The following is a 288,358-nucleotide window of genomic DNA, read 5'->3' on the forward strand; positions in this document are numbered from 1 at the left end:
AGCAATTTTATTTAGGCATTAACTGAACTGATCTAGCTCTGATTACCAGGATGCAAACTGCAAATAGTTTCTCCAGTGTGTGAAGGATCTAATTATTCCCCGAGGAAACAGTCCTGTTAATCTGAGGTACAGTAAGTGTGTGTATGGACTAAATATTCTTGCAGTTTATAACCCTATAGGTCTCTCTTTCCTTACATTACAGAGAAGCAAACAGAAATATCTTAAGTGTGAGCAAAAAGAACACCTAAGAAATAGGGCTGTATCAGGTAGAGAATTATACAGCATGTATCTCCATGTGCTCATATTTGAAGCCTAAAGCTGTGGGAGGAATTTAGAGCATTGTAAGGAGAGCCAGAACAAAGACACTGGGGCATCTCAAAAGGACCCAGAAAAGAACAGATTGTTAAAAAAAGAGGTTCCAGATTCTCTCCTGCTTCAAAAAGACAAGACTGTTTTTGAAAGGCAACCTCTAATGCTGTGTGGGTGGGGATAAAAGAACAGCAAGTGTCTTCACCACAAGTAACAACTCATCAGTTTTCTCATATACATGCCCAGTCCTTTAATTATTATTCAGATACCACATACACAGATCTTAATGGGAATTCTGCCAAGTACGTGCTGTTAGATTAACTGCTACAAAATCTTGAAAAATTAGAGCAAATGGTCTGTGCAAGAACGGTGAGACACAAACAATATAAATAACATTGGCATTTTTAGCTGAGCCAGAAAAGCCATGAGCAAGAATAAAGTAGGGAAGACACTTGATCATGTCACTTACTTCCACAACACACTCACTGTTGCATGGGGTATTTTCTGAGATACTACTGCTGTGTTACCTATGAAAATAAACCTACTATGAAAGTCCTGGGCACAATATCAGGAGTGAAAGGAACAGGTTCTTGAACTGGTCAGGATTTGGTTAGGTAGCCAAAAATTATTTCTGTTTCATGGTTTAAGAGAGTGTTACTGATATTCTTTCTATGGTAGAGCTTACATAAACCAGCATGGTATTTCTGAATTCATTACTGTTGTAGTCTTAGGGCAGGAGTGACTATCACTGCTGACTCAGAAAATTCATATCAAAACCTTAGGTGTCTGGGATAGATAGATACCTCCCTAAAGCTTGAGAGGAAAAGACATCTTTAAGCTCTTTAAAAGGGGACAATGATAACTGCTTGACAAACTCATGACTCTGTTGCAGAATAAGAACAGGCTGAACATTCATCTGAGATCCCATTAACATCTACCTCATCACATCTTCTAGCCTGCTGCTTTCCACAGCTGGAGATTCATGTTTGTTTCCATGTCAATAAAGCCCCAACCTAAGCTATACATGACTCAAAAGCCTAACTTAGTGAGCCTAGTAAAAGACAAACAAAACAATGTTCCTATTTTAGGAGCTTCCCTGCTGAGCTTGAAACAAATTATACCAATATTAATATTCCTACTAATAATAAATACTTACCAAAGGTACTAGGATCTTACAGCATCTACAAAATACTGAAAATTAAATCTGCAGTGAGCCCACTCTTGTTTTCACTCTCATATACCAGATTATTGGGATCAACAGCAAAGAGAACATTGGTTTCCTTAAGCATTTGTAAGGAGAACCTACCCATGTCAGATTAATTCTAGGCATCTGGCCTCCCTTTATAATCATGGAAAGATATTAACACATTTAGCAGGGATCATTAAAATTTAGACAACTAGTTTAGGCTTGATAAATTGCAATCTGGAGGTGCCCATTTGTACAAAAGTGGTCTGTCATGATCAGCTGAGATGTTAATAAACTTATTTAAGGCGTCTGAAGTTAGGTGAGATGAATCCCTCTTAGGAGCCTTGTTTCTTGCTCTCATTATTTGTTCCTACATGTATGACTATGCTTCGACTGTATTAAAGTATATTGACCTGATAGGCCACTTAGGGATGGTCCAACTGAGCTGCCATTATTGAGTTTGACTGGTTTCTGAATCACTGTGTATACTTACCATACAGATCTATGTAGTAGAGTACTGGAGGCATTCGCATTTGGGATTCTTTTGATTTGCATGAAAATGTAATATTCTTTCTTTTATTAGTCCCAGCCAAGAAGCGAATTTCCTCCCCTGCTCTATAACATCAGGAATATAGACACCATTCTTGGCACCTTTTCTGCTTTGGAGTGTTTCATTTACATGATTATTATTCAAGGACCTCTCTTTTCAAGAAATTCCATATGAGGAAGCAAAAAGGGACCTCTAGGAGTTATTGTAGTCCTGTCACAAATACCACAACCCCATCACGTCAAAGGTAACAATGCAAATGTTTTGCATTTAGCCTCCTAGCATAAGCAACTATTATGTTTCCTCTAAATAGTTAATGTTTTTCAAACATATTCTCATTGTGGTGGTATTTCACAATTTCTAATATATAAAAGCTGTTATTACTAATCAACGCTTTAAGCCATTATTAATGGCACTTGTATCCTTTTGTTTCCATTTTGGCTCTGGTCCTACATCCCTTGGAAATGCTGTGGAATGTCCCCTTACTTCACCCAGATGGATAAAAGGTTCATAGCTGCCTTGCAGCCCTGCAGTCAACAGGAAGCAAATGCCTAAACATCTGGGTCATAGGTTTCAGCAATATTGGTCATCCCCCAAAGTAGCGTTCAGTACAAGTACCGAAGGCCTAATGTCTGCACAGGCTGGTAAGTCTTGAGAGGCCTTGCAGTAATAAAGTATTTCATGTTTCCCAGCTGAAACCAAAATATTTGAAATAACCCCGAGGTTAAAAACATCAGACCAAATTCCCCCTCAGGACACCAGTGGAAATACAATAAAACTTTATTTAATTCAAAATTAAGATGAAACTATAAACCTCTTAAAATTTTCATACAAATATCAAAACACAAACAACAACAATACTATTCCAGTAAAACAAAGTTAGTTTCCTGATTGTTTTCTTGTACTCCAGAGGGAGGTTTAACTAACTGGAAGTAATCTTTTCAGCTGGGGAATAATACATTGTATTTGCATCTATTTGATTGGTTTTGGTTTTTTCCATGATAATTCCTTGAAATATGCATCATTATATTAAATAGTAGAACTGAAACTCAAGTATGTAGACAGAGCAACACTTCTCAGAATAATATTTGAAGGCTTCATCAGGACTATAAACCTAATGTCCTGAGAAGAGACTATCAAAGACCTTCATGGTACACATCAGCTGTGCATGAAGTTATTTGTTACCACTTCAGAGAGATGGATTCTCAATAGATTTCATTAGAGAGGGTTAAGTACAAAAAAATGTGTCAAAGAAAACAATGAATTTCAAATAAAACAAGGAATTTTAGAATGCTACTTGGCTGTTGTTAAGAATATGCATGTTTGTTTAAGCGGGCAGGGTGACTATGCATGTATTACAGCTGAAGAAATAATTCTTACTCTGCATCTATTAACTATGTTTCTGTCACCCAGACTGATAGCAAGGACATTCCACTATGAACTGTGACACATTAATTTTAGTACTTACACAGAGGTATTTACATAAGGCTTCTACCTGCATTTGAAAAGACCCTTGGGAGACCAACACGGCTCCTTGAGAGGCATCAAGAGCCAGGTGGGTACAAAAGGAAGCACCTCAAGTGTCTGGAGGGTAGAGAGGTAACTCACACCCCAGATTTCAAGTGGTTGTAATGAGAGCTCAAACAACTTCCTCAAATGTTGGCAACCACATCTAGACAGCTACATTCAGAGTCTCAGTGGCACACTGGGTCTCCTGCCTTTCACTCAAAATCTGACAAAATCTGTGAACTTGGATCCTCTGCATTCAGCTCACTATGGGTACTGGAAAAATGTGACAATCGCCAGACAATGCCATCACTGATATGCACTAAATGAGGCTTTATGTTCTCTGCCTCTGCTGTGCTGTATGCTAAGAGATGACAGCATTCACAAAACCAATGCAAGTGGAGTTATCTATCAGTGGATAATCAAGGGGCAACATCCTTTTTTTCCAAAGGACAGGGGAGAGGCAATGAGAATGAGAAAATTTGGGGTATTGCCTCACTGCATCATGTTGTGTTTCTTACCACTCACAACTCCTTGCTTAAGGCTGCTCATTTCTCCTCAGTGATCAGTAAAGTTTAAGTCTTATTTTGTTCTGCATAGCCATTTTATAGCTAATTATTTTTAAGATACCTCCTAGCAATACATAATGACAAATGTTAAGGAGTTTATATCACTTTTTATTGAGTGAACAGTCATTATTCCACTTGTGGCGTGAGAGCAATGCATTCAAACCAGCATATAAACCCTGTGATAGCAACTTTCAATGAGAAGGAATTGAAAAGATACCCCAATGAGCTAAGAAAATACTTGGAAGAACCTGGTTTTGAGGTGTCCTTTGCAAGCACAGCTGCAGTGCCCCTTGGTGTGAATCAGCCCTTCCTTGAGCTTTTGGATTTTGGACTGGCCACAGGCATTTAGTTTTGGGATATCAGGCTTAAGGATATGCACAGGAGGTGAGTTAGGGCACCAACCTGAGACTCATGTTAGGGTTTGCCAGAAGGTGGAAATATGTTCCACACAACCTGGAACTTTACAGCTATTTGAACTTTGTATATTAAAGAAATTTTACTTGATTCTGCATTAAAAGCTTTCTTCAACATGTTCTTGTAGCAAAAGCAGAATATAAATCTTTAATACTCCAGGAATTTTGATAATATTTTTTCCTATAGACTTAAAAAAAAAATGTTGTATCATAATTTTTAATGTATTTATAACCTTCTGAGACCAATAAAATAGATTTTCTTCCTGAAGTACATTCAATGGAATTCGACATTTTCTCATTAACTTTTTCTAGATAAAGTTGTGCTTCCAAAGGAAAATTATTTCATTTAAACTTCAGGATCAGTTCCTGAATTTTTACAAGAATTCACCAAAGCACTAATGTCAATGTCCAAAAAAGTATGTTAGAAAACAGAAAAGTCTTTAGAATATCAGGAAATATATAAAAAATAGATTTTCTTACAAGAGAATGCTGCCAGTTATAAGAAATTAACTGTGTCTTTTCTTCAAGTAAACCTTACTTATATTACAGTGCTCAAAAGGTCTGGACATAACTATCTAGTCAGATGTAGGCAATGTCAAATTTGGGTGTATTATATAAGACTACACCTTCTCAAAAGTCTGCAGCTCTAGTAATTGTTGTATTTTGTTGATTTCCAATAGCTTGAGAATTTGCCTGCTTTATTAATTCTTCAGGGTTTATTATTATTATTTTATCATCTAAGATATTTCATGCAGTTCCTTTAGAATTAAAAATTATTCTGATGCAGTTAAAGTTAAGCTAGAGCAGGTATATACATTTGCACTTTTATTTCTGGGTATTTAAAGCTCTCAATAGCTGTAATATTTGAAAATAAATTCCACAGGAATAGTTTTAGCCTGATTCTTTTATAAGATTTAGTGGGAAATATTTGGCAAAAATATATTTGTTTCTTTCATTCCCAGCTGCTATCACTGCCTGTTTGGAAAAGCCTTTTGTAAAACAGCCCAGGTGTAGGACTTGACCCTGGAGTAGTGCCCTGGAGCAGCACCTCACCTTCCCTCTCTTATGCAAGGATGGGATGTTTGGAACTGTCAGAGCCTCATTCTCACTTCCAGCTGAATTAGAAGAGGACATTTGACATTGTGCCAACTGGTGTATGTCTTGGTAAGCCTGAAGAACAGTAAGAGGCCAGTTCAGAGAACCTTGGCTCACAACTATAATTCTTGACAGCCTGCCCTGTCGTGGTCCAAAAATAGCAGTCAAATTTTTGCTTAGAGCTTAATAACTAGCTTTAATATAAACTATAGATAGGATCATTGTGTGAGGGAGGAGCATTAAATTGTTTCATTCCTGGGGTGCTGGTAGTTGATTACTCAGAACAAAAGCAAAATTTATAATAAATGTGATTCATGACACATGGTTTCATCTGTTTCGATCGTATCAGTGACTGGTGAGCTTTTAATTCAATTTATATACATTATAGTATTTTCAATAAACACACAAACTATAAAGAATTTTCTATGTTCTAGAAAAGTGTTTAGTTCTGTAAAATAAGGATTCATGGTAGTGATCACAACAACTTCAGTTATAGGATTTCCTGAAACAGTGATCGCTTGCAAAACCCTCTTTTAAGGGTAAACCCGTGACTTTAGTTTGGCTACCACCGATGCCTTCCCACCCAATATTTCATAGCCTGTCTGACAGGAAGATCCAAAATACTTTCTTTGACTCCCCAGAGGCAAAAGCATGACAGTATAAGCTATTTTTACAAACTTTTAAAAATGCATAATTTGATATATATGCACATACTTTTCCCTAGGGCAGTAACACAGTAGTATGACTGCTGCATATTGTTCTGTTTCTACAGCTTTTGCTTTGCTTTTCCTTTCACCTGTCTCTTTAATGCAGTCCCAGCCCTTCCCAGAGGTAAGTGTAAATATAGAAGTTTCACATCTAATGGATGCAACACCAACTCAAGACCATTATCTCCCAATACACTTGTTCCTAGACAAAGGCAGCTAAGTTCAAAGGAAGCCAGAAAATGCCATCCTTTAAAGGTGTTTGTCTCACACATTGCATTTGGTAAGAAGTGAGTTTTCTGAAGAACCTTATTGCTTGTATTTTTCTACTGTAATTGGGGCAACTGGAATAGAAACGTCAGTCAAATGGGACAAAATCAGGGTGCTAAAGCAGGTATCATATCACAGCTTTCATACTTTACGAATGGAAATGACAAAGCTGATTCATCCAGAAGATACAGGAGGGGAAGAGATCAGCAGGAGAGACACTTGTGATTCGTCCCATCGTGAAGAGATTCTGAAGTGTCTGATTCACTTACAGCACCTCATCTTAACTCAAAGAAGCAAAGAATCTCTCCTGACATGTACTACACCTTTCATGAAAGTGAGAACACAGGCAGCAAAATCTTACGCTGGGTCCTGGCCATTTAGAAAGCATTCAAGGCTTGATTTGCTTGCCTTCTAGCTAGAAACAGCCCCACTGGGCTGGAGGGACAGAATCACTGCCATCTTTTTTGGCCATCTTTTTCCCCAGGCTTCTCATTCTGTGTGCTTGCCTCCTCCCCTTGGAGATCCCTCCTGTGTCCTGTCACCCCATTCTCCCTTGCTTTCCTTTCTGCAAGCTCTGCAGCAGAGGCCTTTGGGGGAACATGGCCTCTGTCACCAACCCTGAGGTTAAGAAGGTCTGACACCTGGCAAATGGGAAGTGAAAGGCAACATCAAGGCCTTCTTCACATCTGGTGACCTTTCTCATCACAACATAGGTATGATTAGTTATACACATATGCAATTCATACGTAGAGTAAGCTTTTCTTCCTTTTCATCAATGAAAAATTCCTATTTTCTCTGACATCATGGATGGCCAATGCTTGCCTTTTGGTACCAGACAGATGCAGTCTTTCTAAAAAAAATAGAATATCTAGGTTCACAGCAGCATGCTTTAATTTGTTAGAAAAATGTCTTAAAATGTTCAAAAGTATATATAGCAGTGGTCTAATGGAATTTCAGTCCTACCTTTGAAGTATAGTGCTACAATGAACAAAGCCAACTTGCTTTATATTTAAAGTGTTTAAAATAAATGTTGTATGGTTTGGGTTTTTTCTAATGTGAACACCAGTTGTTAGCATACAAAGATTTTTCAGACAGAGCTTCATGACAGTGCTGCTCTCTCCTCTTGGAAACTTTGTTTAGAGTTATGTTCTTCAGATTATTTTTCCAAGGTTGAATTGACCTTCAAAAGAATCTGTTTACTGTCCTTTTTCTTGTCATCTTACCAAAGAGGGCTTTCATCTGTCTGGACAAGCAGAAATCCTATAAGTGTTCCTTTTTCCACAATAGATTTTTTCAGGTATTTTTTCTGGGAACTTATACCTTAAATTTTGATTTCTTGCCTTCAGGGGCAAAAGCTGGTGTCTGAATACTAACTGCTGACACCAGACTTCAAGTTCACTTCTGAAATTTATTCAGCTAATTGTGCCTTTTCAGTTAATGCACTTACATGGAACTAATAACATAATCAAATTAAAATGGAGAGGTTCTATGTAATAAAATATACCCTGCCTCAGTGTGTTTTTAGACTGACCTTGACAGTGATTATTTTGCTCAAAGTAATTTAGTTAGATGGCTACTGTTCCCTCCAGAAGTTCAGTTTTCTTTCATGATCTGAGGATTGTGTGAAATATTGCCTCAGTATTTTGTCAGTCTTTGTAGATTATTGCCACACTGTGTTTTTTCTTTTCTTTGGGGGTAGTAGCATAAGGCCAAATACCTAATGCAGATGAGAACTGCTGGGTGAGTAGGGTAGGATCCATGTCAATGGTCATCAAGAAATTAAAGTCCTAATGAACCATGGCATGTGTGAACCCCCATAAACCATAAATGTCATGGATCTATCCAAATAACAAAGTGAGAACTTTAGATATGAATTAAAAATTTAAAAAAAGAACTTTTTTTTAGGCAAAAGTCCAAATTTATTATCTCATTGAAAAACCCAAACAATGCATTTTATCTTGTGAATGTTCCTATTGCTACTTAAGGCAATTGCAGGGAAACAAGTCATAGGCCCATTTGCTTCAAGTTTGGAACTACAAATTGAACCACACTTTCCATGAAGTACCATGAGGGAAGGCATATGTCCACAGCCATCATACTGTGCCAAAGGATCGCTGAACTGGTGAGGCTGTTGGGGGATGCGGATAGGGATGACCAAGCTTCTGCCTTGGAGTTCTGTGACCACAAACCATTTACATCAATCCATGCTTCTCTATCACGGGGTTATTAATTTTTTTTCCTCAGTAGAAAACAGTGACCATTTCCATGGCAAAACATATTTTGCTATTTAAACAATTTCTTCCTATTTTTGCCTCCCTAGCTTACTCCTTCTCAACTTTCTCAAATTCCTCAGGCAAAAAGGGCCTTTGAAAGGTGAAGATTAGCAAGACCACTCACAGACTTTTGCCATTTATAATACCTTGATCATATTCTCTTCTTGTGTAAATTCTTCTTCTATTTGTACCATAGATTTCAATGTTCTTTTCCATTTTCTTTGGCAGCTACTACTGCTTTCAAGTGAGGGTGTTTTAGGAATATGTTAGGCCTCAAAGAAGCTCTATGTCCACATGTCACTTAAACTCAGTATTTTACACTCTTGTAGAGAAATTTGCAAAATATTCATTGTCAAAAAGGACATCCTCCAGGAAACAGATTTATGAACCATCATGCTTTAAATTAGGACATCAAAATGTGATATTCTGGAAAAACATAGCAGGCTGGATTTAGAAAAGTAGTTCCTTTAGTCTGAAAAACTTAGGGCTAGGACAGAACACCTCATTCTTTTATTCCTTCTTTTTAAAGCTTTTTATTTTTGGAATAGCTCCTAATGTGTGACCTCACCATCTAATGTTACATAATCTGAAACTAGTCCTTCTTTTTATTGATCATCTCTAGCCAAAGACCTGAGGAGTATTTTCTGCTGTTGGATCTGAAAGGTAAATGACCTCTTTTCTTTTCCTGAGCTAAATTTCTGATGCAGCTACTGCAAGTTTAGTTTAGACAGGAAAACAGAAATCTGTTCTTACAGAGAAGAGGAAAAAAATGCTGAGAAATTTAGAATGTTATCATATTTCTACATGAAACTGCTATGATATTAAGAACAGAATATGTTAACAAGCACAGAGGCTCTTTTGAATCTTCTTTTTACAAAAAAAATTTTTGAAAGATGTTTTCCACCACTGAGCCTTTTTGAAAGGAACTTTAGAAAGGAAATCTAAGAAAGAGTTTGATCATGCATTTCAGAGAATGTATGGCTGAAAAAAATGCTATATGATACTATTTCAAAAAGGCAATAAAATCCTGTTCGTATTCCCTGTTTTTCATTTAAAATATATAGAAAAAATGACACTAGAGAGTTATATAAAGGTTGTGTCTGTAAAGCTTTCTTTCTGCTTTGCTCCACCACTTAATCTATATAGGCCCTGTATTTTACAGAAAACACTTTTGGAAATGAGTCAGTTCTTGAAACATTTATGAAGCCTTTTCGTATACTTCTTCATATCCAGACATACCTGATACTCTAGATCTGTCTAGGTACACCACTGAGAGAGGGAGAATGAAAACAAAAACATAATTAACATGCTTTAAAAATTTAGACCGTCTGCCAAAAGCTTGGATTTTCCACCTAACATACATATTTAACTTTCATTATATAATTGTAGAAGTGGGAAGTTTTTGAGATGTTTCATTAAACAGAAAACAATCACAACTTTAAATCCCTGAACGAGGCTAACGTTGGCTATTGTTACAGTGCTCACAATATGCAGCAATGTTCATGCTTCACATTACTGTGGTTAATGCTGGAGCACAGTGATTGAATGAAACAGCCTAAAGCTAAGGATAATGAAAAAATCTTTTTCATGCAAGCTTGAGATTTATGGAGAGGCCAGTGTGGTAAAATTTTATGAAAGACAGGATACCCCAAACTGTTGCACTTCAAGAGGATTTCAGTTTCTTTCAGAATTTCCACAGCTTCATAAATATGCTTTATGAGGCTTGTGTGACCGATTGTTTCATTTAGTTCTATGCACATATTTGCCTTCCAGCCTTCCAGTTGTGATCACCAACAACTTGTTTGTGTATTTACTAGTGAAGAACCTCTTATTGAAAATAGTGCTACTGTCCCATTTGCCATAAAAACATCAACTTGTTCCATGCACAACCAAGAAGTTCATAAGATCATGCATCTTGCATGTCATACAAACTATTTGAACATCAGCAAATGAAGAAAAAAAATTCTAAATGTTTAAGAAACTCTGAAGACAAGGTGAGACTTACTTCATGTTACAGATGATGCTGCCTCTGCACTAGCTGTAAGTCATCCATTTTCTTGTGTTGTACATGATCTGTAATTATTTATATTACAGAAACATATACACAGTCCAGAAATTAATTCCAGACTGGGCTAAGTACTTATCTATGACTAAAGGTACTTCTGCTTCACACACAACCCTGCCCCCAATTTCAAATTTTAATTATTAACACAGACAGTTTGCTGAATCAGAAATATTATTCTCATGGGAATTGAAGCAGAATTGACTGAACAAAGTTGGGAGTCAAAACCAGCTGTCCTCTAGCACAGGCCTGTGCCTGCATGATGAAATTATCTTCCCTTTCTGATACTGGATATGAAGTGGCCTCTGCTGGGTTGCCAAGCTCTGATTAATTAGCTTGTGAATTTTGTAATTTCAGGGGCTTGTGCAAGTTTGTGTAATTTGTACACAGTGTACCTAGTAAATAGAGAGCACACTGAGCTCATGAACAGGCTCCAGTTATTGTTGCATAAAGCTATCTAAACAGAGGACTTAATTTTCAGTGCAGCATTATTAATGCCTTCGATATCACTGTGTGGCATGAGGAACAGAATGCCTTTATCTCCTTTGTTGGCTGCAGGCTTTCAGTAAAGTACAAACACCTCCCCTGCTCTGCAAGTACAATCTGGTTCAAAACTAAATGCAAAAAACTGCAGGCTGGAAAATGCTTTTAAAAAGAAATTTCCTATATCAACCATTCAGCTCCCATAATGAATTAGGTCCCAGCTAGGACTGACTGGTCTTCATGTTCCATGATAGATGCTCGAGTCTGCTCTTCCCCTGTCTATCTTCCTGTGCAGATAAATCAAGGTTTCCTTTTCAGATAAATCAAATACATCCTATTGTTTTCCTCCCACTAAGTATGGTTTTAGGAAATCAGCAGCCCTGTGTTCCCAGTTTTCCCTATCACCTTAGGCAGCCCTGGCTCCAGTGTCCCTGTACCCCAGCAGGTTTCCATTAATGCAGCACTGGAGAAGTGGCACTGATGGATGAGGGGACAAGCAAGGCTAGAGCTCTTTAGAGACCCACTTAGCACTCGCCTCTTGCAGACTTGCATGTTTGAGGGAAGGCTCAGTTTCTCAGGAAAGGTTGAAAGGGATTAATCCTGCCAGCCTGGCAAGACAAGAGTGTGGGAAGATGCACAAATTATTTTGGGGGTAAAAAAAAAAAATATATATATATACATATACATATACATATAAAATTCCATCCTTCACAGAATTCCTACCTGTAGCCTTTATTGTTGAATGACATCTGGATTCAAAGGCTGATTCCAGGTGCCTTTGGTCAATTTACCTTTGTACATCTTGCCCAGCACCCTGCTAGGTATGGGGATCACTTGTGTTGCTCTGATGAATAAGGAAAAGTAAGTGGCACTGGTACCAACCTGGAATGACTATTAATATATGTTGCATATATGTGAAAACATGTTAAACTAATTTTAACCTGTGACCATCTCTTCTCTCAACAGGAAGGAAAGGACTCAGTGGGCTTTGTCAACGTTGCATATTATAAATTCGGATTGTACTTACTATTTCAGATACACATGAAATAGAAAAGAGGCCAGAACTGTAGCAAATTGTAGAAAATTGTCCTTCGTGTATGTTTTTTTCCTTAATCCTGTGAAGATGTGTAGGAGGTTCAGGTCAACAATTGTAAGCTTTTACTAACCCCTGTGTCATGATTAACTACCAGCTTTCACTTTGGTGACCAGTGAAATAAAAGCTTGTGAAAGCCAGGTGGAACGAGTAGAGAATCACACCCAAGCCATTTTCAGTGTTTCTTCCTTTAAATTTCTAATGCTCTGATCCATAGATATTCTGTAATCATTGATCAAAGAGCCTGCCAAAGTCCATATATGAGATAAAATTATGGCCTTTCAAGGAAATTTTATCTCTCAGAAGTTACACAGGTAAGATGTACAACTATAGGTTTATTTCACAGAGAGGAAGAAGTTTGAAAACAACTTTTGAAACATAAAGTTTGCTTTAATTTTCCCACATGGTGAGATTAAATGTTTATTTCCACGTGACTTTTGGAATCCCATGATACAAGCAAGCTGGACTAATTTAGTGTCCTTTGGAGTTTGTAACAAAAACAAAATGTAATCTCGTGAAAATGTATTTCCTTTTTGCTTTTGTTTCTAGCTTGTTCTGCTCACACTTTGAACTGAAATCCTTAAAGAACCAGCTGTTGAATAGTTTGAGCTTACAATACAGGCTGCCAGAAAAAATAAGCAAAGAAGCAAGAGTAGGAATAAAAAATAGTACAGATCCCCACTGTTCAAATTTTTTTTGTATACCCCATTGTTTTCCAACGTTTTGACTTGATTTTGTTGGTGCAATACATCTTTATTTCTCACCTGAGAGGCTGTTACAGAGTCAGCTCCCCATCCTTCAGCAAATGCACTGATATCAGCTGTGATTTGCCTGAGTCACTCTGGATGAGTGCACATCTGAACTGGTCATCACAGATCTTTCACTGTCGATAGACATCCAGTTAATGCAGTCACTGGAGTTTAGATGTGATTCATTGACTGCTGAGCTAGTCAATAAAGTTTCTGTGATTAGATGTTCACCATTAAAGGAGAGCAGGATGATTATTCCAGATACAGATCCCCAGTGCACAACTACAGTTGCCTAAGTATAGATGTTCAGTGTCACTCCAGGTCCTGTTATATCCTTTGTATAACCTTGTGTCTCTTACAGCCATTCCAGAGAGGACTGAGTGTTTTGTAACTGCTGGCTTAAACATAAAAGCATCATGGAGAATTTTGCAACAGAACACAACAACAACAAACAGATCTCTGGTCATGCAAATGCACCTAGACCCTAAAGTCAGGTGAGATGAGTCCCATGTGCCATGACAAGAAAGCAGGTAAAACACTTAGGGCTTCAGCTCATCTGCCAGGTCTGTGCCAGAGTCTTCATGTCTCACACAACAGCAGTTAGGCCTGTGCCATACTGCTGGACTTGGAACTTCCATGCAAAATGTAGGAAATCCTTTCTGAACATGTTTCCATGGGTTTTGTTTTTGTTATTAGCCAAGTGCATACCAATGCACTGACTGCAGGCCACAATCATGATGGAGGTTTTGCTGACTTTGGTTGTGTACAAATAAACAGCTCTTAGGGACTGCCACTACTTTGATACTGTCTAGTTAGACAAGGCAGGTAAGAGAGGAGGAGAAACAAAGGCACCAAAATGTAATTAGTCCAAAAGTAAAGCACTAGGTCAGGAGAAAACACAAAAGCAGAATTCAGCTTTCTTTAATCTAATTTGAAGCCCAGGCTCTGGGCCCCACAGCTTCTATTCCTACCTCTTTTCCACCAGTTTCCTTTCCTTACCCTTTTCCTGCCCACCCCACCAGTGAAACTAAGCCAAAGAGATTTAAGCCCATTCTTTTAATTTTCCTAACTATGTTTCCTGGCAGCAGCTGTGTGTATACACCCACTTATTGTTTCCAGGCTGGGACATGCTTTTGTGAAGCCATCCAGGGCTCCCTCTCTGCTGAGTCCTCCCTGGCTTCCTGCTGCTCTGTGTGTTGAGCACACTCTGCCCTGCTGGGAGTCCCAGCAGCCTCACTGCTGGCACTGAATTTCACACTTTTTCTATTGGAAAATTACATGGTAGGACTCAACACAACTAGAATTTCCCTCCTGTAAAGATCCTCTTATTTCTGGGGTGCTGCAACTGACCTGGACTCCCAGCCATGATCCCATGGCCCAAACTCCAGGCTCTTTTCCATTCCTATATTTTTGCAACCCAGTCTCCTCTGCTGCATCCCAGGCAGGCTCTTGCTGCTGTTGGTCATCCTCTGGCATATTTAATATGGGTCTGGGCATCCTCAACACACTCTGCTCACTCTCTACAAGAAAATAAATATTTCCTGAGTGAAATGGAGAATTTCGCCAAGGAAAAGATTACTTGGAAGTCCCCAGGAGAACCTACAGGGGAAATTCACACCTCTCCCACTCCCAATTTAGATGTCACTCACTGTCATGACTGATTTCACTGCTGCAGCAATGCACACAGATGAGAATATATGAAAATTTCAGAACTATGGTGGTCAAATTTGGTAAAAAAATTGAAGGACTGGCACAAAAAGACCTTAAACAGTATTATTTTCCTAGATTCATCCATGACCCCTAATCTGCACTGAAAATGTGATATAGCGATTCATGGAAAATGAGGGATAATGAATGTTAAGGTAGAGTGATTGAAGAGAATTTCTCATCACAGAAAGGAAGGTGAAGCATTTGAAATACTAACAGTGACACTATAAAGATAAATAAAAACAAATAGAACAAAGAACTTTTTATTAACTATGTCTTTGCAAAGGAATGGAGCATCCAAAAGAAAAAGAGGGTCTATCTTATTTGTCTTCAGAAATAACTTGTGCCTCTGCCTTCACTTTCGTAGTACAAGGAGCAACAGAGAACAATATAGGACTGTATCTGAAAGCAGAAGAGAAATAAGAGACTGAAAGATGTTGAAATATTTTGTGGCCACCTCCATTTCCCATCTCACCTGAAATGTGACCTCTGGATTTGCACAGTTTCCCCAGTAATGCGCTAAGTGGATCTGGAGCACTTTCAGTCCTGGAGGTAGAGGGCTATCCACTAAGTCACAGTGACACTAAAGTCCTTCACTAGGACCCAGGATTTTAAAGACAGTGAAAGCTGCCTTCCAAAGTTTGCTGCACTCCATTTTGAAGTGCCTCCCATTATCTCAGTCCACTCTTTCCCACTCTTTCTTGCCATTTTTAAAGACTTTTCACTTTTGCTTTCTTCATGCATTTCAGTGGATCTCTAACAAAGAGAATTTTTTTTGTCAGACTAGAATACATGCAGAATCTAAGTTGCATTCAGCATTGTATAAAGCATGTCAATAGGTCACTTGAATGACATTTTTTTAAATTCTGTTGTTAAATATTCTCTTGTGTTATCCTTATTAGAGCACATTTAGACTACATGTGTGGAACAATTACATGAAAAAGGTCACCAGAGAAAAAAGTATAAGAAATACTCTGATATAACAAAAAAAATAATAAAAAAAAATTTAATCCATCCAATTCTTTTCAATTGTTATGCCTCAGGTACCTTCAATATGTGTCAATTGTTTAAAACAAGCTGTGTGACCCTGAGTTATAATGACCCAAGCATCCCATGGTTTCTTTCCACCCCTTCTCTTCCTGCTTTTTGTTGCATTGTACATATTTTTGCCTGGTTATCAGATCAGAGTGGGTCAGAAGGAAATAGATGAAGTTTTCAAAGACTGGAGCTGTTGGTTAGGGCTCCTCTACTTCAAAATTTCTTCCTGTACATATTATATAGGTATGATGAAAAAAAATAATAGACTGCCTATCACAGTAATGATATGGTGCTTGCTCTCACCCCATTGCTCACTGTCACACAAAACTTTCACTCTTCAGTCTGCTGGAAACTTAAATATTTACCAAAAAGCAACCCTGTTAACTCCAAATGCTCCACAACCTCTGAACAGGGAACAAGGTCCTGATCAAACTGGTATTTGGTTCTGTCTGATCTGCTTCCCCTCGCCCTATTCATTACTCTGCTTAGATATTTGTTTGGCAGCTAAACCAGAAAAAGTGGTGGTGGTGGTGGTAGGGGGGGTGGTACAGCTCATTAGTAAATGAGTGAAGCATATGAATTAAGGAGCTTAGGACTTCAGATATGGGGGGATATGAAACCAAGAGAACAGACAGTGAAGCTAAGAGGATACTGTATAAATTCCAGTAGGATGCAGATTCATGTTGGTAGCTGAATCTCCTTCAGCTGTGCTTCCCTTTACCCACCTGGAGTTAATTTCTGAACACATTTTATGTTCATGGCAAAACAAATTTCAATTTCATGCATCTAAATTTGCTTCTGTAACTGCTTATTTGATAAGTGCTCACAGAATTATCCAATCAGAGAACAAATGCAGCCTTGTATCATTTCCTTTCTATAAAATTAAATAGTGTGGCCTAAATAACCAAGATTAGCCAGGTTCAGATCCCTGGTCCTGATATCTTGAGTTAGGTACATTACAGAGAAAAATGAATACAGTAAAATAAGATGTCCAGAGACATTGTGAGGGGAAAAAAAAAAGAAAAAGAAAAAAAGGAAAAGGTTGGCTAGCATACGAATTGACTGAAAATGACTCAATCCTTTTTAACAGAAACTACAGTTCAGGTATTCAGTTCAGACACCTCTGAATCACAGTGATACCACAGAGGCAACACCTTATGGATGTTGCAGCCAATATGGATGATAGTACAGATGTCCTGTAAAAAAGGCCCTTTAAACATCAGCTGTTTGGTGACTAAAGAAAATGCACAAGAGACTCATGTCAACAGGAGAAAATACTCTAAGAGATCTGTATAATGTCATTACTTTTTGTTTTATCTTTTTTGACAGCGTATTAACAATGTAGCTAATTAGAGGGGGAATGATAGGATCTACATAATCTTTAGTTCTGCAACAAAAAACACAGCCTTTCCCTAGCTTAAAAGGAACATACAGCATACACAGAAAAGATTGAAAAGAGATCCAGTAAAGCATATTGAATCATTATCAATTTCTTAGGCAACGAAAAAAAGGAGTATTAGCTGGTCATAATGAAACACTATTACTTTTCAGACTAGTAATGACTTAGGATTTCCACAGAAGTAAACTGGCTTTTTTTTTACCCCTAGCTGTTCCTACATGTTAAAAGACAAGCATCTTTCTGAATTTTTCATTCTTGGAAGAAAGTGTATTCAGTGCTTTGGATTTTATAAAAACACCTATAAATTCTTCTGTAGATTGCTTGAGTAGCTGTGCATCCAAATTCACAAGGTATGCTGAATGTTACAATGTAGAGGACACAAAAATCCAAGGGAAAAGCAGAATTTCATATGTAGAAAATGGAAAAAAGCAGATACCAAAGGGACTGCCAATGTCATCTTCCTGTGTACTAGTAAGAAATACCCAGGAGGGAAGTTATTTTCTTTATTTATTTCAGAGACTACAAGAAAGATTCACAGCCTGAAAACCCTCTCTGCATTTACACATCTTTTTACAGGAATTTACCTTTCTCTAACAGACTACTAGGCACACAGGTAGCAGAAGCAAGCAATCCACTGCCACAACTCCTCAGGCTCATAGCTCCTGTACCTCCCATCAGCACACTTGTAGAAGGGGTGTAGGAGAAGACTAACTGGTCCATTCTCTATTCAGAAGTGAGAATAGAGAACAAAAAACAAGTAGTCTGATTTCATAACTTTGTGCCTCCTTAAATAATGGAATCCTCTCGACCCCTGCACTAATTCAGGATGTAAGGCTTTAACTTCAGAAGTCTAATAAATGCAGAAGTCCTTTGTCTGCAGCCAAAACTTCAGCCTTCTACCTTCAAGGAGACTTAGAAGGTCACACAGTGCACAGTGCAACGTGAGATTCTAGGGGAAAACAAAAGAGGTGGCAGGAAAGGAGGTGCATTGAAGGACTACATTTAATAATGTAAGCTTTTTCCTCAGAGGAAGCAATTACATTGACCCTGATAGCAATGATAAAATATATAAGCCTGGGACTGCTGTATGGGAAACACAAAATGGGGAATGTGTCTTCATATTTCCAGGGCTGAAAGCTAATTTTCTCAATAAAGAAAGGGTTGCAAGAATTCCCAAGGAACTGTGACCAAGTCTATCATCTATTCCAGCTGTGCTCAGGAAAGAACTCATCTTTTCCCAGAGATTTAAATTATTCTTTTATACTACTGGAGTTTGGAGTTTGTTATTCTTTTTCAGAATAAATTTCTTCAGCAGTCCAAATTCTGCACTGTGTCTTTGTGTGTGGTTCCCAGTGGCCTTGAAATCTGTGAATTTCAGCCCTTCTATCATTGATTTTATAGATGAATAAAGGCTGTTTCTAACCTTATCTGTATTTTGGTCAACACTTGCAATTTCAGTTCATATGGCACTTCTATACAACATTGTTCTCTGCAGCAGCTTTTCCTCAGTTTTTTTCAAACATTTCCAACGTAGTGGTATGATGAATGACTAATCTGAAATGGTCATAACTCTTGGAATGAGACTGTTCAACTGGAACCAACTGGAATTTGGTACTTTCAGAAAATCTTGACCTGACCATATTAGCAAGGGAAGATAGTTCCATGACCTGATGTCATGGTCAGGGAATCAGAAGGCAGTCTGTCTTAGGCTTTTATTGATTTTGGCATGCTACTGCTCCCTATCACACTCTTCTGTCAATAATAGGGGTGGTAACCACTGCCTTCAGAGAAAAACAGCATTGTAGAGAGTGAGATATTTAAGCCACCACCTGAGGGCAACAAAAACACTTAGTGTAGATTGCTATGAAAATCTTGCTATAAGGAAAATGCAGCTGTCCTTAGTCCTTTCCTGGTTTTCAAGTCAATTTGGAGTTTACATATCAATAAGAAAAAAATAGACACAGTATTAGCAGTGTAAAACATCTAGAATTATCTGAAAAAAGTGCCAGAGCAAGAATCTGGAATGTTATTTGTTATCTGAAGCCAAGCAAGGTCTGGGGAGGTAATATCTTTCATTAGACTAGCTCATATAGTCATTAGAAAGTGAAGAGATTTGATCTGAGGCACTTAAGATGTCTAAGACAAGCAGTATGAAGCTTCACATCTGTGGACTGCCAGAAAACAATTGCTCTGACTCAAAGCAGGAATGTCAATCCATCAGGTAGAGCATCTGAAGGAAAGAGAGGCTGATATTTGCTCAACAAATAATAGGAAGATGAGAGGTGATTATGAACATTTCCATTAAAAAACTGCTCGTAAAAGTACTGCATACTCTTGAATGGAGTATTCAAATATGGAAACCAAGGTTCTCTTCTGTGTAGTGTAACGAGGCAACCAGGTGCCACTAATTGCCAGGGAGTGAGCATGAGCTTGTGTCAAGCCCACCTGTGCCCAATTAGGGTGGGCCCCCACTGTGCATGAGCAGGACCAGGGGGCCAATAAAAGGTGAGGCCTGAGACACAGGCAGGGCTCACTCCTGAGTTAGCCAGCAGAGAGGTCAGTTGCTCTCAGAGGAACAGCACTGATCCAGGCTAGCTAACCCTGTGGGCTATAGGCTCGGAGCACTGTTCGTGAGTCTCTGCTGGAACACCTGGTTGGACCTTGAAGTGCCGTACCCTAAAAGAGGTTTGTCTTGCTACACTTCTATACAAGTATGTTTTTCAAATATATCAGCAAAGCAAGTTTCTCCATGCTGAATAACAATGTTTGCATCCTTAAAGAGACCAACAATATTCGTATCCAAGCACAATGTTCGCATCTTGCACCGTTTTGTTCTTGCACACTATTTATTGCATGCAATAGCACTTGTTATAGAGTGTAATCTGGAAACTGGGAAATACTTTGTTGATTTTGGATTGGATGTCAAAACCACTTTTCTCCATCTCTTTCTTAACTTAATCATACTGGAAACATAAATAATAAAATAAAAATCAATTGTCTATAACATGTCCAGTAACATGCTTATTAACTAATAAGGATAATTAATCTAAGAATCTGCTTCACAATTTTTACATTAATTTTTTTTCTCCTGGAAAAGAAGCACACAAACTATTAAAAATACTTTTTTTAAAACTATGCAAAAGATTTGGTTTTAACTTGCTTATCAGTAACGATCTTACACTTTTCTTTTTTTCACTGGCTTTCTCAGTATTGGAATTCTACTACTTTGTAGTCCTCCCTGTCCATAACCTATTATTACCATAATTACTGTCATCACAGCAAAGCTCTCCTTTTCCCAAATATACCTAGAGTTTTTCCCTCTGAGTGCAATTCAACAATAAAAGTTACTGAAATAAGAGGATGTCTCTTAAGCAAGTGGTTGTTTAACCTGAGCACTGGCACAGGCTGCCCAGGGGAGTGTGGAGTCTCCTTCTCTGGAGACACTGAAAATGCTCCTGGATGTTCCTATGTAACCTTCTGTAGGTGACCCTGCTCTGGCAAGGGGGCTTGGGCTCGATCTTTTGAGGTCCCTTCCAACCCCTAACTTTCTGTGATTCTGTAGCAGCACAAAATAAGAGCCCATTTAAGTACCAAGGGAAATCTGAATAAGATAATTTACGAAACGCTGCTATGTAAGTAAGGAGGCAATGTCTCTACTAAAAAGCACTGTGAAGCAGACAGATTTCTATGAGTTTACTAGCTTATACTCTTCCACATTCTAAGGCAACTCCTACATTCAAAGCAATCTCAAAATCTATTGAGGATTTTCCACTTGAAGTCTGTGAATACACCTCATATTGTTCCTGAGTAGCATGTTTTGGCTGTGCCAAAAAGTCACACTTCAGATTATAAATACTGGATGCAGATAATACTCGATTCATGCCACTATTGTGCATCATATACACTGGTTTAAGATAACCAAGTGATAAGAGTTCATACTTGTAAGAAACACTGTTTATAGCCTTGATTGTCATGTTCGGAAGCTTCTATTTTCCTTTATGACTTCAAGAGCTTAGTGAGATAAATAGGATATAACTAAATGATGCTGTCAGGTCAAACAGACTATATATGATTATTCATGGACCAAACAAGTATTCTGAGATAATTTCATTGAATTAAAAGCCTGGGAGCTCTTACATTTCATTTTACTTCTGTTCTGTGTGGAAGGAATGGATGTTACATATTGGCAGAAAGAGTTGTAAAAATACTGTAGCATAGCACATTTTTTTTTCACAGAAATACCGTCATAAAAGATAAAAGGTATCTGATAGCCCTGTGCACCTGAGGCATCGTCTCTCTGAAGTGAGCAGATCACAAGTCAGGATGCAGCGAAATCTGGAGAGGCCGGAATGAGCTAGAACTTGGGTCTTGCACAACCCTGAGAGCTACTGCAGAAAAATGCAAACTGGAAGGTGGCAGAAACACCCTAAGTTTCACTGTAAATCCATGCCAAGTTCAGCAGCTGTGAAGAAGGGGAAGGAGCATGATCTGTAAGTCTGATCTGAATAATATGAGGAGAAAGATCCCACTCATCTCCACAGTGTTTTCTTCTGTTCCCAGAGGAGTGCATTGTGACCTTGTGAAAGCCACGGTTCTTTGTAACCACATCCCTCCCACAGGCCAAGACTGTTCCTGATGTATTGTGTGGACATCAGGAACTGCCTTATCCTGAAATGGTTCCACTTTTCATCAACCTCCCATCTCACATTTTGTGTCTGCCTAAATATCATCAATCAGAACTGCTCATGGGAAGAAGCAGGAGCCAGGCATAGGGAACTTTACAAGATTTAGGTCCCTCTGTTCCCTCCCACACAATGTAAGCAAAGGCAATTAGGTGGATTTCTATGAACAAAGCATCTGTGTACTACTGGATATTGTAGTTCACTTTGTGACCAAAACATGCCTTTTGTTTTATTTTGGTTTGGTTTTTTTATTCAAATATTTTAAAGAATTCTTTTTCTTGAATCTGAAATGTTAAAAGCGAGCTACCATTACCTTAGGTCAGGACAAGGAAGCTTTGATAGCCTGAGACAGCTGCAACAGAGCCAATACAATGTTGTCACTATGAGTTTGTTTTAGCTACACATTAAAATTCTCTTGATTTTAGTATTTATATGTGTCTAATTCTCCTTCATAAGCCAGAGAGTTTTCAGGCATCTCTTTGTAATATCAATATAACTTTCTATTTCCTTTTCTTCTGAAAATGAGAAGACAGTTTTTCAGTCCTGATGTTGATTCCCCCCCTCCCCCCCTCGGTAGTGTTCTATTTTGTCTTTTGCCATTAGCTCCTTCCTACATCCCTCTTTTCAATGCTACTGTATTTTGTAAATCATCTCAACTGTCATTTACAAAAGCTATGACTATAGGCACTAAAAAATTTCAATTCACATCACATCGGGTCCTGGAAGCTTTTTCCAGCTTAATTTGAATCACATTTGCTTGATAGTGAGTAAAATTTCATGTCAACTAGAAGGGGTTCCCAGCTTCTGTTAAGCCCATGAAGCTCAGATCAAGTCAAAGCAGCTGCCTAAATTTAAATCAGCTGAAACATTGGTCCTGATCTTTTCTTTTACAAAGAGCTAAGAAATGGGATGAGACACATAAAAACAGATTTCTTGTACAAACAGATGGAATTTTTAACCTTTAATCTGCCCAGGCATTGAGTAGATGTTCATCTCATGCAGAGTACCTATATGAGTAGGAAGAGTGTCTGGAAGTAGTAGCACTGGTATTGCAAAGTGTAACACAGAATTCGCCAGATCATCTATCTGTACCTTGGACCACTGCCACTTGAGAAAAAAATATTTTTTCCATTTACCTAAAATTTCATGCTAAATTTCATTATATTCCCCATGAAATCAGTGCAATTATTTGCTATGCTAACTGCACAATGGGCTTTTGTATAAACAATAGTTATTACTTGGTAGTATGCAGCACAGACACGTCTATCAGATCTCAGTTGGCTGAACACCTTTTGGTATCCAAATAATCATAAAGAGCTACAATCTTTTACACAGTATCTAACACATATATGGGCCAATGACTTATAATAAGGCTATGAAAATTGAAAAATCAATTAAGAAAAAATATTTATAAAATAATATTTATGATTCCATGTGTTAGAGAGGAGCTTCATGCAAATAGGGTATATGTGAAAATATGAAAAAGGAGACATAAAAAGACAAGGTAATAAACATTATTCTAAACATTATTCTAAATGTTACTCATTGTGTTAGAAATAAGATTACTTTGCATAGCAGCAACAAAAGAGGGAAAAAGAAAATCATGCCAGATATATAAAGGTTTTAAAGGAAAATCCTGAAGTGGATGTTAGGCATGCAAAAGTGAGAAGGAAGTGAAAAGACAGAGCAAGTGTATATGGCACCTGGTACTTTCTTCAACATACTGCAGTTGAACTCTCTGTAGCCTGAGTAGTATTTTACCAATGATGCTAAAAGAATCAGGGTGGTAAAGCCTTGCTTCTTTGTTTGTTTAAAAAAAAAAATTACTATGGCTTCATACCAGCTGGAACTTCCATGCCTTGAGTGACATTTTCTAAATTCAGTTTGGGAAATAATATTTGAAGTTCACAGATTGTCCTCCCAAGAACACCCCTCACATGGAAAGACTGGTGCCCTTTTAGCTGACAGACAAGGGCTCCAACAAGGGCTTGGTTTCTACTTCCCTTTCTCATTCATGGAACTGGAGTGCTGAAGCAACATTAACACACATCTAGTACGTGAGACCTGGCTGTTTCAAACCTGTGAAATAGTGCATGACTTAGTCATGAGATGTCTTGGATACTTTACTAAAGAAATACAATAATAAAGGACTATATTCATATGGTGCAACTGTCTGTAGCAGTTTCTTGCTATACCATCATTCCCAGAAACTTATGAATACTGCAGTCCATGGGGCTTCTTTTTACATTAATTCCAAGAGCCTGAGAATATTATTTTCTCAACAGTATTGAGAATATTATCTCAATACAGTTGGGAGCTGTATTTTGACTGCTAAACCTAAATGATAGCAGAATTAAAAAAAAAAAAATAAAAAAATAATTATACCATATTGGAAAAACCCTGAAAAAAATAGAGAGAAGTCTCTTTGAAAGTTATTGTTGGAAGTATTTTACCTCATTCAAGAGAAAATCACGTAAGCATAGCTGTGAGTGAATGGGATTGCATGTAGCTCAATTCTGTCAGCACACTAACATAAAAGGATTGTTTTTCACATGCCATTTGGAAAGGGAATTATAGTTTCTATCATCATATTCTCTCAAGAACTGCTGCACCAGAAGATAAAACCTTAGAAGGTCAATCTGGTCCCAGGGATAGATTCCCATCCCTCAACTGAATAAAGGACTTTAACGAATCAAGCTCTTAAGAAGAAATTTCAAAAAACCATGACACATTCATTCCTTAAAAACCTTGGTCATTTTCTCTCTGCTTGATACCCTGAATGCAACATTGTACAGATTTGCCTGCCATCTGTAGCATGCTATACTGCATTTACCTTTTACATTGTTCTCTATCAGGCCCTCAGATTATGGCCTACTTCCAAATCATAAGGTCAGTGTTTAAAATCATGAGTTTAAATCATGGCACACTAATTTTTTTTTTCTGAATGTAACTTATAGGATTTAAAGTTAAGTTTTATTATATATATGGAGAGGTATTTGGTGTGGCCAGTAGATTTTTATGCATCCATCCACAAAAATGGAAATTTATTTTCTACTTGAATTCCCAAGGTTGCTTAGTAATTCTAAACTATTATAGAAAGATAATTTCCATTATATTTCCATTATAGTTTCCAGTAAAGAAGAAATTTGGTTTTGACATATTCTTGCTCTTCAGTTTCACTGACCAGTTTACCAATTTTCTATAGCATTTTAAAAAATCTGTGTGTGTAAGGGTAGAAATTAATCACTCCAAAGATACAGTTTACATGTTAAATATAAACGAGTTATGTATGGATCACAGAACTGAGCTCATAATTCTGTGGGAAATGTTTTGCATTCCCAGCACTCAGCTGACATTGTTACCTTTGTGTTAATTTACATATTGATTTTTTTTTTTTCAGTTCTGTTCTCTTTTTCTAAATTTTCTAGTCCGAATAGCATTAGATGAACCTTTACCTATCTTACTTGCAATATCTCCAGGCAAGGACACAGGTTCCCTCACACTTACAAACAAAACTAGCACAAATTATCAGTTTCTTCAGATGAGAAAGCAGCAGAGATTGTCATGGCAACTGTATTATTAAAATATTTCAAAGGCACAGGGCCAGTGTAGTAAGTGATGCCAAGCCACTGACTTTCAGGACACAGTGTGCACAGGTACCAAATCAACCCTGACTGAGGGACAGTAAGTAACCAGCTCAGTGCAGCCCAGTTCTCTGTGTAATTCTTTTCACTTGCATTAATCAGTCTGGATGTGGCTTTCTGCTGCCTTGGGTAGACTGTTTGCAGCTGGCCAGGCTAATGTAGTCCAATGCTCAGGCATCATTGTTGCCTGTTCAACAATATGGATGCAGTGAACCTTTAGAGGAACCAGCCAGAATGAAAACCAAAATGAGTCACAGGATGATTTTTTTGGTGATTTTTTAAAAGATCACAATGGTTAAATTACCATGGAACTGTCATTTAATTCATTAAATGCCCAAGGAAAAACATTATTTGTGTTCAAAGATCTCTGAAATTATTCTTCTGTTGAAATTCTGAACCTATTAAAAAAAAAGACAAAGACAAAGAAAAAATATCATTAATAAACAGTCTACAAGCTGTAATGATGCTTTTGTCACTTAGATGACTCCAAGGTAAATTCTATCCATTTTCTCTCACCTCCCCTCACTTTTTATATGATTATTCTGTCAAAATAACTTTCCTTGAAAGCCTGAAATCCACTGTAAGTTTTTATTTGCGAAAGTAAAACAACTTTACTTCTGTGCTCAGGAAAATTATCTTCTTAAATTAGGTTCGCAGCTACTAAAACTCTGTTTAAGATTTGCCTTTATATTAATCAGTATTTCCCTTTGTTTTTCTCCTTTGGCTTTTAAAATTATTAAGCTATTTTTAATAAACAGTTTAAAAATCTAGTCTACATGCAAGCTTGTCTATCCAAAACACTGATTCTGCAACTGATAGCAAATAATTCAAGCAAGTATGTATTGCCAGAGTCCTGAGTAATTTGTATGCAATGCAGATCAATAAAATCACTTACAAGAGTCTGTCATGGGAAAAAGTTGAAGTCTAGCAGCTATGCAGAAGCATTTTTATCAATTCATCTACCTAGCTAGCTATATTTACTTTTTTTTTTTAATGTATATCAGTGCTCAGGAGGATTGCAATAGCTAAGTAAGTCTGCATCTAAGTTCCTATTTTAAATCCTGGTCTTAAAGGGATGACAAGTCACATACAAAAATTCCCTCCAGTCTGGTTTGACATATGGTTTCTGACAATATTGCAAGTGCAGCACGGTGGAAGGAAAAACAGTTAAAATGCCTTTCAGGCTGACTCTTGTACACACCTAATCCCATTTAGGACCCCAGGTCCCTATCAGTAGTGACTACAGTAAGTAATCTTTTACCATTTGCCTTGCAGTGGATGTCCCTGGTGGAGTCTCACACATAGGCCGCAATTTTATAATGGGAAAAACAGTGCAAACCTAGAAGGAAGAGAAGTCTTCCTGCCCCCTGGGGCTTGCAGCTCAGTCTCTTGGAATTTGCCACTGTATAGAATTGAAGACTTCTCCCCAGAGACATAAAAAATCAATTTTTTTTTTTCTTTTTTTTTGGGGGGGGGGGGGGGTGAGGAAAGAGGGAACTGGAGAAAGAGGAGACAGAGGAAAGACATCAGCAGCACTGCACAGAACACAGGCAACTCAGTCTTATGTTGTAATGGAGCTAGCACATGGCTATCTAGCCTATCCAAGATAGGAATAATCATGAATGCTGTGTTGTTGCTGGGAGACCCCTTACTTTCCACCTACCCAGTGTTTTACTTTGCCCAAAGCCTATAAAGATCTCAGTTTTGAAGGATGGCAAGACACTGTCCTTTGTGCAAATCTTGGATGTTCACTTTCTTCCACAAGTTTGTTCTTTGTAACCCCTGTTTTCCCCATTACATCAAACAAACTGCTTTCTTTTTCCAGAGTTTCTAAGACTTCCAGCAAATAGTGTGAGGTCCTTTAAACTACCACAGGCACAGAAATTCCACAGAAAATTTACCTTAACTGACAATCCAACTCAGAGACCATATACTATTTGCTCCTCATATCTCACTGAGGTTAGCTGAGCCTGAATACATAATCTACTCTTTGTATTTAATGTACTAGAAAGAGAAGCCTGGTTTAGCCAGCTGAAACTGTAAGAGGTGGAAATGCAATAGATAAATCATCAATATTACAATTTTGTATGTAATTTCCCCTAGAATAAAAATGGCTCTTCAGTCTCATATAGTCTAAGAAGCCTTCAATTGAAAAGTCATGGCTTTTTCTTCCAGTACAATTAATTCTATTGTATTTTATTTGTTGTATTTGGAACATCACAAATAAAGTTTATCATCATATCACTGTAGTCATCAGTATTTACTAACTACATCACCTTGAAATCTCATCAAAATACTGACCTGTCATTACATTAAAAAAATAATGAGATCACTTCCCTGCCCTAAACAAATTTCAAGACAAGTGCCAGAAAGTCAACACCAGTTCCAGCAGGACAAAGCAAACGAATGCTAGAAGCAGATCCCTTACCCAATCTTTTGGTCAACACATTTTATAAAGTTAACAAAGCTGCACTGAAACTGTTTGATATTATACCCCAAAAACTCTCTTTAAAAAACAAAACAAAACAAAAAAAAGCAAAATGAAACACAACAAAACACAACAAAAAATGGTTATGAGAAGCCATTCTACACAGCATAATTCTTCTAAGATGTTGTATATACATCAAAAAACCACATGGGTCTGCTTGCCATTTGCCCAAATGCCACTAATATCTGCTTTAGCAGTACAAAGAAGCTTTAACATGGGTATAAATTCTTATTCTGCACTCTAGGTAAGGCTCCTTTCATTTGTCAGAAAGGTCTAAAAAGATAACAATTATGTCCTGACAAATTTCACATCTCCCTGTAAAACAGACTCAAACTCATATTAGCTATTTATCTCAGTGTCAAATTCAAGCTACTTACAACTAAGAAGTTGCATCAAAGTAACTGCCTCCTCCAGCATTTTGCACTGAGGTATCTGCCTATAAAAAACAATGGAAATCTATTAAAAGTGAAAATCTAGTTTCCATATAAAGTTACAAAAACTAGGGTCTTATTATTTCAATTAATTAATTAATTAATTCTCTTATAATTATTTTATTCTCTTAATTTGAATAGGATTCCAAGTTGTTATCCTCAGGTCTGGCAGTATTGATCACTTCACCATACAGTAGAAGGCTTTTAATAGGAAAAGACCCTGGTAATTCACCCTAATTCACCCTCATTTTAATCCTTCCGGGTCCATTTCAGAAAAGCATTGACATGTCTTAAAGAGAAACATTTGATTAAATATTTCTGAAGCAGTCCTGAATCAGAAATCTTTTCAAAGGGGTTCTTATTCTATAATAAATGTTGGGTTTGAGATGTGTATATACACCTGTATTTATAAATATGAGGCACATACATATATATGTCAAAACATTGGCAAATGAGGTAGAGTATACAGGTGTCATTAGAAACAATCAGATTGTACAAGGAGAATAAATGCTCTTGCAAGAATCACAGGGCTAACTGTGCCTTGGCTCTTCTCTCTTCCATCTTCATGACAGCCTTTTCCCAGCCTATGTCCTTCCCCAGCCACTCTGAGAAGTCCACAAGACACGAAGCTCAGTGCTGCTTCTAAATGTGACATGACACAGAGGAACTTTTTCTAGTAGCACTGCAGCCCTCAATATCTTTTCATCTACAGCTAAAAGAAGAAAAAGAAAAAAAAAGGTGGTGGGGAGAATAACTTATTTTAATAATTTCTTTAATTTTTTGTACTTCAGAAATAAAACTCAGACAGAAAAAAAAAATCTGCAATGCACTGACCTAAGACTCTACCAGGAGACAACATAGCAAATCCCACCTACTCAAAATGGTTTGAATTTCTTAGCATCACATATCAAAAACAGAATAAAACAATTCAATAAAGAAAACTAAAAAAACAAACAAAACAACAAAAAATCCACCATCAAAACCACAGTTGTATTTGAACTAATCCTGGCAGATGTTTCCAATGGATCAGTTATCCCATGACTGCAGTGTCTGAAAGAAAGGTCTGACTTTGCACAGTTGTATGATGAATGGTTGTAATGGTTGTACTGGTTCAGACAGTACAGTGGTTTGTTCATGTGTTCACGAAGTCTAACTGCAGTCTGAAGAGAACATCACTGCCAACAGAGTTGAGGGAGAGACAAAACATCTTACTCATTTCAAAGCAATGCAGAGAGTGATAGTTTCTGCCTCCTGGACTAGTCTGTCTGTCTGGTTTTCCCATTGTCCTTGGCTAACGATGGAGCCTCCTTAGGACAATATCAGCATTTGCTGATGACCCTTCCCTAAGTGGTCATTGATTGTTGCTTTCAATATCATCTACTCACAACTGTCTACTTGCTCTATTTGCCATTGCTTCTGTCATGACAATGGATGGTTTTGAATCCAAAGACTGTTTTAAGAACTTATTAATCTGCTTCTTAGCTGTTGATAATGCAAGAATATCTAGGTACACCAATGGCACTCTCTGTGTATAGAAAAACTCCCATGAGAGTATTCTGTGAACTCACTTGTCAAGAAAACTGGTTTTGTATGACTCTTAATTTTAAGCGACTAAAGAGATCACAAATGCCATCTTAGTGACTGCTTTTGTATCATTCTTGCAGCTCTATTTCTTGTTATAGGTCCCTGGATATCAGTGAACAATTCATCTCCTTCCTAGGAATATATGCTTCTCAAGTAATACTTGTAGATTGTTATTAAAGTCAGAGTAATTGTAATTTACTGAAGCAATACATATGAAGTTATTTTAATCTTTTCTCATAAATAATTTATCCTAGACACTTAATTAATTAAGTAGAACTTCACTGAAGACCTGCTAATTTGAGGAAAACTTGCTGGTACAGATATATTCAATGCTTCAAAGTGTCCTCTAGACAGACTGAAAACACGGAGTCGCCTCAAAAAAGAATACTCCTCTGTACTACTTGCTAGATTATTTGGCTGAACAGGCTTTAGCAACATCACAGCAAAAGAAAGTGAGTGGGGAACTGGAACAACACTGGAAAACTAGGAACTGTTGTCCTCCAATACCAACCATTAACACAGACTGTATATCCCAACAGTACCTAACTAGCCATAAACACTGTGAATTTCAATTCCTGGCCCTAAATGAGTTAAATGAACTAAGACTGTACCTACATATTCTTCTACTGATTAGGAAGAATAAAATCTTATTCTTGGAAAATACTTTGTCAAGAAATACTGAACAAAATTTAATGACTAAACTAATCATCTTTTCTTAATTTTGGCAGGCTATTCTTTATTCAAAGATTTATTAACACAACATGACAACTCTCATCATGATGAGGGTAAGTTGCTTTTAACAGCAGTATTCAGACACTCAGGAGAGAAAGCTTTAGTCCATAATTAGGGAAATAGAATTCTCTGCTGTCATAGCAGCCCTGGAACATGTCACATCTTCAGTTTAAACAAATGCACACCACTTTTGTCATAGGAAATTTATTTCTCAGTTTGATCCCTTTGGATGTTTGCCAGTATGGAACTTGAAGGCTTAAAAAGTGGATCTTTCAGTACTACATACTCCTGTCACCTGGTGTCTTTAAAACCATTGCCTGTCAAAACAGCACAAGCAGATGTTCCTGTCTCTTTGGCAGTGCTGTTGTAGAAGGTTAAACAGTCTGTATCTGTCTTTATACGCAAGAAAAATCTTTATCATTTTTCTCATCATTATTTTTCCAAGAATCATTAATCCCTTTGGCAGTTTATGTAATAAAGAGCAATACATGATCTCTTCTCCTTGGCCACCCATGTCTTATAATGTAGATAAATGGGCTGCACATCATTTATATTAATTGTTCTGGCTGCTTATAGAGAGAATGGACTTCAGAGGTTATTCCTCTCTCTCCCTTATTCTCTCTCCACAATTTATGTATTTATTTATTTATTATTTAAATATGATGGGGATGGACTTCTTACAACTTTTTTTTTCAATCAGGGTCATCAGTCAAGGATCTTCCAAATAGTAAGTTAAAAAAATCAGGATGGCAAAAATCCATAAATTTCCACTTTCAGCTAATCTAAGGCAGCTGTCCTAAAAGAACTATTATCTATAACAATGGTGACTGAGGAACACAAAACCTCTGTACTGTCTTTTAAGTATTGTTATCTATAACATCAGGAGCAACTTGTCCTCCTTCTGCCTTTATTTTGCTAGAAAAAAGACACAACAGTCATAAACTCCCATTAGACAGATGCTCTATTCCCCTGATCATACCAGTTTCCCCTGCTCATGGCACTATGAATAAAGAGAATTTCACAGGAGACTTTTAGGCTAAGAGGAGGCTTTAACTCTTCTCTCTCTCTTAAAAAAAACAACAGAACCAAATCTGTTCTGATGTGCTTCATATGCACAATTGCATTTTTGTAGCATCATCACTTAGGACATTGAACTTGTAATCATCTTCTGAGATCCACTGCCCTCTAAAGCACCCAGCTTTAACTAAAATTTTGTAATAAATCCAAATCCATTTGGTCAGATAAAATCCTCCTTAGAATACTTAAGGAAGTGGCGGTCTCAGATTTTTAATTGTTATCTCTGTGAAGTCACAGATGAAAAGACAACAAAGTACTAGGAATGTGGAAGAAAGACAAAATACAGTGCTGCTTTAAATTAAGGAACACAATAAGGGACAATGACCTATACATTGATTGCTATAACTTAAATTCCCAATACTTTGTGTCACAAATAATTATTTAGATAGTGGCAAACAGCTTGAAAGAAGACATTAAAAATGGTCATAATTTACTTGGCAGACACACCTTATGTTAAATAAGTCTGATTTTCTTCTACAAGCAAGAATACACAGATAGTGAATATTCAAGTCTAGACATAACCTGTTTTTTAAGAATTTTGGCTACAAGTAGCTAAAATGATACTGCCACTGTCAAGTTATACATATATGATCTAAATTAAAAAACATGGCCTGATTTTTTTAACCATATCTTGAGAACAATTACCAGTAATCAAATGCAAAGATGTGCAGCATGAAGTTTCACCTGGTTCTAGGTTTACTTTGAGTTTTCTTTCATGACATAAATTATGGAATAGACTTTATGATTATGAAATTTGCAAGAAATGTGATAGTGGGAGTGACTGCAAATATACTGGAGGACAGGATAAAAATTCAAAATGTGTTTGATAACGTGGATATGTGGAATAGAAATGAAAAGTGAAATTCAAAGCAGGATAAGGGGCAAGTTCTACACTTGTGCAGGAATAATCCACTTGAATACAGAACAGAAAGCTCATTAGGAAACACACTTTCAGAGATAGATCTGAGGTTACATTAGATGACAGCTGGACATGAGTCAACAGTGCTACACATGTGACAAGAGCAGCATGCCCCCTGGGAAACACAGAAAGGACAACACTCCACATGATGTGACGCAATCTTTGCATGCTGAGACAGCTTCACTGAAGACCAGGTTTGAGGAAAACTTTTCAAATTAAGAATGTCCAAAGGAGAATAAGAAGAATGATTAGAGGACAGAAAAACTGTTCTTTGCCAGGAAAAGTGAAAGAAAAATTAAAATGGTTGTTCTAAAAAGAAGATTGAGGAGGCACCTGATAACAAAGGATTGCTGCAAAACAGAGAAGGGAATAATCTGTCTTTCATGCTATTGACAGCTAGTAAAACAGATATGGGGTTGAAATTGCCTCAAGAAAAATTCAAGGACAATTTAAAAGATACTTTTTCCCTTACTAAAGATAGTGAAGTACTGAAATAAACTGCAAGGCGGAAGAGGAAAAGTTATTTAAGACTGTTAAGCAACAGCCATCTAAGATGCACTAAGCTAAGAGAGCTATCTGCACAGGACTTGCAGATATGTCAGCAAAGCTACAGAAGAGCTGCACCTCCAACTGGCAGCCAAGGCTTCTTGGTGTACTAGGGCACCTAGTGAACTATATGTGAACTGAGAGAATTCTGGCAGAATTTGAGGTGGATGAAGGAGATGGGAGAGGGCAAAGCATCTCCTGAGGGTCATTTATTATCATAAACCTTGACTGTGGTGTAAATTGTATTCTGAAGGTATCTGTCTGCTGTCCAGAGAGGAGGGCTACATACCCAAGTTAGACTGAAACAAATAGTTTTCAGGTACCTGATGGTAAGAGAAAGGATGTGAGGTAAGAAGTGTTGGTATGGTAGAGTCTGCCAGTATTTTGAAAATAAATAGGATAAACTTGAACTTTATATGAAAAAACAAGTCAATAGAAGATTCTAAATCCCTGTCCTTTGGTCTCGGGGTCTTTGAACAAAACAGGTTTTACAACCTTTAAATTCATGCCATTAAGAATCAGAATAAAACAACTATGAAAGAAAAGGAATCCAGATACTTCTGTTCCTGGATATTATAAAGGAAGAAAACATCTAAAAAGAAGGCTTAAAAAGCAATGTAAAATGTTTCTTGGGATTAGTGTTTTTCTCTTCCACATCCTTTCTTTTGTCTGGATATGGATTAGAATACTTTTTCATATTCTATAGAAATGTTTTATGGTATTAGCTGAATCCCTATAATTCACATTGTCATCTCTTAAAATGGGTTACCAATAATAACATCGACCTGTGCAAAGTTAATAAAATGCCTATTTTCTTCCAGAGAGGTTATTCCAGCTTTGCAGTAACTATCCTACTTCAAGCATTGGTGAATGATTTACTGTTCTATCTCTAGGATTCGATAGTTTTTAATTTGATAGATGGTGATTTATCCTTTCAGCATGTCAGTCAGAGAATCAGAACTGTTTGGGTTGGCAGGAGTCTTAAAATTTCACCCAGCCCCCTTCTGTGAGCACAGACATCCACAACTAGATCAGGTTGCTCAGAGCTGTTTCCAACCTGTTGAGGGTCACCCAGCCCCAGGTGCTGGACCTTACACTTGGCCTTGTTGAACCTCATCAAGTTCACATGGACCCATTTCTTGAACTTGTCCAGATCAATTGCATCACTCAGTACCATCTGGAAACTTGTTGATGGTGCACTTAATCCCACTCTCTCTGTCACTGATTGATACATTAAACACTAGTCCCAGTACAGACCCTTGAGGGACACCACTTGTCACAGTCTCTATCTGAACATCTTGACACCATTGACAATTACTCTCAAGATGAGACCATCCAAGTTTGCAGTCCATTTATTGAATCCATATCTCTATCTCTCCAGGATAGAGAGAATTATGATGTTGTGGGAGATCATGTTAAAATACTTACTAGCTAGATGACATCATTAGCTTTTCTCTTGTCCACTGATGTAGTAATTGCATCATAGAAGGCCACCAGGTTTGTCAGGCAGGACTTCATAGAATTTTCAGGGTTGGAAGGGACCTTTAAGATCATCCAGTTCCAACGCCCCTGCCATGGGCAGGATCACCTCCCACTATATCGGGTTGCTCAGAGTCCTGTCCAGCCTTGCCTTAAAAACTTCCAGGGATGGGGTTTCCACCCCCTCTCTGGGCAACCTGTTCCAGTGTCTCAGCACCCTCATGGTGAAGAACTTCTTCCTAACTTCCAATCTAAATCTACTCTCCTCTACTTTGAATCCAAACTTGTCCTTGATGAATACATTCTGAATGTCTTGAATACCATTCCTGTCCTTCATGTACTATAGCATAACTTTTAGGAGGACCTGTATCATGATCTTCCCATGTACAGAGGTGAAGCTGACAGGTTGGTAGCTCCCAATATCCTCCTTTCTATTCTTTCTAAAAATTAGGTGTGTTTCTCTTTTTCCAGTCATTGAGAATGTTGCCTGACTGGCATGATTCTTAAATATCACTGAAAGTGGCTTGGCAACTACAACAGCCAGTTCCCTCAGGACTCTGAGATGCATCTCACCAGGCCCCATAAGCTTACATTTATTTAGGTTCCTTAGGTAGTCACAAACAGAATGGAAACCAGTCATGAGTGGCATTCCTCAAGGGCCATTACTGGGACTGATGCTGTTTAACACCTTGGTCAATGATGTGGAGAGTGTAATTGAGTGCACCCTCAGCAAGTTTCCCGATGACACCAAGCTGTGTGGTGTGGGTGACACGCTGAAGTGAAGGGTTGCCATCAAGAGTGACCTTAACAGGCTTGAGAGGTAGGCTCATGCAAACTGCATTGATTTCAACAAGTCCAAGTGCAAGGTTCTGCACCTAGATCAGGGAAATCCCAAGCACAAATATAAGTTGAGTGGAGACTGGATTGAAAACAGCTTGGGGAAGAAAGACTTGGGGGTGATGGTTGATGAGAAGCTCACCATTAGCCAGCAATGTATGCTTGTAGCCCAGAAAGCAAATCATTTCCTGGGCTGCATCAAAGTGTGACCAGCAGGTCAAGGGAGGTAATTCTCCCCCTCTACTCCACTCTTCTAAGACCTTCCCTGGAGTATTGTGTCCAGTTCCTGAGCCTCCAACACAGGAAGGACATGGACATTTTGGAGTAAGCTCAGAGAAAGATCATAAAGATGATCAGATGGCTGGAGCACCTCTCCTATGAAGACACAATGAAAAAGTTGGGCTCCTTCAGCCTGGAGAAGGCTCTGAGGAGAACTTACTGTGGCTTTCCTCTACTGGAAGGGGGGTTACAGGAAAGATGGAGAGGGACTTTTTAAAAGGGAATGTAACGAGAAGACAAGGGGTAATGGTTTAAAACAGGAAGAGGGGAGATTTAGATTAGACATTAGGAAGAAATTCTTCACTATGAAAGTGGTAAGAAACTGGAACAGGTTACCCAGAAAAGCTGTGGATGCCCCTCTCATCCTCGATGTGTTCAATGCCAGGTTGGATGAGCCTTTGAACAACCTGATTTAGTAGGAGGTGTCACTGCCCATCGTAGGTACACTGGAACTAGATGACCTTTAAGGTCCCTTCCAGCCCAAACCATTCTATGATTACATGATTCTCTTACAGTGGGAGGAACTTTGGTCCCCCAGTCCCTGCCTTGTGGTCCTTCCATTCCAGCAGTGTGGGGAGAGAGGTTGCCTGTGAAGACTGAGATGAAGAAGTTGTTGACTACCTCAATACTCTTCCCAAGATGCCTGTCCCTGTTTCCACTGCCTATGCATTGCCTTCTTGTCCTTGAGTTTAGCCAGCAGGTCTCAACTCAGCCATGCTGGTGTTTTGCCTTCCTTGCCTGATTTCTTATATGTGGGGATTGAGAACTCTTGTGCTCTGTGGAGGGGTCTGATAAAGAGGTCTTATGACAAGAAGCTGAGGTAGCTGGGGCTGTTCAGCCTGGAGAAAGGAAGGCTGAGGGGAGACCTTATAACTTGCTAAAGCTACCTGAAAAGAAGTTGTAGTGAGGTGGGTGTTTTCCTCTTCTCACTAGTGACTAGCAATAGGACAAGAGGAAATGGGTTCAAGTTGCTCCCAGGCAGGTCCAGATTTGATATTAGGAAAACTTTTTCACCAAAAGAGTGCTGAAGCATGATAACAGGCTAACCAGGGACATGGTGAAGTCATTGTCCCTGGGGCTGTTAAAAATATAGGTAGACATGGCACTTAAGGAGATGATTTCGTGGTTACACTGGTGAAGGACTGCCAGTTGGACTTGATTATTTTCAAGGTCTTTTCTAGCCTTCATGATTCTGATTCTATAAAAGCATCCTTAAAGATCTGCCAGCTTTGTTCTGCTCTGTTCTCCTTGAGGGCAATTTCCCAGGTGGTCATACTGATTAACTCTGTCCATTGGCCCTCAGGACTGTGAACTCCACCAGTGCATGATCACTGCAGCCCAGGCTACTTTCAACTTGAACTACTAATTGTAGTTCATATTATGGAATAGAAATGCCAAGCTGGAAAAATACCTACATTAAACAAGAGTTTTAAAAACGAGATCTTCCATTTGTACTAAAGTTTGTGATTTGGAATAATTACAGACATATTTTTCTCCTGCAGATCACTTCTTTCAGTATCAGTTGTCTATTTTATTGGTACAACCCCACATCAAAGAAGAAAGGCAAAGGTACCATAAGTTATGTATGGCTATAAACACATCACTGTAATGAAGTTTTAAAAGGCCAAGTATCGGAAAACTGTGGAACATGTAGTCCAAGATGTAGAACACAGGTATGAGTGGCATTTAGATAACTTATTTCAAGAAAAGGTAAGTTAAAGCTGACCTCTTGGTAGTTGCATTACTTAACACACACAACACTAAACTCTTTTCTGAAGGGTCCCTTGGAATGGAATATGCACATGCAGCATCTTCACTCTTTGCTCCTCAAAATGGGGAAGACACCGCCAATTTTTTCATTGCAGGTGTTCCCTGAACCTTGCAAAGTCCAAGACCATTTCTGGACTCTGGGAAATTTCTAGTAAGCACTGGCCCAGATTGTTAGGGGGTCCATTCTAAATTGCACCAACTGACCACCTTGGGATAGTGCTTGAACCAAAGCCTTATTACTGGCAGTGGCATAGTCTGGCTATTGCAGCTTTTACCCTACCTCCTATGGCCCAGGTCAGGACCAGACCTGGCTGTTCTCTGAGTCTAATTTAAAGTAAGCATTCAATGAAGCACATAAAATTGATAGAAATGCCTTATGTACAGCCATATGTGGTCACATACACTGCAGAACATTATAGTTCCAGACACTACTGTACTACCATCATTTCCTTTTACTTATCTGAAGAATCTCCAAACACACAAGGGTTTCTCTGGAACCCCCAAATTTTCACCACTGACTTCAAAGGAAGGTTAGTATTCTGCCACTGATCTTCTATATCATCTTGCTATGCAGTTTTTGAGTTGGAGGTGCTTGATAAAACACTTGAAGTCTTGCCTTAGACCTAAAATAATGGAGAATATGGAGAATAGTTATGTAACAGTTACTTAATAGTTCTGAAGTAGCAGAGGACAATTTGCTTTCCAGTGTACTCTCTATAGACATGAAACCATGGCAGTGATGTTCATTGCAGCTAAAAAATTATAGTGAAACCTTACCAAACCATTACTTGCAGGTCACATCATGTAGCCCTTCCTCATTTCAGTATGCACAGGCTTTACTGTTTGGCAGATAAAGTGGCCCTTAAAAAGGTCCTTAAACACTTCCTAAATGAGGATACTTTCTCAAATACAGATCACATTTCACAGCTTTGATATCACACATACAGACTCAGGATGCTTATGTGCACCTACATAAAAGTGAAATTAATATTCCCCATCTGCATAAAACAAAGCACATTAGCAAAGCTATTCATCAACATGTTGTTTATCAGTCAGTGGTGGTAGGTTACTCCTGGACTGAACCACTGAGTGACCCAGTAACCCACTGCCTGGTCCTGGTATCCCTATAAGCAACAAGGACTTGAGGTGTGCTGCAGTTCCTGGATCCTTTATCATAGATCTGGGAAACAGAGAAGGACTGAACATGTTTTTCTCCTCCTGTGGTGGTAGGGGACAGCCAGAACAAGCACTAGTCCTGAGAAACTGGGAACACTTCCAAGATACAGACACAGCCAGAGGAACTCACTGGAGGTGGCTCATCTCATTTGAGAGGAAGATACAGGAGAAACTCAAACAATTGTCCCCTGGATGTCCTTCTGTTTGCAATAACTACAGGTAACTGCAAATCTTCAGGCCACACAGCTTTGGAATTGCTATGTCAGGTTAAATTTATCCAGTTTTAAGGAGTAAAGTAAACAGTACATTTAATCACTACATTAAGGCCTTGTTCTCCCTACTGTCTCTATACAAATCCTGTTTGACATCCCTGGCAGATTTGTTACAGACTCAAAGGAATATGAAGAACAGAGATGAAACCTGTTCTTCTGAATTAATGTGAAACCCCTACATTAAAGTCATAGTTCCAATTTCCTCTTAAAAACTCTGACTTTCCTCAGCTGATTTCTGAGTTATACCTGATTTACTTCTGCACTTGGGAGATGAAGTGCCATTTCTGAGTACTTCATAGTACAGGTTTAGTACTACTAATCTAACACTTTCCAGGCCAGTCTTATTTTACACACTGCTGAATATAATGTTTCATCATAAAACTACTAATAACCCACAAAGAATTGTCTGCCATCATTTTGTCTTCACAATGGAAAAGAAATTATTTTAAATTTGTCCTTTCTTTGTATGCTTCCCTTTTAGTAAAAGCTCATACACAGATGACATTAAAGCTCACCATGCTATCCTTCCAGACTGCATCACCCATGACTATGTACAAAGGAAAGGTACTTCAGTATGAAAAATGAACGTAATATACAGTAAGAATCGTCTCTGAATCTCAATTAACTTGGCTTCTGAAGGATTACAGAGCAAAAATCAAATTTTATTTTATTTCATTTACTTATTTGTTGCCTAGACTTACCATGTGGTGTTCCAAGATGGCCTGGAATTGCTTTCACTAAGAATCTATATGTACAAAATTCGTTTTAGGCAACAGCATTCATGTAGGGGCAGACTTTTTTGCCAAAAAGATGATCACACTGGCAATTTATCTTTTAGCTTTCTGAATGATCAGTCAATCCATAAAAAACCTAGGAGAACCTGATAACCTGATTTACCCATTCGTATCCTCTCCATCCCTGACACTGCTATACACCTAGTTCCTACTTCTTCAGACAGGCCATTAATCAGAGTGACTCATGATCATATTTGCAGAAATCTCACAATTACTTAGATGGAGATTTATTCAAGGAAAGAACTCATTAAAAATGCATAGGGTTCTAAAAATACAACAGACAACATCACTAACAATTTTATGCGTGATGGCTATTTGATATGGCACAAAACAGCCTTGTAAAGAAGATTCACTACTGATTGGTTTTAGACACCTTTTTACCACCAGCTTTGCAAATAGATCTGAGTGCAGCACCAGCACACACGACACAGCTGTACCAGAGGCTTTTTGTTTTCATCCTTTGCTTGATGAAGTTTAAAGATGACAGCAATAACTCTAAACTGGAAAGTAATTTAAGCCACCTGGAAACAATTTAAATCATCCCTACAATGTGCCAAGGAGACCTAAAGTCACTTGAATCCTCTACCAAACTTTTGAAATACTGCTGGAAGTGGGAAGACTGTCTGATAAACCATGTATTTTCTGTTGTTGCCCTGTTGATCCATTCTCAATCTCACTGTTAAGCCTTTGACTTCTTTAGTTGTCTCTGTGAATCCCTGTATGCCTTCTTATAAAGCTGAAGATAGGGAATCTTCAGGCTCAATTAATCATGTACTACATGTAGTAGTGTGAGGCATTATATCTTTCCTAGGCATTTATAGGTGGGTGAGAAACAACTTTGTTTTTCAATGACCAGTTCAAACTCAGCCAAGATAGGAGCATCAGTAAGTTAGAACTACTTGAAAGCTGGATACAAAACTACAAGAGATAGTTGATGTTTTTAGCCAGGTTCCTAGCAGATCATTGTTCTCAGAAAACCCAATAACAATAGAAATTAATAACTCACACATTAGACTGGGCTAGCAAAACTATTTCCTTTAAGATAGTCTCCTTCAGATCACACTCCAAAGACATATCACATCAGTTCTATTGGTGTGACTGATCAGGTTTCATGGAGTTCCTAGATGAAGATGAGGTCTTTGATCCTCTGATAAACACTGGAGCTTTTCAGGAAAAATACTTTCCAAATCTAAGAAGATAAAGTAAATGTTTTCTTAATGGTTTTTAATACTGATACTATTTTTCTGTCTGAAAGCAGAATTATGAAAAAATTTCCATGGCCATGCCAACAGTCAGATATTATTTCCTTAACTAACTAGGTATGTAGCACACTGAATGTTATACTGCACATGCTTAAAATCTACAGTATTGCATGTATTATAGATGCAGCTAAACACATGGTTTGCAATTTTCAAAAAATGTACAGTCCTGCCAAAAATACTTTAAATATCTTATGTTCAGTTATAACTGCTAACTTTGTCAACTAAACCTAATACATAATATGTTGAATTTTAGCTCATGTTACAATGAGTAAATGGCACTCAGATCTAGGAGACATGGAGTCAGTACTCCTGACTCGGCTTTCTATTCTGTGATTTTGGATAATATTAACATTTCGACATGATTACAGATATCATTGCATATGTGGGCCTTAAATTTCAGGGGCAGTGGGCTCATTTGGCTGCAAATTCTTTTAATTGAAGATGCTTTTTTTTAGCAGAATTGTGTTGCCCCAGAAACTTTCTCACAATATACTATTGGAGCTAAAGTAGTCAGTTAGAAAAACAGAATGGTCTAGAACTTCAAGAAGATGCTTAAGCAAAGGGGAATGGTAAACATACAAGAATAGTTTAAAAGTTTAGGGTTTTTTTATTTCAGTGCATTTTCTGGTATCTCTAGCATCACTATCTTTTAAAAATCTTTTACTAAAATGCTTCTTTTGGAATATGTTCGGTTTTACAGATGAAGAACTATACTTATATTTGTTTTTCTTACACATGAAAACCTACCTGATATTTTTTTTGTTTTTCTAAGAGCCTAAGAATAGTCACTTTTTTTCCTTCCTTCAGTGTCATTCACTAGATCAAATGTTTTGTGGAAAATTAGCTTGAAATATAAAAGAAGTACTAAGTTACCCAAAGTGCAGGTGTTAAGGGCTTATGGGCAAAAGAGCTTGGCAACATTTCCCACATCTCCAACAGACACCACTGATGTGTATATGGCTTATCAGGAACCTAAGCTTTCTGAAGGTCTTTGAAATTCTGCTACTGAGACAGGAAACAGCTGACAGCAACCAAGCTGACTGATACCTTCCCTGAGAATGTAGAAGAGAAATTCTCAGCTGAATGATGAATGGTTGCAAAGTCAGCTAGGATTCTCCCAGCCACAGCACAGTGCTTTAGCTTGATGCTCTGTTGTGAAGTAGGGGATTTGATCCTATCCTGGAAGTGCAGGAATTGAGCCTACATATTGATCACCAGAGAATGCTCTAGCTGCAAAACTCCTCTGCAAAAAGCAGTCAGTATCTCCTTCTGTGTTTAGAACAGAAGACTTTACACTCATGCCCCTGGCTGTAATGGCATGAAAATCCAGGAGAAAGGTGGTTTATTGGATCAAGCCTTCTTTTTGGCACTCCCTGATTGCTGATTTAGCAATTTTCTGCTTAGTCTATCTACTATTGCCAGCACTTGTCCCTGGCCTTCAGTCTCTATATGTACAACAACATACAGTGGAATGCCAGCTTTAAATGAGGGACACTGAAGCCATCAGCTATTACCCATAATGGTGTATGAGTTCACATGAATGACTCAGCTCAGCAGTCCTTAGGTTACAGAGACCCTGGTGTAACACCACCAGATGCTACCATTGTGCTTTGCAGCCCATAGCTGTGACCTCCTAAAGCTACAGCAAAATTGAGAGATCTAACAGGTAGCACATTGGCTATGAGCAGGGGCTGAAAACAATTTTCTTAGACAGGAGTGTGGAATAATTGCTAGAAATGACCCAGACTGCATTTGTGCTCTTTAAGTAAAGGTACGGGATTTGGAGCCATGGAATGTGGCCAGTGTACCATGACTACTATAGATGTGGCCCTATCAGGGGTACTCAGAGTGCCAACTCTGAGACTGCATGGGGGGTGAAGCAGAGTGGAGACACCATGGCTGTGCTCTGTGGCAACGATACCCACTAGCTGTGCTTTTGATACCCTGGTCCAACAACCTGCCACCCTATGACAAATGCTGTTCCTGGAGTGTACTTTTTCTCATTATAATCCTATTTTAATATAAAAACCACACCTCCACCCCTAAAGTTACCCATCTCTGAGGTGTGACCACCCCTCAAAGAGACTGTGCACTGCGTTTTCTGCAGCCCATACCTTCAAATGGTAAGTTAGGGAACTTTGCACCAGTCACAATAAAGATATGCTTGACTAGAGTCACTCAAGATCCATCTGTCGGGTAAAACAGTATAAAGATAGTGGGAGTAGGGATGTTAGAGAAGATACCATCACGGGGACACCCTTGACCTCTGGAACCAGCCAAAGGGTTGAGACTCTCTTTCCTCTCATTGGGATACCTTTGAGTAAGATTCAAACACTAGTGTACCCATTTTCCTGTTTTCCTTTACTTCTGTAGAATCTTTTTAATAGTCTAAATCATACATCCAGAGTTTCTGTCCAGGTTCCCCTCCCCCAGCCTTCCCACTCAGAGAAATCTCTATGGAGTACTCATAGCCTAGGTGCTTTACACATGCTTCTTGTTGCAGACAGGAATCTGTCACCAGCAATCCAAAAGAACTTGAATACCTCTGCTTTAATAAAACACACTATTCATTAATCTTCTGGTAAGAAATCTCATTTAAGCGTGGCTGAATTCCAGTGCATGTCCACAATAATTTCTTTACTAGTGTGGTGTCAGTAGTGCATCTAGACCCTTATTTTCTGTACCACTAAAGGTGAATTGGCCATCACTCAGAATCTAAGCCCAGCTGCCCCCAGCTCCTCTAAGACCTGAGGGTCAGCTGGATTGCAAGGGGGTTTATTTTCTGCCAAATTTCTTTACTTGCCTTACCACAACACTAGTCACACTTTTTTCAACATACATGAATGTGGTGTGCAGATAAAATAGCAAGAGCAGACATGTGAGTAGGTACTATTCCTTAGTGCTGGGTTATCACTGAAAAAAATGATTTTTATGTTATTTTTTCCAAAACTCAAAGGAGTTATGCCTACCATATCTGCTGTAAAGACAGTAGGTCTGACAGACTTTAATAACCAAGTGGCCTACAAGAGGTTGAGAGGAAAGGAGAAGAACATGTTTTCCACATCTGTTTCATCAATTTACAGCCATTCTTGAAAATAAGAAGCTGTCTGTTTTCCATGTTAGGCATCTCACATGCACCAACTAAACTCAGTAAGCATGAAATAGACAAAAAGATGCAGAGGGAAGACTTCAGCCTCATGACTTTAAGGTGGAAAGTTTGAATCCCATTGCTCTAGGGAGGGACTTTTACAAGGGGGTACTGAGCTGGAAGTACTCTTGTACTGAGAAGACAGGGGGTAATCATTTTAAACCAGAAAAGGGGAGATTTAGGTTAGACAATAGCTGGAAATTCTTTGTTTTGAGGATGGTGAGACACTGGAACAGGTTGTCCAGGGAAGTTGTGGAAGCTCCATACCTGGAAGCATTCAAGGCCAGGTTAGATGGGGCTCTGAGAAACCTGGTCTAGTGGGAGGCATTCCTGCCCATGCAGGGGGATTGGAACTGGATGGTCTTAAAGGTCCCTTCCAACTTCTGTGACCTGGTTTGGGGCCCCCAAGGTAAAGCTCTGCCAAGAAAAGTACTAGCTCCCTCAAGAGAGACACATGGTTCCCTTCACCGAGAGCTCTCATCTCAGCTTTGGTGAAGAAGCCCAGTTCCTTCTCAAGATCTGCAGTACAACACTGAGATCATCTAAACTCAGTTCTCCTTAGCTCAAGGTAAGAGATCCTGTGATTCTATAAGAGACTTTTCTCTGTCTCTATGGAAACATGCAATGTTTCCCTGATGCACTGAAATTACAAGCCAGGAAAAAAATGGAGAAAACAGGCAACTCATGTAATGGAAAAGCAAAACTTGGACTTACACGGAAAATGGAGAGTATAACTCTCGGCAGGATTTTAGAGAAGCTGTCAAGAAAGATGGGAGGAGAACTTGAACTTGCAGAAGACAGTTGGCTGCACCACCAATGCTGGCCCTGAAAAGGCACATACCACATTTCAGCTCCATCATAATAGGCACAAGAGTACACAACTGTATAAATGTGGCCTAAAAATATAAGCAGATTATTCAACAGGAGAGTAAGCAGTCTTCTTTGTGAAGGTAAATGTAAAGCATTTCTCTACCCATTACTCTCCTCTATTTATCCTATCAGACAATTACCTGACTAAATGCACTTCAGTCTTTCAGACACAAATAAGTCTTTCAGATGTCGTTTCATTTAAAGTGAATCTGCTATGTTCACTGATGACTTAGCAGCGTATTACCACAAACAAGATGGTTTTAAGGGATGTAACTTCGCTGATTCCAGTGCCTACAGTGAGAGTTATCACATTCTTTTAGGTCCAAACTCTCCTCTTTTGTTAATAAAATGTTTTATGAATTCCAGTTCAAGTTTCAGGAAGGCTGATACTTACAAAAAAATTAGATAGTTGAACATGTATTTGCAGGAGTAAAGCTTAAGATATAGCCTACATGAAGTTTCACGTAGGATTCTGAGAGCCTTAATTTGCACCCAAAATGACTGTGGTTATGTTTACTATTCTTGCTTCAAGAAGCCTAGATTTTGACAGTGGCTAAGACCCTCTTGTAGACTGAAAGAGGAAACTTTCAATGAAAAGCAACAGTTTAACAGCAATATTTTTAATATTCCTTTCCTATACAAACAGTTTATAGAATGCTTAGCTGTTAGCACATGCAAACATGGAGTTCTTTTTCCAGCTTGCTCTTCAAGATTGGTATAGTTACAGGTTTAACTCCCACTCTTAGACTGACACAAATTGCTTTATCATTATTATTTTATTTTTACAATCATTCCAACCTAAAATTTCCTCACAGCAGTGTGGCTTTTTATTAGCCTTTTGAAAACATCAGGTCAGAAAATTCAAACTATAAAGCAGCTATTACTTGGTTATTGATGCTAACCCTTTGATAGGACTATGGAAGTCAGGTACATTATGTCTGAGCCTTTGAACATTTTTTCCTTTTCATTCCAGCAAGCAATAACATCAGAGACATCAAGCTAATCTTTTCAGTTTCTAATCAGTATCGTGGACACATTTATTTCAGCAACTGAGACTCTCTGCAGCTATTGAGAATTTCAAGTTGAAACATTAATGATTATAAAAGTGTCACTGAGATGACATAGTACTCTTTACCACTGCCTACACTTTTTCAGGAAAATAAAGTTACTGGAAGTAGCACCTGTTCATCCTGGTGAAGTATAACATTACGACAACCATTTTGTATTCATAAATTGACTCTTCATAAAAGGCACTATCTTAAAGTACTATTAGTCATAGTCAGCACAAACTTGCCTGTTCTGGTCAGTGCCTTCTTTCCCCATCCTAAAGAAAGTGGGAAATGGTCTTCCTAGTGTTAGAGGATCTCATGTTACCCATTTCCTTCCAAGATGAGCTTCCCTTATGCAAGTGAAAATCTCAGAACTCAAGAGTAGATTTTTCCTATGGTGTTATTTTTGATCTTGAAGGTTTCTTAGATATCCACCAGACAGATCCCAGAGAGATGGCAGAGACAATGGAAAGAAACTTACTTTCTAACTGAAGTTCAGAATTTATTCTTAACTGATCATACTTGACTCTGCTTTCTCTTCCTCTCTCTCATGACACAATATCATTAGATAACAGTGAAGACGTTGCTTTAACTTTCTTTCTGAGGCACACAGAGCTGTTAGTGACCACACTTTATCTCCCCCCTGCAAAATAAAAAAAACATTTCCTATGGTACAAGGCAAAAGTTTCATACAAATCCCTGATTCCCAGAGCTCAGAGGCCAAAGAGAACATAAAAATGTGACGATTAAGAAACCCAAAAAATAGATAAAAATATAAGATTTGAGAATATTGGAAGTTTTTAAATTGTTGTCCACTAGAGGAATGCACTAAAAAGCTTAAAGGTTTTCTTTTCTTAGTTTCTCTTCTAACTGCAAGGCAACCTTGATGTATGGTGAGGGGAACAACAGGCACTGATGCATGAGATATTTTAATGAGGGAGAGCCATTATTCAGTTTCACTTCTCTGAAATGCACAATCACTACCAGAAAAAAATACAGAGGGATTGGTCTAGATTTCTAAAACCTTTAACCAGCCTCAGCATGTTACTATATTCAAACACTGGTCATTCTTTTTTTTTTTACTACCTTTCTTCTTATATTAACTACAGACTATTTCAGCACTAGTGGAATTTTTTGCCAACTTATCTGAAAGCATATACCCAAACAAAGGATTTTTCAAAGTTAATGCATTTATGGAAATTCAGATCCCCAAAACCATTATAAAACCCAGCACTTTAATCTGTAACCTGTGCTACTAAAAATATTATTAGAAAGTTTTATTACTCAATTCTGCAGTAAAAAACAGCAGTAAAATTGTTCTCTACAATTCTAAAACAAATTATTGAGGTAACATCTACAAAAATTTGTCAAAATGATTCAAACCTATCCTGAGCACTAATAAGCAAAACCAATGTCCCTCAATCACACTTTTATAAAAAAAAATTGCAGTATATGATCTGAGAGGCTGTCCAGTAGAAGCTGAGAAAACAGTTAGGATTATCTGTCATATCACAGCTTGTTTTGACATGCCAAGACTGATTAAACTCATAACATAAAGTTCCTACTTGGCATTTTAAAAGCTTTTAAAGTTTCTGATATTTTTATTTTATATACTTCCAAATGACAAAGTTCTCTTCATAGAACTAATTTTAATATTTATTTCAGAAAAAGTGTGGTTGAAACTCATTATTTCTGGGAGTGGAAGTCAGATTCCATTAAAATCAACAGGCCTTAGTGTCCCTGTCCATACTTCCCACTATACACAAGATACACTGTACAAGAGAAATTGTTTCATTTTGGCTTTTTTCTCTTTCTAGATGGGTGGTGTTGGCTTACTCATCAAATTTGGAAATTCCTGTTATTTTCATAAAGAGACTTCAGACTACTCAACAGAATACTTGTTTTTATATCCCAGAAATTGGAAAGTAATGTAGGTGCATAAATCTGAGAATCATATTGATTCTGCCTGGTGATGTTTGTAATTGGCAACACTTTGCTGACGTTTCCCAAACGTCCTTGGACACACAGACTGGATCTTTCTGGATTTGTGCTTGTATCTGTCACTTTTCTGACTTTAAGAGAGACTTGGTATTTTTCCTGAGGTGGCTACTGCTGGATAGACTTTTATGTCAGCACCCTGTTCCTGTGTCTTGAAAGAGTATATCTCAATTAATTATATATACGCATATAGTGACCAACTTTTCCCCAACCCATTTAAAGAATACATCTAACTGTTCCTGCCTATTAATTCCAGATTTAAAGCATTAGCCTTTTTTTTTTTATTATAAATATACAATTCAAGTACTAACATTCAGTTTATTCTTTTCTCAATAATGAAAACTTTTGCCAACAATCTCTATTGGATAAGTTTTCCAAAATGTTTTATTTCAATCTATGAAGAGAAATGAAAAGTCAGCACTAACAGAAGCAATAGCTTGCCAATGAAGGCAAACTACTTTGGTCTTTTCTGGTCCTTGTAAGCCAGATGACTCCTAGAATAAATGAGAGTAGCATTTTACAAAATTGCTAAATTATTCAGATCTTACTTAAGCAGATACCATCTGGCATGAAGGAACCTAGGACTGGTGAATCTGAACAGACAGGAATAACTGAGTGAGCAGAATTCATTGTTAAGATCATGAAAAAGAGCTTAAGATAAAAGGAGAGATTTATATCAAAATAGAAGCCCACAGTGGCAGATCAGTTTAATTTACCCTGCCATGAAGTAAGCAAAAAGGCATGTAAAAAGTGAATAGAGAGATTTGACTTGTAGATCAATATTCTGTTGATCTCTGGCCATGAAACAATTCATCTCTACAGTGCAGGGTAAAAATAAAGGGGAATTTAATGCCAAATCATTTAACCACAATCTGAAATTGAAAAAGCATGCAGTAATAATGATGATGGCTAGCACAAGTTATTCTTATTAAGTGATATGGTCCAGTGCATTCATTGCAATGGATTAATTACACAGCTCAGTCAGCTTGTTCTCCTGGCTAACACCAGAGCAATCAATTACAGCAGTGTCTCCACCATTCTGTTTAGAACTACATTTTCTTAGCTGAGCCTAAACTTCTTTGAGATATTTCAGTTATCTATTATAAGCTCTTCTTATCTAGACAACTTGTGTCTTGGAGGGAACACAACTGTTTGGGAAATGCGTGTAGGAACAATACCATCATTATGTTAATGTACTTGGAAATTCCATTTGGAAACCCTCTTTATTTGTCATGTCTCCAGATAACAGACCTCAACATCTCTACAATTAATAGACTTTAAAACACATATGCATTCAGTGTCATTGTCTTTTTAAAAAAGCATGCAGGGAACTGAGATAGCAGAGGGGAGGGTAGTAGAAAGGGGAAAAAGTAAAGAAAAAGATAATTAAGCTTTTCCAAGAGCATGTTATTTTTTCAGAAATATATAGGGACATAGCATGCATCCGAAATTGATAATGGCACGTATTAACAAAACCCACAATGCAATGGTGCTGAAAAAACCCTGTTCCAAATTATAGGAATATTCCAACAGACTAAAACTCCTCTTACTTCTGAGTATCACCTCAGGTAGTTAGAAACTGATCCCTCATTTAACAAAAATCAGATCTCTCCAGTTGACTCCTGATTCATCATAGTTTTGCTATGAATTGCTCACATGAGTAGTTTAAACATTTTTTGCTCCATATGAAAGCACAAAACCCCTCATCTCAGTATTACTCATGGAACATCCTTGGACTGGGATTTCTCCTGCTTAATTTCAGGCAGCTTCTTGAGCTACCTGATCACTGAGGTTCCAATACCACCATGGGACACAGGGAAGTCTCCCCATACAGGGGCAAATCAAACCTCATGGCATTAGCACAGTGCAAGGAAGACCCCTCACTAGAGCCACACCAACTTGGATAAATTTGGAACAAAACATCTTCACTGCATCACAGCCACTGCTCCAAGTCAGGTAACATCAAGGCTCATGAAATGGGACACCTCAGCAGATGTATGCCGTGAATTCAATCACTCAAGGCTCTTCCTGTAAACATATAGAAAAGGACATTGTTTTAGGGTGTGGTTCATCTGATCTGTCTGAGCTCTCTACTTTAGGATGAGAAAAGATAAATCTGAAAAGCTCCTATTCCTCTCCACTGACTACAAAAGAAGGTTCAATAACTATCTTAGGTTTAAATAGGTATTCAAGAAACATGTATTTGGTCAGATTAAACTCTACCGCCTCCTTTCACTGCCTCTCCATGGGTCATCACACATCATATGGAAATTTCTCAATAGTTTTATCTTATTATGTCCTTTTATTAAAGGACCAGTTGTTTTACTGCTGCCTCTGTAATTACTTATCCTTAACACCTCTTGAAATTAACAGGAAAACAAAAAATATTATTTCATACTAGCTAGGAATTCAGGAAGACTTTTTGCATCATTCAAAGATATTTCATGTTTTGAAACTGCTTCAGACACAACTATCAGTCTTCAGAGATTAACAAAAAGTTCTAAACCCACCACTAATTTATAATCCATATCTATGATCTGTCTTGAGTAAGAAATGCAAAACAGTGGAAAGGAAAAATAAAAAGGGGCAGTGTAAGTACATAAAGAGGCAGTACTGTCAATTAGAAATAATTTTTAATGGAAAATTCTTGCAATGTAAATAAAATAGTCACAATACCAAGGCATATCACCTCAGCTGAAGAGGATATGTACATATGTGTAGCTTCACTGAGAGAGAAAAAGAATTGTTGAGCCTTCATTATGATCTACTATAGACACTATAATTTCATTTTAAGATACTTACCAATTCTGGCAGAAGTCTTCTTGAATGGATCACTACACTAGAAATCACATAAGAGCTATTTAATCAGGGCCACTAACCCAAACACAGATAAAACCCAATATCAGTTAACTTCTAAACTGAAGCATATTGATTAGCCAAAAGTGAAGTTAATTACTACCAAAGTAATTACTACTGAAATGAAATGAAATTAATGCCATTGAGTACCTGCAGGATAGGAATATTCTTAAGTACTTGCCAGCACAGTGATAACACAAGCCTATTCCCACTTCAGTGGCACTTACAGCTGAACTCTGCAGGGCATAATTTTTCCCCTAGTTTCATTAGAACATCAGAGGATGTGCTGGATGTATGAATACCTTCTCCAAAGCAAATGTTTTAGGTGGGTTCTGGAGTCAAACAGTGACAGAATTAATAAAAGAGAATGAAAAACGCATTAGACCAGTAATCAGGTTACTCAGCCAGCTCTCAGCAGAGAATAATGCCAAACAAACAGTTTTACACCAACTCTTGGATGGTGTCAGTGGTAATTAACTCATCAGTGGTTACAGGCAATGTGGTCTTCAAAGCAGCTAAACTCATACCTCTGCCAGAGGAACCTTTGAATCAGATATACACAGGAGATGTCTGATCAGAGAAGAAACAGCCAGAGCAAACAGTTTGAATTAAAGCCCATTTCCAACTCCATATTTTCAGACTAAATCCCATTGGTTTTATTTCTACTAAGTTTTTTTTTCCTCTGGTGTCACAATGTGAGCTGGAGAGATTAGAAATCATGTGGATGGTTCAAATGCTCAATAAAACTAGATGATGGACAGTAGATTTCTATGCGCCCAACTGTGTACCAAAATATTTTAATATGGTTAAATTCTTAGCTGCTGTAAATCTGAATAGCCCTCCTTAATCCCATAGAGGTCAACCCACTTCCACACTTACACCCACTTACACATGTAAAATGATCTGACCTCCTTCAGTGATGGGAGTTTACCTGCATATAATTCAGGTCAGAATTCTGTATTTTTTTGGTTTCTGTCTTTTAGTGGCTGCACTTTGCCCTTTTAGTGAAGAGTTATCAAGTGAACTCAGAGTTATATATTATTTTTTAATATGAATCATGTTTATGTCCCAGTAACACTTCCTTTTACACTAATGAGCCATCAGAATCTGTATTAGAGGATCACTAATCTTTCAAGACGCTGACACATAGCTCATCCAATTCTAACACTTCCATGACAGAAGTGGGAATTTGGGAACAGAAAACATTTTATGAAAATGAAAAGAAAACACACGCAAAAAGAGAAATGTGTTGACAAGAGTTGGGAGTGCCTGTGTTGTTATTTCAGATACTTATACTTCAATAAAAGTTTCCATGCTGACTCCATTCTTTCCACTGTTTTGCCCTGCAATGACAGCAGTCTTCTGACATGATTACAGTCTTAAAAATGCACAGTATCATAAGGTCAAAGATGGGGCACCAAAATAAATGTTAATAGCAGTGACACATCACCACAGCAGCTTCTAATAGGCATCTGCTGTGTATCTGCCAGGCAATGAGCATGGACAGAGGGGGTTATTTGGCAGAGTCAGGAAAGCCCAAGTCATCAAGTGACACCTTGATGGTTGGCTTAGATGGTGAAGCTGGTGCTCAGACTCTGTGACCTGAGTCTTAGCCACCAGGGAGAAAAATCTCTCTAGTGCAAACATGAAGCTTAGAGAAGTTAAACAAGCCCAAGAGTGCAGCAAAGGAAATGCACCCACCCTCAGCAATTACAGCAGTGTACAGTAAGAACACTGAATCCTCTGCAGACATAAGGTGGAATGCACGCTTGCTTTCAGCAGAGGAAGAGGAATTCTGGTCTCCTGCTGTCTCTTTATGTTAATACCTGTTTGTGCTCTTGGTGACATCAACAGGCATATTTATCAGCAGCCAGTGAAAAACCAGACTCCAGGTCACAGCATCCCAGATTTGGTCCTACACACAGAAACCTCCTTTCTCAATTGTAATCATTGCTGCTTCAGCTACATCTTGGCTTTTGAGGTGGATCTTTAAATTCTAGCCTATCTGTGAGACTGAGTAGAATGATTCATAAAATAATAAAGTGGTCAGGATACCTATCCATGCAGCACATCATAAAAGAAAACTGATAATCAAATAGGTTTACCAAAAACTGTTCTTTGCAGCAACTTGTCAGCACTGCTACTCTGCAGCAAGTGACAGAAAGAAGAAATAATGGGGTGCTGCCTGCTCTCTGCACTGCTGGGACACAATAAAATATTGCTTCCTTTGTGCTATCAGAGAAGCTACCCACACCACGGAGATGAATTCTCTAAAGGGCCTAAAAAGCAATAGCAGCCTGTTTCTGAGACATTCGGAAAAACACTGAAAAATAATTTAGTGACATATTGCTGCCTGTAGCTGACATACAATTTAATGAGCTCTGCAGACCTAAGCAGAAAAGAAACACCTCTATATTTCCTGCTACTGCTATGCTAGCTTGGCTGTAGCATACTGAATAGGAAAATTAGCTGTGGCTGTAATGCAAATTTTTAAAATGTATTATGCATGGTATGGTCCCATAAACTTTCAGCTCACAAATTACCCCTTAGCATGTTTTTCACAGCGGTCCAGACATTAGAATTCTTTGTAAAATCACATATAATAATCTACTCTGAATAGCAAATTAAGAATGTTCAAAGCAGGAAAGGTTTTGACTGGGTGGTGAGCACACTTTCTCTGTTCCCAAACTACCTGAATGCAACTCAGAACTGGATGCTTAAACTCTTAAAACTGTTGAATAAGAGCTTTATTTTTTGCACATCCTGATTTATGCAGAAGCAAAATAAACTTCTGTTTAAATAAAAATAAATAAAATAATACAAAATAATCCTCCTATTATAGACAGGAAACAAAAAGCATCACTTCAAACCTCCTGCATGCACTTTCCATATGGGCATGGCAGTGAACAGTGAGGCAGCAGCATCTGTCCTGCTGCTGTCTCTCACTTTCCATGATTAAGGAAAGGCAAAATGCAAGAATAGTAAACAGATCAAAAGTTCCAGAAACTCATGAAGAATAAAGGATGAGAAAATTTATTTTAGAAAAAGACAGATTCAAGATGAGGCTATAATAAAGCCTATAAAATCAAAATGAGATAAAAGAGGGTGGATTGTGCTTTCTGGTTCCAAGAATAGTGTTATCAAATCTGTGAGGAGTGTGTGTTTTCTCATCATGCAGCCAGGATACCTGAGAGGAGAGACTGGGGTTTCAACCCCCTCTTGGTCTGTGTGCAGGACAGCCAAACATCTCTGTGCCTCTGCCTCCAGGTAAACCCAGAAGTCATCCTTTCTGCAAATGACCTAGCAAAGGGACATTAAATGAATACATATGCATATTGGGAACTGGTCCTTTGCACAGGAGTTGCCCAGTTACTGTGGCTACATTGTATTGCTACAAAATGGCTCCAGTGAATCCTTGCCTTGTGCCCAACATAATGAAAAGAATTTTTTAAAATTGCAAAAAAAAATTAAAAAACAAACAAACAAAACCACAACAAAACAAAACACACAAAAAAACCCAATAAAAAACAAACAAACAAACAAAAAGCCTGGGCATTAAGCAGTTGACAAAACACTTTTTTTTTTTTTTTTTTTTTACAAGAGACAAATAAGGCTACTTTGCAAGCAGAAACACCTTCTGCTTCTTGGTGACTGCAGAAAAATTTTCCACAAATCAAGCAGAAATTTCATCCTTTTCTTATCAGTAACTGTAGATGACAGAATCATTCAAAGAACATCTGCCTTAAAACAATCCTACATTATATTGAAAACAGTGAAAAAAAAATCTTTAAAAGTTCATTTACAGCTGGGTGTCTAAGACATTATAAAGTTAATGAGAAGCATACCTAGGGGAGATAACTGGCTGTGTTTCAATACAACAGCTGAAAAAAACCTGGTTATTTTGCTTGAAACACACTCTACTAGAAGTAAAGGCTTCCTAGTATTTAGAGGATGAATGTAGTTCTGATAAGTACCAAAGAATTATCTAATGTATTTAACTCTAGCTCACATTACAGTTGGACGGTTTTATCTTCAGTGCATCCATGTGACTGCTATTATAATAAATCATTTGATTATCTGCTTCTCATTAAGCAATAGTTCAAATGCTATTCTTGATTCTAGGCTTCAAATTCTACCAAGATTCTAAGGCAAAAGAATGCCAAAAATCCTTGGAAAAAAAGGGATCTAGAGGAGGGGGTGGAAGGAAAAAAACCCATACAAACAATCTAGGTGTAATGTCTAGAAGAAAGACAACTGAGGCAAGCTGGTAACAGAAGAATAGTCATTTGTTGTTCAAGCTTATATCTATACATTCAAATTAATGTTAAGGAAATTTAATATTAACTATTAGGAACACACCTAGTTGCAAAAGTTGTTGCAAAAGTAGTTGCAAAAGTAGCTTTTACTGATATATAAGCATCAGAGGCCCTCTGTCTTCACCACAAATAAAAAAAACTTGACCCTTATATTACATTTGAAATGGTTTTGAATCATTAAAACATTTTTTCTGTAATTCCAACAAATGAACTAAAGGATACCCACAGCTGCTTCAAGCCAAGACACCTCCATTTACTCACCCACCCCACCTGTTGGGGCACTTGTAGAAGAGGCTGTGTGACCATCTGATGTACTGGCACATTACAGAAAGTACTCCCATTTACAAAAGCTCATTAGATGTTTTTAAGAAGCATGTGACAAGTATCCTTTAGAGACATACAATGAATGAGCAGTTCTTACAAGTGAATGGAGTTCAAGTCAGAACAAACCATAAAATCACCTCACCAACCTCCTACATAGTGCTTCCTATTATTCTTCCAATTATTTACCTGAAAAAAACCACATCCACCAAGAAAGCATCCAGATTTTTAATACTAAAAAAAGATGAAATGCCCAGCATTCCTGATGGCAGTGTGTCCCAGCCACTCACTGCTTTTGTGATCAGAAACATGAACTTTTAAATGAAGCTGACTTTCACACACAGCCTCTGATTCTTGCCTCTTTCTTGACTCAGAGATACTGACCCTCCTCTGAAGATGTCTCTTCACTGTCTGCTTTAAAACCATGAGAAACATCCTGTCATCACCTGCTTAACTGATGCAGAATGTTTGAAAGTGGAATTTAACAGTGAATACAGGTGTTCAGTTTTACTGCAGAACAAGCCACAGGGAGACAGACACTGAGAGCTCTGGCCACATGTACAAGGGGGTCTGAAAACTGTGACCATCTGTGCTAAGGGCTGGGTCTTCAGCAACCAACAGGCAATTTTCACCCTGAGGTTTCCCTCTGGCAAACACCCCTGGATTCTGCAGAACAGCCAGCCAGGTTTCAAAGCACCAACACTCACCTGCTCACTATCAGAGCCAGGACATACGAGTCAAATATGGCTTTGGGCAAAACTTATAACTAGAAATAGGTAATTTTGTCAAATTTTCCTGCTTTTCACAGAAAAGATACCAGCAAGGAGCCTAAGAAGGTAACAGCAACTATATAGGACTGCAGAGGAGCATTAAGAATAATTGATAGAGTCTGAAACCATGTAACTTCAAATTCACAATGCTTATACCCTCTTAAATGATAATTATTCTCATAGTTCTCCAATACCCCTGACAAAGCACCATTAAATTACACTAGTGTCATTCCTGGACATTTGTATCTCATTCTAATGTAATTCTTACTACTCATGCTTTTTGTAATACTGCAGATAGAGCAGGTGCTCTTAGCTCATACAATTCAGCACATAATTGCATTTCTGGGAAAAAAAAAAAGAAAAAAGAAAAAAGTAAAAAAAAAAGGGGTGGGTGGAGTAGTAGACCTTGTTCTATTGTAAAGTTCTATTTCATAAACTAAATTACTTACATTGCTGTTTCTGCCTATTAACTTCCTTATGCCCATGTCCACTGAGAACCATTTATTTCCAACCTTTTAGTTGTACTATATTCCATATTTAAAAGTATCACATCTCCCCTCTATTTTAACTTCTCTAGAATAAAAGAATACAAATGATGGCTGTTTCTCAGGATTTTTTTTTATGTCCATATCTAGATCATGTACATGTACTAATTTTAGTGGCTGGATAACAAGAACCATACTTGTTTGTATTGGAATGGTTGGCAAGATATTCACATCATATGTGTCTTATCAATATTTTTGGAGTCTTTAAAAAATATTTTAAGAAATTAATCTACTTTTTTGAACTTTCTTTGAACTTTATTTGTCAATCTCACCACTGTGCCTGGCAAGCTCATGGAGCAGATCCTCCTGAAGGCTCTGGGAAGGCAAGCAGATAACAAAGGGGTGATTGGTGACAGACAACACAGATTCACCACGGGCAAGTCCTGCCTGACTACTCTGGTGGCCTTTAACAATGGATTTGCAGCCTCAGTGGACAAAGGCAGAGCAACAGCCATCATCTGCCTGGACCCTTTAAAAAGGTGGATTCAGATTACTGTATTATACCCATATCTGAACACCTTGTACTTCAGATTGCTTCCAGTTTCATTATAAAAAATTTCCAGGTCGAGCAATGCTGCATTTGGGTATTTAAAACATGTCTTCCTATCGTGCTTCAGTTTTGCATTTTACTACGCAAATGCCCTAGCACATCTGGAGGAGAAAATTGGTAAGTAAATCTAGTCTGACTGTATGAATGTGATAAGCAGGTATGCATGTTTGTATATGTGACATGCTCGTGTATGTGATGTGAACTGTGGATTGATCACAGATCAGCTACAAGGAAAGTAAATACAAATCTGAAGCTTACTCATTGCCTCAGTGAGGGCTGCACTGCACAGCTACACCAAACTGAAGAAATTATGTTCTCTCATTGCAGGAAAATATTTGGAGGAAGGAGAAATCAATCTGAATGCTGCTGCCCTACATCTCAAGAACCTGGAGTTTTGTTTGAGGCCCCCTAAGACTGGGTTACTGAACTCATGTTCTGTGGAACTCATCCCTTGACAAGCATTTAAGTTATTCCACTGAAATCAAACACAATTAAGACTTCAGGCAGATGCTACATTGTACAACTTGAAGCTATTTTTCTTTGCCAACATTGGCTCAAAGCTTCTCAGCAGCAAACTGAAAATAGTTTCAGTTTGGCATTTTCCCCAAAACCAAAACATTAGAGCCAAACAAGGGCCATAGCAAGGGAAGGAGAAGGAATGAGAAGGGATGATGATGATGAGATGGAGTCAAGGACAGAATTCTGGAGAGCCAGACTCACTGATTTGGATGTGCAAGAGCAGATGGATATGGTGATGCCAGAAATTTCTCCTTCAAGAAGCATTAAAACTTCAAGGTCTTTCCAGCAGTAGGAAAAGGAAGCTGCTTAACCAGATTTCCATAGCTCTGACACAAGCTAAATAAACAGTTGTGCCATGGCTACTATCCCATCCATGACTGGTAACTCCTGTAACTTACTTTGACCATATTCAGAGCTACTCCTGACAACAGAAATGCATATGGTATTGTTGTCTCTAATGAAGAAATAATAAAAGAATTCTGATCTGTGTTGCACTTAAAGACAGCCTCTTGTCCTGGGAAAGTTTCAAGGTCTTAACTTGTGTGTGCCCTGTGTAAAGCCACTGGAGAGGGAGCATGCACAGAAATAAGGGTTAATGCCCACTCATCCCATCTGGAAGGGCCCAAGTGAACACCTAGATTTACAAGATATGCCAATGCCCCCCCCCCAAAAGGCAGGGTCAGGTGGCATAAAAGAAGCACACTCAAAATAGTCTACAACTTCTTATCAAGACCATCAGTGGGTCCAAGGGTGGTGATATCTTCCCTATCTCTTCTTTATCTCTCTCTCTCTCTCTCTTTCTTTCTTTCTCTCTGTTTCTAACCTTAGCAGTCCATAATGCTAACATAGTTTCCAACCTTGTTAAATTTTATTACCCTTTGCTTTATTAAGTTTGTTAATTGTAACCTGTTGTTTTCACAATTTCCTTAATTTTTGCTAAATTGTAATCCATTGCTTTGAAAGTACCATCACTTCTAATTCTGCTAGTTGTAATCTGACATGCTTTATAATCTTACTCACTTTTAAGTAAAATTGTGTTTGTATTCAAACCTTCTGGGTAATCATCTTACTCCTAGCGTACTGTACAGAGAATTCTCAAACTTACTCTCACCAAATGGGTTGTTAAAAGAGAAAAAGAATTAGAGAAGAATTAGAGAAGAATTAGAGAATTAGAGAAGAAGAATTGGACCCAACCACACGTAGACTCCTCTCTGAAGGAGTTTAGAAATCAAGTGAGTCCAATCCCAATCTCCCTGGTTCGACTCCCACTCTGGGGAACTCTACCCATACCCACTCTGTGGAATGTAACACTGTACCCACTCTCTGGGACATGATATTTAGTTTGGGCCCCACATCTGGGGAGCTGTGCTCACTTTGTGAGATGTGACAGTGCCACATCCACCTTGTAGGTTGTGAGAGATACTCTAAAATTAAAAACAAATAAAGACACACTACCCTTGAGCATCTTGCAATGTCATTTGAAGAGTTAATAAAAATAAATGGGAACCTACATTCTCCACAAAATGAGGCTCTCATTTTCAAATTAATCTGTGATGAAGTTTCAGTCATATCAGCTCAAGCACACTCACACTTTTCAGTTCTGACTTTGCTAGATAATTTTCCCAAAGAGTCTTTACATGCTTCATCACTGCTAAGACTAAAGTGATCTTAACTTAGTAAGTGTGCACACAGATTAAGAACACAGGGGTGCACTGACACGGTGATGTTAATAATGCATTCCTAATAATGTGTTATTCCTAAAAATAACACAAAGCATTGTGCTCTCTGGCCTAACTTCTAAGGGGCCACATAATGGCAAAAACAAGCAGAGCAGAAAATCTTTCTTAAGATCTCTCAAGAATTGATCATAGAATCTGCCAAGTTGGAAAGGACCCATCAGGATCAAGTCCAATTCCTGTCCCTGTGTAGGGCACACCAGGAATGTGCCTTAGGGAGTCATCCAAATGATTTGTCATCAAATGACAAGAATAAAATCATCTCATGACAGTAAAGGTTTTGAAAAAGCCAAAAGCGACCTAAGTGAATTTTCCAAAAGAAACTAAGGAGCCAAAATTTCAGTAATTTCAACTGAATCTATCTCCTTATCTTCTGAAAAGTCTTACCCATTACAGTTCCTTAACTCATTTATATTGGTGACATTAGCTCTGGTATTATAAAGTTACACACAGTAGCCTGTCAGTGTAGGTACACTGAATATTTTGTTAGTATTATGCCAGAGAGGTGGCTATCAAAAAAATAAAACAAAACAAAACAGAAACATTACTGAACACTACTGTAGGAAGAACTTTGACTTTCAAAATAACTCCTTTAGTAAGACTGATTAAATCTTGAGAAAAAGTTATTCTAAATGCTTTGAGCAGAGCTTTGTAGAAAGCTGTGGGAATCTCTGACTGAGTGGCTGTGGAGGACTTTTTAATGCTGCAACTTCACAGACTTTATAACCATCTCCCAGGGTAACCCAGTATTATTTTTAGTCCCATGGATGGGATCTTTAGGCACAGGAAGTTAAAAGTCTCAGCAAATTTGAGGTGACCAGCTTGATGATCTTAAGACCTGGTTTTGCAGGTTTCCTAACACAGTGTTCTTATATTGACTTTGTTTTTGTAACATTTGTGTACCAACAAAATCTTTAGGGACTGATACTTGTTGCCTATTATCACAGGCAATTATACCACAAATACATTTCTAGAGACATCTGTCTCAGTAGATCCGCAGACTCAGTGGAGAGGGATCAGTACTTCTCTGGCAGACAACCCCTTCAATTAAGATGAATATAGCAACATTAAATATTCTTGTTTCTCTCCTTTGACTCTAGCAGGAGTCCAATTCAACCAGTTCTAAGAAAAAAGAATGTCTCTTGAGCATCACAGGTTTGTGGTTGTGAAGTTTTGGTCCCTCACTGCATGAACTTCCCTGCTTCACACAAAGCCTTGATTCTGCAGGCAAATGTTTCCCACACACAAGGGTGGAAAGTACTGGGAGTCACCAGGGCCATTTGTGAGGTCTGCATAAGACATTTATTAGATAATATGCATAAAAACGATCCTTTTCCCCCCCTTCTTTCTTTTAATGTATGATTTGCTATCCGTCCCTAACATGACATTGAGTCCTTCACAGTCCTATATCAGTATCATCTTTATGGCTCCCCTGGGTTCTTATGCCATGATGCAACAACACCCTCTGTTAGGATAAAATCTGAGTAGGAAGAGAACATACCAGGACTTTTATATGAACATATTTCCTCTCTGCTTTATTCAGACAAAATGTGCTTTCACACAGCAACAAGGTGAATACAAATGTCAACAAAAATAAGCAGTAGACTGCTTCTCAGACTTGCCAAATCTACTGTTCTCTCTTATCATGCCCTTGCCTTAAGAGAACATTCCAGGAACCCATTCCAAGTTTTAAATCAGATTCTGCACACAGCGATTTAACAGAAAAAGTAAGATGTGTGTCAGCAGTTTTTAACTAATACTGCTATTCCCAGAAACTTTGACGTTTTTTTTCTCTATGACCCCTTTTCAAACATCACTATTTAGATTATCCAAATCCAATCTTCCTAGATCATCTTACATATGTCAAATAAATCTGGTTTTTCCCTCCAGTATGCATAATGCATTATTTCTCAGGCACTAAGCAAGTTCAGCATCCCTTCTTCCCTTTAGATGGCACAAAGTTACTGTGCATGGTACAGGACTTCAATGTTCCTACTTTGCCATGTAACTTGGCAGAGACTCCCCTGCAGAACTGGCATCTGTTCTCTTGCACAGGAACATCAAGCTGGTAGTCGTGGTTGGTGGCCTGTAGCAAAAAGAAAAAGTCTTATCCTGAACAACTTTTAAGCTAAACACAAAAGACATTTAGAGATGTTGTACAGGATAGATCATCACTCCCTCTTTACAGAAGTCCAGTTTTTACTGTACTCTATCAAGGAAAATAATTTCTTGTCCTCTCTCTCCCTACAGTTTTCCATTGTTTCAGGAAAAACACCATATGGGAGGAGGTTGAAAAGATTTGTGATTTTCATAAGGTGCTAAAGTCTTCTTTTCTGGGCTAAGCTATTTCCCTGCATTTCCAGATATGATCTTATGGTTTAATTAATATATTTATTCAGTATCACAAAATAGTCATCTTCATCATCATTACAAACACCTTGTGACCAATTACTTGCATCTCAATCCACGCAGGTTTATGAGGTGATGTTGGCAGTCATATTTGGTGGTAGACCTTGATATGGAATCTGAATACACCAAAATGGTGGGAAAAAACAGAGGAAAGGGGAATATAGAGGGATAAGCATCAAGTGAGATGGTATGATATGAAGACATACAGCATGTAAGCCAAGGAAGAAATTGGAGTAATTCCTTTTTCACACCCTTGTTCCTCAGATGTGTTTCCTTCTTTGTAGGACAATTTAAGGCAGTCTGTGCCAAACTTCTAGCCACAGAAATAAGTAATTATTTCTACTTTCCTAGTATCCAGCTTTTTATTATTCACTATTCCACCCTATTCCCTAGTGATCTGGCACATCACTGCAGGCCAGAAACATACAGCCAATTAGCCTGTATCACCCTCTATTCATATAAATCTGGAACAGCTTGCTGAGAGAAGTTGTGGATACCCCATTATTCAAATTGCTCAAGGTGAGGTTGGATGGGGCTTTGAGAAACTTGAACTAGAGGAAAATGTCCCTTCCCATTGCAGGGGCATTGGTGGACTTCACAATTTTGAAAGCCCTTTCAATCCAAACCATTCTATGATTTTATAACATGAAATATAGGGGTTGATCACATGTTTTATGTATGAAGATGTGCAATGCAAAGTACAGTAAATCAGTGCTAACTTGGCCTGTCTTTGAGAGTGTGGGATGTGACTACATCCCTATCTGGGGACTATTTAGAAAGTTTTTTACAAAATGTTACATAATGCAATTTAGCTGCCTCTCAGGAGATGTAGATGTTACTACTGACATTGCTGAAATGGATTTTGTGGTATACATGTGGAACTGAAAATATAAAATATGTCTCTCGGACCAGTTTTTTTTCCTTCGGCTGGTAAATACCATATGTTTATCTCAAGGAATGCCTGACAGACACCTGGTCGCCCAAACCTAGCAGGGTTCCAGGACACAAAGATAAGAAATGACTCATCCCAGGAAGCCTGGAGATTTGTATGTATCAGGGCCACCTTGAATGAAGTGACCCCCCCCTTTCTTTTGGGGGATAAATAACCCTAGGAAAAGACGGGAAAGCAGAGCGCTTCTTTCGGCTTGACGTCTCCTCGGCTCCTCACCGCGATTTCCAGCTACGAAAAGGCATCGCAGCGACGCAACAGCGAAAACCACAAGCAGCCTCAGCCCGAAGAACCAGGAGCAACCCTCCAGCCCGAGGCCTGGTCCTGCGCGGACGGTGATATTTTCTCTCTTTTGTTTCTCCCTTTGTTACTCTTAACGACCATCGATTAAGGTGGTTACTTTATACAAAAGGTCTTATTGCTAGTATAACCGGCTTTCCCTGTTTAGAAATAAACTTTGTAACTAATTTTAAATCCAGCAGTCGGGTTATTTGTCAATTCAATCGTCGTCTCTGAGTCACTGGCTGAATTTTCCTCGCAAAATACAAATAATATCTCGGATCGTAACAGATTTAGACTTAAAAATCCTAAGCACTAGTTTCTAAAGAAAGTCTATGACTTCTCAAGCGCTCAAATTAGGAGTCCCTTTGCTCATCTCAATATGAGATTTACATGTATCAGGAGTGATAGATTTTGAGGATGTGCATTCTGTACCAAGCTTCGCACAAAGTAAAAAAAATTCTGGTATCTGAAAGGGACAGGTTAGAAATGCATCTGCCACAAATATATGGATTACTGTTCATACCATAATAACTCTTTCAGTAACAAAATAAAACTCTGACCCTTCTACTAACTTTTGAGCTTTGCTACCACCAAGCAAAAACTTTGCAGGTCCATGCCCAGAAGTTACCTGCCTATCTCAGACAAAGTGAAGCAGCAGCATCAAGCTGTTTGAGTTCTTCATCCAGGAATACCTCAAATACACATAGGTCAGCCACTTCTATAATTCCCTCAAATGGAGAAATTAACAAACTAGAAGTGTTTTACACATGTTGGATGAGTACAATAATCCCATAATCATTGAATATGATATATTGGGCTATTCTTCAGCCATGTTTTGTGAGAGAAAATTGAGTGAGACATTCAATTTCATGAGATGCTTTACGATTACAAATCCTTTTCTTTTGTGTGGAGAAATTCTTTTTAATCTGTGGGGGAGAAGGGTTTCAACACATTCCCATCTTCAAGGGGAAAAATCACATTATTGCTTTCCATAGACATGTTCCTGATCAGATACAGGCTTTTGCAGATCTCTTTCTTTTCCACTAATTGCTACATCTGAGTATTGATCTTCAATAGAGGTGTACAAAATATATGGAAAATTCAAACCTGGCAACTAAATTCATAGTTACTGGAGCCACAGACTGAAAAGAGACATTGATTCACAGTCCTTTAAATTTTTCCTGTCACATCTCTCCTCTGCTTCATAGATGCCAACCAACCTTTTCTTTCACACAGTCTGTTTTTTCTCTGGTATACAAGCTATATCTATAAAATTGTTCCCAGATGGAATTTAGCTTGATATCTGCTGTATTTCTCCCAGAGAAAGGCTTTTTTCTCTGATAGCTTTTCTATTTTTAGATATATATATATATACATACACATATGAAAATACACACAAGCTAGGCAAATAAAAATATTGCTCACTCTGACAAACTTTGTTTCTCTTTTATAGGGGAATCCACATCTCTAATCTAGGATTTTGCTAAAGCGTTTCTGTCCAAAAGGGTATGTGCTTCATTGTTTTGTTCTTGAATCACTTCCCTGTAAGTCTCAGGATTTTATGGGGTTTTTGGTTGGTTGGTTGTTCATTCTGCCAACTGGAAGGTTCTGAGCACACTTTTTCATTGATCTATCTCTCACAACTTAAAGTCTTACTCATGTAGCATTAATGGCCACTTCAGAGTCCATAATTTTATAAAGGAAGATGAGTCTTTCTCCTTACACACATCACTTAACATTTAACTACACTGAATTTCAGCATTTTATTGCCCAGTTCACTATGGAGCTTCACAGCGAACTCCTGTCTTTTTACCTTGAATAACTTCCTATCATCACCAGACACAATCACCTCAGAGCTCACTCTCTTTTCCAGTTCATTTATTAATATGCTGTCTGGAGAATAAGTATGTGTTGTCTAGAGAAGATCTCTTAGCAGAGGGTACCGTGGAACCTTCAACACTTTGACTTCAGTACAAAAGCATCCACCTGAGAATTTTGTGGTAGAAGTGGCTGTCAAAGGCTAATGGATGGAGGGCTTTGCAAGCCTTCATTTGGATGTCCCCTATGGAGAGAGGTGCAGTGGGCTCCCGTGATCCAGGAAAAAGAAAGGGTTTCCGAATTGACGCATCAAAGATGATAAAGAAACAGTAATTCTCAGATAACATAGAAAGGATTGCTTAATATTATCAACGTGTAGAGCTTTCTTTAAACACTGTGCCCATAATTTGTTAGGGTTAGGGTTAAGAAGAGTATTTTTAAGGGTATTTTTCTTGAGTGTAATCTTTGTCTCTCTAACCAAGAAAGTAGCATTTAAAAAGGTGATGTTCCATCTCCGTCTGGGGCTGATAGGACTACAGGGCTACTTGTGAAAGGTCACTAATGTCTTCATTTAAACATATATGCTGGAAAACTGGAAAGATATCAGAAATTTCAAGTGTGTTTTGAAAAGCTGCATTACTGTTAATAAAAAAAAAAAAAAAAAAAAAAAAAAGGAAAAAAGAAAAAAAAGAGAGAGAGAGAGATTGAGAGACCAAATGACTGGGAGCTCAAGCAAAACACAATTAAATCAAAACTAGACTTCATGCTTGAAGTGAAGTTATTGACTGTTGGGTCAAATGGATGTGATAGACTCCATTCACACATTTCTGTTGTGAGTAGGTATTTTTGTACCAGGATGATCTAACTGAAACTGAAGTTATATTCCCATTATGCAACCTGTTTTGTAGCTGATACTACCTTTGTCATGATTAGGGCCTTAAAATACACAAATAAATAAACTCAGTTTTAGACATGGGAGTAACCGCTTCTGAACAAATGTTTATGGAGAGCAGTTCAATTGGTCAGAATATCTATTGTTTAATTATCTTTTTGCTGCTAATAATATTTTTATAGTATATTTATAGGCTCTATAAAGTGGCCAGGTAATCACAATCCTATATTTCTCTGTGGTCAAACTGCAAAGTCTTCTGACAATAGGGTGAAACTTTTCACCTGTTTCAATCACCTGCTTGAGAAATGGTTTCCATTACTGCAAGACTTCATGCCAGAATTTTAATATCTAAGAATGATTTTCTTCACAGTGTTATATCTCAGGTATACTCCAAATCAGAAGTATCTTGGGCATAAGGGAGAAGCATTCATTGTGAGGTTTTATTACTTCTGATCTAAACTCAAGAATCAGTATTTTGATCTTTTAATCTTATGGCTGGATACAGTTGTTTCTGAAGAACTAGATTTGAAGGACTGTAATTGGTCTTAGTGGAATGACTTATCTAAACAGTAACTGAGAGCTTCATCTCCTATTACTCCTTATTTTTTTCAGTATTTCATAGACATAAATAATCCTTTTCCTGATGCCTGAGCTTAAAACCAACAGTCCCAGAATCAAAACTGTACTATCTTTCCCATCTGATCTGATTAAAAAGATCTTCTCTATAAACCACTCTTGTGGTTTATGATGTATTTCTCCTGAGAAAAATTTCACCCGAACAGATTTTCATATTTGTGTTAATATAAGCAATGTATTTTATACTTATATTTTTCCTTGATCTTCCAAATTTCACTGAAAAGTGGCATTTGGGAATGTATTGATTATTTTTAATTACAGTTTTGGATCATGATTAACATGCATTTACCATAAACTACTGTCTTAAACCTTCTCTATTTTATGCAGGTCAGGAATAATGAATAATTTGACCCTAAAAATAATTAGGATACCAAAGGTAATCTATTTACCACACAAAGACTACTGACCACATTTCTGATTGCTGCTATTGGTATCTGCAACACCTCAGCTCTTACTTTTGCACGTGAGTCTTAATGTATATAATATCTACTATGCTACGTAATCACCATGGCTCTACTTTTGATCCCACAAAGCAATCACACACATGATAAAAGCTGTGTGGTTACTACTTACGGACATCAAAGGGCTTTTACCATTACAGGAATTACATTGCAGTGATTCCATTTACTCACAGGCTTAGGTGGTGCCAAATCATAGCCTTTTTTTTCTTATATGCAGTATTGGCTTCCTAGAGCTATAACAGTTGAGGTAGGCTAGCACAACTCCACTTTTTCACTGAAAAACTTCTTTTTATCTGTAAAAAGAAAAAAAAAATCCCACACAGAAATCAAATCTTTAGTTCGGTTTTCAAAAACTAGGGAAAAACCCAACCATCTAAAAGAACAGTGTCAGACTCCAGCTGTTCAGAAAACCATTTGTTACCTTTCAATTTAGTTTTATTCCCATGCTTCACTTATGAGCTTAATGCTTCTTTTTGTTATCTGTAGGAACCCAACAGAATGTCCACTCAACCAAATTCCACACTGCATTTGAGATGATTGTGCTTTCCTGAGAAAGTTGTAGCCTCCCATTATTTCCCTGGTAGTTTAAGAATACACATCTGATGCTTGACTTTTGCACTTTCTAACTCTAAATTGGTATCTGTAAACTTTGTGCCTTTTGTTCTACCCTGCATATCTTTTCTATGCTTCTTTTGAGCAGTGGATCACAAAGCCAGTGGTACAGAGAAGACCATTGCACTCTTAATTATGCTTTGGGAAAGGCTGTCAGCTCACAGAGGCAATGATCAAATGCTTACCTTTCAGGTATTCCTTTACCACTAGCTCTATGGAACAGAGCCTAGCCAGGGTATGGTTCAGTAATGGGTAGTGCTGCAGCCAAAGAACTATATTTTTCTTTCTTCTATGGTTGTGAATTCTTCTCCTGAAATTTCTGTCTAATTTCCAGTGATTCCAGTGGTTTTAATAGATAATTTTTAAGGGCAGCTAAAAAAATGCCTTGCTCCTCTTAAGTCAATATGATTTTTGATTTAAAGAGAAGAAAGATAATGTTTGCTATCAAATGTATAGTGTGCATGAGTGTATAGGTCCATTTGAGGATCTAAGCTGCAGGCACCCCTACTGAGCTGGGCCACTGGGCCACTTTTTATTATGGCATGTGAGAATTCCTGCTGTCTGGAAAGGGCTCCCTAATGAGTCAGAAACCAAACCTGTCAGCCCTCACAAAAGATTCACTGGTGCCTAGTATTGCCTAGGATAAGAACACAAAGCATCTACCAAACCCTACTATTAAGAGGGATGGGATTAGGCTCAGCATTTCTGTATTTGAATGCCTAAATTCCATCCAGCCCTGGAGAAATGTCTGAATCTTTCACAGATTAATATTCCTGTATATCAGTTCCCCGCGAAAAATAAAGGAATCAAGTTCTTTTTCTTAGAACCCCAATATACCATCATTACCCCTTGAAACCATCAGCCAAAATTTGTACGAGTTGCAATATTGATCTGATGAAACTCATAAAAAATGGCAACAGGGATGGATTTCTAACAGCAGTGAGAAAGTCCAAAAGCTTGGATCTTGACAGTAGCATCAATCAACCATGAAAAAAAAATGGAAGTTTATACACAGCAAATTTTATAAAAAAACTATAGAAGTAGAAAAGGAGCAGAGAGATACACTTGACACATCTGAAAGAGTACCTGGTTGATTTTCAGAGGAATTTCAAGTTAGCTTAGCTCATTGCAAATCACTGCAGCTTTTCATACATTTTCAAAACATTGATATTCTTTTGTTGTATTTATTGTTGTATTTTTTCAGATTCTTCATATTGTATTAAATACAATTATTTTATATTTTATATTTATATTTTTATAATATTTTATATTTTATTAATTTTATTTATTATTTATTAAATTTTTTATTTTTATATTTTATTATTATATATTTTATTATTTTAAATATTTTATATTTAAAATTACTGGGTTTGTTTGCAGACAATTGTAGACAGACAACCTTGATGCTCACACAAGGCATGTAGAAAAATATTTATTACCATTCATGAATTATGCAATTTTTTCCTGTGAGGTTGGTGAAACACTGGAACATGTTGCCCAAGGAAATTGTGGCTGAGCACTCCCTGGAAATGTTCAAGGCCAGGCTGGGATGGGCTCTTGAGCAACCTGGTCTGGAGGAGGTATCCCTGCCCATGCAGGGGGGATTGGAACTAGATGATCTTTAAGTTCCTTTTGAACCCCAAACATTCTGTGATTCTATGATCCTATGAATTTTGGTAATTCTCATTCAGAAATTCAATGGATAAGAAACTGACAAAAATAACTAAAATGATGAGACAAGTCACCTGGTCTCTAAGAATAAACAATGATAAAGGTTGAAAAATAGTTTAAAAGCCTATTGAAGTATGGCTTTTTACATGCCACTGTGTAAATGGCTTTGTACACTTAAGGTACCATAAAATAATAGCTTAACAACAATGCAAAAATGCACTGTGGCACTATAGGTTTCCATGGTGAATGTTAAAGTGCATATTTTCTTTTCACATAACAACTACATATATACCTGAAGAAGTACTTTATCTGTATCTAAGTATATTGTATTTTCAACATTTGTCTTAGTTGAGATTGCTCAAAATTATGTTCTTTTCTTCAGTTATTTATGGCCTTCTGTCTCTGGATTTTTTTTGTTAGATTTCAGTATTTTTATGTTAGTTTAACAACAGTGCTGTGGAAAATATCCTGAGAAGCTGAGGACACGTAGCAAAGCACTATTAAAACCTTTTGGTAAGGTTTCCCTCTCGTACGCCACTGTGGCTCATCAGCATTCCTATTCAGCAAAATAATTAGGTGGGTGCCTAAACTTAGGCTTGTAAGGGTGTTCTATTTGAAGATGGATGCTCTAGGGTTTAAAATAAGGCTCAAGACATTTTTCAGATTCACAGCCTCATTAAGTTCACCATTTTTGTGGTATGCTGTATTGAAGTGCCACAGAAGAGCACCGAGCAGTAATGCAATCACAGCTACCTGAGAATATATGGAAAAGTCTGTAAATAATGGCAACAGTTCTTATTAGTCCAAGTAATAGAGATGGAAAAATAGGAAGGATGAAGAAAGGCCTTTTTGACTGATCTATTTCAGTTGGAATTCTTGCCAGTGTGGCAGAATTTCTTGATTCCCTTGAGTGAAATACATAATGGGAAACTAAGGTAACTTGTATACCACTTAATGAATGCAACCTGGCAGGAGCTATTGTTAGCTGAGCAATATGTATTGACTCCCTTCTACAAATTACATTGGGCTTTTCTTTGCTTATGCAGAAATTTTCAAAATTTGTACTACAAAATTGTCTTATGCTGGCTTTAGAATGTATATTACTACAAATGTCATTGAGCCTTTGATGATTAGACACCTTGCTACTAAGGTAATTTGTAATATCTGTTATAAAGCTACAAATAGAAACAGATTTTATTATCTTTCCTGTTCCTATTTTGCTGTGAATACAATGAATTTTGCCAGCTCTCATCTTTGGCAGTGTCTTTCTGCAGTCATCCACAAAGCAATGGAAGCAGCATAAGACAGCTCTGTATTTTCTAACTACAAAGAGTACCAAACCCTTGCACAAAAGACTGTAAAATAACCCCAACAACCAAAAAGTCATAATAAACTCTAACAGCAAGATGAGCTTTGGAAAAAGCTCACTTATGCCTTAAGAACTGGCATTGCAACTAATAAATGGTTTAAAGAATCCTTTGCCCTCACTTCTAGGAGACCATCCATGTACTGAATCTAAGGAAAAGCACAAGCAACATCACTAAATTGTAAATTCTTGGGGCTTTAGATGGACTAGATGACCTTTAAATGTTCCTTTGAACACAAACCATTCTATGACTATGATTTTATAGGATATACAGGCAACTTTATAAAGAACTGCTGAATGTTGAGGACTAGAATTTAAGTCTGAGAGGTCCTTGATACAGACCTTGTGCTGATGTGACTTATCAGCCATTTGGCACCTTTGAATATGCATATGTCAGCCCTTAAAGTGCCTGTCCTGAAGTTTGCCTAGTTCACAGGGCCCTTAGAATGTAATAAATAAATAATACATAATAATAATTAAAAATAATAATATTTGCAAAGTAGATTCTTATCTTAGGATATCAAGTGCTTGATAGATAAATGTGACTTGATTAGGAAAAGTAATAGAACATATGAAACTAAGAATTAGGTGGCAAATACCTTTAAAAAATCTACCTCCTGCACTATATATGTCTTTAAATTTAGATACTTATTTATATATTGGCAGCGGGACAATGATGATTTTGCTAAGTGTAGCAATGCAATTTGCAAAAAAACCCAGTCATGCTAAACTCTATAGAAGAAGGGATTTAGGAAATTAGAAGAAGGAATTAAGGAAATTCTACTTGATAAAGAGCAATTAATTTTTAGATTATTTACATTGTTCTCATTACACGTCATTTGATACTAAACCTGAGCTACTTTCTAAACAGAAATATTTTCTAAAAGACTTGTTCCTACCACTAAGTTTTTTTCCTCTTTCAAGGCAGGAGTTAAGTCTTACTTATCTTCTGAAGTCCTTTTGCTCCATTTTTTAAATGCCTACCCTCTCTTCAATCAATATGCACTTCCAGTTTTGCATTATTATGAGCTGATAATTGAGTCATGAACTAAAACAACCATCTTTGACTCCAAAGAGAGCCAAATTCATCTCCCTTTTAAATCTTGAATAGAAAATTAAGTGCACAGAAAATCTCATGGAAACTACTGTAAAGCTATGTTGTGAGAGATAAATAACACATCAGTGGGGCTTACAGAGCTGTCAACAACATTCCCTTTCAGTGCTCCTGAGAAAACCTTGAGATGGACGATCCTACACATTAAACTTGAAGACTTCCTGGTGGTTTATGCTGGTGCTCTGTGACTTACCAGTTAGGAATATAAAAGGTCATAATTTTTAAGAAATGTCATGATGGTTGAAGTTTCCACTTCATAATTTATAATGCCTTTTCTCCTGAATATTGAAACATGCCAATACATTTAATGTTTTTTGCTCCAGTTCAAACTGCTTCACTATGTGCTCAATTCTGACACAAATAATGCAGAAGTAAATGTAATCCGAAAGACACAAAATCAAGTATAAATTCACTGGAACACACTGCTGATCAAAAATTCTAGTCTGGTTACTAGACAAAGTAGTAAGCATATTTCCCATATTGAAAATAATTTCATCTTGCTTTCTGTTTTCCAAACACTAAAAAGAGACAAAGAATATTTTTTGACAAAGAATATCACACACTTATGCATGCTAGAAATACCACAGGAAAGAATCACTCTATGATTAGGATTGACTTTTGACTAAATATCCAGGCACAGCAGTTAAAAGGCAGTAGTTGTAATCTTTGTTGCTACAAAAGTATGGAAGACTTATTTGATGCCACAATAGTCCTTACCTCTTACTTGTACAATGAGCACCATCATACTACCTCACCCTTCTCCTATAGCCCTGAAAAAAATTTAAAACACATTAATTGTTCTTTTTATTTGGTTTAAATTCTGTTTTAAAACCTGAATATTCTCATTATTCAGAAATCATTAAGTGATCATTCATGTTTGCTCCTCAGTTCTTAGCTTCAGTATATTTATAGCAATGGGTTACACTGCCAGTTCTCTTCCCTATCTACTTTTTAATATAAACTTTATTGTTGAAGTGTCTGCAGTTATGCTTGCTCTGTCATCTCTGAAAGTCCTGCACATTTGGAGTCAGACTTTGAAAATTCTCTCCAGAACATGAGATTAGGCATATGCAGTTTGGGGACAGAATAAATTATACACAAGAGCATTATATACATATTCCTGTACATATAATGCTACAAGCATTAGAGAGAAAGTAGCTTATTAATGTCATCTGAAGCTTAAGAGTTTTAAGACATAGTCCAACCTCCTTCTTTTATGCTGAAACAGACTGGCTTCTCTCTGATGTAATGTTGCCAATCTGCCCTTCCATTTTCTCTTGCAGCCAAACTAATTTTTATGTATCTCATGCCCTTTGGGTCTAAATCTGCTTAGTAGTAGTTAGAAGCCAAGTTTTCTAGGTGCCTTTGAAACACTGGAGAAGACAAAGCCAGACAAGAACATCCAGGGTTCCATTTTACCTTGTGTGTATTTCAAAAGAACAATTAAATCAAGGATTTAAAGCACCCTTGCTAATTACTACTTGCCATAGTTCATTAGAGGACAAGATGGCAAATAGCCTACTGAGTATTTGAATAGACCTTGCACAGATTGGATCTTCTGTGATACGATGTCTTGAATTTTCAAGTTGAACAAAAAAAGGCAAATATATGGTCTGCATTAGTTAAACACTGAGCATTTGGGTTCAAGGTTAATACCTGTGTTCACAGAAAATCATTTCCTGCCCTTCTAGGTAACTAGCTAGTTACTGTTTATGTAACTTTTAGAAAATACACAGTGCTATGTGAATGTCAAGTATAACTTGCTGTTTATAGGACAGGAGGCCAAATAGCTGCATTATTACTGTAGGGTAAGGAAACAGGGAATTTAATTCCCTACTTTATCATACTGTGTGATACAAGGCAAGTTATCTTGTCTCTGAACAAAGGTGCCTGCTCACAGCAATGTCACATGCCCATATTACTCTGGAGATCTGGTGCCATTTATCCCCCTTCTCCTTGTAAGTAAGAGAATGAGGACTGATTAAAAGTTCCACCTTCCCTTACAAACAGTAAATCAGTCCCTACTAAGATTTTTGGACTTTCTTGCATGCGATGATATTAGCCCTGTGATGTCACTTGAATGGCAGGCAAGAAACAGGAAAACAGCCAGACACATGGTGCTGGGGTGGAATCTGCTGGCACTTTGGATGCACTTTACCACACAGAAGGTACCAGAGATTTTCCTACTGTGTGCAGCAGCTGCCATAACCTGCCCCTGCATAACTCCATGTGGTGAACATGGACAAATGGTGAATCTGCTTTCAAAAAAACAGTGTACATTATTTCCAGTCCCCCTGTAAGATGCAAGAAGAATATAATTAACACCTAACCAAGGTTATTATGGAGAATGAATGTATTTGAAAGTGGCTCAGGTACTATTTTAGATGGGCCACTATGAGAATATATTATTGATTGTAAGTGCATCGGTTCCACATATTGCATAAAATATACTAAAGGCATGATAATTCATTATTAGTAGTACTACTAATAAAAAAACAATTACAGACAGTTACAATGTGTTATCTGTAAATAGAAATATTTGCATAATGATCCATGAGGAAATCTGAAATGCATCCAGATGGGGTCATCTCAAAGCATTCAGATAATATCTAAAATTGGTAGAATCATATCTCCAACTAATATGTGTATTACAACCACTAAAAATACAGTACTTACAACCCTAAAAATACAACCACCAAAATCATAATCTTGATTACAAAAAGAATTTAATAAACTGTCTTTCTCTATTCACTTTGACAGCGGAGGTCCTGCTGGGTTCCACCATGAAAAATTTTCCATATGCAAAAACATTAGATGCTAGAGCAATAAAAGATGAATTATTTATGATTTCATGAACTGAAGACAGGAAGGATGATTACAAAGTCTTCATTAAGCTGGTAATATGAGAAGGGTAGGACAAGTTGAGACCCCTTCCAACATGACATTCCATGATTCTATGATTTTGGTGATGGGTATCTGGCTGATCAGATACTAACTCCATAAAGACAAATTTGCAAGGTTCTGTTCCTCGGCAACTACTGAATTTATAAATGTTAACCTTACATAGAGGCCTATTATTTATCACATTAGTTCAACTGATTGTGAATTAGCCACATGTTTCTGGCTAAGGGAACAGTAATGTTTCCTCTGTTATCCACAGATTGATTGCCTGGTTGGAAGACCATTGAAATAAGCAAGAAAAAAAATTCCTTTTGGCCAGTCTGGGATTTCAAGTAAATACTGACAATATATAGATTGAGGAAATCAGTAATATTTGACTTTTTTTGGGGGGGGTCTGTAAGTAAATTGAATTTTATATTTCTTCCTCTGTAGGTAACTGCTGATATTTTACAGCAGGATAAAAAAGTAATACTTTTCTTCTCTGTTTTCAGAGCAGTGATCATTTTGCAGCAGATAACACATGAAGAAAGAGCTGGATCATGCATGTACAGGCTACCAAATGTAACCACAACACTGGGATTTCTCTACAGAGAGCTTTTTTCCTCTAAATTAAATGAAGATGAAAACATAACAATGTCCAGTAAAAAAAACAAAGTTGTTCCTCAATTATTTTAAACCTTTTATAAATTCACCTGTTTCACAACACGTTTTACAGAAATCAAAAAGCTTTATGAGAAAGCTTTATGGGAACATGATGATGGCAGTGTTCTAATTCTGAATCACTAAATTTTCTTTAATGAGTCAAATATAGAGTGGAAAATAAAAAGTAAATACCATGAAAAATTAAGGCACTAAAAATAAGATCACCAAGGTACTAAATGAGAGTAAAATGAATCAAATTTAAATGTCATCTTATTAAGTAGATGAATGCCATGCAACAACTACCTTAACCAAAAAAGAGTAGAGAAAATCTCAGAAAGGGCAAGTATGGAGATCTCAATATTTGGAAAGTTTGCCCTTTGTACCTTTTACACAGCAAATGTGAGGGATGAAGGGGCAGCACCCAAAGGCTAGGAATATGGTCTCTCAGCACAGAAAGAGCAAAGGGATAAAGAGAATGCAGATGATGACAGCACTTGGATAAAAGCCAGTCATGTAAAGATATTAGCACAGAATAATAGAAGAGACTGGCAGACATCCCAAATCAATTAAGGAAGATTACTACAGCATAGACCAATATACTTCCCTTCAGAAAGCCTAAGATGTGGATAACAAAGTTTGAGAATAGCTAAATTAAAAGAAGAAAATGTGAATTTGGGAGGCAGGAGGAAAATTAAGACAATGCTAGCTAGTTACAAATCAGAGGAAGGTAAAAATGTATATTTTATTTTACTCTCTGACATCTCTGTGTGACCTACATAGGGCCTCAAATTACTGATTATAGCACTATACATAAGATAGTAATTCAGCAGATATGGAACATACTGAGAAATCTTATCTTGCAACCAGGTAGACTATCACTTGAGGTTCAGTACTCCTGAGATGATACAAATTGTTGCAAGCTCCCAAGAGCTTAATCTATTTAAACTGTGAGATATTCTTACCAAACCAGGTATGTCTAATATGATGGATTTCCATTTTAAAAATTAATAATGTTTATTGTAGACTAACAAATAAACTACAAGTAAACTACAAGGCCATTTCTGTCACTCTCTCAGGAAGGGAAAAAGTAACAGCTTGGTTATCTGACAACTTGGGATGAAGGCAAATCAACACATAAATGCTGTGCATGGTGTTCTGATGTCCCCACCATAAGAAGGGCATAGATCTGTTGGAACAAGTCCAGAGGAGGGCCACAGAGGCAAACCAGGGGCTTGAGCATCTCTGCTATGAGGAGATGCTGGGTAAGCTGGGACTGTTCAGCCTGAAGAAGAGAAGACTCTGGAACACCTTAGAGACTCCTTCCAACAGCTGAAGGGAACCTATAGCAAGGCTGGAGAGAGACTTTTCATAAGTATCCAGTGGTAGGACAAGGAGAAATGTTTTTCAGCTGAAGAAGAATAGGTTTATACTGGATCTTAGGAAGTTCTTTGGTATGAGGGTGGTGAGATTCTGCAACTGATTGCCCAGAGAAATTGTGGATGCAATCTTCCTGGAGTTATTCAAGCCCAGGATGGATGAAGCTGGAGAAACCTTGTCTAGATGAGAGGCGTCCCATGGCAGGGAGGCTGTAGTGGATGATCTTTAAGGTCCTTTCTGACCTAAGCCATTATATGATCCTATGATTCTATAGTCATTCAACATACACTAATAATCACTTACATGGGCTATAGCTAATGATTACTTACTTGGACTACAGCTGATGGCTTCCAGTTATGTTCAGACTATATCTGAAAATACACATCAGTTGATGGTGAATAAAGCTATTAAAATAAACTACTGTTCAACATTTATGAATAACAAATATTCCTGATTCAGTTCTTCAGCCCATAGGTCCTTCCACTGCAATTATGGACTGAACTACAAGCTAAGAAAGTACATCTCCCTTAGATTACTTTTTTTTTTTTTTCTGATTCTCAAATATCTAATATAACAGCAATGCTTCTCATTTTTCATCTAATTCTCTGTTTCCACTATTTAAAGTGTAACAGACTCAGACTCATGCCAGCTGCAACACAACTTGGAAGAATATATGATTATTCTTTTTGTTTATGAAAACGTAGAAAAATATAATACCTGCCTCACAGTCACTGAGCTGGTTATTGCAACTGAATTCCTTTTCAGCATTTACTAGATCTGATGATCTGAAGTTTTAAGCAATGATATTTCTTTCATAGGTAAATAACTGTAGGTTTCTTTACTGAAGTTTTTGCTTGGTGTGTTAGTTTTCTACCATCACCCCAGTGTGCTCAGTCTGAAACATCTGTCTGTGTATAGCATGTCACTTTTTAGGCATGCAGGTTTGAACAGTGTAAATTCTATGTCAGATTGCTAAATACAATTCATACCCATCTCTACTGACTTGTGATGTAGGGCGGCTGCCAGTATAGCCATACAAATAGCAGACCTCTCCAAAACATCTCTCTAACACAGTGAGTAGTCTCACAGTCCTTATTTAAACTGAGGGTGGGGAATGGTAGTAATGCAAATATGCCAATTAATATGTGCTGAATTCGTCAGGGTTAATGGAATGACTAAAAGGTTCATGGTCCATTTATCTTCTCCCTTGTCAAGTAAATTTGCAGCTGCAAATTAAGAAATTGTAATGCCCGGATATCTGCTGTGGTTGCAGATGATGAGCTCTTGAAAATCAGGTTTCTAAAATTAGTAGGCAATTTTGGAAATACTGGTCTAAATCAGTTTTCTGGTGTCCTACAGTAAACTACGTCAAGTTAGTCTTAGAACTGACACCACCAAAGCCCATTTCCAATGTATTAGATGTTAATGTCCAGCCTAGGAAGGTCACCAAATTCTCGTACACTGTTCAGTGGGTTCATAACAGCTAATAAGCAGCTCATATGATCTACCCTGCTTTATGAAAGCTTCCATTGCCATACAGCCAGAGCAGAGCTTCTAATGTCTGATCCTCCTGACTTCTACCATTCAGAGAAGCTTCTGAACAAGTGAAGTGCAGATGAAAGGAAGTTAGGAAGGAAAGGAAATGGTAGCCAGTGCCATTTGGTGAGATTCAAAGAGATCTTGTTGTCTGTAAGAGATCTTACAGTTGTCTGTAAGTCCTCTCCTTAGACTTACACCAGGACGACACATGAAGGGTGCCTTGTGAATTCAATATAAGTTGTGTCTGGGGAACTATGAAACAAGTGGTACCATCACCTGCTGCCAGACACTGAAGTCCCTGCAATGTTTTAAGTGACAATATTGCTCAGGGAGTTTTATGTGCTTAGCCAAGGTCCTTTTCCTTTTACACAAGTCTGTAACATCAACATGCAAAGTCATTGCCTTGCATGAGATGGTACAGTGCAGCTTTGCCAGGAAGAACCAGAGAGGAAGTTTTGTAATCCATTTTAGCCTAATGAGTCAAACATCGACTTGGACTGCAGTTTGTTTCCTGATACTTTTGCATGATGGGACATAGGAAAATAATTCCATTCAACGTTTTCCGTCTCTACTCTGTGAATGTTAACAAACATCTAGCTAGCTTCTAGAGAAAGGTTACAATAATTGAACCATTTTTGTAAAAATTATTGAAAATGCAGGATCCTTACTAATACCAGAGGAATGCCAAACAAAAGAATAGACCTGAGGCATGCACAGGCTTACAGGGCTGCCATCCGAGCTCTGTTTCCTGCCACAGAATCAAGAGATGCTTCAAGTTCTTCAGGAAGTGCTGCTAAAATCACCTGCTTGTAATTTGCACTCCTTTCCTACTATAAGACTCTGTTTTCAAACTTTAACTGTTTGAACTAAAATGCAGCATTTCAAGTGTCTGCTTCAGGCTGATGTCTCTTCATTCCTAGAGAATAACTAAGACTGTCATGCCAAGCTTTCAAAAAGCATTCTGTGCAACCTTAATTCGTTCCCTGGTGCATATCTATTACAAAGCCAACTAATAAATACATGATCAGAAACTATATTTTTTCTTATAGAATCTCTGCCTCATCCAATGCTCAAAATAGAAGTCACCACAGAAGGCAGGATTCACCTGCCTTGCCTCCAAACATCTGCAGCCCTGATGTCTTCACTTAGTGTCACTGGGAATAGAAACACATACTTTTAGGGTGCAACTCACCTCATTCTTTGACAGAAGTCTGAAAAAACCTGAACCTGGTTTAACAACTGCCAGGCATCATCCTTTTCTCAAGTGGTACAGGGATGCAGAAAAAATGAAGGTAAATAGCTTGCACTAGCTTAAGATACTAAGATTTCTAATGCTTGGCATTATATAACACTACACATACTCAAAGGACAGCTTCCATTAACTTCAAATCTAGTTCTGCATGCTCTGCACTTCTTCAAGTCAGACCCTGCTGTCTCCTGCTGGGCACCCAGAAAATGAGAAACACAACACTAGAGACCAGCTGTGAGAAATCTAGTTTGTGTCATCCATGTAGCAACACAAACAGGTGTAGAAACTTTCATGACACTCAGCTGCCTTAGGGATTTAGTTTTCTTTCCCATGCACCTCTTGCTCCTCACTAAGCCAGACAGATCTGACGCAACAGATATATAACAGCTTTTCTAAACACAACCCAGGAACGTGGTGTCACACACATGCAGCTGACCATAGAATAGCCAAAATTTCATTCAATTAAGGCAAAAGCAATATTTTTCACTTGTCAGGCATTTATTCCTAGTAAGAAAACAGGACTCACTATATAAGCACCACACAAAAAATTGAATGCAAAGCCTATTAAGAACTAACATAAAAATTTCTGCTGCCATCAATATGCTTCAGATCCTACCTCAACTGCTTTTGAAGTGCATGTTGAGCTTCAGCACTGGAATTCTAACAGGAAGAGAAAAAATGATTACAGCTTCTGTAAACATATACAAATGAGCATAAGCTTTACAATTTTGTTCTAATTTCCTGTTCAAAATGCAGTGCTCCCTTTTCAAAGTGCTTATAAAGCATCAGAAATTCTATTAGACAGAGGCTTTTGCAGAGATCTTGTAAAGGAAAAGCAACATCAATAAAAACTGCAAGTATACTGCCATATCTATCAGTAGGAATGATTGATTTCCATAGTGAACTCCTCAAAGCCCCTCAATAAAGAGAAATATAATGACATCAGCTCCCAAAGGGAAGCTGTATACTCCATCCTGATGTTTTTGGGCACAGTTACTTCTGTCTAAATCACTAAACTTCAGTGATGGAGATTTTTACAGCTTCCTCAAGTAATATATGTATCAGTGGTCAGCTGTACTCACCATTAAAAATATTTTCCATTTCATAAACTAAATTTCTCACATTGCTGTTTCTGCCTATTAATTTCCTTATTCCCATGTCCACCGAGAACCATTTATTTCCAACCTCTAAGTTGCACTATTTTCCATATTTAAAAGTATCACATCTCACCTCTATTTTAACTTCTTGAGACTACAAGAATACAGCAGATGGCTGTTTCTTGGGAATTTTTTTTTATGTTCATATGTAGATCATGTACTAATTTTGGTGGCTGGATAGCAATAACTGTACTTGTTTGTATTGGAATGATTGGCATGATATTCACATCATGTGTCTTATCAATATATTTTGAGTCTTTCAAAAATATTTGAAGAAACTAATCAACTTTTTTGAACTTTTTTTTTCACTTTTTTTGAACTATAGGTTCTACAGACTATGTCCCTTTCTACTGTAAAAACTTCATTTATCTCTTCCATTGTATGTACTGAATCCTTTGAAAAAAGTGGCTTGCACACCTCATAATTAAAGCACGTGTCCTACTTAATTAAAAGGAGTCTGAATTAAGAGTCACAAACCATTTTATTTCCAAAATTTTTCTAACCTCTGATTGCTATGACTATTTGGGCTGAAATTCATGTGCCCCCACTTATGTTTCCTTAAATTAGACATCTAAGTCTATACCAATCACCCTTGGCTGTCTTACTGGCACTGGGGAAAGAGAAAGCCACTGACGGGGAGGAAAGGACAAGGGGAATTCAATATTCCCTAAGATAAATATGAAAATAGCACGTTAGACTATGCACTCTCTGGTGGCACCTGGTTCTTTCACAGACTAAAGAGATCCTATGGTGAGATTAAGCCTTCTAAGTTTTGTTTAGCCCTCTAAGTGTTTTCTAAGTCTCCGTTTACAGCAGATTATTCCTACACTTGTTAATACAGTACATCATTACCTTAAAATGCCCACACTGACCATAGGTATGCACAAATCTTTTGTCTTTTTTTTAAAGTGCAGGTTTTTATCTCATTCTGCCACTCCAGAGGCCCCTGGAGAGGCCTTGGTATTTAATTTAGAAAGTACTTCTGAATGAAAGTGGAGCTAGATAAATGACAAAATATATTTTACTGTACATCCTACTTCCTGGGAAGGCATTGAATTAGTATGCTTTGTTGGGTTTCCCCCCAGGAGACTGATTTAGTCTAATGATAGTGCAAGGTCATTAGCACAGCATCAGCATAAATTCTGCTTAACCAATGCCAGGTGGTTAACTAGTTTATGTTAATGGATTGTGTGCATAAAACTGTGAACTCAACTCCTCTGTATGACAATGTGATCTGAAGAAAGAGTTGGGCAGCCTGAGTGTATTCCCACTAATTTGGAACCCATGATAAATCATTCTCACTGCTCCCCTAAAATAAGCTGAACTCTCTCTCATGTGTTACCATCTAAAGCTGATAAATAAGAACATTTTCTTGGCAAGCTGATTTACAAATCACACATAAGCAAAAGAAACAAATTAAAATATTTAACGTGCTTTGCCCAATACTTATAAATAAACTCCAGCTGGAAACCATTTGCTTATATGTTGTACTCTGTTGTATATGGATTCCATTTTCAGGATGACATAAAATTATCATTGAAAAAACTTAACTGTAAGCACAGAGTACATTTTAAGACATACAAGGCTGAGTGTATGGTCCTGCACCTGGGTCAGGGCATTCTTCAGCATCAATAGAGACTGAAGGGATTAACGGGTTGAGAAGAACTTGAGGGTGTCAGCGGACAAAAAAAATGGATGTGAGTAGGAAATATGTGCCTGAAGCCCTGAAAGCCCCCTCTTGTCCATTCTGATGAGACTCCACCTGTAGTGCTGCATCTAGCTCTGGAGTCTTCAGTACAAGAAAGACATGGACTGGTTTAAGCAGGTCCAGAGGGCCACAAAAATTATCAGAGACCTGGAATACCTCTCCATTGAGAAAAGGATGAGCAAGTTGGGATGTTCATCCTGAAAAGGGTAAGGCTACAGGGAGATCATACTGTGGTTGGCCTTTCAAGACATGGAGTTTATATGAAAGATGTAGAGACTGTTCACCAAGACCTGTAGTGACAGGAGAAGGGGGATAGAGTTTTAAGTGAAAGAAAGGATAGTTTTTGATTGGATGTAAGAAAGAAATAAGTTACAATGAGAGTGATAAGACAATGCAACAGGTTCCTTGGAGAAGTTGTGAATGCCACATCACTGGAAGTGGGGAAAGTCAGGTAAGAGGGGGCTTTGAGCAACTTTGTAGTGGAAGGTGTCTCCACCCATGGCAAGGGTGTTGAAATAGATGATCTTTGAAGATTCCTTCCAACACAAACTATTGCATGGTTCTCTGATGCAAGCTCCAGGAGGCAGAGCTTTAAATCTTCTAATGTTTTTGCATTTCTGACCCTTAGGTTCCAGATTTGTCCATTTAATGGTGTCCACTTATTGATTCAGAAATGACTGAAAATGTCTCACTTTGCTATTGCCTTGAAATACAGCCATGTCAGTAAGAAGTATGACAGATTTTTTTTCCAAGCACAAAACCACACAGTACTAAGATGGTCAGCAATGGAAAAGTGGTTCTCAATTGTGCATTGTACATTTCTTCTTGCAAGGCAGAAATTTCCCTATTTGTAAAAGGAAAATTCTTGGAAATTTCTTGAGCAAGAATAAGGAACAGAAAAGAAACAAGGCTGAGGTTCTTAGACAGTTGGATTTAATAAGTATCTCCATTGCACATGTGCACCCAGACCTCAAAGAGGAATTAAACTACCCACAAAGAAAAGAAAAAAATTAAAAGGCCAGAGTCAGGGTTCAGCAGTTTTGAAACACTGTTGACAAGATGAGTAAGTGGTGTTCTGCAAAACTGAAGACAAAAGATGAAAGTCAAGCTGTTATTCAGGAGGACGCAGATCAGGAGGACAAGGAAAAATGGTAAATAACTAAAAGTTTCAGTCCTTATAAAATCCTGAAAATAGTTCAACTTCTGATGATTGAGATGGATGAACAGAGAATCAAGTACAGGACACACATGTATGATGGCTGTTCAGAACTTCAGCTCTCAGGAAATGTGGAATCTTTAATAAACAAAGGAAGACATTTGATCTCTTAAATAGCTTCTCAACTGAGAACACAGAATGATAGTTCAGAGGTAATGTCTGGGCAGGATAACACACAGAAGAACCTACACAATACTGTTGTATTACTAAAACAGGATTATTTATTTACTGGAATAGGTTGCCTAGGGGGGTTGTTGATGCCCCTTCCCTGGAGGTGTTTAATGCCAGGTTCGGTAAAACTTGTGCAACCTGGTCGAGATGGGAGGTGTCCCTGTCAAGCTCTTAGGGGGTTGGATCTTGATATATTTAAGGTCCCTTCCAACCAAAACCATTCTATGGTTCTATGATTTCTTAAGTAATATCAACAGTATCCAGACAGAAAACAAAAATTATCATGAGACATTTCTGCCTGAAATCTCTGATTCCAGAGATCTCAAGCTACCTGTAATAAAACTTCCCTAGAATGTCTCTAAAATTCTATGAGTTTTCTAATTCAAATATATTATATACAAGAGAAACAAAATCTGACCTCATTTGATAGGCACAAAGGAATTGATTGATCACAAAAATAACAGGTAGAAGTTACTGTGGCTTGAGGACAGCTATTTTGCAAAGTCCAAAGCAGTAGGTTCAAATTACTTGTATCCAAGTATTTTGATATACTAAGCAGAAGATCCTGATAAACCATTACTGTCCATACACTGTAAAAGATCCAGAGAGGAAAACAAAACAAATCTGTAAAAATAGTCATGAATCACTTGAAGTTCATAACAGTGATAGTGGGGGAAGCTCTGTCTCAATATACTTTAAAATACTTTCTTCCTATTTTAAAATCAATTTTTTTTTTCCCAAAAGCTATCATGCTAACTCTTGAGAAATGAAAGCAAGAGGTCAGAAAGCAAAATGCTTTGGCTTATTTATGCAAGAAGTCAAACTACGTCATGATAGAAAGGTCTCTTCTAACCTTTAAATCTATGAACCTGGGGACCTGCAGAAGAAATGTAGTCTTATTGAAGGTATTCTTTTCTTATTAGGAAAAATGGGAAAACATATCTTGTTATTTTAAAATCTGAATTTAAATATAAATGCTCTATTGATATCTATGTGGGGAATCCTACTTCATCGCAGGAGGGCAACATTTCTTTTTTTTTTTTTATTGTGGTTTATACTAATATTTTGAAAGCATGACTCTATATATTGCATGCACACTGTAGGGCAATCAGCCTTGTCACTGGGCACCAGTGGGAGAGTCTGAGTGATACACCAGTTTCTCAAATATAATAAATGAATGTGTTCAGTTTGTGATATCCTTTTCTTCTCCCTCCCTATGTGCATGTCAGTGGTGCAATATCCACCTTAAAGACACGCAGTGGAGAACTAGCTAAAAATTACATATAGCCAACAAAAGTAATTTGAGAGTTGGGAAGGGAAGCAGGTGTACACTGGAAGGGAGAAGGGAAGCAGTGCAGATACAAGAGAGAAACTCAAAGACTGGATAAATCAAAGCTGCCTGCAGCTGTTCACAAGAATGGACCAGACAAGTGAGCATACACAGCTGGTAGCTGGAGGAGGATGAATGAATGATCTACAGCTCATAGCTAATGTTCAGGGCATCTTAGTGTGAGTTGCCATAAATAAATGGCAAGTTTGTAGTGATACCAGGCAGCAGTGCTTGGGCTTGTGTATGATGATCTCAACACCTAAAGGTGATTACCCTAAAGTGATCAGGTTCACTGGAGATTTTCTTTATATGTTGTTGACCTGCTGCCTGCATCTCAGATAGTAAATCTGCACCATGAATCATTGTGCTACACTTCTCTTCTTGGTGTCTTGGTGCCTCTGGGGTACTATGATTTTCTTAGCACCACCCTACTTTGCCTCTGTTCTGTAATTCCTGACATATAATGGCTTTAGTCTACCTTTTCCTTGCATTCTTTTGGTCTGCTGTCATGGTTACATTCATTTACTTAAAATGCACATTTAAGCCATTGTGAGATGTTCCTCCATACTACTCTATGCACCTCTGCTCATTCTCAAATAATTTACAGATTATAAACTTAGAGCATGAAAGGTCACTGCCCTAATTTTCCTGCCCTCCTATATAACAGAAATGAATGCCACTCTGATTAAATCCCTGAAGGTATGGTTTTTTAGTTGTCATTATCCAATTAACTACAAAATTAACTACAAAATGAGTCAGAAATTTACCCTGTGTCTTGTAGTATGGCATATATAAACATGCTTTTCTTGGTCACTTTTACAGATTTTTTGGAAGCAATCAATAGATCCCATGAGTTCCTAAATATATCTTGAAACTACTTGCCTGGTTTTAGAAAAGTATCAAATCTTGCCTGTCAGAGTTTCAGTGATGAAGAATAAATAACCTTGATATTTACATGGGTTTCCACACTGAAAAGTATTCCTTTTATTTCTAATCCTAATTTGATTCCAACCTTTACCTTGGTATGTCATTGTCCACTAGCTAGAATAGCCTTCTAGAATCAATATCCTGCCTCCAGGAGGTAGCTGTGGCCCCTCTGATTTTCTCCTTGACAAGCTAAATGACTCTTGATTTTTAAGCTTTACCTTAATGGCATATTTCTCAACTTCTAACCAACCTTGTGGTTTTCTCTCAGTGTTTTTGGCTTCATCATGGTCCTTCTTTAGACTATATTCAATATATTCGCAGGAACTTGATGCAGTAGTCTAATAATAACAGGAGAAAGGATAATGCCCCTACTCTAATCGATAGTCCTGCCTTTAAACAAATATCCAAGGATCTCAGTGATAATGCACAAAGATTTTGGGTTTTGCTACTTAATCACTATATTTCCAGTGTTCTAAGGAGTGGACAGACAGCACATCCATTATTCATGCACAAACTCTATGACACTGGAGCATCTCCCTGTAAGCAAATGATAACTGAGAGGACTACAGTCGATTGACTTCTTTGGTAGCCCACCCCCAAAATTTTTTTTGCATCATCTCATTTTGAGGATTAACTATTTTATCCAGTAACTACATATGTATTTTCTCCCTATGCTCTCTCCATAGTCAGTGAAGAGAAGAAGCTGAACCTTCCAGAAAACAATTTAGCCATCGTGGTACATTTGCCTAAAACTGCTGGGCTAGAGTGCCCTCTGATGGGTACCCAATTCTCTCCATGCACAATGAGAAGCCATGGGACTGGTTTACACTTTCAGAAGACAAAAATAAGGTGAGATGTGAAACACAGGCATCGAGTAGTGCTGCCATTGACTGTTTAGAGCATAAACTATGCCAGAGCTCAGCTTTACAGCTCTACCCAGTACCTATATGCCTATCTCTGTATAATTCCATTACTATACATGAGCCTACTATTCCCCCAAGGTTTTTGTCATCTGCAAATGTCATGAATAATGACTGCCTTTTTCCCAGGTCATTGTTGGAAATGCAAATCAATGCAGAAGCAAAAATTATCCTAAGTGGGTCTCTCTCACAAAGAATCCACTTAATAATATTTCTCTTTTTAGTAAACATTTTAAACCATGTCATTTAACAGGTTTTGAAAACATTTAATATTCATGGCTTTCATTTCAAATTACTTAAATTGTGTGGTACCAAGTCAAATGCTTTATGAAAGCTGTAATTTGAAGCTATTCTGTTTGTCAGCCAGATTTCCAAGTTAGCTCGGTAAGATTTTCCAGGTTGATTAGCATTGCTTATTTTTTTACTTTTACTTTGAATTCATAGTCTCATATAAACTGTTACATTATTTTATCAGGATCTGAGTCAGAATGACAGATTTATAATTACCTAGGTCATCACACTTTTACATCAGTGTGCCCTTTAAGGCAGTAACCATGATTTGCTGTAGGTCTTCGTATAGAAATCTCTTGATGCTTTAAATTAAACCAAACCTTCAGATTATAAATGAGTGAAGATATGGTGATATACTCATAAAACTTAATAAGCATAATCCAAACTTCTCATTCTTTGACATGGGCTCTATGACACTTTATTATAAAGATACTATTTTGTTTTTTGCTGCTTCTTAAAGTGAATTCAGAAGCTGTAACAGACATTGAAATATTGACTTCTTTACAATAAATGCCAGTCTTGCTGCTGTATACTAAACGCTTTCTGTACAACTGTATATCAAATGGGAAAATCTGGGATATTTTGATACTAGGGCTAAAATAAATATCTGTTAATTTACAGAGCTAGGCCTCTATTTGGAACCCCACAGTAGTAGTCCCTGGATGTTTTCTGACCTGAGAAAAAAACTTGTCCCTTATGCTACAAAAATATTTTTTGCTTTAGAACAAGAATGGCATCATCCTATGCTTTGCACAGGAGGAACAGAAAAGTGCCATGAGCATATGGTAGGCATTGTACACAGTTACCTTTGATAAATAGCAAAGCCACTGGTGCTGGAGTCCACCAGCCTGTTTTCACCACTGTCTAATTTATGAGACCTCATGCTATTTTCCTTGAGAGTTCTCTAAGCAACAAGTACCTCTTCTGTAGAAACACAAATTTCATCTTACAAGCCACAGCAGTGTGTACTCTATTTTTTTTTTTTTTTTAAAAAAAAGAATCTTGAGAGCACCTCAGTCCTGTGTTTTGGTCAGCTTGAGGAAGTTTATAGTCTGTACCAAGCCAGGGAGCGTATCAGCCAAACAGCTGCGGCGAGTCAAGGCTGGACCTGTGCAGCCAGGGAAGCATCAAGGCAGAAAGCACATAACTTGAGCTCCAGACCCAGCTCTTGGGAAGAGTTATGTATTCTATGTGAGAAAGTTTATATGGATAAAATGGGTAGAGAAAGAGGAAGAGCCTCGGAAGTGGTGCCTTTTCTTGACTGCATTATGTAACTGCTCAGGTACCATCAGTCACCTTTTGTCTACCTTCTGGATGGGAGATGATCTTTCCTTCATTCTCTTTCTTCATTCCACAACTTTAAAATGGGCAAAAGGGAAGTAATAGCAGGCTCTACCCCCCTGAGTCTGAGAACAAGGCCCTGAGGGCTCACAGATCTACTCCTAGCTCTGCGCTGTGTCTCCTCTAGAGAGTTTCTACTTCTATTAGGATGATGGAATTGCCCACCTCTGCCTAGTTTCCCCCTGAAATGGGCACCCCCCTGAAATGCTGTTTGAACCTCTTCATTATTTACTTCATAGAAAGAGGATTAGGTTCTCTGACAGTTCTGAGGAACATGGGAGAGATAAAGATTCATTATGCGTAACAGAATTGCACCCTACTGGTTCCTTAAGACATACAAGGTGTTTCAGTCCCATTGTCATCCGAACATGCCCTTGGAGAAAATGTTTCCTACCGCCACCTCTGGTCCTCTAAATGCATCAGGACTCATGCAACATTCCTGCTGCAGCACTGTACTGACATTTTTCTGCTAGTGAGGTGTTTTCTGTTAAAGGTCTGGCACTCTGTTATAATTTTTTAGTCTGGCTAAGACTATGAAATATCTTAAGAATGAACTGAGTAAAGATTTATTAGAGAGCTGTTAAAAACAGTTTTTCCTACATATTCTCGATTATTTTAATTACAGCTAATGGAAGGGAAAAAAATTATTAAAATAGCAACCTGATCACAATCCTCACATACCTTTGATTTAGACCCTTCCAGTCAGTAATGCAATCTTTTAATACCAGACCGAATTTGATGAGGGTCTAAATTAGTAGGAAATAACTTTATGAAATGCTTTGGACAGTCCTTGGCATGACAGAAGACACCCTTTATTTCTCCAAGAAACAACTGTGAGTTTTCTTTGGCCAGTGTGTTTTCCAACGTTATTCCACTAAACCTACTCAGCCACCCTGGTGCAACTAATTGATTTGAGTCATTCCAGCCCAAGCAACAACCTTTATATGACCACTTGCGGGCCCGAGGGTGACATGATAGGACACTTGGGTGTGTGGGCTCTTTGCTGGCAGGGAGTGCCTGGCACACGGCACCCACCGGGCTCACTCAACTGCAGCCCCAGGGTCCGGGCAGGGCCAGCAGCGGGACCAGCCCCTCGCACCAACCTTCCTGCCACTTTCTGCCTGGGCTAAAGACGGCGCGGCCGGTAGCTCACGGAGGTCCCGGGCACCTCTCCTCTGCCTCGCCCCGCCGATCTCTGCCGCCTGGCTCCCCCTCTGCTCCCCGGCTGCCCTCGGGTTCCCTCCCTCTTCGTGGGCTCCGCCGCGCAGCCAGGGTCGCTCTCGCCTCTCCGGACCCCAGTGGCGGCTCCTGAGGGGCGGGGCGGGGAGGGGCGGGGCAGCGGGCTCAGCCCGGCAGCGGGCGCGGAGCTGAGCGGCGGCGGCCGCTGGGTAGCGAGGCTGCGGCAGCCCCCCCCGCCCCTGAGGTGGGGCACGGCGCTGCCGGCCGAGGGAGGGGGCGGCCGTCCCGGCCGGGGATTTCTCACCTTTGCCGAGCTTGGACAGCCCCGGACACTGAGCAGAAAGTTCAGCATGCAGGAAGTTTGGGGGCAGCTCGGAGAGTAACTGGGCAGCTGTGGCTGCTGTCTGGGGTGGTGGTTTTTTTGTTTTGAGGGGGTTTTGTGCATTGGTGGGGGTTTTTTCTTTTTTTTGTTTTTTTCTTTTTTTGTGTGTGTGTTGTTTTTTTTTTTTCCCCCTGCATACAACTCCCCCAACACACAAGCAACACGCTACAAGAGCAACCAAAAAGTTCGGGAAGGAGGAGGGAACCCGAGAGAGGGAAGAACCCTTGATGAGGAGACCGGGTTTCTTTGCAGAGACACGGTCCGGTTCCCAGCGGATCCAAATGCAACTACTCATCCTCCTCCTCCTCTACGCTGTCGTCTGTGCAAACTTTTGCAGCCGTCAGGGCACCACAGCCCCTGCCCAGGGCGGATCTATAAAAGCTTTGCGGTCCTCGAATATCAGGCGAGATGGTAAGTGTCCCGCTGCCTTTTTTATTCCTAAGGGTTGCATTTGCAGAGGAAGCCTCGAGCCCGGAGAGCGCCCCGGGGGCTGCAGTCCCCACTTCCCCGCCAGCAGGGGTCCCGTCCCTGGGAGGCCGGCGAGGATCTGTCCGGGCGGGGGTCCCGTCCCTCTGAGACCGGCAGGGTCAGCAGAGGCGCGGGGGGCCCGTCCTCGGAGGCGGGCTAGGGTCGGACCGGGAGCGAGTGGCCAGGTGGAGGGAGGGAGGGAGGGAGGGAGGGAGGTGTGGGCTCGGTGGGCGTCTCTGCCGGGCGGCAGTTCCAGACTTCTGGCTGGCTGCGGGCAGTCCCAGACTTCTTAGGGCAACTTCGAGGAGGTCTTTTGGGAACTTGCGGCGCCCTCAGCGTCCCTCTAGGCAGCGGGCGGCACTTCGCTTCAGACAACGTGGGGTCCCCGGTACCAGCTGTCCCCAAGGGCCCCACCCGGCGCCCCTCAGCACCCGCGGGCCCGATTTCACTCTGACCCTTTCATCTGCCGACGCCGGGGGCAGCGCAGGGAAGGAGGCGGTCACAGCAGGGGTTATGGCGGGTCTGGCCGGAGCGGGGCTGCTGCGGGGTTCCCTCTGGAGCGGTGTGTCTGGGGGAGGGCGGGCAGGCAGGCGGCGGCTGTTGGGTCGCTGCGGGGTGCGTGTGGCGCCGCCGTAGCCTCGGGGGTGCTACGCGGGAGCGCGGCTCCTCTCCCGCATTGGGCTCCTGAAATGTCTCAAGAATTCCGTCCTCCTGGTGGAGCGCTGCCTTGGAAGGAGGGCCTGGACCCAGGGTTGAGTGTTTGCCCCGCGAGGCATGGCCTCGTCCCTTGTGCCCACCGCATCGCTGGCGGGACTGGGATGTCCGGTGATGGTGAGCACTGAGGAGGGCGGCTGCGGGATTTTCGTTCGCTGCCCGCGTGTGGTTTCAGTCTTGGAATGTGAACTCTGGCGCATTTCCCGCTGCGAGCCTTCGGCAGAGGAAATCCTCAACAGCTGAGGTGCTGTCGAGGGTCTGCAGCGCAAGTGTGTGGGACACAAGCGCCTCAAGTGAGCAGTCAGCATGGCCATGTGCTGCGGCCCTGTGGTGAATGAATGTGGAGTCTCCATAAATTAACACCACTGAAATTCACCTTTGGAATCCACTTGCTCATGATTCAAGATAAAGCCAGAACTTAACTGGTTTGGGAAGGATCCTCTGGTTGGGGAGCAGCCTGTTGTGCTCTGACTTCGTGTGGGACGACCTGCTCTTGCACGTTGCGATGAACCTTCTTGCAGAGCAAAATGCAAGATACTCTCCCTGAAAATGAACGGAGTTCAGCTCAGTCTTCAAGTTAATGTCTTCCAGTTGCCAGAATTTGTATATTTTATGAACGCTTTTCAAAAACCCAGTCACTTGAGCTATGTCCAAGACTGTACTCTGATTTGCCAGTGTTTGTTTTTCAGCATGTATACAATGTGTGAAATGGGTATGCAGTTGATTTGTGAATATTTTTTTGTTTCAGCTTTGGAGCCATATTAAACTTAATAGTCGTTTTTATGCCTTTTCTAGTCAATGAAAGAAGGCATACAGAAGGTGAAGAGACTTTTTCTTAGAACTGGGATAGCGATTCTGAAGTTTTTTTTTAAATAAAAATTGTATGTAATTCTAATAAAAGCATATATCTGCTATGTCTGTTTAATCCATCAAAACTATTGTGTATTTTATCAAGCTTCACGATTTGTTAGCCTGCTATCTTAAACGTCAGAGAAGAGCTGAGACCATCTTAGAATTAAGCTAAGCCAAATCTTTTCCAAGAGAAACTCCAATCAAGATTTTAAATGAAAAATGGCAATAGAACTTCGAAATGTGTTTTACTGTGAACTTCTCTGTAGAATCAGTGAAGATATTAGTAACTGCTAATATAAATGAAGTTTTAAGCATACTCGCAGTATAATGGGATTTTTACTCAACAGAATATGAAATTACTTCTTGGACTGATGAAGAGAACAAGACTCTCTGAAATGATTAGTTAATTCCTTTTTTGTTTCCTAGTTGTGATCATTTAACTTGATTAAGCTTTGTACCTTTAAAATTCCACAGCCTGTGGTGGCTGAACATACCAGGGTAGGCTGGGGCTGTTTGAAAGTGCAACTTTATACAAAATTACATGCTACCTTTTATCCTCCCTGGGCCATGGGGTAATTAAACCAAGCCTTTGAATATAGTGAAATGCATCCATGCCAAAGTCATACACCTCTGCAGGTCTTAAGTGGATGTTCTCCCTGGAGTGAGGTGGTAACACACTTTTAGGAGGACGAAATGAGCCCCCTAGCATACTGCAGCCTTAATCTCTCCTTGTGCTTGAGAATCCTTTTGCTTTTTCTCTGCAAAGGATGGTTATATTCTGGTGTAGCCAGTGGAGACGGGCATTGGGTCACATTTACAGCACATCAGCTGCTGATTGGCCTGGTTTTACACAAATGAACCAAACTGTTGCTTGAGGTTGTCGATTAAATATCTGTATTTGTTCAGCCAAAGGTTATGAGCCATATTCCAAATGTTGCATGCATTTGATGAGCTCACAAGCAAAGTGTTTAGACCACAGCTGGCTGCAGGCCACTGAATGTATTTCTGTCTTTTATAATTTTCAGTGGTATTTGTGTCTTGTTTTGGTCTGAAGGCTGAAATAGCACTAAAGATGTGGGTTGCATTGCTGTGTGAGACAGTTTTTTTTACTTTGTAAATATTTGCAGACATGAAAATACAAAGGAAGATCTAAGAGCACAGAATGCACTGGGAGTAATATATTACAACAGTCTCTCAAAATGCACAGCAGGGATAAAATCTAATATTATGTCCTAGCTTGATGATAATGATTATTATGTTGTGGAATTGAGATACTGGAGAGGAAGCATGGTCTGTTGAGCTCTTTAAAAAGTATTACATCTTGGCAAGTCCAAGACCACCTACGCATTTTATTAAAAAAGAAACAGTCCTTTGGATCCCAGTTTTCTGTTACCTCCAGGCAGGATAAATGAGTGATACTGCATAAGCAGAGCTTTAATATGAAGGCTTGGTCTTGCTTCTGGCCAAAACAAACCTTTGCACTGTGCGTGTTTCAAGATTGTCTTTCTTCTTTTGGGCTAAAAAGATGTTGGCTTATTTGTAATTGCTGTTACATAAGATTGAAGTTGCTCTGGGAAGAAATCTATAGAGGAAGGGCAGCACATAGAAAAAAAAAATGCCATTTAGTGACTACCAAGCCTAACCAGACTGAACTTCCTGCTGAAGTTATTTAGAATATAAATAACCTGCTTACAAGACATCCTCTTGTCCTAGTGGAAGGACAGGCATTGATGAATCAGCTGTCCAGTGAAGCACTAATCAATTTTTTAAAGTGTTGTGGAGATGCCAGCCATATTTATAGCATATGTAGTAGTATTTATTTTAAGTGTTTATTAATGCCATTACCCCTCAAGTCCTTTGAAGTTCAGCAGAATAACACTCCAAGGGCTTCCAGATGCTTCTAATGTTCTCTTTGCCTCAGCTTCTCAGCTTGCAGCATGCAGGTAATGCTTTCCTAATTACAAGAAGTCTGATATTTTGTTTCTGCTATTTTTGTTGTTTATGTGTACTTGGAGATGAAAAGCAGAGATGAAAAGTGCTAAATAATATTTATGATATGGTGTATAAATGAAGCAGTAATTGCTTATTCTTATCTGTTACTGAACAAACCTCTGAATGCACAATCTAGGAAAGTATGTCTAGTCTGTGGACTCAGACTAAGCATCATTACAATATTTTAAACTTTACATTCCAAAGTTTAAAGAAAAGGCAACACAGAACAGACAGCATAGTGTCAAATCATTTCAGTGTGTAAACAGCTGAAAGCCATGGAATCAGTATCTTCTGATGTGGATTTGAAACCATAAAATCAGATAACTTGAGATAAGATTCTGGGCTCTTATTTTCATTTTAAATAAAAAAAAATTAGGGACTTCCAAACTTTGGTTTGCTTGTGCATCACCAGAATACAGAGAAAATTTGTACTTTAGTACTCTGGGGATATGACAACAGCTTTTGCCTTTTGGTGGCTTTCCCAAAGGGATGTGTGCCATTAACTCTACCCTCCCTGTCCCTCTGTTGGCCTGTGCCTGAGCCAACCTTGGAAAAGCATTGGGCAGTTTTCTTTTTTTTATCTCCCAATAGATGTTAACTGTCTGCTATTGGGAAAAGACATAATTAATCTTTTTTCATATCACTTTGAAATGGCTCATGTGTTATGTATAGGAAAACTCAGCTTTGGAATGGATTTAGTGAGTGCTTCAGTACTAGGCTCATATACCCGGGGGGTTTTAAAGGACTCTGGCAACATAAAATTGTGTCAACTGGAAAATACCTAAATACCTACATTTTCTTTAATAAGCACTTTTTTTTTTTTTTTTTTTTTTTAGGTTTTGCAAAACAATATACATTTCAGGCTTCATCTGATTAAAATAAAACAAAAACAATGTAGTAATTTATCTGTAGTAATGCACTTTGGTCTACAATTATTTAACTTTGATGATGTCTCTTATCTATATATCTAGCTGTCTTGACTGAAATACCAAAGAATATTACATGAGAATTTCAACTCTGACTCAACAGCAAGCAGCATGGAGGAATTTTTCAAAGAATCTTTGAAACATGTCTTGTCAGGCAGATGTATATCAAATACTGGAATTCACTTTGCTTAAAAACTCTTCAGACAGTCTCTCAACACATCATGCTCCTTTTTTTTTTTTTTTTTTTTTTTTTAATTGGATTTGTGTGAATTAGTTAGGCCAGTTAATTCTTAAAAAGATAACACGTGATAGTATTACTTTGATTCTTAGAAGCTGAATACTGCTGAAAATTCTAAAATAATGTTTCCTTTTGTGATCCCACAGAGAGGTGGTGTTTTCTGAAACACCTCAGAATAAGCATAAATAGGAAACTCATGGCAAATCATCAGTGCAATAATGTTCTTCATGTCCTTACATTTGAGCGTTATAATTGGATTTAAGTCAAGAGGCTCAGTCCTACAGCATTCTGTGGTTACAAAGATCAAGTAGCTTATATTGAAGTGAGACAATGTTGATTAAAACTAACTATTTCTTACAATGAATAAAGAGTACAAGTACTTGAAAGATTTGTCAAATACTCTGTTAAAATAATAACCACTTATAGGCATGGATATTATGCACATGCATAAGCAGAATAAATATATATTTTATATTTTTCATATTACATAGAACACCATGTATGCACATATATAAGATATAACTGAGAGGACAAAAGCACAGGGAAATGAAGATGAGCATACTAAATATAACTAGTTTCAAATTAGCATAGTAATAATAATAAAAAAACCATTTTTTAGAATAGTGAAAAAAGCAGCATCAAATTTAATGTAACTTTTTGAAGTTCAAGTTAATCAATGAACTTAGACAAATATTTGAGCCTTACGTTTCGAGGTAGTTCAGATCCTCTTTACATGATGTTGTTAGATATATAATTTATGGAATTTGGGTTGAAAGCAACAGTTACACAGGGATTTGACACTAGGACTTTAAATGAATCATAAGAAATATCATGTAGGTTCTTTGTTGGCATTCTCTGTAGTAAGAATTTGCCCACTAATGCAGGAATATTTCTTAGTGGTATCCCTTTCAGTCAGTTAGTTGGTTCAAGCTGTGTTCAAAAACTGCTTCCAAAAATCTTGCTATTATGTTTGTGAGGTTGATTACATTATACCATGTTTTGGATAAAAGAGACCACTTACATCACTGCTTCTGGTGAGGATCTCTTGGCTAAGATACTGGATTGTGTTAGGTTACTTGGCATTTTGTTCCAAATCAATCTCCTGTTTACAAAGCTAAGGAAACATCCTGTTTATATTGTCAAACTGGATAGATTTTCTTCTGGGAGTTTGGGTTTGGCTCTAATATTTTTGGTAGTGAATAAATCCTACATGATCTTCAGCTTCCTATTGTACTTGAGAAATCTTCAGTTTCATGCTTCCTTTTTGATCTGTGTCCCAGGCAGTGAGGGCCAACATCCCTATTTCTGCTTTGGCAGTCAGACCTCTGCATACTTGTAGATGGTGCAGGAGGACACACTTTTACCTTCTCTGCAAACTTCCTGCCAATGTATTTTAGCTATTCTGTACATTAGGACTTAATGATATTAGATGCCGTAAAAAATACTTATTAAACACTAGGCCCATGAAAAACTTGAAAAATAGCCATCCTGACCTTCGTTGCACTGAAACCAATGACAAAATTTCTGTCAGCTCTTAGTGCAGCAGAGTCAGGCTCACATTTTACATGAACTAATACAGGATAAAAGAAAGTGCTTAGGCATTCAGTGACAAGTTTCTTACAGAATCATTTAGGTTGGAAAAGATCTTTAAGATCATTGAGTCCAACCATTAACCTAGCACACTGTCAAGTCCACCTCTAAACTACATCCCCCAACACCACAGCTACACTTCTTTTAAATGCCTCCAAGGGTAGTGACTTGACCACTTTCAGCCTGTTCCAATACATAATAACCCCTTAGGTGAAGAAATTTTTTCCTAATATCCAGTCTAAACCTGCCCTGGTGAAACTTGTGGCCTTTTTCACTTGTTGTATTGCTTGTTACTTGGGAGAAGAGACCAACCCCCCTCTCACTACGTGAGGTCAGGTCATTGTAGAGAGTGATAAGGGCTCCCCTCAGCCTCCTTTTCTCCAAAGTAAACATCCCTCAGATGCTTCTTGTAAGACTTGTGCTCTAGACCATTCACCAGCTTTGTTGCCCTACTTTGGACATGCCTCAGCACCTTGATATCTTTCTTGTAGGAAGGGGTTTATGTAGGTTTATGTAAGTCTTACAGTATCCAGAGTTAAGATACTCAGTTGAAGACCATGCACTGAAGAAAAAACTCCAGTCCTTTGTAGTGATAAAAGATGGAGGGATAACTCAGGCTGACTGTGTGGCAAAAGTACAGAAAAAAGCCTCGTGGGTTCAGTGTGTCCTGCTGCTTTTTTCTCCTATACTGGCAATCTTACATGTTATACACAGGATATCCTACAAGAGACTTCAGCTGCAATACATTTCTAAACAAGACCTTAAGGAAACCTGTCAGTATTTCTCAGTGTCTTTTATTGCTTCTGTTTGTTTTTTAATTTTAAAGAGGCTCCAAGTGTAATATGCGTGGGTTTTTGTTATTGCTTCTTCTTGGATCACTTGCAGATTTTTCTCATAGCTGAATGTATTTCTAATCTGATGTGACTCATGATAAAATTGGATTGAGGATAAAGCAGGGTCCAGGGCTGGTTAGGGAGAAGGGATAAAAATAGGTACACAGAAATTTTTTTACCAAAAATACTGTGAAATTTGGAAACCCTTTATTTACCATTGTGCCCTTACATTTACAACCAGGAAGTTAATGGAAGGATAAATCCTTTGCTTTAGCAAACCAGTGAGAGATGTATTGCATGACAGTGGCAAGTAGGTGGTAATAATGCCTTTAGATTCTTTGTGGAAATGGACCAACACAGCTTTTTAATCACGGGGTCTCAGCAGGGATAAACACTGATAAGAATGCTTTCAGTAACACATCCAGATGTCACTAAAAGGATTTAAGACTTCATGACAGAAGCCTACTGAGAAACTGGTGCTTTGAGATCAATGGAAATCTCCAAGGTTATGGAACTATTTCTTTTCCTGGGTAAGGTTGTGGGGCTTGTTCCCTTACTGCTGTAAGACATCTTCACATTGCAGTGTTAGGTTGCTGAATGTTTGGAAGTCAGCACAGGGGTTGCTGATTTGCTTCATTGCTGTTCATACCGTGTGACCTGGGGCTCCCAAACCCCAGTGCCTGCCTGTATCACTGCTTTTCTGGTGAATAGCCACGTAGCTGTGAGAAGGGAAAAGATATTCTTTGCTCCTTCCATACTCATAATGGCAGAGAACAGGTTTTTTTGCTTAGATAGGTGTGATTTTGATTTTGTTTGTTCTTACCAATTCTCATCATTCATTAGATCCTGGAAAGTTGGAGAAAAAGTTAACATCTTCTAATCAAGAGATAAAATTCTTCCGTCACATAGTAGGGATGTGGCTACTTATAGTATATATGCAATTTGCCTTTACATAATAGCACATGCAAATGTGAACCTCCAAAGTAAGTTCCCCAAGAGTACACTCAGTGTCTTGAGTGGTGCTTCTGAGAAATGGATGCAGCAGAGGAGACTTGTGGCAGCTCCACCTTTGCGAGTACCCCTGAGTGATGCCCAGGTGTCTTGGGTTTGTCCTTAGACCTGCAGGTTTTGATGTTACATCCCCATCTCCATACACGTAGCCTCCTTCCCAAGAGCCCAACACACGATTAAATCCCTTGGCCTCGCAACAACAGGAAACAAGCATCACTCCAGAGAAGAAACTTATTTGCACTGCAGAGGACTCTTACGCCATATTCTAGGGCACATCTCAGTCCTGAACTGGTGTCATTCCCACGGTGGCAAGCAGAGGAGGATGAGAAATGGACCAGCATGACTGTTCAGCCTGCTTTTTCCCTAGCCCCATGTAGCCAGTCACAGCAGGACTTCACCGGGCATGCATTTGATGACACTTTTCTGTGGGCAGTAATGTTTTGTGGCAATACCTTCTGTTTCACTGTAGAGGCTGAGTCCTGGCAGCTTGGAGAGGCAGCAGTGCAATCCAGTGCAGTCTTTACATGTGAGTAAAGACAGGAGAGCCTTATCAGGGTGCAGTCATCCTTAAAATATTGTGACCTTGCTGTCTTTATTGTGCTACCTCCTGTCCATTTTCCTGCCCAGGGCTGCTACAATTTTCCAAGCTCAGAGCTGTGTGACATACTGAGGTGAAATAACAGGGCATGTGGATAGCCATTTTTTGGGAACAATCATAAAAACCAACAGTGTAATGTACTGAATAAAAATTCTATATCTTGGCTCTCATGAAGAGAGCTCTGAAGAGAGGTCCTGTGGTGTGGAAATTAAATAGCACAGAAATCTCAAAAGAACAAAGTAAACAAAAAAACCCAGAACCACAAAATGGGGAAACGGTTATCCTGGGTTTGGTTCTCTGCCTGTTCCTTGGGTATGGTTTTGAAATCATACTAACTTGATGTGTCAGCTCAGTTTCTTTTTTTGAGGAATGACTTTAAAAGCTTTTTTATCTACACATGAAGGATGTTTTTCAAGCATTGCAGGTGCTGCCTTTTATTTCTGTTCAAGAACCTTGTCTCAGGATCTCTCTCTGTAGCTATACAATGACAGTGCCATTTCCTGGTGCTACTGCTCTATTACTGTTTTTTATGCCATCACCAGGTCTTGCAGCACCTAAAATCAAGCCTTGTCAGCCAGATTGCTTTTCAGCTCAGCTTAGGCAAACCATTAGTCAAAATAGTGAGGAAAAAAGTCAGTCTTTTTTATTTTTAATCTTTTAAATCAGCAGAGAGATAGAATTTATTTAGAATTAATTTCTAAATATGCTTTTGCAATGAAGTGATTGCAAATTTAACTATACATCATTATAGTTATGGAAAATGAATTTCTAGCACTTATTTTCAAGAAGGCCTTTAAAGATGATTGGTTAAACCAGAACAGAAATACCCACAGCTGCCTTTTTTCTTTCTAGAGAGTATGGCCAGCCTGGTAGCCCAATGTGGTTTCTGCTTCCCTTCTGTTCACATGTGTAGGAGACAAGCATTGCCTTTGCTTATTTATTCTAAATCAGCCTTGTTGATTTTTTAGTTTTATTTTGCATTTACTGTGGCTAAAAGAAAAGCTAAGCTTAAGAGACAAATCAGCATGAACTTCACAGTATTATCATGATTTTGTTGGCTTGATATTATTATCAGTTTAAAATTTCTTAAAATTACCAGCAAAAATAGAGGATCTGATGCCAGCACTGGAATCTGGGTGATTCTGTAAATTGGTTTTGACAGAGGTTCTTACCCGGGCAGCAGCAGCTGGCACAGCTCTTCAGGGAGTGTGAGTGGGTCTGCAGAAGCTGACAAGAAGAAACCAAGAGAGTGTCTGTAGGCTAGGGCTAGGGCTGTAGCTGAACTTCTATGGGAAAGTGGTGTTCCACATCTGAGATACACTTTACTTGCTTATGTTGGGTACTAATAAGCAGTTCACACCTCTAAAGGTTGCTAGATGATTTCACAACACAATGCCCATTTTTTTCCTACACATATTTGCCATTTCTGTTAAAAAATTGGTAAATTTGGACTTTTCAGTGCTGACATCTGAGGCTCAGAAAAACAAAATTGAAAATACACTGACGGTACTGGGAGCTGAAAATTTTGAGTACCTGTCAAATCTCCACCTTTACTGTACTGAAAACAAAGCACTGCCCTCACAAACCTTTTGCAAATATTTGCTTTTATAATAAGGCAAAGGAAAACAATGAAAAAGAAAGAAGAAAAGATTTTAGCAACAGAGTAATTTCCATTTCAGTTCTTGCCAGGGCAAAAATATCACCAGATTGACTAAATCTGTGGGGTTAACCTGAAATGTATTTTTTTAATGAAATTCCAAGTCACATTACGTATTAATTGGAATTGACTACGCAGCTATGTTAAATGTACAAAATAAAGAAAACAGAAGGACTAAAATTGTTATCCTTCAGTTCGTTAGCTGCATTGTAGGGCCACACATAGCAAGACTAAAGGGTAAGATATGCAAATTGAGCATATACATTGCCAGCCACGTATTGCGTGTCAGGGGAAAGACAGGGAAGGAGCTACAATCATGTCTCAGTTTTCCAGTGAAATTTTCCCTTAGGTGTACAAACACAGTGTGATAGGAAGGGTGTCATTGTAAACACAAACTAAGGCAGAGAGGTTGCAAAAAGTTGGATAGTGTATTAAGACTCCTCCCTACTCCCTGCTCCATGTCTGGCTGATGAGCATGGAAGGGCATCCCCTCATTCCAGCCTGTGCTGTATGATGCTCCCTTCTGTCTCCTTCTCTCTGCCTCAAGAATTAAAGCCACAGCTTAGTCTTGTGCCAGCAAAAAATCCAATATATTACCAAGTGTGACTTCATTTAGTTCCTTCATGTGATACTGCAGCTTTTGCCAAGAGAAATGTGGTGTGTTCAGTCACTGTGTTCCTCACTGAGCCATGTGGGAGAGACAGTCCACATGCTCCTAAGGTGAGGCAAATCTGTTGTGTAATTTTGTGTCCATGTGTGCCATTTTCACTTCTCATGAAAGCCAGATGCTGGATGTATATCCTATCTTCACCTTGCTCCCAAAACTGGGCATAGTACAGTTTTTAATATTGTGTAATTGTGGTCTATCTGTACAAAAGTAATTTAGTTGTAATTGTGACCTTTTTAATGTAGTGTGATTTCAGCTGCTGTTCACCTCCTACTAATGACTGGTAGATAAAACGGTAATCTATTTTACAGCTTTTGTGTTGCAAAATTCTGGTGTTCAGATGTCTTAATTAGCAACTAATTTCCTCACTACACTGCATCTAATGTGCCAATTTTTAGACAACTTTACTGAGAGGAATCAAACTGTGAGGAAGCTCTCAATGCCACAATTGAGTGAGATACTTTATTCCAGTATTACTGCTATTCCTAGGTTCATACTTCACAGCTTTATATTTGACTTCTATTACAGTAGAGGAGATGTAATAGAACTACCTGAATGTATAATGGAGGTGGTTATGTACAGAAAAATCATGTCTTTTCTCCCCTGTGGTTAGCAGAGGAGAAAGGAATATTACAGAATACATGAGAGGCAGCATCTTCTTGTGTACTTTCCTTTAGATCTGGTAGCTGGAGAGCATCCTGTGTGCAGAGAAAAGCTGTACTTAAGGAATCCTGAAAGTTGCAATTTGTGGCATTGTCTCTCACAGATCCGTCAGGATCACTCAATCTTTTATAAAGTGTTTTACGCTCTAGTGCTTACTGTCTCTTCCTGTGATTATTATGACAACTTCTGAAGTAAAATGTGATTAATACATCCCTGACAGCTTTGGTTGCCCTCCTATTGGAGAAATCCTCTGCTCCAAAGGTGATTGAGGCTTTCTCACTGCCACTGGCTGAGGGTGCAAAGTGGAGGTCTTGAGGCATTTTTGGGGAGATTTCTGGTTTCCAGTGCTCTCAAAAATCTGGCTCTAAGACTTTAATGATATTCTGTAACCTTCTTCTGCATCCTGTTTTTCTAAAAGAGGTTCTGTGGCTCCTGGTCTGAGTGATCCTGTGTGTGCATGTGGGTAGCAGCTAGTCTGCCAGTGGAGAGGTAATCAAATGCCATGAGGTATTATGTGGTTGTAGTGCTGTGTGATCTGTGTTTCCATAGAGCATTCTAAAGATAACATGTGGTCTCTGTGCTCTAAATTTTGTTTTTCATTCCTATCTCTTCCAGACAGAACAATTTCAGAATAATCCTTCTATATTTGCCTGTGTTTTGAAAAGAATCCCTGCTGTGGACCAAAATACATTATCAGCCAGTGAGAAGGTTCCTATGTCACTTACAGTTAGGTTTTATCTCCAATAAGTGCAAAGTGTTATCCATATATTTAGTTTCAATATTCCTGCTAGAATGCATGGGACCTAAGTAGGTGCTCATTCCAAGTATCTGGGACCTAACTCCAAATTCAGGTGTCCAAGTGACACAATTTTGTTATAACAAGCCCTGCAACCTTCTATATAAACCCCATACAGGAGTCTATTGTTGATAGACATAGAAAACAGGCCATGCCTTCTTGCTTCTATAGCTTTGAAACTGTCTAGACATAAAGCTTTTATACTGCAGTAATAAATGTGTTGTTCTTGGTTGTAATCATGTTTTATATTTCAATGAAATTTTTCTAATCCTGTTGTTTTGGAAAATTGATGCCATATGATCTTGAGAAATATAATAGCATTGTGAAGGTTGATTTACTTTTTACATTGTTTCCATATATTCCATTGCAAACTGAATGCTGGTGAGGCTGCTGTGCTCTGGAGACTATTCTGCATAATCCTCATAAAATCTGCAAATTTTTCTTCATGATTAGATTTTGATGAAGTTTTTCCTTAAATATAGAGCTTGATTGTGTACTAGAATAATCGCTAATCAAAAATACATCCCTTCTAGTTTGAAAAGGAAACCCATTTGAAATCATGACAGCTTATTTGAAGATGTGAGCAAAATTTGATACTTTACAATATATATCACAGGAGTTTGAGTAACTGCAAAATGCTGTTTTGTTGAGGTCCATCAAATTCTACTGCCGATTCCTTAATTTTTTATGAAACTGAGGAACTATTTCTATCCTTTGAGGTAAGCTCAAGTTTTGTACCCATATCACAGTAGAATGTAGTTCATTAAATATCCGTGTTTTCTATACTTACAGTAGATTGAATGCTGGTGTTCATGGGTTTTTGTTTTTTTCTTCTCCAAAATCTGAGACTTCAATTGTTTTTTTCTTTCATTATTCTTGGTTTCAGTTTACCACGCAAGTATTGAGTGGATATTCTTTTTCACTTTTTTTTAGTTTGCTTAAAATTGAGAAATCAGTTTGGGCTTACAAAAAACCACAGGACAAACAGAACATGAACAGAATGATTAATTTTCTTTTTCATTCCATAGTTAAGAATAACTATAAGTGTATGATGCCAGCACTGCAAGATAAAAACCAACCATAATACAAATAGGAACATACTTGCGAAGATGCATTCAAACAGATTTAAATTTTTGCTTCATTTAATTCTAAGGCCCATGAATCATTTTAGAAATATTGTGGGTATTGTGTGTGAATAGCAGCACTGGGAGTTCATAAATAGGCAGTATTAGGAAGAAGTATTTTAGGAAGAAATTCTTAAGTGTGAGATGGTGAGACACTGGAAGAGGTTGCCCAGGAAGGTTCTGGATGATCTTTAAGGTCCTTTCCAATCTATATCATTCTATGGTTCTAGGATAATTTTATAAGTTGCTGTATTTACTAAGTCAAACTTGAATGTGAAGCATTTTACTGTACTTCTTTTTCTCACATTTTCAACACAAGGTAATTTTGTGTAACTAAGAGCTACTTAAAATGCTGGAATATGCATGTGTTAATGGAATTCTGATTCCTATCAAAATACAACCTGATGCAAATCACAGTTGAACGATCATTTTCATTATTATGAATGTATTATCTGACATCTTGAAACATAAAATTCAGGATGTGCAATAAATATATGGTCAGACAAAGTAGCTTTAAATAATATTAGACATAGTTCATCTTCCTAGGGAACAGAAAGAATTAGCAGAACTTGTTCTAAGTTATATTTAATAGCAGGCAAATATGTTCTTAATGGTTGTGTGTTTACATATTCTTTTAAAACAAACAAGCCTGAAAATTAAAACTGAGATTAAAATTACAGATATAAAGCCCTCAGATGTAAATCAACCCATATTCCCAGCTTCACAGTAGATCTGAAAATATGTCAAGTCAGTCACTTTATATTGGCTCTTGGCTGCAGGCCTTTGAAAAGTGTGTGCATGTACTCATATATACGTAAATCTGGATGTGTGTATGTACCTGATTGACTTGTGCTTAAGAGTTTCTTAGACATTTACATTTATATCTGATCTGTGAGTTTAAATGGGGCAGAAATATAAGAGTTAAAGGAATAAGGGTCCTTTTACCAAAATTTGGTGGTTTGAAAAATGACACATTTTGTTAAAGCTTCCTTATAATTGAAGGGGAGAAAAATGCTCCTGTAGAGAGCTATTTATCCCATTTGTTATAGGTGCCCATCTTCAGGTAGAATGAATTACTTTCTGCATGTGCTGTCTTTTCGCATTCAGTACAGAGCAGGTTCAGGGCAACGAGGTCACTAGCATAGCAAGCTCTGAGAAGTACCTAAAAGTATTCCAGTTTTTATCACCCTGAGAAATGTGAGTTAGGTCTTTTCAGTGTCTTCAAAATTCTGCATCTTTAGGGTAAGATTAAAGATTTCTGTAGCGTGATGAGCAATGGCTTTATATGAGTTACTTCTGACTAGCAAGTGATACAAGTACATCCCTCTGGGAGTGTGAGCTTCAAGAATAATATTCACTACTACTGCTTTTGGGATGAAATGCAGAGGGTTGACACTACTGTTGTAATAACAGCAGGTTTACAATTAGATTTGACTCGGCTGTTGGTTTGTTTGTTGTTTTTTTTCAGGATCACAGACAGTTGTTAAATATCCTTAGACCAGCATATGTTTGTGCAAGAGCTTGTGTTAGCAATTTTTTATATGTACAGAGGTCAATAAGATTAGTAAGCGTCCCACTTGCCAGCTGTTTTAGACCTCAGAATGGCACCAGACAGAGGAGGAATTTGTCAGAGGTTTCTGAAAGGGACTGAAATCATTGCTTGTGAGGAAGCAGCTCTTGGTGGTTGAAGGTTTGCAGTCACAAAAGTTGAGCCAGAGGTTGCTGCAGAGTTGAAAGTAATGGGGGGGTGGGAGGGGGAGGTAAAGGGGTTGGTTGACTGTCAACTCACAAACTGCCAGGAACATTGTTAATCTTGTTGTGGGTTCATTGGAAGATGCCTTTGGGTGTGGGATGATATGAACACGTAAGGGCAGTATCAATCTACACTCTCTGAACCTGTTATGTCTCTGTGTTCTGAGTCTTTGCAGCTGTATCTTGGTGCTCAACTGAAGCCCCTCTCCCCTTCCCCCTTCTTTCCTCATCCTGCCTGAGCCCACTCAGCCATAATGCTGCCCAAGAGATCTGTGCCTGAACATCTCCTCCCTACATCTCCATGCAGCTCTAGCACCTGAGCACTGACTTCCCCTTGTGCTCCAGCACCTCAGGCTACATAATGGGAGATAACGGGTGGCTGTCTGCCAGTCTTTTGTTTCAAGAGACTGTTTTCTGTTGGTGATCAGCAGTTGTAAAAGCAAAGAAAAAATAAATGCTCCCCCACATATTTAGACATTGTTTTAAGATGTATTTTCTTGCTTAACACAAATCTATCTAAATGCAGACATAAAATACCTAAATCTTACTATGTTAAGGCCTGAACTGGATTTAATATAGTGAATTCAAATAAAATTTACTTCTTTGGACAGCAGAAGTAATGCAATCTGATCTCTTAAGGTTTTTTACCTCATTGTTATGATATACTGTGAAACGTGAGCTACGTTTGAAACTTCTTCCAATGTTGAGGTATACAATAGTGTTCTCCCTCTGGATTGACTACTGAACAGTGAGGATGAGGCATATTTTCCTTCCCTGCTCCCAGGGATACATTAATACAGTCTCTCTTCTCTCTGTTTTCCTGCCTATCTTCAGAAAACTAACAGAACTGAAACACCTTTGAGGCTTTTATCATCAATTTAACCAACAGTTTCAGTAGTTATTAGGGCAGATCACAAATGGGAATATAAACATAGAGCATATTCATACTGGTGATGTTATTGAGTGGTAAAGTATAAAACAATAGATTTTGTGTATACCTAGAAGGCCATTTATGGAAGGACTACAGAATTAAATCAGACCTCAGCATCGCCTGAGCTCTCATCCCACTGGAGTGTGGGATAAAGATATCAGTGACTTCAATGGGAATAGAATATTGAGAGCTTTCAGAAATCCCCATCCATTCATATTTTTATTTCTCAGAGATTTATGATTATTTCGGGTGGTAGAATTTAAACACGTAAAGAAAGAAATCCAGAGTCATGGCAAGTAGAGAATATTTTTTTTTCTTGAAAAAGAAGAGAAAAGGAATATATCTTTTTAAAAATTTTAATAGTCAAAGAAGTTAATGAAAGCAAGAGTCCAAAGAGATTCTGTGGCATTAAGAATGGACATAAGTTCTATATAACTAAACTTGACAGTAAAGGTAATTAATGTGTAATTCCCATTTCAAAGGAGAACATATGCATAAGAGATATCATAGATTACAGACTTCATGAGAGCAGTAGAGAGGTCAGTCACTCTTTAGGTATTAGACTGAGATTTGAATCTCAGTAGGAAGGAACACTGTGGGTCTACAAGGTTTGTTTAGCAATGGCTCTGGATCTAAAGCGATTGCAACTAGAAACTGAGGATCTTCTATGCATCCAAGTGCTGTTTCTGGTTCACATGTGCTGCATTTACAACACAAATAAAACATCATAGCTCAGTGTGCCTTCTTCCATCCTTTTCAAGAAAATATGCCTTTTCTTGTTCACCCTTTACATTATTTCCTTCCAACTACTGGTGTTAAAAAGAAGTATTTGAAAGTTTGGACTTTTGTCCCCACAAATAGCTTGTAGTTTGAATGGTATAATTTTTGTCAATTTCCTTCTCAAAGTTAAGCTTGAAAAGCTTTAGATTATGATACACCAAAAAAACCCAAACCTGAGGAAATACAGACATGTCCAGTGGGGACTTTTAAATCTTTCTTACAGCTGTGAGGCATCGTTTATTTGGGTAAACACATTCCACATAAAAAGAAAAGTAAGAGTTAGTCAATAGAAATGCAGAAATGAGACCATGTATAAATACCAGTACAGAAAATATAAGATGGGATTCTTTCTTTGACCCTCTTTGGGAATAGAAGATAGAACCCATTTTAACTGAAAAACAGTGATTCTGTAAAGGTCTTGTAAGGATTTATATACACAATAAATTTGCTTGCAAAAGTTCAGGTACTAGAAGACCTGAATCAGAATATTTCTAAAGGGTATTTGATTGCATCTAATGTGAGACAAATGGTTTAATAAGTTTTGAGCAATGCTGAGTCACTTCTGGATTTGACCACATGCCCTGGAAAATAATGGCATTGCTACCATTATTTCCCATGTGCAAAACTTGCCCCTGAATGAAACTGAATAGAAACTATCATTAAATTAACTGAATGTTTCTAGGGCTATGAATCCAAATAGAATTTTTAAAAGCCTATAATAAAAAATAAGGTTTCTTTTGTTATCAAGTATTAGAAAAACACTTAGGCATACTGTAGGTTTAAATTACCCTTTCAGGAACCTGGCACAAGGACTACCGGAAAAAAAGATGTGGGATTGAACGGTGGATTTGGCCTGTTCTGGCAATTCAAATGGAGAAATACAAACCAACAATCACAAAAGTTTGTCTTATTGATGTTAGATTAAACAGAAAACCAAAGAAAGACATGTAGAATATATATGAGATAATTATTTGGACAAGCAGTGGCTGTTTGTCCTCTTCTCTGATCAGGATCTGTCGACACACTGAAAAAAACCCTCACTTGGATGTGATCTGAACCAGAGGATCTCAGCATCAGTCAAAGCAGCATCAGTCGTCTTTTGGGATGAATAGCAGTCCACTGGGGGAAAGGCTAGTTCAGAATAAAGGAACAGAAGATAATAGCAAAATGCCATATCTTAATTTTAGTCTATGCCTTGAAGGTGTTTAACAGGTATTAAAAATAAAGCGGAGGTCCTAATTTCTCTTCCTGTATATTTCTCTCTTTTCAATTGGCATTTTCATGGGGTTCACAGCTGTTGGATTGCTTTCTTGTCCTCCTTACTGGCTTGATCTTAAAAAATACTGAGAATTGTGACTCAGGTGTAGCAACAAACATAAACATCTTTAATTCTGGGAATAGATTATGCAGTATCCTTCAAATTTTGGAAGCCTGTGGTCTCTACTGTAAGATTTAGTCCACTTTCAAGGGCTTTTTGCCTTATGACTGGAATCTTCACAGCTTGATTTCCATCTCTCTTTCTTCATCTAAATTTTTTGTGCAGCTTATTCCCTTTTATAGCCTCCAGAAGGGGTAAGAAGTCCCTCATGCTATCCAAAGTTTGACTTCTTGGCTTTTTTTTAATATGCTAGATTCTGCTGAATCAACATTTTTTTCTGAGGCCTGAAATTTTTCCCATTAGCAAAGCTGTATGTCTTCCTGCTGGGCAGTATTCCTACCATAATTTACTACTTTTCACATTTCCTACTAAATCCCTTGCTAAAATTCATGTTTTATTCAGTGTAAGATATGTGCTGGTGTTTCACCTCTGTCCTTTCTTAGCTTACCCTGCAGTTGGAAGGGCTGCCACAGCCCAAGTCCCAGTATACAGGTTAAGTGAGCTGCTTAAAAATAGCAACTTCTGTGCTACTGCTGGTACTACTTGGGGGCTGTACCAAAGCTGCTTAGCAACCTTCCTTTAATTCTGGCCATGGTTTGACAGTGCCAACTTTACATCTGTTTGCTCCCAGATGAACTCTGTCCTCTAGCTTGGGTGGTTCTCTCTCTTTGGAATTAACTCCTTGGTGTATTTATAGAAAACGATCACATTAAGTATTGATGACCCTTGGTAACAGGAGGATGTTCCAAGATGCTTTGTTTCCCATTCCCTTCTGGAATGCAGAACTAGCACACTGGTCTCCAGTTTTAGCACATGAAAACTGTACTGCTGTGCAAGTAGTGGCACCATATTAAGAGTGGTTGAAAACTCACAGAAGAGATAAATTAGGTTTTGTTTTCTGTGTGTGTCATTAACAGATCACCCTTTTCCTAGGCAGCCTCCTGTTTATTCATGTAGGAAGAGAATATATTGTGATCTCTCTTCCTATCTCATATTGGTTCCAATTAGCTTAAAGGTTAAAATTCCAGTAGTGGAGATGGAGAAGCACACATGCAGACTTAATGTGTTCATATGAGAAACCAGCATTATTTTTGCCTGTAAATGTGCTGACGTGATACAAGATTACTTTATATATTGAATGTTACTCTGCATGCTTCAAGCATAGTATAACTTTTAAATTATAGCTCACTGAGTGCAAGTTTCATGTTCTTGAAAGTACTAAAATAGTTGGAAAAAACCATATAAGTAAAAAATTTATGTGGAAACAGTTTAAAGGCCAGTTTCATGCCTGTATAAAGGACTAATTCTGTTTACCATGGTCCTTTGCAGAGAGTGTATATAATTATATTCTTGAAATATCAGGTCTATACAACCCATGGAAGTTGAGCTCAAATGTTTTGCCACTCTTAGATTTTATGTTGGCCAAAGTGGAAAAAAATGAGCAAGAAATCCTCGATGCTTACATTTTACTGGTTATTAAATATCTAGAATTTCCCATCTGAGTCCCACCTTCCAGCATCCATTTTTGAACCTCTTCTTTTTTAGAAACTTACTTTTTGACCTTGATTCCAGAAAGCACTCAAGCATGTACTTCCATCCCATTAACTTCAACAGTATTAAGCTTCTTTGTGTCCTTGTGTGTACATTGTAAACAAAGGCCTCATTGCAAAAGTTATGTGAACCAGTTGCCTGGAGGTGAAAATCTGTTTCCAAGATGCACTTTCTTATGAGACCACAAAGTGTGCTGCTATGCGCCAGCAAACAGAGCTAAGGGCTCTCTTGGCAAAAGTTACATGTTGCTTCAGGGTGAAATGTGACCAATATTTGCATTTGCTTAGAATAACGTAATATGCTTGATATTATTATTCTTTGGGGGTTTTTTTTGGGGGGGGTGGGGGTGTTTTTGTTTGGTTTTTTGGTGTTTTTGTTTTTTGGTTTTTTTTTTGTTTTGTTTTGTTTTTCTGTTGAGAGGAGCATGTGATCTGAGAATGAAAAAGGCTAACAAAAACATTGTAAAAAAAGAAGCATGAATCCTATTTTGGGGTGAAAAGACTTTGAGGAATCTTTCTCTTACCCTGAAACCTATTTACCCTTCATCTGTGTGTTATCATTATTCCTGAGGTTGTTGCTGATCACCATGTGGATATTGAGTTGTAAGACTGATCTCACCAACTCAGGGCATGGTAATACTGGGCTGATGGTTGAACTTGATGATCTTAGGTATCTTTTCCAACGTTATTGATTCTGTAATCCTATTAATTCTCTCAGCTCTGAACAAAAGCTGAATTTTTTGAGTCTTCAAAGTCTTTCTCTTGTTTCATGCCACTGTAGCTTGAATGATTTCAGCAGAAGTCAGATGCTGCAGAATGGTCTGATGTGTTAGGCCTGTAATGCTGATAATGTCCTTTCAAATAATGGCATTGCAGTGGACTTAGCATACTCTTATGAACACAGGTTCATTTGTTGTAGGGTAGTTATTCTGGAAGAGGAGTTCCTGCAGAACTTGTGAGCAAATTTGTGACCAGAAGAAAACAGTAGTCTGCTTCATTGCAGTGATACTTTTCTGATTATGTTTAGAGCACACTTTTGTTTCACTACCTAAAATAATACTATTTTGTATGCTAGAATCCATTGATAAGTTATCTACTGGTTCAGAGTTTAATTTGATCTCATTTTCAGTCTCAGTTTGTCTAGACTTGTTTTTCAGTTGTAGCAGCTTGTGGTGCCTCCGATACAAATATTTGCAATAAAGACAATGGGAACAGAAGATGTGTACTGGCTATGAAAATTTTCAGGATGTGAATTTGTTCTAGTGTGAAAGTCTAATCCCAGTTTTTTAAATCAGTAAGACAAGCTTGTTTGTATTTCAGCTGTCACAGTTTAACACTGGGATGGCCATTAACAAATGACAGATGCTCTCTATTAATACTCCTCCCCTCAATGATAAACAAAGCAGAGAGAATAAGAGAGAGAGATTACGGTTGTAAACTAAACTAAACTAAACATCTTTAATGAAATAATAATGATAAAAAAGGAACAATAATTAAATATATACAAATATACAGAAAATGGCATCTCTTCCCTTTTTCATCAGTAGCATTCACATCATCACCGAGGTTGCAGGGCAGCACTGGGAAAGTCCAAGCTGCGCTCCTGGGGTCAGCAGCAGTCGGGAGCTGGAGGCAGGAACCCAGGGATTCAGGCTGGCACAGATCAGGACCACAGGCAGACGAATGGATCCTCCCAGGATGCTGAAGAAAGCAGGAAGAGGCAAAGAAGGAAAGGAGCCAAAGGGAAGGGGTTTGACCCTCATGATCCCTTGAATTTGTACCGAGTATGACACATACAGGATGGAATACTCTGTTTGGTCAAGTTTGGTCACCTGCCTTGTCCACTCCTCCCTAAAGGAGGCTGCAGGTGTGAGCCCTTTACTCCCTTTTTCCTTCTGTAGCACAAGATGATTCTTCAGAACTGAGCAGTGGCCTTGGTCCTGCAGACCATACTCCAGCTGTAACTATAAACATTGAGCATTATCAGTCACAGAAGCAGACACTGGGAATTTGCTGTTAATTTCAGCAAGTGCAACTACTTAGAAGAGACTCCGCTGTGAGTAAAATTAGCTCTATCTTGTCCCAAAGCAGGACATTCACCTATGTGGCTGACCTGATGTTCCAAGCTAATTTCACACTTTATTAATAAACTTTAAAATCTGAGGTAGTATGAAATCAAATACCCGTGTTATACCTGTGTGAGGTATATCCCAAGATGATTTCTGACTCGGAGCAGCTTACGATGTTCTGGTGAGAAGCATGATCACAGGACAGCTGTTTTGCCAAAAGTGCATACTTAGCTTTTTATGTTGAACCTGTAGTGAAGGTTATTGTTATGAATAAAATTTTCACCCCAACTACTTTTCTGGGTCTCTTCCTTCCCATTTGGGAGAACTGTGGAACTAGCTACTTTCTAGCTGATAAAAAGGAGACCTGTATCTCCTGTCTTCCACCTGCTAAAGACTGTTGTGTATCTTCCAAACTCTGCTCCTCTCTGTCCTCCTTACAGCTGAAAGAAGTCTCATATAAAACTTCCGAGTGTGGATCCTTGGGATTCATGCTTGTATGTCCCCAGAAACCTGGATTGCTGTAGGACAGCGCTAGACAATAGATGTACAGCTATTTAAGCCATGGGCTCTGAAGGACAGAATTTTATGTGAACATCTTTTTTTTTCTTTCTTTCTTTCTGTTTTTTTTTTCTATCATGAACAGAGCTCTGTATGGTCTAGGGAGTATCTGCATAAGACCTCTCCCTCCAGCATGGTCATCCTTCAGATTTGGTGTGGCTTCATGAGTCATGGTTAACTCCAATGGAACCAGTCTGAGCCATTAGTTCTTGCTTAACAGAACCTTAGGATTTTTGTATAGGACATCAATTCTGGATAAAGGACATTAGGAACTTAGCTGGAAATTATATTAATGTATCAATTGTTCTAATGATGCTTTTGAAGAACAAGAAAATACTCTGGAAAGCTTGAGATGCCTTCGGATTCTGGGATGACTGAATTTCAAATAGTTTGTCAAAAAAAGAACAGTAGACTGTGGAGGTGACAAGCTTTCTGGTGAGAGAATATTTCCAACAATGCCTAACATGCCAGTGAAACAGTAAAATTTGGCAGAGATCTCTCTGTAAGCAGTGTTAAATATTATGCTGGAAAATGCTAGCATGTGTTGTCAATTAGTGATTAGAGGAAAAATGCTGATGAAATAGTTTGCCAGAAACGATGCAAAGTAGAAAGTGATATCATCTTTTTTACTGGAGACTCAGTGGAACGAAGGCTTGCAGGCTGTTCAGAGACACACATATACATAGATGTTGCCTCAAGCTGCCTTACAGCTATTGGTTTTTTGTTCTCATTGAAGAATGTCCCACTGAAATGGAGTGGAGATGGTGACACCTTTCAGTTCATCTCACTTAAGGATTTAAGGAGTGTTTACATGGAGCATGTTGTCTGGTTTCTCTCCATAGGCAATGATCAATGATCATTCTGAGAAGGCTTTACCCTGCAGATGTTAAGGTAGGGTAATATTAATCCCTTCTATTAATCCCCTCTGCTTTTTTTTTTTTTTCCTACATCACCTTAACTATTAACATTTCAGAGCACAATAGGTGTTTCTTAATTTCCATTCAATGAAAAACTTGTTAGGGCATTTTCTTGATCTGTGACCAGTCTTCTTCCTTACTTATTTTTTTTTTAATTTGTCCTAGTCCCTAGAGAGAATCATAGGAGCATAGAATGGTTTGGGTTGGAAGGGACCTTACAGAGCATCTGGGTCCAACAACCCTACCATGGGCATGGACACTTCTAACTAGACCAGGTTGCTCCAAGCCCCATCCAACCTGGCCCTGAATGCTTCCAGGGACAGGGTATCCACAGCTTCTCTGGGCAACCTGTGCCAGTGTCTCACCTCCTTTACATTAAAGAATTTCTTACTAATGTCTAACATAAATGTACTCTCTTCAATGTGTTACCCCTTGTCACTGCTCGCCCCTTTTGAAAAGCCTCTCTATAGCTTTCTTGTAGACAACCTTCAGGTACTGGAAGGCCTCTGTAAAGTCTCTCCAGGGCCTTCTCCAGGCTGAAAAACCCAAAATCTCTCAGCCTGTCTTTGTAGGACAGCTTAAATTTAATTTACATTACTTTTTTGACTACATTTCAGACTACAGTTATATGCTAGGTCATGTGTTGCTCTGAGGAGCTTGTAGCACATCCTCAATGTTGCACAACTTGGACCAGAAAGGGCCAGGATGGAGGACAGCATGGAAAAGCTGAAAGCTCCAATGAGCTGCATATTTCTCTGTCAGTCTCTTGTTACCAGAGAGAATATAATTAATATATGATAGAAGAGTCTGTAAAAGGATAGAGACTAAAGGATGCATAAGAAATATAAAAGAAATGGGAATCCAAAATATTTACTAATAGCCTGACACCCCCCCCCCCCGCCCCCAGATAGGTTTAGTAGTCAGATTGAATTTGCTTTTCCTTGTAAATTAGCAGAAATTATTTTGGTGCCTTAACTCTTGCACATAAGAAGCCAGAGAAAATCATGAAGCAAACACAGGTTAATGTGAGTGGCAGCAGAAGCTGAACAGTGGGATGGATGAAGGCATTCAGGTGTGATCATAAGGGTACTCACTGGTTTTTTTCCTTTAAAAGTTCTAGATCCTGGTTGTGCCATCTGGCAACTTCCTCAATTGGATGATAATTTTGGTGTAGCAGTAGATAAGAAATGGGTATTGTCAAATAAATTTTTTCTAACTGAAGTTGGTGCAGTGCTTACTTGAGGTGAAGCCTCAAACAAAAAATGAAGCCATCCTGAATAATTATGTTTTCTTTCTGTAAAAGCATTAAATTAAACATTCTGTGTATATCATGTATTTTAGAAATATTTTATGAGAGTTTGAAAGAGTGCAGTCTTGTTTTTTATATATTCCTGCTTGTAAAAACAACAGCATTTAGTGGGATGAATAATGCAGGGGTGTGGGGGTGAAGCTGAAACACCATTATCACTTTTCAATAAAACATTACTGTCATTTCATTAATCAGATGCATCAGTTGAGAGATGTTAACTAGCTGCTCTAATGTCATGCAGACACTGAAATAGAAGATAAAGATGAAACAATGGACAAAGCACACATCATTAAAATGCTTAGGATTCCACATCATGGACTTTTTTATATTATATATTTATATAGAAGTTGATCTTAGTAATTTTATAAATTTCTTGGAAAAAATGAAACTTTATGCACTTTAAATATGTTGGACTCATTTATGAGTCATAGTAAATATATTAATGACTCTTCATTGATGGAGTGTAAAGATAGATGTACTAAGAACAACTAAGCAAATAAGCAAAAGGGATTTTGGAGATCATATGATGAAAAGTAAGAACAGTTCTCAGATCTGGAGGCTCAGCAGCTGGAGGCTTTTTTTACTTAATTGCATCATCATCATGTTTTTTTCTTTTGTGGTTTGGTGTTCTTTTCTCCCAGCTCTCTCTACTTTCTCTCTCCCTTTTACTACATTCAGTGTATTTATGCTCTTGACCTCACTGTCCCCATGCTTTCATTCCTTCTGTCCAGTTCTTTTTCTTTGGCTTCTTCTCAAGAGCTCAGTGGATGAAACACAGTTGCATAAAAATAACTTTTGGTATCTTTTTTCCCCAAGGAGAATGAACAGGCCTTTAATCTAGAGATATCTGTCTTAGTTGCTGGTCCACAACCATTCTGTAGTATGGATATCTTTCTTTCCAAGTACTAATGACAATAGGAAGTGGCAACACTCAGTAGAAGGTCCCAGAGGTCAGGAGGCAATGAGCTGGGGGGGAAGGAACAGCCTGAGCTGCAGCTGGGACTGTCAGGGTTTGGAACAGAGCAGGAGCACAGGGGAGCTCCTTCATCTGCAGTGGTCCAGCTCCAGTCAGCATCAGAGCTGGGTGGAACTCTACTGGGCAAAAGATTTGCTTCTACACCTGTTTCCTACAGTCTGATACTTGTATGTTAGGAAATTCACTCCCAGTAGTTTTGGTTTAAAGTACTCAAATTTCACTAAATGGCTGCTGCAGCAAAACTTGTTTTACGAATAATAGATGTGCCTTTTGACATCATTCAGGGACACTGTAGCCATTCAGTTCCCTTTTACATAAAGGAGGGGAGATTTCAGGGCCTCAGGGATGAATGTTAACATTTTTGTGTCTTATCCTTTCTGATTTTTTGTTATAACTTGTGGCATAATAGTGATAATATCTTGAGTGTACTGGTTTTCTCAGCAATAAACCATGTGATAAACTACTGATCCTTTTGTCTCTTAATTTGCCCTGTTGGCAGCCACATTAAGGCTTTTTACATAGCATGGTGATAGTTTTATTACTTTATTCAATTAAACCAGCAGACAACCTGAATGAAGGATGGAGGAACAAATGTAGTTCACATCTGATGCCCAGAAAATCTGGTGTCTGGAACTGGATATTGATTCTAACACACACAGTGTCATCTTTGCATCTGTGCCTGGTTATTCCAGCCCTTGTGACTACAGAGGAAATCCAGACATTTAATTTAGACTGGACAGGGGCTTATCTTAGCTAGTGAGTTAATTTTCCCTTAACTGCAAGGACTGCATTTGCATATACCCAGTGTAATTCTGGACTAGCTTGATTATGCATTGCCAGCAATGTAAGTACAGAGCTCAGGATAGGGTGGGTAGGCTTGCTCAAAGAGCTGGGTAGATGCTTTGGTATTTAGTTCATCCCAAGTTTTGTGCTGTTGCACCTGTAGTGTTATGTCTATCCAGATTTATATCCTCTAAAGATAATGCAGTCATTTCCACAAACTGCCATGGCTGCAGACTGTGGTATAGTCACTTCCACATTCTTCATTTTCTGAGATGAGATCCATCTGAAAGATACTGGATGTGTAATATCTCTGGAAGTTTGTGACAACTGGCTTGTATCCATGTAAGCTCAAGCTATTACTGTGTAAAAGCTGAGTAGAACTGGTTATGTCATCAGTTATTCCATCTGACCCTCAAGGCTGTACTGTTTTAATATGGTATTTTAAGGGATATTTTGTTTTAGTGTCAGGTTATTGTGCTAGAAACTCTAGCAGCTACCTCTTTATAAAAAATACCTAAAGAAATAGAATTTTTAATAAATATTTTTCTTTTGGGTTTGTTAAATGAGACCAATTGATGTAGCATAATTAATTTGACACGTAACATTAGCCAATCAGTGTCCGCAAACTGCTCTTAAGTTGGTGATTGCAGAAACAGAGGCTAAATGCCTTGTTCAGAGCCCTAAAGGGAGTCAGGCCCTAATGCAAAGTAGTTCCTGGCTTCCCTGCTGCAGTCTCTTGCACACAGAGAGGTTATTTTCAGTTGTGCATAGACTGCAATAGTGCAAAGAGTCAGACCAAAGAATATAAAAATCAGAGGAAATCTAGAGGCATTTTTTCTGCTACACTCTTCCAGCTTTCAGTAAACAATACTACAAACACTTGCTGAGCCCTAGTTTGCATACAAGTGATCATATTTTACAGCTTGTGATGAATCTATCCTCCTAAAATGTCTAATCCTCTTTTTAACTGATTTAAGCCATTAGCCTCTTCCTTATCCTGTAACTGTGATCTTCATGAGGTGATTATGTGCTGTATAGAAACTATTTCATTTTGCTGGCTGTGAGTGTATTTTGCTGCCTTTATTCCAGAATATCAATTTTCTTGACTCATGTGATTTTAATCCTGTCCCTTTGCAGTTGGAAAGAGATGCTGGAGAGAGGGGCTTGGGGTGCCTAGCTGTGCTTGTGCACATGGTGACTGTCCTGCCTCTCAGGAGCCAGAGGGCACACAACTGGAGTCACTGGCCACTCCACTTGAGATTCCCTGGACATAGAAAAGTAAAGGAATATACTTTTCATACTCAAACATTTCTTGGCCTGCTTTCTTTTCACAGAAAACAAACTGTCAGTGGCCCTTCAATTGTCTGGAATGTGACTGTGAAGTGTCTTACCTTCCCCATAACCTCTGTATTTCACACATACTCTATCTTTTTCATCCTAGGAATGGAAAAGCATTTAATCCTTAAGCCTATCAGACAGTTACTTCAGTTAGTTTTCATAAGCCCACTAAAAATCCTTAGTCTTGCTAATTACAAAAGAGAAAATTAAAGTCATATATAAGCAATCTTTGATACACAAACAATAATCCATTTTATGGTGGACAGGGGTAGTACACTAGGTGAGGATTAATATTCATGCAGATCTGAATGGGTGCTATTGTTTCTTTTGAATAATAGGTAATGGGGTGTGTGTCTGTGATGTTGTGTTTTAATGCTGGACTGTTTTCTTTTGCCTCCGTGAGAGAAACAAGCAGGGAAGAGGCTGTTTTTTTTGTTAAACACACTGTGACAATGGTGCAGGTCCTCCTGCCATGATGGGTCCCTGCAGCAGGAGAGGGACCTGGAAAGTGCAGCAGCATCGTCTCTGCAGGACAGTGTCTTCCCATGTTTGCCAGCATGGCTCTGAATTGCTTAAGAGCACTATAAAAGTATATTTTTCAATGTTTTCCCTTGTTCACTTTCTAGGCAGAATTCCCTTTAGTCGAAAGATGACATTTTCCTTATTTCTCTTGATTGCCCATTGAAGACATTTCCTCATGCCTTCCCACAGCAGCTGTACACAATAACATCTCTGTGCAGCTCAGCTCCTGCTTTTCAGGACAGAATATTTCCCTTTTCTCTCATCCTCACACAAATAGGAGGGGAGGTGGCAGATGCTTCATCTCTTTACTGTGCTGGGCAGCCAGCCAGCCATTCATGGAGAACATTTCACCTTTTGAAAAGATCTAACAGCGGAGGGAAAAATGTCATCGTAAGACCTTTCAAGTGTTTTTGGACCTCTACTGGGCTAACAGACGACAATCTCAAATAAATTCTATAGGCATAAAATGCCTACTGAAAACTCATGTAACTTTTAATAGAAAATAAGAAAAAAATACATGCTGTACTTGGAACATGCTCTACACTAAAAAGCCATCTATCTGTTGTATTTTATATGTGGTAGGTCAAAATGTTAATAGAAAGTTTAACACCGTCTAATAAATCCTGTAGCTTTTTAGAGTAATTCTTCTTGAACTCCTGACGTTTCTATAAATCCTGTATGTGGAATACCTGTTCTGTGGGTCTGCTGTGCTGCAGCATGTTTTGCTTTGTAGTGTTTCTGTTACAGTGCACTGATTATCCATGGTGCTATCTCATGGCATCTCCTCCAGTGATGTTTTCCCTACCCCAAGGATTAAATTCTGCTGTAAAATGATGGTTCTTAATGAGATAATTGATCATCCTGTCACGGGTAGAGCTTGGCCTTGAGACACTGCTTTGTCAAGCTCCCAGCCAGGAGCTACAGCTTGGGTGTTGGTGAGGAATGGCTCCACACTCATCAGCACCAGCAGCAAAGGCCCAGGAATATTGCTTTTGTCTATAAGATTCCTTGTGCTGAAGACATACAGGGCTACCCCAGAAGAAGCAAACAGGATAAATAAACCAGCTAACTCTGGCTTTGCCATGGGGAGCCAGGATGCTTCAGCAGCTTCTGTTTCCTCACGGAGGACCTGGGAGTTAATTAAGGTTCCTTGAGTTCAGAACTCCTGTGACACAGCAAGGGCTGCAGTCATTGAGATGCTTGAGCTCACAAGAGCAGTTGTGAGTCTGTGTCAGGTACCCTGTGCTGCTGGGTACTGATCCCCTGCCAAGGCAGCATGGAGAAGAGGGGAGGAGTTGGCACTGCCCAGTTTTGGGACTGTGACTTTCTCTCTGCACTGGGAGCCAGGGGATCCAATGAACCACTAGTCTTACTCTGGACCACTGAAACAGGTGGGCACCCAGGTGTGTGGGGAGCAGTGGGGTGCATAGGTGTCACTTCTGTCCTCTGCAGCACCTCAGGAATAGCAAAGCAGTAGTCATATGCTGTAGTCATACATACTGTGTGTGGTCATATTCTGTGGAATGAGGTTTCTTGTTTTATGTTTATTTTTCATGGAGCACAGAAGGTTGTTTACACAGGTAAAGCCCAGAATAATTTCCATTTTACTCTAGTTGAAATAAAGCATCCCAGCACTGTTTGAGCATTCCTGTCCCACTGAAAGCAGGAACTCTACTGCTTCTTACCCTGCCCTGCGGTATGGAAAGGGGTTGGAGTTTTCTAGTGCCAGACCATGCAAGTCAGGCAGACTTCCTGACTGTCACAACAGTAGTCTTTTTCTTGTACCCAAACAATGTTTGACATGAACAAACTTCATTTACATAATGAAATTTTTATGAAGTGGAGTATTTGAAGGAATCTGTTTGAGTGTCTCCAGAGTTGTATAGCTGCAAATAGCAGCCAAGCACTCCATCCAGGGAGGCTGCCAGCCCTTCATGTCCAGTACATCACTTAGACAAATGCTGGTGCATCAAGTGAAACCCAGTGCTGTTTCAGGAGATGCACCCAAGAGGCTGTTAGTTACATCACAGCATTCAAGGCTCCCCAGTGATGGTACTTTATCTCTCTCATACAGCAGCATTAAGAAATGACTGCATAACTCAGTGTCAGGTGAATATTTATTTTTTTTCCTTTTTTCTTCTGGATATTAATTAAGCAGCATAAATTTGTCTTGTTGGAGTAATAAAGGCCCTTTTATGTGTTAAACTGTTATATTAAATTTTCATCTTAAAGAATTTTAATAGAAATCAAATACTGCAGTAACCTGATCTCTAGAAGTAGAATCTTTCACACTGACTTTTCTCATTTGCTTCTTTTTTTATTTAGGTTTGGTTATTTTTTCTTAGTTTCAGTGATAGTGTACTGGTAGAATCTGCTTCTTAGAGAGCAGTCTTGAACACCTCCTCCTGCCTCCTGTTCCTCTTGATTTAAGTTTTTAGTCCATTTCATTGAAGTATATGTCATTTTCTATAGTCAGAAGGGACCTCCAAAGCTCAGCTCGACTCCATCACTTTTGCATCACTGCAGAGAAGGTAGGATAGTATTGTCCCCACCACTTTGAAAAGAAAAATTAGTGTAATGAGTCTTCGAGCCATCTTTATGTTGTAGGAAGCCTGTGACTTTGCTGGGGTTCAGGTTTGTAGTAGAGCAGGGTTTTGATGTCAGAGTACTGCGGTGAAGAGACCACAGTACTACACTTGTGTTGAGCACAAAGTCTACACAGCAAACTCTTGTCTTAGGCTTTCCAACAACTAAACCTGCTCCCCGTGTATTTCCAGCACACTCCTGCATCCTCTGTCACTTCCTGGGACTCCACAGGTCAAATGCAGCCTGATCTGAGCTTCCTGTTCTGAGCAATCCCTGCACGAGGGGTAAGGGGAGCATCTGTAGGGCTGCACTGCAGTTGCCCTCTCTTCAAACAGAGCACCTTCCCCAGCAGCAGTTTTACTCTGTAAGCAAAGCCCTCCCCTTCTGCAAGCTGTCAAGTGGCAACTTGGAGTTAACATCTCTTTTGTGACCCAGAAACACTGGGTTCACTCAGATCCTTTTCAGATACAGATCAGATACATTTTCATAAACAAACAAAAAGAATAATGCAATTCTCCCAGGATAATAGTAATTTTCTCCTATTTTTTTCAAATCCCAACTTTTCAGATTAGCTGAAGAGTATCCAAACCCAGCATTTTTAAAATCTTACTAGAGTACGAACTACCTTATATATGTAGAATATTTAAGTAATTCTTTTCTATAAGTTTTATAATTTAAAACAAAACGATGAGTTAAACAAAAGAGCTTGGTAATTAATTATTTGATCTGCATCTTTCTGATAGCTGCCTTAAGGACTTTGGAACTCCAGTGCTCACCCTCTCACCCTGTGCTTTTTTTCACAAGATGAAATCAAAAAGCAAGATGTCTTTAAAGCTTTCTGGATTGGGGTTTTTTTGTTTTTGTTGTTTGTATGGTTGGTTTGGTTTGTTTTTTCCTTCTTAGTTGATTTCAACTTGGAATGAAGTATTCAGTGAACCACAAATATTTAAATAAACTGTCAAGAAAGATACATTATCTCTATCTTTGCAGGAGAGACTTGAGCTGTCAGAATCTGTTTTAGCACTTCTTATGCTAGGTACTTAAACACTGTTTTGCATTTGAGTTGTAACTAATAAAACCACTGTAGATATTTGACTTGTTTTAAAACTTTGACAATAGGCATGTACTTTTTCAGCTACTCAGTGTTACTAAAATATTAATATTTTATGTTTTCATAGCTATAATTGTTTTTAATTTTAATTTAGTTTATTACAGATGATTGCTTTCAAATGCAATAGGATCATTTTAAAAAATAATGATTAAGTTTTATTTGGCCTTTTCTTAATTGATCCTTACTCACCTGTAGTTGGCCAAAATGCATCCTGGAGAGCCAAGGTCTATCAGTTTCTAGTTCTTAGACTACAGCTGAAGCTTGTTCAGAGGCACAAGATCCCTAAGCACCCATTCAATTGACAGTGGTCTTTTTATAATTCTCAGTCTTTTTTTTTGTTTTTGGATCTGGTCTTCATTGCAGACTTTCCTAGGATGAAATCAGGGGAGGCATTACGTAGGAATGGTGTATTCTTGGCTGTCTGCTCCATGCATGTCCACATTACCATCTCCTGGATGATCTGCAATATTCACAAATAACTTCACCCAACCTTTGTGAGGCTTTAAAATTGTTCTGTGTCTGGGACTCTGTAGTAACTCCTCTTCACTTTTTATTATGGCACATGAAAACTACTCAGAAACTGTGCATATTCTTCAAAGCAGTCTGGTAGTGCTTATTCAAGCTGGCTTTCTAGACTTTGCTCATTTGCAAGCATGGAAAAGAAAGTTTCTCCCATCTTTCGGTCTACAGACTGAATGTCCCCATGTCTTCTGTCATTTCTTTTGTTTTCTTTTGTACTATGTAGCATCCTTTCTTCTGTGATGTATTTCTGGGGATCCCAGATGTTCATGAGGAACTCCATTGTCAGAGTCCCTGCAAAGCAGCTGAACTGGGAAAACAGCAGTTGAATAATTTTGACAGGTTGAGCAAATATTTAATGAGGATCAAGAGAGCACATAAGTGACGCTGTAAGAAGCTCTGAAAGTTCTCTCTTTCCCCTCTGGCTCTCATCCCTCTTTGCTTGATACAGAGGAGCTGAAGCCAGCCGTGTTATAGTATTTGAATGCAGAAAGTTATCACAGCTGATTCTCATCCCTGACGTGGTCTGTGTGTACTCCTGTCAGCACAGAAGTGCTACAAACATGCTGCAGTGGGGCAAGGGGAGCAATCCCCTAACACAGGAATCACAGAAGCCAGGAATTCAGTAGCTTTTCCATAACCCCACCACAGACCCCACTGTGAAAGTCAGAGAGCAAGCTTCCATTCACTGCTACAGAACTCAGGACCACAGCTGAAGCCAGGGATTGCCCTGAACTGATGCAGACCATTTTTTTTTCTAGCTTTGGTTTGGCAGCTCTTTCGCTCCTTGGACTTTTCTTCAACTTGTGTAGGAAAGAAGGTATGTGAAAAATGGCATTCTCTGGTGGGAATTTATATCATTCAATTCTGTTCATTTAAAAGTAAACACATCCCTTTCTAAGGTGCAGAGGGTGAACTGCTTCCTAGGGAAGCCTGTCTTTGCTGGCTACAGAAAAATCCTTGAAGTGACAGTTACCTCTTTAGAGAACTATACTTGGTTGAACCCCACGTGCATAATGTAATATGCATTTAGAAAGGAGAGAGGAGAGAAAATTCTGCATGTGCATACAAGCTGGTACCTATCTTGGACTCAAAGAGGAAAGAAAAAGCATGAGTGATCTGTTCTTCTCTGGGAGAGTTTCAGTTCAGAGACTGTTGTGTGACACACAAATGAGAAAGCTCAGTCTGTCTGATGAGAAAAAGTGAGCAACCAAGTATCAGTTCAGCCTTCCTTTTCTGGAATTTGTTACTTAAAAATTCTGGGTCTTTGCAAGAGCCTGCATTCCTCTGTCTTAGATTTGGTTTCAGAGTGGCTTTTCTTGTTGAAAAACTTTATGATCTTTCTGTTCCCGAACCTAAAAGCAAACAGTGTCCAATGTAAGTATTGGATCTTGTTAGCTGCAAAACTGCCAGCTATCTCATCCCAGTTGCTCTGGAAGCTCCAACTTCCCACCTCTGTCATATGTCCCTTCTGCTGAGGTCTCTGCTGGGATCTGTGCCAGGCCGAAACCATGCTGAGGGCTGGCAGCTTCTCCTCTGGCACATGGAGGCAAGCTCTGCCTCCAGACTCAAGCCCAGCAAGAATGAGACTGAGGAGAGCTCAGCTCAAGGGCTGGGAGTGAATTTCCTTTGGCCTGGAGGAGGCTTTTTTTCGATGGTTTTTTTTTTTTTTTGGTTTTTTTGCAAGCAGCACACCAGATGCACATTTCAGTCCCTGGATGATACCAGATAGCTGCTGCGAGTGGAACCACAGAAGTGGCCAGAGTTACAAGAAGCCTGTCAAAAACAAAACAGTATTGAGTCGTGGTACTTTGCCAAAACATGTTAGGCTCAGATATTGTAACGGTGTCTTGTCTGTTAAGCCAATATAAAAGATGAAAGTGGGGTGAGCACAAGTTCAAGCACTAGGCTGGAGGTTCACTCCAGCTGAGAGGCAGCAATTACAGCGTATCTGTGGGCAGCAAGAGCTGCCAGACCATTCAGAAGCTTTATGAAGAACTACAGCTTGTTCTCAGAAAAATATATATTACAACTCTTGTTTATTTTTCATTACATTCATGAAGCGACCAGTTTTTCACATCTCACTCAGTAGTGGAGCAAACAGTCCTTGGACTGATGCAAGGCATTTTCCAGTGCTCTAATAACCTGATCATAAGGCTATCACAGCCTGTGAGGGGCCTAGAATCATAGAATACACTGAGCTGGAACGGACCAATCAGGATCATCAAGTCCAACTCCTGTACCTCTGTAGGGCACCCCCAGAATCACATCGTGTGCCTGAGAGTCATCCAAATGTTTCTTGAAGAAGATAAGCTCACTGCCCATGGTGTACTGTTGCTCTATAACAGTGTGCATTGCAACAAATCCAGACTGCTTTTATGCCATCAGAGTAATGTGACTGAAGTATTTATGTGCAATGTTTTTGTGTGAACTAAGCAAACTGTATTAGAAGGTCATGAAATTCAGAAGAAATTTGAAGCCTGAGAGCAAAAGCATTCCTGTGTTGTAGTTTGTCGTGTTATTTATCTTAGTTTAGTTGGTAATTGCTTTTAATGCACTGAAAATTCCCTCATTTTTTTCTTCAGTCTCAAATAATGTTCAGTATTACAGTGTTCATCACCCAAAATTTCACTGATACTCTTACAGGGCATCGTAATTGAGCTAGTATATCATTTCCTCAGTGATGGTATTTTTTAGGTGAAGCTGTTATGTCAAAGAGATAATTCGGTTTTCTCTGATCACAATCAAATTTTTAAAAGGTCTCAAAACCAATAGATACTGTGGCTTTTATTTTAGAAGAAGAGTTCCCAATGATAAAGGGACAATGCCAGTTTGAAGTTCTTGCTTCAGTTGGGTGGTTCACCTCTTACTGCCAGTAGGAATAAATTTTAATCCTGTAGGAATGTGGTTTGTAAGGTGGCTACATTCTGCAAATGTACTAGGAAGGATCAGTCCCAAGCTAGAGGTCCAGACTTTTGTTCTGGCATGGGAGAATAATGTTGCTGTGCTTGTGTTTATGGTACAACAGAGTGGAGGTTAATAGAGTGCAAAATTTCTCAATAAGAAAAAGTGAAAGCTGTTATGCTGAAGTGTGTGAAACAAGCTGACATGAAAATGTACCCAGGTTTTATTAGACCACCTCAACTTCAAATACACCTACAAACAGACCTTCAGACCTTCTAGTTTTACTATGGCAAGTGAGTGCTTCTGAGCTCTGATTTGTATACTACATGACATGTCTGTAAGAGTTACAAGCTCTTGAGATGTGAATGGTTTGGTCTTTGTTATGTGTATATGTATTGAGAGGTGGAGGTAATGAAATTGGAGGTTGACCTTTTTGATGTAGCAGCCCCAGCAATTGCTGCTTTAATAATCATCCTCCTTTCAGTTCCATGGGAGAATGGAAATTGCAGTTCTACAGCTTGCTTCTAATTTTATGCATGAATTTGTTTAGAGCCATCTATCACTGAAGAGGGTGTTGTCTCCTCATTGTGGCTTTCACACAGCCTCTAGCATGCCCACTCGATTTGATGGTGTGTGGTGAGAGATGCAGCTGGACCAGATCAAGCCACATGTGTGCATCAGCCAAATGAGTTGCTCCACTCCTCTACCCATGCCACAGATGAGTGGTGAATGCTGCTGCTTTGCCAGCTGGAAAAGTGATGCCTCTGCCCCAAGCACAGGCCAATGATGCAGTGGTGCTGCCACTAGTAGGGCTCGTTCCCTACCACCCTTTTGAAAGCACTCTGGTGACCTGAAATACATTAGATGTTGCTGATGTGATGTGGCTCTGTGCTGCTCAAAGGCACAGGTGGTTTTGAGAAGACCTGTCATAGGTTTGGTTGTGTTGAGTTTGTTTCTTTTTTTTAAAGTTTGGAGTAAGGAGAGAGCATGTCCTGGTTGGTTATGTTGACAAGAGAAGTCAGTGTCCACATGTGACACTAATTCAAGAGATACTTTTTACCTGCCTGTCAGGTTTAGTGTGATAGCACTTTGCCTGAATCTGGGCTTTGTAACCCTGGCATTTGGTGTGTTTGTGGCAGAGATGGGCATTGCCAAGAGGAATCCTAGGGCATAGCTCTACCCATCTCCTAGGAAGGACAAAAGAAAATTCATAAATAAAAAAAAAGAAAGAAAGGAAAAAAAAAAAAAAAAAGAAAAAAAAAAAGAAAAGAGGCTGAAAGGAATGCACAGATGGATGTACAAAATCCAGAAGATATGAGTGAAATTTGGCTCCAGTGACGTTAGTGGTAAAACTTTTAGGATTACCACAGAGCCAGGGCTGCAGCTTTGGATTTCATTTCCATCACTGCCATTAGATGTGCTGCCAGTTCCCCCCATGTAAAATGAACACTGTGACCCTTTCCCATCATTGTACAGTGCTGCAGGGGTCACTGAAGGGAAGTCCACACTAATTCTGGGTACTTACTTTACTAAGTATTGTTTTATTGCTGGCTTATCATGGGGTAGAAAGTGTGGGGAGGCTTCCCAGCTGTTTCCAGGCACCTCCTTCCTGGACGGTCCTCTTCCTGACAGCTGAGGCCACACCAGCCTTTCTGCCATATCATTTGTCCTGCCAAATGGGAGAGATAGTCACAAAGTGCTCAGTATCCTCAGTGGGTGGTGTTAATTCCCCATCTGTTTAGCATCTTGCAGCTTTTAGAGATGGATAATTTCCCCATGGAGCAGAAAATAATCCCCAGAGCTTTGGATCCAAGGGAATTAGAGGTGCTAATAGGCTGGAAGAGGGTATTAGAGAGTTATTTACATTGCAGGCAGACCAATTGGTGTCAGACATGCATGCTTTTTGAAGTGACTTTTTTGATATAGCTTGTCTTTATATTCTTACACCCTTGTCCCTGGAAACATTCAATACCAAGTTGGACGGGGCTTTGAGCAACTTGGTCTAGTGGGAGATGTCCCTGCCCACGCAGGGGAGTGGAACTGGATGACCTTTAAGATCACTTCCAACCCAAACCATTCTGTGATTCTATGTTCTAAGTTGTCATGTCTCAGCTTTCCAAGCAGCTGTTTATCATTGTGGAAATTTACCTCCATTTGAGAAGAGCAGATGGGCACCTCACTTCAGACTCAGTGGGGAATTAGCTTTATGAGCTTGTCTTGTCAAAAAGCTGGATTTAAGATCTGCCTTTCCATTTTTTTGAAAGAATATTACACATTCAGCCAGAGTACTACCCCATATAAGAAAGGTAAGGGCAGTAAAGTAGTTTCTCTCTGTGTGTACAGATACGGTACAGTGAGTGATTACAGTCTGTGCATCACATACATTTTTCTCTGCTTGTCAGCAGAACCTCTTGGTTCAGTAAATTTACTAATTCCATATTAAGACAAATGTTGATGCCATGTCTCTTGCATCTAATATTGCATATATATGTGCATATTTGCATGTATCTCTGAAAAATCACATCATGATTTTGCATAAATAAGTGACAAAGTGAAGTAAAATTAACCTGAAAAATTTACTTGAGAGAACAGGAGACTGTCAGTAAAAATTAACAGTCTATTGGTAGACAAAATGATAATTCCTCTTCTTCCTATTTATATTTTTTTTCTTATTTATAGGATTCAGTTAAAGCACTGATGGTGCTTAAAGAACATCTTGTTCCATATAAGAGGGCATGCAAGGAAGGAACGGGCAAATTTGGAAGAGGCTTGCCAGATTAGTAGCTCCATCCAGGAGGTCTGGATGCAGAGAAGGTGGGCACTGTGTCTGAGCAGGGGGGCTGGCATAGCCACACCTGGGGGAGGAGGACAGTGTGCCATGAGATGGCATAGGACTGTGGTATTAGGAAAAAGGCATTTAATGTCAAGTGACATTTAGGAAGGAGTTGTGGAGATGTGCTTGTGCAGAGTGGTCTTGGCAGCTGAATCCATTCTCTGGTATCCCAGAGAGGGCAATCCCCCCGTCCTTCCACCTGAAAGACCACCTGCTCTTCTAACAGCATCTTCCCCTCTTCACCCTCCCTACACAAGCACTTGCCTTATCCACCACCCCAGGGCAGCAGCAACCTACTCCTGCCTTTTTCCTGCTTGGGTAAGTTTCTCACCCCACTGGCAGCCAGGGATTATTCCTTCCCCCCTTCCCTCCTCCAGAAATAGCAACCTCTGCCCATCTGCTCCCTCAGAGCCAGCCAGCAAAGCTCGGAGGGCTGCCAGCCGGCACAGGAGGAGGCCCCTTTGGCTGCCCAGCAGCCGTTCTTTGTGCTGCCCAGGGAAAAGGCAGCAGGCTGCATGGATGCACAGGGTTTGACTCTCAGGCTGCCAACTGGGCCATGCTGCTTTAGCACATTCCAGACATCAACAGTGTAAAATGATCCACCAGGAGCACAAATGTGGTTTCCTCACTGGCACTTTGCTTCCCAGCATTCCCAGTACGTGCAGCATGGACTTCACTCTTTGATTCTTTTCCTGTGATTAAAGAAGGATGAATAAGATATAAGTGGTTCTCTGTGGTGTGGGGGCTTGGGTTAATTCTCTCTGTTGATCAAAGAACAGAAGTTGCAGTCAAAAATGTCCAGTAATTCATGGGTATAAAGGCATCTGCTATTCTGTGCAGAACGCCTGTAGAAATGCAAGCGTGCATGCATTTTTTTGCTGTTGTGCTTTAAAATTGCCATGTATTTTCACAGTTAGGAAGCGAAGTATGAGGAGACTAGGAAAAAGAGAATCACACAGTTACAGGATAGTTGATATCAGAAGGTACCTCTGGAAGAGATCTTCTAGTCTAACCCTTTTGCCTCTTTTTCTCTGACTGGGCACTGCTGAGAAGGCTCTGGCTCCATGTTTTTTGCCCTGTGTTAGATATTCAGGGTTATTGGTAAGATACCTCTGAGTCTTCTCTCCTTCAGGCTAAACAGTCTCAGCTATTGCAGCCTCTCCTCATATGCTTCAAGACCTTCATCATCTGTGTGGCCCTTTGGTGTGCTGACTTCAATATGTCCCTGTCTCCCTTGTAGTAGGGAGCCTAGCACTGGACGTGGCACCCCAGGTGTGACCTCAACAGCACTGAACAGATGGGAGAGTGATCAGCTTCAGTAGCAGGCTTGCATTTTCCACAGTCTTCCTATTAATCCTGGATAGTTTGAGGAAGTTCTTGTCACCTGTCACATCATTCACCAGGTTGCACTCCAGATGGGCTTTAATTTTCCTAACTCCATCTCAGCATGCTCAGACATTTTTGCCATCCTTGCTTCCTCCTCCTGTATTCTTCCCTTTTATGTCTTGAGTTCAGTCAACAGCTTTGTAGTCATCCATGAAGGCTGTCTGCCATCTGTTCTGGACTTTCTGCTTTTAAAGATGAACTTATCCTGAGTTTGGAGGAGGCAATCCTTGAAAATCAACCATTTCTCGAACCCCCCTTTGCTCCAGGATGGAATACCATGAGATTCTTCCAAGCAGATCCCCAAACAGGCTCTCTTGAAGTCTGTTCTCTTGAAGGTCAGGGATGTGATCATACTGTTTGCCTTATTCTGTCCTCTCAGGAACCTGACTGCCACCATTTCATGGTTGTGCAACCAAGGCTGCCCCCAGCTTTCACATTGCTGATCAGTCCTTTGTTGATGAGTATCAGCAGAGCTGGAGATAAGTGAAAAAATCTCAGATATAGGAGTTTCAAAGCATACCTGTGAAATGAGTTAAATTGTCGTGAGTCACTGGTAACTTTTATTTTTCTTTCCATTTTTTTCTTTCCTGAATTAAAGTCCATATCACCATTCCCACAAGTCTTAGTCCAGAAGGCTCATACTGTGACATGCTCTGCTTTTGTAGGCACCATGACATGAACAGCAAATATTCTATACAACGTCTGTACAGTGGCACCTGCAGTAGTGGAGCCACATGCTCCTGGCCAAAATTTTTTGCATCATTTGGAAACAATGTGGCATTGATCGTGGAGCAGGCAATCCTCATTCTTTCTGAAAAGCCTTTTTAAAGACAAATTAAAGATAGAATGAAAATAATATTTTTGTTCCCTGATATTGCAGGGAGGTTAGGTTGGTTCTGTTGACTGTTGCGTGTGCTTAAGCATTTGTCTTCCTGAAATACGGCTCTGGGAAGAGACATCAGTACAGAAATGCCTCTGATCTTCCCTCTGATGTTCCTTTTACCAGGCTGAGATCTACTTTGTTTCCTGAAACTGCATTATTTCCAAAGGATGAGCCAGAGTTAGACTCTTAGCTTTTTCAGCAAATGGCAGTGGTGTTATAATAATTTTCTTACTGTCAGTGTGTCAATTCTCAGTTGGTTTGTGCAGCAATAGATTAAAAACTTAAATGGGTGGAAAACCATCTTTAATTAGTTAAGATGGCTCATAATTATTTCTAATGTTACTGTTCTCTGAAGACATAGATAGTCACCCATTAATATGCTGCATTACTTTGAAAAAGATTAATTTCTCCAAATGGGAAAAATGTAAAAAAGTTAACCAATAATGTCCTGGTGAGATATTTCCCTATATTTTTTTTTTATCACAAGTGGCTGGGCTTTAGCATGTTTCATGAATGATGGGCTACACTAAATAAGATACACCTGCCTTTTTCTGCATCTGCCAGAACTCATGGACCTTAGTTGAGTGGCCTTGTTTTAGAACAATATTTTCCCCAGGATATATTCATGTAAGTAAATTTTTTTACTGATAAGGAGCTGCAATGACCACAGTACAACATTAAATGTTTGTGATATTCAATATCATCCCTTTCCCCCAAAACATTTTCACGACTATCCAAGCTTTTGATCACGGTCTTTTTACATGATCAAATTCACTTTCTGTCTCTAGAGGATACAGGGACTAAAAATCTGGTATGTTTTAGAAAATTAAGCTTCAGCATTCATCTCTAGTATCTTTAGATCTGTGGCACTCCCCCTAGTGAGTACTTGCCAGGAATGCTTTCTGTGGGGATTTATAGCACTATTTCTTTTGTAAACTAAATCTTTTTTGATAGACTTTGGTGTTTGGGCTCATTTTTATTCCATATCTGTACTTGGATCACACAAGACCTTAGAGATGTGGTAATCCAAGGTTTCATTTTACTAGAGGTGTACACAAGTTTTGGGATATAATGCAAACAACTATTTTGGTATCATTATTCCAGTCTTCACAGATCTTCAGTAATGTCTTCTGGTAATTCTTGGTTTAATAATATAGTGATCATATAAATTATCTGATAAACAAATCATGTAGGTGAAAATGAAGATTAAGTGCATGAAATTCTGAAAATGCATCAGTGGGAATGTTTCTTTAAGCCCTGTGTAGATAGATCATAAATTTCAAAACGGGAGGAGAAAGAACTGACTGACAGCTCAGCTGTTTCTATGTACTCCCTTCTCTCAAGGTCTGTGATCCAGAACATCAGGTTACTCAAATAATTGTTTTAAGGCTGACCAGTAAACAAGTTCAAACTTTTTTTTCTATGTTGTGTTGTCCCTTTGCTGATCTGCTTTCTGTTGTGTATGTGATGCCTGATGTGACTTTCCAAACGTGGGCAATTTCCCAGTACTAATTACTTGGTGATTTCCTTATCTTGAAGATGTAAAGGACCTTCCCTCATCCATCTATCCATCTATCCATCTATCCATCCATCCATCCATCCATCCATCCATCCATCCTACTGTAACCCAAAAGTGAGCATTCTTTCTCATTGGAAAGAGATGAAAGCATGAGAAATGCTTTCTCATTTTCCTGTAAGAAAGCTTCAGCAAATGTAAGAGACTGATACAAAACAGCAAGGGTTGTTTTTTCTGAGTCCTAAGCTTTAATCAAAGTAACTACTTTCCAGACTGCCTAGTATTTGTCATCACATTTCTATGTAGTTTTAACTCCTGCAGAGTGTCTCTAGCTGGTATCCTCATCCCATTCCTTTTGCTTTTGTGTATTGTTTGTTGTTAGGTTTGTTTTTTTTCCTTTTGATTTCAGTTTGAACAGATCTACTCCAAAAAAGATTGTTTTACCTATTAATTTGGTAAATAACACTTTAAGAACCAGAATAACAAAGAATAAAGGAGGTGAGCCTATATTCAGCTGAAGAATGTTTTTCATTTCTTATCCATTCTTCTCATTCTCTATTTTATTATCCTCCCTTCTTCATTTCTGAACTTGTGGTAGCTACAATAAATATGAAAAAAAAAATTAAAAAACACCTTAATTTCAATTGCTTCCAAGCAACTGCAGTATTCAGCATGCTATGCTGTGCTCTGTGTTATGATAGCTAGCCTGCTATCAGTACTGAGATAGCTAATTTAAAGATAGCTCAAATATGTTCCCTTGAGCCCTAGTGACTGGAGTGCTGACTGTGAATAAGTGCTCTGATTACACAGTGAATGAGTACTCTATGTAATAGATGGGTTATACCCCACAAGATAATGGAAAATGGAAAAGGAAGACTGCTTTTCTTCATTTGTAGGTATTCAGGTTGACTGCAAGAAATGAAAAAGGTGAGGAAAATTATGGGATGGAGGGGCAGGACATGGTCATGATAAGGATCACTGTGCTTGTTTCATCTTGTGATAGGACAGCATTAAAATTCTGAGTGTCACAGCAGCACGAGCAGCTTCGTAGCCTTCCAGGAGCAAGGAGAAAGAATTTAACAGCGCTTATATTTGTCAGCAGTCATTCTGTTGGGAAGGAAGGGAGAGTCCCCATGAAAGCTGTTATGGAATATTACATTTCTAGACTGACTTAGGGTTCCAGAATAGTGTATTGTCTTGCAATTGTTCCCTTTAGATTTGATCCAGTGAACTCTCCTCCACTTCTGTTGTCCCACATCTGTTTTGTTAGACAGCTGTAACTGGTTTAGAGTCATCAGCATAAAAAAGAAACTCTTTTCTTTCAAAGCAGTCTGTAGTTTGGCAGGGAATAAAATCGCCGCTTCAGCACTGCTAACAGAAAAATGGCTTTAATTGACAGAAAAACCTTTCTCTATACTCTCATTTCGGCACAGTATCTGAGAACAAGTATGCCCTGAAATACCCTGGGTGATAGCTGGTAGCAAAGAAATACATTTTAATTTTCTATACTTTGTGTTCATCTTTTCTGTGTTTTTTCGTGAATTTTTCTCCTTCTTCTGTAACTCTCCAAGTTCATGCATTCCTCTTCTGCAATTTCTCTTTCTTCCCTTTATCTTTTGCAATGAAGTATGTAATTTTTCACAGAATCAATCACAGAATCCTAGGGGTTGGAAGGGACCTCGAAAGATCATCTAGTCCAACCCCCCCTGCCAGAGCAGGGCCACCTAGAGTACATCACATAGGAACGTGTCCAGACGGGTTTTGAATGTCTCCAGTGAAGGAGACTCCACAACCTCCCTGGGCAGCCTGTTCCAGGGCTCTGTCACCCTTACAGTAAAAATTTTTATGGATATTATTTGTGTTTCTCTGTTAGTATTTTTTCAATACATTTGTGCTGCAACATAAACTCTGTGGAATAAGGTATTATTACCAACTAAGAAAATCTAGAAGATCAGATCTGACCTGCAGCAACTTCAGGTCTGGTGAAATAACTTGAGTGTAAAAAACTAAATGTGGTCAGCACAGTCTCTGAATATACTCTTTTTTTCTGCTCCCAAACCAATGCAGAAGACAGAGGCAAAAAACATTTCATATTTTTTGTCATACACTATGAACTATTTTTCAAATATCTATTGCCTTCTGAAGCTGCAGGCTCAGCCCTGAGTAAAAGAGTGCGGAGTTGCCTGCGGGCAGTGGGGATGTCAGACTTCTGCAGCAATCTCCCTCTATAGCCATTCTGCTTCCCTCTGTTTTCCTGAGTTCATGTCAAATGATTCAGTGGTGAATTTAAAAGCTATAAAACTGCATTATTCAGTTATGAAGTAACAGCCTCATCACCATGACTTCAAAAGGGCTCATAAAAGCCAGAGTCAGATTTACAATCAGAGGAATTGCCAGCCGTGTCTAGCATATGGTTTGCAGTGACAGACTTGCTAGTTTTACCTGATAAGGTGACATTCAGTTAGTTATATTGTGAATGGTCTTTCTTTATAAATGGTTAAGAAGGACCAGAAACACGTTGCTTTAATTTTTTGGTAACAGTTATCTTTATTTTTTAAAAGACAAAGGCCACATTTCCCTTGTGTTTCTATAGGACTTCACTAGATGTACATGATCTTTCAAAACTAATTGCCACTGGCTCAGAAAGAAAAATTTTTCCCCTCTCACTTGAGGCTGCATTTCATAGCATGTATTAGGGGCCTGGAAAATATTAATGACTATATCAAATCATTTTTTACCTCACAGAATTGTGAAAAAGGGCGAAAAACACTGAGATCCCATATATTACCCATACACACACATAGCTGGAGAGTAATCACAGTGATTATTTTGAATATTTTAGGAACTGCTCTGAGGCAAAAAAAAATTGTTAGTGTAGTCTGGAGCTCATTATTATGAACAATCTGTAACAGAGATGTTGAGAGGTCTTTCAGAATTGCTGTTTCCCATTAACAGTGTCAGGACCCTTTAATATTGCAGAAGATTTTAAAAAGCATTTTAAAACCATTAAAAGATTAGGCATTTAAAGATCATTTAGAAGGTGTTCAAAGTCACCTGTGTGACTCTGAGGATCTTGCTAGGATGTTTCTTCTGTTTTACAAATTAGCCCTGTACTATTTCAGTAATCATGAAATTATTATGTCTTTAATTTAAAACATGGGGACTTCATGTTAATACTGGTATAATTCCTACCATTGCATCTGGTTATGTGGCCTCCTGCAGCTGTTCATGGAGTAGTGGGATGCTGCCTTTTTTTTGCTGAAGCGGTGATGTGAGATTGCTCAGCAACAGTTTAAACACAGGCTGTATCTTCTTCTGTTTGATGTGACTGCCCATCTGTTTCTTCTATATTATGTGCAATTTGTTGTCTCAAAATTAAGAAAATATGTCTCTTCTGGTTTTATGGTAATGTTGTTCAAAGCCTGAGTCTAGACCATTATGAAAATCTTACAGTTCCGAGCTTGACATTATACAACACAAGACTACAAACAAGAGTGTTTCCAAGGAAGATACTCAATACTTAATGAACTTAGCAAAGTTAATAGTTCCTGACATTGTTCTTTGCCTGACAGTCAGAGTGGTGTGAATGTGGTTTGGGTGAGGGATGTTTTGTGTTCTTTCAGGGGCCCGTCGTGGTGCGGGCACATCAGTGATGCCAGCCTGGTTTGCACTGCAAATAATTTAATTGTGATGCTGCACAGAGCACTGCAGTGTGGGAGTGATGCTGAATTATGCTTCAAAATGGAACAAGATGTGGAACATGAAAGGGGGAGTGGAAGCATCTCCTCAGCAGGCAGCTTCAGAGATGGGAGGACAGGGCAGTGCTCTATTTCTAAGGAGCCTTGTGAGCACTGGTTGTGATCCCTTGGAAGTGGTCTGACTGCTTTGTACTCCTCTTAGTGGAAGCTAGAAAAAAAGGGCACCACAGACTTTTTTTCTAACTGCTTCTGACCTTCTCTCTGAGGACTGCCTTTCAAATACTGATCTTACAAAGATGCTTTAACTCATAAGAATTTAGGATACTGAAAAAAACACGAAATGAAACAAACAGAGTAAGAACATCTTGAGGAAGTGGCATGCATAAAAAAATATCATGTTAGGTCAAAAACATTTCTTACCAATGAAACATGAAAGTGATATTTGAAGCAGCTAAAACATTACTTTGATAATTGTAAGTGTCCTATAAATTCTATGATAGCACTGGAAACAGGAGAAGATGTTGCTGGACCTCTGAAGAGAAATGGTGGGCTGTACAACTTTATTGCAATGCTTATTTAAGAAAGGATGACTCTTTTACATCCCCATTAGGTAGTATTATCATTTGGTGGTTCTGAATTATTTAAGGATTCTGCATGGACTTTGTGATTATTAATCAATTAGGATTAATTGGGATTATGAAATGCCATAGATATCATAGCAGTCTAGTGAAGGGTAGAAAACGTAAGGATGTTCGAAGTAGGTCTGTGGCAGGGACATGGTGGGCATTTGCAAGGGTGGAAGCTAAAGCTTATTGCCTTTTGCACAAATTGATGGATGTGGCGTGGGCATGGGCCCTCCTGGGTTTGAGTGCAATAAAGGGTAATGATGCATGCTATTAAAACTGAAATTAATTAAGCCCATACAGACTTCTGTGTCTGCTGCAGCAGACTGCTGAGGGCTTGAGTTTGCCCTCTCCTGTGAGATGTGTGTAATCTTTCCAAACCACACCAGCGCTGGGGGGACTGCTGGGGATGCTGCTGCAACTACCCACAGAGCTCTTCAACTCTCTTTCTGAGGAAGTTGGCAGGCTCCTTGAAACTGGGAGCTCAAATTCCTCTTTCCCCCATCCAAAATTTCGGGTAGATACTGAACATATATCTCACTAAATTCAAGCATTTGGCTCTGTCATTTTTTGTTTTTGTTTTTGTTTTTTACAGCATTTTAAAATTTTCATTAGCCTCTCAAAGCATTTATCTAAAATATGGTATTAGTTTTCCATTGAATTTATTGTGGCCTCCATTTCAAATAAGACAATTCCTACTTATTTCTTTCTGTAAAAATTGCTCAGAAGTCAGTTTTATGCTGGCACATCAGAAAATGAGACCAGTTGTACTTCAGAACAACACTTCAAAGATTTTATTGATTTTTGTTTTTTCAAAGGAATGTTTCATCAAGAGCTTTCAGTGAAGTTTCTCCTTCAACACATCTAGTGATATATAGTGTTCTAAAAAGGCAAAATGTTGTCTTCTTAAATGATTGACCTTCTAGGACAGAGGCATGTGTGACTGAAAAGTTTTAAAACAAACAGTAAATTCAAACTAAAGTACAGTAGTAATGCTGATTTTTCTGCTTATAGTGTTTAAGATTAAATTCTTGCAGGGTGCAAAATATGAAGGTGTTTTTGAGTTAAAAATGGCTTCTCTGAGACTATCTGTGTTCATCACCTCGTTTCTGCACGTGTGGATTTGTGCATATTTTAATTAGTTTTAATCGAAGAAATCAGTGTCATAATGTGATTAACTTAAAGATTAACAACTGTGCTACACTTTGACAGCTCGGGATGAGTTTTTCCAAGATGGATATCTGCCCTGAGCCATATTATTTTAATTATGTTCTTGGGGAAAGAAAATTTTAGGCATTTCTGGGAATAACACAGGAAGAAAATGTTTTCTGATCTTGATAAATGTGGTGACTTCCTTTGAGTAGCTGTAACTCCTCTGTATTTTGATGGGGACCTGAAATTTCTCAGGATACAGCTTGTGGTGGAGATGAGGGGCTGAATTACTGATAAGAAAATGCTTTTTGATGTGCCCCTCCTACCTGGGAGAAAATCTGTGTGTTTGTCCATGTTCAGTGGATACTCCCTGGAGCTCCTGCGAGTGCAGCATCTCCTGGTGGAGGCTGCAGATGACTTCCCCTGTAGTGACAGCAGGGTTTCCATGGAGAACACAGAGCTGCAGGTGCTTTCCATGCCATGCCTGCTGACTGAGGGACTGGCAGCTTGTGTAAGGAAGGCATACTATTTTCCAGTGCACAGTGGGAGGAAGAGATTATTCAGGAGGGAGTCGTCTCTGCTTCATCATCTTAAAGTGGTGGGTGATGTGCAGACTCACATCAGGTGTGTTTTCTCCAGAACATGAACTGGAGCCATACATCGATGGCTGCTACAGAGTTTGGGATCTCTGGTTCACTCCTCAGAGGTTCCTGTCTTCTGAATCATAGTTCTCAGAATAGCCAAAAGTTGCAGCATGGAGCTGGAAATCACACTCCTGCCATTGAACCCAGCCAGCAGTGGTCACTAACTGTGGGAATCCTCTTTCTGTGTTTGCCCAGTTTCTGGCATGTGTAATTGCTTACTGAATTTATCTACAGCTGAATGTTGGAGGGTGAGGTATATCTGATACACACCCTAGTGATGAACTGGACACTTTGTCTCATGAAATTGAAATGTATGCAGATGGTGTATTTTCTTACATAAAGGGTGATCATGTGGCATGGGGGCTGGCAGTCACATTTATCCTTATTAAAAGAGAGAGAAGGAGCCAAGGCTCATTGCGGTCCCACAGCAGCACCAAATGGTGGCAGTGGAAAAAAAAAATAATCAGTTCCTATTGTTGTTAACCTCTTTGTTCCTCTTAAGCTGTGATGGTTTGAGGAGGGTTTGGGTAAGGAGTAAGGAGAAAGAAATACCTCCCAAATTCAAGCTTGTGCTACTAGCTGAGAACAAACAGTCAAAAATTATGGTTTTTGAAAAAGAGGCCGAAACAATTCAGTTCTACAAAAAATTGTCAGTGTTGTCAAGTCTTGCAGCCCATAACAGCTGATGCCAAATCTGTTTTGAGTTGGCTAAGGGGAGGAAAGATAGGCCAAACATGTAGTCTTGTCAAGAAGAAAAAGAATAGTGAATCTTTTTTCAATCTACTCCCTTCCCCCCCTCCCAATTAGGAGGGACCAAAGTACTTCAGAGCCTCTTGCTGTAACTGGATACAAAACCTTAGCTTGAGGCTGTGAGAAGCCTCCAGTGAGGGCAGCATGTTGACAGCAGGGCAGAGAGACCAGGAGGCAGTTCCCTTTTTCATTAAATAGAACCACAGAATCATAGAATGGCTTAGGTTAGAAGGGACCTCAGAGATCATCTGCTCCAACCTCCCTGCTGCGGTTGGGACACCTCTCAACTTGACAAGGTTGCTCAAAGCCTCATCCAACTTGAGCTTGCTGTCATATAGTGGATGTTGAAATTGTGGTAGTTGTCCCCAAGATCTTCTGTCCTCTTCATGCGACCAGATTCTGTCACATTCTCAGTCAAAATAGCCAGCGGTGGCAAGGGGGACTGAAGTTAAGCAGTTACTGCAGGTTGTTGGACCTTGCTCAGATGTGAGCAGGTCCTCTGTGGACAGGGACAGGTGGTTCCCAGAGTCCCCAGAAAGGATCTGGAGAAAGCAACAGCCTCAAATGATGCTTCTAGGTGGGCATTACAATACCAACTGATGGGCATCCTAAAGTGAGACAATTCAGCTGTTCCTGCCAGCAGATAAATATCTTAATTAATTCTCAATCCACTGAATGTAAATGGAGTCTTTTTCACAGTTTTAGTAAGATGTCTTACATTCAGGAAGCTAAAAATGAAAAAAAAATTACCCTTCTCTAGCATGTTCACATCCCCGTTCTGAATTTGTTTATCTTAAATTCCCCAAAGGAAAACCAATCTTATCTTCTACCGTCAGTACAATTGTTTGTCCTAAGTTCTGCATGAGTGAAGAAGGAGAGGTTATCCTGACCAAACAGAGTTGAGCACAGTCAATGGCAAGCTAAATTTACAGACTGTTGAGAGTAGCCCTGCAAAGAAGGACTTTGGGGTACTGGTGGATGAAAAACTGGACATGAGCTGAAAATGTGTGCTTGCAACTCAGGAAGCAAAATGTGTCCTAGGCTGCATCAAAAAAAGTCTGGTCAACCGGTTGAGGGAGGTGATTTGCCCCCTCTGCTTTGATGAGACCTCACCTGGAGGATTGCATCCAACTCTGGAGACCTCAGCAGAGGAAAGACATGGATCTGTTGGAGCAAGGCCAGAGGAGTGTCCTGAAAAGTGCCAGAGGGCTGGAGTACCTCTTCTGTGAGGAAAGGATAAGGGAGTTGGAGTGGTTCAGCCAGGAGAAGAGGAGGATCCTGGGAGACCTTGTATTGGCCTTTCAATGTATCATGAGAGCTTGTAAGAAAGATGGAGGGGCCTGTAGTGACAGGTCCATTACACACCAATGTGTAATGGTTTTAAACTGAAAGAGAGGAGGTTTAGATTGGATGTAAGGAAGAAATTCTCTATGTTGAGAGTGGTGAGATGCTGGAAGAGGTTGCTGAGAGAAGTGATGGATGCCTCATCATTGGAAGGTGAGACAGGGCTCTGAGGAACCTGATCTAGTGAGAGGTGTTTCTGCTGATGACAGGGGTGTTGGACTACATGATCTTCAAAAGTGCCTTCTGACTCAAACCATTCTGTGGTTCTAAAACAAGTTAGCATAGTAACCAGCAGCTGGACTGACCTGGCCATTGTAAAGTTTTCTTAGGTATTATATGCAGGAAGGATAAATGAGTTCCTCAAGGGCTGATGGGAAGACACATCTCTCAAGTTAAATAGCAGAGTAAATATTGCAGTCACAGACTGCAGACCATAGGTCATAGTTTATCACTATAGTCATCAATGGTTTGATAGCACATAGGAAGTTATGAGTGAGCCATAATAAATTAATACAATTCCAAATTCTTTGGAATTCAGGAAAAGTACATTATATTTGATATGTCAGAACAGAGTGGTCAGTAAGTCGTGAGGGGGTGTTATGCTCAAAGGCTTTTGCCTGAGAAGTGTCATCTTCAGGAGATTCTGGAATGGATATGGATGTTGCATAAGCCCACATGATACAGCTCGGCTGTCCCAAGGGATGTTAAAGTCTGTATCCAGTTACCCAGAGAGAATCGATACAGTCTGTGGATGGTATAACAAATACAGGATCTGGAATGAGAAAATTCTGCCAACACTATAGGCCAGAAACATGGTAACAGGAGTTCAATGAATGAGAGGGCAGGGAGTAGCAGTTTCCTTTATCAGTGTATTTTTTGTCATAGATATCTGACTTCACTGGATACTGAATAATAGGACAAGGGGCAATGGTTATAAAGGTGATTCCTTATAAATATTAGGAAGAATTTTTTCACTGGGAGGGTGGCAGAGCACTGGCACAGGCTGCCCAGGGAGGCTGTGGAGTCTCCTTCCCTGGAGACATTCAAAGCCCACATGGACACCTTCCTGTGTGACCTCCTATAAGTGACCCTGCTCTGGCAGGAGGGTTGGTATAGATGATCTTTTGAGCTCCCTTCCAACCCCTAACTTCCTATGATTTTATGAAGCTGATCATAATTGAAATGAATTATTGCAGCTTTGGAGTAAAGCTTTGATTTCTCACTGCCTGGCAGTGAGTTTCTGCATGGCTGATGTTGAGTTACATGAAAAAAATATGCAGAGAAATATGTGAGCATTGTGAAAAGATCAGGTTTGGTGATTTACTCCCATTTTCTTCCTGTTCAGTATTTCAGGATATCAATATTTTCAGTCCTCAGAAATGTGACACTTGTACAAGGTTTGTGGCTGTCATATTGTTGAGGAGCTTGGCACTCTGTTAGCTTGGCTCACAGTCCACACTGCAACTTGCTTTTGAGCGAGGGAGAGCAAGCAAACAGAGAATTCCAGACTCTCGCCCCTGAGCATGGCCTTTAAAAATAAATGATTGTCATATGTTTAGTTTTAAGGCACCTCTAAAGGGCTTACATGAGTATAAAATTTAAAGTAATTTTTCTTAGTTATGCCTTTGCAACATGGCAAAGCTTCTCTAAAGGTCGTATTTGTTCCTGAAATCAGAAAAATGAATCCCCTTCTTTGGGGTATTCCTGACCCTATTTTTCTTGTGGTTTAGCTCTGAATAATTTTTTCTAAAACCTCTCTTTTTTTTGCTAACTGTAGTATGTCAGAGCTCCCTGACCTGAAGCTAGCACACTTCAGTTTTGCTGTGGAGTCCTGTTTGCTTTGTGTGCATGTGGACATAGGTGTGCAGGACCACACCAAGATGGCTTGGGCAGATTAGGGTCCTGACCTGGGTTCTGGACCTTAGGACCCAGTGAGTCATGGGTGGTAGAGAGCCCTCACGATTCCAGCATAGTCCATTACTTTGGTCTTTGACTAAATGCATACAGTCTTATCTCTGCTAAAACAGATAATTCTGAGAGGGAGTGCAGTAAATTTGGCATATATTATTCATACTTTACAAAACAAAGAGTGACACTTGTGTTCCTCTAGACATTTAGGTTATACATCACTTCAGAGGCATGAGCGATTGCACAGTTGAGGGACACCATATACCTTTTGCAAATAGCAGGAAAATATTTGATTAAAATAAAATACTTTGCATGCTGTATTCCTGACTAAGTGTGACCTGAATGTCTTCAGAATCTCAAGAAGCAGCTCCTGGGTGCCATAGCGATTTTCTCTGACTCACATTGTAAAGCCTCAATGCTGCTGTGCATGTAAAATTCTGAAAAGTTCCTGGAATTCTTTTTAGGGAGAAAAAAGAAAAGCATCCCCCCTATAACTGAACTGTACACAATTGTTTTCTAAATTGGAAATATTTTCCTTTACTAAAATCTAGGGTTTGGAGGAAAACCGAAACAAAAAACCCTAAAATCTCTCCTCCAAACCCTTTCCTTATAGTCATGACCATTGCCGTTTTAAGACATTTTTTAGATTGCAGAAACCTTTACAAGGTTACCACTAAATTGATAGATTATTAATTCTCACCCTCCTTTCTTTACCTGCTACTGTTATCACCTTGTTACATTAACCTGACCCTTCCATTTTTCTAAATGTAGGTTCTATGTGAAGGGTGCATTAAAACTGCCTGTGGGAGAAGGATTGCACAAACCCGTGTTAGCAACTGCTTCTTCTGTACACATCCACCTTTTCCATCAACTGAATGATCATTGGCAAACATGTTCCTTCCAATATTTAGGATTCAGACTGGGATAAATTGATATGATTGCTCATCAATTTTTCTTCTTTTTCAATATGTATGTACTTCCAAAGTGGGGTGTGGGAAATGTGGTTGGGATCCATAATGAATTGTAACAAGCTATGACTGCCACATATCAAACATGTAAATACATTGTCACCATGGTTGAAGCTGAAAGAAGATGTTGACCACTTTTCTATTTAATAATTTCTGGGAAAATACAGGGTTAGAAATTACTGCAGTTGGGAGTTGTTTTCACCTCATTCCTTTTCTGTTCAGTTTTTTTTCAGATTTGAAAGACTGCTAGTTCAAATACCATGTACAGTCCCTGAAATCTGGTTACATCCTATTCAGCCAACAAGAGCTCCTAGTTCTTCTCAGAGTGCAGCTTTGACACAACGTTTGGAGAGTTAAATTTGTGCCTGAATTTAATGGAGAAAGAATGCCATTACTTTTTTTCATGGCATTTTAATTAGTTTTGCTCATTTTCCCTAGAGGCATCTGGAAGAAATCTTATTCATGAACATATACTCCATATTGCTGCTGGAATCAAGCTGGGAGACATCCCTGTGTTTAGTTATAAATATTTTCCTGTCAGCAGCCAAGTGCCATACCTTATTCCCATGCATAGGTGTTGGTTACCACAAGTATATGTGTACATACACACACGTATATATATATATATATATATATATATACACATTTTATCAGTTATCTCCTGAACTCTGATCTTCACACTTAAGGTTTAAAAAAGGCTATTTTTGGCATCATGTGATTCCTGCAGATCTTGGTTCCTCTTATAAGACACTGTCTGAAACCAGAACTGGGGCTGGCCTTGGAAAAATCCCACCATGAGCTCTTTCTCAGGTGGAAGGTCAAGTGCTTGCTGCTTATATTAGCAATTCATTATTATTAGGTTGTTTTACCCATTCTGCCTCTGTGTAACTCCATGATCATCTCAGTTAAATGCTGCAGCCTTATGGCCTACATCACTGGCACCTGTTTGCTGGACTGGTCTATGGGACACTGCCAAATGCTGTGGAATATGGTTTGTAAGGGGGAAGGCAGAGATAACAGAATATCTCAGTATAATTCAGCTTAGAAGTTGAGCAGGCAAGAGAGACAGTAAGAAACCAATCACTTTTTGTTCTGATGTTTACAGAACTATTGTTTCCAACCTAGTACGTTTTGGCTTTGGGCTACATCCTCTATCCTCCCACAAGTTATAATGGATGTTCATGATCCTCCCTTCTGGTTTTATGATCTTTGAGCTGTTTGCCTGACAATAACATGTCTGTTGATTCTTGGATACACTGCAAGATCTATCCCTTGTCCACAATTTTCTTTGTATTTCCTGGGGTTTTTTGTTCTTTGTGGGTTTTGTTTGGTTTTTTTGTTTGTTTTTTTTTTTAAAGTTACATGGTGAGCTTGATATGGTGATCATGGATTTAAACAAAGATTTCTGTTTGGGGTGATTAGATTATTGATTAGGTAGTTAGTTGCTTACAGTTCCCTCAAAACTGCTCTAAAATGTCTTCAGCAAGGTTTTGAGAAGAGCTTTACTTCTTTTCATCAGGCCATTTTATCCCTATTTAAGCCATATGCTTTCTGAAAGAGGATTCCTGTCTAGGCATCACTGCAGTGTGTGTTAACGTGTGTTAACTTTAGGAACAACTAAGGGACATGAACAGTACATCTCATTGTATCTTCTTCTCTTACCTCCTTTCTTTTCCCCAATAGTATTCACCAGTTATTGCATCAGTGATTTGTACAAAAAACACAGGTAAACAACTTAATACTGCTCAAAGTTTTATTTGCTACAAGATTGTTCTCTACAAATATCCTAGTTTTCTTAGTAGTCTATAAAGCTGATTGATTGTCACAAAATCAGCTGCAAGTACAATTATAACTTTTGATTTCTGAACAATTAGCATTGTGCAAAGGCTTCATTGAAGCAAACCATGTGGGAGAGAGTGCCTGCGGGTTTGAATCTTGAGATTTTGGGTCCCCAATTCTAATATGATTGCAACATACAGAGGTCATCAGAAATGTTGAAGAGCACAATTGTTATCAGAAAAATGTTCTGAATCATTTCAATCCAGTCACAGAAGGCAAATAAACACAGGGCAATGCTACACATACAATTTTCACATTTTGAGTTAAGAAGATTAAAATAGCATTGCCTGTGGTTTCTCACTAGCAGGAATGAAGGAATATTTCATAAAATATGAAATCCTGAAGAGAAGGAAGTCTTTGCTTTTAGATTGGCTGTAATGTTTGCTCAACATCAATAATTTTTAATAATATGAGTTTTGTCCACGCTGTTATTGTTTTCTTTATTCCTTTGCCTGTATTTTCTGAATATTTTAAAAGAAAGCTTTGGAAGTTTTTTAAAGAACAGTTTCAGAGATTAAATGTAGGTTTTTAGCAACCACTTACTACTGGTAAATCCTCCACAAAAAAATGGAAAAAATAGTGAAATACAAGTGAGTTATGATTAATGCTGGAGTTGTTTGTTCCTTTCTGGGTTTGATGAAAAGGTCTATTGAAAATACAACTTTGTGAATAATAAATGAATCTTTATATTCAAGGTCAGCTATCACTTTATAAGAAAAGCCTTAGCATTTTTTTCTCCCACCCTTTTTCCAGCGACTTTTGCACTGATTTTTCATAAATACAGCCCCATTTTCATCCTTTTTTCTTGAAAGGAATTAAAGTCAAAAGTCAGTTTCATTGGTACTTTTGCCACTGCTGGAATGTATTTTCTTTCAACATTTTAAGCATGTGCTGCTACTTCTGAATGGACACAGATTATTGAACAATAGTAAGATAATGCAGAGAAATCTTCAATGTCTTGGTGTATTGAAAATGCTAGCTTTCTTCTGCCTTTAAAGATTAATAGTTTTGATGGGATATGTTCAACTCCTTTGATGTTTAAATACTAGATGCTACAGCTCTTTCAGACATTAAACAGAAGTGATACTGCAGTTCAAATCTTGGTGGTTCGAGAAATTCTCTTGCTATTATGTGTGCCAGCTGAAGGGACCTTTTACACCTTTTCTCACACTAAAATGCTGGGCCTAGAGAACATGACGTGTACATTGTTTGCATATTGAATGTGCTTCAAGGTCAAGGTTTTGGGTTTTTTGGTTTTAGTGGCATTTTTTTCTTGTTCTTATCAAAACTGCAAGGGAGTTCTTGCATTGACTCAAGTCACATTTGAACTGGGCACACAGGAGCCTGAAAAAGTTTTTTTCCCAACGTGTTGTTTTCCACTATCAGAATTGCATAACGTTGATTTTGCTCCTACATGTGCTCTGAATATAATTATGAATTAACGTCTGATTTTATTGACAGTAGATTTAAGGCACAGAATAGTATCGTGTCATAGTATTGTAAAACTTCAGGTTGGAAGACATCTCAGGGATCACCTGGTCCAACCTATTTCAGCAAAAGCACTTACCGAGGTCTTTCCTAAGCACCTCTACAGAACAGCAGCATCACAGCTGCTAGAAGAGCTTTGCAATCTACATGTTAGTTACTGTTAAAAAGTGCTTGGAATAAAGTAGATATAATTCTATTTATGGGTTTCCTTAAAAAAGTAGGGTCCAGACTTGAAGTGCCATTTGCATACAGGAAGGAGGCCTGTTGTTTTTTTTTGCCCTTTTCCATGTTCCTCCAGGTGTTCACTTCCAGACCAGCTCTGGAGAGTATATTTCATGTGTCCTCCCCCCACCCCTGAGTCCCTCATAAGAAGGAACGGGGTCTCATAAAAACCTAATACTAAAATTCTTAACTTCAACAATGACACAAAGAAGAGAGGACTGGTGAAAACCCTTTGTGCCCAGAGGCATTTTGATTGTTCAAGGCAATTCATCTAGTCAGTCCAATTAAAATTTTTTACATCTTCTTGCACCCTTTCTTTTCTCAGACCACATAATTAATGTGAATGTGCAGTGACTGCTGTTTTTAAAATATATTTTCCTATCACTTTTCATTGTTGCAATGATCTTCTTTTCATGCCTCTTCACTTCTTTTCCTATCCTCTCTCTTGTCATCACGGCTGCTTTTGCAGAAGGATTTTGCATGGCCATATTGTGCCTATCTCAGGAAATGCCTTGAATCCTGATGACTGCAAGCTGCTGCCATAATACATTTTAAGAACAACAACCATGTTAGAAAGAGACATCTCATCACTGAAACTGTCCCCAGGCAGCTGTGGCATGGTCCTTTGCCAACCACAGAGGAAGATTTCCAAGAAGCTGTGGACATGTATGCCCTAGATCTTACATTCCACAAAGCACTGTGTATCTGGGGTTGTTAGATGCAAAGACTCTGTGTAGACCTTTCTGTGTTCAAAGAGGGAAGCACTCTGTTGCCTCTTGTTGTGGCCAATGATATGCAAACCGTCTAGTGGCTTTCTGTGTGTGTTTGTGGAAAGAAGGGAGGGAAGGATGGGTCACACAGTAGATGACACAACTGATCAACATATTAACTGGTGTAGCAAAATCCCATCTGTTTCTACAGTTTACATCTTTCCCAACCATGAAAAGGGTGTGGGTGTCGGTGTGTGGGTGTGTGTGGGGGGGTGTGTGTGAAAAGAAGCACAGAAACAAAATCCAGCATGAATGAAAAGTTGGAGCCCAGCAGGGTAACTGATGAAGCTAATGCAGCTTCAAGGAGAATAAGATCATGACCTAAGAGAGAGGCTACATGGACATCCAGAAATATCATCCTCCTCTAATTCTGCTTAGCAAGAACAGGGTGGGCTTTTATTTTCAGATTTCTGGTTTTTTTGGGGAATGTGCATAAGTCCCTGGTTGTCTTCTGTAATAATCTATTCCCTTTTTAACGACAAGTAGGATGTAGAACAAAGAATATTATAAGGGAGCCTTTCACAGTAACTAATTTTGACTTGATTGTGGTTTCAGTTTTTTCAGTTTCTGTTCTCTTGTTTTCTTTTATTCCTTCTGTCAATGCAGTGAGGGCAATAATAAAACACTTTCAAATCCAGGCCTATTCTGATAATTAATTCCTGTGAAAATATGAAGACACTTAAAAAGTACTTTTGCCGTGGGCAGATTCTGTGCAACAACAGTGCCCTGTCTGCCTCACTTTTTTTCTGTAGTTTCTGCAACAGTAGTTGAAGCATCTTTAATGCTGAATGAAGCAATGTTTACAGTTTCTTTAATCACTGTTTACTTCCACTAAGAGAGCTTTTTGAAGAAATGGCAGTAAAGCATATTTTTCTATCAATCAGTGTAAACATTAAGAAAACTACACAGAAAACTATGATAATTTAATCATAGATGTGCTCATTTAGGAGAAAAATGTCACCAGAAGCATGCATGCAGACATGTTTTCGTTGAATATTCAGTTACTCAAAAAATGGCTGTGACTGTATTCTCCCTGCTTGCACAGAATTTTAAACTGTCAACATTTTTACTTCTATACCAGTATGCAGTGCTCTATGGCATGCCTGATGTTAAGATGTTGTAATCTGCCAGAAAATACCTATTAACTCTTACAAACACAGGATCAGGAGTAATTTATGCCCAGTCAGGCTGTGTTTGGGGACTCCTGGGTGTGGGCTGTGGCAGAGCATGGAGCGTCAAGCCCTGCAGAAGGTGTGGGGCTCACAGGCACCAAAAAGACATGGATGTTTTGTGGGGGGTGCTGGTGGAACTTAGAGAGAGAATTCTGCCAGAACTGTAATACAAATACAATGTCCAAGTGGCATTTTTTTATCTAGCCATAACTGGGAGTACAAAGAATGTAATTATTTATTCTGCTGATGAAGCGATCCAGAGTGCAATTCCTCTGAATTGTATATTTTATCTGAATCCCAAGATAATTTAAATTTCCTAGGTAATAGCCATTCAAAAAATAGCCTCCTAGGACTACAGTCTGTTTCTCTTTGTATTTGTCAAGACCTGCCATAGCAGAGTGTTGTTCTTAGTCCAATGACAGTTACTGTATTCTAACAGTATTGCTGCTACTACAGTACTAGTAATTTACAGCTCTAACATGTCTCTTGTCTTTTCCAGAAGCCAAGAAAACTTCCTTACCTCCTACTGTTGAATTTGGAAAGTAATACTACCCTTAATGCCTTTCCACTAATCTTAGGTATTTATGGTAACATAAATGCTTTGACATTCTTTCCTTTTGCTCTTTTAGTTTCTGAGAGAAAATACAGTCTGCAGGCTTCCTTATAATCAGCCTCGCATTATGCTCTGGTAGGAAGTTGCTCTTTGCAAACTTTTTTCCTCTAATAGTTGGTCCAATTTGTGAATTGTTGTCTTTTGGAGGGAGAAAAACTAATTGCTACATCCATGCTTTATACTCCCAACTAAGAAGATTAATTCCCAATTTTGTAATGTCTCTTTTCATTGTTTTTCTTCTTTAAAGCCTGCAGCTGGCTTGACTTTTTGTCCTGTAATATTACTTTTAACAAAGTGTCATTGCCAGTGTTCCTTTTTGGAAGCAGGTCATCCAGACTCAGGGTTTTTTTGAGCTGACTCCTTATGCCCTTGGATTTCTTGACTAATGGTTATAGTACATAAAGACCAATAATTCCACATCTTGACATAAACAGCAGTATGTATTTAGAGAATGTGGAGAACTCAGCACATATATAATTGATTCACAGGCTTTTAATGACTAATTGACATTTCTGTGGCCATATGGAAGTATTTCAGATGATTCAAGGAGGTAAAAAAAAAAAGTCAAATACTATGCCCAGGAATCTGCTGTTGGCAAGATTTTAGGTGAATTTTGAATGAGCCTGAAGCTATCTGCATGTTTATGTCAGTAAAATAATGTTAAAGGGATTAAAATATTTCAACAAAATTCACAAATTATATAGCACACGAGTAATTTTTTTCATGGGAAACTATGCATTTTAATGTCAAACTTTTAACATCTGTGTTTTAGCTTTTGTGTGCAGAAGTGGAAATTATGTTCAAAAGCCATTATCAGGAAAGGGAAAGGCATAACATAAAGGAATTATGTTGCTTGGGAGAAGGTTGATCATTGCAGGTCTGAGTGATGGTAATGGCAAGGAGCTTGGAGGTCTTGCTCCTGCTCCTGAAGAGCAGCTGGCTTCACTGTGCAATTGCTGCTCAGCCCCAGCTTCTGGACCATAAATCAGACCAGTTTAGTCATCTGAACAATACTGCTTAATGAGCTGCACTTCTTAATGAGTTGATGTTCTTGTTGAGTCATACAGGAGTCCCCAGTGGAGGTGGAAGAGACTTTCAGGGGTGCCTTGATAACTGGAGGAAATTATAACCCTGGTAAAATTCTAAAATTAGTGAATGAAAGTCATAAATTTGGCAGAATTCAGCCATTACTTTTATATGCAGAAGATAATTTAAAAACTATCAAAAATATATGTTATCTTTCAATGTTTGTTTAGAAATACATGAAAACAAAAGGTTGTGGTTTTTTTTGATCAAACAACTCATCCCATGTTTATATAAAGAGAAAACATCTCCCCAGTTCAATCTGTGAATGGCAAACATCCATTATTTCTTCAATTTTTAATTACTAGGTCAGAGTGGCACTGTGATATATCTGATATCACTGAGCTAATTTAATCCAATTTCTCACAAGTTCAGTGTATCACTGAACAGCATTTTCTGTTCCTTCTCAGACTCTGCTTCCAGCTCCTAGGGTTTTTTCTTCCCCCTTTCATCTGCTGCTCTGGTCAGATCCTCAGCTGGTGTCAATAGCTGTGATCACTGGAAGGATGCTGCTGATTTATACAAGGGTTTTCTTACTGCTCTGTGAAAATGGATTTGGCAAGCAAGCTTCATCTGTAAGTGTCTGAACTGAGTTTATAAGCATCCTAATATGCCTCAGACAAGTGTTTTTTTAAGTGTGTTTTCATTTTATTTCTTAGGAGAATTTTATGTTTATACTTTCTTTATTACTTAAATGCTGCATTGAAGAAACAAATTGTCCATTGAGATAGGTTTAATGGAACATTTTTTTCTTTCTTGACATAATGGTTCTCTGTATCCATTAAAAAGTAGGAACAAAAAAAGAAAGGCATTTTATTTAAAGCTTTATGTATGAAAAAAACAAATAAATGTGTATATGGGTAGATTTGAATTGTCAAATGGGGGATTACCAGTCCCTTAATTAAGGTCAATGAATCAGGAAGACTCAAGGCATTTACCTTACAGTTGTGTACCAGTCAAACCTTCGGCAGACTTCTGGGTTTTCAGGTTTTCCTGTTGCTTTTTGGAAATAACACTGCCTTCTGCCAGTGCACACCAGCTCTGACCCTGCTACACCTGGGCATCAAGATGGGGAGAACTACCTTGTCCTTGCTAAACATTTGTTGTGCAAATACTGGTAGTGTTTGCTCAAGTGAACATAGACCTGAAAAGTTCATCCAGATGTGTAATTCAGAGAGGAAGCTTGGATGCAGGCAGCCCACACCAGTAGTATGCTCCATCCCATCCATAGCCTGTGATGCTCTTGGGGAGTGCCATGAAGGCAACAGCTCCAAAATGCTGCTCCACATCTTGTCAAGGACCAGGCTGGACACGTGGTGTGGGGGAAGGAGGTGGAGTGAAAGATCTCAGTGTGATATTCCTGCAGCTGGTGTTTGGTCCCTTGCCCTCCTGCCATAGCCAAGCCCATCATCTCACCAGTCCTTGAAGTTGCCTGACTTCAGATACAAGCAAAGAGGAGAGGAATGGTCAGTGTAGAGCCAGTCAGTGTTCATAAAAGCACAAGAGATTTGACATATAGGAAGTTTGGTATAGCAACAAATCAGAACTGAAGCAGCTGTTGTGAGTTGAGGAGCACCCTGAGAATGCAAAAAAGCTCAACCACTTTAAATCAAGTAAATCAATCCACAGGCCAGCAGCTGATAGGACAACAGTGTAGAGCTTTCTGTGTAATCATGACTGATTTTAGTAGCACATAGCACAGCTCTTATTTACCAAAGATACCAGTTATTTAATTATGGTTTATACTAGAAGATATTTAGGGTCATAGTTGTGATATTGTCTTAATTGCAATCTAAGCTATAAAAAAACCAGAACATTTCACCCAAGGAAACCCAAAAATAGTTGTTGCCAGTCCATCTTACTAAGTACTTCTCAGTGTCCATAAGTAGGACTTATGAAGTCTCTGAATCGAAAAAGGTTTAAAATTATAGCCTTTGATGGGCTATTCTTCCATGGTTCCATTAGAAAGACTGAGGTAAATTGAGCAGGAATGACTGAGACAGTTTGGAAATTTAAACAAGCAACTACAAAAAAATATCTCTGAAATTCTTTGCAACAAGTAGAAACCAGAAAAATTAATTTTTTTTCACTAAATTTATCATTAATCCTGTTCTGCCAAGGTGATTTTTTTTCTTTCCTTTCTTGTATCAAACACATGAACTTTAACATTTTTCGTCTTTTAAGCAAGGGTTCAAACTGGCAAGAGGTTTTTTTTGGTTTGTTCTTTTTTTTTTTGGGACACTGACCACTGACCAAAGCATAGTTTTAGGCAGTGCTATAGTGAAATTCTTTTTCTTTTCTTGGTGTCATACCTGGTAATACCTGGCTCAAGGTTGTTGAAACTTATGACAAAAACCAAACAAACAGACAAAAAACCCCAAGCCCTACCACTGTATATTCAATTCTTGTTATGAGTAGAGGTGGACTGATGCTGAAGGCTATGTTACTGGACTGTAATCCTGGATGCCATGGAAATATGCAAAGCTTACTGAGAAAAAGGCACATGTTTGGGTAGTCCAAAGATGGCCAAGGTAGCCTTCTGCTTTTGGAGTGTTAGCATGGAAAAGAAGTTTTCCTACAAAATGGTGTGTATGTCCGTCCCTGTCTCCATTCGGTAGCTCTGGTACAGTGTATCCACAAAATAAAATGACATGAGAATACTGTATTTACTGGACTTTCTCACCCTTTTTATCTCAGTCACATAAGCCTCTAATCGGGCTTCTCTCTGGTGAAACAGCTGCTTGGAACTGTGTTAAACACTCAACATACAGCTCTGTGTCTTTCTGGTGAACAGAGCTGAAGTACGTGGTGTTCACCTAGGTGCACAAGATCAATACCAGCACAAAGCTGGGGTGAGTTAGCAGTAAAGTAGTCCCCTTTGAATTCCCAGCCAACACAAATGGAGGGTGGACCTTCTCAGCATAGGGCTACCTGCAGGCTACAAGCTTTGGTGGCCTGGCATTGATGTCCACATGCTTCCAGGGACCTGTTCCCCTCATATGTCAGAGGCCTATCTGTTGTCCAGCCATGGGCATACCACCACCATTGAATTCTTCTCTGCTTTTTTGATATGCAGTTTGGGTCAAGAGGAGTAAGGCACAGCCTGAGATTTCTCCTTTAAATCCCCTGCCCTGACACCTACAGGAATGTCTCCATAGCATAGGAATGGAGTTTGGATGGTTAACCGTATTTCTCTGGAAGCTTTAAGGTGAGGGAGTGCTTATGGTGCCTGCTGGTTAATACTGTGTCATCTCATGTGAAATGTGATACTCTGTTCCTGATGATGAGATCTGGAGCTGGAGGTGGCTGAATTCATCATTGTAACTCAATTCCTGTTCTGTCAAACGTTTCACTGAATCCGCAGTCAAAGGACAATTTTGAAGTTTGGCTTTGCCTCCAGTGTGATTACACAGGGGAGTCCAGTTTTCCATTTAAAAGTAAGAGTTCATTGAAGCCTCATGAAAATGAAGGATTATTTAATTACTATTTGATTTGCCAACAATATACTCAACTCTGTAGAGAACATAAAGATACGTAATGTCTGCTCCCCATGGAATCTTAACCATATAATTTCAATGTGTTTTCATCTGCTCATACAGTACCTGATGTGGCTGTAACTTAAGAAACTTGAGAGTAGGGAAATGTATTATTAAATGTTTGAGAACACGTGCAGTGGAAAGTCCCAGTCCTGCTCTGATGAGATGTTTTTCAGCTGAAAGTGTATGACGTGGAATTTATTTAACTGGTGAAATGGATAGAAAGCCTTTCTCTCAGGAAAAAATTGTCCGTGCATGTCTTCTATTTTATTGCAACCTAATTTGCTACTAAAAGAGGAAGTAACCTACTAATTTAAAAAAAAATATTATTCCTCTTCTACCATCTTATTTAGGAAGCTTCTGGGTAAAAAAAAAATAAATCAGTTTTTCTAAGGACGTTGCTCAGTGAGAACTTTGGAAAAGAAATCTGGAAAGACATATTGAATTCTTTGTCCCATGACTGGCTTGCTGAACAATATAAATAATGTTTATCTGGACTCTCTAGTCCTAGTTCTTCCATCTTTATCTTGCAAGCTGTAAACTTTTCAGAGGAGAGGTTATCTCTCACATTGTTTCCATAGTGCACAACACAGCATTGATCAGAATCTCCAACTGCCACAAAATTGGCAATGAACATGTTATATTCATGTGAATAGGGAGCAAAACCAATGGAACATCCACAAACAGAACTTTAATGCAATAGTCTTCTGACTTCAGAATTACCTTTATCTCTGTCTATCTTCACACTTTTTTTGCATTTTTTTTTATTCACATTACATTACACTGTACATTGCGCCTCTGGTGCTGGGCAGTGAAGAAGCAGTAAGAAAATGAAGTTTTGTGCTAGCTGGCTTGATTCATGCAGCAAGTGTCACTAAATGACTGGTAAATTCCACAGCTGGAATTAAAATTGATGTGATTCTCATGCCTTGATATCCTCACCCTCACTGCAGAGCTGTGAGCAGGCAGTCCTGCTGGGGCTGGGTGCTGGCAGGATGGCTGCAGCAGGGGCTGCAGGGGCTGCAGAGCCTGAACACAGTTTCCTTGGCTTTTATTTTTTTCTCACCAAACACCCCCACACAGCCTAGAAGAAATGTTTCCAATCACTTCCTCTTGGTAACCAGCCAAGCAGCTGCTTTCCAGAAAGGACTTGGGAAGCTCTCATGTGTTAATTGAGCTTTTGGAGCCGACTTCCATTTCCAACGTAGGTTTCAGGTTGCAGTGGTCAGGATGCAGCTGTGCATGTGATGTAGCAGCACCTGAGTTTTTGGGCTGCATTGGTGTACACCAGCATCATCTTCCCAGCCACTGGCCCCTACATTATGGCAGCAAATGAGCTCTGCTGGTTTTTCAGATGTAGTTTATTCCTTGATGCAGGACTAAGGAAATGTCTAGATGATCCTTTGCTGCAAGATCATAACAATAAAAGAAGGCCACAGCCAAGAATTTTACGAATGTGCCTGGAAATTTTGTTAAATTGCAGTATCTATCCACGTGACAGCTCTGCAGCATTCTAATGCCAAACCACCAGAGAAAATCCTAAGCATTTACAGGAAAGATCTTCCACACTTAATGTACTCAGTACTTTTAGTATGTATGACTTAAATAGCTTTCTGGACTTGGGAAATGGTGTTTCTCAACACAGGGGTTTTATCTAAGTGATGGAAAGCTGTTCCTTTTGCCCTACTTGTGTTCTGCCTCCATGCTGGGAAAAGACCTTGATGTCCAGCACTGTCTTTGTCCCAGGGCTGTGGTTTCCAGCAGAAGAAAACTGAGGTGGGGAAAAACAGGGAGCCATGGCTTGGCCTAAACTGTCAGAGACCCAGGACAATGTTCCTTGGAGTAGAAAGTAGAAAAGTAGCTGGATCTTTGCTTTGTGGATATGTCTTAGGTTTCAGTTCCTGCTCCAAGAACTGCTTCTGCATTTTATCTCTAACCATTTCTTGGAAAATGAATAGCCCAACTTTGAAGCAGCATCCAGAGACCATCTGCTCTTTGAGAGGAGAAAGAAGTGGTCTGAATCCTCTGAAGCAAGCAGAATAATCTCAACAGAGGCTCCTATTTCCTTGCAACAATTTTATCTGCCAGACTACTATAGAAAAATAAAAGGATTACTGATTATCATATTTTAATACTGTTAAATTACTCTCTATGGTTGTTTTGGGCTATTTTAAAGATCTAGGTAACTTTAAGGTGCTTAGGTCTTTAAAAGTGTCTGAAATATGCTCTCAAATTTCATATTTGTTCTGTCAATTGATATATGGATGGACCCTAAGAGACTAAAAGCATGCCCATGGCAAACTCAGGCCACAGAAACGATTTCTGCAAGAACACCATTTCCAGGCTTTCCATTATAAGAAATTACTTTTCATTCCCTTCCAGAGATTTTGGATCTTCAATACTGGAGTAGAGGGTTAGGAAGCTCAAATTACAAGAGAAAATTGCTTTGATTTGTCTTTTGAAACAGCTTTTCCTTTTATTGCCTAATGTTCCAATGTGCGACCTTCTGCTCAGTGACTACTTCTCTATCTGCTACAATATATTTTACATGAGAAGCCTTTCACTCTTTGACTGGATTTTCTCTTTCTTTTTATCCACATTTTTCTTTCTTTAAGGAAATTCCACATCTTGTGGAGGTTTAGGAGTTCTTGACTAAAACAGTTTCTAAAACAGTATCTTAGAACAAAATCTTTTTTAAGACTTTAGCCATGCCAAACTTCTGAAGGCAAACAGTCCTTGACTGAAAATTTTGCAAAATAATAAAGAGGAAATGAAAAAGGAGTAAATTTTCATTGTGCCAAATGGATTTGAAAAGAACTCCCCACAAAAATCTGCTTACTTGAAGACACTGCCTAACCAGGAAAAAAATCAGAGTGCCTAAATCCACAGAAATGCACAATTTCTTTGCAAAGCAATGTGAGCCAGAGTCCAGTGTTAATATTCATGCTTAATAGCATTGTGTCTATAACTGGAAACTGAGGCACTACATAAGTTTGTTTTGTACCAGCTTTCTCTGAGTCGGCACTCACTGCAAAATTCTTCAATTATCAGGTTTCCCTTAAGCTCTCTAAAGCATGAGGAATAATTTTTCTCTTTAATTTTCATGGTTTCTCAAGCTTTTATGTGTTCTTCTTATGATAATGGGGTTATTTGCGTTAGTTGTATTCCACATCATTAAAGCTACACATTCTTGATATATACATTATATTTTTTTCATACTTAATTATGGGATCCCAAGAGAAAAATACATTCAGTTTGCTTTTGGTTTAAGAGTCCATCAGAGAGATGCATTGCAACACTACCCCCTGTGAAAAAACTAGCAGTTAGAGTATTTTATATGTTGGCCTAACATATGTTACTTTTCTATAGACACTTTTGATGTAAGACATTCAGCATGTTCTTTGGCTTAGAACAAAATATCAAGAATTCAAATAAAAGCAAGTAATACAAGTCACTGCAAGAAGCAAATATCTCAGAGTTTGATATCCTCATAAAATAAGTAAAAAATTGTTTTCTTGGTGTTCATCTGTGGAAGTCTGTGCAAGGCATCTACCAAAGGGGACAAAGTCAAGTCACATCCTTCATCTCACCAAAATCCAGGCCATTCTCTTCTTTGATCAGGACTGTTTCTTCAGTACTGCATTCAAAATGCAATTACCATTTAACAGTACAAATGATGTTAATAAATGCAAAATTAAAAATACTTATTATAGTGAGAAGCATTTTAATTGGCTGTCTCTATGAATTACATGCCTGAACTTCCTTATCAATTGCTCACTTAATGTTCTCATAAATGGTCTTTGCTGAGGTCCTGTTAAACCATAGGTTGACTATATGGTGCTAAGACTTGTAGGATTGCTGTGTACAGAAGCACAGGCAGATGATTAACCATTCTAACCACTCTGAATTAAATTTTAAACATCTGGTTTTTTTCATTTTCTGATACCTTCTGCACAGGTATTTTGCACTGGGTAATTTTGCGTTTCAACTACAGCTCAATTTTTCATTGCTTTGATATATCCTATACACGTATAAAACATACTCTTCTAGCAAAGATCTCCACACGGCTCCGGGATTCAGAGGGGGTTGAGCAAAGTGCACGTGAGGTCTGAATTTGGTATCTTTGGCATTTGAACATGCACAAAATATCTTTTGAAATTGCCTCAGTAACAGAATAGGTCATGCTTTGAATTTGCACTCTGATGATGCCAGAAGTATTTTTCATGCTCCTGATAAAAAGAAGGGGACAGCTTACATGAGAAGGAACAGAGACCTTGAGCTGCTGCTTTGAAATTCAGTGGCAAGCCAGCCAAACTAAGAATCTTTCATTAACTCTGATGGGGTTTGGGTCCACTTCTTAATTGCTCAGTTTCTGGGTGACAAGCAACATAGAGGTGACATCAAAATGCTGCTCTCTTATTTGAGTTATGATCCCTTATTTGAGTTATGAAACTCCTCAACTATAAACTTAACTGTAAGTTAATTTGTAGTCATCTTGAAATAAATGGGACTATTGAAGTTTTATAAAGCTGAAAGACACCTGAATTAATGCTTTGAATTGGCCTGATCTGCTCTTACATATGCATCCTTATAGCAGAATTACCATTTTCTCAGCCTGATGCTGCCATATACATTTCTAGCCTGGCCAGGGTTGTGCCACTCCTGTGTCATTTCTAGTTATCCCAACCCTTTCTCTCCTTTATTTAGTATTCTCCTTGGACAACTACTGGTGAACCATGTCGGGGGCAGAGCCAAGCAAGGTGTGTTAGGCTTCTGTCCTAGAAGGGCAGGGATGTCTAAGACAAGTGCTACCATATAGTATTATTTTCTTCATTAGACAGCAGAAATGTAATGTTGTGTTCACTGGCTAGGATTCATTTTATTGTTTATATTGACAGACAAAAAATAATTTTTAACAAGGTAGACAAGCTTACATCTTTATATCTTCCTAACAAGCTGTGACCAGCTATAGGATACATGATAGTGACCAGGAAGTCTGTAATTTTTTTCTCTGATTTACACAGAGATAGCGAAAAAAGTTTCTTCTTATTTCGGGAGAGTGGGGAGAGAAAAGAAAGTCAATGAATATCTGAACAGGCTTCCATAAATACAGCTTGCTTTACATGCCTGTCCCCAGGATGAACTGATTTGTGGCCTGGACTCAAAAATGTTTTACTGTTCTTTACTTCTCACCCTGTGGGTTCAGCTATTTAGATCAGGCTAATTTTCAACTGAAGGAACTGAAGAGCTATTATACTCCCTGAAGGTTATCTCATTTGTTTAAAAACTGGTGGCAAACCATTGACTGCTGTATTTGTTTCAAAGAGAGCAGTCTTGGGGGGAGTAGGATTATATCTGGAAAACTCCCACATGCAAACTCCCAAGGTTCTTTCCTGAAATAACAAATAGTTCCATGAGTGGTGAAATGAACTTCACGTGGCTTCCAGCAACTCTGCTGTAGCAGAGCATGAGCTCATCAGGTTACACTCTGGGATTTAAGAGGGTATATTTCTTGGGAGAAAACATGTCAGAATATGGTATCTTTTTGGCCTCTACCACTGTGTCAAAGTTATTGAGTTTGTCCAACAACTTCTAAAAGGGGAACAAAGACAGAAGCAAACTTATACCCAGGACATCATCTTTGGAAGCAAGGCTACAATGCCGGAAACCTTAGAAAACTGGAACAAAGTAGTCTATATTACTGTCTAGGTCCCTAGACAAGGTAATTCTCTGAATTCTTCTTTCTGAAGGAACTGACTCCTACAGACTCTACTTGCCCAGTGGATATCTAAGAACAGGTGTCAGATTAGCTATTAGCAAGCAGTAATTGCCTTTTAGTTTGAGGTTTTGTTTTGTTTTGTTTTAGTGAAGGAGCTAATTGCCTGTTAAATTATGATAATAAAGACAAACTTCCTTCTGTAGTAGGGTATGTCATGACTAAGAATAGCTTGACTAGGAGAACGTGTCAATACATCACTAAAACTTGCAAGAAAACACGCACATCCATAGTAAAAGCAGGATGAAAAATTTTTTTTCTGATCTTGCTGCTCATGCAGCATAGCATTAGGAGAACATGCCCTAGCTGGAAAGGAGAGAGATTGGATGTGATGGGCACCCATGCTGAGGAAAGTCTTGAGACAAACACCATGTTCTGAATATTGAGCTAAACTTCCCATTTCCCACTTGGACACCCAGCTGCCTTCCATTCAGGGAGAAGGCAACAAGCACTCCTGAAAATGCAGCTGCTTTGAGCACTTAAGTGGGAGCTCCTCTGCCTTGGACAGCTGGACTATCAATTATAGCATGGTGATTAAAATGAGTGGTTCTGGGAGAATTAAGATGAAAAGTAAAGAGAGATTAGTTCAGATAAATAAAATGTAGAGCTTCCCAGTCAGTTCAGACTCTGCAGGGAACTGCCTCTCTTCTCAGGATGTCTCCCAGATTTCTTCCCACTCATCTTTTGAGATATTTTCCCTCCCCAGTGCAAGGGTGTCTTTTTAACTCCTGACATATAGAATATCCTCCTTCTAAAAATTGCTTAAATGGCCTTTTCACCTTATGACTTAACACCTTCTTTTATTCATGTTGAAATGATTTTATATGCTTTTTAGTAAATGTGGCAGGCAGTGTATTACCCACTGTCATCTTTTATTTACTCCCATAAAGCATTATGGAATACACTTAGTATGTGACATTCAGGGCATTGTATAATGCTGCATTGCATTGCATTTCAACGTGGGACAGTTCAGTGCCTTGACAGAGGCACTGCCTTTTTGTTTGTGTACATCTTTTCTAAAGTGTTTCGGGTTTTTTTCCTAGTTTTCTCCATGGTCAGTGTGGTTTCTATGAGTTCTCCCAGTGTATCTGATGTGGGCAATGCTTGTCTTCTTGGAAAGGTTTTCTCTTTTAGTTTCACATCTTAGTTGTTACAACAAGTAGAGGAGTTGCTCCAGTCTCCTCAAGCTGTTTCTTAGATGCTTGATGATTCAGGAGGAGCCAACCTCCAGAGACCAAGTTTGGGTTTACTGTGTTCCCACATCTAGCTCAACAAGTTAACTCTGCAAAACCCCCTTGAAAATCCCCTCAGAAAACTGGTGCTTTTGGTTCATTCCCAGTTGCACCACTTCAGGCTGTAATTTAGCACATGGGGAAGGAGGTTATGAGGGAATCAAGCTGTTTAAGAGGTCTGGAAGACTCCAGTGCCAGGTGGGGGCTCTGAGTGGCTTTGCATTTCATCATGTGTGAGTTACAGAAACAGTAGGGCCATTCTCATCAAACACATTTTCTTCCCTGTGTAAAAGTCAACTCTTTATACACTAATATTTTTATATCTTCTATTTTGCTATACCAAACTGTTTCCCCAAGCTTCTTTCCAGCCTCTCCTCATTGAAATACCAAGTCAATGTGCTTTGATTTTTAAGCTTTTTAACATGTACATCTTTATTTCTCCATTTACCTGTTCAGCTTGGGTAGTCCTCTGCCAGGCATTACGTTTCCACATTGATCTTGGTCAGCTGGGCTGACTTACAGGTGGAGCACCTCAGTGTGTGGGATTCAGTTTAAGATAAATGAAAAGCTGCAATAGCCTGGGGGTACAGGGACTCTGGTAATGTACTTTTTCAGCTGTTGTGCTGAGTAAAGTGCACAGATCTTGTTTGCCTGTATATTTATGAGCACACTTAACAGCAGTGTAATATCAGGAGCTTACAAACCCAAAGTACAGCCTGTATGAGGACTGGCTGGGAGAAGGGAGCCTTTCCCTCAGAATCCTGAACTGCATTGAACCACACAGTGAAGTGCATGCTGACCGTGGCAAAGCAGCAAGATTTTGTTGTCCAGGAAAGAAGAGCAAAGTACTCTTAGGTATAGGATGAGTTCTGCTATGTTTTACTACAGTAACTTTTGTTCTGACCTAGCAAATGTTTGTTTCATTCAAAAGTCCATAATTTGATTTCATCAAAACTGTTTTCTTCTTTTTTCCTGGACATTTTAAACATAGTTCTGTGGAATATAAAATCCTCTTGGGTGCACTGGGTATTTTCAGAGACCGAAGGTCCTCAGTATTTCAGTAGGAACTCACTAGCATTGGCTGGACATTTTGTTTCATTCCAGGTTAGGGAAAAAGAAAAACAAAATCCAAACCCAAGCCAAACAAAAAAATCTCAAAAGTGTCTTGGTTTGAGGTTGGTTGTTTGGTTGTTTGCTTGCTCTGTTGGGTTTGGTTTTTTTTTTGTTTGTTTGTTTTGGTTTGGTTTTTTTCTGCTTTTTAAGAAAAAGAATAAAATAAAAAAGAAAACAGACTTGAGCATAGATGTTCCTGATGAAAATTGCAACAAAACTGATGGGTGAAGGAGTCTTTATTTTTATTTCTCACTGTATTGTCCATTTTCCAGTGCAAAATGGTCAAAACAGAACAAAACAAAACAAGACTGGTTAGTTCTGCACTTTGGGAGCTATGCAGTTAGGGCTGTAAGTTAGGGCTGCCTTTTGCTCAGAAAGGGTGGCTCGGTGTGAGAAAATCTCTTTAGTGAAAACATGTTAGAAAGATGTCAAAAACAGCTCCTTGGAGATAGGTTTTATGAGAAATCCAGACTTTTAAATTCTAAGTTTCAGGTTGTTTGGGAGCTAGAATTATTATCCTGTCAGAAGGGTACAATGAACTGTTGACACACAACCACACTTTGCTTAGAGCTATGTGCAGGGAGGTATTTACAGCTAAGAACCGGTGAAAAGTAACCTAAAAAATAAATGTACTTGCCATGAAGTTTGTACCATTTCTCTGGATTCCTGTTTTCCATTAAAATCATGTATTTCCTTCATATAAAGAGCTTATAAAGCTTCAATCAAGCATTAGATTTTATTATAAGAGAGAAAACTTTGATTACTGTGTGTGACAGATGGCTGTGTCTGGTTGCTTACTTTGGTTTTGTAACTCCAGCGCTCATAGAGAGGCCTTGGAAGGATAAAAGTTCCTGTAGCAAGTAGAGATTTGGTTACTGAAGTTGGGTGACTGACTCAGGACCTGTCCGGGTGTAGCTCATCATCAGCTTGTTGAGAAGGAAGTCAGTTTGGCCATGTACAGCTGGCTCTGTGAGACATCATAGCTACCATGGGACTTCTGCTGGGGGCTACTGGATATGCTGCTGGACCCCCCTGGCCTCCTGGAGGCCAGGCAGGAAACCATACTTCATCTTAAATGGTGTTGAAATCTCTGTGAGTAACTGAACTGAGCCCTAGATCACCATACATCACATGAGGAGGCTTAGATTTAAGTGGGGCCTGAACATTTTCATGGTCTGCGTGTTGCGTTGAAGCCTTCTAATCCTCCAAATTTCAGTACACTGAAGCTGTCAGTGCACAAAAGTCAAGTTGTTTGCAGTTTTTTGATGCTGGAATCCAAATTCTAGTAAAAGCAGGACAATACAAGTGCATGTTGCAACTGAGAAGACATTTTGATTTTCAGATCTGGGTTTTGCCACAGTTCCTCTTGTCCTTGGAGCCAGAGATTTGCAGCAGCTGAGGCTTTACCTCAGTATAAGTAAACTTTACAGTATAAGTAAACTTTAGGAAAAATTGACTATTTGCTCAGGCAGAAGTTGTGGAATTTTAATTAAGGACTTGGCTGCTTGTCCTGAAGTTACTCAATATGATGGTGGGGCAGTTTCTGACTTCAGCTACATCAGTGTAATCGTGGAGTAACTGTTTGTGTTAATGATCATCGACAGCAAATAATTCACACCATATAAATAAAATCAAAATGTGAACCAACACATGCATCTAGGTGGAAGCACTTAAAAACAATAAAAAATTAAGACTTACTTGCAAGTACTTTCCTGCAGTCTTGTTAGTGCTGCTTTATTCAGAGGGCATATCTCCCTAGACCACCAAATCTGGGAAGCAGGGATGTTTTAATTCTATACTTCCTTTGTCTTATTTGTTTGTTCTCATGCTTGCAGCCTGTATTAAACTTTAAATTCTGTTTTAAAACCTAAGTGATGAGAAGGAAATTGTATATTCAATATCAGTGTAAAAGCGGTGATACATTTGTCACAAAATAAACAGTTTATAGTTGGCTACTGTCATTCTTAATGTTTAAAGGGGGTTCAATTAAGAGAAAGTACACCGTACTTCTTATTCAATAGTAACTGCTCCTAGCCCAAACTTTAATTGCTAATGATTTGTGCTGTGTTTAAACTGTTGTGTTTTTTGCCTTCCTGTAACTGGAACAACATACTAATTTCTACAAGTTGTGACTACTAACAGAGAGCAATCACCTCACAGACTTGTACCGGAAAGAAGAGACCATCAGCGTGGCAGGGAACGGCTGCATCCACAGCCCACGCTTCCCCAGCAGTTACCCCAGGAACCTCCTGCTGACATGGAGACTCCACTCCCCAGAGAACACCAGGATCCAGCTGGCTTTTGACAATCAGTTTGGCCTGGAGGAGCCTGAAAATGATATCTGCAGGTGAGTTGTGAGCCGTCTTGTGTTGAAGTTTGCCAAGGAGTCCTTGACATGACCTTCATGCTTGAGGATGTGGCCACTGGCCTGAAATTGCAACCCAAAACCTGGGTGTCTCCTGCTGGGTCTAGGATGGCCCTGCTTAAAGGACAGGTCTGCAGGGGTCCCATCCAACCTGAATTGCTCTTTGAGTTTTCAAATAATAAATTGAGCTGGACTTGAAAGTTTTGGCAGGCTTTATTCCATCTATAATATTTTAAGCACAAGGCAGTTGTACAGTCAAATCCTGCTACCTAACAACTCAGATTCTACTTTAATAGGATTTTTGTCCTCTATCACCTCTATCGTGTTCCAGCCAGGCAAAAAGCCCATCTCATTCAGTAGGTGAAAGGTTCTGGGAAGTGTGAGTGAGTAGGTGTTTTTGTCGTGGGGTGTGATGGACAGAGAAAAATGTATTGAAAAATACAGTTATATTTTTCAGATTTTTTTTAATTCAGTGGTATTCTTTGCTGTTACAGTTTCCTTTAAAACCCCTAAGGGCAGCTCTACATATACTAACAAGGTATAATCTACTATATCCCAATTGCTTTGGTTTCCCCTTTTAAACAAAAGTGACCATAAGCTCAGTTGATCTGGGTGATTGACCCAGGTGGATAAACTGCTTTGCATTAGCAGAGCACAGTGGTGAATCTTGCCAACATTCACTAAAACAGTGTAAATCCATGGAATTTTTGTTTATATTTCTTTTATTCGGCTGCTTGTTCTGTGGGAGAGACCAGGCTCAGGATGCCTGTGTGATCCAACAAGCAGATTGCTGCGATGCTGCTTACACAAAATACTCAAGTCTCAGCTTCCAGTTCTGCTTGATCATGTTGTTACTTATGCCTTATCTATGCAGAGAACTGGGCTGTTAGTATTTCTGCAAACCCAGCCTCTCCTTATCTTATCTTGTTTGTCAATTAATTTGCATTTATAGAGTTTGGCAGCTCTGTTGGGTCTTATAGCATGGATTTTTTTTTTTCTTGTTTTGCTTTGTCAATTTTTCTTTACCAATATACAGAACCATTTGTGTAGGTTTGCTTCCCATACAGAAATAAAAGAATGCAGCCTGAAACTAACTCTCCTTCCCTGAGCATTAATGGGCTTGGCAGCTGCTGCTCTGCTCTGCTCTGTTGTTCCAAGATCAGCAGCAGAGTCAGTAATGCCAGTTACCTCCCAGCACCACAAGTGCTTTCCCAGAGTGAGAGCGCAATGCATACAGAAGCGGCCTGTTAATATTTACATAGTGGATAAACTGTGGCTGACCTTAAACCATTGCAACTTTGAAACAGAGTGCTAATTTACTGTGAGGAAAAAAAAAAAAAAAAAAAAAAAAAAAAGAAATACTCTCTGCCATGAGCTATTAAAGGTGGTGGCATGGTGAGGGGAAGTCAAGCTGTTACTGGCAATATGAGTTTGGGGACCATCTTGGAAGGCAATATGCCTGCTTCTTCCAGAGCAGCTAAATCAGGATGCAGAGAGAAGCAAAGACTTTCCATCATCTGTAGTGTCCACAGAAACTTTTTTTTGTCACATGTCACATTCTTTTTCTGCAATAAAGCTTTCCCTGGTGTTCCTGGAAGACCTTTATTTGTGTAACATTGCTTCCCAGAGTGGAAAAGATTTCCAGAGAGGAATTTCTTGGGCAGACAGCTTGTGATGGCTTTAAGCCTGTTAAATACTGTGTGTGCATAGTTAGATTTTTTGTTAATGCTCAAGATGTTTCTTAAAACTAGGTCCTTTCTGCAACTTCAGTCCCTGACAGTCCTTTCAGTGCAGCTTTAGAGAGACAGCCAGGCGTGTTTTAATTGAAATCAATGCTGAGAGCTGAGCATGTGCTTCAGTGCTGTGCATATTGGACAAGTGACTCAGGACCTCTTCACCTTTCCTTGCTTTTGTACTTGCTTCTGACCTTACACTTTTTTCCCAGAAACTTCCCAGCCTTTTCTTTCAATTTTTCATTAATGCTAATTATTGAAATTTGCATACTATTAAGACTGAACTGATTGAAATTAATTCAGTCTGAGGAATTAAAAGGTATACTTTAGCAGAGCTGTTGTAGAAGGAGGGCAAATATTCAAGATTTTACAGAATTTTCTAGAAGTGCTTTTAGCATTTCCACAAGCACTTGGTAAGAAATGATTCTGAAAAGCAATTGAATTGCCCAGCCTCTGGGGCTCTTTAGTTTATCAGAAGCAACTGGGATTGCACCTACCTCCATGACTGTTACAGCAAAGCCTTTGCTGTTGAAAGCAGAAAAAAAAAATACCTGAAAGCACATGGATTTGCCCCATTTTTGTTAGCAGTTACTCTGACTCTTGGTCTCAAAAAGTGGAGAGAACAGTCAGGATGATTTTCACCAGAGCCTACAAGTTAACTTATGCTGAAAACTGTGCAAGCTCTGATGTTACAATGAGCATGTGGTGCTGCTGCTGTAGTGATGCCCAGGGGGGCAGTGGTGGGTGCTGGTGCAGCAACAGAGCTCTGCCTGGGTGCCATGTCCATCATCATGAGGGATGGGGAGCAGAGGGTGGTGGAGAGAGCCTTGAGTTCCTTTGTCTGGAACTCAACTTAGTCATGTTACAAAAAAAATGTATGTTTCAGCAGAGTTTGGGCAGATTTAAGCAGTTTGGTTGTGGCAGATCTGTAATTTTCTGTGCTGTGCAATTTGGGGTTGGTGAATATAAAAGCAGCATAGCTGATATTCTCAAGACACATAGTACTTGGGTTTTTCTCACATGGATCCTCAGCAGAAGAAGAAAAGCAGATGTTATTTACAGAGCTATTCAGCTCCCACAACTGAGCGGCACTTGGCCCACAGGCCCTGGGGTGGAAAGCAGCATATTGCTTGCTGGTAAGAGTTGAGGAGCAGTCTTAAACTCGCTCTTTGCAGAGAGCACATGTTTTGTGAATAAAAAACTTTGCTGGGAAAGACCTCCAAAATTTTATGGCTTAACTGTACAGTGAGGATGGCCACTCTCCTCATCTCTCATCTGCATTCAACCTGACCCTCCTGTCATCGCCTCTCCCCTGCCAGCCCCAGTATGTGGGGCCTAACTGTGCCTCTGCAGGTCTTAAGGGACTGTTTTTCTTACAAACATAGTGAGATTAGGACTTTGTTCTCTGTCTTCCTTATTCTCCAGCTTACTAAATGAACTCAATAAATGACCCAGGCAAGTGAATTCACAAGCTGTGCCATTGAGTGCTGTCACTGTGTCCTCTCATCCTCTTTAAACTGTTTATCTAACACATGAAACACAATGTGTTTGCTTACTGTGTACTAAGCACATGAAAGTGCCTCTCATTGCTATTTTAATTTGGTAGAAAATTCTGTCATGTTCCAGGAACCCAAAAATCAGCCATTTCAGAACTCAGGCAGTAGACTGCAGTTTAGTGCATTTTATGCTTCACAAGCATTACAGCCACCATTTGTAATATTGAGTCTGATGATTTGAAGTGGAGAGCCTGGGACGTTTGTCTTTGGTTTTCCTCCTGTGTTCCTGTCCATTTGCAACCACCTTCTGTAACCAGAGTTAATAAAACCTAATCCCTCAAACTGATTCCTAGGTATGACTTTGTGGAAGTGGAAGATCTATCAGAGACCAGCACAGTTATACGAGGACGGTGGTGTGGACACAAGGAAGTACCCCCAAGAATAACATCAAGAACAAATCAAATAAAGATAACCTTCAAATCCGATGACTACTTTGTGGCTAAACCTGGATTCAAGATTTGTTACTCTCTTGTGGTAAGTCACCTCACTGTGTCATGGGTGAGAGATGGATTATAGTGTGGAAGAGCATTAGTACTTGAAGACTGGATGGTGTAGCTAACTGCATTGGATCAAAACACTAATTGATTGGAAATACTTCCATTCCAGAAACTGCATTAATAGAGATCAAAGTCATTAGATATAAAATAAATTTAAGTCCAGGCCAAGATTTACACTAATAGCATGTTTCAGAAGCACTAGCACTTTCTACACTGAGTCTTCACTGCCAGTGTCTTGGCAGACTCTGCAGAAATAGTAAAGAAATGGCTGCTCTTTTAACCCATTTTTTTGTGTGTTCATTTGGGGCCAAATAAAAATACCTTCAAGGTTATAGCTTTAATTTTAAGTTAGATGCTGAGTAGTTTGTTCTACATGCAATAAAATTCTACATGCAGGATGATGTGCTAAGGTTTAGGCTGTATATTTAACCACCTATAAACATTCCTCTTTGTATATGCAGTGGCATTAGCAGTGTATCGTGTACTGTTTCAATGAGATGAAAACCTTCTCTTTTTTATTTTGATTTTGTCTTTAGGAAGCAGGAATGCTCACTGCTCTAAGCAGATTTTGTTATAAATATGTATTCCTTTGTATTGTCCTGATTAATATTATAATGCTTTTGGTGCAGTGTAGCTCAAAAGAGGCAGATTTTGCAAACACTCAAGAAGTGGTAAGCATTAATTTATTATACTGTCATCATTATATTTGCAAAGCTGTCACACTTCTTACTCCCTTTTTATTCAAGCCAGTTATTTAACAAGAATAAGGAAGCCTGGAATAGCAATAATGTTAATGCTGTAACAGGAGAGATCCACTGTTTGAGTCAATTCACTTCAGCCTCCCTGCTTTGCATGCATGTAAGACTATGTATGCTAAAAAGAGTCCACAAACAGCATATTGTCAAGACATCTCAAAAGACTGTGCTTCCTTGCATTTAAATTGTTAGGCTTTTAGTGGAATAAGACATTGCACTGTGTGAGTAAATCCTGATCGCTAATTTACTCTCATTTGAAGGTAATCTACTAAAATGAAAATCTAGGTGGAACAGTCTATGAGAGACCATTGGGCATGAAAATGAAACAGTGAAGCAGCCTCTCCTTACACTGCTCATATTTCAGTGCATGAAAACTCTGCTGCATTTACCAAGCTTTATTCCAGAACACATACAGCAAGTCTGATAGCATTAAGCTTTCCAAAAATGATTGATATGTCTTAAAACACAGGAGTCTGGATTAGAAAGCTCAAAAAAGGCTACTATATTTATCTAATTTCAAAACTGTAAGTGAACAGAGAGTTTTACAATCTAGCAAATCTGTTCAGAAGAATGCTTTCCAAGTGCTTCCTCTGAATGAAATGCTACTTTATTTCTGAGCAGAGAACTGTACAGGTGAAATTTGAGAGGTAGAGGATGAAATGTACTTAGCTGGCCTTCAGATTACAAACCTTTCAACCTAAAACTGTGGGATTAATATGCAGCAGAGTCAGCCTTTATTTGATAGTCCCCACAGTGCAGTTCATAGATATGCTGAGCACTAATGACCCCTGAAGGTTGAACTCATTGTGCATTTCTAGGTGGCAAACCAGGGAGCATTAATGAAGCATGACAAAACATATGGTATTTTATATCAGATGGAGTGAAAGACCTTTACATAGCTTTTTTCCTTTCCTTTGTAACCTTCTCCAAGACAAGGCTACTACTAGAGGCTTCCTTGGAAAATGGTTAACAAGATATATGCAAATCTTTAACTCCCTTGTTTTTTCTTTTGTTTGGAGTTTGGATCTGCATGGCAGTTGTTTATTTGTATACCACTCTGACTGTTAATTTTCCAGAGAAAATTGAAGCAACCAATTTGGAGAGTTAACTTGAGTTTACTGATCATGGTGCCAGGATGGCTCTCCACATTGCATGTGCAGCTGAACAGACTCTCAGTCTTGCTCTCTGGCCTTTTTATTTATGAATCTTTGAGGTAGTCAGTCAGGTTCACTTCATTTGATGCAGATCAAGTTTTTACTTAGTTCAGCACTCTGCATGAGGCACAAATGAGGCACTACAGGGCTTAGCAGAGACTTGCTTCATTATCTTCCTGCACTTGTGTTTTTGCATTAACTTCATATTTCAGTACCATTTAGAGAAACAAAAAGAGATTATTTTTCTAGATAAGACATCAATTAGACTTGTATCCATGAAAATCACATTTTCCCTTGTAAAACAAGACATGCAGAGAAAGCAAGCCATGGAAAATGAAGGGGCTCTGCCACTCAGGACAGAATTCAAAGTGACTGGAAAATTACACTGAAAAAAATAAAAGAATGGTCTTTAAGGGGACTATGTTGAATGCTATGCAGGTGTGTGGAAGTATTTAACTGTCCCAATATAAGATAGAGGACAATGGAAAAGGAAGAAGATGTGTGTTGTAAAGTGTGAGCATCTAGCATGTGCTGATTTTCGCTTGTCAAAGCTGGCTCTCTCCCCTTTCTTCCTCTCCCCATGTCATCTGCCTCTTGGCAAATTTGCCTCTACCCTCCCCTCTGTGGATCTGAGGAACACACAAATCGAGCTGGAGCAGTGAGGATGCCAAAAGCAGGGAAGAGGGAGAACCAATGTGCTGCTGCCTGTTCACAGAATCACAGAATGTCAGGGGTTGGAAGGGACCTCTGGAGACCATCTAGCCCAACCCCCCCTCCAGAGCAGGGTCACCTACAATAGATCACATGGGATGGCATCCAGGGGGGTTTTGAAGAGATGGACATTCCACAGCCTCTCAGGGCAGCATGTTTCACTGCTCCATTAGTCTTACAGTAAAAGTCTTCCATAATTGAACCTCCTGTGTTCCAATTTGTGACCAGTACCCCTTGTCCTGTCACTGGGCACCACTGAGGAGACTCTGGTTCCATCCTCCTTACACACATATTTATAATCATTGCTGAGATTCCCCCTTCATCTCCTCTTCTTCAGGCTGAACAGACCCAGCTCTCAGCCTTTCCTCATATGGTTGATGCTCTTGTCCCCTAATCATCTCAGTGACTCAGTGCTGGATTCTGTCCATCAGTTCCTTGTCTGCCATGACTTGGGAGCCCAGAATTGTATGCAGTATTCCAGATGGGGCAGAGTAGAGGGGAGGAGAACCTCCCTCGACCTGCTTACCGCTCTCTTCTTGATGCACCTCAGTATGCCACTTGGTGCCAATGGCCTTCTTGGTGCCAATGGCATGTCACTAGTTTATGGTCATCCTGTTATCCATCAGAACTCCCAGGTCTTTTTCCACAGAGCTGCTATTGCCTGTCCCAGATCTGCTCTTTCCCCATGAAGGACTCCCTGGGGTGGGAGCTCCAGGGTGAACCTGATTCCAGGGGCTTATTAGTGAGCTGAGTGTGCCCCAGGGCCTATCTCAAGCTGAGTAAGAGTCAAAAGTGTCATTCTGTGGCTGGAAAAAGTCACTCCTATTCTGTGCTGTAGTGATGGTGCAAGTAGGTAAGTATGCACAGCTGGTGGCTGGTGGCTGTGGACAGTTTACATTTAAATCCTCCAGTTGTAGCTGTGTAGTTTGTTGGCTTAGCCAGGGTATCCACACAGAGAAATATTTCCCTCAAGCCTCTTTGAAAATTGTATTTTCCTTCAAACTTCATAGACCTGGAGAAAAAAATGGTCTGGAGCAAACCCTGGTCAGCTATTGGTCATGTGCCTCACTTACCTGCAAAATTGTTTGACATTCCTGCCTGCCATTACCATTTGAAGGGCTTATTTCTTTTTTGGTTTTGCTTTTCTTGAATGAGTTGCCTTAAAAACATTAATTGTAGTGTAAAAGTCACTGAGGTATTCCAGGTTTTTTTTTACATTTATTATATATATATTTTACACTAAGGACATAGTGTTTCACAGCAAACACTGCAGAAATATATGATACAGAGGAAGATAAGTAATCTTAGGTTACTTAAACACTTACTGGAGGGAATGAAGGCACCGTCCTGAAAAAGTACCCAGAGTTGCACACCTTCAAGTAGGAGATGTGATATTGCACATTGCCACAAATATAGAATTTCATACCACCATTTCTTGCAGTGCAGTTACCTCATCTGGAGGATCTTGCATGTAGCAAGTCCGTGTTCAATAATTACTAAAAATACTGCATCAATTATCTTGAGATACAGGAATGTAGATGTAGTTACACCATTACACATTAAAATATTCTTTGCTTGATTGAAGTAATTTTATGCAATCTCCTTTTTCCTTCTGAAGAGAAATTCTTCTTGTGTTCTAATACTGAAAGGGAATGTTAACAAGATTGGACCCCATGCTTTACAAGTACATTAGCATGGACATTTGCTGAAGTACTTTAGGAGCTCATTCAGGAATGTGTTCCAACTATAAAGGTGAATGTTTTGAATTAAAATTCCCAACTCCGAAGCATAATTTCATTTTATTGAGACAACTAGAAAATGCTGAATTCCATTTGCTAATTAAAAACATTATTTTAAGTTTACTGTAAAAGGCACATATTTGTTATAAGTTTATGACAGTAAATTGTTATTGCCCTACTAATTGTTTTCTTGATTGCAAATGAAATTCATATTTGGAACTTTGGCTATAATAATTATTCGAAACAAGGGCTAAGCTTGGAATATATTAGTTGGTATACATATAAGCATGCATGTATAAAAATAAGATAAGCTTAAAAATATATGTTTAAATATACATCTTTATGCATGCATACATATAGATATATGCTTCTACCTTTCTTTTCTTTATAATATAATTAATTAATAGGAAGCATCACATTAAGGGACATCTTTGCTTATTTGAGAGCTGTAAACCAATAGTGGTGAACATGTGGAGCTAAACAGGAGAACATAAGTGCCTTCATCCCAGGATAAACTTAATGTGTCCAAATGTGTATCAGTGCATTAGATCACGAGTAATTTTTGGTGGTGTGAAAAGAATTTTTTTGAATGAAGGAGCCATGAAGCTGAGGGAGGTGGAACTTGGGGTTTTGATCCATCATGTGGAATGTTACAGAGAAGTAGTTTTCTGATTTACACCCAGGCTACTCACGTGATCAAAAAAGAGCACTGGTCACAGGGTGGGTGAGAGACTACAATCAGTGTAATAAAGTTTGCTTACTTTCCCATGCAAAAAATACTGACCAAAGTCAGTTCAAACAGTAAATTTAAACTCTTTGATACTTACCTGTTAAGTTCACAAGAAAGCACCAGAAATTCAAAGCACAATCAGAAAATGAAAATAGGCAGACTAAAACCAGATCCTCATGCTTATACTTACAGATAGCCACTCTGAATTAACCAGCTGGCTCCCTGTATCTCACCAGATTTGTTTGCACTCAAGGAATACAGCACCAGGCTGTTTGGGTTTTTTAGTAAGTCAATAAATAAACTCCCTTGTAAGAGTTAACACGATTGCAAAAAAGATTCATCTGTGTGGATGAATGCAGATTCATTAAGATTGTAAAGGATGATTATTCTGTATCACTGGCCACAGAGCTCAATACAGCCCAGAAGATGCCTGAATCCTTGCTGCTGTGCTTCTGTTCTAGCTTGTCACTTCTTTCACAGAATAGACATTTCATTTCTGTCTCCAAGACAAAATATTCTGCTTGAAAACTCATATTATAGATCTCATGTGACAGCAGGCGTGATAATAGTGCTTGAATACCTTCCCTGCTTTTAGATAATCCACAGAAGGAGTCCCAGTAAATTGCTGAGGGTACGGAAGGAGAGGAGTGGGGTGGGGGGGAATGTCTTGCTTAATAAAGTGGTTGAACATGAAATAGATCTCACGATGAAGAAGCAAGAACTTTCACGTGGAGCTTTATCAGTTGTTCTGGTAAAGAAGAGTTGCTGCTCTTTCTCCGATTTCATTTTTGATTGCTTTTGTGTGCTAGACAGCAAAGATTTTTTTATAGATACAGCCCATATGCAAAACTTAAAACAATCTGTATGATGAAACTCCGGGGACTTTTTCTAAGTTCTGTCAGAAAACTATTTTCTGTGGTTTTGCTTAAGGCATACTATCCTCATAAAATTATCAGCCAGAGGCTCATCATTCAGGAGAGGAGTAATTAAGTCTTTTCTAATTAGATGAAACTTGCTCAAAAGATTTAACATTCCTTTCCCAACTTTACATAAGCAGAGATTATCTATGCACAGTTCTACTTTATTTTATTCTTTTATTTTGAAGTTGTTGAAATGTTTTAAAAAGCAATATAAAATGACAGCATGTTAAAAAGAAAGATTGTGTCTCAGTGTATCTTGAGACATGGAGCATCTCAGAATAATTTTATATGGGGAGAAGGGTTACTTTCCATTTAATTAATGTTCCTGAGACTCCAGCAAGCCTCAGTTTCCTTCTTAATTCATCTCATAGGACCTAATGTGTCCTTCATCAGGGTTTTATGAAGAAAAGAGGATGACGCTCTTTACAAATGCCTGGAAGGAGATTGTAGTGAGAGTAGGATTGGTCTCTTCTCACTGGTGGCAGATGACAGGTCAAGGGGAAATGGCTTCAAGTTGCATCAGGATACATTTAGGTTGGATATCAGGAGAAACTACCTTACAGAAAGTGTTGCTAAGCACTGGAACAGGCTCCCCAGGGAGGTGGTTGAGTCTCCATCCCCGATTTTTTTTAAAATCACATGGATGTGGTGCTTGGGGACATGGTTTAATGGTGGGCCATCAGAAATAGGGTTGGGGTGGGTTAGGACATGTTTGGACTCAATGATCTTGAAGGTCTTTTCTACCCTGAGCAATTCTATGATTCTATGACACAGTAAAGGAACAGGAAGTAGTAAACAGGAAGTAAACAGTAAACAGTAAAGTAAACAGGAAGGTAGACATGGTAGAGGGGTGAGCAGGGACATTCTGGTTCTCCCAGCAATCAGAGCGGAACAAAAAATGTAAGGTTAAAAAAAGAAGCAGCGAACTGGGAGCCAGATAGGTTGGCAATAAGAAAACAGCATAATCAGATTGATAAGGCATGTGGACAAGAAGTAGTCATCAAAAGCTCCCAATTAAGATATTAATTCCAACATATACACCTAACCAAGAGAGATTTCTTCCTCCAATATTCTGTTGCATCTTCCAAAACCCCAAACCTTCCCTGTTTAACTCCTAAATCTTACCTGGTCCATCTTCTCAGGTGGAAGACCTTGCAGGCTTTCAAGCCTGAGACCCACCAGCTGAATGTATCATGTGAGTGAGAGGGAACCTGGGCACAGCACGTCCTGCCTTGCCTGACACTTCCCAGTCAGTTGTCTCAGACTGCATCTTCTCCCAGTTTTTCCTAGGCTGTAGGCTGCTGTAGTCATTCTCTTCTGGTCTGATGCCCCTTCCATGTTTATTCTTGTCTCAGACACAATGATTGGTCCTAATCCTACTACTATGTGACTCTATAAATTTTAAATTTAATTAGGAGTCTCTGTGTCCCATTTCTATTTTCTAAAGCCATATGTAAGTCAGAGATGACACTCATAAGAGAGTGGTGAACAAAAATATAATGCAGGGAGAAGAACAGTCACCCATCAGCTTGGCATCAGAGGATGCTACAAGTACTAGAGGGAAGGAATGGTATAGAATCATCCAGAACTGGCAATGAAACAGGAAAGACAAGGGAGGAGAGTTAAGTATAGTTCAAGTTCAGAAATAGAGGTAATTTTGAATAAGACAAGCACTTGCAGTGAAAAAATCAAGTCAGCAGAGAGAGAGGAGGGCACAGAAATGTCGCAACTCAGTGATCACAGAAGCAGAATTCTAAAGCAAGCAAAGATTCTTGAAAGCTAAAAGAAAAAAAATAAGGCAAAGCAGAGAGAGGGTGTGACCAACAATGTCAAACTTAGCAAACTCATCATGAAAGATGAGGAAGAAGCCTGAAGCCTTTCCTCTGCATGAGGAAGATGTTCACATGTCCCTTGTTCATTGAAAAGCATGAAAGCAGTTTCAGTTGGTCTGAAGAAGGGTGACTGGAAATTAAGGAAATGTTTTTACCAAGGCAAGGAAGGGAAAGAGATTTGTGTAAATCAGGGGAGCTGTGGTGGCATGGTTAGGAAGGAGAGGAGGCTAATTAAATTTGAAACAGACTTTTGAACAAGCAGTAGATCTGCAATAGGAAATACTGGGTCTAAAGGAGAGGGTAGGGCAGGTATGGATTGGGTAGAAAGCAATGCAAAAGTAGGGCCCTCTAACTACATTGGCTTCTTTTGGCAAACCTCTGCTGTGAATTTGAGCGGAAGGAGGACTGGGTTTGGGGATGTTTCAAAAGTTAAGAGAGTCAGCCAGGAATATGGGTGAGGAATTGAGTTATAGCCAGGGAAATGCAGACCTTCTGGCAAGGAAGATACCAAAACCAGAAGCAGTGGGACTCAGCAAGCACACAGAAGCTTCTGGAAGCTGTCAAATGTCAACTGATAAAATAATTATTTTAATCGTAAAGGAAAATAGACTTTAGTGTCTGTGTTTTTCCAGCTGCAAGCGTGTGTGCCTGGCAGTTTTGTTGTTTTAACAGCATGGTGGAGAACTGGCTATTTCTCTCCCCTGTCCCTCATTTGTTGACAGCTCAGCTGAAGTGTGTCTCCTTTGCAGGACGTTGTCATCGGTCTGTCTTAACATAACAACAATCCTGTTGATATCCAGTTCCTGTTGAAAGCAGTACATCTTTAATCCAGTGATGTGTTATGCCCTGTTTGAGTTCACAAAACTCATAGAGGTAGCCAAGGACAAGAAAATTTAGCACTTTACATCTTCAAAGGATTACACAAACACAAGCATGTTATTTTCAAATCCTGGATCCTGTCCCAAACAGTTAAATCTAACAAGACTTGAAGGCATTGTTCAGTTAGGACAGCTTTAGATTTTGAAGGATTGCATTTCCCTGCTACCTAAACCAGGTAGCAATATTTACCTGTTTTAGAAATTCCTGTGGAACTTAGTGACCCAGAGGAAATTCTTGCTTTTCCAAGGTACATTAGAGATGCAAAGTCAAAGCCAGAAGACTGTAATGAGCAGCACACGAGGATTACCCATTTTAGAAAAAAAATAAAATAAAAATCATAGGGGTTTTTTTTGTTTGTTTTTTTGTAGAATCTCAAAATCCATATTCAACAGCAATAGGATTTCTTGCAAAATACAGCAGAAGTAAACTAGAAGATTCAGATCCCCAGAAGTTCTCTGTCATATTAGTAATGAGATCAAACATCTACATAGTATGTAAGAATAGAAGATAAGGGCCACAGGAGTTCTGCAGTTGTTGGGAGGTGTGTAATATTGGCAGAATAGTGGCTGCAATTTTTTAACTAAATGAATGAAGGCAACCCCAGTGTCAGAGCATCTGGCCATGATCTTGCCACTGTATTTGGCTGAGTGGATGTGCGAAGATTCATGATGAATTGTCTGTCCCTTCAGCTTGCATGCCCATTTGGCTTCCCAGTTCATTATCTGATTCTAGTCCTACCATAACTGGATACATTCTGTAGGAAAGCTAATCTTTGCCCCATTCTTCAAATGTCAGAGGGCCAAGCTATCCCTTAATGAAGGTTCTCTTAATCTCTGTTAAATAAAAATACAGAGTACTCTGCAAGCTGTATACAGGAGCTCATTATTTACTGGTAAGTGTGCTACTGGAGACATAGGAAATAGGTCCAAAATTAAATTAAACCCATCCCTAAACTTACTGGAAAAATCTTAAGTAACCATTGATAATCAAAGAAATAAATCAATTACTCCCAGCAGTTTGGAATTCTTGTGAATGAGTTGTGGTTAAAAGATGGATGGAAGTTATTCAAGATATTTTTATATTAAATCTAATCTGGGAAAATAAATCAGGTTTAGAAAGGATTTATGCTTTCAGACCTTTTTTAGAGCTTTCCAGTCTTAAAATCAGTAATGCTACTAGCAACATACATTTAACAGTTTTTTCAGAGTATCTATAAAGCAATATTTTTAATGACCATTAAACACGTATAGGTAGCAGAAAGTTAGGATGAATCCAGCACTGAAAATGTTAATACAAGAAATTAAAGGGTAGACTTTCTGTGTCATAATGAGTATAACCTGGGAGAAGGCAAAGCTCATCCCATTCCCTGACTTTGCTTCCCGTGTCCGTGTAGCCAAACAGAAAATATCAATAGCTTGCACACAGCAGTGGAAACAGAACCATAGCAGTCTTGATAGAGCTCCCATTAGGAGACATGGAAAGACCTTGTAGCTCATTTTTCTGCTTAGATTTTATCATTAGAAGGGCACCTGAAGAGGGATGGGAAATATGGCAGCAAACTGATCATGCTTCTAGTGCCACGTTAGTGCTGCTGTTAAGATGTGTGGACCTTTATCTGTTTACATTAAAGAGGAGGGTTGAATCCAACCATTTGCAGTTATGTTTACCCTAAACCACACATCAGTGGGTATGAACATGAGATAAGTTTACACTGGCAAACGTTTTTGAACAGCACTCATTAATATGTCCATCACATTAGCTATTTGATTGAAAAGTGGGACTATTTTAGATTGTTGACTTGAGGACATAATGTTGACTCTATGCATCTGTATTCTATCCTTTAATTCGACTTCATCAGCAGCTGAAGAATATTAGGGTATGAAATGATGATAATAGATGACGAACGTACCTTTTATTTTGATTTGGTAAATGTGGAAGTTGTTTCAGAGAAAAATAGCTATAGATGACAGGTTTGTAAGGAGAACAGAGATGCTAGATTTGATTCTATCCATCACTAAGGTTTAATTACCATGCTGCATAGGGCACTGTATTTAACTCTGGGTCCTTCAGTGTGGCAAATCTGGTCTTTCCTATCCTTCTACCATGGCCACAAGGGAAGAGGAAATGGTCTGTTGTTCCTAGGCCTTCTTCCTCTTGAGCAGCCTTTGATTTTCCTCAAAAGCTAAAGGTGCAGCTTGACTTTAATGTGTCACAACTGTGAGAAGAGTAGGAAGTCATCCTTCTTTCAAGGTTTTCTTCTGACAGACTTTCAGAACAAGTGGGGGTGAACCGAAACATGGTAGATAGACCTCCAGCTTGTGCTGAGGAACTTGTGAAAATCCATCACAGCAGGTGTTGATTGCACATTGTCTCATAAGTCAAAACAAAGAATTGCATGTCTTCTCAGCCTTGTGCAGAGGTGGGCTTCTAGGCTCATATTAATGTTTTGTATTTCACCAATAGTATTTATTCAACTATATGTCAACGTTATCTTAGAAAGCCTTGGAAGCACAATCCTGCTTTTGTGCTCTTCTACCCCAACTTCAGGTTGCAGGGTCTGCCCCAACCTTAGCACTGTTCAGTGTGGTTTTGTCATTTTTGGCAAGCCAGGGAGAACTGCATGATGTATATGTGTTTATAATGTAAATCTTTGTCTTGTTCATACAGCAGCTGCAACTGCTGGAAAATACTTATATCCCTGGGTCAGATTATGCCAATTGTTCTAAGATTTTTGATTTTAAACCTGGGGGTTTTGTAGATTTGTTTCATTCAGTAATATGTAATGCAGCCAAACCTAGAATCTGATAAAAATGTGAGGTCATTCAGCACATTTGTGTTTTGTGTATTGTGAATTCATTACTTATTCACCTTGTATCATTTTTAAATATAAGAAGCATAGGAGCATACCTCCTGGGAAAATAAAACAGACTAGGAGATCAATGTTGGAAACACAGTTTTCCTTTGAAAATTGGTTTTAATTTTCCTTTTTTTTAATGCCATACTATTGCCTGAAATTATTTTCCTCGCTAGTTTATCATAAAGAGCTCTGTTATCTTTGTCATGGGTGTCTCTCCTTCAGGTCTTTGTAGGGTGCTCTCACACATCTTGGCTTATTGCTTGGTCAAGCAATTTTGTCTGTATTTAGCTTTTAATCTTTGCCAAAAATTCATGTTATCAAATCCTCTCAGAGTTTTTGATGTTCTTATCAAAACCCCCCCATTTCCCCAGCTTTTTACAGTATTTCTGTAGTGGTGAAGGGAGCTGAATCTGATAGTTCAAGCATCACTAGGGCTGTCTTATGGGTGGAGTGTTGCCTAGCACAGTACTCTGCTTAGGCAGCTTTATGTGGCAGGGACCACCTTGGCTGCCCTAACACTGGGGATGTCTATTTAATGTGTTGTTCTCTGTCAGCTCAGTCCATCTTTGAGTTCCCAAGGTACCTAGGTTCCTTCTTTGGCTCAGCACATAATTTAGGAATACATTAGGTTGCATTTTTCCAGGGTGAACTTTCTGCTTTCTGGGTTATGTTAATATTTCTGATTTTTTCCATGTACTCAGTGAAGGTGGCTGTGCCCACTGTTGTATTGCCTCCAGGTTTGGACACAGCATCATGGCATCGAGGACAGTGCAGGCCTGGCAGCTGCAGCTCTGGCACAGGTCCATCATCGCTTTCTCTGACACCTCACAGGCTCAGGTCTTCCCATCTCAAAGACAGGCACAATGAGCCTTTGTGGAATGCCAAAAGATTAACTTGTAGGACACTCTGCTGTCAGTCTGGGACACTGCTCCAGTGGGTGGGCTGCATGGCCAAACTGAGAATGAACGGAGGGGGTTGTCTGCTACCCCCTTTTGTTTGGATACTTGCTTTTTCTGCACCTGACAGACTTATCTGAGGTCCTATCTAGTTTAAAAAATTGTATGGTTACAAAACAGACAGCAGCACTCTCAGATTCCAAACCAGGAAGATGAACCATCATATACCATCATCAGGCCATGCCAACCCCCCTGCAACTGGTTTTGTGGGTGGAAGAATGCTGGTATCTATTCCCATCCCTCCCCCTTCTCCTCAGGCTGTGTCTTAACTGGAGCTCTGGGGATCTCTACACTTCCTTTTAACAATTCTTAGTCTTATTCTGACTGTGCAGTTCCAGGCACAGGTTGTCAGAGAAGGTTCTACCTCCACGCTGGAGAAGCTGGTGTGCTTGCAGGCTGGCACAGTTCTTTGCTCAGCACGTTGCTTTGAGCTTCAGTGACCTTCATGCTATATAACACATTTCCAAAGACAGTCATGGCACTGTATAAATCTGATCTGTATTTTCTATGCATACATCTTGATTAAATTTACAACCTTCTGTTTTGCTCTGAGCACTCAGTGAAGTCCATGGATGTCTTCATAATAACCCAGATGGCAGATATGTCACAGAGTATTTCTATTTTTCCCTTACACATGCATATTCACACACACATCTTTTATTAGTTGCTGGCTTCCTGACACTTTAGACTCAGTAGGATAAATCTTGCAGGAAAAAATTTGGCTAAATGACACAGTTACATAAAATAAGCCTCTGCCTGGTCCTGAGCTCTGTGCTGCTGGACTGAACACCTCCTCAGACCCACTCTTCAGTTGTTACCATAATACTTCGCCTACAACTCCCTAACTGTTTTTCAGCTCACACATTGCTCTCTGTGCTGAACTGATTGTGAGCAGACATGCCATCAGATTTCCTATGCCTTGTAATATGAAGAAAAATGCAGATCTGTTTTCCTTGATGGTGAGTTTGATGACCATCCAGTGCTTAATTAGAGAAGGGCTGAGCCTGGGTCAGTTCTTCCAGCCTTTGCAACTGGAAGCAAAAAATTATTTTTAGATCTGTGGGTTTTGTGTATCTTGTCAGATCATTTTCAGCAGAATCAAGTAGCATCTGTTTTTTTGTGACCTTGACAACAGAGGTTTTTCTCATTTTAAATTGTGTCAATATTTTAATTGTACAAACTTGGTTTGTGGCAGCAAAACTTACTTTCCAAGACACTATTTTTCTGAGCTACAGAAGCCTTTTTAAAAATTATACTTCTGAGCTATAAAATGCTTCCTTTTTAATCAATATTTGTGTCTTGATGTATTTCTTAGGCAATGCGTGATAAAAAATACCCTGTAATGAAAATTTCCCTCAGACTGTAGGAATCAGGCACCATGTTGCCTCATTGCTTTCTCTTGATTGCAGGCACTGTTGTTGTCCAACCATCAGTCATAAATGCAGGATCCCTTGCAGGAACAGACCCTCTAATAAAGAACTCTGTGTATCCCAAATTGTCAGCAAAGACTGGGTACTTTTAAATTACCCCAGCATGGCAGAAAAGGCTATTAAACAGGTTGGGTGTGAGCTGAAGCATAGGCACAAATATGTTTTCACTCTCACATGTTTTAGCCTGGCTAGTTTGGGACCAGCACAGGCCTCAGGCTGTTTCCAATATGCAGTTTGTTGTGGCCACTCTGTTTTGCAGGGTAATGGTTATGTCCCAGGATGTGAGTCCTACCATGTCTGATCAATCTCTGCCTCATGTTATTTACTGATACAGATGTAGCCTAGAAGTTCTTACAGGGAGGTCGGCCTTTTCTTTCTTTTTCTCATCACTGCTTGACAGCACTGTGAGTGACAGAGCATCTGTGAGCTATGGGGTTTAGTGTTTGTAGACCTATGGGTGATTTTAAAAGAGAATCTTATCTTTGATAAAGTACAAACAAAACCTTAAACTCGGGGAAATGGGCTAGAAAGAGCCCTAATTTTTCAACTGCTGTAAGGCAAAGTAAAACATCCACCTTTGGGACTCTGGATTTCTTTCACACCAAGTTCTGGCTAATAAACTGGAAACAAAAAGATGTTTGGAAAAGCCTGGATGCTGAGGACAGGTAGCTTGAGTGCTCTGTATGGTTCATGTGGCATGCTGAAGAAGATGCTTAGCCATGCAAAAACTGCTGAAAACTTTGCTTTTTCCAGTGGTGAATATGAATAAGGAATACTGTGTATAGAATCATAGAATTAGCCGGGTTGGAAGGGACCTCAGAGATCATCTAGTCCAACCCTTGACCCACCGGAGCAGTTGCTAGACCATGGCACTGAGTGCCACATCCAGTCTTTTTTTAAATGTCTCCAGGGACGGAGAATCTACCACCTCCCCGGGCAGTCCATTCCAATGCCTGATCACCCTCTCCGTGAAGAAATTCTTTCTAATATCTAACCTAAACCTCCCCTGGCACAACTTAAGACTGTGTCCTCTTGTCTTGTTGAAGGTCGTCTGTGAAAAGAGTCCAGTTCCCACCTCGCTACAGCCTCCTTTCAGGTAGTTGTAGACAGCAATGAGGTCTCCCCTGAGCCTCCTCTTCTTCAGGCTGAACAGCCCCAGCTCTCTCAGCCTCTCCTCATAGGGCCTGTGCTCGAGTCCCTTCACCAGCCTGGTTGCCCTCCTTTGGACCTGTTCCAGGACCTCTACATCCTTCTTAAACTGAGGGGCCCAGAACTGGACACAGTACTCGAGGTGTGGCCTAACCAGCGCTGAGTACAGGGGAAGAATCACCTCCCTGGACCTGCTGGTGACGCTGTTTTTGATACAGGCCAGGATGCCATTGGCCTTCTTGGTCACCTGGGCACACTGCTGGCTCATGTTCAGTTTCTTGTCAATGCAGACTCCCAGGTCCCTTTCTGCCTGGCTGCTCTCCAGCCACTCTGTCCCCAGCCTGTAGCGCTGCATGGGGTTGTTGTGGCCAAAGTGCAGGACCCAGCACTTGGCCTTGTTGAACCTCATCCCGTTGGAATCGGCCCAGCTCTCTAGTCTGTCCAGGTCCCTCTGTAGATATGGGTACTTAAACCAAATATAAAGTAACTGATATTTTTTATAGTTGAGGTGAAACTTTTGCACCTGCCTGGAAAGGGGATCCTTATTTCAAAATGTGCATTGTACTACATGTCCACACTGGCTCTGAGCCCCCCATCCTCTAGGCAGGCATGATAAACACAAGGTCCTATGCACTTATTTTATGCTCATGGTTAGTGGAGAGCTTGGTTAGATCAGTCCTAGCCTTATTCAGGCCTTCCACCCCATTTCTGCATACACATGTTTATACAGAAAAATTGGTATTATTAAGATAGGAAGGGAAAGAAAAAAACTAAAGAGCAGTCAGGGCAGATAATATAAGGCAGGAGAAAACAACACTCTTGTTCCCTATATATGTAATTTATCTCCATCAGAAATATGTGAAAGTAAACACTGTTTTCCCACTTCAGCAGCTATGTTGTGAGCTGGCATTTCTAGCTCAGTGCTGGTTCAGGAGCACTTTCCAGGTGCATTAAGAAATAGATTAAAGGCAGAGGAAATTCTTGTAGTGCTGGCAGCTGAAATCTGGAGGCTGGTGCAGCTGCTGGTTGTCTGATGGTACAGTGGCTGTCCAGGAGGGTTTATCTTCCTGAACACAGAGAGACAGGGTGGGCAGGGGGGCTGTATTAAAACCAGCAGTAAAATGTTGACAGACTGGAGGCTTGGAACATCAAAATGCCGGGACTCAGGAAAGGCTCCAACTTTTTGAACCGCAGAGCAAAGCCTTCCTGCCAAGGGTGCAAGAGCTTTCTCCTTGTGTTTTCTCCCCATAACCCTGCACTGCTGATGAAGGTGGACAGCCCCAAAACCTGGCCTGCTCAGACCAGCACTCCCAGGCCAGGATGGTATGGATTTGGTGCCACCTCGATGTCTTTATGAGTCCAGTATGAAGCTACTTCTGCAAATTTTATTGACCCTTATATCACACACAAGTAGGTTAAAACTGATTGTCTGTGCCTGTTGTCTGGGGAATACCAATATTCAGTTTTTAGAAAAACCTCTTTCACCCACACACTTTGCTCTCTTCTGAGTGTGACCCTCTTCTGCAGACGTGGGAAGGGGGTGAAGACATAAAAATGTTTACACACCTCCCACCAGTGCAGAGAAGCTCCGTGGTCCCGTGGGAGGGGGTGATTTGTGATGGTGTGATACCCCCTTGGTGATTTGTGCTGCTGCAGCATGGGGAGAGCATCTCCCTGTGCCCTGGGAAGGATCTCTGTGCAGGAATTTCACTCTGCATTCCATGCTACCATGGCACAGTGTAGATTTGTTTCATATTTTTCATCTTTGCCCAGTCCAGGCTCTTGGCACAAGCTCCTTTCCCAGTCAATGTATGCAATCAAATAGAGTTTATAGACTGGAATCAGAGTTTCCCTTTTTTTTCTGTCTCTGCTTATGACCTCTTGTAGTCTCAGAATATTTCTTTGTATTATATAGTGTTTACAACTTTTTTTTTTCCTAACTTTAATTTTACTTTCTTTTCCAGCTTCATTTACTGTGACATTCTCTGGGTCATTAGTATAAAACTGAAATAATTTATTACTTTTAATTTAACTTGAAAACTATTTAGCCTATTATAATTCTGTTGCTATCTTTAGTCTGTTTGGTTATGCTTTTACTTAGAATTTCAATAAAATGTGTCATATACTATTTCTGACGCAGTAAACACCTTCCTGGACTTGAGATTGTGGTCTCAGTTCAGAAGGATTTCTCAGACTGGCTTTTGGCAAGCTGATCCCAAAAATGATACTGTGGTTTAGTCAAATTGTTGACAAAAATGTGGCAAATGTAAGGTGTTTTCTTTTTATCCAGCCTTCATTCATAGTGTTACTTGTATGACATCTGTAAGAATAATGCATAAGAGAAATGAGAAGCATAAGTGCTCTTGAGACGTGTATTTAGCTTTAACAACAATAGAATCTAGGGAAATAGAAACAGATAGAAACAGATTTAGGGCTGGATGTGCTGTCTGAATAGCTTTTTTTTCCTTACCACCTGTTTGATGAAAAGAGTTACAGGAAATTCCCAGTAAGAGTATCCTGTGCTGCTTGCCATAAATCAACTGCTTTTGATCCCATTAAAAAAAAAAACCTAACCCAAAACCTCCTGGAAACGCTAATCAAAAATGGTTCTTGTATTTTGTACTTTGTATTTTGTATTCTTGCTCTTTTTGTCATTATTGCTGTAATCCTGGAAAGTTTGTGTAGCAGTCCCATTTTTGTTGTCCTAGAAAATGCGATGCCTTCCAGTCAAAGCAGGAGGGTGAACAATTTTTTTTTCTTTGCATCATTGGTGAAAAATAACACATGCTCCTGCTGCATGCTTACTACAGAATTAAACAGCATCCTCTGGGAGAGAGCTCAAAAACAAATGGATCCTTCACAAAAAAATCAATAGTCTGGGATTGCTGCTAGGACAGCTAATGTCCTTTACCCATACATTTTTACATTGTGTCCTCAGCTTTGGAATTAAATTTGCGTAGCTCCATTAGAGTTTTTCATTATTACTATTATTCCCCCCATGCTTCTGCCAAATCACATGTGAAAATGTGTGCATGTATGTCAGAGCACTTAGGAGATTCTCCTAGTAGAACAACAGAAAACTTGAAATATTAAATTAAATCACACTTCATTTGTTAATCATAATTTTCCACTGATTACAAAGCATGCTTAAATCTGTAAAAAAATAGGTGGAAGCCCAAGTGGAAGGAAGACAGAAAATTAATAACTAGCTCCTATAAGCTTTTCTTTCAGTAAGTTTTCCTTCTACACCTTGTACTGGGGCCTCTCAGTACATTCTTGCTTGGTATGAGTCACACCAAGAAGAAGGACCTGAAATAACCAGCTGTCACTGCCTTCTGTTAACTCTGAAAGACTTTTTTGCCAGGTAAGTGAGGTGTCAGCTTTTTCAGTTTTGCTCAGAGCAAATTTGCCTGTCACCAGGGAGGCTTCCAAAATTCTGTCAGTCAGCAAGGCAGAAGTTCAGCAAAGTCCTTTCAAGGGTACCAGACTCTGACCTAGGAGTGAGTTTTGGGCTCCTGAGGTCACTCCTCCCAGGCTCTTTTTGACCTTGCAGATTCCTGACATCATTTTGATGTGCAGCATCACACTGACCAGGAGCACTCTTGATGTCAGCTCCCCACCAACCTGGCAGAGGCTGCGCTGGGCATCATAGGAGGACCAGCAAGCTCTGCAGAATGGGTCAACTCTGTGACTCAGGGGTGCTTAGACATTGAACCAGGGTGAGTAAGGAGCCTGGCTGCCTTCAGCACCCTCCACTGTCACTGCCAAGAGGTGGACACTGCAGACCACAAGGCACAAAGAGTCACTGCTGAGAGCAAGTCTCCCTTTCCATACAATAGTAATATAAAGGAAGCAGGAAGCAGCCTCAGCCTTAGCACACGTGGTTTGCATCCCAGGAGAGCATGAGCTCACTCCCTCACATGTAAGCAGCAGATGCAGTGGCAGTCTATAACATCAATGGCAAGAGAGTGACCAGGGCAACTGCACGCTCATTAGTCTGACCTAGAAAGCTTATGGAGCACTTGTCAGCAGAGAAGGTGGTTAAATATACAGGAAACTAGAAAAAAAAACTCGTGTCTCTTTATCAAAGGAGATAATGCCAGACTTGAGGATAGTCTGGAGGGAAAGGAAATGCTGTATAGCAAATATAATTGGACTTCAGAGGAGCATCTCACTCAGTGCCACACTGGAAACAATCATGCTGGAGGGGATGGCAGTTAGTACAGGGGCCATGCAGCAGCCAGAGAGAGCATGCTGTAATGCAAAAGGGAGTATCCAGCCAAGGAGAGCTCACTATTGGGAGTTTCTAAAGGGCTGGTCTTATGTTCGTTTTAATTTGGGGGGATTTTTAGGGACCGGAATGAGAGCAGTGTTTTAATGACTTTTGCACGACACACAGAACTGAAGTGCATTGCTCATGAATGGGAAAATGAGAGTATCAGAGAGGAGAACTGTGACCTTAAGCACTGGAGAACTGGTTTGCAGTGAAATGTAACAGCACAAAATGAGCAGAGAGGTCACTCATATAGAGATTCATAACAAAAATATTTGCTGATAAATGGCATCTCACTGGTTAGCAGAGGAGAAATTTTATGGGGGTACTAGGCATAGGACCAATGAGGTGGTAGTTACATCTTTTTCTGCAAAACTTTTTACAGTTTTGTCCCCCACAGTATGGAGCAGCCACCTCTTTCTTGGACTGTGTTTAGGTAACAGCTACAGAACATTCGAGAGAAAAAAACATTTCTTACTGAGGGCCAAGACATCTTGGCTTACTTAGTGTGATAAAACAGATGCTGAAAGGAGATGCAGCATCTCTTCAGAAGTACTGCAGGAGGCAAACTCAGGAGAGGAAGAAAAGGACAAAGATGGTATTTATATAAGTGCAATAAAGATAAATTTTGCTTGGAAACAGCCAACCAGTCTAAGGATTTTGAAAGTGATGACCTGGAGGAGCCGTTCTGGTTTTGTGTTCCAGAAGTAAAATTTGTCATTCAGGTAAAAAATGGCAAAGGAGAGATTGCAAAGTATTTACAATGAATATTTGTTGATTTATATTTTGTTTACACTTGCTTAACTGCAGTATGCACCAGAGTAGCTACTAGCAAATAAATTTTACATGGAGATATAAGGACAGGCCTCTGGGATAAATAGAAAAACCAAAGTAATGCACAGTTTGCATGGCAGTGAAATCCTGTGCACTGCCTCGTGGTTATGTGCCTCAGACAGGGTACTCATGGGCTGTGTAGTGTTGATGACATCTGATTTCTCAAAGGTGTAGCTATCATCTCGTTTGAGCATGTATTATCTGACTTTTTACAGAAATCATTTCAGTGTCAGTGTCTTGGGCACTCTTATAATATTCACTCAGCAATGCCTAATTCCAAAACTAGCTGAAGGATGAAGAGAAGTAATGATCAAACATAACTGTTATTAAGTAAATTTTTTACTTCAGTTTTACTTCAACTTTTTATAAATAAATGTATCAAACTGCAGTTAACCTAAATCATTATTACAGCTTTAAACATTTTGAAATTTTAAGTTTTCTGTGCTTCGTGCTCATTATAGCTAGTAAATGTGTCAGAACAAATCAAAATGATATTATATGTCATTTTGCAATAGAATTAACTTAGTCATAACTGTTAAGGTTCTGGCTACTGATATTTAGTGACAACTTGGCTTCAGAAACTCAATTTATGTCTTTTTTTTTAAAGAACAAGACTCATACTATCACATTTGGGATCACTGGTGTCTGTCTGACCTTTTTTTGCAGGCTTTGAAATAATGGCGTCATGGATGGGCTGCCTTTATGGGACTACACCAAAAAATAGAAAAGAAATTTCATAGAGTTAAAGTGTTTTATTCATTTCTATCTGTTCCACTGACAGTTACTATCAGTGGTAAAATTTACCTGTACTTACAGGCTGAATATTACTGCTTTCAGATTACAGCCATCTGATTTTGTTAAATGCTTGTGCTGCTACAGGAAAGAGCTTGTTGACATTGGTAATGGCCTCTTGCAGCTAGATATGGATTATTACTGAGAGAGAGAAGGTTAAATAACCTCTCACCTTCTTGAAAAAGACTGGCCTCCATTTAGTGTTTCATTGCGAGGTATGATTTCCAGATAACAAATAATCATTGTGTATGCTTTCCAAGTGAGTATTTTCTTTTAAAGCTTGGTCACCAGAACTGAACAGAGCAGTAGTTTTGCCATTACTGTGGGTAAGAAAAATGCAGCCTCTGAATTCCTAGTGAGCCTTCTGTAGGAAAATAGGTATCTTTCAGCAGCCTTAGGCAAAGTGGTAATAAATTTCATTCTGATATGAAAATGAAATCTAGCAATGTGATGGGTTGAAAGTATGGTAAAAGAAAATGATATTGCACAGTGTAAATCTTTATGCTTTATCTTTAAGAATGTACTAAAATTCTACATTAGAAATTAGTTAATCAGTGGAAGTGTACAAACTTGAATATTTATCATAGTGGGTTTTTTTAATCGAACTATGACTTATCTTTAGTCCGTTAGTTAACACTGTTGCTGCTGCACAATATGTTCTGAGTTTGGGGTTTATTTGCCTGAAATACCTGTGTCTTTGTATATAAAATGTGATATCTATAAATTCAATTATCAGATAAATTATTGGTACTAGTCCTTGTTATATGCAAAAAACGAAAGTCCTTATTTCTAGATTATTATTTGTTGTTTCTAACTACAGGTATGTGTCTATCTGCTTAGCAGCTACTCGTTTGCAAAGAGCTCTGAATGCAATAGAAGCATATTGCCTATTGTTCACAAATAGCTGTCACTGAGTTTCCTTTTATTAATGTAAATGGCAACATAATTTCATCTTTTTTTTTTAAGCTGTAATTTACCCTAGATTTTCCTCACAGACCTTCCACTGTCCTAGCCACTAATTCTTATGTTCTAGTGAGACATCTAGACTTCTTTTTGTTTCTGTCCTGGACCTCTTTGAAGATGCTCCATTTCATGTCTGTTTTTGGCTTTGCCGAATTTACTTTGTTCCTCAGGGCATTCATTAGCCTGATTCTTCAGTAAATTTCTGGAAACTACTTCTCTTTTATATAGTTTATAGCTATGGCATCTAAGTAACAAAAATGGGGAGACCAGTGACAAAGCCCAACACTTTCATCTTCTCCGTGTTAATTTTCCCATTGTTTCTTTCTTCCTCATTCTCATGTTTCCTTGCCCCAAGAACATGCATTCATTTTTACCTTTGCCCCCTCACTTCTCTTCTACTTGATGGCAAGGTCAAAGTAGAGAAGGTTGCTCCTCCAGGAGAGGACCTTCTTAAACTATATAGGTCTTAAACATCTGTTTAGGATGATGTCTTTGCTCTTCTGAACTGTTGAGAACATTTGCCACTCCCTGAAGCAGAGAACATGACCTCATCTTGTATTAGCCATAGTTTATAGTTGTGTTGGCAGATAATTCAGTCAACCCAGAAGTCTACATATTAGGAGAATTTAGAGAGGAGCCTATAAAGGTAGGAGGCTGCTGCTTTTCACTGGTGAGAGCTGCCAGTGTGTTGTACGTGTCCTGTGGTGGTTATTGTTTATCCCAGGCATCATGCTTTCTGGATGACAAGCATCCAGATGACAAAAGATAGGGCTACAGTGATAAAGTATGTAAAAAAATGAAGAGTCACATAAATGTCAGAAAGTTTCTTTCTTTTAATTTGAGGACCAGGCAGTGATTCAGTGTGTCTGGAAAGACTCACATATTTTGCCATGTTTGTGGTGCAGCCAAATGAGTTATGGACAGCATGCTTCTCAAACTATCTACTTTCCATGCCTCATCCCTGGTGTCTTTGTGGTGCCTCCATATTTCTACTGAACTCCATGGCTTGAGCCAGGCAGAGCTTGTGCTGCTTCAGGTCGTGGACTCGAAGACTGCAAACCATTTTCCTCAGCAACCAGTGCCATCTGACTGTGCAGACTCATATCCCTGAAAGAAGTGATTTTGCATCATGATCTTCAGTTATAAAAGCCCTAAGTAAAGCAAAGAGAATTCCCCATGACTCCTTGTCACTTACTGGAGATAAGTGGTGAAAGACAGACTATAGACAGTCAGTTTGTGAAGGAGATACTAGCTTATCTTTGTCTGAAATAGAGCCAGGAACAATATATCAATGTCCATACATATTTACCTCTTAAGGACTGACTCAGGATTTGTCTCACTGAGGTGTGACTTTGGAAGTTGAGTTATGGAAGTCATTTTTACTAAAAGTAGCTGCTATCAGAAGGTGATTGCTTATTTGCCTGTTGCTTTGCCTATGTTTTTGCTGCTTGTAGAACAGTGAATGGAATATCTTGCTGGAGTCTCATGTAATGGTACGTTACCATGACACACATTTGGAAATAAAAGTACTGTTGTCAAGGTGATGTAACAAAATTATTAACTTTCTGTTTCTCCAGTATTCACTTAAAAAGTTGTTGGGTTTTTTTTAATGTTTTAACTAAAAGCTGCAATATAATTTTAAGTAATGATGAAAAAACCAGCCAAGTGGTAATATGCAAATTCACATAAGCAAGGTAGTATGAACTGAAAACATGACACTGAAAATAGATTTGTCCTTCATGTTATGCTAGTGACAACAGTGAGGAAGAGGGTTTTGGAATGATGAGAACCACTTTGATATTATTACTTGTAACAGCTGAAAGCAGAAGCCATAGATAATAATAATCTTCAAACTGTAGAGGTTGAAAGCTCTGATAAGCCAAGAGTTACTTCAGCTGCCTTGAGTGATGGTAGAACAAAGCCATAGAGGTGTGAATAGTTGATGCAGTTGAAATACAGTCACAAAGTTAAAATATACAGTCTTAAGATTTGAGACCCGAGAAGCAGGTGGTACACATGTCTATCTCAGCATTTTGGAGGGGTTCCCTCCCTCAACCACCTCAAAAAATCATATACTAAAGAAACAGTTCTGATACCTACAATTAGACAACACAGAGGGACCATCACGTCAAACACAAATTATTCCTTTTCTGTGGTCTTCTCCAGACACTCAATGAGGCAGATTGCTCCTGTTTTATAATAATGCCTTGGAACTCAAGTGCTAAATGGAAGCTAATGACAAAGACAAAATTATTTCCAAATTTTGCAACTGGCAGCCATTACCAGAGGAGCATTCATGAGCTTTCCAAATCCATTTTTATGTACTTCAAATCATAGCTTTTTACCAATAATGTTTTGCTTCTTTATTCTTCAAATAAAATTACCACTTTAATTATTAATATTTTAATAGCCCTGCAGTTTCAGTCGCCACTTAATGACATTGTAGTGTGATGGGGTTTCTTAAGTACCGGATATATCAGTGCAGTTCTGGTACCTCGAATTTGAAAGAAATCAATATTTTAAGGAAAAATCAAGAGTAACAATATGGAGTAAACAATCTTGTGACTTTTGAGACTTTTGAATATTTTTCTTTATCAAATGGAAACCATTAAAATACCATGTATCAGTCTCAATCTGAAAGTCCCTCTGTTCTTTCTTAATTAAAGGAAAACTTTATTGATGAATTAGCAAATTATGTGATCAATTTCTCTTTTGCATTCCTAAGAAGCAATTGAATATATGCATATATGAATGGGCCAATGCAGTGCGGAGTCTGGGGAGTATCAACTGAGCTTCCATTTTCCATTTCAGTTTCCAACTTAAAAAAGGCATAGCACATACTGAGTCAGTGTAAAATTATAAGTCCAGGCATTGATCCATCTTTTTTAAATGCTTTCATTATAAATTCTGTTTTAGAAAAGAAAAACTTGGTCTGCTGTCACTTCAGTACACTTTTCTTACCTGCCTATTCACACCAGTCATTGGCGAGTCACTGCATGTGTGTTTAATAACTAATCCGTAATGCTGCCTTTTGTCCCATTTTTTAAGGTTTAACTATTCCAGTTGGAAATGAGTAAAACTGCCAAAAGATTAAAGAAATGGCTTCTTCATTATTTAAGAAATGATTGGCCATCACTGGTCAGACAAGTGGATTGGGATTCTGGTGACCACATGTCAATATCTACAACTTTGACATCTGTGTCTAAGCTACTCCTCCCAGGCTCCCTTTGTCGACAATGGAGAGGGGAAAAAAAAAGGAAAAAAAAATTTAGGATGGAGTGTTGTCCCAAATTACACTTTTAAAGTAGATCAGATGATTTGCACCCTAAGAATGCTAGTATTAGTTGGCTGTAATTAGAACAAGATAATTAGATCAATTAGAAGCTTATAGATGTCCAAAGGTAGGGATTAATTCCATCCCTGAGCTTTAGTCAAATAGCACTTCTAATGTGAATGCACTGTCACTGTGTTTTTTGATATTAAGGAAGTGGTGTCATTCATGCTCCTCACAGATGAGCAAGTCCTGTTCAGCACAAGTGCCAGAAACATGGTCATGTTGGGAGTTCATTTTATATGGATTAGATTACCCTGATTTTTCACCATGGCTAAGTAGTACCATGGTGTTAGCATTATTTCCAGAACAGTTCAGTTGGGGGAAAAGCATTAATACTCTTACTGTGGGCATACAAAGGTGGTGTTTAATATTTATTTTGGAAGATAAATGTAGTGGCCTTCACCAGATTATGTCCTACTATGTGAAGCAGCATATATCGTATTGCAAATATTAATAACACCTATTCTTGTCCCAGCAAGCTTACAGAGAGATGATTTATAAACAGTGAAAAGGAAGGAACCTGAGTGAGAGTAGTATTATTTGGGAATGACACATAGTAACGGCCTCCTGCATTAAGGGGGTTCAAAAAGATGATGGATGTTGAAGCTGAGACATTTTATAGACTCTAATTCATTTAGGATGTTGCCTTACTGGTGATTTTTCCTGTGGGTTTTTCCCCTTAGGATGATTTCCAGCATGCAGCCTCAGAAACCAACTGGGAGTCAGTCACAAGCTCTATCTCAGTAAGTAATTTGTTACTATTTTGTCCATGGATGGCTTGATAGGATGGCTTGAATCCTGATCACTAAAATGACACCTGCACAGAGTGATATTCATCTTTGGCAGGCAGTGAAATTGGTGTTTATCAACTCATACTGGAGTCAACCAGTATATTTTTAAAGCAAGAAGGTTCAGGATATGCCATTAGCTATCGTAACCACGTGAGATAGCCATTGGGAAACATTTCTTGCTTTCAAACACATTGTGTCAAGAAGAAAATAGAAGACAAAGCCCTTACAATTTTCAATTGTAAAATTTCTTGATCTATATAAAAGATTAAACTTAAGCTGGCAAGAAAACAGAATCACCTTTTCATTGTAGATACCAAGATTATTTTTAAGTGTTTATAATAGAATACTGTAACCAGAGTCTCCATATTCAGCAGTGAAATTAAAATTGCAGAGGGAAAAAAAAGTTAAAATAAATAATCCAGTATAAAATTTTATTTTTCTCTTCAATAGATGTATTTGTGTCATTGGCCAAAAATCTGTCCCCTCTTTCGTTTTCTAGGTAAAGTTAACTGCTGGGGAATGGCAGTGTAGCATCAGAACTCATAATATAGGCAGTCCTCTTCTGTGAGCTCTGCTAGGTGGTCAGCACCATGTCCCAGTTCTTGTAAACTCCTCTTAAAAAACATGAGATGAGGATAAGCACTCAAAGCAGACTTGCAAGCAATGTCTGGAGCATTAATGAAAGGTTTAGTGATGGCACTTTTGTTACGGTAGCTTCCAGGAGTCACCAGTACAGGAGAAGTAAATAAAATATGGGTAAATACTACTGATTAGTGTCCAAGCCAGGCAACAAGTAGAGAGAAAATTCCGTATTGCCAATATAAGGAGAGGTTAAGCCAGTCTCACTTGTGTTTACCCTTGAGTTTGTAAATGACACTTGTCCTTCATGATACAATGCATTGATAGCCTAGAACTAACTGTGCTGAAAGTCCTCAGTAATAATGTTAGCAGGACTGAGATCTACTGGATGTGCCAAGCAGGAGATGCTAGACTGTTCTACTGAAATGTATAAACCCATTTTTCATTCTAATACTGGGCTGTAAAAAAAATAAAGTCTACGTGATAGAATATTTTGTTTAAAAATATGGTAGGCTCATGACTGAAAATATAAGCCTAGGGCTCCCTCATCAGGTGACTATTAAAATGAAATCAAGTAGATGGTAAATGCCATGTTAGTTGGTCCTCTTTAACATCATAAAGGGCCCAATATGCCAAACAATAATCCAATATTATTTTCATATTGAAAAAATATTTTTCTTTCACTTCTGTTCAATTCTGAAAAGTTGTTGTTAATGTGTTTCAGGTAGGGAACTTCATTGCAAATATTTCAGGTACCAAGCTGCTGCCCAAGGTCACATTGAAACCTACAGCTAAACCAGATGTAGAACCCACGTTTCATTAGTTTTCCCATGCCATCTCCTTCCTAACAAAGCACCTTGTTCCACTGGCCGTGCATTACACCCCCCAGCCCTTTCTTATCCTCAGGGAAGATAGGGTTTAGAGGTTGAGTAATTTCTCCCAGAGGCACCAAGGCAAAAATTTGAGGTCTTTCAAATTTTTCAGGAGAGAAAGGTTTAGGGATTCTGCTGTGGTCCTGAGGGACAGAAGGACCAAATCAGACCTGTCTGTTGCCAGCAAGGTGATGTACTGCACTGCTTATACTTCATTAGCATGGCAGAGCCAAGTTTTTCCCTCAAAAATACAGATGACTCAAAGACTCATTTTAGGATCTGGCATTACAGAATGAAAATTTGAGGGCAAATTCTTTCCTCCTTGTCTGAGGTCATATCAGATTACTATTACAGATTAATTTGGGGATTTTTTTTCTTTTCTCAGAAACTTGAAAACAAAACTGCTTCCTTTCACCCAACGCGGTAAACCCCCCATTAATTTGGGGATTTTTTTTGTTTTCTTAGAAACCTGAAACCAATACTGCTTCCTTTCACCCAACATGGTAAATCCCCCCCCAAAGAAGGAAACAAAATTCACTCCTTGACTCCTTCTTAGGCTAGTTTCCATTATTTGTGAAGTTATGTGATAACGAGCAGACAACTATGATGCATCGTCCATCAGCTTCATAGTACAGTTTGAAAATAGAAAAGAATGGGGGAATGTAAGTTAAGGTTAAGAGTACTAACAAAAAAGGATACCTTTGTGAAATTAAAAATTTATTCAATGCTTTTAAGAAACAGAGAAAGGATACATAATGTGTAAAATCTTGGCACTTTATTGCTTCTTGCATTTCACTCTTCCTCTTGCCCTCCCTTTGGATGCACTCTCAGAAGCCAGATCAAGATGAGCACAAGCTCTTTTATAGCCTCCTTTGTGGCAGGACAAAAGAGAGGCAGTTGGGTTGGCTGCTGTGAAGTTGCTTTTGGGCCTGTCCCATGACATGGCTGCCAGCAGGTTACCTGAGTTGTTGAAATAATTCCTCTTGTCTTGGCTGTCACTGAGAAGAATTTAAACTTTCTTCTGTGTGTGAATGAGGTTGCTCAAATCGAATGAGCTGGGCCTTTTATTTGAAAAGAAAATGGGGGATTCCTGCTGCCTGTCTGAGTTTGAAATTCCCTGCAGATTCACAGCTATGAGTTTGAAATGCTCTGCAAATTTGCAGCCTGACCTGCAAGTTCTGTAATGAAATGCACTGTTGAACATGTGAAAATCTAAGCCACACACCTATGGGTCTGATTTTATTCTGCTGTTTCTTCGGCATCTTTGCACCATCTCCCTCACTTCTGAAAGGCAGATGGGGACTAACATTTCGCTGTTGGTCTGTAGTTACAGACAACCCAAAAGCTCCACTAAGCTGTCCTCAGCAATCAAACAGCATTTGTGTACTTTTTTTTTTACTTTTTTTTTGGGGGGGGTGGTGGGGTTGGAACCTGAAAGACTGCATTTGCACACTTTGTGATGCCTGCCCACAGCACAGTCTCTCCTGAAGCCTTGCTCTAGGTAACAATGCTGTATTCACTTTGCTGGAATGAGCTTTTCAGCTCCTGGGGCTCCATCTCTCTGTCTCTATTCTAAGCCACTTAGAAGTCAGGAGACATGCCTTTCCTCTTACTGGGTTGTGAATTTTCACAGCCGTCTGCAGTGTCTTACTTAGCACTGCATTGTAGAGGCATTGCAGTCACAAGTGGGTCCTCTGAAACTTCTTGGGCTTTTGGTGATAAACATCAAGTGCAACTATGCTTTCTGACTACACTATTGTAGTGTTTGCTACTTCTCTTTCTTGTGTTTAATAATTTAGACCGTCCATACTTTCAGTAAAAATACAAAGATAGCAAGGATTGTTACTTCTGTGATAGAACTTTCTGCTAAAGACATGGGTTTTTTTGAAAGACATAAACTCTTTAGAATTAATTTAGTAAGCACTGAAGGACACAATCCTGCAAATAAGTGAGTAACTTAACTCAAATAGAGAGTTGACCTCTCTATTACAGCCCAACTGAGTGGAGTTAATGACAAAGATTAATAGTTTAACATGTGCATTTACTTGGTAGATGAGGCAAAAAATTATTTTGAGGAGCCATTAATTTTAAATGGTATATTTCTGCTACTTGATTTCACAGCTGGATTTTTAAGAGAGAAGAGTTTCTAGGGGTTTTCCCCCAATGTTTTAACTTAAGAGAACAAAATCCAAACAACTCTTTTTCTGTATTATGTCTTGTTGAATAGTTCATGTGCCTTGATTGGGGTCCTTCAGAAATCGTATTAATAATTTTTCTTGCAGATATTTTACACATATTAGGCTTTATGTTTGGGCAATGGAAAAAAGTTACATCAAGGGTAGTAATTATTGTGAGTCTAAATAATTTTTAAAAAGTTTCAAGTCCCCTCCAGTAAAGATGAAATTGCTTTAATCTTTCTGTCAAAGTCAAGGTGTGCCATAATTATATTGAGAACAGGCAGAGAATGGTACTTGACCCTTCCATTGAGTGTTATGATATAATTGTGATAATATCGCTTTATTGGTTATGCCAAAATTCATTGTTACATTGCCATGATCACATTGCTGAAATAACATACTTTCTCATTTGCTTAGTAACTTGCATTTTTGGTAAAAGGGTGGGAGAATCAATATTCATTATTTTTTCGTAATAAACTTAATTCTTGGGAATAAAGGGCTATCTTTTCAAGTCTTTAACTGAGACAAATTTGTTGTCCAAATTGAACAGGGAAAGAGAGTCCAGTAGACTTGTTGCCTTTGTCTTTCTCTGCTGTGGTTTCTGATTTGCCTGTTATGGATTTACCAACAGAGCTGGAGAAGCTGTGAAGGGATCCCCACAGCAGGACAGGGCAGCTCCGTTCTATGGTCATGGCCATCACAGTGATTTCAAAATATATTTCCATTACATCTTTGTACATGTGCAAACCATCATCCCCCTTGAGGAGTGGGTGTATATATGTCAATACACAGCAATGGCAGTGTTTCTGCCATCTCAGGGATTTGCTTGGGAGTTCCAAGGTGTCTCTTCTCCTTGAAAAATTATAACAGAGGCATAACAAAGCCTGGCCCAGCTAATAAGGACTTCAAAAGATGCCCCAAAGTATCTGTTTCAGTCAATTATAAGACAAATTTCTCAGTAACTGTTTTCAGCTGTTTGAAGTGGTGCTGTAATTTATTCCAAGTGCACTGAGATGTATGTCACTCTTAGGGGGTATCCTATCCCTCTCCATCAGTGACTGACCCTACACTTACGGCGGAAGCGCTGGATCAGACGATTGCTGCATTTGACACCGTGGAGGATCTGCTCAAACACTTTAACCCGGACTCCTGGCAAGAAGATCTTGAGAATTTGTACACAGACAGTGGCCACCATTATCGAGGCAGGAGCTACCATGACAGAAAGTCTAAAGGTAGGAAACGACATTATATACTCTGGGTCAAGACTAGGATATTTCTTCACTTACAGAAATGCCTATTGATAAGGTATTTGATTCAGGTGTCCATGTTCCTGTTGGAGTCACAGAGCAAGGTGCCACCTATTAAAATAAAGGATGAGTTGTTTAATGCTTAATAATTTTCTTATTGAGTAGGTCCTCACTTGACATTCAGACTAAAATTAGCCTATAGTTATGATGAATTCACAAAAAAAAGCATAGGTCCATGTCTAAAGGACAGATGCTTCTCAGCTTCACCCTTTTTAACAATGTTTTGTGTGTAAGGCATAGGAATCCTTATTGTGTGCACTATCATCCTTCTTTAAATACCCTGCTTATGGGTTGTTTTCTGTTTTGTGGGGGATAATCACTTTTATCACATTGTTCTTAGAGAAGCATCTGGTGGACACACCTGTATGTGCAGCTGTTTTTTTAGGATGTGAACATCTCACTGTTTTCATTATGTTGGTGGGGAATATTACTATGGTTTAATATCTTTGCAATTTAGCAAAGCACACATTTCTGGGTTATGTTTCGTGTTTCCTGTTAGTTCAGATCATCCACAAAATGCTAAAGCAAATGGATTCTAAGCTAGCAGTGCAATCCCATAATGATAAAGAAACACTGTTGAGAGGAGACAGCCATGTTCTGGGATAACCATGGACCAAAGGTCCTGTTGAATTGCCCTTTTACATGCATGTATAGATCTAGGAGGTCTGTAAGGCTTCTCCAAGAAGACTGTTGCTGTAGTTTTCAGAGAAGATCTGAAGTGAAATACTTTTTTTTGAGTTATCTTGTCAATATTATCTTCCACATTATGTATCCATATATATTCTTCTTCATAACATTGAAATTGTAATGCTTATATCACAGTTCTGATTCTGAGCAATCTACCATTTATTTGCATCTCAAATTCCATCCCCACTACATTAAGCATGTGCTGAGGGAGAGACGATTTTAATTTTGTGTTTGCAACTTGCTCTCAACTGATGAGGCTTTGATCTTAAAATGGATATGTGGGCTGCTTCTGTATTACAGAAAATAGTGTCAAGGAATGTTTCTGGGCAATGAAATCCCTTATTGCTAAACTGTCTTACTGAAGTCTGCTTAGTTGTGGCCTAGGCCAGGTCAATCTCCCAGGCCATTGCTGGGCATGAACGGAACCAGGAGCTGGCAGAGGACAGCTGACATTCCTGGTGGGTAGTTTGCCTGTGGTCACCTTTTCTTGGAGAGCAAAAGCTAAATAGTAGGCACAGGGTTGTCCTAGGGCTGTTGGTCTTTGAGCAGGCTGACATCAGGAACACACAATGTATGAGTAGTACATGCACAGCCTACTTGCTGTACAGTTTCCAAGGTGTATCAATCATTTCTGTTTTGGGCTCAGAAATTCAAAGGGATCAGTGATGAAACTCTGAGCACCCATCCAGCAAAAACTGAACCCCTTTACTTTTACCCTTTTGGCATATTAGAAATTTCAGGCAATCACAACAGCCCATGTTTTGTGAAAAAAAAAGTCATCTAACTGTCACTGGTCAGTTTGATTTCATTAAGGGGCCTGTGAAACATGTTCTGTGTGTCTGTTATTCCCAGGCTGGATTTGGCACTGATAGATGTCACAAAAGAAATCGTCTGGTCAGATTTTAATATAAGCTAATTAGAAACCTAGATCATGTACCGGTTCTTCTCTCCACATTTCATTTGATTCTCATTTCATATTTGGCCTAGTTCTCCATGTATTTAGGTGACCACATATATTTATAAAATAGCATTTACTGCTTTATTGATGCTCATCACATATTCTGGTAGTATGAATATGATATGATTGTACTTGGAAAATTCAGATACATAAAGGTTTCTCTATTTTGTATAAATGTAATTCAGCTTCTTTTGTAAGCAAACATTGTAAAAACAAAGAGTTTTCCACTTATTATTTTAACATTTTATTTTTATAGGATCTTCCATTGTTTTGGCTACAGGAATGAGAAAAAAATTATCTCAGTTTTTCTTTTGTCTTCAAAGTAGAGGCAAAATTCTTTGTTAGCAGCCCTCTGGACAAAAGTACCTCACCACAATAAAATCCTAAGAAAAAATTTAGTTAAGAAATTTTGTTTAGTCATAAACTTCTGGCAAGATAAAAGCTTGTTCTTGGATGATGTCAGGAGTAGGGATTTAAGAAGTCCTTAAATTTTGAATGCTTGGTGGATTTTAAGTACAGATAGTGTGAATCTCTGAGAAATGTTTATAGGCACTGGGATAACCTTGCAGCAAAGAGAGCAATAGATTATATCATCATTTATTTCAGATATCTATCTGTTTCTGCTTTCAGATTGGGTTTTATTTTTTTATCCTTAGTTAGAACATCCCTGAGGCAGATAAGAACAATTTGATGTAATCTCTGCCTATCTTTCACAGTATTTTCAGAACATGCCAAATAACTGGTATAAATGAATCACTAATTATTTCCCTTCTATCCAACTCTCTGCCTGTACCAAACTGTGCCACAAAATTGAGCTTAAGAGGCAGTGTTGCTGAATACCAATTCTGATAACAATGATCTGGATGAGAGGATCAAATTCACCCTCAGTAAGTTTTCAGACAACATTAAATTGGGTAGCAGTGTTGATCTGCTTGAGGGTAAGAAGGTCTTTGCAGAGGGACCGAGACAGGATGGATTGCTGGCTCAAAGCCAATTGTATAAGGTTCAACAAGGCCAAGTCCAGGTCCTGTATTTGGGTCACAATAATCCCAAGGAACACTGCAGGCTAGAGGAAGAGTGGCTGGAAAGCTGCTCAGAGGAAAGGACTTGGAGATCTTGAGCAACAGTCAGATGAATATGAGGCAACAGTGTGCCCAGGTGGTCCAGAAGATCAAGAGCATCCTGGCTTGTATCAGGAATAGTATGGCCAGCAGGAGAAGAGAAATGATCATCCACATGTTCTTGACACTGGTGAGACCACACCTTTCTCCTGGAGCAAGTCCAGAGAAGGGCAATAAAACTGGTGAAGGGTCTGGAGAACAAGTCCTATAAGGAGTGTCTGAGAGAACTGGGGTAGTTTAGTTTGCAGAAGATGAGGCTGAGGGGAGATCTCATCACTGTCCACAACTCCCTAAAATGAGGTTGTAGTGCGGTTGGGTGGGGTGTTCTCATTACTTCTCACTAAGTAACATAGTCACACACATTCTCACTAAGTAACAAGCAGAAGAAAAAGAGGAAATAGTCTCAAGTTGCACCAGGGGAGGTTTAGATCAGATATCAGAAGAAATATCTTCACTGAAAGGATAGTTAAATATTAATTTAAATATTTCTTCATTTGGCAGTCAATAATCTATGAAGATAAAGATCTGTGACAAGGAAATAAGAAGTATTTTAGTATAATTGAAACTCAGAACTACAGAAGAGATTAAGTGGAAGGGCAGCTCAGGAGCTATCTACTCCATCTCCCCTACTCAAGGCAGAGTTACAATATACACATATATAGATCAGTCCTTCCATGAATAACTCCTGCAATAACCTTAAAGAGGAGAAGTATGTTGATTAAATCCATAAGTATGATAACCCAATTCCATCTACAGAATCTGATCTCACACCTCTACAACACTGAGGTAACTCTACTGAGTTAAATGAATTTTTTTTCTATTTACACTATTGGAGTGAATTATTGGCATCAAGTGTGACTCACTTATAACCACATGAAGTTCCAGTAGAAGTTAGCTACAGAATTGCAGTGATACTCAGACTGGCAGAAAAAGACAGGAAAGAAATGCATTCACATTTTCAAATGTGAGGCCTTTCTATAAGTTGTACACCACCTCCATCAAAATATGACAAGCAGATATTTCAAATAACCTTTGCAGCAGTTGTAAATATACTTCAAAAAATGTGCTAGCCTTTTTGGCATTTTAGAAGCTGAAAGTACAAATATTCAGCCTTAAGCCTATCCTACTCAAGAAAAAACAAAGCAGATGATACCAAATAAAGTATATCCTTTAAAATACTTTCTTTTGCATTGCTACAGTATGTTGTAGTTGGCCTCAATGTCATAGTAATTTGCCTACTGAAAATATGAAGCATTGCTGAAAGAATATCACTGACTATTGGATTACTTAATACTGTTCCTAGTAAGGAAGAGCACAGGTAGATATAAAAAAGAAAACATCCATAGTATTCAGCTAGATTTAACTTATAAACAAATAGGTTTCTGTTATTTTAGAGTCATAAGGAGGAATCAGACTTGTTTGAAGATAACATCTTCATCCTACAATTTAAATTTTTCAAAGCATTAATGTGTCTGTTTGATAATATTAGAAGAGCTCCTTAGAGATACTGCTGTAAACAGTTCCAACTATCAATTAAATATTATTTAACTTTTCCCACACGCTCATATGCATTTATCTTTTTCTAGTCACTCTGAATTTTTACAGCCCACTGAAAAAAGCTTCAGAATTTAAAAATGACCTCTGCCTGTGAAATGGCTTGTGTACAAATGAACAGAGAAAGTATAAAGAAAAAGTCCACTGTTTCTCATCATAGAAGTAGATCCAAATGTCTAGGGGATGGTACATCCACTAGATGAAAGAGGTCATCTTTAAACAGAAATTGAGTACTTTTTCACAAATAAGCCTAGGAAGCAGCAACACATGTAGATAGATACATTTTGGTAATTAACAAGACTACACATGCCTCTGAGCTTCTTTTTGTTTATTTTGGAAATAGTATGCAAAAAGCCTTTGGCTATCAGAAGAAATTAGCCAGGTGGGACATTCTTGCAATAACATCTGCCTGCAATGACAGCTTTACAAGTTAAATAATAAAATACTTGCAGGCATAGCCACCTTGCTCTGTAGAAGGGGAGTCGTGACACAGGCCTGCAAGTCTCCATAGAATGTTTCTGCTGCCCATATCCAAAGAGATCAGGAAAGTTTTGTCATGTCCTTAACAGTGTTTTTTTATTTATCACTTTTTACAGTGGTCAAGAAAAAAATTACAATTTTAACTTGGGAATGTAATTTTTCTGGAGTTTGCAAACAGTGGCAAATAAATTACTGTGAATATTAATGTACTCTTTCTTTAAAGGTTCTATGATGGCTGCCAGGAAATGTCATTGCACCAGACAAGGAGTGCAGGCATCACAAATGCTGAATGCTCACTCATTCACAGCAAATGTGAATATTACAAGTTGATGGAATACCTTCTCAACTAGCTTCTAATTTAAAGCATTCCTGTGCTTAAAAAGCAGAATATTTCTTCCACTCTTCTTCAGTTGAGAACCAAGTTACCTGTTGCATGCAAACCACACTCATTCATTCACAATCTAATTCAGATCTAGACCCATACATTTCCCTCTCTGTGACAGATGAGATTCTCCCTCATGCTTTATGTGATAATAATGTCAGTCACTGCAGTGAAATCTTTTCTTATTAAATCCTTTTTGCAGCATATTTTTCATCACTGGAATAAGCTGTTCTATTCCATTGATTTCAATGATGCTATGTCCATTTATGACACTGATAGTTTGTCCTGCTTTTGCTACTTGACCCATACCACAGCTGATAATTGGTTTGTCAGTCTATAATAGGCCTATATATTGTGAACCTTCATGCGGATAGTTATAAACCTGCTGAAATTTTGATCTCTCTTTGCTCTAAAATAATAGCAGCTGTACTGAGAAGGTTTGTCTTGGCATTTTAGTTTTGTAGTAAATCCAGATTGAGGCATCTTCTGCTCAGCTCCCACGAGAAAGACTTGGACAGCTCCCAAAGTTTTCAGGTATATTTAACAGAGTGTATTGTGGTATCATTAAGCATGTGTAGTGGAACAGTGAAAACCATCAACCATATGTGTTGAAGGCTAAAAGCATTCAGTACAGAGAAGAATAATTTCATCAGTGTCATTTAGGTGCTTTGTAATATGTGGCTGTACGGTACTGCATTTTCCAACTCAAGTTCAACCAAGTTCAGTTAACTCCAGCACTGTTTGGGATGCCTTTGACTGCCTGTACAGTACCTCTATCTGACAAAGCCCTGACACACACCTTTATGCTGGTAGAGCACAACTACTGGGAAAAGGGTTCCATACATTCATAGGTCTCTCAGAAATTCCATGCTCTGTAAGAGGAATTTTTTCATAGCCAAGAGTCAAAATTAAAATAGCAACACAACAACCTTTGTTATAAACTGTAAGCCACACATGAAAGCAGGTGAGGATCAAACTAGAACTGAGCTCTAGATCCCATTTGACATACAATACTCCAATCACATTGCAGTTGTGTCCCTTGGTGATGCACAAAATATGAACAGGAGCAAACTGACACATGCAGGCCCCTTTTATGAGTACATCTCTTCAGCTGCCAAAAAGAGCAGAAGAGGTAGAAATTTTAGCAGAAGTGGCACTGATTTGCAGGAGGCCTAAGGAGATGTAGATTTATGGTTGGCATCCAGGGGAGGGTGGTCATTGTCTGTTCCCTGTATAATGTGGGCAAGTTCCTTCAGTGAAAGTTAGGTATTTGAGCATCTTTGAGGATCAAAACTCTATAATCTCTCACATGATTCTTTACATGGCCTGTCATCAACATAATCTTATTCTGAGTGTCATGCTGAAATCTAGCTGCAAACATCTTCATCACCTTCATAACAGACCAAAATCAGATTTTTAAATCTTCTCTCTCCGTATGGGTAGTGATGTCAATACCTGCTGCAGTTTAGGCACAGCTGTTAGCAACCAGGCTTCAGCTCACTAACACACACATCCCCCACCCTATTGGATGCAGGGGTAGAAAATCCAGCAAAAAGCTCATTAATTGAGACAAGAGTAGGGAGGGTTCGCTCACAAAGCTAACTCAACTCAGGGAAAAAAAATCCATCTTATTTATCATTAATGAAATCAAAACTGGTCAAAGAGAAAACAAAATCAGATTTCCCCCCCCACCATTCTCTTCTTCCCAGGTCCAAATTACTTCACTTCCAAGTTCTCACCCTCCACACAAGGGGAAGAGGGAATGGGGTTTACAGTCAGTTCACCACACACTGTTTCTGCTGCTTCTTCCTCCTTGTTGTAGAGGACTCCTCACAGCTTTTCCACACTCCAGTGTCAGGTCCCTCTCATGGAAGAGAATCTTTCACGAACCCCCCAACATCAATCCCTCCCACAAGCTTCAGTGATTAGTTTTTCTTTAGAGATTGCTGAAATGTCCCTTGTTGCAACTTGTGCTTTTTGCCCTTTGTATTTTCACTGTGCACATTTGAGATAAGACTAGCTCCACCCTCTCTGTATCCCCTTGTAGATACCTGGAGAACATTATTAGAGTGTCCTTTAGTCTTCTTTCTAGACCAAACAAATCTGGTTCCCTCAGCCTCTCTGTAGCAGTTCTGGACCAGAACCTTAACCATAATCATCACCCTTCCTGAACTTCTGGTTCATTTATCTTTCTCTTCTGATGGTGGGGACTCAAACTGGGACATCATACTCCAGACACAGGTTCATGAAACTGAATGAATGTCTGTAAACGTGCTGCCACATCGTTCATAGTGCAGCTCAGTGCGCAGCCTCTGTTACTGCAAGGCAAACAGCTGACTTGTGTTCAACCTGCTGTCTACCAGAATGCCCAGGCTTTTCCTGCAAAGCTTCTGCTTAGCTAGCCTGTCTCCATTCTGGACTGATCCATGAGGTTATTTCATGTTAGGTGCAGGAATTTCCACTTGTCATCACTGAACCTTATAAGGTTTTTGCCAGCACATTTCTCCAGCCTGCTGATGTCCCTCTGAAAAGCAGTCCTGAAAACACATGGTCATATTTCTCTAATGTCATGTCACTGACAGACTTGCTAAAGATTCACATTATTCCATTGTTCTGATCAGTAGTGAAGATCTTCTGTAGTATTTACCCCAGCACTACCCTATGGAGAACACTGCTAGTAACTAGCCACCAGTTGTATTTAGAATTGCTGAGCATTTTGCTCAAGTCCCTTGGACCTTCTGCTTATCTACTGAATTTGCAGTCCACCTATCCCATTATATTTCAGAATTTTGGCTGCAAGGATGCTATGGATCACTGTCAAAAATCAGCAGGTGTCTCTGCTTCTTTCACCTCATCCAATATGACAGCTGTCTCATCACAGCAGACTCTCAGGTTGGTCCGTCACTGTTTGCCCTTGGTCATTCTATTCTGGCTCTCCCCAGTCACCTTCTTGTCTTTCATGTGCCTGGACATTGTTTCCAGGGGGATTTACCCCTTAATTTTACCATGGGCTAAGATTAGACTGACTGGTCTTCACTGGCCTGAGTTCTTGCATTGCTTGTTGATGGCCTTCACATGTGGTGCAGGAATACTGTGGCAAAGTGACTTCCAGCTTGTACACCTAAGCTCTGGTCTGTGGATGATGCATGAATAGAAAGTGTAAAATGTTCAGATGTGACAATGGTAGGGACAGGTATGAATTTGGAACAGATAAAGTGTTAAAAGAAACCCTAACAGACTGCATGTCTTCTTACAATTATTCAAAGACTACCAGCACAGGTTTTCTATCCAGTCTTTAAGGCTGTCTGTTCTGAACATGATATTATGGTATTAGCTGCAGTCCCTGATTTCAGTGCTTACCTCTGATTAAAATCAATGTTCCAAGGTAAGCACATGCAATAGTGCTATGTGAAATGAGAATGGACTAAAGCATAGGACTTAAGGTGGAAAAGAGGGTAAACACTGTACCCTGAGTATCCAGCTTAATGCTCTAGTGCACCTTTCTATGTCTGCCTTGCCTTTAAGTTGAATCTCTGATGAAGACATTCTGTAATGCTTTGAAGTTATTTGCATCCAGTCTACAGAACCTTTTAGTTCTAGTTTTAAATTAAGGACTCCAGTGGTTTCGGTCCTTGATAAGTAAAGCTGCAGGATTTCACACCAATCACACCAAGGCTTAGTTACATTTTAGTCACAGCAGTGGGGTGATGCATGAAACTGACTGTACTGTAAAATCTCATTGTTACATGGATGAGGAAATGGATGGGGTCCAGACAGTAACACAATCCCAAAACAGGTAAAAATGCATATCTAAACTCTCAGCAGAAAGAGTTGTTCAGAGAAAAATGTGTCTTTTTTTAAGGGGCTTCAAACCATGGTCTAAAGATAATTAGGTAGTGGGTGCTGTTCTTGGGTGTCAGTGTGATGCTACAGTGTATGCTGTTCAAAGAGGACATTGCATGCTCACTTCATGCTCACTGAGACTGAATTTCTGTAGAGCAAAGTCAAAAAGAGTGAAGGTGTTTGCCTCCAGATTATTTTTTGTGAAGAATGGCTTTTTATCTCACTTTTTTTAGTCTTCTCTGCTTGAAGTTATTTATTTTCATTATTTCAGCAGCACTAAATTAAGACCTTTCTGCTATTGCATGTTTCCATTTGAACCTGAACTGATAGCTGAGATGGCAAAGAGCAGAAAATTCACATCTTAGCTGATAACTCTGGGATGTGGGGTCCCAAAAAGTGCTAATAAGTCAGGATCAAAATGCCTTCAGCATAACAAATAGAATACATGCAAATTTCCATTCTGAAATTTTTCCATAGGTTTTTCAAATACATATGATTAATCATAGAAAAATACACTAAATAAAGTATGTTTTGCTGCTGGGTAGTTCCAGAATTCCCAAAGAATGTATCCAGATATAATTTTGAGCCCTCATTGAAGACAGCTGATTCCTTCATCCTGCATAGAGAAAAAAATTATCCTAATTATCTGGATATTCCCTCCTATATTTTGAGTATGGACTCAGCTGTACTCTAAGAAACCCTGCAAAGACTTCTGAAAGTCATAAAACTGGACTTTTGAAGGCTAGTGAGCAAAGCCTTCCCTCCAGTTAAAGACCTTTGCCAGGTCACCCCTTACCATTTAAATCAAGCAGCTTAAGTACTGCAGCTAATATGTGTATCACTGTGATGGATATAATGTTTTCTGCAGGAAAGGCCCCCCCACCCTGGTCCTTTAAATTCTGGTGCTTTCCCTCTCTGCATGTCTTGTTGCAGACTCATTTCTCTGCTGATAGTAGAGCCATGATAATAAGTATCAGCTCAATGCAGGAAGGAGGACTGTTGAGCCTGTGGGAAAATTTCATCTGTGATAGAGCAGATTTTGTTCAGTCCCACAGACATCTCCTGCACACAGATGTCAGTTCTTGTGACCTGGGTCTGAGCCCTCTTTAATGACCAGTTTGTTACTGGAAGCCTTTTTTCCTATGTTACATCAGCTGAACTAGGGCTGAAATAAGCCTCTGAATATTTTATCCTAACTGTGCAGTGATGCAACATCAGCAAATGCCATACTAGTCCACAGCCAGCCTGTCCCTTTAGGAGCCTATATCAGGCTCCTGCTCACATCCACAGCCATTGCCTTTGATTGCTGCAGTACCAGAGTGAGGATGATTCAGGATTTGCCCTTAAGAAACTTCATTAATCATGAAAGCAGAATATTGATGCCCTCTTCTTCCATTGGTTAATTTTTTCCTTCACATCAATTGATTGAAATGTATAGTAGCCAGATAACATCTTTTTTTTTATCATTAAGCAAAGATGATGGCAAAGGTCCTGATGGGAACATTTAGAGGAGTGGGAAACACTTCCCCACAAGAAGAATTAGCCTGAGAGCTTGCAATGAGAAGGGGTGGCTTTGGAGCATGACAGCTGAGAAGAGAATATCATCTGTTAAAACAAAGAAATCAATATTCTCTGGACTTCTAAGACCTGGCTGTGGACATTCTGAGTGTATTTTTCTCCCAGTGCATGAGTATAGCAGCAGCCTTATTGATTTTGTGCTAATATCAGGAGGATGATCTATACCTCTTTTGGAGAGATGCTAGCTCTCTGGAGAGAACCACTGAGATTTCACGGTGAGATGTATCACAATTGCTATAAAATTGCAATTTATCTGCTAAATTCCCATTGACTGAGATAACACCTTGCCAGAAAAGTGAAGCTGCTATGATTTTCTATAATAGCACTCATGACATTTACGTACCCTTGCCTCTTGCATATCTGCCTAGTGAATAGCTCCAGTCCAGAATGTAAAGGTACATGATATTTACAAATCACAGCTTTTTCCACAATTTACTTTGAGTTGCTGACAAGGACTGAGTCACAGAAGTCTCTTTGCTGGAGGGTTTGTGGTAAAGCACAAGCATAGGTGCACTCAGAAGGTGGTATTGAGCTATTAAGCATGCCCATTAAAATCTGATATGTTCAAAAAATGCTACACTGTTATCTCTGTTCTCATTTGAGCTGTTCCTGTTTTCCTATTGATCTTTCTACCAGCAAATATTGTTTGTTGTGGTAACTCCAGGATCACGTCCTCCACTCCTGGATGAATTACTGAGCTTTTGAACACTTAGTTGGTGTATAGAGCCCTAAGGAAAAGAAGAAGGCAGAAGGAGGGGGAGGGAATGAAATAGAAAACTTCTATAGAAATAAAACATTAATTTTATTAATTTTGTCTGTGTTACAATTGTGGTAAATGTATTTATAGAAGAAGTTTTTTGTTCTGGTTTAGATTTACAAGCTAAAGTTAGAAACAGCACTTAAGCTCACACTTGATAGTCTGTAAGTTATTTTTATGGTCAGCTTTACTACTTGTTTCCATGATACATCTCACAGACATATCAGGTATTTAAACAGCAACCAAATACTGGCATTCAATGAAGCTCACTCGTTTTAATTGTATTTATATGTATGCCTATTACAGTAGCATTTACTAGCTTAAAGTAATACAGCTTAAATTGATTTCTCCATCTGAAAGAGAGTTATTTAGACTATGTCCATAAACAATAGAGACAGGGAACTTGAGAAAGCAAGTTATGCCACCTGCCCAAATGCCCTTGGAAGTAAGGGATCGATCATTCTGCAAGGATGTTTCTCTATTGACCTCAGGAAGAGTCTTGTTTAAAGTGTTTGCCTTTTGTATGCCTGCAGTTAGGCAAAAGGAGTTGTGCCATAACAACAAAGAGCTGAGCATCTAAGTAAGCCAGGTAAATGCAGAGGAGGGAAGAGAGTAGCAGAGAAGGAATCTCTTACCCAAGGATCCCATAGATCAATGACAAAGGAAATAAAATGTTTTCAGCATTCAGATCAATATTTTACTGCAAGCCTTCCTCTCAGCTTTATAGGCAGTGTGAGCTCTGCTATGGGAGTCAGTGGGAGCAGACTGAGAGCCTGGATGGCCCTTTGTAATGATTTAAAATTGCTGGGTTTATGTTTATCTCTTCAAAAGTCACTACTACTTTTCAAATATTTTTCAAGCAGTGTCATATCACTTTGTGCTATTGACTGCCTGGTCAGTGGTATAAACCAGAGGAATGTCCCATTGAAACCTTACTAATGAAACTTCTTTTACATTTCAGTTGACCTGGACAGGTTGAATGACGATGTGAAACGTTACAGCTGCACTCCAAGAAACTATTCTGTCAACCTAAGAGAGGAACTGAGGCTGACAAATGTGGTTTTCTTCCCCCGCTGCCTCCTTGTCCAGCGCTGTGGGGGAAACTGTGGCTGTGGGACTTCAAACTGGAAATCCTGCACATGCATGTCAGGGAAAACAGTGAAAAAGTATCATGAGGTATTTTCACTCTTTTTCTTTTATATAATACTTCTTTCGAGTATTTACTGCCTATCTGGGTCCTGAAGGCTTTTCTCAGAGTCATATTTGCTGCTTATATTGATTGTCATGTTATATTGATCACGCTATATCATTTTATATTATCATTATGCTATGGTGTGTTATGTAATCATTACAATACCATCTTGGATCTGCAGTTTGGAAATTGATGAGCAAAAATCACTACCTGCAGTGAAGTGTCACAAGCAGAGATGCTATCATTTCATGGAGTGTTTAAGTGAATGTCCCCTAGGGTCACTCTTCCTGAGGTGAAGGATCTGCTTAGACTTCTGGGCAGGTTCAGGTGGCCTTAGAATGGAGCCTAGACTTAGATAATGGTATTGGTCTTTCTGTCTGTGCTAGATATCAGCTTGGTACCTTGTGGAGTGGCATTCATACATTTCACTTCAGAAAGACACACACCAATGTAGCCAACCTGCAGAGATGCCTGATTTTAAAGAAGTTTAATATTAATGTCTTTAATGCCATAACATCACCCAACAATTTGCATTTGGAAGTGGTAAAAGAGCAGAGTGAAAGGTTCTATACGTGTTAGAAAGGGGTGTTACAATGTAGTGATGAATAAGTTAATTAGAAAAAGTTAGAGAGGACTTCTGCCACCTTTCTGTGTGGATGCTGCCACAGCATCATATTGAATTTTGTTGCAAGAATAAGAATTACGTTGAACTGCTTTTTCCTAGCAGAGAACTGATAAAATATGAATGTAGATACCACCAGAAATATTCTTCTCAGTAACACAGAGAACTGTGTTCCTTGAGATTTTTGACTGCACTTCCTCTTTTAAACTTATGACCATGCTTGGAAATTATAATTAAGTCACCTGTAAACTCTCTTCCCTTTGAGATTTATTACTTGTAGGAAGCAGTTGCACCTTTTTTACTTTTCAGCAATTTTTTAGGAATGCAAACTTTTTCCATAAGAACAAAATTCATTGTATTTATTTCAATCTCTTCACAACACATTAGAGAGGAAATAATCAAGAAAAGAGCTTTTTTTATTCTTGCCACTAAATCAGTATTTTCAGAGCAGTCATGAACAGTGTTCACTGAGCATATCTAGGAAGATTACTTGGTATTATCCTTTCAGTTGTTTGAAAGTAGGTAGCTGCATGCCATACTAACATAATTTCTGACACACATCTCTTATAAGAGCTATTTACCACTAGCTTAAGTCTCAAGTGGAAATGAGTTTTATGGACTGGATCTGGATGTGATGTGAGCTTATATCAGGAAGTCATTAACTTGGAAGACTGTAAGTCTGCAACAGCAGAAGGCCCTTGAAGGCCAGACCTTTGCCTCAGTGTGAGCTGTGTGTTTACTGTTTTCCAAGGTAGGAGATTTTTTTTTCCACAATTAACTGCAGAATGCAGCATACTCCACATCAGCTAGGACTAGAGAATAGTTAATATTTAATCTAATTTTAAACAAGAGGCAGAGAATGACCCTGGTAATTACAGAGCGGAAAGCCTTATCTCAATGGTAGAAAAGTTAATTGGAAAAAAAATTAATTGGTATAAAACACCTAGATGACTGTGAGCTGATAAAATCAACTTGGAATGCCTTATGTATGAATAAATATTTATACAGCACCATAACATTGTACAAGAATGCTAAAAGACCTGTCAGCTCCTTCAGAGAGTGAACAGTCAGCCAGACAAGATGAGACAAGGATTGACGCCGGTTAAGAGATAAAGAGCAAAAAGGTGGAAGAGATGAGAAGTTTTCTGCATAGAAAGAGGCTATCTGTGGGTTCCTTCATCACATGGATTGTTATTTAATGTATGATCAGCCTGGAGGAGGTGAATGGAGAGGTGGTAAAAAGAACTGGCACAGGTTAGCATATTTTAACAGCAAAGAAAGGGATTTCAGAAGGCTTGTGTAAATATTATAAATGCATTTAGAAAAGCAAGAAGATGAGTAATCTCAACTATTTATTCATATAGGTGTGTGAAGTGAGGAGGGAGAAACGAGCGTTGGAAGTATTCATGTTGAGTACTGAATCACCATGAAGAGTTTCAGGAAAACAGTTATTTAGTGCAGTGATGATAGGAAGAAAACAGATTACAGTCTTCAGCAGGAATAGAGGAGAACACTTAATAAAACACCAAACATTATGGCCTAGATAAATTGTTGGGTTATATTGGGTTTTGGCCATTGGTGCTTAGAAAGACAGGAGCAGAGAACATATATAGAAGTAGAACACTAATATCAACAGAGATACAGGAGAAGTTACACATCAAAAACATTTGAAAGGAAAGTGGCTCAAAAATTCTGTATAATTTCCTTTAGAAAAAAGTGGGAATAAGAGAGGACACAGTGAAAGTTAGAAAACAGTGACTTGTACCTAAAGGAAGATTAGGTAAATAATCTTTCCCTTAAGGAAAGTATAAGAGAGAGTTTGAAAGGGAGTTTATTTAAAATTATAAAAAGGTATTAAATTTTTTTGCATTGTAAATCTGTATGAAGTTTCAACATTTACATATGTGCTGCATATGTAAATGCATTTACATGAGTGCTGCATAATTCAGAAGGGCTTGGAATGATCTATGAGTGAAATATAAACTAAAGGATCCTGGGTAATATCTGTATCAGAACCTATGACAACTATTGACAATAGCTAGGAAAATATTCTGATTGATGAACATGTTATCAAGGATTTAGTTTTTATCAGCTGTTTGGAAGCATATAGTACTAGGACACCAGGAAAATCACACTAACCAGGTATTGGTCAGAACCAGGATATCACTACCTATGACCACCCCAAATTAATCACTATATTCAGGAACCTTGATGTTCACACTAATACAACACTGCTAAATAATTTCAGTAGACCTTTATTCTCTGAAACTTGTATGAATTCAAGACAGACTTTCAGTTTTAACATTAAATAGCTTTTATGAGTTTAAATTTAAACTCAGTCACTCAGGGATGAATTAACAGCCTAGAAATTTAGCCAAGTGGCTCCCATTAATATGAGTGGAATTAATGTAGATAAATTCACATATGACATACAAAAAAGATGTGTCCATTAATTTAGTCCAAAATGTTTGCCACTTTAGTGTTATTATTAGCACACACAGATAATCAGTTTTATTCTTTATTCTCCTTCAACACTTAACTCTAGTTTTATTCAAATGCCTGGCAATAAAGGTACAGGAGTAGGGCTTCTCAACATACCATATTTTTCAAGGCCAATTTGAAACCCCCTAACATTAACCAAGAAGCATTTATTGCATAAGAAAAGACTGAACTTCACATTTTATGAATCCTAAGCACTGTTAATTTAGTTAAATATCTCTGCCCTCTGCTGCAGAATAATGTAGGCCAGATTCAAACACAAATCTCAATTACTTTGATTTGCTTGCAAAAGGCATCAGAAAGAAGTATAACTCAGTGGAGCAAAGATGTTTGTAACAGCTGAAACTGAATCCTGCAGACTTCAGATGGCTTCTCTTGCCAAGTTGATTTTAGCCAACTGCTGTCATGGAGCTTCATCTCCTGAGCTCCTGGACCCACCTGAGCTTCTTCTCTGGTACATGGATATGCTTTGCCTCAACAGTAAAAAGATAACTGGAAATAATTTAAATGTTGTCTGGGATTTCTGAGATACCCAGTATTTCTGGGTGAGAAAGAAAATTTTCCAGAAGAAAATTTTCCTTCCAGGCAGGAAGATTTTCCAGAAGTGATAGGCTCCTTGTTGGCTCTGTAGACAGCGCCCTGCAGTGCCAGAGTAGCTGCATGACGGCATCTGTGGAGACACTGATACCCAGAGCATTTGTTGAGAGAGAGGCTTCTAATACAGAGACATTTCAAGGTTATCTTCTCCTTATGCTCTTAATGGCTTTTAGTTTCCCCTTAGTTCCTATTCAAAGCCTCACACTGCACTCATCACCCAGCAATCCCTCCTAGTATCACAGGACTAATAGCTGTCACGTGTAGCCTTTAATTTCCCCAAGCTCTGAGTGCTGCTCCAGTTCCCTGAACAGACTGAACAGCTCTTTCCTATCACATCCAATTGTAAGAAGTAATGCAAAAGCAGGGAAAATGAGAAAATGAGAATGCCACGGTAAGGGGTATCTTTTTCTTTAATGCCCTGGGAAGTGCTAATAATGAGATCTTAGGTCTTTTTTGTAATCTGGCAGTTGGCCATAGCTTTACCAAAATACTCAGCAGTTTCCAGAAGTAAATGGATTCATAACTTGAGTAAACAGATAGTTTTACGGGTTTGTTTGCAGGAGTCTTGTCATGCTCTGTGGTTTTTCCATGGATTTCTGAGTTTGCTTGAGACAGGGCTCATAGACAAATACTCATGACTTACCACGCAGTGTCACGAACCCTGCAAATCAAACAGGCCACATGCTGGCTGTGTCTCAAAACGTCTCTCAGGCACAGTCTATCATAAGTGATACTGAATTATGTCACAGAAAAAGGCTGAGCAATACACAGAAATGGATGCAGCACACCTTAATCAAATGCTCATGTCTACTGCTGCCTAAGATGCTAAAGGGGAGTTGGAGTGACAGTGTCTTTCCCATTGCAGTGCATTTTTTTGGAAAAGCTTGGAGCTACTCTGAAAGAGCAGGGGGAAGGGGGGATGTCTCTAAACCTGGAGATCACCCAGCCCAGAGGAGTGGAAGTGTGGGAGAACTTAGGCCAGAGCTCAGTTCAGCTCAGGCTGCAGCTGTGCCATTCACCCAGCATACACACAACTCAGAAAAACAAGAAATCAGTTTCCCCATCTCATTGCTCTAACTGATGAGATGTGAAATGAGTTTCCATGAGGAATAAATGCTCCTAAGGTAGCAACCAGAATTTGTCAGAGTGTGTAAACCTCCACAAACACAGTGCTGAGCAACACAGCTAAAAGGCACATAAGAAGAAAAGTGGTGAAAGCTGGTTGCATCTTTTACCTACCTAGTTATCTCCCCTGTAAAGACTGATGCATTTCTCAATGTCTATATGGTGCTTCTTTCCCCCCCTACACATTTTCATCCTCCCCTTTTTGAAGTGCTATGCCTCCATTCAAGTTTCATATTGACTAGAGCTTATATGGTGCCTTTATTTAACATACACACAATTAAGTCTCAACAAGGTTTAAATTAGTGTTAAGGTGGCTACTTCACAATAACTTTCTGTCCTGAGAGGTACCAGGCAACTCTGAGAACCTATACAATACTAAGTCTTGGATACTAGGGCTTTAAAACAGCTTTAATTCACCAAACATTGTAAAGGGAAAACCAGACAGTAACGAATAATAAGGGGGAGAAAAGGAGAACAGGGGAGAAAATAAAGAGATGACATTGGTCTACAGTAAGACAGAGGAATTCTTGCAGTAAAATTAAGAAATATAGCTAAAATCTAACTAATACAATTTTGTGTGGTTTGTTTCTGGGTTTTTTTAATTTGCTTTTTTCAAAGATACAAGGAGCAAGCTGTAAGGAGGAACTGGAAAGAGTGCACAGTAGTTCCTCTCCTGTCTTTACACAGGGAAACAGTAGATAACTGGAAAAAAAATTATACAAATGCTGTCAATACATCGAAAGAAAGGGGTTAAAAAAAGCTATCATCATCAAACCAGTGTGAAAGGAGTATGGTCTGATTGTTGTATGTCCTCACATTGATAGTACATGTATAAAGCAGATGAAAGGTTGTTATGGTAATAAAGGTACAGAATTTACCTGGCAAAGGAGTTAATGCATAGAAGTATTATACAAGAAGCAGCAATGGAATTTATTTGGAATACAAATTCAAGGAAAAAGAATGAGTCAGAAATGACTGCTGTGTCACAGGGTGAGTAGAGAGAGGACAGAAGTGCAGCGAAAGAATAAAGTTCATTATTTACTAGATGAAAATGAAAGTTCTTGGGTTGGTATCTGGAAGTTAAGCAAGCAAGACATCCTGTGATACAAGTCTGTGAAGAAAAGCAATTTGGGAATGGAGAACATCTGTATCTGGTCAGTGAAAAAGCAATAACTGGAGCCACAGTTCATGACAAGATTACCAAACCTGAGGGTCTTGTTGATGACCTGTATGGGAAAGCTTCATAGCTTTAGTGACTGTTTCAGATGCCTGAGTTTTAAGCCAATTTTTTTTCCTATGTCTGCTGTGTTAAAACCAAGTGTTTCTTGTTCATATAAAGACAAAAATAGAACAAATAATCCCATTTACATTTAATAACCTCTTAGACTGAATGCTACCACTGATCATCAAAATAACTCTTTTTTTCTTGTTCCTGGTATCCTGTAATTATGTCTCGTAAAAAAGAATATAGCTTTGGGTTTGTGTCATTCTTTAGGCTATGTTTCTGCTAGAATAAAGGTCCTTATGCTAAATTGTGAACCACATTCCCATAATGCTTTGTTTCTTATGCTCCAAGCACAGCTAAACTGAGTTTGGATTAGACAAATTCCAAAAATTGCGGAGTAAGATTTTTCATCCATATCAGAACTTGGATCTATGCTGAATGTTTTGCACTTTTGATGCTTCCTTTTTCATGAATCTCGGACAGATATAATTTGTTTTGCATGCTAGAATGATTATATTTTAAAATCCTGCTAGGCAACATTATCTAATATCCTACTCTCTAAAATTAAGTTCTGTGAAGTACAAATTTCGCTATCTAAAGTAGCAACCAGAGTTGCTCTCCATCCCCTGTCACTGGAATATGAAGCTTACCAGGTATTTGGTAAGCTATAGTCTTAAACCTATGGTCTTCTTTAAGCTAATCAGAAAATTTTTAAAAGAGCTGATTTTTGAGTAAGGCTTTGGATTTCTCTTTGTGTTTAAACTACTGGCCAAGAAGTCAATCCAGAACTTATTGTTCCTAATAAATAAAGTAAGAGATGATAAGTAGAAAAGTCCTCTTACAGGTCTGCTGAGGTTACAGAGGCTTCTGGGCCATCAGCCCTGACCTCCTTTACTCCACAAGCCACTGGAGAGCACCCCGCTGCCTCCAAAGCAAGACCCAAACTTTGTACCAAAGACCTTTGCCATTTCCTGGTGTCCTCAAACAGACTGGAAACCCCTTGGTTCCCTGGAGGGCTCTCCAGGTGATGAGGTGGCCTAATTCCAGTTTGAGTTTTTAATGAATTTGGCTTTCAGATACTATTTTTTGTGATGGATTTGCTCTCTCATTTAAAGAGTCCTTCAGAGGCTGGAATCCAAATTCAATGCACAGTTAATGAGGAAGATTCCTGGCAGGGAAACAAATGTGCATTTTCTTTATACTTCCTTCTCCACTGCCCCTGGAGGAGAATTTTGCAGTGGCCACAGTCACCTTACCTTGAAACCTCTCAGATGCTCAGGCAGGCTACAAAGTAAAATACCATTCAGCACGCACAAGAAATGCTACAGGGCCCTGATACTCTTTCTTTTTATTACCTGTAAACACCAAGTCCAGCTCAGAAACTAAGTCTTTTGTTTGCTTTTTTTAATTGCATAATAAACTTGGTGTTTGATGAGGGGGATAAGGGTGTAGTGAGGCACTGATCTGAACAGCTGAGGCACCATATTTTGGTAGTGTGACAGACATTGCTCCTTTAATTTGAAACTACAAGGTTATTCTTTTTCACCCACACAAAACAAACCCTTTGAGCATTCCAGACCTTTCTCACATCCATATTTTCTTAAAACTACTGATCCCAACAAAAAAGGAGCAATAAAGGTTCCTGAAAAAAATTTCTTTGAACTATTTTCATTAATTCAGTAGTTTCTCACCTATAAGGACTTGATCAGGTGGTGGATAAACAGCTGCTAATTTTCAGAATAAAGGTTTTTCTTTCAACTACTGTGGTCACCAGAAATGACCTTAGTGTCAGATTCTTTTCAGTTCCCTTCTACTTGGCTGAAACTAAAACTATTAGATGGAAGCTAGACGAAGAGCTTTAACATCAGTTCTGTGATCAGCTATTAAAGCAGTCCCATTTCAGCTGTGTTCAAACACTGCTTTCCTGTCTTGTCTGGGGAAGTGCCTACCAATTCGTTTTTCTACTCTTATCAGCAAAGCCCATATACTCTGCTCATGTTTCTTAATATAAAACACAGATCCCCAAGCTGTCAGAAGGTCTGTTAGCCTAAATACAGCCCACATCTTCGCTCTCATCCCCTTGCATGCTTTCATTTACTCTCAGTTGAGAAAAGCAGATCTTCCTACCCATGATCTTGTAGTGTCAATCACATGAATTTGTTAGATTTTGATGAAAGGCTTCTTTAAATAAAGAATTTTAGCATGAGTTCAGCGTCAGCAGCTGTATTTGATTTTAAAAGTGTGCTTTCTTGAAAAAGGATCTTGGAAGATGCAGCTTATTTTAAGCTCTGTAATAATCACAGCAACCTGACTGAGTTCTGTTCTTCTGTGTCTTTGATGACCATGTGGTACAGTGAATGGTCCTTGTGTCCATCTTTTCATTTCTTGCATCTATTGAGGCAGTCAATACTTGAAATTTGGTAGCTTTAAAAAAAAAAATACAAAATCTCTCTGCATTTTTAACAAGGAAAAGAGAAAATAACGTCCCAACATGTTAAAGCAACGTCTATACCTTTCTTAGGCACAGTCCTTCCTCTCAGTATTACAAAGTTAAACAAATTTTACCACAAAATAGTAGACTGTTCAGTGTTTATCACTTTTGTTGTGTCCCATAGCCTTCCTACCCTCCATGCATTAATGGCAGAGAATGAACTGTTAAACCTAATCCATAATTAAACTTCGGCATGTCACTCACTCTTCCTTTTTTAACTTCCTAATTCTGTTGACATTGCTAATTTTGTTGATCTGGTATGCAGCCCCTCTTCTTCCTGAGACTTATCCCAATTCTAGCATGGTGCTGCCATGTCAAAGTACAGAAAGTACTTTGTAAAAAAACCAGAATTATTAATTGATTAACATTATGATCTGTTAGTTAGAGGGCCTGTTACTCAAGGCAGAAGTGTGAGTGTTTTTATGGTTGATACACTAAAGATGGTTTGATTTCACATCCCACTTGACTAGCAATTTTGGAAGGTCATAGACAAGACAGACTTCTCTCCATCTTTTGAACAAGCAACACAAAGCAAGCTGATCTAGAAGTCTCTTGGCCAAGGTAGCATGAGGCCCAACAGCCCACCAGGAGGTGAGATGTGTTAACTCTAGCATGGTGTCTGCACTCAAGTGCTTGAGGCTGCAGAGAACCTGCCCACCTGCCTCTCTCCAGCTGTGGAGCTGCAGCCTTGCTTTCTCCATGTCCTGCTCCTCAACAGTTATTAGATTATTTCAAAAGGAAAATGTAATGACCATGTAATGCCACCGGTAGTTTTTCTACTAATGTGTTTCAGAGCCTTGAGCAAAGCAGTTTCAGATTCTCCATTTACAGAAGTCTTATAATGATGTGTATTCCTATGCGAAGTGCTCTAGGTGGCCCTGCTCTGGCAGGGGGGGTTGGACTAGATGATCTTTCGAGGTCCCTTCCAACCCCAAGGATTCTATGATTCTATGATCACTGTGTGAGATGTGCTGTGATATTTGGGCAGAAAAATGCTGTAGAAGAGTTGAAGTGTTCTTAGTCTTAACTCATTAGTTGCACCTAATTCAAACTAGTATTTGAGTTTCAGGACAGAAATTAGAAATTAATCACTCTTGTTAAACTATTGTATGCCCATCAACAGTAAAATAATGACATAAACCAGGATTTCCTCTCCTCAACTGGCACCACCAGACTGATAGGGGATGAGCTCTGAAACAGCAGCTCAGTGTCCAATGGTGGGCTTGCAAACTACCATCCTCCTCAGCTTTTTCCAGACCATGGTTTATGTACTTAAACTTTCACAGATGTGTGAAAGTGTATGTGTATGTGTATGTGTATGTGTATGTGTATGTGTATGTTTTCCACATACTCTAAGACCATTTTCAGGGAATCATAGATTCATATAAAAATATAGGGTGTAAGGCAGCTCTGAGAGTCATCTAGTCCAATCTCTTTGCAACTTGTGTTCATTGCCTCTTTTTCATCTTCTTTATAACCTATAACCCTCAGGAGTTTCAGGGTAATCCTGCCTAAATAAATTTTTTTTCAGAAGCCTCTTGTATGATATATATTTTCCTGAGAAAGAATTTTTTGTTGTTGTTGTTTGGTTTACATTACTCATGGTAAATTCTTAAATTATTTTTATTGGGGCAGAGATCTTAAAGATAGTCCAACAAAAGAGATATTCCAGAGAAGCTAAATGGGATCTGACACATGTTTTGCACAAGCTCCCTTCATCTCCTTCTGCCTCCCACAGGGTTTTCTTTTTTGGACCAATTCTAACAATATATACTTCACAAATTTCATTTTCATTTAAAAATGTTCCATGTTCTTTAGAGCAGAAATATTATACAAGTGAGAGAAGGGACAGAATAGTTCAAATATTTATGGTACTGCAAGGACAAGCCAAAAGAAACATACTTGATAATTCACATGCAAAGGAACAACTCTGGACATGGTTAGGGAACTGCATGATATAAGGACACCTGATGTAGGAAATAATCCAATCTGTCAAAGCTCCAGGACAAACAGTACAGCAGGATGTCACAGAGTAGAAAAAAAAAAGCTGGAATTAAACCAAAAATGTGTTCAAATTAATGCTGGTCAGGGCCATTAAGGGCTGTTGGTGCCCTCAGGACCCCAACACCTTATCTGTAATAGTTTTTTCTAATCAATGCATTTCTGTTTATCCTCTCAGGTGCTGAAATTCATCCCTGAGGCTGGGCATCCCAGGAGAAAAGGAAGAACCAGGAACAACATGGCCTTAATAGATATACAGCTGGATCACCATGAGCGTTGTGATTGTGTCTGCAGTTCAAGACCACCCCGATAAAAAAGAGATGGAAAAAAAGAAAGAAGAAATAAAGAAACAGAGAAAGGGAAGAAAAGAAAATTTAAAAAAATCAAGATCCACTGATTTCAGCTTACTGGGTGTTTACTCTTAAGCAGAATTTTTCTGAGGACCTTTACTTATTAATAATTTGAATTTTGCTACTAGCCTGCCTTTGCAATAAGCAAAAATGTTTGCTCAGCATAGCTATGCTGATTAGTGCCATGGCAGCTAAACAGGTATATCGCAGTTTTATGTATCAGCATCCAAGAATATGGGATTATGGTTATCTTTAGCTAGATCCTGAGGACTGAGATTTTTCAGAGCTCACTTAGAGTGAGCTTTGGGCACAGTGCCCACTGCAGTGTAACAGCAGTTGTGTAGGTATTTTTCATAGCTGGCAATCAAATAGTGTTGTGTTTCTCACTCACCAGTTCCTGTACCTAAGTTCTGCTGCCATTTCTACGTTTTCAGCCCTCCTAACAGTCAGTAGGGTTCAGTGGGTATAAATGAAGAAAGAATTTGAGCCTATATGAGTGTAAAATGGTTTGTCCTGCTCTGAGAGGGAACTTCCCAGCATTCCATGTCAACAGAGTGAGATACAAGGAGAAAAACCCATCACTACCTGAAATAACTCATTAGTAAAGTAAAATATTATTGATTTTTCTTGAGCAAATTGAATGCTAAAATGAGTAGATGTGTTGCATAAACTGGGACACCGGTGATGGTCAAGGAGTGTGGGAGCTTAAACTTTTGCCATGGTTACTCCACAGGAGCCATCTCCAGGCACTTTTGGAAGAGGGGGCTCCTGCCAGCTCCCCAGACAAATCCCTGTTGGTTGGGGCTGATTCTGGTCTCTAATTACCTAGACTGGCCTCCTGCCCCTTGCCCAGAGCTCCCCACAGTTGCCCAGGAGGAGCTTCCTCTGCATGAACAGGGAGAGACAGCATCCCCCTTGGTATCCTTGCTGCTGTTTGGGGAGTGTCAGGTTCCCTGTGCAGGCAATGAAGATAAGGCACTTGTTTGTTGAAAATATTGATTTGTTTTACAGTTTCATTACTGAGAAACAAAAATGTGCTTGAGATTTAATTATCACTATTTGGTTTTGGGCTTGGTGGGTTTTTTGTTTTAAATATGGATTATTATAACTTTGTCATATATGCATTAATCTTAGTTATCTGAGGTTAGTTGTCTCATTTCAGCTCTGTATTACCATGGTTAAGCTGTTGACAGTGAATTTCATTTGACTGTGTTTTGCTGAAGCATATTAACCCATTAAGCAATGTCTGTGTGTCATGGAAAATGTGCATCATTTATTAACTTCAGAAAAATATCATTGAACAACACCAAGCACTTTAAAAGCTACAGAACAGCTTTCTATGCCTTTTAAAATATTATAAAAGTGCTCTAGCTGAAAAAGAAAAAAAAAATTCCTTCCAAACTAGCTTTAAAGATTTTAAAATGCTGCTTCAAAAGTGTAAAATACAGGCAGATTCAAATATGACAGAGAATTGGAGTTTTGATCATGAATGTAACATAGGGAATGGTGCAGCATGTTTAATGGCTGAGGTTTTATATTTAATAGCAGACATTGATTAATCTTGTTTGTGTTGTCTTTCGTGGTTTTGTCTCCCTGAAAGAGTGAGGTAGGTTGACAATAGTGTGTTTATAATTATATATAATTATATATATAGCCATGTGCTATAATACAATATTGAGGGCCTTCAAGACAGTATGTTTTAGTAATATAGTTTTGTTACAAAAGTGCCATTATGTTCTGACTTACTTTTTATCAGCTCAAGTATTTTTTAAGTGCTCTTTTATAATTTTAGCAAAACGTTAATGAATCATCCCTTAGAAATGTTGTTACTTTTGTTCCTGTACTTTAACCTCTGAGATTCAAAAAGTGTGGAGGGTTTATTATTTATATTAATTTTTCCTCTCTGGCTCCAAAATGTCTATTTAAAATTGCTCCTGAATGCTGACTTGGGAAGTGATTCATCATTTTTAATGCAATTCACATTAAAAGAATAGCACTGTAACAAAAGATTGCCAGCTTCATTTCATAGTTCAGGACTGCTGGACTTCTTAAAGATGACTTCATTTTTTTTCTGTCTCTATTTTAACAACAAGATTGACCCAGCACTTATATTATTTTTAGCTTCTTTTGGATGAAAATTGTGTGCAAGACTTTAGCAGTACTAATTGTTTTTTAGACAGTGCACTCCAGTGTATAATCCTAAGTGAATTATGCCCAAATTATGCCTAAGCACTCTGGCCTCATAGTTAGCACTGGCTTTGAGAAACATCATTTTATGGCTTTGTGCTTCAAGTTGTCTTTTAATTCCCACCACCCAGAGGAAATGGTGCAGCAGGAATCCACTGCATGTGGCATCTCCCCCCCACTTCTGCCTGCTCCCTCAGTATCCACCCCAGCAGCCATGAGTTGGGAGGGGTATTTACACCTCCCAGTTTGGGAGATCCAGCCTTGTCTGGGAGTCTGAGTTGCTGCTACAGGCAATTTGGAGAGAGGCTCTTCCAAAGTGTGCCTTAGCCCCCAAAAGCTCTTCTTTTTCTTTTGACTATGTAGAAAGATCAGAAATCTGATTTAGGCACATAAGCAAGGTTCACAAGGAAAAGATGGTGTGCATACTCATTTTAAATACTGAACAGCTAATAGTTTAACTACCTGAATTACATACAGTCAGGAGTGGATGCCAGAGTCCAGCAGAAAAATTCAGCAGTGAAGTAAAAAGAAATGGGTATAGTAAGTATCACTCTATTGCTGATGTTTGGTTTACTTTCTTAAATATAGGCTGAACTTGTCACAAATATAAAGTGTTACTTCTGAGACACTTAGTAAAGAATGGAACCATTCACTGCTTCATGCTGCTGTCTGCCGTGCAGGCTGCATGCTCCCAGCCAGGGCAGGACAGTCAAGGATATTTGAACTAAGAAAAACTCCCCAAAACGTGAGCCCTGAGCTGCAATGGTATTGGTGAAATCAAATACCAGCAAAATTTTTCATTTTTATTTATTAGCAGAAATTGCAGAGTTCTTTTTCCATAACATTATTTTGTAGTAACTTTTATGTTGTTTACCTTTTATGTTAACTTAAAAAGCAAAGGTGTTAAAAAAAACTTAATCTGGATAATTTCTGTTGGTGGAATTGGAACACACACCCGCAGACTAAATACATTTTCAAAGGAAATTCAGCAAGATTTCTAATTTCAAAGCACTCACTGGCTTCTTACTTACTGTATTCTTCTGGGTTAGAGCCTACTCTCTCAAGTGCAATATATATATATATATATATATATAAAATACATATATATATATATATATATATATATGCATTTGTTATCTCAGTTAAATGCAGCTTTCCTAGCAGTATTTTTTACCTTATGTACTACATAATGTGTCTTATCTCAATGAAAAAAAAATAAATATTGCTTTTGAAAGAAAGTACTCTGAGTGATTATTCAGAATTCAGATGAACTAAACCCCATGATTTGCTGGAAGACATTTCCTCAACATGACACCATCCGTGATAGGTCTTGAGAATTTTAGCAGTCATTCCTAGGAGCATCAGGGAAGGACTAAAGTGCAGTTTTGGCATTGAACCCCAGAGCTGGAAGAGATGATGGCTTCCTTGCAGGGTTGCAGCAGTGTTACAGCAGCACAGTGTTTGTTAGGTAGATCAGAGCACTCCCCTGGACTCCATGCTGGTCTCAGCCCTCATAGGTTTGGCTTGGCGCCAAGCAGATATGTCCTCTCTCATCCTACTGAAGCTGCTCCTTACTAGAAAAGGAAGCTCCTGCTGAAATTCTGCACTTCACCTGAGTCAGGGCTGAGCTAAGCATCCAATTGCTCTGTGCAGGACCCGTGGAGAAACAAAACCTCTCAGTCTGAGGAAAGTCAATCTGTCCTTGTGAGCATGGACATTTCCCCCAGCTTTGGCAGAAGCAGATTTTGTTGTGTTGCATCTGAATCATAGCTGTTACAGCTTTAATAACTAACTTCCAATTTAAGATTTATGTATTAAGCTGTCTTCCCTTGGCTAGCACTGGATCTTGAAATGAATAAGGAGATGAATTTTTTTCCAAATTAATTCTTCACTAGCTAGGTGCCCTGTCTGATAAGAAAAATACATGCATCACACAGTTCAGGGACCCAGTTTTTCAGCCAGTCCTCATGCATGTGCACCTTGTTCTGTATGGTAATGCCACTGACCTGGAACAGTCAGCTATTCAGGTGAGCATATTTATCCCTTTGGTTTGCTTCTGTTACTCATAGAAAAAATTAATGAATTTTTTTCATGGTTTGTTTTTTTTTAAAGGAAGGGAAAAACAAGGCAGTCAGAAGAGATGTTATGTAACAAGGGAATTGGTTCTTTTAGGTACAGTGAACAAGGACATATTTAATGGGTAGAGACGACATTTTTTGCCCTTCAGAAATGCACTGAATAGACTGTGTAGACCACAGCTCAGCAATTGCTAAATGTTCAAGGATGCATAAAACTCCTCCCATCTGGCATCACTATGTACCTAAATAACTAAGGGCTAGTTAGCATTATCAGTTTGTCCTTGTGTTCACATGAGTAAAAGCTTTTATAAATCTGCACATGAAAAGTAGCTCAGTGTCTCTTCAGATGAAAAAGTACACAATTCCTGAGGTCATTAAGGAATTCTCTATTACATTTTTTCAAAAATAATACATTTTTTAAACAGTCATCTTCTAATTTTTGAAGAATACAGAATCTTCTAGATGATTTTAAGATCTACAACAGCTGTAAAAATGCTTCCCTGGAAAAACATTTCAGATTTCCCTTGCTTTTTTCTGGAGTGCATTGCCCAGTCACACTGCAGTAAGGTGAATTCAACAGATGCCAGATTTGTATTTATTCTCCTAGGGACTCCAGTACAGTAGCTGATGAAAATGCAGAAATTGGTATTCTGGTCTCTCATTCTAGGAACTCTAACTTTGTTATTGGCAGTCTTGGCCTAAGATTCTGAAATTAGAAGATTCATAATTTATTTGGACATTCATAGAAAATTTGAAAATTTGCCATAAGTGTTCAAAGTATTTGCTTTTTCATTTCTGTTCAAAGATTTTTTTCAAGAGATAGGGTTTACAAAGCAGCAAATATTCTGCTGCAAATAGAAAGAAGGAAGTATTCTAGGGATCTAGACCATCTTCTAAAATTTATTTAAGACTTGTTCTGAAATTCCTTTATAGGTAGAAAAAAATAGTATTTCGAACAAATTTATTAAGCCTGAATCTTTAAACTGATTTTCAAAGATTTATTGCTTTTAAGAAAGTTTTTGTTTCATGCTTTAATAAAAATGGAATTAGATACATAATAACAGTTATGGTGTTAGATGCTCCAATTTCAAACTTACAAAGGATTTCTACTTCAATTGAAAGAATTTCAGTTTTACAACCAGTATGAACAGAACAGGATGAAAAGAAATGGGTATATTTCAAATATTTTTATATGATGGGTGATGACATGAGAAAAAACTTTTATTCATTGCATTTTTATCAGATAATAAGAGCTGACAGCTTAACCTTTTTGTTCTGTGTTCGAGTTTGGAGAGTATCATCTCAAGTAGCTCAGACAACCACTCTTCACAATTCTGTCAAATCTTTCTATCCAGTGTCATTTTAATAGCCTTTTATAAAATAAAGAATAGAAAAAATAATACAGTTTTCTAATAGGGTATATTCGCTCGTACCTAGTATATGAGAAAAGAGGATTCCCTTCCCCCAAATGAAAATATATGTTTTATTGAAGAATAAAAGACTGGCTGAGGTGGGAAAGGACTTCTGAAGATTGTGTTCTACAGCACTCTCCAGGTTCACCTACAGTAGGTAACTCAGTCATGTCCATTTGGGTTTTGAATTTCTCCAAGGACCAAGACTCCACTCTGTTACTAGACTTTATGTAGAGCAAGGGGAAGGCAATTGTTTTGACAGACTGTGTGGAAGTAGGAGACAAAAAGAAGTCTGACAAAATCTTGGATCTCCACTGGGGGTATCAGTGGAAAAGATCTGTGAGTCCTAGGTGACCAGGCCCTTCACCCTGCCAAGGCAGGAAGGATTTTGAGCTCCTAACTCCACACTTACCCCGCAATATCAGCACCATGGTAATTCAAGGACCAGACAGACCCACCTATCTTAGATGGTGTGGACTGAAGGGCCAAATAGGGTTTGGGAGGGTTTTTTCTCCCAGTATGTAGTAAATGTGTCATTCATTACTAACACAGACACTTGTGTCACAGCTTGGAAATCTGGGCAGACCACAAACTGAAGGACAGAATTACTCTGTCCCTCCCCCCCCTTCCTTGTGTTACTTCCTCATGTTCAAATGATGACAACTTGTTAGTTTACACAGCTAAAGACATCCTCACATGCAAGAAGAAGCAGGGGGCACACTGGAGTGAGAGAGATCCTCAGTCATTTCATCAGACCCATGGAGCCCCATCCCACCCACTCCCAGGCTGCCCAGGGGAACCTCAGTCCATGGGCTGGTGGACTCCCATCACCAGTAGCTAACAGGAAAGGGTCCCCATGAACTCAGTATTGAAGGCCACAGCCAGGGCCATGGGCACCAGCTTGGGTGGGCAGGGTAAGGGTATTTCAGAATAGCACAGGAGTTATTATGGGACATTCTAGGAAGGATGAGGAAAGGATCAAAGTGTTTTGGAGAGAAGCAAGTGGGAAAATAGCAAGATAAGGGGATGAAAGGGGCCAATCTTGTGTAAGCAAGGGCTGGTCAGTGCACCAGCCTGGTGTGCTCTCTGTGTGACAAACAGTCTGGCCTGGCCTCTCACTAAGTCTCATTTTCAGCCACCTGTCTGGGTGAGATGTTCTGTCTTGTGTGCAGGGGTGTGGGGGGAGTCTCAGAGACAGCCTCTGGGGTGGGGCTGTGTCCCTGGTGCCATGGACTGGAGAGACTGAATTGGCTGCTGGAGAAACCAGAGGGTCCAGGCCATCTTCCTGAGCTACTGTGGGGTGTGGGGCTCAGCTCAGCTCCGTGTGTTTGTGCCCATGGGGACACCTGGCTGCTGGCTGGACATCAGCACACAGAGCTGCAGCAGCATCCCCTCTGTCAGGCCACTGCTCTGGCAGCTGCTGTTAATACTGTTCAGCAAGCAACTACAGAGGAATCTTTCATACATTGTGAATAGATTGAAGTCTGCAGCACTTCAGATCTTCCAGGTAGATTTTCTCATTAAGTCCCAGGAAGGCAAACTGTCCAGCTTTACTGTAACACACAGGCAGGGCTGCAGCACAGCACCCAGAGCATCCTCCTGAACCTGATGTAAAAGAAACCTTCATTAAACTGTTCTGATACCCGACAGATGGCATTCATTGCAACCTTTACATCAAAATACCAACCCTTGGATTCTGTTGCTAATTTATTTCAAAAGGTCAAGCAAGGATTTGTGTGCCCATAAGGAATTGATTGCTTTACAGGAAGCTACGGTTCAGTATTCAAATAACCCCACATAGGCAAAATGCTGCAATTTTCCCAGTTAAACTGCATCTGAACACCAATTACACAACTGATTATTAACTGAAGATAAGCCATGTCTTATTTCATGAAGAAGACTAATTGTTCCATTTCAATTAAAATGAAGACACTTGGGTCCATATTAAGACCCCAACAAGAAAAAGTAAGCAAATTAGTTTCACTGAGAAATGTAGATACTGCATACCTGAAATCATCAGATTTGAACAGTCCAGGCTAAGTCAGCAATTTTAATAATCAAAATGGAAGCATCCCTTGAAAAGTCCTTCTATAAAGCTAATTCAAGGAGCAAATTAAAACCAGTCTTTGCATTTTAATATCACTAGCTGATTGCACTGAGATATGGCCAGAATCAAACCTTTTTTATTTTTTCTAAATATACAAGTTCTTTTGTCTGACAACCATTCTAACAAGCTATGCAAATTTCATCCAACACTAAACTGCCCTTTCTTTTCCATTCACAGCTGTACTTAATAAAAACCAAAGTGCTCCTTGCATAGAGCAGAGCTCACATGGACATGAAAATGTCTACATTTTATATTAAAAGAAACCCAAATGTTTAAAATTATTTGTATATGTGCCAAGGAAGTTTTCTTATTGCTGGCATATGCTTAAAGACAATAATTTGCTTTTAGACTTCCAAATGAAAAGTAGCTGAGTGTATATTCATGCAGGATCCTACTAAATAATCAATTGTGGCTACAAGTTGGCAAATGTTTTACCCACCTCTAAACTATGTGAGGCATCTGCTACCCACTGACACCTTGTTCCTTTTCCTCTGCACTATGACCCTCTAAACTACAGTGTCTGATTCCCAGAGACCCTGACCTTCAGGAGCATACACTTAAACACAATATTGTTATTTGATTTCTATATTGTAATTTCTATATTGTTATTGTTATTTGCTTTCTATAAAACCTTTGTAAGCTTATATGATTATGTGGGTACAGCATAAATAGGCAAAATGTTCCTTATAGATAAATGATAGAATTTTAAAAGCCCAGGCTAAGGCCTTTAAATTGGAGAAGCTACCAGAGGCTTCACACTTCAGGAAAATCAGAGTGGCACTTGGAAACTGATAAGGACCCTATGAACTTTTCTGAGTGTAGATTACCTGATATGGCACTGAATAACTGAGAAACTTGCTGTACAATAGTGTATGACATTGAAGTCTGGGGTTATTTTCTACCCTCAGAAAATTTTCTGATTGATTTTTTTAACTGTATTTGGTTCCAAGCAGTTGATCCTCCTCCATTTAATCCAGAATGGAACAATCCTCTGATTAAATGCACCTTGCTAATATATCTATGTATGTATTATTATAGCCATGTAAGCATATATTTAAATAAAATATGTATTACACATATATATAATTTTCATATATATTTTAATATATTTTTATACATACATGTATATAAGATTTTCCACAGCTCCAACTTAAATACTGCAAGAAACATCATCATGAAAAAGTTTCATCAAGCTTTCTACTTCATCAAGATAAAATTCATCACCAGGCAAAGGGAAATATTATTCTTATATTACAGCCACATTTTCTGTCTTTCTTTGGAAATCACTGAAGGGTTTTAATACAAGTACTATGAAAGACCCTCTCATTTTTCTCCCAGTCTTTTTCTCCCAGTCTTCTTCACAGGGAATTTTTAGAAGCCTGCTCAGTGCTAGTGTGGTACTGAAGATTATTAGTTGTAGCTCATTGAAACTCTTCAGCTGGATTTCTTTTTACAAATTTAGCAGGTTTGTTTCTTCTGTACAAGTCCTGAAAGATTGCCAACAACCATGGTTTGTCTTTTGGGTGATTAAATCTACATAACATCAAAGAAATGTCTTTGCTGGAGATGTTCAGTGCATAAAAAAAGATTAAATTCTACATATACCTCCACTGAGGTCTTTGAATTGGGCATTGCTACTGACCTCAGGTATCTGTTAGAGGAACTCAGAGCTCTTACTGTCTCAAGACACTGGCAATGTCTTGAGATCTTAAGGAAAAGGCCAACTGCCAGGAAGCCTGAACATCCTTCTTATTTCACTTGCAAGCAGCAACACCTCATGCTATAACCTCTTGAAAATCTGCTAACTCCATCATTTTCATCTAAGGTGATAACTAGTATTGATTTTGTAAGGCCACAGCCAACAGAGAAGACTTTTAAAAGTTTTTCAGTTTATGCTACATCAGCCTTTGCTTGACAGAATGGGTAAAGGTGCACAGAGGGCAAATGATGAATATGAACCTTCTCTAAAAACAGCAGCCCAAGTCTGGCCTCAAGAATCTTTGCTTCAGATTGGTATTGTGATTATGCATTACTAACCAGTTATTGCACTGGAAAATTAACTGGGTCTGTTGATGTTGAGGTGGGGTAAATTTACTGGCTCAACATTGAGATGTCTGTTAAGAAAAGGAATTCCTCTGACTAAATGCACATCTCTTGCCCAGCCTGCATTCCCTGAGAATCACAAAGAGGAACAGGACAATGCAGGGCAGCTTCTATGACCTTAACACACATCGGAGAAGGAGAACAGAGCTCCCTTGATAAGATTGTCAAACAGCCTGGTTCAGTGCAGGTCCTCTGGCTGACTTGTCCCATGTTCATAGATGCCCCTATTTAGGAGGTGGTACCACAAAAAGTAGGGACTGGTGATGCACAAGGAGAGTAGCTCTTACAAGGTAACACAGAAGGATTAGTTTAAGTTTAGCTTTTGTTGAAGATAGAAGGCTGGTCAAAATAAACATATTTGTAGATGAAAAGCTGAATAACTGGCCTGAGGAGTCACTGGTAAGTAAATACACCACTCCTCAGATGCTGTAGAAAAGTCATCTAGATTTACTGTTCCTACTTTATTATGTAAAAATTCCCCATCTTTATTATGTAAAAATTCCCCACCGAATGGAAGGATGCAGTTTAACATAAAAATCTTGAAAACTGCAGAAAATGTAAAATTCCCATATATTACTTCTGAACAATTGGGATAGGCTGAAGCAACAAGCAGTCACAAGTACATTCCAGCTAATAACAGGAAGACTGAGTTCCCATACAAGAATTACTGTAAGACAATGTACAAGTGGCTGGGAAACCTACCATGCCTGAACTTTGTTTGGAATTTAGCTGAAATGGATGGAGTGATGCAGAGGAAACTGTACGAATTGCTATTTCCTTCAGAATGGATGGCAGATGGATTTATCACGCTTGTAGAGTACTGATTTTTTCAGGCATACAATGTCATATATCATGTCATTCATAGCATGGATCATTAAATCTGTTTCTAGATATCATTCTGTAGCAAAACCCCAACTCATAAGCTTGGTTTGAGCATGTGCTCACAAATCACAACTTGATATTTCTAACTGTTATTTCTAATCAAACACAATTGGTTTGTTCCACTTTTTTGCATGTCTCTCAGTATCAGGCAGTGATCAGAAGCAAGATTTTATTGTTTTCCAATTTCCATATTTTTTTTTCCATTGGATTGATAAGTTAACTCATTCTGGCCCACAAAGAAACATTTATTCTTTCTTTTGTGGTCCTGGTGATTATTTCACATTGGAACTTGAATGCAAGATATTTTGGTGAAATGACAAGGCAAACCTCACTGTGCAATACATAACAGCCATAATTCACCTAAGCCAAACTTTTCATCTTTTACTAAGTATTTATTTATCTTCATCATCAAAGTGATGTCGCCATCAGCTAAAAAAAAACAAATGAACACACAAAACAACCCCCTAATAACCCAAACCGAAACAAACAAACAAAAAAATGTAACCAACCAAACAAAAAATCCCAACCAAAGAAAAAACCCTAACATTTTAAATGCTGACATCCAAAAATTAATATAAATACAAATAGGCTTAGAGTGTCCTGCATCTTTCCTGATAAGTGCAATTATTTCAAGAAAAAGTGAAACTTAGAAACTGTTGTGGTACTCTTGTCATGAATATTTGTATTCTGTAGAGGTTTTCCTCAGATGAGGTAGATAAAATCTCTCCAAAACCCATTTGTCTGGGAAAAAAATATTATTTTTAAATGTGTTCATTTCCAACTTGTGTAAGGCAGATTATTTGGAGTTCCTGATCACACCTACTGTCCCTGCAGTGATCTTGCTCAGTCAAACCTGGCACCGGCTCCTTCTTACTCCTGAGCAAGAGGTGCCAATAAACAGTCTGAGCTGCAAAGTACTCAGAGAAACTGTAGATATTGCAGATGCAGTGACAGAAAGCTAGCACTCAAAAGATATATTTTTTAAATTACGTAGAAGTTCTGATTCTGGTTTCATAAAAGAAACTAAAAAAAAAAAGTAGATATATTTTTTTTATCTGAAAGCAGCCTAGTCTTGCTGGTTAGAAATTCTCAGTCACATCAATGGACAAAATAGATATTGAAAATCATCATTGAAAATCTGAATTTTTGTAGACTCCTTATGTGTTAATTTACTCAATGTTGGGCATGCTGGAGTGTGTGATGCATCATCACAAAACCCAAAGAAATAATTGAGTGGGATAACACAGAGAGTAGGAACAATATGATTTTCAGAAGAGATGTTAGGTTGAAGGAACCCCTGGGGCAGTAAACCTGATAGAAACAGAGTAAAGCTGTGATAACCAACTCCCCTTGACAGTCAGGCATCACAGAAGGTAGAATTTATCTTATTAGTTGAGGAGTGGGTCAAGTAGCATGTTATAAACTATTTTTTTGCCCTTTCAAAAATCTTCTGTGCACTTACTACTGTGCTGAAGAAATCCTAAACTGCAGAGAAAAAAATGCTCGAAGACTTGCAGGAATTAAAGAACAATAGCATTACTGTGGCATCTTATTTCTAAAGCTGTATTTCTTAGCAGAACTGGAAACATGATAGAGAATATAGCACTTAGTTTAATGCTGCTTTCAAACTATAGAGAAGCTCTGGATTAGTTTTGTTCTGATCTAGTAAACAAGATGGTTTCTAGAACATAAAACCAGCTTCTGCTACAGTTTATTTCTCAATTTGATTTTCTTTTTAGTTTTACACATTATCATAAGTGATCTTAAAAATATTACTTGTGCAGCTTTTGAAGCAGAAAATGACATTAGCCAGAAAGACCACTTGCAAGAACTGTTCTACAATGAGACAGAAATAGCAATACAGTATTTATATACAGAATATATGAAGCAACAAGGTTTTGAAGTTACAAAGATTTTGCATTTAAGGTATAGCTTTAAAGAAAAAAAAGAAGTTCCAGGGTAGTAGAATGGTCTGGAAGCTGGGGTGAAAATTCATCATAAGCTGGAAAACAGGTTAATTTGGGTGCTGTTTTTCTGGCTTGGTTTCATGGAACTAAGCATGCCTAGAGGCTACAGCTTCAGTCTCTGAAGCTCAAAAAGACTGAATGATATGACTGAAATCCAGCAAAGCTGGTGTGTGCATGCTGGAAGGAAGGACGGAAGGAAGGAAGGAAGGACGGAAGGAAGGAAGGAAGGAAGGAAGGAAGGAAGGAAGGAAGGAAGGAAGGAAGGAAGGAAGGAAGGAAGGAAGGAAGGAAGGAAGGAAGCTTGCTTAGAGGGAAGGAAACACATGCATCCAAAATAAATCCAATGTCTAAGAAAAGAGCTGCAACTGCATGAACTCATGTAAGTGTATTGAATTGTAATGGCACTGAGAAAATTATAATTAACTGTAAAAATCCAGCAAGTTGAAAGAAATGTGCTAAGAAAAATTATCAGTCAGACTTTAATACCCTTTCAATTACAGCTTTGTGATCTGAGCAATACCACCTGCCATGAGGAACAATAGCCAGATCAGGCTTTAGTGTTATTAATAAAATGTGATATTTTGCCTTGTTTCAGTGTTCATAGCAAAACATGCAAGCGTTTAAATATGTAATTAAATGTTACCTGCCACCCCTGCTGGCTGCACTGTAAATAGTGCCAATTTCTCAAGAAAATTTTCTTTGAGTAATATTATGCTGCAGTCAGCAAATTATTTTTAAAACTCTGCAGTCAGAAGAAGTATGCCATTTTGAAAAGAGGTAGAAATTTTAACAACTTTATTAGTTGCCAGAAATATATATTACCATGCTGGATTTTGAGGAAGGCCTCTGAACAATTTTCCAGAGCAGAAATTCTATCTGAGCAGCCCATTCCAGGTTCACCATAGACTCTACAGAACTTTACTGCACACAGGAGGGGTGTGTTTTTATTGCCAATAAAACCATGATTTCATTAAGCATCTTTATGATATACAACATATATAAACCTTTTTTTCACTACACAAGTTCCCACTGGGATCAATTGGGCAAGTATCCAATCCCCAGACAAAGGATTGTCTGTAATAAACAGAATATGAAACAGCAGAAAATATTTGTATTTCAAATGTATTATAATTTCTATCTAGTGTCTGGCATTGTCTTGGCATTGCCTTTTTAAGGATCCTGGTTCTCCACTGAAGTACGAAGTGACAGTTCCCTAACCCAAAAAGGCCTCTGAACACTCTCAGGAGTGTCTTAGGGCTCTTCCACCCTAAAAGGATGCTGAAGATTGCAAAGTTCCATGGCAAGCAGAAGGGAAGAATTCAGGGCAGCAGAACCCAGCCAACAGGAAATACCTTTTTTGCTCATACCTCCTGAGAAAAAAGTAAGACAGTACTAAATTAATAGTACTGTGCTGTATTATTTTAATGCACACTCCACTATTCTTCCTGTACAGTATATTTATTGGGATACCAGGAGGTATCTATCGAAATCCTGTTAATATCAGGGATTCAGGCTCTCTTTACTGTTTCGTAGAATTACACAAAACTAAAATACTGCACATATATTCTATGTAAGTGGCTTATTTACTGTGATGGAGTCAGTCTTGCCCAGCTTCACATAAGCTAAATTAATTATATTTTCCCTATGCATGCTGTGTTTTGAGGTATGTCATGCCTTTGAAAGTTGCTCCTGACTCCTTTAGTCCCTGATTCTATCAAATCATTTTCTTTCTGGCACCTGCAGCTTCCACTACTATTAGCCCTCTTTTTATTTTATAGCTGGGATAACAGTACTGTATGTCTTTGTAGGCAGCATTTTGATCACCTCCTGAGGCATCCTCTCATCATGGCTGTATAGAAGGAGGAATAGCTCTGATGTTTGCAGACACTCTCATTCTTATAATGACTAGAATGAAGAACAGAAATGAGCACAGCAAAAGAATTAAGATGAGAATAGAACAGTAGCAGATAAAGCTTACTTGATCTGAGGTCCAAGGAACTTAGTAAAAGTCAGTTTCCATTTCTTCATTCCATTGCACAGTACAAAGAAGGAATATATTTATTCAAATTACATTTCGTACTGGAAGCTTGGAATTTGTGTAAACCATGGGATCTCTTTGTAGACAAAAAAGGTGTGATTCAGGTGACCAAGTGTAGATGTCCATAATATAAACATCTACAACTGAATCAAAGATAAACCCATATATAACAAAGGGAGAGAAACTGGCAACCTAAAGAGGATATTTTTACATTTAGTCAGAAGAATTATGGCCCCAAACTGCTTATTTCCTTATATCAATTTGAATAGGATCCTTAATATCTGCACTATAGACCTTCAAAAACAGTTGAGATAAATATGATTATGAGTCTAAGACTGAGATGAATCCCTCTGAGGTGAGTTACATCTGATGAATCCCCTTATTCAATCATATTTCAATCCTCTGATGAAGTACCTCCTGGAGAAAGGTGTATGTGGCTGGAGGTATTTTTCTCTGTTCCTGTCTTCCTTTACTTCCTTTACTTCCTTTACTGAACTGAGTAGTAAAATATGGCTTCTTCCTTAGAAATTAGTACATTATCTTGACCTATATATTTCATAAATAATATGACATTTAACCACTAAAATTTTGTTTCTAAGTATATATTTAGATTATTTTCTTCCTCTGCTTTCTTCAGAGTTACTGAGTTCACCTGGCTGTCTTTGTTTTCTTATGCAAAGCATATGTTCCCAGCACTTACACCTAAACTGTCTGTATTTTGTTTTTTAAGAGGTCCACTGAGGCTGAGAATATGCAGTGTCATTGTAATCTGATACATGTGAACAAACAACACACCATGGAATGGGAAATAATGTAAACCAGATGCAGTGGTGAATTCTGTGCAATACTGTGAACATGGTACCCAGAGGTCAGTATAAAGCTTAGTGCAGAATCTTTACCATTTTTTTGTATGCAGACAAAAAGTTAATACTTAGTAATTCCATGAATGACACTAAAAGGGAAGTGGAAAAAAGGAATGGACTGTGTAAGACAGTTCACTATAGACCCTCAGTCAGAAGGACCTGGAAGGGTTGAGAACTGGGCCAGCAGAAATCACATGGAGTTCAGTAATAGAAGCACAAATCTGTGTGCCCAGGTGAACTAACGCTGTCCACCAGTACAAGCTGGGAAATGACTGAGTAGCAGCTATGCCTAAAAGGACAAGGGGTCACAGTCAGAACCAGTCTGTGGATAAGCTATATGTTGTCAGAGCAAATAGTGCAAACCACCTTGGGATACCTCAGGGTGACTGGCAGCAGCAGATGAGGTGTTGTGCCTCTATATTTACCACTTAAAAGTCAACACCAGGAATCCTGTATCCAATATTTGGCCCACCTAGTTCAAGAAAAATATTGAGAAACTGTAGATAGCCCAGCAGAGGTCTATCGGGATGGTTAAAAACCATAAACCAGAGTTTATGTCCCACAGGAAAAATTAGAGGAAGATGGGCTTATTTTGTTGGGTGAAGAGGAGGCTGAGAGAAAAATCTAGTGGTTTTCAGCAGCTCCTTGAAGGACACTTACAGAAGCAGCAGAGTGAAACTCTTCTTGGTAGCAACAGATGGTGTAACAAGGAGCAGTCACAGTTTCTGGCTTGAGACATTCTACTTGAACATGAGGAAAATCTGTTTCACTATTATAGCACTGCAGCTCTGGCCCAGGCTCCACAGAGAGGCTGTCAAATCCCCATCCTTGGAGGCTTTCAAGGCTCAGTGAAGCCATGCAGACACCAACTGATGTCAGCAGCTGTCCTGCTTGGAGTAATACAAGAGGGCTCCAGAATTTCCTCCCAACCATTTGACTCTCTAAGACTTCCACGCAGTTCTGACGTGTATGAAAAGAATGAATGAGTGAGGACTTAATTTTCAGAGGTTAGTTAAATACTTTCAAAACCTTTTAAGATGATACCAGTTATGAAAATGAAAACTGATTTTTATCCTATTGCTTTTTTTCTGCTTCTTTCTTCCTTGAGAACATCTTGCTTTCTTTCTTCCTGAGCACATCAAGTAATAGATAAGACAGAAAACAAGTGAGGTCAGTTGCCTGAACACTGGCACTCAGGACCACATTTCTCAGATGCCCTGCACTATCTGAGACACTAATCTGAGACTGGTAAATGTGAAACAAAATCTACAGAGTCTCAAGACCTACTTGGGAGGCTGCTTGAAAGTTCTATTTAGAGGGGTCTATCCCACCCTGTTAGTCAAATAATTTAAGTCTGAGAAGGCAGTGCTGGAATAGCTAGAATAACATTTTGGTTAAGCTTTTTTGTTTAAATGTATCAGTTGTGACAAACACTTAATACTAGCAATAATTTGCTACTAATCATTAAAACATAAAACTGTAATATCTCATTTAAAACCATTGCAGGGTATTATTCCTTCAAGTATTTGTCATCAAACAGCATCTGAAAAAGATTTATGAATATCCTGGGGCATACTACTACATTTTAGCCTCTATTTTCCTTGAAACCTATAATCTGTGTATGTAACACTAACACCAGTAATTATTAAAAAGTAATTCAAATTAATAATAGTAATAGTAGGAATTTGGGAAGAAGATAAAGATACAGCATTGTCTGGGCAAGGTTATAATTTGCTGATGTGCAATTTAGAATTTGAAAGAGAAAGAAAATAAACAGGAAAAAAATCAGAAAACAAACATAGCTTTTTGTTATCAAGATACTTTGAGTGTTAAGAAGGCTGAAGTTGCAGTGGTTAAGACATAAAGAAAATAGTTATTATGAAAGCCTCGAATTCATGATGAATTAGATAAAGAGCTCTTATTATGCCCAATCTCCAGAGGGAAAAGGGATTTGAGGGCTGCCAAAGACTTCAAGGAAATATAGCAATTTAGCTAAGAAGTGGGGAATGATAGAATTTTCATTATTAATGTTTTTCTTCCTTTTTTTTAATTTTTTTCTAAAATATAAATAATCCAGAGACCAACAATGACACAAAGATTTAACTCAGTCACTGATTATTATACCCAGCAGGAAGCACAAATGCAGATAAGCTGGTACACGTACGTAATACATAGCTGTCAGCTGTGCTTATTTAACCTTTTCCTTTTCTTTTTTCTTTTTACTTTTTTCTTTTCTCTTTTTTCTTTTTTCTCTTTTTTCTTCTTCTTTTTCTTTTCCTTTTCCTTTTTCTTTTTCTTTTTCCTTTTTCCTTTTTCTTTTCCTTCTCCTTCTCCTTCCCCTTCTCCTTAGCCTTCTTCTTTTTCTTTTTTTTCCTGGTTATTTCAATTATGATTTGGTTAAATTAAATAAAAGAAAGTATTCTCACTGAATCTAGCTGTAGTCTTTGGTTTGACCAAGTCTTCTTAGATTAATATATTAGACCAAAAAAATGTGAACATGAATAGTTTCATTGCCTGGACTTTGGAATGAAAACCTACAAAATACCCAACATTAAGGATGACTCTCAAAGACATTAACATCCTAAGAAAGGGCAAAATGACAGTGTACAAAGCAAGGACATCTCCTCAGATAGGAATACTAATAATTAAACATCACAGTTGAAACAGCAATATAAACATCTGAAGCTGTGTGCAATCACCAAACCAGTGTTTGCTTTTGAAAACTTCTCTTCAAAACTCCAGCAGTTAAAAGCAGCTGCTAACTTTCAGTGCCCTTTAGCAACAGCATTCCCATCTTTAGGGAATTGAGATTGATTTTCCACAGCTACCAGTGTAAAGACCTTTTGCCTTGGAGCGTATAATCATACCAAGGTCAGAGGATTTGAAGGCAGCAGCTTTTATAGGGTTAGACTTCAGCTGTGTGGTGTTTACAGCTACAATTAATATCTGCCATTTCACGCCCTGGAGTCACCTGCAGTTTCAAAACAGATTAAGCAAAGTGGTCTCAAGCTCATGGGGGCAATTCTCTGAAGTGAGTATCAGACTCAAGAGAGTCTGGCAAGAGGCAATGCATAAATCAAAGCTCATAATGAATCATGAGCACGTTCAGTGCTGGATCTGAAGTCTTTGCATGGTACAGCCAAATATATGTTGTTCTCTTTGTTCCTAATACTAATGTTTTTTGGGGAAAGTGGCTTATGGTAAAGAAGTTGAACTGGTTGATGGATGGGATTTTGGAGTGAGAGCTCATTTGTATTTGCTTTTTAAGAATTATTCAGCGTCCCATTTCTTCTTTTTTCTCAGTGTCCCATACCATCAGAAGCAATTCTTGCTATTAGACAAACAGTTTAAACATACCTTGTATCCTTTCCACTACCATTTTTCCTGCTTATCTTTGAAATTCTGAGACTTTTGTACTGTGAAAGTAGGGTATCATTTAGCAGACAAGGAGGAGATAGCTAAAGAAAAATCTTATACTGCGCTATATAAACCAGTGTAGAGGAAGTGCTGCTCATACACAGTGTAATGAAACACCCAAGAACACACAGAAACAGTATACTTAAGTAACATTCTTGTCTTGGTTGACAGGAGGTTTCAAGCTTTATATCAGCCCCAAAGACCTTCATAAAAACATAATTACTGTAGCACACTTCTGAAATTTCACCTCATCTTTCCTTCACTTCCTTTCTGTCCTGTTCTATCAGTCTATCTAAAGGGGTGCATTGCCTGAACATGGTAGCTGCGTTGAGACTTTTCTATGTACATTAAGGTGTTGTAGTCAAGATAGGACTAAATACTTTCAGCATGCCAGTAGAAAGAAATTTTATTGAAAAAGAATTGGAAAGTAATTTATTGTATTCATGCAACCATAAAATGTTAAACACTGTAGGTGCAGCACTTATGTGATTGACTATAAATGAATAAATCAACTTATATACAAATCGTGGCTTCTGTAATTTAGCAAAGAGGCTCTAACAATGCCTTCAGTGGTCTCCTGAAGATGCTGCTATGGGTAAGATATTTATCCAAAGTGACTACCCAGTACAAGTCTTTGAATTGAAAAATATTAAAGTAGTACACAAATCCATGCAGATATATTTTTTGAAATGGATCTGCCAGCTGCAAAAGAGATGTAAATGGATGGGCTGAGAACTGCTAATCATTTGAACCACTTAAACAGTGGGAAATGCTGGGCTTCATATTTAACCAGTTTGCATCATGCTAATCTCTGCTGGCAGCAGAGTCAATAAAAGCTCCTCAGGGACTTTGAACACAATGTGGTTTTCCTAGCCAGCTAAATCTTCCCCGTCCCCACTATCCTTATTATCCTCCTGAAAATTCATCTGACAATTGGAATACATGTGTAATCAAGATCTGTGCTGCAGAGTGAATTTCCTATGAAAACATTAGGCAGGAAACAGCCACAAGTGGAAACTCAAGTTTTCTATGAATTTCATGCAGTTCACATTGCTCTGAGGAAAGGGAGCCTTATCTAGGAAACAGGAATGTGTATCACTCAGGAAATTATTTGACTTCCAAATGTATTTCTAATTCCAATTCAGTAGCCATAAGCACTTTCCTAAAAAACAAAAGAAATCCAATTGCTAATAGCTGTGGGATTATCTCCAGTGTTTATTGCCTTTGTTCATCCTGATTGAAAACAAGAACAAAACCTGATCACAGGTAGAGCTTCGAACAAGAAGTGGAAATGCAATGGCATAACCAGGAGGTAAGAGAGGTTGGATGAAAAATAGCAATTTCCTCATAATCTATCTGTGTAGGCTGCCAAATCTTTCCCCAAAGGCACTTGCTAAGATGATGACTATAAGAATATAAACCAAAAAAACCACCTTCCTAAATCACTTAGCCCTGTCTCTTGATGTTCCATTCAGCCATAGTATAAGTTTCTTATTATTATTTTTAACAAATTTTATCTAAAACAGAGTTGGGTTTCTCCCCCCAGTTGGAGGAATTTTGTCAATCTCTACTATCTATCTTTAGATGTTTAGAAAATGTCTTGTAAAGTCTGGACTACTTTTATTTATAACTGATTTATACAGATTATTTTCCTGCCAGAAAAGTCTGAAAGTGAAAAAATGACTCTTACCCACTTAGGAGAAATATCACCCTATGTTTTACAATGAGAAAACATCAGTTCCATTTGTTTGCAATTGGCCTTTAAACCATTACTCCAAGTTATTAAAGTTTATCACAAAAAAAAAAAAAAAAAAAAAAATCCCATAAGAACAGACCTGCTTATCAGCCAGGCTGATGCCCAGATAAAAGAAAAGCCTTGTGGGCTTTTTTCCTTTTCAGGCTTTGGGGGTTTTAATCCCCAGTTCTCAATTCTCTCCCTTTTTCTCCTCACCCTTCTTCTTCCACTCCCAGAGTGGGCATTAAGTTCACAAAAAAAGGCAAGGACTAGCAGAACTGGGGGTACCCCACAAAAAGGCAAGTCAGATTCCTGATGACAGGACAGAATCCATCCAGGAGGGAGCCTGGCTGCTGCTTGTGCTTATATTCAGTTGCTTGAACATCCTTTCCTTTCCCCCTTGTCAGAGGAGACTTCTGCACAATGTCAGGACAACTGCCTGTGTTTAAGAGTAGCAGTGAAGAATTAATACCCAGTTTTCCTCTCTCTATTTATCTTTCAGGACCACTGCAGTGCTATGATTGATATCCCATGTGTTGGGGAGATGTGAGAAGACACTTCAGCAGAGGTATGTGAGTAGCAGTGTGTGGAAAGCTCAAAACTCCTCCAAACACATATTTCTTACCTTTGGATGCAGGTACTAAGGGATACCCTTGTTACTGTCCTTGCTGTCTGGGAGGAGAGTCAGTTGTTTCATCAGTACCACAGAAGAAATTTTTCTACAGTTTCTTCCTGAAATGGGAGAGTCTGTTCTTCTCTCTCTGCCTTTTGGAAATACTACAAGTAAAAGGAAAAAGGTGCAAGCGGTGATAAGTGAGTGTAAAGGAGTAAGCCCTGCTGGTCAGTGGAGACAGAGGTACTTTTCTTCGTGAGAAACAAGAATTCTTGTTTTGAATAATTTATATAGTAGGCTTCTCCACCACAACTATTGTCCAGTCATACTCGACTCACCTGCTTTTGATTCCCTCAGTTGGATTAATTACCAGCAGAGAAGAAGAGGAAAGAATCAAACTTGGTCAAACATCTGCCCTCCCAGCCACCTGGCCCCTACTCTGTTTCCAAGATTTATGTAGTAAAATCCTGTCAATAGCAAAGGTCTGCATCAAAGGTCACAATATTTTAGTACACCAGCTGTAATGCTGCACTGCAAGCTGCCTCATTTTGTGAATCATACTACAATTAATTGCTACATTAAAATAGAATTTGCATAGGGGTACTTATGACATTCCCATTAAAATCACATTAGTTCATCATGATTAACAGTCTTTTACTGAGCATGGAACAAATTAATCTGTGGATGCTTTGTTATACCTGTGCCCAGAAAAGCAATTTGGAAAAGCAGATAGGAGACATGCATTTTTTCTGTTGTGAAATGATCATTCAGCATCTGTTTCAAAGGAGAACATGCAGCAAGTGAACCATGTGCAAAGAAGAACACAAGAAATTCATAACTCACAAAAATGGACAATTAATTAAAAACTACACTTATTTTCTCTCTGAACAAAAGTCTAAAAGCCAGCACCATTTTCAGAAATAGTTGCATTAGATTTTTTGTTTTAAAGCACTGATGCTAATTATTTTGAGTTTGCTGAAAATTTTACTGTTCATCCAAATGAATGCAGAGTAAATCACTGCTGAACACAAAATCCTTCGCCTCTTTAGCCAGTGTTTAGATATAATCCATTGGTTTTGACTAAGCTTTGCAGTATCCAACCACTGAAGGTGAGGGCAAATGCAAGAAAATATAAGTTCCCTCCTGATTTAAGTTCCCACATATGACAAGTGGCCTCAGCCTGTGGGGAAAGAAGGAAAGGGAATACTTCAGGTTATGAATGTGTTCACTTGATTATCATATATTACTCATTTTTCTAAAAAATCTGTCTTTGGACCTGTAGTTTCTTGCATTTATCTCTGACAAGAAAAGCATTTAGGGAGAGTTTGAGCTAAAATCCTCCAAGGTCGCTAAGTGGTAAAAGAAAACCTCTGTATTTCTCTGTCACTCTATGTTTTGTTAAATATTAACAGTTTCCATTCACATAGACTACTTCTAAATAGCAAAATTTCTATGCATGATGTTTCATTTGTTTCATGATAAAATTTAAAAGCTGTAGACTTAAAACCAGTTAAATTCTACTCCATGTTAATAACCTTTTGAGTCAGCAGCAAATTTGGAAGCCCAGGGCAGATATTATCTCTCTCTTCTGTTTTCACAGAAACTTGGTATACAAAATTTATATATATATAATGTAACAATATACTAGCATACATAATACAGAAAGATGCTTTTCTTTCTTGGTTATTCTTGGTTAGTTATTCTTGTGTACACTAAATGAGGGTGGGTTTGTTATCTATGTCCTTGTGAATTTGACAGTCCTTGGCTGCACTGTTCCTGCTAAAATTTTTGTTTCTCCATTTAAATAATGACATCTTCTATTAATATTCCTGAAGGTGTTTTGAACATTTTTCTCCAAGTGTTCATGGAAAACAAGCAAATTTTTCTCCCACATAATACTCAGCAAATGTTACTGTACAGAAATATTCAGCCTTTTTTTAATGCTATCTAGCAGAGCATTCCTGGATTATTTGGGTGGGCTGTATGTTCTTTGTGAATCTTGTGTGTAGAAAGTGAAAGGACAGTTGTTCAGGACAGATTTTTAAAGACAGGCTAAAAGCTTTTTTTGGTCTAGAGCAATTTATTAGCCAGTGCTTTTAATACTTGTAGCTACTAATGGGAAGCAATGACATGCCACAGGGAAGGAAAACCTCCACTCCTTGAGATTGCCACACATTGCTGGATAAGCAATGCAGAGCAAAAGCTTCAGGTGAAGATCAACTCGCAGTCTGGAGCGTGCTGCAAGCTGTGATTACTGTGCACAGGTCTGCACAGGCACTTGAGCATCCATCAGACTTGATTTACCTTTCTTCCTTCCACCCCCCTTATCATGCACTGGCCAGTAGGAAAGTCCAGGGCAGCTCAGGTGGAGGTGGATTGACAGGGAGTTCCTGAGTCATCTGCAAGGAGATGGGAAAGTGTAATGTAGTCTTCAGTTTTTTTACTCACAGGAGTAGGTCTGACTTTGATACTTTCTATGCTGCTTGCATCCTCAATTTTGAGAAAAAATGGTGACAACCATTCCAGCAATGACAACTGGCCAGTGAGATTAACATTAATGCAGTTAATGTTTGAGTGCCGAACTTCTTCTGAAATGTATGAAGAAAACATTTGTCCAGCTCTGACCAAAAATATCCTCACAGAAAAGGCATTATCATACTAAAATGTTTGGTTCTATAATTCTTGCTGCTGTATTTTGTTTTAAACCAATGTACAGTTACTGCAACAGGCTTGTGACTTTCTTCTCTGCCCCCTATGCAATGTACCATCAGACAGTGTACTCTGACAGATAGAGAATTGTCTCACCAACTCTACAAATAACAGTGATAACATTTTACAAATAACCAGAGTGAAAGAAATGCATTTGACTGCTCATAAAATTAGCATCCCCATTAGAAATTTGCCTCAGCTCCCCAAAAACCCTCCAACACATGCATGCTTACAAAACATGACACAGTCTCAGTCTATTCTCCACAGCACAGTGTATTGCTTGGCAGGTAACGTGCTTTGCTGCACTATTATTAGCTGCCTTGCTGCAATGCAGTATGCTACCCAGAGTTACTCTGCTGTATGCGACTCTGTCCTGCTCAGCCTCTGAATTCCCTGATTATCTTGAAGTGGTAATAACACCATTTTCCAGCACAGGCCACAGCAGCAATCATACAGTTAACAAAAGCTGTGGCTGTCAAATTGCACACTGAGCACAATTATTTAAGCTGTTAATTGGGGTAGAGCGTTTCTTCTACAGATAACAACGATTAAAATTTGTGCTGATAGATAAAAGGAGGATTGAAAAGGAAGATTTTTAAATGTGCATTCAAGTCACACCTTTGAGGAGAACTTGCTGATAAGCCTGACAGTTTATCACTGCTGTAATAAGGATCAATGAAAGCAACACTGGTGTGAAACAGCAGCATCTGACAGACTGCAAACCACCACTGCATTTTCTAACAGCTTCTGTAAGATTTTTGCTGCTGTTCACCTGCAGATGGTCTAAGCACCTTTTATGTAAAATCAGCAGGCATAATGAGGCATTATTAAACACACAGCAGGAGCCTTTGTCCCTTTTTTTTTTTTTCAGAAGAAAAGCTCCACTTGCTGAGCTGATGAAGCATTAAAGTTCATTGGCCCAGATTTTCAGAGGTGCTCAGGTAACTAACAGGTATTGATTTCAGTGAGCACTATGGATTTGAACACCAAGATGCTAAATCATTGTCACTATGTAGAGTCTCTGTCTGCAAGGATCATATACCATAATCTAATAATGAATCTGATTGTGCCCTTCACGGCAATATCACTATCATAAGATAAGGTTTTTTGACTACATAAGCTTTGTCCCCATCAGCTGCTGGTGCACAATATCTTCCTCACCACAGAAGTTGAGTAAAACCCAAGAATATCACAATTTACATTTGCTCAGCTTGCTCTGCACTTAACCATCCATGAGCTGGATGCAGTAGTGCAAGCTCGGGAGCAGAGCCTCATCTGTGCCAGCAGCATCTGCTGCCCTGGCTGCTGGGGCTGTGACCAAATGCTGGGGATGCAGGCAGTGCAATGCTGGCTGGAGGGGCCCACAAAGGGGATCTCTCCCAGTCTGATATACGGAGGTTATAATGGAAACTACACAAATTTGAAATGCTGCAGAATCAACAAATCACCATGCCAAAATGCACGTGGGTGCATGAAAAATTGCAAAGGTGCACATGGACTTGCACAAGATGCAGCAGGCATCAGTCCTCAGCACAGTTGGTCCCTATTGCTCTACCGCAGGATGAAATTGGGAGATTAACTTTGTGGGACTTTTGCTAAACTGTTTTAACCTTCTAAACCCTTGAAAATCTGGCAGATGTGAGCAGTAATTATCAGGAAAGAAACTTCTAAAGCTCAGTTCACATTCCCCTTTGAAATATAAGAAAAAAATAAATGCCTTAAAACCCTGAGAACGATGCATTCTGTCATATTGTTTGTGAGTGTTGTTTTGGACCCAGACTCTTACTCTGTTACATAGTTCTGTGTGAATGCAAGCCAGCCTTTGCTTTAGGTGCTGTAATCAGTTCTTAGGCTTGAGTAGATGATGCCAAGTTAGAAGATAGATGCCTCCAAGCCAGAGCAGAGAAAGCTTTGGTGACCCTCTCCCATGAGTGTGCTGATCCTTGGAAGTCAGGGCAATGACTGGGAGCAGGACTGTGCTCTGCAGCAGTGTTCATTCTTAAAGACATGGTGTCAAAAACCTGCAGGGTGATAATAAATTACTTTTTTAAATGTTAAAGTCCTACAAAATGTGATGACTACATGAAGTTACTTGGCTCCTGAGCATTCCCTTGCCCAGGCACATAACTTTCACTAAGTGAAAACAAGACCTGCACCCACCACACTTTTACTGTTTCTTTGCTTGTCCAAGAAGCATGTGGCAATCTCCTGAGGGTGAACAGACAGTGCTATTTTTTCTGTGCTGCACAGAATGCTGGTGTATTCCCAGCTGTCATATTCCACTTAGCAATAAGAAAAAAGTATTGCTTACTTGTCTCTTACTGTATTTGTCTTCAGGAGGAACTATCACTCCCTTCAGCTTACTTTAGTTGATACTTTTAGTCTAAAGAACAAAAGTTTCAAGACAGTGATCTAGATTTCTTCAAGCTCTGTAATTAAATAAAGCAAACCACAACAGAATAATCAAACAGCATTAACAGGTACTGTTAAAAGTTTGAAAATATAGTGTTTGGAAGAGATATAGAGCAGTAATTGTAATAAGGAATGTCAAAGAGATTCTGCAGGTCAGGATTTTCTTATTGTGAGGAACAGAAATTCTCATTAAATGTATTTTTTTTACAGAAAACTGAGGACTGTGAGGCAAAATACAGCATTGTGAGAAGCAAAGAAACAGGAAAAAACTTGAGCTTTATTTTTAACACTTATTCTCACATCACGGAATGTCCCCTGCCCATCAGACATCAATTACTAAATTAAACCAGAATCCATGGACCAAATATCCCTTGATAGCTTTTTTGCAACCAGACCTCACTGGAAAAGAGATGTGGGGAATCTTTGAACATTTACCCAACAATGCATACAATGTGTATATAAAATTACCCTCTTGAACTTCTATTTGTTGCTTGACAAAGGTTTTCTTTTTTTTTCTTTCTGTGTAGATTGTTTGTATTCTCCCCACATTGACTCTGTTGCTGAAGTAATCCATCATAGCTACCCATTTCATATGTCATTAATGTTGTTGCCATCCAGGCAGTAAGACACGAGTAGAAAACTGAAATATAAAAAGACTCTCTTCTCTCAAGGGAAAAAGAAACTGAAAATTGATCATTGTGAAAGTCTGGTGTTTTCAGTCCCAGGAATCATTCTCTATTGTCTGGTGCAGAGAAAGCTGTCACATCTGTACAGCCAGGGTACAGCATAGAAGAAAACTTTGATAAATGTCAAAGCTGCATAAAGGGCTTGACCCAGGAGCCACCCTCTAGGATTTCAGCTTTGTTTTCCAGTAATTACTGTCATTCCTGAGACAATTACTTGCACTTACTCATGAACCAAAAGCAGAACACAGATAAGGAAATTACCATGACTTGTATTTTTACTTTGTATACAAAAGATTACAGTCAAATATCCTCAGCTTTCTCATGATGCAGTGTAAGGACTGCCAGCACATCCCCCTACAGATGGCATCTTCTCTGCCTAGGGCTCCCAGGTGTTTTCCTGAGAATCTCTGTGTTCCCACTCCTGGAAACAAGGCAATATCGTTATATATGGAGGCTGGCTGGCCTCACATCTCAGACCAGATCATAGACACATTTGAGCTCACTGAATATTGGGTTTCTGCTCTTGGTGAAAAACTGGTTAAGGGCAACTTCTTTAACTTAAACTCTGATTTTATGTGAGGGGAGCAGAGTACTGCCTTGCTATTGGCATTGACAGGCAGATGTAACCACACACAGTGTTAGGAACTTGCCAAATCCTGCTGTCCCAAAGAATCAAGTCTCCCACAGACCCATACCCTGGTCCCAGTCAGCAGCAAGGTTGAACTAGTTTTCCCAGAAGGCACAGGTACACAGATCACACATATCCACCACGTCACATATACATATATTGCCGGTTGGCCATACAGAACAACACTGACAGAAAACACAGTACTCCAAAAGACACAAACAGCACCACTGGTGTCTTGATCAACCTGAAGGTCCCTTACTGTGGAATACAAACAGGCAAGGTGGATCCCTCCAGCAGCTGGGCTCAAACAGTCACTTCACCTTGTACCTGCCCAGGGATCCCAGTATTCACAGTTTCTGGCACCGGGACATATGAGCCCCTGAGGCTACATCCCTGCTCCATCTGTGTGTACAGGTGTGTCTCTCTTACACAAAACCACACACACATGGAGGTTCATCTCAGCTAAGCCCCAGACCCCACAGCCTCTTAAGAGAAGGCACTTGGCCCTGACTCTCTGGTGCTTCCATCTTTGTCTTCCCAGTCATGGCACGAGGAACATCAGGCATCTGACCTCTCATTCCACCTTGGGGCTGTCACTGAGAAACCCACACACACCGCTGCACACAGGACATGTTACCATATTTTATAGATTATATAATTATATTATATTTATATTATATATTTATAGAATATATTATGTACTATATATTGTTTATTTATTAATAATATTTATAATTTTAGCCTATTATATATTTATTTATAATATAATTTATATATTATATAAATATTTTATATTTATAATACTTACCATATTTTAGTCACACAAAACTCAATTGACAAGATCTAGATTTGAAAATAATTCTCTGAGGAAAGAAATCTAAGTACTCGTTTCCTAAAATGTGCTCTTATTTTTAAGTGGGCTTCTTTGTAAAAATGTAACTTCAGAGGAAGTGTATTTCTTGTGATATCCCAAATGTTTCTACCTACAGGACTGATATGAAGTACCTAGGCAACTGCAAACTTCACTTACGTATGAGCACTTTAAAAAGCCAAACTAATTGTTTAGGAAGAAGCTGGCAAAATTAATTCAGTTTGATGTAACTGAATTCCTAAGTAAACCAAATTTTTATATTCTTTTAAGCTCATTTTCTTAGGAAAATATTATCTTTACAGTAATAGAGCAGGGACCTGCTAGCAGGAACATAATTTAGTTACAGAAAAAGCTTTATTACAATGGATACACTGAAGAAAGCTTTTTACTTAAACTGAAATGCTGTGCTCCAAAGCTTATGTCATAGTACATAATGTCACCAGAGAGAAATAAAACGCATCTTAGCCTTGAAAAGGAGAATGATTACAGCGTGTGAATTGGTCATATAAAAAAACTGGTCATATAAAAAGCTCCCTATGGTCTGAGGAGCTTAAGTTGCTTTGCTGAACAGCTAGGTTATTTTTAGAAACTAAGATACATTATTTTTTAGGTAAAGGATAAACCATACACCTTTATACTTACCTTTGAGAGACAGAGTATGGCTAGTGGGATGTATACTTTCTTGTGGGATGTATTTCTTTCTCAAGTAATTGGTGGAGTTATATTTTCATATAGATGTCATTTTCCTTACCTGTTTTTCTTTCCTTCTCTCATTTCAGTTTAATTAATTTAATTCGGGAATAAATTAAAATATAGTGCCATGAATCTATCGGATGCACTAACATTTTAATGAATTTTTAACATGTTGTTTGACACTCCAAATAGAACACTTGAACAATCCAATCTTCCAGTACTAGGAACCTGCATTGCACAATACCATTTTTAGTGGCAAGCATACTTCATATGAAATATTGGTTGTAGTCAAGGAAGGGTAAGAGCCTTTACTTTAAAATCTACATACACTTTAATATTATTTTTAAATTTAAAGTTTCAATCTATTTAAAATCAATAAGTATAAATGTTCCTTATTCCTGTTGTTAATGGATACATGAAAGAGCCCTACAGCACTGTGCACGAACTTTTTAAAATACAAGTGGTTTTTACCCAGCCTTTTCATTTGCTTTCTAGTGTTTATTTAAGCTACTGTCCCTCCACATGAAAGCATTTTAACAGATTTATGTAAGACTAAAATAAGTAATCAAAAAACATTATATATGATCAGCAGGCCCACACTTTCACCGAAACTGGTAAGTATCTGGATCAGGGTTTGTTTTGCTTAATGTCTATATAGTGGAAACCTGATTTCTGTCTAACTAATATTTTGTGACTGTAAAGTACACAGCATTATCTGGTATTATCTCTAATACCTCCAATTATCACCTGAATCCCAGTACAGAAGAGGCTGAATGTGAAATTTGTACATGTCAAGGACGTTGTAGAGATTAATCTTTAGAAAGTGTAAGGATATTTAAAAATTCCTTGGCCCTGCCTTCACAGCCTTTTCGTATTAAACTCATGTGTCCTCATCACAAGTTCAGTAAAGCTAGACTCAGAGGAAGCCATAAAACTTCCTGTAAATTATATGAAATACCTTTTGGTTCCACAAAATGTCATGTCTTAGTGCCCTGGTACTTAGGCCAGAAATGAAGAATGTATATATGTCATAGAAAAGTGGGAAACATGTCTACAATTTCATGAAGGTTCTGCGTTTAGCTTCATAAAAATGAGAACTGCAGGACCTTTATATTACAAATTTTTATATACTGCTTGTTACTGTAGGACTAAATTTCATCCATCTTGCGTCTCAGACAGGAATATGTTTGAGGAGATATTTTGAGGAGATATGTCCCCATGGAGGGGAGAAACACCTACCATATTTCTTACTTCTTATTATTTTACACTGAGATGAAGATTCATCACTACAGTTATGAAGTGACCACAACCTTTCTATGTGAGGAAAGCTACAAATAGAGAACAGAGCCACTATGCCTGCCAATTACCTACCAACTATTTCTTTCCAGTAAAATAAAGAGGTGCAGCCCTAAGTCCTGCTCTTCAACCAGCCAGAATTTGGTCTCAGGTGCATTCCCTGGAATAGTTTTGGCTCAGACCCACTAGTCCTCTCCCTCATTATCTTCAGGCACAATTTGGAGATGGCAAATGCTAGGAAGCCTTTTACAGTGGATGGATAGATGGATGGGTGGATGGATGAGGCCACCCTGTTTTTACAAAGGCGAGGGTTTAGCCATGCAGAGATGAACCATGCCATGTCCCCTGTCCTCTGGACAAGGAACCGCACCTGGCACATTTAAGTCAGTATCACAGACTCAGACAGTTTGATCCTCCCTTTATTTAAATAAATAGAACCTCCTAACTACTTAACAGGCTGAAAAGCTGTTTCATTATTCTGCTGCATAAAATAAATGTATTTCTAGTAGAAACAGTCAGGTCAGACTCACACACAAAGCTGTCTTTTCATGCTCACCTTTTTGTGTCTCACATACCTCCTCTACGTTTCTTGTCTTTTCCTCCACCATCTTTCACACCAGACATGGCTGCACATGTGTTCCCAGAGCAAAAGCACATCAGGAGCACCCTGCAACTTTTCAAAAGCCACCCTGGGCAGCACCCCTCATCTGTCAGCCCTGCCCAGGAATGTGGCCTGGCTTCAGTTTCCCAGGCAGCTGACAACCTGGGGAAATGATCTACTTGCTTACTTTTTCCCAATCAATGGGATCATGCAGGGAGAATATCCCAAATAATTTTCTCTGTTTATCATGAAGATGTGTATGTTCAGTGATTGCTATGAAGGTTGTACTCAAAGTATGCATCTGTGTGGTAAGGTGATGTATGTAACATCAAATTTGTTACAGTGTAATTCAGTAGAAAACCATTCTCTGTATTAAGGTTGTCCCCATTTATTTCTGTCAAGACCATTTCCCAATCTGAGCCTCTCCACAGATTACATCTGTCTATGCATGTGCTTTTTATCATTACCTTGCCTGTGGTGCCACATAATCATTAAAAGGCTTTATACTGACAGCATTCTCTAAAAGAGAGAGGCACTGCTATCCAGATTTTATAAATGAGGAAATGAGGTGCAGTAGCTGACACAGGACACTTAGGATGTCCATGCTGAAGCTGTAAAATGATCCAGGTTCTCTGAATCCAAGTGACCATCCCAGGTCCTGGGAACACCCACTGTGCCAGCACTGCATCATTGACCCTTGTGGGATCCAGAGAATAGTTCTGAATGAAATATACCGCTATCAACATTTTCATTTATATTAGAGCAATAAGAAAAAAAAATCCTTAAACAATCCTCTCTTGGTGAAATCTGTACATGGTAAACCATGCACTAGGCTTTGCAAAATCCACATTAAATCCACTTGCAAATCTATTCAGAAATTGTTGAACTGTTCTTGTTAAAGAACAAAAGTCTTGCTTTTCTCATTGCTTGCCTGCATTCTGAGCTGTCACTGCTCTGTGGCCACACAAGCTTTAAAGCACAGTCCCTGTGATCCCAGAACGGATTCAGCAAGGCTTTTAAATACTTGCCTGAAGTCAAGTGGGATAACTGGAGCTGCAAAGCTGGGCAAGGTGAGAAACAGCAGGTCTCAGGGCTACACTCCAAGATACACTGAAATCAGCAGGAATTCATTCACCAGCTGCAGCAGAACTCAGTTCAAATTAATTTCACTTTAGCCTGCAAAAGCCATGAAAAATAAGCAATAATAAGCACTGGAAGTAACTGAACCATTTTCTCTCAAGCCAGTCAGCTGAGCAGGTGTGTGCGCAGACATGGGGCAATTCCTGTGCTAAAGGGGGGAGCCTGCACTTTCTGAGATGAAGTGAAAACCCACGAGCTGGCAGTCAAGCTCAGGGACTGCCAGCAGCTTCAGAGGCAGCATAGGTGCAGCAGGCTCTGGATGGCTGCTGGGGAGGTCTGAGGGCTGAGCCAGGCTAGGAGGAGGCTTAACAGGCCTGAAATGATAAAGTGAGCTGTCATGCAAGAAGATGTGTCATATCAATTATAGCAGAGCAAAAAGCTTGGTCCAGAGAAGCAAAACAGAAGATAAAATAAAAGAAGGAAATTGCATACCTGGTTCAAGGGAATATGAATGACCAAATGAAGACAGCTGACACTTTGCATCTCCCAGACTCATGCTAATTAGTTAACAACAGCTCTCTCCCTCATGCACACACCTTGCTTTGCTCATGTAAATGTGAGTGTTAAAATAAAAAAAATAAATAAAAAAAGAAAGCCTAGCAAAGCTTTTATTAACTAAAAATACTAAAAATAAGGGCCTGTTGCATCTATACCATGAAGTGATCACCTGCCCATTCTGCTGGTGCAGGTCACTGGTGAGCATACATGGGGGAGGAGCCAGCATCTGTCTGTGGCAGAGCAGGCAGGGGAAGCTGTGGAGACAAGGGAAGCAGCACAGACAGTGTTAGTGTGGCTGGGAGGAAATGGAACAGGAATGGAAACAAACAAGCAAACCCAGCTCAAGGCTGAGCTACGCCCAGAACAAAGGCCCAACTACAAAGCACTTTTTAGGGCTGTAAACAAAAAAAGGAAAATATTCTGTACATGGAATGAGGGAAACAGCTGTGTCCTTTGCTGTTTTCTCACACCCTCCCAGCCAGTGACATCCCCTTGGTGATGTTTCACAACCATGGACTGAGTTTGCTTGGGAGGGAGGCAGTGACCAGGACCAAGGATGTGCTACTTCCCAGCCTGTCTCAGGGTCTGTGCAAAACCTGGACCAGGTCAATGCACATTGGTGCACTTGACATGTTTCAGCAACTGAGCCAGGCTCTGTATTCCCTGTTCCAACCCACACACTAAATGCTAAATGGAAAAAAAGCAAATTTCATAGTACTCTGGATATCCCGGGTGTTTTGATGATGAATCATTGGGGTTTGGAAGGCAAAAGTAATTAGCTCAGAAAGCATCTGACAAAGCTGTCATCATGAAAAAATGTATTCTTCTCCAAAGATAACACAAACTATCACCTGAATCCCAGTAAAGACTGAAATGTAAAATGTCTTTATCTCCAAGGATGAAGATATGACTTTTCCATGTCTGAAGTATCCATGTAAAATCTCATACAATGAGATAAACATATCTAAAGAATCTAAGACAATGGTTAAGGATGAAAAAAGATTATTTAATATCTTGGTTACAAGGTACTGCCCCAGGAACTGAGTATTTTACATTTAGCATATTCATCCAAAGTACTTCTAACTGAGCACTATCAGAGATTCAGTAGCAGACAGGACAGCCAGAAGACCTGAACCCACTCCTGGCTCCCACATTCAAAGATGCTTTCACTCTGAGGTCACTGGAGTTTTCCCACTGGCTTCATGGCAGCCAAGTGCTACTTTGCTGCAGAAGCCACCTCAGGTCCTTTGGAGCCAAAGCTCAGTGGCTTAAGGCAGTGATTGGTGTTGATGTGCGTCCTATTTTACTTCTCTCTGGAAGGAAACGTGGGAGCACAGGCAGAGAGCAATCCATGGATTATTTAAGTCTGCCCAAGCAGAGATGATAAGGAAGGAAGGTGGGTACATATTACATTTATAGGACACATTTCCAGTAGCTTTTGAGATCCTTCCTAATAAAGGGTTGACCTGGGTCAAGCTCCAACTGTCAAAGAGGATGCATTGACTGGGAAGGCCAAGTGTAGCTGGGTGTCCACTGCTTTTAAATAGTAAAGATTAATGAGATGTCCTCTCCTATTAGTTGAATCATGTTTAACTCACTGTGTTCTCTGAAAATTCCCTTCTTTCATGCCTGTGTATCTGCTTGCATTTCACAGAAGAGTCCACAAATGGTGCAATAGCCTATACCTTAGTGCTGGTGACTGTAAAAATATTTTGCAATAATTTGGAGAGGGGGGAACAGGGGAAAAAGAAAGAAAGGCAAAAGTGGACTGAATCTCAATCTGAAGTTTTAGGGTGATTTTCCTTGTAGTAAGGTCTGCCAGAGTGTGAAAAACCTCCCTAGGGAAGTGGCAGCAGCTCCAGCAATTGAGTAATATGACTGCAGAATTTTTTTCCCTTTGGTAAAGCCTGAGAATCTGTCTCTGAGCTGAGTTCAATTCAGAATACACCTTTCTAGAGAAATCAGAATGCTTAATAAATCTTCCATAATATTTACTTTATTTTTGCAGATGAATGAAGTTGAATGAACATGCCATAGACTCTTGAGCCACAACATCCCTTTTATGTTTTGAACTACAGCCATTCCCTGGAGTGTGGGAAACCTTGTAAAACACTTTCTTTATTTTCACTCCTCTAGCTGTTTTATTCTTCCTTTTCCCAGCTCCTCATTTAATCCGATGTTGGACCCTAAGTAAAACATTCCTTGGACTCCTAAGTAAAACTTCCTAGCCTTGTTTTTTCCACATCTGGTGTCAGTATAGACAGTGCTCACCACTCAGTTTCTGATTTATGCAGCCAAGGATGGGACAAGCAAAATAATGCTAATTTCGATCATACCAATACTGTAGCCAACATTTGACATTTACCTATTCACATGTGCTCATAGAACCATTAAGTCAGAAACATTCAAAAGTAATCTACAGAGTAATTTCATCAAACCTTTCTGGGGACTAAACAATAACAGTGAGGCTAACCATACCCGGATCTTAAATAACACATTTCACCCATAGAGCTTAAAGTGTTTTAAAAAGTAGGTATTAGAAGCTCACAATTCAAAATGGAGAAACAAAAGCATTGGCTATTCCATGATATGCAGGGGATGTGAAGTGGGTGTACATGGAAATGTTGCTCATGTGAAAACAGATTTTATACCTACCATCCATTTTTCAGATATCCTTTTCCAGAAATTAGCAATTCACACCAGCTCTTGTAAGCTATAAGTATAATGGACTATAACTGACTCCCTAATTTTGAGTGCTAACCAGATTGTAGGAGTCTGTCTTGATCAGCTTCCAGGTGTCCACAGAAACCTGCTTCTGAATTGGTAGACTCCCTCATTGCAGGCTGACATTGAAAGCATCCCCTGTCACAGAGAAATCTTGGAGGTCCTGATGACAGCTGCAAGCCTGGTGTGGCCTGACTGTTCTGTGACCTCTGTCCTCTGGTGACCACAGGGGAATCCACAACAATCATAACTTCAGGCAGGCACCTCATGCATAAAGATGGCAGGTTACATGGAGCCAGATAGACTGGAAAATTTGAGACGTTTGAGCTGCTGTCAGCATTTCCTTAATTTCATTTTAAAACCTGAATTTAAATTCTCTTTTTGGTACACAGTTTGCCTGGCCGATGATACCTGCATGTACTGCTGGTTGTGATGGAAATGGTGGTGAAAAAAATCTTGGTGTCTTTGAGTACATTCAAAATCTTCCTGCTTAGGGCTTGTAAAAGCTTTTATGATTCAAAGCTGGAAAATTTGCTGAAGGGTATACCTAAGGACCCTGAAGCATGCCACTATCCCAGAAGTCCTAGCGAGCTGTGTTGTGAGAAGAGTGCAAAAGTGAAGTCAATTACAAAGTTTTAGTGGCATGTGGGTTGTAAGTGTGATCAGTTCTACCTGGATGAGGCTAATACACTTCCCAAGGCATGGCTTCTAAATTGAACTTCACACTTCAGTGAAGGAATACACCATGTTTCATCTTCAGACATACTGCGTGCTCTGGCCTAATAATGTTCTCTGTGTTGAAGACCAAGACATATCTCAAATTCTGGTGTTGTTTTGAGTTGGTTTTTTTGTTTGTTTTCTTGTGTGTGTTTTTTTGGTTTCAGTTTTTGTTCTGTTCAGTTTTTTCCCTACCTAAATCTCCTACATACTCAGTTGAGACTAGTTAAGGCTAAGTACTAAGCACTGCCATATATTATAAACTACCTTTCTGTTTACCTGCCTGGCTCACCCTGGGGTATGCCCCTGTGAAACTGGAGGCAATTTCTACAAATAATATAGCAAATAAAGAAAGACTGTTCTGCTCATACATGTATTTTGATTACAAATTACCTCTTTGACTGACAAGCTTGTGGCATGCTTTGTGTTTAAGATAAGATTTAGCTGATTTCATACATCTTGGGATGCATGCCTAGCCCAATCTTGTTGTCTGAGCTTGTTTATAGTAAATGGAAAAAGCTGAGTGGATCCAGAGAGTGATTTGTGGTCTTTTGAATCCTCCTCCCTCTCTGTTTCTATAGTGTCTTCAAAGGAAACTGAAATTACCTAAAACAAGATGCTCTGGACACCTGGAGTTAAGGGAACTGACTGCTACCCACCTCACTGACTGACAGCACAGTTTGTTCATACCTGCCCACTTGTTACCAGATGTATTCTGAGACAACTCCCTGCATTTACAGATTATTTTGCTTTTTCAGAACAAACCATCAAAATGTCAAATATTTCTGAATAGGAGAGCACTTGGTACCATGCTTAGTTAGTTCATTGCCCCACAGCCACCAATGCTGAAGTTTGGTTACTGCACTCTAGCAGAGCAGCATCCTGTCCAGTCTGGTCAGGTTTTTAAAGGCATTCCCACTCATTTATCAAGGATGAGAGAAAAAAGTAATTTATCTCACTATTAGGATTTTGAATCCTAACCTCTGTCCTCTGAGCACTGGTTAATCTGCAGCTGACCACACTATGTCAAGAGTATAACTCTTCACAGGTAAAGTCTAGTTCCACCTTGGGAAAATCACAGTGTCTTTCTTTGTTTTGCCATTGTTCCCTGGACAGTTTCCTCCTTGCTGCCATCAGAAGTCAAGAATCTGCATACATAAATGGAGTTAAGGAAGGATGGTTGGTTATCTGAGCATACTGTTTTGACCTTATTTCTGTTTACATGGCAATGTAAACATGAATATGATCAAAGCTGAAGAGTGAAAAAACTTAGGAGAATCAGATATTGTTTCTTTTGGTATCTTTCAACATTTGGGATAGATTATGATTATTTTCTTTCTTTTTTTTTCTTTTTTTTTTTTTTTTTCTAATAACACTACAGGATCATGCAACAATTTTGCTAGATTGAAGCTTCTTCACCTACCACTGTATAGCATTTCCTTGTCTTTACTCAGAGACTCACAAAAAAGTAAAAAAATTCTTTTCTCTCTCAGAACTACAGCAGCTCAGGGCAATTGATTTATTCACAGCTCCTGATTAGTACTGTGTTAGTCTTGCTCTAGACCACCACTCCTGTGCTGATGTCTCAGCACAAGCTTCCTGCATCCCCAACCTGTTTTGAGGTTTGAGTTAATTTAATATTTGGTGCAGTTATGACAAAGACAAATAGATGGCTGTGCTCATTGTCAGCTGTGTCTGTACTACGCTATTAATTTGAAGCAATATATTTTGTGTGCACAAATTATTCTGTTTACCTGGGTTTCTTTTACTGTTACATTAACCCTTACCCAAACTCAGGATGTTTTTCTTTGTAATTTACATCACTCACATTTCATGTCCTTCTACACATCTGTTTCTCTCTTATGTTAATAAAATTCTGAGCACAAGATGTGCTCATTTCAGTGAAAGCAGAATCACTGCTAATCCATGTATTTTTGTTGGCCAGCCTTAGCTCTATAAAACGTATCCAGTTAGATACACCATATATTAATTTCCTCAATACAAATTGTTTTTAAAAGGCCTGCAGAGTGTGCTTTCCATTATAATATCAGGCAAAAACATGATATTTTTAAAAGCTGTCTTTTATTTGTTTTAATTCAGAGAATGAAACTCACGTGGGACCAATGGGGAGTTTTCACGCAGACACAATGAAAAGACAAATAAACAAAATGCAAGAAAATGCAGATGACTGCAAATGGATTGGTCTAGCATCAGCATGCAGAAATGTCCTTGAAGCTCAGTCACAGCCACGTGAGATGGAAGAGCTGTGATTGAAGTTAAAAAATAAGATTCAAATAGTATTCATATTGCTAAAGAGATTGGTTTGTCTCAGATACACCCACATATTACAATTCAGATCAGTAAGGATCAGCAAGGTTAGCACAAAAAATATTTTATTCTGCTTTTTAATGATAAAGCTCTGTTGGGAGGATCATTCTTTGACTTGTGTTAGTAAAGCACCTGGCACTGTAAAATATTGATTTATACAGGTATTCTTTGAAGTTACTGCAATAACAACAATTCCAATATCAATGATATTTTAGATTTTGTGGACTTTCTCCATGCCCATGTCTGGCAGTCTTGCCAGACAAGTCAGTCCTTTCTGCATGGACTGTATAAACAGACCCTTTTTGACCACTTTCTCCTGCCCTTGTTGCAGGACAGAAAACAGTAACAGCTTTTTCCTGATTACTCCAAAAGTAGGAAGAAATTTCTGAGAGAAAATTTATTGCTCTCTACGACTAAGTCAAAAAAGATTGCTTGAAGGTGGGTGCTGGCCTCTTTTCTCAAGTAAATAATGATAGAATTAGAGGAAATGGCCTGAAGTTGCACCAGGGGAGATTTAGACTAGATACCAGGAATAATTTCTTTATTGAGAGAAGTCAGGCATTGGAATGGGCTGCCCAAGGAGGTGGTGCAACTATTTAAAAACTGTGTAGATGAGGCACTTCAGGACATGCTCAAGGGGGCACGGTGAAACAGATATTGATATATATTTTTTATTTATTTTATTGATTGGAGAGATGTTGATGGTTAGAAACATTGATCCTAAAGGTCTTTTCCAACTGTGACAATTCTGTGATTTTGGAGATGTCCATAACCTTTATTAGGAAGATGCCCCAGGCTCTTTTTAATGTCTGCTGAGTCATATCACTTGTTTTTAGATATCTGTGAATTTAGAATCTAATGTAAGTGAATTTATTAGAACCTATAGAAGACACAGAAAAAATTTAATCTTCTAAATGAACTATCATTGGGCTTGATCTTCTCTTACTTAATGGGTTGTGCCATGATACCGCAAGATTCCTAGACCATCCACAAATCTATGGGAGTCCAAATGCAGAGATTGCAATGGAAAATCTGGCATGTAGATGACCTTGTAAAGCACAGATAATTTGTAATTAACATTATTTAGCATGCATATATTATTCTTGTGAAACAGACTTGATTTCACAACATCATCCCATCAAAAGTTTGTTTGTCAAAGATCAAATGTACAGACAGAATGGAAACTTTAAATTGAGTATGAAGATTACTTATTTGAATAGGACTGTAAATAGGTACTTATTTTTGATGTTGGGCTGAGTTAATGGATCTAGATTTTGCTATTTACTTGGTCTTATATCTTGCTATTTGGTCATTCAAGAAAAGAATGTGAGCATAGAAATACCATCTTGCTCTTTCTGAATACTGAAAGTATTGAGATCCTCCCAGTAATCACTCTAAAAATACTTAGTGTTGTTCACCTCTAGACATCCATTTACTTTATACCTTTGTGCTTTTACAAATCTTGAAACTGGAGATGTCTATGGGCCTGTCTGTGAACCAAAGCCCTCATCAAACCATGAACTGAAGTACTCTGGTCCTCCCTTGGTGGGATGCCTCTGGTACCCACACTGTGGCTCTGCCAGATAGAACAGCAGTAGTTGCAGTGTTGTCCATCTCCATCCTCCCTGGCTGCTGCAATGCTGTGCTGTCATGCTTCATGACAGCATGGTATTTTGCCCCTTGACTTTCCTCAGCTGGAATCTCCTTATATATGCCTGGTTTTGCACTGCTTTGCAAAAATTTGTATACTACTGCCCCTTTAACCAAATGAATGCACTCAGCTTAATATAAAAATTTCAAAAAATATTTTGTGCACTATCTTTTTGTTCACTGTGTTAGTTTGCTGATGGTCAGGAGCTTTGTTCTCTCTTTTGCTTTCATTACCCTAACACAACCATATATTAAGAGTCTGAAGAGGTATGTGAGGATCCCATTTACACATCTGTTCATTGTACTCCTTACCAAAAAAGCCACCTGGAGCTGGGAGAGCCAGCATGGCAGTCTGCTTCATCCTCCTCACTTTCCATCAATCCACAGCCATCTGTGGTGGAGGAAGGGAAGGGGAGAGACATCTGCTAAATTTTTTACACTTCCTGTTATACTGGAGCTTCTTTTTTCTTTATCCTGGAAGCTGCAAGCCTCTTGGTGCCTCTGCAACAGATATTTCCCTGTGGAAGCTGCTAGGGAGAAGCAGATTCCTACACATGGCTTAGTGATGCTGAAAAATGCTAGAAGCCATTCCCATCCCCACCTGCTCCCTCTCTCAGTCTTCCAAGTTATATCACACCCCGTGTGTTCACAGCACTGTGTTAGTCCTCCCCATGTCTGTGGAGGACTCTGCAAAGCCCTGTACAATATGTGTGACATTCTCAGCAGCAGTAAGCTCTGGCAATGTGAGTCTGAGCCCAGGAACAGGCTGGGCAGCATTCACCTTCAGAGGCAGCTGCAGGACTGACAACAAATCATGTTTGTGTCCCTAAAATTCATGTTGAAGGGAAGAATTATGTACAGCACTTCATAAGTACCCTGGTATTGTTTTATTTACTCTCAGTGTGCAGGGAATGAGACCTTTTTAACTCTGGGTAAGTCCCACTTGTTTGCCTTCTCTTTCAGTCTGGAAGAGTTCAGTGCTGACCTTTAATCCCTGAAAAAAATATAAGTGAGAAATATTTAACATTTTGCAATCATAATAGAATCTTCCTCTATTGTTCAGATTTTGTGAACAAATCTGGAAGTACTTGAGGATCTAACCCCAGAACACTTGCTATACAATAGCAGTGAATCACTTCCAGGCTCCGGTAGCCAATGCCTGCTCAGACTCTTTGGTTTCGTGCATTGCTCACAAATAAAGCCTCTTTTTATCCCTCTCCCTTCAGAGCTTTTATATCAGGTTTCTACATATGAAAAGCTTTTCTGATTCCTGTAATTTGTACGAGATGGATTCAGTGGGATTGTTTTTTCCTGTCTTTAATTACTTCCTCATCAGTTCAGTTCACAATGATTCAAATACACAGCAATAATATCCTTCAGCATTTTGCTTATCTTCCTGCTGAAGAGTTCTGATCTGATTCTGGGCATGCCTGAAAAAGACCGTGGTTTAGTTTACTGCTGCAGAATGCTAGCATGTGGATATAGAGACTTATCAAATAGTATTCACACATGAACAAGCAACTGCAAGTATTGGCACTGTCAAAGGAAAGCTGTCAGGGAAAGATCACATCATAAAACAAGAGAAGCTTCAAATCAAATTAGAAGCTGAACATTTAGAATGCATAATCAAAAACTAAATGGTTCTTTACTTATATGAGACCTGAAATCACTTTGTTTCACGTGCTAAAATGTTATGTCATCCAAATAATACATTTATAAATTAATAAAAATCATTAATGGGTGCTAAAAGCACACTACAGGTCTAAGTTTTCTATGTACCAGATAGTTAGAAGTACATCGTGTACATTAATACCATGATAACTGGCATACTATTAGCCTCATGAAGTCTATAATAATTTGATATTTATTGAAGTATCTATGAATAACCCAGCAAACCCTTATCCGTCAACTAATATAAGAAGGTTTATGTAAAAGCATGAAAAAATGCCTCCTTTCTTACTTATACAGTAATAAGTCAGAACATAGCTTCCAAGGCTATTTCCTAACTTTCACCATGGAGCAGTACGATAGATGTTATGAGATGATCTTGAACATAATATTAGATATTTTCTTTGCAGGACTGAAAAGGAGAATAAAATTCCTGGTATTTGGATTTTGCATTACTAAGGAAAACTAGGAAAAAGAAAAGAGAACTATTTTCCTTTGTGGGTAACTCGATCACCTTCCAGCAGAAATAACCCAAGTTCTGGTCACCCTGTTGTTCTCACACTTGTACCAAGGAACTTTAAAGCAATAAAGACCTCCTGGAAAACACAAACATAAAGCTGTATTTGGATGCATTACACAGTCTCCAGCAGGGTGTTTTCACTTACATGTTTTGATACACCATTCAGCTTCAGAACCCTCATGACATTTTGTGTTTGCTAGGCAGCTTTTATTCCAGAAGCACAGAGCTTGTTACAGCAGAACTGCCCTTCCCCAGTAGGCTGGGTCATTGCATATTGGCAATCCTGTTTCACAGACTGGCAAAGGGAAACAGCACTTTGCTCAAAGTCACACACAGAGATAGCTGAGACAGGAGGGCTGCCCCTGGTGTGCTGAGCAGTGGTTCAAAGCAAAGTTTCAGTAGATGCTTCAGCTGCCAAATGTGCTTTTTGCCAGAGAAGACTGGGAAGAAGCAGCCCTGCCCCCTGAGCTTGCCAGGCCAGCTCCTGCCCAGCCCAGGATTGTCATGCCTCCTTCTTTTCTCAGATGTGATACAGGTGTCAGAAGAAAGCAGTTTCATTCAGCTGTTGTTTCTGCTGCATATTATACTGCTTAATGATATGTCAGGCACAGTTCCATCCCCAGGTCCCCAGACAGCACCTGGTATGAGGCTCACAGCCACACAAAGGAGGGAGAAATGCTGCACATCTTCAGACAGACAGACAGTTAACTACTGTAATTTACATTTCACCCCTACACCCAGCAGACTACAAATAAGATAATGTCATTTAAAAATGTGTTTGCACGGTTTAAGAAAAGCAAATACACAAGAGCTGCCTAATTAGGCAAGAGGCTAGGTCTGTGCAGATGCTTTTGTCTGTTCTCACGCCATCAGAAAACATTAAACAGCCCCATCACAGAAACTGGGAGGTCATTTTTGAGTGTTCTTTATAATTATATAACAACTCTTTGGAAAACAGCCCTTATTAACGAACCATAAATAGACACCAGCCTGAGGGCATGTTAAAGCAAGTTGTACTCATTGTGAATAGGACACTGGTCAGATGGGATAAAAAATTCACATATAAGCTTATGGGAAAAGCTCATAAAATGCATGTTTATGACTCAGTCTTTATTAAAGCAATGCTTATGATAAATGAAATGAGATACTTGTAATCTAATAAGTAAATCTGTGTTGTAAACCTGTGCATGTTTTCATTCTAGATTCTGTGCAAGACAATGGGTCTGCACAATGCAAGGGAAAGACAGATATAAATACTCTGCATTTTTTAAAGTTTTGTGTTACTCTAGGAAAGATTTTAAATTATTTTTTAAACTTTAGGTTAACATTGTTATTTATTAATTTTTTTTAAATTATGTTACCATAGCATACTACAGGCACTGCATCCTTTGTAGTTCCATGGCTACAGCTCTTATGGATTCTTAGTTCCGTTCTTAAACATGTACATGCTGAAATAGCTGAGTAATAGTTTCCATCATCAAAAGGTCAGTAAGGCCAGTAAGCTGCCCAAATCTCTCTGAAAATCCTTGATTTCCACATCAGATCTGTTTATGGATGCTGAATATCTTCCATACCATATAGTTTTGATAGTTTATAAACATGACAGATTCTTGTGGCCCAGGTTCTGCCTTCAGTTCCTAAAATTAGTTCTTAAATCTCTCCTTTAACAGGTTATTAGAAACTCCAGTGTATAAACGCCATTGAATTGTAAAGGAACATTAGTATATTGCTTGGTATATTTCAAAATATCAACTGCTTTGATCTGTGGTCTTGAATATTCCCCTATAGCTTGTGCTTTCCCAGATACTGCCCCCACTGGTGTATGTCTGCTTTTGTCAGACTTTGCGTATAATTCATTGACCTTGACACAAAACTATGGACTTTTCATTTGAAGTAACTTTATTTGGGCTCAACAACAAACTTCTCTAAGAGCCATCTTGCCACTGATTGAGTCTGCAATACCTGACACAATGAATGCTTCTTATTTAAACAACTGTTAAACACAACAACCTTTATATCACTGGAACTAGGAATTTGGTCAGAACAGAAGGAGAACATCATATGGAGTCTGTTGTACTTCCTAATATAATCATTCTTGGAAAGAATTTCAAAAGCAAATGGAACAGCTGTCAGTTTCACACCAGCTCTTACAATTTCCTGCCATGTAATTTTTTTCAAAACTATCCTCAACATTTGTTTTGCAGCTGCTAGGCAATATTTGGGTTGACGTTTGGATGCAGCTTTCTCTTAAATCCTGCAGTGACCCATCCAACAGTAGTAATCACACGTGTCAGAGGTTGTTCCAACATGGCTCATATTGCTAAGGTAGCTTTGGAAAACTATTAGATGCATTTAAGATCCTTTTCTGATGTTCAGCTGTTGGAAAACACAGCCAAGTCAGTGCTGCTCTTGGTGTTGTCCATCCCAGGGGGTCAAGGAGTTGTATAATAACTTACATGTGCAAATATAAAAATCTAACAAGCTTTCAGTTTGCAGCTGATGAGGTCACTGAGCTCAGGGTAATAGCTTTTGGTTTTCATCTGAGAAGTCCATCATATATAACATCTAAATGTTTATGCTGGTTGCACAATGTTCTTGTAGAAAGAAGGAAACATATGCATCAGGAAATTATTTCTGGTTCCCAATATGTTGCTGAGTTTAGCAAGGATCTCAGTGTGTATGGCAAAGCTAACACTTGCTGGATGCCACTTCCCAGAAGAAGAGATTTTTCATGAGACAGTTACACACCACACTACAATACACAATATTATACTCTGCTTTTTGCCCTTTCAATACATAGAGTCAGTCAAAAGTTCTTTTACATTTTCTGCTCTCAATTCTATTCCATCTTTACAGTTCATTTTAAATTATCCCTCTTTCCCCTAAGCATAAAAAATAAGGGATGCACTTTTTAATTAAAGGTCTGAAAGCAAGGAAGCTTTTTCAAAAAAATTGGGACATATATAAGTTGCTGATATATGACAAGACTTTGTGAATTAATATGTCTTGCTGTAATTTTCAACCAGGAGGTATTTTTTCCATACAGTCATATGAAAAATTTTTAAAGTAATAGTCCATGAAATAAATGTAGTGAATGAAAGAGAATATTGAAAAATATGTATCAGTGAAATTTAAGAGTATAAAGATCACAGAATTAAAATAGGAAACAGTGGAATGAGAAATAAGCAGATGGAAATTCAGAGTAGCACCAGCTGATAGAGAAAACCAAATAAAGGACAAGAGCAGTAGTGACCAGTAATGCAATATTAATCAAGAAATTTTCCAAATGAAGATTCACCAAGAGCTTTCAGATCAACTAAAAATTAGTAGTGGAAGGAAAAGGATCAGTAGCTGACCTTGTGTGGTATTTTTAGGACAGGACAAGACAGGATAGGATAGGATAGGATAGGATAGGATAGGATAGGATAGGATAGGATAGGATAGGGTAGAGTAGAATAGAAAATGAATAGAATAGAATAGAATAGAATAGAATAGAATAGAATAGAATAGAATAGAATAGAATAGAATAGAAAATAGAGGAGACCTACAACAGCCATCTAGTCCAACTGCCTGACCAATTCAAGGCTGACCAAAAGCTAAAGCATGTTACTAAGGGCATGATGCAAATGCTTCTAAACACTGACAGTCCTGGAGCATTGACCACCTCTCTAGAAAGCCTGATCCCCCCTTTACAAAGAATTACTGTCTGATGTCAACTCTGAACTTCTGCTTAATTTGTTGTTTGGGGGTTGTTTTTTTTTTTTTTTTTTTGCTTGGTTGGTCTTTTTGTTTGGTTTTTTTTGTTTGCTTTTTTGGTATTTTTGGTTTTTTAAATAAGGTCAATATGTCTAAAGATTTAAAGTCAATATGCATAATGTTCATATCCTATATGAAAATTTACTGATACAGAAATTCTTAAAACAGCATTGTGCATAAAACCAGGAAACAACACGCATATTTTTCAGACGGGAAAGATAAGATACTTGCTATGTGTTCATCAGCATATAAGTAAATGAGATTTAGACACCAAAATCTTTATGATTTCCTGCTTTAAGTCCTATTTGAAACTTCCAGGCTTTCAGAAAAAAAGACAGAGAAGAAGGCAGATACAGAAAATTATATTCTCACATGAGAGGTAATGGATGAGAAAATTTACACAAGATACAGGGGCGAATTCAGCACAGGCTGCTGTCCCATCAAACCCTACCAAACTGACTGGGTTGCAGAGGATTCCTGTCATCACTGAGTTTGTCTCCCAGTTTCCATAGGCACACTAGACTTCCTCTGAGTGAAGGATAAAGAAGGATGAAAGGGTCTGTGTTAATTGAATGCAAGTTTTACTCCTAGTGCTTAAGACTTCCTTGCTACAGCCTCCTTTCAAACCATCACTGCAGGTATTAGCCTGTCAACAGTTTTCATTTGCATTGATCAGTTGACACAGTCTATTCTCAGGAGTATTAATCATTAAATTACATCCTAAGAGATACAGGAACAGCAAGCTCTGCATTAATTTTATGCCATTCTTAATTTTTCATATCTCCTAGGTGCTGCAGACTGTGCACATCAGAGTATTCATGCATCACTTAGTAATGAGACCTATTTGAGTTACAGAAACTTCTTTCTCATTTTCAGCATTCAAATAGTATGAGAGCTGCAAAATGCCAGATGATTGCTGCACAGCCAATTCTGCCTATGAATATACAAGCATGTACCATCAAAATCAAATAAAATGTCTTTGGCTCATAAAAAGTTTGGGCTTATAAAAACTTAGGGCTCATTCTGATTTCCTTTTCCACCAGTTTAAATTTAGAACAATTCTAGTGAAATCAGCATGTAATGAAATAAAAACCCACACTCCAAATGACCAAGTCATCATAATTATTCACTGGCATATTAAACTAACAAAGACAATTGAATACAATTAAAACAGTGTAAAAAATAATGGACATAAATTGACTATTCAGATTCTTTGGTAATAATAAAAACCATTTCTGAAGTGTTCAGAAATTATCACATCACAGAAACTGTGATCATTTCATAAAAGCTGTCATAAAATATGTCTGAGTGTCCTTTCCATGAAGGTTAAAAAGACACTTCTAAGGTCATCAGAAAGCCTTTCCAAGGCATGATCAACCCCTCACATCTGTTGGGTTGGAGTCCACAAGTATTGCCCAGACTCTTTTAAGTTCCTAACATTTTTATGAACCAAATCACATTTGTGATACTGGCTTTTAGTACTTTAATACTTTAGATACTTTCTATAACTGTCAGAAAAATTACAGAATAGAATAATTTCTGATGAAGATGCAGAGGAGTTAAAAGTGATAGATAAACTGTATAGATGAGGAAAAGAGGATGTACGAGGTGTATGGAGTGGTGTTCTTGATCCTGTACTGTGTTGCTGAGCCACTGTATGGCCATTGAACAACAGAAGGAGAAGTTCACAAGAACAGAGTGGCTCGTGATCCACTGAACTTCTTTTGATATGAGTAGAGCTTTCATGTGTCAATCATCAACATTTAGGTTGCTTTAGCTGAAAAACTATAGAACTTGAGAGAATTTGCCTGTCCCTTCTCAGAAGCATTAAATTTTGCATCTTAAAAACTATTTGCATGGGGTTGTGCAACTCCATGTTCTCAATGCACAAACTTTTCACTGCCATTAGCCATAAACAGACTCTTCACATAAAGCTGACTAAGCTCTTTATATCCATATGGTGAGGTACTTCGACCCAAACCCATTATATACCAGACTGAGTGTTCACCACATGGCCAAAACATGAGAGCCCAAGTCTTGTCCATGTCTGAGGGCTTCTGAAGGAAAAAGGCACAAGGGAATAATCTTTTGCAGACAAACTTCTGTAGAAGCTTGGATTCAGTAGCCCTATCAGAAGCACACACTAATATGGTAAAAATGGCTTTGTGGGTACACTTGTGGGTTCTCTACATAGAAATGTTTTAAACCATTTGAGATCACTGGATAAAAGGATGAAATATTTAAGTGGTACTAGAAATGTCAAAATGTAGCACTGGCATTTTACCTTTTCCTGATTAGTCCAGTTATAATTTATTATGGTTTGCTTTCTAAGAGGCCAACACTAAGATCAGAGGGAGAGAAATGCAAATTATGCAAAGCTTTGAAGTATTGTCCCTTCATGCAAAATGCGAACGGAATCTCGCCACCTCTGTGAAGGATAACAAAAAGTCCTTCTACAGATACATTAGCAGCAAAAGAAGGGGCAAGGAAAATATCCATTCTATACTAGACACGAGTGGGAATATAGTTGTTAAAGATGAAGAAAAGGCTGAGGTATTTAACACCTTCTTTACCTCAGTTTTCAGCGGAAAGACAGGTTACCCTGAAGACGGATGGCTTCTGGAGCTCATAGAAAGTGACATGAATCTAAACAGCCCCCCTGTAATCCTGAAGGACACAGTCTGTGACCTACTGCGATGCTTGGATCCCCACAAGTCTATGGGACCAGATGGGATCCACCCAAGGGTAATGAAGGAGCTGGCAGAAGAGCTCGCCAAGCCTCTCGCTATCATCTATCAACAGTCCTGGCTCACTGGGGACATCCCAGATGATTGGAAATTGGCGAATGTCACGCCAATCCACAAAAAGGGCCGGAAAGAGGACCCAGGAAACTACAGGCCCGTCAGCCTGACCTCAGTGCCTGGCAGGGTCATGGAACAGATCATCCTCAGTGCAATCACACAGCACCTGCAGGATGGGCAAGGGATCAGACCCAGCCAGCACGGTTTTAGGAAGGGCAGGTCATGCCTGACCAACCTGATCTCCTTTTATGATCAGGTGACCCGACTGGTGGATGAGGGGAGGGCTGTGGATGTGGTCTACCTAGACTTCAGCAAAGCCTTTGACACCGTCTCCCACAGCATCCTCCTGAAAAAACTGTCAGCCCGCAGCTTGGACAGGAGCACCCTGTGCTGGGTTAGGAACTGGCTGGAGGGCCGGCCCAGAGAGTGGTGCTGAACGGGGCTGCATCCAGTTGGCGGCCGGTCACTAGTGGTGTCCCCCAGGGATCAGTGTTGGGCCCAGTTCTGTTCAACATCTTCATTGATGATTTAGATGAGGGGATTGAGTCCATCATCAGCAAATTCGAAGACGACACTAAGCTGGGGGGAAGTGTTGATCAACTAGAAGGCAGGAGGGCTCTGCAGAGGGACCTGGACAGACTGGAGAGTTGGGCTGATTCCAATGGGATGAGGTTTAACACGGCCAAGTGCCGGGTCCTGCACTTTGGCCACAACAACCCCATGCAGCGCTACAGGCTGGGGACAGAGTGGCTGGAGAGCAGCCAGGCAGAAAAGGACCTGGGAGTCTGGATCGACAAGAAGCTGAACATGAGCCAGCAGTGTGCCCAGGTGGCCAAGAAAGCCAATGGCATCCTGGCCTGTATCCGGAACAGCATTGCCAGCAGGTCCAAGGAAGTGATTCTGCCCCTGTACTCAGCCCTCGTGAGGCCACACCTTGAGTACTGTGTCCAATTCTGGGCCCCCCAGTTCAGGAAGGATATCGAGGTCCTGGAGCAGGTCCAAAGGAGGGCAACCAGGCTGGTGAAGGGACTCGAGCATAGACCCTACGAGGAGAGGCTGAGAGAACTGGGGTTGTTCAGCCTAAAGAAGAGGCGGCTCAGGGGAGACCTCATCGCTCTCTACAACTACCTGAAAGGAGGGTGTAGCCAGGTGGGGGTTGGGCTCTTTTACCAAACGACTTTCAACAAGACAAGAGGGCATGGACTTAAGTTGTGCCAGGGGAAGTTTAGGTTAGATATTAGAAAGAATTTCTTTACGGAAAGAGTGATCCGTCATTGGAATGGGCTGCCCACTGAAGTGGTGGATTCTCCGTCCCTGGAGATATTTAAAAAAAGACTGGATGTGGCACTCAGTGCCATGGTCTAGCAACCGCAACGGTGGTTCAAGGGTTGGACTCGATGATCTCTGAGGTCCCTTCCAACCCAGCCAATTCTATGATTCTATGATTCTATGAAAAATTCCACGGTTACAAATACATTTTTAAATGGGAAGGTGGTGAGAAAGGTAGTCTAGAAACACACATCTAAAGATAAGCCCATCCTGCTCACCTTCCCTGCTTTATGAGTTCCACTTTGTGCAAATTCATGGCTTCCAGCAGTTCTCTGTTCCAAAATTGTGTTTGTACTTTCAAGTTTTGAGCTGTCAGAGCACAACAGATTAGCCTGGGCAAAGGAATAACCTTGGTATTTTTTTTAATAGACTTTGCTTCTGTTTGATAAGTTCCCAAGAAGCACGTGACTACAACTTTTGCCCTTCTTAGCTTTCCTTCCAGTGAAAAACTTTGCTTCATCTTAGCATTCTCAAGCATAATTTAAAGTGGGTTAGTGATGGTACGTAAAACCGAATGGTATATATATTCAGGTCAAAGAATATTGAGTTATAGCTAGCTGCACTAATAATTAAAAGCCAATTACGAGTTTCTATAGCATCCAAACAAAACAAGAGACTCATAATTATGTTTTGAAGTCAGAGAGGAAAGCACCAATAATGTTCCTGCTGATAAGTCTCTTTCATGTTTCAGCAAAGGGCGTAATAGAAAAATTAGCAGAAAAAAATGTACAGAAAAAGCTACAAGGCAGGGGGTATAACTTGCTGGAAGAACAAATTACAGTGAATATCTTAGCAGAATGAAAAAGAAAAAAAATGTTAAAATGTTGTTTGTAATTTCTGCTTTGAAAAAGGCATATTAACTCTTTGGGTGCTTTCCAACATGCAATATGGAGAAATTTAATTTGGCACAGATCTAGTTAGTCAAAAGGCACTTTTTTAACTCTGAAGTTTAACTTTATCCTTGCATTTTCTAATAAAAAGAGCTGTTGAAAAGTTTCATTTTCCATGAAACAAACCTTTGTTCAGCCATCCTGAAAGACCCACTGAAGAGTGATCTGGACAGCCATTCCAGTTCCATCTCTTCAAGCTTTCTGACCTTAGTCATAAGCCTGAAGTAAAGCCATCACAGAAATGGAAGAAAAAAATGATGGATTGTCTCAGGGGTAAGCACTTAATAAGCCTAACTGATTGTTCAAGGGCTCAGAGATAATATAGATTCTGCCATAATTCTATCCATCATTGTGTCTATTCTACTGAAGAGGAGGGGCTGCAGCCTATCTCTTGTTGCTGTACTTAGTTGATTTGGCAAGAGAAATAGACTTCAGATCAAACTACCACATGGAGTTGCTTGCCTTTCTGTTGAATACCATAGTGTGATGACTGATATCAGCAGGAAACTTACAGACAGCACGTTGGAAAAATAACCTGCAAAACTCAGGTAGTCTGCAGAAGACACGTACTAAGCAGTAGGAATTGCTTCACACAAGAATTTATCAGAATTTCCCTAATTCTTTGGGCCTACAACACAGGTATCTCTTTATGTAAGCACCTAAAACACATTTCTACATTAAGCACCTGCATGTTGCAATCGGATGATTTCATGGTTCCCACAGTTTTCTAAATACAGCTGGCAGGAGGTAGGACTCATGATGGTTCCCTGTATATAGAAGTACAGTGGCTAGAAAGCTTAGGAAGCAGATCCAATGGAAGAAATCTGGCAGATCTAGGTGAATCATGGACAAAATTTTCTTGGAACCCAGATCTGTATTTCAGGAACCAAGACTGACCCCAGCCCTAGTGCATTGATCTATTCTGGTTGCATACCTGGCTTTTCACCCTGGAACACAGAACACCCAGACCCCAGTGCCCAGCCCCACAGAATGAAGCTCTTCCACTGAGTGGCCAGCAGACAATTAATTTTAGTTTACTTCGGTTCCTATTAATATCTTCGTAGACTTTACTACACTCCCTGTTGAGTCAGCTGTGCACTTATAACAGCTGAGCAATTTTAAAGTGATAAATGAGCCAAAGATTCCCTTGGAACTGAATGGCACCTAAGTAACTATGAAGAGCACCTGGGACACAGGCAGTAGTGTCTGAATGACATCAAGTTTGGCCATTACTTGTGTCACTTCCTATTGACAGTGACAGAGCTGAAAAGATGCATAAAAGCTGCTCAGTGGCTCATTGAAAGGAGTCCCATGACTTCACTTTAAAGCTACCATTAAAACTGACCTTTATTGCAAAACTAACTGCTGGTCTGCATATAGAGAACTAGCCAAGGAGCTTCTCAGAAAGGCTCTCAGCAGAATGGAGGAATTTCCACCAGTGCTCTGCATGATGCTCTGTAACCATCAAGATGTTCTTGCCAGTCAAGTAACTTCTGTTAATTTTTAATTCATTTACAAATAAGAATAAAAGGTGCAAAAGAACATTTGTTTGTTCTTTTGATGAGGGAATGCTCTGCTGTTTCCCTGGGAAGGGAAGGAAGGGAAAGTACTATTATCCATTTGTGACACAAAAGCTTCAGGATACACACCTCCACTGGCTGGAGATTCCACCTGTGACCACTGAGCCCACAAAAACTTCAGGCTGATAGTTCAGTTCAGGTTTCCCAGCAGGATACATATCTTAGTAACAAGGAAAGCCACTTTGGGACAGTCTTTCACTTTGCAGTTACCATTTCCTGTATCTTTTTACCCAAAAGGTTCGTTTCTGCACCAACGGCAAGGAGCTGTATATAAAGGCAGGGAAGATTTACCTGGAATATCAAAGGAGCTTCAGCTGTTTCTTCACTCTGTCTTGTGACACAAGGCAACTTACAGAGTGAGAAAGTCAAAGTTGTTAAAAAATGTTACTTTTTTTTTTCCTGTAAAATATGTGTTTATGAAACTTATTCTAAGGAGGTTCTAAAGCTAAGAATCAGCTATTTATGAAGACCACTGAGTTATTAGAACATTTAGACACATGGGTTTCCACACTTCAGAGGCTAAAGCAAGACTTCATACATTATGCTGTTTGTCTCAGATCCTTCTGATGAAGATTGTTTAGACATGTCTCTGGAACACCTGCTGTTTGCAGTCCATTTGCCAGTCCTGAACACACTAGGCATGTACGTGTGGAACTGGAAATGTAGGTTTGTAACTTCCTTGCAGTTCCTCAAGTTGAAAAAATGGAAAGATCCTTTGTCCAGCCTGCTCTTATTTCACATTGGCTTCAAAGTTTCTTCTTTAAGAAGGCTGCCTATTTCAGTTTCTGGTATATGTATAATTTAGTGAGTTTTACAGAAGACACATAAAGTGAGTTATACATACAGCTTAAGAGTACCCTTTTTAGAGCATTTTATCTTGAAAGAAATAAAAGTCTGCTATTCCCCCTCTAAAGTCTTATAGAGGCAAATCAAGTACCCTGAGTGCACCTTACTCAAGCAAATCTCTCAGTGATGTTTTGCCTGTGTAAGCAGTTCTGAGCTGAAATGTTCATATGAAGACCTAGGAATGGACCTTGGTATCACAAAGTGCATACAAGTAAATGTGCAGAACAACAGAACAGAGAAAATACACATAAATAGTAGAAGGTCCATAAACTACAGCCCAAGAGATTGATGTTGAAATTTTGTAGTCTGTTTCATTCACATACTACACTGTTTATAAGACAAGCACTTGAGTACTAAGCACATCATTCATGACTCATAGGTAGCTTGTGTAAATGTGTAATTCATGGCACAATGTGCTACTGAATGAAAGAAAGGCATTGATCAGAATACTCAATTTGGACCTGAAAAATGCATACAGAAATCTCTCACCAAGTAGCCCAGAACACAATTGTCATCCAATCAGGTTTGTGTCTCATTTTCATGTTTGTTTGGTTGGTTTTTTAATCTTACTTTTCTACACACGAGAAAATAAAATTAACTGCACTGGAGTTAATTTCAGCATCACTTAATAAACAAAACCATTAGGATGCCAGGCACTGATCTCTGTTAGTTTTCTGTTAATATGAAACATTTTGTGCACAGTCCTGGGGAACATTTAGTTTAAACAGGTTCAGATCTTTGAGAGGCAGATGACAGAACTCCTAATTTCTTTCAATCAGACCCTGTGGACTAGGAATTAAGAAAACAAGGGAAGTGAATGAGAGATGAGAGAAACTCCTTTTATTTGTTCTTTTCCCAGGCATCTGAAAGATAGAGGATTTGGGGCTGATTGGCATGTTTATCCAGACACAGGAAGCTAGGAAACAAACCAAAGAAGTGATTTTACAGTTTTAGGTCTTGTTTTGAAATTCAACTTTAAAAAGGGAGGAAACACTGATAAGACAAAGGTAGCCTGTGGCTACTTTCCATATTCCAAAACAAGAAACATTTCGTGACACTTTTGTCTCTGTGAAGAATTTACCCTTTTGCATCCACTCATTGTGAACCAGTGAGCTCAGGAACCGAGATTAAAAAGCAACTACACAGAAGATGTCTCCTTCTTTGACACTTTTTTCCTTCCACCATGAAGGTTCACAGAAAGACTCACATAGAAAATTGAAAAATGAAGAAGTTGTAGAACATAGTAATGTTCTTCAATTTTCCTGAGGAACAGCTACAAACTATACCAGAATAATGGGTTGAATAATATTTTTTATAGCATGTACAATGATTAAAAAAAAAAATCCCTGAGTTGCACTAAGATAATGTAAAATTTATGAGGGAACATAAACGTCCATATTTCAAATATAAAATACAAATTACCTTAGATGAGAAAAGACACATGAGTGTGCAACAACTATCCTTTTATTCTTTGTGATGGGCTCCTGCAGCACACTGGCCTCCTGTAGCACACCCCATAGTACCTCTGCATGTTTCCTGTCTTCTGTTGTTTCCAACAGCTATTTTGCTGTTACTTCCCTCAGTTCCATCACACTGCATTGCAGAAACCTTCAGGCACTGCAAGGATTACACAGAACTTTCTTCTGCAGACATCAGATGCCTGAACTACTGGGGTGGCTGCTAGTGGCACTCTGGGGTGTAGTTTCTGCATCACAGTATGAACTGACACTGTTTTCCAGCTCCCACACCCAGCTGAACACTCTGGTTCCATCCCTACTCCAAGTATTTGCCATCTCTCAGGTGTGCAGTCATTTCCCACCATTTCAGCTCATGCAGTATTCTCTCACCAACCTGAGAACAGAAAAACAGGTCCTCAGCATGTTGCAGATTATACATGCTTAGATTAATTTAAACACATCAGATATCAAAAAAATGTAAGAGAAGGATGAGAAACATGCTTCTCAGTAATTTTCACACCATATACTTCTGTTGATGATGAAGGACTGGTATACTCACCATATCTATGAGAAATGGAGCCTTTTCTACGAAATTTTACTTCGTTTCATTTCTTCTACATCCTGATTCCAGTCTCCTCCCTTGACAAAACTCTAGTGGGTTTCACTTCTCAGGCTGCCCATCCTCAGCTTGGCTCTTTGCCCTGTCATTTCCAACTAGTGCTAACTCATTTCAGTTTCTTCAAAACCACTAATGCTCAACCCTCTTCATATGCACCAGGCTTTCTCTGCCTGTTTTTCTCCCAACCAAAGTATAATTTTTTTACAGACTAACAATGGTACCAGAGACCTTGGGTACCAGGTCTCTGTGCCACTGATGAGTTTTTCTCCAGGAAAATATATAGACCTGAGGGACTAAGCCACGCTGATGCATCATTTTCACATCCACCAAGTAAACAGAAAGTCATGCCAATTATATGATCCAAAGCTTAAACTTCCAACATAAAGTTTCCATTCATTGTTTGAGGTTTCTTTCAATAAAGTATTCCTTTTCTTCTCTTGCAATAAAGTATTCTTTTTCTTCTCTTCCAGCCTGGATTGTGCCCTTGTGCCTTTTGAGACCGATGAATTCTTCTTTCACACCACCCAAACACAGGTTAGAAGTCACTTACTGTACATTTATAGGAGTAGGTGGAAGACCTGTAGGAAGTAATATCTTCATCTGGAGCTAGATGGCACAGAATGAGAAAAGATTAAGTTGGGAAGAATCTCTGGAGACCACATGGTCCAAACTCCTGCTCAAAGCAGAGCCAACATCAAAGTCAGATTAAGCTGCTAAGGGTTTTCTATAGACCAATTCTGAAAATTTCCAGAGAGAGAGAGAGAGATTTCACAGCTTCTGTGGGCTTTGTCACATTCAGTTTGAACAATTTTTTCGTTGTGTCTACTGGGAATGTAGACATGCTGTTACTATGACATGCAGCTGCTGCTTCTTTTCAGTGTGCACCACTGAGAAGAATCTGACTTTATCTTTTTTGGTAATTCTCTCCAGGCAGATGAAAAAAAAAAAATCAGATTCTTTGCCAGTTCTTTTCTCAAGGCTGAACAAACCCAGTTTTCTTTCATACATATTATGGCCCAGTTCCCTGAAAATGACCCAGAACTGGACGTAAGAGAGCTGTAATATTTCTCATAATGGTTTTCTCTCACCTTTGTTATTGCTGGAGTATTCCAGTATAGGTAGGCATGGCATTCATCACTGCAAGAATCACTGCAACCTCTGCTTTCTTGGTAAGCTGTGCCCATTTCCACCTGTTAGCAAAGTTACCACCTGAGCCTTCTTTTTACGTTTGAACTCCATGAGGAGTGCCTCTTCAGCCAAGCTGTCCTTCTGCAGTCCCTACCTATTTTCCTGCTCATCAGGATAGAAAAAAGAGGCTTTAAGGAGAGATGTTATATTCAGACTCTTCCACTGGCAGCAGAGCATAGTCACATCCATACTACATAGTACGGGATTTGGGGTCTGTTCTTGACCTCCTGCAGCTATACAGCAGGATTATTGTTTTGTGCTTAAGCATAATTTTTTCCCCACTTCAAATCATCTGAAATAATGTGAGATCTGTACATAAGAATGGAGGAATTTTGCTTGAAATAGAGTATATATACCCTTCACTGGGTGTAAGACTCCAGGCAGTGGAAATTTCTTTGCCTCAAAAGACAATAAGGTTGGAAGGAGCAGACCTAGAAACTAGCACCTCGAAGGAGATAAGGACTGATAAGCTGGGTGGAGACCCCCTTCCTGAAGGGCTGTCTTCAATGGCTCTCTCAGTCATGGAGACACCTTGACTGGTAAGGTGGGGGGAGATCCCTTTCTGGCAAACCTGGAGGACACAGACTGAGAAAAGGTTCTCTCGGATGGGCCAGTCTGAATTGAATGGGACACCTCCCCCGCCTATCAATTGATTGACTTATGCTAATGATGAGCTCTCCTCCAGGAGGGAGTTTCCCCTCTCCTTGGGGAACGAAGGAGCAGCACTGGTAGGGCAGGAATTTGGAGGCATATTAGCAAGGTTGAGGTCCTCATTTTCTTGTTGTCCTGCACCAACCCACCATCCTGCATCAGGCCTCATTCAGGATCAGAACTCCATCTTGAACAAGAAACTCTCTGGACGTCATTGGAACACTAGTGGTGACTTTGCCCAACTCCCTTAATCTTCTCTTCTCTTCTCTTCTCTTCTCTTCTCTTCTCTTCTCTTCTCTTCTCTTCTCTTCTCTTCTCTTCTCTTCTCTTCTCTTCTCTTCTCTTCTCTTCTCTTCTCTTCTCTTCTCTTCTCTTCTCTTCTCTTCTCTTCCTCTTCTCTTCCTCTTCTTTTCCTCTTCTTTTCCTTTCCCATCTCTTCCTCTCCTATCTCTTTCTCCCTGGGAAGTTCCCAATTGGACATCAGAAGAAAATTTTTTGCTGTAAGAGCTGGATGCTGGAATAATATCCTCAGGGAAGCAGTGGATCCCTCAACACTGAGCACTTCTAAGACTCAACTTGACAAGGTGCTGGGGCTTCGTAATATGAACCAGGTTCTTAATTAGAAAGATTGGATCAGATAATCATTGAGGTCTTTTCCAACCTGGCATTCTGTGAATCTATCTATGATTGTATTGTTTGTGAATGCAAAAGCTTTTGTGACATGCTTGGTAGACAGGAAATTCTGATACAGACCCATTCCTACTACCTTACAGACACAGTCCTTGAAGTGGAAGGCCTATAGAATATACCAGACCTGGACTAGGCTAAATGGAGCACACTGAAACAGAAGCAGCAGAATCTACAGTAAAGCAATGTAGATAATCAAATCTCTAGGGCTCAAATTCACCCTGTGAGACATTTATTTAGCAGAAGAGACAGTTTCTCCAGTTTCTCTGCTGCATAGCAGCATCCTGGCAGAGAGCAGGAGAGAAGACCAAAAATGATGAGGTCAAACGCTTCTCCTGAATTATATTTAGGGGTGTTAATAGCTTCATCATCTAGCGAAACAAGGTGGATGAGGGATGTTTGAAACTGTCTGGAATGCACTGTGAGTACATCTGCTAAAAGGCATCAAATCACTGGGGAGCATGTGGAAACAATGCTTTGTGAAGCTATGTACTTCTGGTACTGCTAAAGCACTTTCCACAGGAGTAAAATATTCATCTCCAGCATAAAAATGTGAAAAAATGTGTTCCTGAAAAATGTGAAGCTTTGTCTCCAAAACAAGGGGCTAATTCCAAGGATTAAGTTCTAAATATAAAAGAAGTGATGTGTTTTCCTCTGAGTCATAGCAACTGTTTATCTTGGATGAATCAAGAAATTTTGGATAGAATGCTTAGAATTTAGCTTTCCTCTAATTTTATTTCAGCTTTGCCAATTTTTTCTTATAGTATGTTTCTGGTCATGCTCATCTGTCTAACTACATTGTCCCATGAGAAATATTTCCACAATTGTATTTCATTCCTGATTATTGTATCTTTTGCAGTTAGACAAGTCCCAGAATGCAAAGATTTACAGAAATTAAAAAAAAAAAAAGCCTAATAGTAAAGCTTATATAAATAAATATGAAAATATTGAATATGAAATACTATGAAATATGAAGCATATTTCCTGACTAACTGAAACTATCTCTGTTCTTCCAGCTCATGACTAATGGTCAATAATAGGTCCTGAAAATAGAATTTTTCAGTCATAATACTTCATTCACTCCTAATTTACGATACTTAACTTTGACAAATTGACTGCTGACTTTACATGAGAGGAGGGCCTGTTTTTCTCTTTCTATGTTTTAAATTTCATCTCTTCTACAGAATTTTCATTCAGAAAAATAAGTGATTCATTTATTCAGTTAGGAAGTCTGACTTAGCTGCATCAACACAGAAATATGAGTATGGTGATCAATGTATGTAACAAGGCATAACTGATCAGAGTTAACCTTTAAATGCACACAAATATAATTAATTTCAATGATAGCTGCACATATACCATGACAAAACTGCTACATTCACTTGCTGCTTTGGTGCACAGTAAGATGTAGTGTTCCTTAATGTTGCATTGATTTTGAACTCATCAATATTTAGTTTCTCATTTAGTATATATTGATTCATGATGGCAGAGATCAACATCTGCTTCCTAACTGATATCTGGATTCAAAGGAGGTTGGGAAAAAAAAAAAAAAAAAGAGCAAGTCAAAAGAAAAAAAGGTACAAAATCATTATGATATAAACAGAAAAATAATATTCACAGTAAATTCCTGAAGAAAGAGAATCTTCTGTAAGTCTTATGAAGAGAGACAGAACCCACTGATATCATCAAGGCACTGTACAAGACATCAAAACATGTTTTTCAATTTCAAAATTTCTGCAATGTGTAACATTCACTTTCTGGAAGAACTATTAAGCTTATGACATCAATTACAACTGAGCTGAAGTGGGAAAGTTCTGGATAGGATTCATCTCCTGAATCCATGCATCCATCTGAGACACTTAAGAGATGAAACACTGTTTTATGGTGCCCACTTTCTCCCCATTAATCATAGCAGGAAAACAGTTTTAAGTCAGTTGTCTGTACCTAGCTGGGATTAATCCTAGTGAATGTGGTCACCCAAGCAGTAAATTTTACTTTAAAAATCAATGTAAGAAGACAATGGAATCCAAGTTTTCCTGTCTGGTGCTTTTGACAATATAAAAAACCAAGCTTGTGTTATGCATCTGTGTACATATATGTACACACATACACTCGCCCTTTATCTTCATATTACTTTGAACTGCTAGTGACTGACAAGATGCCTCATGCTCAAATGAAACCATGCCTGCAAAAGCACCTGCTCCTAATTTTCAGCTGGGATGATAGTCTGTGTATGGCAATCTAATGACTGCTCACCATCAGAAACTGGAAAGTTATTCACATTATTCACCTTAAATGGGTGGTGAATTGGAAAAATATAACCAAAAAGGGTCCTATATTGATATTTGCTGTTCAGCTGCAGTCAAGTGGAAGCATTATATATATTTTGTCTCTCTCTTAAATGCTTTGAAGAAAAAATTACCTTGTCATTTGTGAGTGACGAATGTGTCTAGTACTGATTACTGAATGTTGACCACTGCATAGAAGCCTTGAGGTGTCACACAGTGCTAAGAAGCAGAGCTTTAATTTCCATGACTGTTCTGCTCCATTTTGCTTGTGCAATCTAGAACAGGAGTTTTGAGGAATGCTACTGTTCAATGCAGACAGCATCACAAAGACTGGGAGTTGAGAGGTTTGCATTTGTGACCACACCACTGAGCCTCACGTGAATCACTATTTGCTGACTTAGCATCTCTAGCTGTAGATAAAGAAGGTAGCTCCCAGAAGTAGCAGACAAAAAACTAGTGAGAAGCTGAATACAAGAGAAACACAAATGAATCAGAGCTATAATAGTCCCCCAAATCAACCTGGCTGTTTACAGATGGGTTTCTGGGCTGACATAATTCCATCATAGGCAGCTAAAACACTGACAATGCATAGTTGGTTTCTGCCAGACTACTCATAAGAGATATTTGCATTGGGAAGATTTCACAGATTTATAGTCATCTTGGTTGTAAGGAACATCAAAAGGACATCTAGTCTGATGTCTCACTACAAGCGATTCTATTGCTAAGATGAGATCAGGTCAATCATGCCTACGTCTAGCCTACTCCTCAAAACCTCCAAGAACAGAAATTATGCAGTTTCCTTAGTTATTTTTTGAGGTTTTGTGCTATCTTCTTCACAAAAATATTTTCCTATGGTTTCCTAAGAGCTGAAAATTTATTACATTTACTTAGTCTTAACGGGCCAGGGTAGTAATAGCGTAAGTAGGATATGGGTGAACTTTTATTTCCTAAGTCCAAAATTATAATTACTTTTGCAGGAAAACTGACAGTGAATAAAAGGCATCATTATCTCCCGGCACAGTGCCTGCACTTAGAGGTGTATTTCAAATAAAGATTCAAGCCTGTTTTTACAAGACAAACTTAGAACCACGAAACCCAGATGGAGGGTGTATGTCCCACATATTTAAACAAGCAAAAGCTCAAGACTCATTCTTTGCCTCAGTATTTTTTGGAATTACTTTAAGTTACTGCATATTCAAGATGCCTTTACTGAGTCTTAAAACACAATTTGCGATTCTTTTTCAAGAGCCATGACAATTAAAACATTTATCAGCCTTTATTGATTGTCATGTAGCCACTTCACTGAGGTGCAACCAAGGAAAGCAAACTTCATACCAAATTCAGCTCAGCAATTTCTATGGGAAAGCAATGGTGAAAAGGGATGCCAAGATTTTAATGAATGTAATAAAGGTTTAAATGATAATGCTAGGCATGTCTTTCCACAGGGACAGGTAATGAAATTTAATTAATAGTCATATGCTTTGAGATCCTTTGATAGCTCGTACTGTGTAACTGTAAATTAAAATTATTTCTTTACAAAATATCATCAGTGAAAATCTTTCCTTACATTCTGCTGAATATAAACATGAATAATTATTTCATTGGCTTTAGAAGAGAAATAAACTTGCACTTGCAAGCTTAAAACAATGCTATAATCTAAATACATTTTAAAAAGACTGTGCAAGAATTATCACCTATAGTTTTTACATACTATTCACCAATTTTGTGTCTTAAAACACATAATAAATTGATAGGTATTATCTTCGAACTTCCCCCCTCCCTCCCCTTGGTAGTATACTTTCCATAGTGTTCAAAGAACAGAAAAGGTATTTATCACATGGGTAAAGTCCACTGGATTTCATTGGCTGATCTTGTTCTTATTTAATAATTTATAACTTTTATTGCCTTAAGACTATTACTGTCTTATTACTCTTATGAATGACCAATTTAGTATCTTAAGTATATCCTATGTTTCATTTAATTTGAGAGGGGTATTGTTTGGGTAAGAATTAGTATATAAGTTTCAGATTTTCTTCTGAAAATACTTAGCACTTTACTTGGAATTTTGTTGAATTCTCTTCCTGCAAGATCTGTTTACCATGAAAGCCAATCCTGTATCTGATCAGAATAAGCAAGAATATCTTTGTTTTTTCTGCTAAACTGAATATCTGAAGACATTCTGAGAGAATAAAAATACACAAGAACCATGAGCCTAGGGGGAAAAGTCACTAGTGGTTACACTGGGCATGGTTTGAGAATGCAGAGAAGTGTAGGTTCTTGAGTTACGGATATCTGTAGCCCAGGCCCTTTCTAATCTTTTTCATTCTCCCCTCCTTTCAACTCCACACGTACCAACAGCTCTCTCATTGGGATACTACTCATCTAATGCATATCTCAGTAAACTCTAAACATTAGATTTTAAATTCCCTATTTCCACTACACATCTGGAAAGGGTCTTGTCACATTCTTACAGCTATGCAGATTGTCTAATGGAAATATTACCTCTTCCTTCAAATACAGTTCTGATACACTGTACAGTAACAAATATATGAAGAAGATGATTATTTTTGGCAAACGCTTCTTCACAACTCCATGTTTCACTCTAACTTAATAATCACTTAAAAAAAGAACCTACCAGAAACCTCTAAAATAAAGTCTTATATTGAAGGAAGGTACAAGAGCTAATTGTGCAAATTCCTTATTGAACAGGAACCTTGAAACTACTACTTCCCACATAGCAGAGAGTAAGGGAAGAAGGTTACACTACTTTTATCTCTGTAATTAATCATTAGTAAGAGTCACAAATATGCAGCAGCTTCCATTAAATGAATCTTAACTAATGTCTAATACTGGTGAATAATTGTTGGTTTAATTTCATACTACTGTTATTTGATTTGTTCATTGATTGGACATCAGCTATCTTAGTCTGGAGGAATATATTATTCAAGTCTAGTTAATTTCATTACAGTGATATAATTTTAATCTGATTTTTATAGATTTTGATTTTTTATTATTTCACTATTAAACCCATAAAAAGGACAAGAGTTTTTATAGGATTATTTTTCCTTTGAGAATGTAATAAGGATGACCAAAACAAGAAAACAAAACATGAAGCTATGCAATGATTTTTCACTCTCCTTCATTTTGCTTCAGGGCCTCCATACTCACATGCCAGAAGTTGAAAGCTATTATCTCAGATAAAGAAATCATATAATGACTAATCAAGTATTAATATCATATTCTTGTTTACTACCCTAATTTACAAAAAATAAAATTAGAATATGAAATATGCATTATTTTATTCATCACAATTCCTTTTGGCTAGTAGTTAAATGTTGAATAGGAGTTATTGTCTGACCTGTACCAGCAGCCATAAATAAGAACCTTCATACAGCATTTTACCTTGGACTACAAAAGCTCTCTTGTGTAGGCAAAGGTCTCTATTCTAACATGAAGATATCATTGCCTTGTTTAGCTGTCTGTGGAGGCCATATAATGAGTTCAGACCAGGCATTTAGCCTTTCATACAAAAGTTGGGCAAGGTGCTGTCTATGCTTAATGCAAATAAAATACTGCATACAGAATATTTAAGCTTTGTACATGCATGAAAGTTGGTTTGAAATCTTGGAAAAACAATCTTTCTCATACGCTTTCAGTATTTCTAGTTTCAACCCCAGACCAAAATATTTTTAGATTATGAAATTAAATGCTTATTTCTACTCACTTATATATGACAAGAAAAATGCAGGGCACTTTATGAGTAGTAACCAAGGAGCATCAAAATCTTAAGATACCAGTTCAGTGGGCACTAAGATCTGACTA

The 288,358-nt window shown here is 38.9% G+C and overlaps 1 protein-coding gene across 3 annotated transcripts; it reads left to right on the forward strand.

The window, feature by feature from the left end:
- The first annotated feature begins 90,548 nt into the window (after positions 1–90,548).
- On the forward strand, positions 90,549–225,219 carry PDGFD (platelet derived growth factor D). Of its 3 annotated transcripts, none has more exons than XM_008500466.2 (7): positions 90,549–91,004; positions 165,397–165,601; positions 169,202–169,382; positions 195,397–195,456; positions 200,163–200,364; positions 212,761–212,975; positions 223,730–225,219. In XM_008500466.2, the coding sequence occupies exons 1-7, from the start codon at positions 90,821–90,823 to the stop codon at positions 223,862–223,864; spliced, it is 1,182 nt and encodes a 393-aa protein (XP_008498688.1). In that variant the 5' UTR covers positions 90,549–90,820; the 3' UTR covers positions 223,865–225,219. The 3 variants fall into 3 exon arrangements, with proteins under 3 accessions (XP_008498688.1, XP_008498689.1, XP_030325294.1); XM_008500467.2 differs by having other exon boundaries at positions 90,668–91,004; positions 165,415–165,601; XM_030469434.1 differs by lacking the exon at positions 195,397–195,456 and having other exon boundaries at positions 90,668–91,004.
- Positions 225,220–288,358: the final 63,139 nt, after the last annotated feature.

Source organism: Calypte anna, chromosome 1 (assembly GCF_003957555.1).
Source record: "Calypte anna isolate BGI_N300 chromosome 1, bCalAnn1_v1.p, whole genome shotgun sequence".
Classification (NCBI taxonomy): domain Eukaryota; kingdom Metazoa; phylum Chordata; class Aves; order Apodiformes; family Trochilidae; genus Calypte; species Calypte anna.

Excerpts from the sequence above, each read along its gene's own strand:
- PDGFD (XM_008500466.2), top strand. The coding sequence starts at position 90,821 with ATGAGGAGACCGGGTTTCTTTGCAGAGACACGGTCCGGTTCCCAGCGG. Across the intron at positions 91,005-165,396 it reads CTCGAATATCAGGCGAGATG|AGAGCAATCACCTCACAGAC; the intron begins GTAAGTGTCCCG and ends GACTACTAACAG. Across the intron at positions 212,976-223,729 it reads CAGTGAAAAAGTATCATGAG|GTGCTGAAATTCATCCCTGA; the intron begins GTATTTTCACTC and ends TTATCCTCTCAG.